General features: G+C 42.0%; 3 protein-coding genes and 3 pseudogenes across 12 annotated transcripts; 3 read left to right on the top strand and 3 right to left on the bottom strand.

Moving 5' to 3' along the window:
• Window positions 1–12,445: 12,445 nt before the first annotated feature.
• Window positions 12,446–44,323, top strand: CCL28 (C-C motif chemokine ligand 28). 6 transcript variants are annotated; one of them, XM_010363129.2, is made up of 4 exons: window positions 12,521–12,584; window positions 34,803–34,929; window positions 39,530–39,627; window positions 41,526–41,718. In XM_010363129.2, exons 1-4 carry the CDS (start codon window positions 12,521–12,523, stop codon window positions 41,588–41,590), a joined length of 354 nt encoding a protein of 117 aa, XP_010361431.1. In that variant the 3' UTR covers window positions 41,591–41,718. The 6 variants fall into 6 exon arrangements, with proteins under 6 accessions (XP_010361430.1, XP_010361431.1, XP_030783861.1 ...); XM_030928000.1 differs by lacking the exons at window positions 12,521–12,584; window positions 39,530–39,627 and adding exons at window positions 28,113–28,221; window positions 32,333–32,383 and having other exon boundaries at window positions 41,526–44,323; XM_010363128.2 differs by lacking the exon at window positions 39,530–39,627 and having other exon boundaries at window positions 12,446–12,584; window positions 41,526–44,323.
• Window positions 44,324–82,580: 38,257 nt separating this feature from the next.
• Window positions 82,581–82,919, bottom strand: LOC104662182 (annotated as a pseudogene).
• A 20,940-nt stretch (window positions 82,920–103,859) lies between these two features.
• On the top strand, window positions 103,860–128,013 carry HMGCS1 (3-hydroxy-3-methylglutaryl-CoA synthase 1). 2 transcript variants are annotated; one of them, XM_030927321.1, is made up of 11 exons: window positions 103,870–104,010; window positions 109,484–109,542; window positions 118,180–118,637; window positions 119,013–119,138; window positions 119,993–120,157; window positions 121,239–121,404; window positions 122,542–122,712; window positions 123,247–123,353; window positions 124,437–124,562; window positions 124,775–124,938; window positions 126,189–128,013. In XM_030927321.1, the coding sequence occupies exons 3-11, from the start codon at window positions 118,190–118,192 to the stop codon at window positions 126,276–126,278; spliced, it is 1,563 nt and encodes a 520-aa protein (XP_030783181.1). In that variant the 5' UTR covers window positions 103,870–104,010; window positions 109,484–109,542; window positions 118,180–118,189; the 3' UTR covers window positions 126,279–128,013. The 2 variants fall into 2 exon arrangements, with proteins under 2 accessions (XP_010361428.1, XP_030783181.1); XM_010363126.2 differs by lacking the exon at window positions 109,484–109,542 and having other exon boundaries at window positions 103,860–104,010.
• An 8,913-nt stretch (window positions 128,014–136,926) lies between these two features.
• Window positions 136,927–223,675, bottom strand: NIM1K (NIM1 serine/threonine protein kinase). 4 transcript variants are annotated; one of them, XM_030927950.1, is made up of 5 exons: window positions 223,333–223,572; window positions 177,655–177,837; window positions 167,883–168,863; window positions 140,734–141,002; window positions 136,927–137,797 (listed from the first exon to the last, which is right to left on the bottom strand). In XM_030927950.1, the coding sequence occupies exons 3-5, from the start codon at window positions 168,172–168,174 to the stop codon at window positions 137,048–137,050; spliced, it is 1,311 nt and encodes a 436-aa protein (XP_030783810.1). In that variant the 5' UTR covers window positions 168,175–168,863; window positions 177,655–177,837; window positions 223,333–223,572; the 3' UTR covers window positions 136,927–137,047. The 4 variants fall into 4 exon arrangements, with proteins under 4 accessions (XP_030783810.1, XP_030783809.1, XP_030783811.1 ...); XM_030927949.1 differs by lacking the exon at window positions 177,655–177,837 and having other exon boundaries at window positions 223,333–223,675; XM_030927951.1 differs by lacking the exons at window positions 177,655–177,837; window positions 223,333–223,572 and adding an exon at window positions 222,119–222,922.
• LOC104662181 lies at window positions 181,261–182,314 on the top strand (annotated as a pseudogene).
• LOC104671017 lies at window positions 207,632–223,844 on the bottom strand (annotated as a pseudogene).
• Window positions 223,845–242,326: the final 18,482 nt, after the last annotated feature.

The following is a 242,326-nucleotide window of genomic DNA, read 5'->3' as shown; positions in this document are numbered from 1 at the left end:
ATGATTGGCAGAGGTTGCTCTTGTGCAATCTGGCCTCCAGAGAAGATGGCTTGGGCCCCAGGCCAATCCTGGAAAGGGCTCTCCCATTCCTAGGGTGTGACATCTAAGACAAACCATTCTGCAAGCCCTCTGCTTCCTTCTCCACATACCAGTCCAGGTGAGATCAGATGCAAATCAACTTCAAGGGATCTTCGAAAACTACAAAAGGGTGGAAAAGAAGTATCAAGTAGGGAACTCTGCCTACTTGGACTGCTTAGGGGCTATAGGGTATGAGTTTGTGTCTGTGTATCCAGTATTACTTTTCTTTTGCTGCTATAATAAATAACCACAAACTTAGTGCTTTAAAACAAGACACATTTATTATCTTATAGTTCTGTATGTCAGAAATCCAACACAGGTCTCACTGGACTAAAATGAAGGCATCAGCAGGAAGGTGTCCATCTGTAGGCATCTGCTCCCTTGCCTTTTTCAGCTTGTAGATACCACCTGTGCTATAGACTCAATGTATCCCCTCAAAATGCATATAATCCCCCCATGATGGCATTTGTTGGTGGGGCCGTTTGTAGGGCAGAGCCCTCAGGAATGGGATTAGTACCCTTATAAAAGAGACTCCAGAGAGCTTTCTTGCCTCTTTTACTCTGGGAGGGTATAGTGAGAATTCAGTGTGTGCAACTCAGAAAAGAACATTCACCAGAAACTCGACCTTGAGAACTCTAAGAATTTGTTGTTTATAAGTCACTTAGTCTATGGTTTTGGTTTTTTTGTTTGTTTGTTTGAGACGGAGTTTCGCTCTTGTTGCCCAGGCTGGAGTGCAATGGTGCAATCTCGGCTCACTGCAACCTCTGCCTCCTGGGTTCAAGTGATTTCTCCTGCCTCAGCTTCCCAAGTAGCTGGAATTACAGGTATACACCGCCATGCCCGACTAATTTTTTGTATTTAGTAGAGACAGGGTTTCACCATGTGGGTCAGGCTGGTCTCGAACTCCTGACTTCAGGTTATCCACCCGCCTCAGCCCCCCAAAGTGTTAGGATTACAGGCGTGAGCCACTGTACCTGGCTAGTCTATGGTATTTTCTTATGGCAGCCCAAACTGACTAAGACAACCTGCAGGACTTGACTTGTGGCCCTTTATTCTGTCTTCAAAGCCAGCAATGGCAGGTCAATCCCTTTTCATATCAAGTCTCCCTGATCCTCCTTCCATAGTCACACCCTCCTCTGACCACAGCCAGGAAAGTTTCTCTGCTTTAAGAACCCATGTGATTAGACTGGGCCCACCTGGATAATCCATGATCATCTCCTCAGCTGAAGGTTCTAATCATGTCTACAAAGCCTCTCTTGCCACTGGGATGAATCTTTGCAGGCCATTACTATATTCTACCTGCTATGATTGCTTCAGTATTTTCAGTTGTTGTAGTTCATTCATGGTTTTGTTTGTTTAATACAAGCTGGTGGGCCACCTCCCATACTACTGAAACCACTTTCTAAAGTCACTATGCCCTGGACATCGCTGTGTTCCTGATGTCTTTGGAGAAGTCACTCATCCATTCTGAGCCAACGAGGGATAGGCCAGATGCTTCCCAAGATTCCTTCGTGCTCTATTTTTTTTTTTTTTTTTTTTATAGTCTCCAGCTGTTTGTCCAAGTAATACTAGGGCTCCTCAAATTCTGGGGAAATGGCCTGCAACTTGCCTTGTCAGTTAAGTTCATTCTTGGGATGTGTTTTTCTGCCTCGATATCAACACTTTTGGTTGTATTTTTCCTTTATTTTCTCCATATAGAACTACAGCATCTTTAGAAAAACGCTTTCTCTATTCTCCATGAAAAAAAATGTTTAAATTCATAAAAGTCTTATCAGGGCCAGACATGGTGGCTCATACCTGTAATCCCAGCACTTTGGGAGACCGAGGTGGGCGGATTACCTTAGGTCAGGAGCTCAAGACCAGACTGGCCAATATGGTGAAACTCAATCTCTACTAAAAATACAAAAATTAGCCTGTGTGGTGGCACATGCCTCTAATCCCAGCTACTCGGGAGGCTGAGGCAGGAGAATCACTTGAACCTGCACTCCAGCTTGGGTGACAGTGAGAATCCGTCACAAAAAAAAAAAAAAAAAAGTCTTATCAGTTAAATGTTCATAGCCCTTTTGATGAAAATGAATACAATATTTGCTCTCACAGAATACTGGTTCGGTTAGCCATTGACCAAATGTTTAATGTGTTCCTATTATGTAGCAGGCCTTGTATTAAAAACTAATATTCTAATGGTGGAAAAAAACAGGCCCCATCTTAAAAGATCTCCTAGGCTAGTTGGGGAATGGACAGGGAGACAGGACATTTCAGTATAGGGTGGTAGGTGCTGCAGTCAGGTCAAGCACAGGGGCTTGGAGGTCCCCCAAGGGCAGACAGGGAAGCTCCCTCAGAACCAGCAGCTGAGCAAGAAGTCTTCAGGTGAAAGTGAATAAGCTGATGGAGAACTGCCCAGAAGCTCCCTGAAGGCAGAGGGAATAGCATTTACAAAAGTCTTGAGTGGCAGCTGGTCAGTGGCATTGTAGGAAACACAGGAGCAGAGTGTTTGAGTTGGGAGAGTAACAATAGATGAAGTCAGTAAGCTAACCAGGACTGGGTCCTGGAAAGCCCTGTATACCTTTTGAGGACTTAGGAACTTATCTTGCGGCAATGCAGAAGCATTGAAAGGTTTAAGCCCAAGGATGGCATGATCAGGTTTGCCTTTCTTTCTAGAGGTGATAATTGGGAGCTGAATCCAAAAGCTCCCAGATTTTAATTGGTGACTTGTAGCTATGTACACTTCCCATCAAGAACTTCAGAGGTTAGAGGCATAGCAGCTAAGAAGCCTCTATACAGACTCAGTATAATGTGGGCTGCCTTTAATATGGACTATTTACGATCTAAAAATAAAGCACTAAAGGCTGGGTGCAGTGGTTCACGCCTGTAATCCCAGCACTTTGGAAGGCCAAGGTGGGCTGATCACTTGAGGTCAGAAGTTCAAGACCAGCCTGGCCAATGTGGTAAAACCCCGTCTCTACTAAGAATACAAAAATTAGAGGGGGAATAAAAATACAAAAATACAGGTGGTGGGCCCCTGTAGTCCCAGCTACTAGGGAAGCTGAGGAAGGAAAATCGCCTGAACCTGGGAGGCAGAGGTTTCAGTGAGCCAAGATCGGGCCACTGCACTCCAGCCTGGGTGACAGAGAGAGATCTGTCTCAAACAAACAAACAAACAAACAAAAAAACCAGCAGCAACAACAACAACAAAAACCCACTAAAAATAATATCTAAACAAAAGTCACCCCTACCTTAAGCAAACCAGGGACACATTCCCTGTCCCCTGGATTATAGCCTTTTGGGATCAAGTCCAGCTTCTGTGTGGAGCGCTGGACTGTTTGCAGTGCCTAGAACTGAACATGGTCTGGCTCCTCTTTGGGCCTATGCGCATGCTGTTCACCGAGAAGCTTTTCCTCCACCACTTAAATATCTAGGTAGCCATTACTTAAGAGAGAGTTCCTCAAGTGTGTCCTGTTCTGTAAAATATCTTAGACCTTCTCAATCTGACTCCAATATGGAGCTACTGCTCCCACTTGAGCACATTCTTCTGCATCCTTCTGTTGTGTGGTTATCACACTAATGTGGTAGCAAGAGCTAAACGCTTTTCCTGTCCCTTTCTTATTCAGCTACTTCATCCCCCGATCCCCGCCCCACACCACCCCCACAAAGGCCAGGAAAGAAGCCTTGTAATTAGAACATGTGTGGACATGCACCACTTATTATCAGTTAGTGTAGTATGCTCAGTCAAGGCAAACGCCATCTTAGTATAGTAGCCCCAGGATATTAGTTAATAAGAAATCAGTTCAAAGATATGTTAGTGAAAGGGATGGGACTTTCTCACCTCACTGGGGGTTCAAAAGAAAATTAATCTGGGGATGCTGAACCAACCATAGCCCAGAAGGGAAGAACTTCACAGTCTTTCCCTCACCCTTACCTTTTGCTGAGTAGCAATAACTGGGCAGAAGAGGAAGGGATCAGGATGCAAATTCTACAGGTCCCCAGATGGCACTGACAAGGATTAACACTTGATTATTTCCACAGAGGGGTGCCAGAGCCTGGGGTGAAGGAACACTGAAGCCAGGTCAGCTATGGGGAGGAGGCTGCAGGGAGGGAGTAGCAGTGGGGAGAGACTGGAACTGATGTCCACATGGACAGGCCCTCTGATGACCCAGGCAGCAGGCCCTGCAGGAGGCCCTGGCAGGTGAAGGCATTCTCTTAAAGAAAGAATGATTCAAACAGTATGTGTTCACTTAGAGAAAAAAAAAACGAAAAACAAGGAAATATCAGGAAAATTGGTGGATGAGGCATACTAGAGGTTCCCACACTTTCTTGACTTACAGTTGATGTCCTTAATGTCTCAGTAATTTTTTTTAACTGGACCACTAGTCCAAAAGAAATACCAGTTTCTGTTTTTGTTTGTTTGTTTGTTTGTTTTTCGAGACAGAGTCTTGCTCGTCACCAGGCTGGAATACAATGGCGCAATCTCGGCTCACCGCAACTTCCGCCTCCCGGATTCAAGGGATTCTCCTGCCTCAGCCTCCCGAGTAGCTGGATTACAGGTGCCTGCCACTATGCTTGGCTAATTTTTGTATTTTTAGTAGAGACGGGGTTTCACCATGTTGGTCAGGCTGGTCTCGAACTCCTGACCTCAGGTGATCTGCCTGCCTCGGCCTCCCACAGTGCTGGGATCACAGGTGTGAGTCACCGCGCCTGGCCAGTTTCTGTTATTTAGTTAGATTTGAACAACCTAATGGTATTAGTTGTGCCATGTCCAACAGATGTCTCGGTTTCTCTGAAATTTTAAAATATCTCGCAGCACCACTGAGTTTGTTTTAGCATCCTGAGTTGCCTCAGCACATAGTTTAAGAACCGCATTATTAATTTTAATAATTAATATTGAATGCTTACATTAGTTCTGAGAACTCCAGCAGTCAACTGGACTGCTGAGATGGACTAGTTAGTCCCTTTCACTAACATATCTTTGAACTGGTTTTGTATTAACTAATATCTAACTAATTAATTTTGTAATTAACTAATATTGTCTAGTCAATCCTAGACAAGACGAAGACCCAGCTGAAGACCTATAAGAGTGGTTGTGTTTGACTTTCCCCATGAAAGAAAATACCTGGAGAGCAGAGACATTGTCTCCATCTCTAGAATACAGACATTGTCTCCATCTCCAGGATGGACACATTCCCTAGGGCTGTGCTGAGCACAAGGCGGGGACTCAATACATTTTTGTTAAATGAATGAATGACTGAATGGCTGTATCTATTTCACCCTTCCTCCCGTTTTTTTTTTTAGAAGATGAGTTGAGGTGTCCTAGACATTTCTAACTCAGAATTCTTCCCTGAAGAACCTTAGAGTGTCAGCCCAAAGAAGGAAACAATCATCAAAGTCAGTGACCAATACCTGAGCTTAAAATTTCATTTGTTCTTCACTCTAAAGCAGGAGTCCCCAACTCCAAGGCCATGGACCCGTACCATTCCATGGCCTGTTAGAAACCTGGTTGCACAGCAGGAGGTGAGTGGCAGACAAGCAAGTATTATAGCCTGAGCTCTGCCTCCTGTCAGATCAGCGGCAGCATTAGATTCTCGCTGGATCTTGAACTCTATTGTGAACTGCACATGCTAGGGATCTGGGCTGCACCCTCCTTATGAGAAGCTAATGCCTGATGATCTGAGGTGGAACAGTTTCATCCCAGAACCATTCCCCCTCCCCTCCCCGTCCATGGAAAAAATTGTCTTCCACGAAACCAGTCCTCAGTGCCAAAAAGGTTGAGGACCACTGCCCTAAAGGAAGCAGAAGGAGAAAAGTGCTTTAGGAATACTAAAACAGGAAAAAGAAAAACGGACAATACTTTCCTGTTTTATTACTTAAGGTTGTGGCATCTTTTTCTTGATGCTTTTAAAGAAAAGGATAGATAAATTACAGGGATGGTTTGGTTAAAGGCTAGCTGTGAGAGAGGGGAATAAATCAATCAACCTTTTTGTGGAAGGTTTATAGCAATATTTCAGGCCCTCATGCTCTTACAAAACCTCGACACTCTACGTCAAGAGGTGAAGTCTATTTTCCCTCTCCTTAAACTTGGATAGGATTCTGTGACTGCTCTGACTAATCAAATGCAACAGAAGTGAACTTAATTTCCAAGACAGGATATAAAAGGCAATGTGGCTTCCATCTGGCTCTCTCTCTCACTCATGGGATACTTACCTTTGGAACCCAGTCACCATACTGTGAGGTAGTCAAACTAGCCACATGGAGGGGCCCATGTGGACAGGAATTAAGATTCCCGGTCGACAGACAGCATCAACTGCCAGACATGGGAATGAGGTGAGTCCTCCAGAGGATTCCAGCTCCCAGCCTTCAAACCCCCAAACTGATGCTGACTGGGGCAGACATGAGTCATCCCTGCCAAGCTGTACCCTGTTTAAATAACAGATTCATGAGCAAAATAAATGCTGTGGTTGTTTAAGCCACAAGTTTGACATATTTGTTACAGAAGTTTAGTAACTGAAAAGCTTAAAAAAAATTTTTTTTGAGACAGAGTGTGGCTCTGTCACCCAGGTTGGAGTGTAGTGGCACAAACAAGGCTCACTGCAGCCTCAACCTCCTGGGATCAAGTGATCTTCCCACCTCAGCCTCCCATGTAGCTGGGCCTACAGGTGTGTGTCACCACCCCCTGCTAATTTTTTTGATTTTTTTGTAGAGACCAGGTCTCACTTTGTTGCCCAGGCTAGAAAGAAATTTTTTTTAAACCATTGTATTTGAAAAATGTATACATAATATAATGAGGAACACAGAACTCTGGACATAGACTGCCTGGGTTCTAGTGCTAGCTTCAGCACTTATAAGCTCTATGACCCTGGGCAAGTTAAACTCATCCCTGGAGTGAAGGTAATAAGAATACCTACTTCATAGGATTGTTCTGATCATTAAGTGACTTAATACATGCAAAATGTTTGAAACAGTGCCCATTACAAAATAAACTCTATGTAAGTATTCCATATGTTGCGGTGGTTTGGGTGATGGTTATTACGGGTAATATTAATGTGGTAGGCAGAATTCTAAGAAGGCCCTTGTGACTCCTGCTCCCTGGTGTCCACGCCATTGTATTATTCCCTCGCTTTGAATCCAGACAAAAACAGCGAGTTGCTTCTAGTTGATAGAATATGGCAAAAGTGAGGGAATTTTGCAGATATAAAGTCCTTAAAGTTGATTTTAAGTGAACTCAAAAGGATGTTATTCTGAGTGGAGCTAACCTAGTGAAGTGAGTTCTTTAAAAGAGGATCTAGAGATCAGAGACTCTGACCTGCTGGTGCTGAAGAAGGAAGCTGCTGTAAGCTCAACACCTGTGAAGAAGTGAGCGAGGCCAACTACCACATGAGCTTGGAAGGGATCCCAAACCTCAGATGAAACTGCAGTCCAGGCCAGCACTTTAATTGTAGCCTCATGAGACCCTGGGCAGAGGACACATTATGCCATACCTGACTCCTGGTCCATGCAAACTATGATATAATAAATGGGTGTTGTTTTAAGCCACTGAGTTTCTGCTAATTGGTTGTGCAACAGTATGCAACTAATGCAAGTAGTAAAAATTCAAACCATAATAAAGTATATACAATGAAAAGGAGATATTTTTCTACCATTCCAGACCTTCACCCTCCTCAGAAACAACCACTAATAAGAACTTGTGCTTTTGGCCAGGCATGGTGGCTCACGCCTGTAATCCCAGCACTTTGGGAGGCCAGGGTAGGCAGATCACCCAAGGTCAGCCTGGCTAACATGGTGAAACCCCGTCTCTACTAAAAATACAAAAATTAACTGGGCATGGTGGTGCACACCTGTAATCCCAGCTACTCGGGAGGCTGAGGCACAAGAATCACTTGAACCTGGGAGGTGGAGGTTGCAGTGAGCCAAGATTGTGCCACTGCACTCCAGCCTGGAAGATACAGTGAGACTCCATCTAAAAAAAAAAGAACGTGTGCTCTATCATTCCACAAATGCATGTGTAAGCATTTATATCCATGTATGTGTTGTCCATATGAATTTCCTATATGTACACACATAGCAGAGAGATAGACAGATGATATTTTCCACTGTTTTGCACCTTGTTTTCTTCACTTAAAGACCAGAGATTTTTTTTTTTTTCAGACAGAGTTTCACTCCTGTTGCCCAAGCTGTAGGGCTATGTCGCCATCTTGGCTCACTGCAACCTCCGCCTCCCGGTTTCAAGTGATTCTCTTGCCTCAGCCTCCCAAGTAGCTGGGATTACAGGTGCCCACCACCACACCCAGCTAATTTTTTGTATTTTTAGTAGAGCTAGGGTTTCACTATGTTGGCCAGGCTGGTCTTGAACTCCTGACCTCAGGTGATCCACCTGCCTTAGCCTCCCAAAGTGCTGGGATTACAGGTGTGAGTCACCATGACCAGGCCAGAGATCTTTCCTTACATTATTTTTTTTGTTGCATTACAGTTCATTGTGTGCATGTGCCATCATTTTTCCTAGTTCACTATTGATAGATATGCAGGTTGTTTAATATTTTGCTATTAAGATAATGTTACAATGAGATTCTTATGCTTACATTTTTGCATGCAATTTTCTGCATTTGTAGCATAAATTTCAGTAGTGAAACTCTTAAGTCAAAGTATATATTTTAAATTAATAGGTATTGACAAATACATCCTAAAAATTTGCACCAATTTATACTTCTATTAACCATGTATGATGGAATACTTGTTAACACCAGGTAATATGAATCACTTTGATCTTTTCTAGTTAGGCAGGTGAAAATGTAGGGTCACTTTTATTTTTTTTTATTTGTATTTAAGTAACTTTGAATAATGTTGAGCATTTAAAAAAAAGTTTATAAGTCCTTTTTATTTTTGTGAACTGCCCATCCTTATCCACAGCCTATTTTTCTTTTATTATTATTATTACATATATATTTTTTGAGATGGAGTCTCCCTCTGTCACCCAGGCTGGAGTGCAGTGGTGCAGTCTTGGCTCACTGCAACCACTGCCTCCTGGGTTCAAGTGATTTCCTGCCTCAGCCTCCCGAGTAGCTGGTACTACAGGCACCCGCCACCACGTACAGCTAACTTTTGTATTTTTAGTAGAGCCGGGGTTTCACCATGCTGACCAGGCTGGTCTTGAACTCCTGACCTCAGGTGATCCACCCGCCTTGGCCTCAAAAAGTGCTGGGATTGCAGGTATGAGCCACCACGCCCAGCCATCTACTGCCTATTTTTCTGTTGAGCTATTGGCTTCTTCCTTATTGATATACAAGGCCTCTTAATACAAGAGTCTTTTGTCTTCTGCCTTACAAATACCATCCCCTGGTATACTTATTTCAACTTTTGTCTTTTTTTGAATTTTATTTATCCATGATGAAATTTCACTTTTTTATAAGGTCAAGTTTTTTTTAATGGGTTCTGAGCCTTGTTTTATGCCTAGAAAGACCTTCTCTGCTGTAAAACTTAAACAAAAAAAAAACTCTTCCGTATTTTCTTTGGGTGCTTTTACATTTTAATTCTTCACTTTAAATATTTAATATACCTGGAATTTAAAGGTTTAACTTTATCTTTTTTCTACACCGTTAACCAGTTGTTTCAAAACCATTCATTGAATAATCCAGTTTTCCCTGAGGTAAAATACTAACTTGGCAATATATTAAATTGGCATGAGCCTTTTGTCTTCTGGATTTCTGCATCAGTGATACACTAACTTAATTACAGTAAATTTATAATATATTTTAACATCCAGAAACATCAATCATCCCTCTCTGCTCTCCTTTTTCCGATTTCCCTGGGGGTGTTTTTATTCCTATTAGCTCAAGGTACCATTCTGCTCTACGGTTCCCAAATTACTGACTGACCTTAGGCAAGTCACTTAACTTCTATGCTTTAGCATATAATACAGTTGATGATGGTGATATGGAATTGAATTTGTATTCATATAGCTGGAAAGCATGAATGCTAAAAAAAAAAAAAAAAAAAAAAAAAAAAAAAAAAGTTATAAATTTAAGCCAGAAAGGAAACTATAGTGTTAACCAGGAATAAGTCAGGGCAAGGGAAATTCCCTCCATTGGCCCTAGGTTCAAACTTTGTTCCTAATGACTAGTCCTGCATTCTTTCCTCTCTGTTTACTTTGGCATACCTCATCACACATTTAATTACAGAGTGTAAACTATGAAACCACACACTGAAAGGAACCAAACTTGGCTCTCCTAAAAGCCATCTCAGCTGGAAAATGTTCCATCTTGTTTCTAAATACAGATTTCTGAAATTCTCTCTTTCTCTCCCTTTCTGTCACTGCCCTTGGCCCTTGTTTCAAAACTATAAATCTTCAGGTGATATGTTTTTACAACTAATTATCCTCCAAGAGTAATTTATTATTTTCAGTGTGGTATATAAAACAATCTCTTCTGAGAAGTGAAAATTTAAAATATTATTACCAATTAGGCTATAGATATTCAGAAAAGGCCAAGAGTACCAATTGTAGACTTCTGTGACCACACTGGCAAGATTTTGCTTATGTAATGAAGGCCTTCTCATTTGAGTTATCCAACTCATTATTCATTCAGTGAATAGTCATCTACTATTTGCCAAGCACTGAGCAACACACTGGAGATCCTGCCTTCACTGAGCCCACACTATTGGAGGAGAGAGGCATGTACAGAGATATTTTCAATACTGTGAGATAATTTGGCACTATATATGAAAAAGTGATTTAAATGGGCATACCCTTTGACAATTTTCACTTCTAAAAATTTATTTTATTTTTTTCAAGGCAGAACCTCACTGTCCACCCAGGCTGGAATGTAATGTTGCAATTTCTGCTCACTGCAGCCTCAACCTCCTGGACTCAAGCAATCCTCCCACCTTAGCCTCCTGAGTAACTAGGACTACAGGCACACGCTACCATGCCAGGCTATTTATTTTTATTTTTTATAGAGACAGTGTTTCCCCATGTTGCCCAGGCTGGTCGTGAACTCCTGGGCTCAAGTGATCTGCCCATCTCACTTTCCAAAGTGCTGGGATTACAGGCAAGTTACTCTCTTACAATTATGGAGGCTGGGAAGTCCAAGATCAAAGCACCAGTGATTTCAGTTTCTAATTCCAAGATGATGCCTCTTTGCTGCATCTTTTGGAGAGAAGGAGCATTGTGTACTCACCTGGCAGAAGAGCAGAAGGTACCAACCCATTCCCACAAGCCCTTTTTATAGTAGCATTCATCCATTCATGAGGGTGGAGCCATCATAACCTAAACACTGCCCATTAGGCCCTATCTCCCAGCACTATTAGGGATTAATTTTCAACATGAGTTTTGGAGAAGAAAAAAATATTCAAACCACAGCAGCAATTTATAATATATAAAGAAATGGGTGAAATTAATTTTAATAAGATATTTTATTTAACCCAAAATATCCAAAATATTATCATGTAATCAATAATCAGTATAAACATTATTAACAAGATATTTTATATATTTTTCTGTACTCAGTCTTTGAAATCCAGTGTGAATTTTATACCTATAGTACATCTGAGTTTGGACCAGTCACATTTCAGGTGCTCAAGAGCCACATGTGGACTAGTGGCTACCACACAGGACAACACAGTTCTAGAGGAAGCATGGCATGATTTTGGAGGTCATCTACTCTGACTTGTTATTTACAGCAAAGTTAAGTACATCGCCTGAGGTTATACAACTTATTAGTAGATGAGGAGCAATTAGAATCTAGTTAGCTTCACGGTGCTCCATGGTTTTATTCACAAAGATGATTAGCAGCAAAGCTGGACTAGCGCTCATGCCTCTTCACATCTGCTCTTGGGCTCTTTTCTACAAGGTATTGCCCCTCTTCCTGTCTTTCTCCTAAATAAGCTATTGTAAAAAACTTCACTGGAAATAATTTAGCTGTGAACCAAGACCAGAACGGGCTTTAAAAATTCCATATCTTTCCACAAAGATAATTTTTTTATGACTTGTCACCCTTGTCCCCAGAAACTCATGGTTTCCATAAGCTACTTAAAAACTGATTATGCAATGGGTCTCAAGTGTCCATTAGAATCACCTGTGGAGCTTTTACAAAATTCAAATGACTAGTCTCCTACCCGAGAGTTCTGGTTTACAAATCAGGGAAAGGGGAGAGTCATGTAGATTGATTTTTTTAAAATGTTTCCCAAATGATTCTGATGCACACCCCAACTCACAGTGCCAGATCTCCACTGACATCCCCTGACTCCCAGGCAGGGTGAACACAAGTTAGGAGCTTGATAAGTTGGGGAGGAGCTGGCTTTAAGGAAAGTGAGAAATAGATACCCTGAACACCTCCCAGGGCGGTGCCACCTGGCTTACTTTTCCTCTACACTTTCTCTGTGCCCAAGGACACCTTTAGCCTCATTTCCTGATTGAACAGCCTTACTTGCGTTGCTGTCAGTGCCAGTAGGGCAGGCAGGAATGCAGCAGACAGGACTTGCCATCATGGCCTTGGCTGTCTGTGCGGCCCTACATGCCTCAGAAGGTGAGTAGGGGCACTGGCCACCTAGGCCTCCACTGGAAGGGGGGTATCTCCCAAATCTGTGCTGGAAGGATTGAGGTGGGGCAAGAATATCTATCTCTTCAAGCAGGAATTTCCAATTAATTTCTGATTACCTACCAGAGAATGACATAGGTTTTAAATTCTAGATCTCCCATTAGTTTCAGGAAGGAACCTCATTCTAACAGGCATACTAGAAATTTTTGCCACCTGCAGGATGAGGTCCTTCCATATAGGTGCAACTTCGGGCTATGTTTCCTTTTCTGATGACAGTATCTTAGAAAATCCCCAGCTAGAGGCTGGAGTAAAGCTCCTACTATTCATCTGTCTTCCTCCATACCCCAACCTGCTAAATTGTCTGAACACAAGTGTACACATTCCTGGAGGGAAAGACAGACTTGGCCAGCTGCGTTCAAATTAGGTAAGTTGTAAATTTCCTGAGCAAAGTCAGCCCTATGGATACAAAAAACGTAAACTTCAGTCTGATCTTTAAAAAGGGAGGGCAGAGCTAAGCACAGTGGTGCATGCCTGTATTCCCAGCTACTCGGGAGGCTACAGCTGGAGGATAGCTTCAGGCCAGGAATTCGAGATTGCAGTGAGCTATGATCACACTGTGAATTGCCACTGCACTCCAGCCTGGGCAACATAGTAAAACCCGATCTCTTAAAAACAAAAAGAGGGGAGGAGAGGGGAGAGGGAAGGAAAGGAAGAAAGGAAAAGAAAGAAAGAAAAAGAAGGATGAGGGAGATTGAACCCTACAAATTATGTCAAAGAGAATTTAAATTGTGAGTTGCTAGCATGTATATGGAGACAGTAACTGCATTTGAACTAGAGGGAATCTCTTCTAAAGTAGCACTCACTACTGTATTCAGGAAACCCTAAGTGTCAGTACTTAACACTTGACCAATGGCTCTTTTCCATTGTCATCTTTTCTTTAAGCTTTATCCTGAACAGATTCTCTAAGTCTAGAGCAAAGGCGGAATATAAGTCTTCTTTGGTCTGCTTTTTAAAAATTTGAGCCAACATTTTAAAACTGAAAGCTTTCTCGTATACATACTCATACATACACACATACAAATTGGATTTTAAAGCTTCTCTTGAAAAATCAGATGTAGCAACAATGATTCCACCATACCGAGGCAAGAACTGGCTAAAGCAGATGAGCCTCTGAAGTTTGCTGTATTAACTGCCTAGTCCCTGCAGACATTTGCTTAGGGACTCCAATATAGTCCATCAATGTACTAGGCTTATACAAATAAGCAACAGAAAAAAACTGGACAGTCTCTTCTCAATTTCTACTAATCTATCTATCTTATTAAGATAAAGACAAAAATTTGTCACTTTATGTTTCTGTAACATTTCTCAGAAAAATTCACCACTGAGATTTTGGGACTCATTTTCACTATTTCTGAAAGGTCTACCTGCTAAGGCTTCACTCCTAGTTCTGGTAATTCCACCAACTCAAATTTTTTACATAAAACTTTGAAATGTGTACCTCTATCCAGCTTCCTGACCTATTCCCACCTGTCCCCACAGCAGCAGCTCTCCTACAGGAAAGGAGGGAGGGAACAGCAGGTCAAGGAGGCAGAGTGTAATGAGGAAGGGTCTGCCATACCCAGGACCCAACTTCACATGGGACTGAGTCCTGGTAGAGACGGTGGAGTGGGACGGCAAAATGAAGAGGCGTGTGAAAAGGTATGGCTGCTGGCGATAATAAAGAAAGGGAGCCGAGAGACCCAGCAATAGCCTTTTGGCTTAGTCTCGATGCTTTACCTAAGGCAGTTTAGGCCACAGGAAAATCACATTGCCTGAGAAGCTCCAACCTTCTGCCATTTAAAAATAAGTGATACTGGGTAAAAACACACAAGTAGTCCTGAGAACAGTTGTGGAACAGAGGGGCAATGCCACAGCTATTCTTAGCAAACTTCCACTCAAGTGTCCATGTAAGCCAGGTGCCCTGTGGGAGGCACTTAAGTGATTCTGGGTCCAGGGAAGGGGTGGAAAACCAAGTGGGGAGGGAGGAAGGTAGAGAACACTCAACAACTCAACAGTGCAGAGAAAAGGACAGGTGGTCTTGGCAAGGGGAATAGGGAAATGGCCTGTGCCAGTTTGGAACTTTGGGAAATATATTTTGTTTTCTTCAGGCAGAAAGCTGTTCCTTATCTTAATGGTGTCTTAAATGGCTAACTTGTTGTGATGGCTCAATAACTGGCATTCCCAAAGTGTTTTGCACAAATCAGGAAGCAGGTGACTTTATCTATAATTAAAAGCCTTGGATTCTGCCCAAAGGTAGGGCACACTCCACCTCTGCTGACGTGGCTGCTGGCTCCCAGAACTCAATACTGAATCCATAAACATGTCTTTCATCCTGTTTCAGTGGCCCTGAGCCCGATTATTTAAACCCACAATCTAGGGCTTTGTGGGCTTGGCTGTTTTATTGTTCATTAAGATCAAGGCTCACTTGTGCCCAGCAGAGTCAAGTTAGGAGATTTTGCTGCAGTGAGGCCCAAATTGTCTTCCCACTGACAACCGTCTTTCTCAGAGTACGATGGCTACTGAATCACACCAATACTTGCTAGAGATTTGCTGCTTGCATCCTAAAATGTTGACTTTTGTTTTAATCATAACACACTGGCTAGGGAAGATTACCAGGAATGTACATTTGTGACTCAGTGTTGTTCTGCACAATTGGGACTCTCCAATTGTGGTCCCTAAGAGGTCTGACATAGGTGGGACTACAGGTGCATGCCACCACACCTGGCTAATTTTTTGTTTGTTTTTGGAGATGGAGTTTGTTGCTTTTGTCGCCCAGGCCAGGCTGGAGAGCAATGACATGATCTCGGCTAACTGCAACCTCCGTCTCCTGGGTTTAAGCAATTCTCCTGCCTCATCCTCCCGAGTAGCTGGGATCAGAGGCTTGCGCCACCACAGCCAGCTAATTTTTGTATTTTTAGTAGAGACAGGGTTTCACCATGTTGCCCAGGCTGGTCTCAAACTCCTGACCTCAGGTGATCCACCCACCTTGGCCTCCCAAACTGCTGGGATTACAGGTGTGAGCCACCTGCCCAGCCACACCTGGCTAATTAAAAAAAAAAATTTTTTTGTAGAGATAGAGTCTCACTATGTTGCCCAGATTGGTCTCGAACTCCTGGCCTCAAGTGATTCTCCTTCCTTGGCCTCCCTGCCTGTAATTCCAGCACTTTGGGAGACTGAGGCAGAAAGATTGCTTGAGCCCAGGAGTTCCAGGCTGCAGTGAGTCATGATCGCACCACTGAACTCCAGCCTGGGTGACAGAGTGAGACTCTCTATCCAAAAAAAAGAAAAAAAAAAGTAAAACTTTACCAAAAAAATAAAATTACCAAAACTCACAAAAATTAAAGAATTTATCCTAATATTATGAAAGTTACAAATACTTAGTGTATTTTTAAATATAAAAATATAAAGAATAAAAAAAAGGAAAGTCCCACTTCATCATTCCTTTAATCCCTCTCCCCTGTCCAGAGGGTTCTGCATATCCTTCCAGAATTTCCTCTAGGCATTTAGCAACACAACCCACACATACATCCATACCAGTATTTTTTTATTATTATTATTCTTTAAGATCTAGGGTACATGTGCACAATGTGCAGGTTTGTTACAAATGCATACATGTGCCATGTTGGTGTGCTGCACCCATTAACTCATCATTTACATTAGGTATATCTCCTAATGCTATCCCTCCCCCTCCCCCCAATCCACGACAGGCCCCGGTGTGTGATGTTCCACACCCTGTGTCCAAGTGTTCTCACTGTTCAATTCCCACCTATGAGTGAGAACATGCAGTGTTTGGTTTTCTGTCCTTGCGATAGTTTGGTCAGAATGATGGTTTCCAGCTGCATCCATGTCCCTAACAAAGGACATGAACTCATCCTTTTTTATGGCTGCATAGTATTCCATGGTGCACATGTGCCACATTTTCTTAATCCAGTTTATCATTGATGGAAATTTGGCTTGGTTCCAAGTCTTTGCTATTTTGAATAGTGCTGTAATGAACATACGTGTGCATGTGCCTTTATAGCAGCATGATTTATAATCCTTTGGGTATATATCCAGTAATGGGATGGCTGGGTCAAATGGTATTTCTGGTTCTAGATCTTTAAGGAATCGCCACACTGTCTTCCACAATGGTTGAACTAGTTTACAGTCCCAACAAAAGTGTAAAAGTGTTCCTATTTTTCCACATCCTCTCCAGCACCAGTTGCTTCCTATGATCACCATTTTAATGATCACCATTCTAACTGGTGTGAGAAGGTATCTCATTGTGGTGTTGATTTGCATTTCTCTGATGGCCAGTGATGATGACCATTATTTCATGTGTCTGTTGGCTGCATAAATGTCTTCTTTTGAGAATTGTCTGTTCATATCCTTTGCCCACTTTTTGATGGGGTTGTTTGATTTTTTTCTTGTAAATTTGTTTAAGTTCTTTGTAGATTCTGGATATTAGCCCTTTGTCAGATGGGTAGATTGTAAAAATTTTTCTCCCATTCTGTAGGTTGCCTGTTCACTCTGATGGTAGTTTCCTTTGCTGTGCAGAAGCTCTTTAGTTTAACTAGATCCCATTTGTCAATTTTGGCTTTTGTTGCCATTGCTTTTGGTGTTTTAGTAATGAAGTCCTTGCCCATGCTTATGGCCTGAATGGTATTGCCTAGGTTTTCTTCTAGGCTTTTTATAGTTTTAGGTCTAACATTTAAGTCTTTAATCCATCTTGAATTAATTTTTGTATAAGGTGTAAGGAAGGGATCCAGTTTCAGCTTTCTACATATGGCTAACTAGTTTTCCCAAGACCATTTATTAAATAGGAAATCCTTTCCCCATTTCTTGTTTTTGTCAGGTTTGGCAAAGATCAGATGGCTGTAGATGTGTGGTATTATTTCTGAGGGCTGTGTTCTGTTCCATTGGTCTATATCTCTGTTTTGGTACTAGTACCATGCTGTTGTGTTTACTGTAGCCTTGTAGTATAGTTTGAAGTCAGGTAGTGTGATGCCTCCAACTTTGTTCTTGTTTGCTTAGGATTGCCTTGGCAACGTGGGGTCTTTTTGGTTCCATATGAAGTTTAAAGTAGATTTTTCCAATTCTGTGACGAAACCCATTGGCAGCTTGATGGGGATAGCACTGAATCTATAAATTACCTTGGGCAGTACAGCCATTTTCACATATAGATTCTTCACATCCATGAGCATGGAATGTTCTTCCTTTTTTGTGTGTGTCCTCTTTTATTTCATTGAACAGTGGTTTGTAGTTCTCCTGGAAGAGGTTCTTCATATCCCTTGTAAGTTGGATTCCTAGGTATTTTATTATCTTTGAAGCAATTGTGAATGGGAGGTCACTCATGATTTGGCTCTCTGTTTATCTTTTATTGGTGTATAGGAATGCTTGTGATTTTTGCATATTGATTTTGTATCCTGAGACTTTGCTGAAGTTGCTTATCAGCTTAAGGAGATTTTGGGCTGAGATGATGGGGTTTTCTAAATATACAATCATGTCATCTGCAAACAGGGACAATTTGACTTCCTCTTTTCCTAATTGAATACCCTTTATTTCTTTCTCCTGCTTGATTGCCTTGGCCAGAACTTCCAACACTATGATGAATAGGAGTGGCAAGAGAGGGCATCCCTGTCTTGTGCCAGTTTTCAAAGGGAATGTTTCCAGTTTTTGCCCATTCAGTATGATATTGACTGTGGGTTTGCCATAAATAGCTCTTATTATTTTGAGATACATCCCCTCAATACCTAGTTTATCGAGAGTTTTTAGCATGAAGGGCTGTTGAATTTTGTCGAAGGCCTTTTCTGCATCTATTGAGATAGTCATGTGGTTTTGCTCTTTGGTTCTGTTTATATGATGGATTCTGTTTACTGATTTGCATATGTTGAACCAGCCCTGCATCCCAGGGATGAAGCCGACTTGATTGTGGTGGCTAAGCTTTTTGATGTGCTGCTGGATTTGGTTTGCCAGTATTTTACTGAGGATTTTTGCATCGATGTTCATCAGGGATATTGGTCTAAAATTCTCTTTTTCTGTTGTGTCTCTATCAGGATGATGTTGGCCTCATAAAATTAGTTAGGGAGGATTCCTTCTTTTTCTATTGATTGGAATAGTTTCAGAAGGAATGGTACCAACTCCTCTTTGTACCTCTGGTGGAATTCGGCTGTGAATCCATCTGGTCCTGGACTTTTTTTGGTTGGTAGGCTATTAATTATTGCCTCAATTTCAGAGCCTGTTATTGGTCTATTCAGGGATTCAGCTTCTTCCTGATTTAGTCTTGGGAGGGTGTATGTGTCCAGGAATTTAGCCATTTCTTCAAGATTTTCTAGCTTACATGCATAGAGTTGTTTATAGTATTCTCTGATGGTAGTTTGTATTTCTGTGGGGTCAGTGGTGATATCCCCTTTATCACTTTTTACTGTGTCTCTTTGATTGTTCTCTCTTTTTTTCTTTATTAGTCTTGCTAGCAGTCTATCAATTTTGTTGATCTTTTCAAAAAAACAGCTCCTGGATTCATTGATGTTTTGAAGGGTTTCTTGTGTCTCTATCCCCTTCAGTTCTCCTCTGATCTTAGTTATTTCTTGCCTTCTGCTAGCTTTTGAATGTGTTTGCTCTTGCTTCTCTAGTTCTTTTAATTGTGATGTTAAGGTGTCAATTTTAGATCTTTCTTGCTTTCTCTTGTGGGCATTTAGTGCTATAAATTTCCCTCTACATACTGCTTTAAATGTGTCCCAGAGATTCTGGTATGTTGTGTCTTTGTTCTCATTGGTTTCAAAGAACATTTTTATTTCTGCCTTCATTTTATTATGTACCCAGTAGTCATTCAGGAGCAGGTTGTTCAGTTTCCATGCAGTTGAGTGGTTTTGAATGAATTTCTTAATCCTGAGTTCTAGTTTGATTGCACTGTGGTCTGAGAGACAGTTTGTTATAATTTCTGTTCTTTTACATTTGCTGAGGAGTGCTTTACTTCCAACTATGTGGTCAGTTTTGTAATAAGTGTGATGTGGTGCTGAGAAAAATGTATATTCTGTTGATTTGGGGTGGAGAGTTCTGTAGATGTCTATTAGGTCTGCTTGGTGCAGAGCTGAGTTCAATCCCTGGATATCCTTTTTAACTTTCTGTCTCGTTGATCTATCTAATGTTGACAGTGGGATGTTAGAGTCTCCCACTATTACTGTGTGGGAGTCTAAGTCTCTTTGTAGGTCTCTAAGGACTTGCTTTATGAATCTGGGTGTTCCTGTATTGGGTGTACATATATTTAGGATAGTTAGCTCTTCTTCTTGAATTGATCCCTTTACCATTATGTAACAGCCTTCTTTGTCTCTTTTGATCTTTGTTGGTTTAAAGTCTGTTTTATCAGAGACTAGGAATGCAACCCCTGCTTTTTTGTTTTGTTTTGTTTTCATTTGCTTGGTAGATCTTCCTCCATCCCTTTATTTTGAGCCTATGTGTGTCTCTCCATGTGAGATGGGTCTCCTGAATACAGGAAACTGATGGGTCTTGACTTTTTATCCAATTTGCCAGTCTGAGTCTTTCAATTGGAGCATTTATCCCATTTATATTTAAGGTTAATACTGTTATGTGTGAATTTGATCCTGTCATTATGACGTTAGCAGGTTATTTTGCTCATTAGTTGATGCAGTTTCCTCCTATCATAGAGGGTCTTTACAATTTGCCATGTTTTTGCAGTGGCTGGTACCGGTTGTTCCTTTCCATGTTTAGTGCTTCCTTCAGGAGCTCTTGTAGGGCAGGCCTGGTGGTGACAGAATCTCTCAGCATTTGTTCGTCTGTAAAGGATTTTATTTCTCCTTCACTTATGAAGCTTAATTTGGCTGGATATGAAATTCTGGGTTGAAAATTCTTTTCTTTAAGAATGTTGAATATTGGCCTCCACTGTCTTCTGGCTTGTAGAGTTTCTGCTGAGAGATCCGCCTAACATGTTAGTCTGATGGGTTTCCCTTTGGCTGCCCTTAATATTTTTTCCTTCATTTCAGCTTTGGTGAATCTGACAATTATTTGTCTTGTAGTTGCTCTTCTCGAGGAGTATCTTTGTGGCATTCTCTATATTTCTTGAATTTGAATGTTGGCCTGCCTTGCTAGTTTGGGGAAGTTCTCCTGGATAATATTCTGAAGAGTGTTTTCTAACTTGGTTCCATTCTCCCCGTCACTTTCAGGTACACCAATCAGATGTAGATTTGGTCTTTTCACATAGTCCCGTATTTCTTGGAGGCTTTGTTCGTTTCTTTTCACTCTTTTTTCTCTAAACTTCTCTTCTCGCTTCATCTTATTCATTTGATCTTCAATCACTGATACCCTTTCTTCCACTTGATTGAATCGGCTACCGAAGCTTGTGCATGCATCACATAGTTCTCGTGCCATGGTTTTCAGCTCCATCCGGTCCCTTAAGGTCTTCTCTATGCTGTTTATTCTAGTTAGGCATTCATCTAATCTTTTTTCAAGGTTTTTAGCTTCTTTGCCATGCGTTCAAACATCCTCCTTTAGCTCAGAGAAGTTTGTTATTACCGATCGTCTGAAGCCTTCTTCTCTCAACTTGTCAAATTTATTCTCTGTCCAGCTTTGTTCCGTTGCTGGCGAGGAGCTGCATTCCTTTGGAGAAGAAGAGGCACTCTGATTTTCAGAATTTTTAGCTTTTCTGCTCTGGTTTCTCCCCATCTTTGTGGTTTTATCTACCTTTGGTCTTTGATGATGATGACATACAGATGGGGTTTTGGTGTCAATGTCGTTTCTGTTGGTTAGTTTTCCTTCTAATAGTCAGGACTCTCAGCTGCAGGTCTGTTGGAGTTTGCTAGAGGTTCATTCCAGACCCTGTTTGCCTGGGTATCACCAGTTGAGGCTGCAGAACAGCACATGTTGCTGCCTGATCCTTCCTCTGGAAGCTTGGTCTCAGAGGGGCACCCGGCTGTATGAGGTGTCAGTTGGCCCCTACTGGGACAAGTCTCACAGTTAGGCTACTCGGGGGGTCAAGGACCCACTTGAGGAGGCAATCTGTCTGTTCTTGGATCTCAAACTCCATGCTGGGAAAACCACTGCTCTCTTCAAAGCTGTCAGACAGGGACGTTTTAAGTCTGCAGAAGTTTCTGCTGTCTTTTGTTCAGTTATGCCCTGCTCCCAGAGGTGAGGACTACAGAGGCAGACAGGCCTCCTTGAGCTGTGGTGCGCTCCACCCAGTTCGAGCTTCCCGGCCTCTTTGTTTACCTACTCAAGCCTCAGCAATGGCGGACGCCTGTCCCCCAGCCTCGCTGCTGCCTTGCAGTTTGATCTCAGACTGCTGTGCTAGCAGTGAGCAAGGCTCCGTGGGCATGGGACCCTCTGAGCCAGGCGCGGGATATAATCTACTGGTGTGCTGTTTGCTAAGACCATTGGAAAAGTGCAGTATTAGGGTGGGAGTGTCCTGATTTTCCAGGTACCATCTGTCATGGCTTCCCTTGGCTAGGAAAGGGAATTCCCCGACCCCTTGCACTTTCCCAGTGAGACAACACCCCACCCTGCTTCGGCTCACACTCCGTGGACTGCACCCACTGTCCGACAAGCCCCAGTGAGATGAACCCGGTACCTCAGTTGGAAATGCAGAAATCACCCATCTTTTGCATCGCTCACACTGAGAGCTGTAGACTGGAGCTGTTCCTATTCGGCCATCTTGGAACCAGCACACACCAATTTTTTAAAACAGAAACAGGATGGCCGGGTGCGGTGGCTCACGCCTGTAATCTCAGCACTTTGGGAGACTGAGGTCAGGAGATCAAGACCATCCTGGCTAACATGGTGAAACCCCGTCTCTACTAAAAAAAAAATTAGCTGGGCGTGGTGGCGGGCGCCTGTAGTCCCAGCCACTCGGGAGGCTGAGGCAGGAGAATGGCGTGAACCTGGGAAGTGGAGTTTGCAGTGAGCCAAGATCACACCACTGCACTCCAGCCTGGGCGACAGAGCAAAACTCCATCTCAGAAGAAAAATAAAAATACAAAATAAAAAATAAATAAATAAAACAGAAACAGGATCACAATCTACATATTGTCTTAACACATATTTTAATCACAGATAACAGTAAATCTATTTAACACAAAAATTCTGAAAATCTGCAGCTTCATCTTATATAAAACATTTAAACTTCTCAGAACAACTGGGAATGTTAATGTTTCATTTATTCATTTATTATTAATATCAATCAGGGTCCTATTAGGAGACAGAAACCAGATAATTTGAAAGTTTAATATGAACAAATTATTAACTATAACAAGAAATAGGCTAGAAAGAAAGATAATTTTAAGGAATGTAGGAAAAGCAGATATTCCAAGGGCAAAAACAGATCACTCAAGGAAGAGTTCCTGCACCCTTACCCTCTCCAGCTGAGATCCAGCCATGGCTCACCAAATGGCAGAAAAGTCACCTGGTCTGTACTGGCAGAACATGCTGGATATCCACCTTCTAGTTTGTAGGGGAAAGTCTGTCACAGGGAAGCATCTCACTGGAGGCACTGGGCTACAAACCTGCCTGTAGGGGTGCTACTAATTGCCATGCACTGAAGAAGCTAAAGCACTGCAGGAGCTGCATCTACAGGAATCTGATGAGAGGACCCTGGAGCCAGGAAGGAAAACCTCCTCTTCCTGCAATGTCCCTTCAATATCTTCTACAGATAAAGTTTAACAACGTGCCAGCTAGCCAAGGAAAAATATTTAAGGGCCAATCTCAATTTCATAGAAAGGAAATTAAGGGTGAGTTTGAAACTGAGGGAAAACAAATAAACAAGTGGCACATTCCACAAACACTTAATGGGCACCTGTATACTTACTGAGCCAGGGACTGTACTGCATATTGGCCCACATATGTCCTTTTTGTTTCCGTTTATTGAGTGCTATCTGTTGTCACTCCTGTTCTAAGCACTTAAATATACAAACTCATGCAATCTTCACAATAACCCTGAGGTAGATGCTAGGACCACCCCCAGATTACAGATAACAGGATTGAGACACAGAGAATTAACTCACCCAAGGTCAGCTAGTAGGTAGCAGAAACAGAATTTAAACCTGGTAGTCTCTACATGTTTAAGTACCATGCTACAAAGCCTCTCAGGATGTTTTCATGGCACAAAATTATCCAAACCCCTTCAAGACTATCCCCTGACCACTCTAGTGTCTGTATCATGTTAAAGCAAAGAAAAATCCCCATCCACTCTCCATGCCCCCAAATATTATCCCAGGGTTCCAAAAAGTATCTTGGAGGACTTTACTTGGGAATAGCAGTTCCACATATCATGGATTATTGAGTCTTTCCTGCCCACTTAGTGACAGCAGTGGCCATCTGTCAGCACCCACCACACGATCTGGCTACACTAAGGCGTGAGGTCCATGAGAATGGAGGGATGTATTCTAACCACATTCTGAACATTATGTGTTGCCTTTTTTTTCTTTTTTTAGATGGAGTCTTGCTCTGTTGCCCAGGCTGGAGTGCAGTGGTGTGGTCTCTGCTTGCTGCAACCTTTGCCTCCCAGGTTCAAGCAATTCTCCTGTCTCAGCCTCCTGAGTAGCTGGGATTACAGGTGCCTGCCACCACATCCAGCTAATTTTTTGTATTTTTAGTAGAGATGGGGGGGGTTTCACCATGTTGGCCAGGCTGGTCTCGAACTCCTGACCTCATGATCCATCCACCTCGGCCTCCCAAAATGCTGGGATTACAGGTGTGAGCCACCGCACTCAGACTGTGCTTCTTAAATTGCAGTCAGTCTTGAGACACTGCTAGTAGCTAAGTGAATCTATCATTTTTATCTTTAGTCTGCAAATCCTTTCTGCAATAATTGCATGTGCCTTTCTTTACTGTTTCTATTTTGCTGTGTTCTGTATACAGTACCAGTGCTTTTCAAACTGCATTTCTAATCAGCTCCCAGGTGATGCCATTGTTGTGGCTCTGGGTACCACACTTTGAGTAGTGAGATCCTATATAACTAAGCGAGGAAGCGGTTCACCTCTCTACAATAGCAGGATCCTTTCCTTAAAACCCAAAATCTGCCAGGCACGGTGGCTCACACCTGTAATCCCAGCACTTAGGGAGACAAAGGTGGGAGGATAGCTTGAGTCTAGGAGTTCGAGGTCTGCCTGGGCAGTAGAATGAGATACCGTTCTCCAACAACAAAACCCAGAATCTAATTTTTGTATCACAAATTTGATGTGCAGTGCCAACAGTTCTTGAGCACTGAGAGATCTTTACAGCCGTCTGGTGACCAAAACTGGATCATAGACAGAACCAAAACAGGGACTCACATTCCTGGAAAATCATCCATATACTTAATACTGGGAATAATAATGACAATCCAAAGCTAATAGAAATAACACCAGAATAAGGCCAGGTGCAGTGGCTCATGCCTATAATCCTTGCACTTTGGGAGGCTGAGGTGGGAGGATCGCTTGAGGTTAGGAGTTTGAGACCAGCCTGGGCAACATACAACACCCTGTTTCTGCAAAAATTTTTAAAAACTAGCCAGGCGTAGTGGGTGCACCTGTATTCCCAGCTACTTGGGCAGCTAAGGCAGGAGGATCACTTGAGCCTAGGCATTCAAGGCCGCAGTGAACCATGATTGCACCATTGCACTCCAGCCAGGGCAACAGAGCAAGACCATCTCCAAAAAAAAAGAAGAAAAGAAAAAAGGAAAGAAAAGAAATAACACCATAATAAGACAAATAGGAATGCTTTTATTCAGATACTAAAAACATCTTTAAAATATTATATATAGCAAACAAATGATTTATTATATTTACTGACCCCTAACTACTTCAATGTGCAGGGATGGTACCTATGAAAAGCACTGTGTAATTGTAGGTAATTTGGGACATAAGACCTTGACCAAAAACTGAAAATACTATTCCTAGAAAAAAAGCAAAAATATTTTTGACATTAAAAGCCTTAAAACAAGATAAAAATGAAACACTAATAAGAACAGAGCTTAGTTCAGTCCAAGAAACTTACTTAGCACTAATACTAGACAATGTGCTATGTGGTGGGGGGTTACAAAGATACCCTGTGGGAGCTTACAGTCAAAAGACAGTCATAGACTTAATTTCATACATGGTAAAGACAAAAATATAGGAAAGCACAAGGTACTGTGGGACCTCAGATTCAAATGGGGAAATGACAAAATTGGAAAAAAGTAGACAACTGAGAGGTTCAGCAGTCCAGAAGCCAATTAATGAGGTCCTGAACTAAGAGTGGTAACAAGGATGAAGAGGAGACAGATGTGAAAAGCGTTAAGGAAAATACAATCTACAGGAATTTGGCTGGCCATGGGAGTGCAGAAGGAAGATGGAATTACACTTGGATAACAGTACAAAGTGATTAAATGAGATGAGAAAAGGAAAACAGAAGTAGATTTAAAGTGGCAGGAGATGATGGCTTCAGTTGGGGCTCTGTTGAGTTTGGGGTGCCTGTGGGATATCCAAGTGCATGTTCAATAGCAGGTGGATATACATCAGAGTATTTGGGTAGAGGTAAAAAACACATTTTGAAGTTACCAACATAGTAAAAATTTTAAACATGAGATGTGGAAAGAAAAGAGCAGTAGGTTAGGGATGGAATTTTGAGAATGCTAACTATTGAGGAAAGGGCAAAGGAGGACGCATTCAAGAAGCAGAGAAAGTAATTTGTTTTTTTTTTTTTTTTTTTTAATGAGATGGAGTCTCGCTCTGTGACCCAGGCTGGAGTGCAGTGGCACAATCTTGACTCACTGCAACCTCCACCTCCCGGGTTCAAGCAATTCGCTGCCTCAGCCTCCTAAGTAGCTGGGATTACAGGCGTCTGCTACCATGCCCGGCTAATTTTTTGTATTTTTAGTACAGATGGGGTTTCACCATCTTGGCCAGGCTGGTCTTGAACTTCTGATCTTGTGATCCACCTGCCTCAGCCTCCCAAAGTGCTGGGATTACAGGCGTGAGCCACCGCGCCTGGCCATAGTTTCTCATTATTCAGAAAATTAGAAGAGACTAGTAACTAAGAATATGGAAATTTTCAAGGAAGGAATGGGCAAGTGTTAAATGCAGCAGAGATGTCCAATGAGACAATGTTAGAAAAATGTCTGCTCAGCCTGGGCATAAAGTGAGACTCCATCTCTACAAAAAAATAAAGAAATTAGCCGGGCATGGTGGTGTGCACCGGCTTGGGTGACAGAGCAAGATCCCATCTGAAGGAAAAAAAGAAAAAAAAAAGTCTGCTAATTGTAGGCGCCCTGAGAGCAGGTACTATGACTCATTAATTCTTATATACTCGCTGTCTGTTACAAAGACTGATACAATGTAGGCAGCACTCTATAAATGCTTCTAGAATTTTACTGACATGACTATCACTTTCATTAGTAAAATAACACACTTATACGATTCAAAAAGAAACATGTCAGTACTAGATACTGCAGACATTTTCCCAAGGGAGATTTTTCTTGACTCAACTCAGCCTAAATTTTTGGTAGAAAAATATTAATAAAGGAAATACAGAAAATACCTTTCCAACAGAAAGAATAAAAAGCAAAGAAAAAGGATTTAAAAACGCAAAAAGGATAGAATAAATGAATACAAACCAAAAGATTAGTGTAGCAATGTCAATAACAGAAAAATACTATTTAAGCAAAAAGCTACAGTAGAAACAGAGGAATCTTACCCAAAGATAAAAAGTTCACTTCAGCGAAAAGCTATCTCAGACTCCTGTGAGGCAAGAGAGGTGATCGAGTTGTGAAAATGCAGTCAGATTTTGTTTTTATTTAAAATTGCAGCATTTTGCTAATCATAACTTTTTTGCATTAATTTTTATTTTGAAAAATATTGCATCCAAATATTGCTCATCTTCATTACGGAGTTCTTTTGGCGGTTCCTTAAATTCTGCACCTGAGACTCCTGCCTCATTCTAATCCTGGCTGTGGACCAGCAAGATACTTAGGCGTCTAAAAACATAACCCCAAGTGTTATATCAGAAAAGTAGACAGAATTGCAAGAAGGAAAAACAAACAAACAAAAACTGGCACAATCCCAGTAACTGTGAGATTTTAACATACCCGCATCAAAAACTGATCAATCAAAAAAACACTAGTAAGGGTTAAGGGAATGCGTGCACAATACAACTAGATTTCTCCTGCAGCTCTGTGAAGGGCAGCCCGCGGTAGGCCAGGCCTGGTCCCGGGCGCCCCAGCCGGCTCCCCTGGGTCCAGGCGTGCGCTTGCGGGAGACGTGGGCGTCTCGGCGTCCGGCCGTCAAGCAATGCCTGGGACTCCACCCTACCCTTCGTGTAGTACTTGTTATACTTGGGCAGCTCCTTCACGCCCGGTCCTCTCCCCGCGCCGGTAGGAACCTTCCACGGCCTTAAAGAAACCTGCTCACCAGGTCAGGGGCGCCAACCAGGTTGCGCACGCGCAGAGGCCGGAAGGGCAACTGGACGTCGCCCAGGTAAACGACGTCCGGCGCCACCAGTTTCTTGTTGCTCTCACTCTGCACTTCCCGCTCTCTTCCTTGGTCTCGGCTTCCGCTACCGCCCGCGGTTTTCCACTTCAGTCTCCTGGTCCGCAGCAGCCACGACTACAGATACCAATAGCGCGACAGCCGCAAAGCGCCGTAAGGTCGTGCTTTTCTTTTGTTTTCTCGTGCTGTTTCTTCTGATTTTCCTTTTCCGGGTTTTTAGTTGAACACACGTTTTTTCCGTATATGTGTTTTAAATAAATGCATTTAGGGCTAAATTTAACTGTATCCCACCCATTATAATAAATAGTACTTTCACTATTTTCCAGAATAAGATTTTGTGGTTTCCTCTTTAACCCATGAGTTGAATGCTTTGTTTCTAAGCAACTTACACTTGTAAGTTTATAAATATATATTATTATTTAGATCCAAACATGTATTTATTATTAGAGACAAGGTCTCTGTCGCCCAGGCTGCAATGCAATTGTCAGAGGCGAGTGAACCAGAGCAACTACATCTTAAAATAGGAGCTAAGTAAAATGAGGCTGAAACCTACTAAGCTGCCTTCCCATCTAAGTCACAGGATGAGATAGGTCAGCAAAAAATACAGGTCATAAAAGACCTTGCTAATAAAACAGGTTGCAGTGAAGAAGTCACCTAATCCTACCAAAACCAAAATGGCCCCAAGAGTAACTTCTGGTCGCTCTCACTACTACACTCCCATCAGCGCCATGACAGTTTACAAATGCCATGGCAACGTCAAGAGGGTACCCTATGGTCTAAAAAGGGGAGACATGGGCCGGGCGGGGTGGCTCACGCCTGTAATCCCAGCACTTTGGGAGGCCGAGGCGGGCGGATCACGAGGTCAGGAGATGAGACCATCCTGGTTAACACAAACCCTATCTCTACTAAAAATACAAAAAAAATTAGCCAGGTGTGCTGGTGGGGGCCTGTAGTCCCAGCTACTGGGGAGGCTGAGCCAGGAGGCAGAGCTTGCAGTGAGCAGAGATCGTGCCTCTGCTCTCCAGCCTGGGCGACAGAGGAGACTCCCTCTCAAAAAAAAAGGAGGGGGGGGACATGAATAGTCCACTCCTTATTTAGCATATAATCAGGAAATAACCATACAAATGAGCAACCAGTCGCCCTCAGGGCTGCTCTGTGAAGTAGCCATTCTTTTATTCCTTTGCTTTCTTAATAAACTTGCCTTCACTTTGGACAGCGGAGTTGCCCTAAATTCTTTCTTGCGCGAGATCCAATAACCCTCTCTTGGGGTGTGGATGGGGACCCCTTTCCTGTAACGCAGTGGCGGATCAAAGCCTCCAACTCCTGGGCTCAAGCGATCCCCCTGCCTTAGCCTCCCAGTAGGTGGGCCACAATGCCTGGCTAATCTTTTAAATTTTTTGTAGAGACAGGGTCTCACTATTTTGCCCAGGCTGGTCCTGAACTCCTGGCCTCAAGCAATCCTCCCACCTCAGTCTCCCAAAGTAGTGGGATTATAGGTATGAGCCACCACACCTGGCTCAAACTTTTAAACTGCTACTTTGCACAGGAAACTTCTCTTCAAACACTAAGAATTTAAAAAAAGAGTCATGACTGCAAATACAGTAAGATAAAGCTATGAAATTTTGTGAGAATAAAGTAGAAATTGTGGATAAAATGAACAATTTCTTGGAAAAATAATAAATATATATGTAAATATATATATATTTATTTACACACACACACACACACACACACAAGTAAGACACTAACAAATCCAACTTAAACTTTATCTTTCCTCAGACACCAGGCCTAGATAGTTTTTGAAGTTTTACCAAAAATTGGAAGAACCGAAAATCTTTGTCTTATACAAACTCTTTCAAAGGATGGAAGAACAGAGAAGACTACCCAATGCATTGTTGAGATTAACATACCCTTAATACCCAAAACATGGAAGGATGGTAGCAGGGTGTAAAAGTATAGATGAATTTATGAACAGAGGTGCAAAAATATTAATAAATAGGAAATCTTATACAAGATATAAAAATTAATATGTTATGAATATGTATGGTTTATCCCAGGAAGGCAAGGAAGAAAATAGATTGATCCACCACAGCAATTTAAAATTATGTGTTGAACTTTCAATGGGCTAGGCACTGTTGTAGGCATTTAGCAAAGTAACAGATTTTAAAAGAGAAAAAACCTTTATTTCCTACACACAGGAATTGAGAAAGAAAGAGATAAAAATGATGATTTACTATAAAACTGGAGTATCTATTCCAAACTATTACAAATAAAAAAATTCAGCAAGGTTGCTGGAGCAACATTAAATAATCAATAGAATTCTTATACATAAAAATTAACTAATTAGAAAAAAGTATTTTTAAAAACTCATTCACAATACAACAAAATTTAAAAGGTACCTAAATAAAGATCTAAGATACACAACATTATCTTATCATTTTTTTCTTTTCTTTTTTTTTTTTTTTACAATTTTCAGTTATAATTTACTGTCTGTTATGGGAAAAATTACATGTTTCAGTAGACAGTTCGTCAAACTTTTCTTTTTTTAACTTATGTCTTCTAAAATGCTATCTCAGTTTGTTTTCTCTCCATTCCCACCAGTTAAGGTTTTCACTGACCTCTGTGTCCTAAGACTTTTTTTTTTTTAATTATACTTTAAGTTCTAGGGTACAATGTGCACAACGTGCAGGTTTGTTACATATGTGTACATGTGCCATGTTGGTGTGCTGCACCCATTAACTCGTCATTTACATTAGGTATATCTCCTAATGCTATCCTTCCCCCCGCCCTCCCCACAATAGGACCCGGTATGTGATGATCCCCTTCCTGTGTCCAAGTGATCTCATTGTTCACTTCCCACCTATGAGTGAGAACATGCGGTATTTGGTTTTCTGTTCTTGCGATAGTTTGCTGAGAATGATGGTTTCCAGCTGTATCCATGTCCCTACAAAGGACACGAACTCATCCTTTTTTATGGCTGCATAGTATTCCATGGTGTATATGTGCCACATTTTCTTAATCCAGTCTATCATGGACATTTGGGTTGATTCCAAGTCTTTGCTATTGTGAATAGTGCCACAATAAACATGTGTGCATGTGTCTTTATAGCAGCATGACTTACGTATCATTTTTTTTGTAAAGATCTTGGAGGACCAGGAAAATCTGAGTAGCTAGAGAGATAATTCCATATTTATGAATGGGAAGACAATATTTTTCAGATCTTAGTTGTAATAAAATAAATAAATAAATAAAGTGTAACCAAAAGGTCTAAAAAGTGCCAGAACGCATATTCAAATTCCAGCCCCACCATTTATTTCTTGGTCCTTTGATCTCGGGGAAGTTATATAGTTTTTCTCTATGTTATTACCCATTTATAAAATGGTGATTAATATACTTCCTTCTATATATAGTTGCTGTGTAGATTATATAAATTAATTCACACATGGCAGTTACACTAGTGCCTGGCACAGAGTAAGAACTCAATAAATGTCTGTTATCATTAGGACGTTTGTTGTAGCCTTGCTTGTTACAGTAAAGTACTGGAAACAGTTACTTAAAAATAAGACTGAAGGCAAATATGGAAAATATTTAACATTAATAACATTTGGGTGATGAGTATATAGGTGTTTTTATTATTCTTGGTAGTTCCTCTGTGTTGAAATGTTTCACAAGGAAAGGAGAATAGTAGTAAAATCATCATTTATTTATTCATATCTACATTTCCACAGAAGTATTAGTTTAGGTGAATTATCATGTCTTGATTTTTAAAGTTTCCATAGAAAAAGGTTACTGAACTTATGTTATTAGTATAAAATATAAAGCTGTCTGGTCTCAAAATGCTTTTCATGTCATCCTCCTACAACTTACATTCATAAATTCTATATTCCAATCAAATTGGCATGAATCTGCCTTTTTCCACATTTGTATCTTTACACCCACTGTCTCCTCTATATTTACTGCCCTATTCATATTCTATCCATTTTCAAGTTTTCAGCTCAAATGCCACCACCTTGATAAAGATGAACCTAAGTCTCTATGTTATAATTTATTGCTTCTGCCTTTTAGTGTTCCAGATATCATTCTGTTTATCACATAGCCCTTGCCACATTTTCTATTTTGTTAGAAATATTTTCCCCCTACTTTCTTTCACACACACTCTACAGAAGCACACCATTATTTTTAATGGAGCAAGAGTTGATACAATCTCAAAAGTGCCAGAGCAAACTGATTCAAGTATGATTTAAATACTGATTTCAATTCACTGCATAGACACATCAGATGCTACCCATGGAACTCCTATACGCTGGGCTTCACTGGCTGGTGAGTAGAAATTGTGATGTTCCGGGTCCCCACTTTCTTGCCTGGCAGTAATTACAAAGTTGCTGCAGGACTTCTTAATCCAAATATTCTTGACAATTCTCAAAGTGGGTCCTGGAGAGGGGTACTTTCCCTCTAAGAGTCTGGGGGAAGTTGGTCTGATACTGTAGGAGGGTTGATCCCTTGCATAATCAGAAACCTTACTCCCAGTTTTGTGGTTCCTCTGTTGGGCAGCTGCTCTGGATCCATTTGAAACCCACTGGTGGTTGCCCACTTCCTCCAGAGAGCTAACCTCAGTGCCTGCTTCTCAGGCCAGCTGGGCAACGCATCTGCTGATCTCACAAATCACTTTTCAGAGAAATTCCCAGGTGGATCTGCTGGACTTTGTCCTTCCCAAAGCAAAGGGAACACCTCTAGGAGGGGTTAGGGAGGCAGCTGGGGGTGGATCAGGCAGTCTTGCAGCATACCTCCGATCCTTGCTCGTTCATACCTCTGGACTCTGTTGCTTTATCAAGCCCACTCTGCAAGACTTCTCTTATTTTCAGTAATAGTCACATATTTCTCTTCAGGGGAACCCCTTCTCCATCATACAGGTTTGTGTTTGTGTGAACTCCAATTCTGGAACATAAACTGATTATTTTTCATTATATTCCTGACCAAGGTGGTCTTTGCAGACAGGTTTTGGCCTCCCTGATCTCTTATCAGCTTGCCTCCCCAACAACCTCTCCAACAACCATTGTTCAGTATCATCTGAACAAAACTATGTAAATGCTGAAGAAATGTCACATAATCATCTTTTTCAGCCTAATTGACACACCACAATCTCTCCTATATGGAAATTCTGGAGTCATAATTGAAATAAATGGAAGTAGCTGATGGCTTTTTAAAAATGGAAATATTCTGACAGGAGGCTGCAGGAGGGAACCTCTAGGGGGCGATGTTACCTAACAGAATTTTAGAGTTGCCCTATTCGGAACTACCCAGTTTACATTCTCCATTGCCTAACTTCCCGTGTTCTCTCCAAAGTTGTTTCCTGGCCTCTTATATTTTCTGCTTCCTCTGGAGGGCACTAGTTGCACCTACTAACATGTAATAAATGCTGGCCTGCTTCTTGCCTTTTTATGTTAATCTGACTTAGATCAAGTGATCTCCCGCTGAGCCCATCCTATGTTTATATTAATATTTGAGAAATGCAATCTATTTTACTAAGTATATATATAGGTCCCCGGTACCCTTCGGGCTTAAGACTGAATTCATATCAGCACTCAGATAACTCAAATTCCTAAATACACAGATTTTCTTGTGATTCTTAATTGCTACCATGCTTCTGAAAGTACGTTTCCTATTAGAGTTGCTTGGGTCACAACTAATCTTTAAGGCTAGTAACTCTTCATCTTTCTACCTTCAGGGTCTAGCATAGTGATTCGCATATAGTGAGATGGGTGAATGAATGAATGGGTGGATACGTGGATAAACCCAATACCTTGTTCAGGATATTAAGAGTTTGACTTAGGCAGCACAGCATAGCTAAAGAAAGAAGCAATTAGTTTTAGGAAATAAATGCATTAATAAATGTAGGAACAACTGGTATTCACACACCATAAAATTCTCCATTTTAAAGTAAAAAATCAGTGGTCTTCAATATATTCACAGAACTGTGCGATTACCAATATCTAATTCCAGCACATTTCCATCACTCCAAAAAGAGATCTTGTACCTGTTCGCAGTCACTCCCTGTCCCCTCCTTTCATTCGTCCCTCTCCATCCCTTAGCCCCCCAGCCCCTGGCAACCACTAATCTACTTTCTGTCTTTATGGATTTGCCCATTCTGGATCTTTCATATAAAGGGAATCATACAGTATGGCCTTTTAAATCTGGCTTTTTTTCATGTGTAATCCCATAACTTTTAACATAACTCTTTAACACTTATTTTACTGTGTTGGGATTATTTGTTTATGGCCTGCCTCCCACTGCACTACTAAGCATCACAAGGACAGATTATGCCTTGTTTATTTCAACTTTGAATGTAGAGCTCAGGGCCTGTCACAGAATGGGCAATCAATAAATGTTTGCTGAACAAATGATACTTTTCCAGTTCCAAAATGCATGAAACACTGTGCAGACCTAACTCCTTTCATCTTTGATCAGTTTGCAGTACCACTAGAATCCTTGTCTGTAATTCTTTTCATCTCTTTCACTTGTTTTGTGTCTTTGCCTAAATTTACATTTTCTCTTTCACAAATATAGCTTAAATTCCAGAAAGTGGGGACATGTCCTGCCCCAAGTCTATATTCACAAAGTCATGTTTGCCCCTTGTTTGTGTGGATTAACATTCTGTTTCTCTGAAATCTTTAAAATGAGAACCATGCCAGTGTTCTATAAACGGTTAAGACTTAACATTTTCTTTCTTTTCTTCTTTTAGCCATACTTCCCATTGCCTCCAGCTGTTGCACGGAGGTTTCACATCACATTTCCAGAAGGCTTCTAGAAAGAGTGAATATGTGTCGCATCCAGAGAGCTGATGGGGATTGTGACTTGGCTGCTGTCATGTGAGTGCTCTTCAGCCAGGATGTCTAAACCTGCACAATGATTATTTCCTTGACCATCGAATAATAGGTTGGAAAGGCTGTGCTTGGTTACAACATACAAACAGTCATCCAAACAAGGGAGGGAAGAGTAAATATTCTGTCCATTAGGCCCCAGGCTCCCTGGAGTAAATTCATAGTCTCTCTGTCCAAAGATGTCCTGAGCCCCATACCAGTGCACCATCTACTTCCACCCTGTAGTGCTGTGGTTAGCACTAAATTCCCCCAGTCACCAAAAAGTGTTCATGACTTTCCTAAGCAAAACAAAACCCCAAACAAAAGATGACTCTGTTATATTTCATGGCTTTTAACCTTTTCCAGTATATGGGTTGCTGTCATTTCTACTTTCTGAATTCATCAGGAGCATATTATAAGGTTCAAAAAGGTAGGCCATGTGTGGTGGCTTATGCCTGTTATCCTAGCACTTTGGGAGGCCAAGGCAGAGGTGTCGCTTGAGACCAGGTGTTCAAGACCAGCCTGGGCAACATGGCAAGACCTCATCTCTACGAAAAACTGTAAAACTAGCCAGGCGTGGTGGCATGCACCTGCAGTCCCAGCTACTTGGGAGGCTAAGATGGGAAGATCATTGAGCCCAGTTTGAGGCTGCAGTGAGCCGTGATCATAGCACTGCACCCCAACCTGGGTGACAGAGTTAAATCCTGTCTCAAAAAACCACCACCACAAGAACAAAAAGGCAAAAACAGAAGAAAAGTTTCAAAAAGAAGCATGTAAATATCTATACCTGTCACAGTGCTATATGCAATCCAATCACAAATGCCAATCCAATCTCTGCTTTTGATTCTGTGGTGTTGGCTCATGATGAAACCTCCCAGCCCTGCCCCTGGCTCAGTTATTAAAAGCTTTGTTTGTATATGTACTTAACATCTCTATGGAGGCTCCAACATCTGAACTGCATTGGTATTTAGTAAATCTAGATTCTGACAACAATGCTGTGAGAAAAGCATAAATGATCTCCTGATCACGCACAGGAGAAAGCTGCGACTTAGGTTACATGGTTCACTTGTGTACAGCTCATGAATTGCAGAAACGGGATGTGAACCCGGGTCTCTTAGTTCGGAACAGCTGTATACCTCCAATGTCATTCTAAAGCAGTGGTGGGACTAACCATAAAATGCCTCTCCAAACTCTACTGCATCTGAGTATCAGGCATCTCCCTGGCATGCCGGTTTTAACACCATTTGTGGCTCCAGATGATGCTAGTGAGTCATTTGGTGCTCCTTTATTTGGGCTATAAATAAACCCATTGCTTATGCCTGAGTTCCCGAGTCACTCAGAAACCTTATTCTTTCAGTGAATTCAACAAATATTAATGAATTAATGATTATGCGCCAAGCACTGTTCTATATGCTGGGGATGCAGTGGTGACAAAATGGGTTCTGTCTGCCTAGAGTCTCCAGGGGACTCTTTATCCAGCTGGGTTCTGCAGATCATCTTAATGATTTAAGATCTCTGGAACTTGAAATATATTTTACCCCCTTTCAGAGGGATTTATCCATTATTCAATTTTGAGGAAAAACTGCTCCAAGATAAGGGTTCTTAAAAGTTCAGAGGAAGAGTTTGTAAGATGTCTGTTGATAGACTTTCAACAGGTTAGGGGCTGTGAACTTCCTGAAATTTTTGTGTATGAACCTGTGAGCATTTGTAGAAGGTCCATAGGTTTTGTAAGATTCTCAACGGTTCTGAGATCGAATAAAGTTTAAAGATCACACTCAGGGTCAGATGTAGGGGAGGAAACAATTCTTGATCCAAACTTGCATTAAGCATGAGTGTCTTTGTGGGAGAACGGAGAAGACTGATAATTTCTTCAGCATCTCAGTTCAAGCCACCACCTGGCTCCATTGGCTCAAGTGGTTTAGTCATTGGGAACCAGCATCACCTGTGGTACTCCAGGGACTACATACCAGTGAGGATTCTGAGGGGTGCTCCAAGTTCCCAACTTCTTCGAAAAACTCCTTGGTATATGTCTGGCCGAGATTCTACCAGTCTTTTATTTAATCTTAAAGAATACTGTTGATAATAGTTGGAGAGTAAAAAGTTCATAGACAATGCATGGATAGACAATCCATGGATAGACAATGCTTTAGGTGGTTAGAAACAGCTGGATATTTGTGTCGAGTGGACACAGCTGCACTAAATCTGTCTGAACCTGCTCCAGTTGCTCTGAGAAATTCCAAATTTTCAGCTCCTCTCAATTCCTTCCACCTCATTGGCATATATCACCTCAGACTTGAAGTTTGAAGCTTGTAAGGGCTCCAATAGGACTCCCAGAAAGGCTTGAAAAAAAAAAAACAGAGCAAGTTTCTGTGGGTGTATATGACAGATTCTGGAGGTTATCCAGGGAAGCTATTGGTAACAGGATTTTCAGGGATGTTTCTTTGGGATAAGCAGGTGTCAGAGATCTGAAAGGCATAGGAACAGAAATCATGTTTTGCTGTGATAAGGCAAAATATAATCAGAAACATAAGTCTTCATTTTAAAAAGGACTCAATTTTAATTAAAGAGGTACTAGGAAGCCAATCACTTGGATCCAAAAATATTTACTTTATTCAAGCATAATTTGTAAATTGACCTCTGTGCTAAGAAAGCTAAAAAATACAGAGTTGCTATGACCTAATCTCAAATAAAATTAAACTCTGTAGTATTTTTTAACCATAAATTACAGATCCTCTCTGTTGTGTTTCCTGATGTTCAACATAAATAGGTAAAGATTCTCTTGTTTTCAGATTAGTTTAGTATGGAGCATGTCTTTACTTACCTAAAATGTAGTCCCTTAACCCTGACTGGGTATAAAGACTTTAAGATTTGAGAAAGTGTTTAAGATGCAGAAAGCGGCCGGGTGCAGTGGCTCAAGCCTGTAATCCCAGCACTTTGGGAGGCCGAGACGGGCGGATCACGAGGTCAGGAGATCGAGACCATCCTGGCGAACACGGTGAAACCCCGTCTCTACTAAAAAATGCAGAAAAACTAGCCGGGCAAGGTGGTGGGCGCCTGTAGTCCCAGCTACTGGGGAGGCTGAGGCAGGAGAATGGTGTAAACCCGGGAGGCGGAGCTTGCAGTGAGCCGAGATCTGGCCACTGCACTCCAGCCTGGGCAACAGAGCGAGACTCCGTCTCAAAAAAAAAAAAAAAAAAGGATGCAGAAAGCATTGCTAACATTGGAAATATAATTCCGAAGTAGCATGTATTACTAATAACAATTAATTAATATAAATCAACGTATAGTAAACTTATTAGGCTTTTTTTCTTTTCTGCCTAGAAATAGGTCCTTTGTTTTATACTTTATAAATGGTCATTGTAGTTTTTGATGCCTGAGACAGCAGTTTTCTTGTTCAAACTCCTCTACAGTGACTTCATTAATGAGCTTCTGGATGTTTCTGAACATAAATACAGTAAAAAGTTGTTTATCATGGCCAGGTGTGGTGGCTTACACCTGTAATCCCAGCACTTTGGGAGGCTAAGGCGGGCGGATCATGAGGTCAGGAGATCGAGACCATCCTGGCTAACACGGTGAAACCCCATCTCTACTAAAAATACAAAAAAATTAGCTGGGTGTGATGGCGGGCACCCATAGTCCCAGCTACTCGGGAGGCTGAGGCAGGAGAATGGCGTGAACCCGGGAGGCAGAGCTTGCAGTGAGCCAAGATCGGGCCACTGCACTCCAGCCTGGGTGACAGAGCAAGACTCCGTCTCAAAAGAAAAAGTTTATGTTGGGCAGAGGTCAGAGGATTCTTAATCAAACAGACATTTTCTGTTGTGAGAAAATGTGAGGTTTTTAAATAGAATTATCTGGAAGGCTTGAGTAGTTTTTCAGATGTGGTTGTGAGGCGTTGTTGTGTTTCGAGGAATGGGTAAAGAAATAAAGTTTAGGGGATATTAAAGGTATAATCTCTCTGGCAGGGCCACCCCTTTACATCCATCAGACTATCTCCAGCTATCCTCCTGTGGGTTAAGAAAAAAAAAAAAATCAGGGATTGGCCTCATGACTTCTTACAGTCAAAACTCTCCACCTACAAACTCACCATTGGGAAGGTGGGGATTGGTGCCCATCAGAATACTATGGAATTGCGAGTAGGGGAAGGAATGTGGAATAGGCCAGCCCCCTTTCCAACATTACTTCATCTCTTTCTATCCTGGTGGAAAATACATGGGATCCAAGTAGAGATTTAAGAAGTTTTTAAACTTTAGGATTCTAAAACATCATAGGATCTCAGATTTGGGAGCTGTGTTCTGGTAGCTGATTTTTTTTCCTGGTTGAATTACATTGGGAGCTTGCGTCACCAGCAAGTCTTTGAAAAAGCCCACATGCTAGTTGCGTGTTTTCCTATGGTCCTCCACCTCTGTGAATCCTCTGTCTGTATCTCTTCCATCTGGTTCTCTCCTTCAGCCCCGATGCCAATGCCCCTCCCTGAGTGCCATCTCTCTTATTTTCATAATGGACTTGAATCCTAGCTCTTTCCTGTGTAACTTATGGGCTTATCTGCATGTCACTGAAATCTTTTCTTTTTTTTTTTTTTTTGAGACAGAGTTTCCCTCTTGTTGCCCAGGCTGGAGTACAGTGGCACAATCTCGGCTCACTGCAACCTCCTTCTCCCAGGTTCAAACAATTCTCCTACCTCAGCCTCCCAAGTAGCTGGAATTACAGGTGCATGCAACCATGCCCAGCTAATTTTTGTATTTTCAGTAGAGACAGGGTTTCACTATGTTGGCCAGGCTGGTCTCGATCACCCGACCTCAGGTGATCTGCCTGCCTCGGCCTCCCAAAGTGTTGGGATTATAGGCGTGAGCTACTGTGCCTGGCCTGCATGTCACTGAAGTCTTTATCTACTCAGTTTCTTTCTGACATCACAGGGAGAAGCAAGAGTTTTAGTCCTTTGGAAAGGGTAGGAGCTTCAATGCCAGTTTTTTGTTTGTTTGTTTGTTTTTGTTTCCTACGCAGCAGTGGTACAGCCACGTTTTCTCCTATGATAGCAAACCAACCGACCATAGTGAGAATTAGGTGGTTTTTTTTTTTTTTTGAAGACTCTCTATCTAATACACATAGCGAATATATTGTTCTCTTATTAAGATGCTCCACTTCTTTCAAATTAATATTCCCCACATGGTGGCTTTATTATGTTAAAGTTCATTGTTACTTTCCCCCCATTCTCCCCACTTTTCTCCCATTTCAGGAGTCCCTACATTAGCTGATAATGATTCAACTTAGGTTATCTAGAAAAATAGCAGCCTACTCTCTACTCCACCTCTGTTTTTTCCCTGAAGAACAGGGTCAGGAGTTTCAATTTATCTGGACACAGAAATACTGTATATGTAGAGGCAGCAGGATTTGTGACATTTGGTAAGAGCTGATGACCCCTCATGGGGAAATTAGAAGTCACCAATATCTTTTTCAACAAAAAATTCTTCTAGTTACCAGAAACTGTGCATGCTGCCCTAGCCTTCTCCCAGCCCACTGTGAGAACTTCGTATAGAAAAATGAAAATGAGCCAGGCACAGTGGTCATGCCTGTAATTCCAGCACTTTGGGGGCTGAGGTGAGTGGATCACCTGAGTTCAGGAGTTCAAGACTAGCCTGGCCAATGTGGTAAAACCACGTCTCTACTAATAATACAAAAATTATCTGGGTGTGGTGGTGCACACCTGTAATCCCAGCTACTCGGGAGGCTGGGGCAGAAGAATCACCTGAACCCGGGAGGCAGAAGTTGCAGTGAGCCGAGATCACACCATTGCACTCCAACCTGGGTGACAAGAGCGAAACTCCATCTAACCAAAAAAAAAAAAAGAAAAATGAAAATGAAAGCACATTCTGAACTGTGTCATAGATCTATATCATATTAAAATGTTAATGAATGCCTAGAATATCTTAGTTTTGTTTTGTTAATTTAAGTTTTAAATTAAAGTTTTGAATAAGGCCTTTTCAAGAAACTTCTAGACGATTCCTCCTTCAAGGAACTTATCTCCAGTAGGAGAGATGAGATGAGTATTCAGATAAAAGACAGCATAAACTAAGTGCCAGAAAAGAGGTAAGTAACTCTCATTGAGAATCAGAGGAGAAAAAGGACAGCATCTAACTGAGAGAATCTACAAATCCTTATGGATCAGAAAAACCTCAAACAAACCTTAAGGATGTGTTTGAGATGGGCTGTGAGGATGAATTGGTTTTGTTGGGTGAAGCTTGAAGTCAAGGAAGATAATTGTTTTCACTTGGTTTTTATTGTCTCTTTTCCTCCTTTCTTCTTCCTCTTTTTTCTCGTTCCTTTTCTCCTCCTGCTCCTCATCCAATTCCTTCTTCTCCTCCTCTTTCTTTTAATACTCTCTGCTGATATCTGAGGACCCACAGGCAGCAGTGCTTGTGAAGTCAAAATTGAACATTGTGGTGCTCAGCTTTAGAATTCACTTCATTTCTACACTGAATTCAGAAATTTAGTCTGAATTTAGTCTCTAGGAATACAGTGTCCCAAAGTGGGAGCTGCAGGTAAGTCACTTAGTGGTTATTTATATATATTTTCTATCAGTGACTTTCTTTTGCTTCCCTTTCTAACAGCCTTCATGTCAAGCGCAGAAGAATCTGTGTTAGCCCGCACAACCATACTGTTAAGCAGTGGATGAAAGTGCAAGCAGCCAAGAAAAATGGTAAAGGAAACGTTTGCCACAGGAAGAGACACCACAGCAAGAGGAACAGTAACAGGGCACATCAGGGGAAACACGAAACATATGGCCATAAAACTCCTTATTAGAGAGTCTACAAATGAATCTACAGAGACAATTCCTCAAGTGGACTTGGCCATGATTGGTTGTAAGTTTATCATCTGAATTCTCCTTATTGTAGACAACAGAACAAAACAAAATATTGTTTTTTAAAAAATGAACAATTGTGTGGTATGCAAATGTAGCCAATAATATACTCAACTGGAAGATGAAATGAAAAGATAATGCTGGTTGGGTACGGTAGTTCACGGCTGTAATCCCAGCACTTCGGGATGCTGAGGCAGGAGGATCACTTGAGTCCCGGAGTTTGAGACCAGCCTGGGCAACATAGCAAGACCTCATTTCTACAAACAAAAAAACAATTAGCCTGGCATGATAGTACTTGCCTATGATCCCAGCCACATGGGAGGCTGAGGTGGGAGGATCACTTGAGTCTGGGAGAGTTTGAGGTTGCAGTGAGCAGCCTGGATGACAGAATGAGACCCTGTCTCTAAAAATAATAATAATAATAATAGTGCTTATCTTCATACAATATTTTAAGAGGAGCTTAAAAAAGAGAAGATATAACTTCTCCCAACTTTTTAATTATAGTTTTCCAAACTTACAGAGAAGTTAAAAGAATGGTACAATGAACATCTATATATCTTTCACCTAGATTAATTGTTGTTAATATTGTGTCACATTTGCTTTCTCTCTCCTCTCTTTGTATGTGTTTCTATATAAAATATTATAACTTTTAAAATATACCTTGTTTGCTAAACCATTTGAAAATAAGTTGCAAACATCATGGCACTTCACCCCTAGTTTCTTTTTGGTGTTATAACTTGATGTACTCTAAAATAAAGACATGTTTCTACCTAATCACATTGTCAGTTTTATACCTAAAAAATTAACAATTTCATCTCATATATTCCGTATTCAAATTTGCCCAACTATTTAGAGAGCATTTTATGTAGTTTTTTTTCAATCCAATAAACAATCAAGGTTGACATACATACTGCAAATAATTGTTATTTTTCTTTAATGTCTTTCAATCTAAGAAAATTCCTCTGACTTTTTAAAAAATTTTTAATATTATTTTGTTGAGGGAGGGTCTTGCTGTGTCTTCCAGGCTGGAGTGCAGTGGCACAATTTTGATTTTAGCTCACTGAATCCTCAACCTCTGGGGCTCAAGCAATCCTCCCACCTCAGCCTCCCGAGTGTCTGGAACTAGGTGCATACCCACCACACCTGGCTAATTTTGTTTATTTTTTGTAGAGACAGGGTCTCACTGTGTTGCCCAGGTTGGTCTCAACCTTCTGGGCTCAAGCGATCCTCCCACCTTAGCCTCCCAAAGTACTGGGATTATAGGTGTGAGCCACAGTGCCTGGCCTAGTTATTTTCTTATAATCAAATTCAGGTTTAATGTTTTTGGTAAGAATTTCCTATGTGAATTTGTATACTTATTTTGTCATTTAGAGTTCATAAATATTAGGGGTTTTTTCTAAATAGAAAAGTTTAAACTAAATATAACTTAAAAACATCTAGTTTGAGTAGCTACCATTGTTTGAATTGAAATTTTCTCATACTGAAAAGAACAAAAAGCCTGCCTTGCTGCCCAGAACATTTTGCCTCCCGCAGTCAGTTCTTGGAGCAGCACTAGTTAGGGGCCCAGAGTTCGGTCCTCTGTGTGGTGATTTTACGCTCTGCCTAAACAAGGAGTCTGCATCTTCTAGCTCCTCTCCCACCCTTCTTACACGTTTTTGTTGTGTTTGTTTGTTTGTTTGTTTGTTTTTGAGACACAATATCACTCTGTTGCCCAGGCTGGAGTGCAGTGGCACAATCTCAGCTCATTGCAACCTCCACCTCCCAGGTTCAAGTGATTCTCTTGCCTCAGCCTCCCAAGTATCTGGTGTTACAGGTGCCCAGCCACCACACCCCGCTGATTTATGTATTTTTAGCAGAGACGGGGTTTCCCCATGTTGGCCGGGCTGATCTCAAACTCCTGACCTCAAGTGATCCACCCAACTCTGCCTGCCAAAGTGCTGGAATTACAGGCATGAGCCACTGCGCCCGGCTCACACGTTTGAGTTGATACCATTGTGCCATTCCTCTTTTGGCCTCTTTTTTGTCCATAGAGGCTTTGAGATAGGTAAGAGCCCAGTGTTCACAAAAAGCCAATAGAAAGCAGGAGCCACTTTTTCAGGTGGCAGGTGTCCTGGGTCTCCCTGCTGGCTAGTCCCAGGCAGTGGTGTTGCCAGGATATCTTGGAGGTGATAATGGGACACACAGAGGCACTGAGTCTCCATAGGTTAAAATGCCACCAAAACTGGCCTTTGCCTAATATCCTTCATTGACTATTTAGCATTTAATTTATTTATATTCCTGACATTTCTGCAAGCTTTGTATTTATATTTCCACTTTATGGATGAGGCAACTTGAGGCGCTTAGAGGTAAAATGACTTGCCCAGATCACACAGTAAGTGGCAGAGACAAGCCTTTTAAATAAGAAAAGAATCATAAAATATGAGAGTAACTTAAAATAATAAACCACAATTTTAAATTAACCATAATAACCAACATTAATAAAAGTTGAGATACCAAAACACTGGTGTCTAATTCTTTCAACTAGTAACTTTAATTATTTTCCATTTTGTTTCTTCTAGTTTGATCTGCAATGCTACACAGTTGTTGGGTAGCTATGAATGACAGTAGGTTTACATGATATATTTTAAAAACTGATTTTTCTGCGATGCAAATAATTGAAACTTTGAAGATAGTGTGCCTGGGAAACCAGATTTTTTTTTTTTTTGGGGGGGGGGGATGGAGTCTCGCTCTGTCACCAGGCTGGAATGCAGTGGTGAATCTCAGCTCACTGCAATCTCTGCCTCCTGGGTTCCAGCAATTCCCTTGCCTCAGCCTCCCAAGTAGCTGGGACTACAGGTGCGCACCACCATGTCCGGCTAATTTTTTGTATTTTAGTAGAGACAGGGTTTCACCATGTTGGCCAGGATGGTCTCAATCTCCTGACCTCGTGATCCACCCACCTCGACCTCCCAAAGTGCTGGGATAACAGGCGTGAGCCACCGCGCCCAGCCAAAACCAGATTCTTAAAGAAATTACATTTTACAGGTTATTGCATGTGCTTAGTAAAACATTATCACTGTTACTGTACTATGCACTATTATTGTACTAAGAGTGAATACTGTTACTATATCATGAGTAAATCACCTGGTTAATCCTTTAAGTTTTCTTTTTGAAAAGTTACATTTTTATTGAAGTCATATAGGTGTGTGATTAAAAAAATCAAAAGTACAGCAGAATTTATAATAAAAATAACATCCTCCCAGCCTATCCTCCCTATTCCTAGGCCTATCCTTGAGGCAACATCTTGTAATCCTTTTTTCTGAGACAGGGTCTTGCTCTTTTGCCCAGGCTGGAGTGCAGTGGAGCAATCTGGGCTCATTACAATCTTGACCTCTTGAGTTCAAGCAATCCTTTTACCTCAGCCCGCCTAGTAGCTTGGGACTACAGGCATGTGCCACCATGTCTGGCTATTTTTTTAAATTATTATTTTCTGTAGAGACAGGGTCTCACTATGTTGCCCAGGCTGGTCTTGAACTCCTGGGCTCAAGCGATCCTCCTATCTCACCATCCCAAAGTGCTAGGATTACAGGCATGAGCCACTTCACCTGGCTTTCTTAATCCTTTTAAAAGTTTAAGTTCTAGTGGTTACTTCTGTGATTTCAAATGAAATGCTTAAAGTATCATTTCTTTGCTTATCTCTTCCCTTTTTTCTCCTCATCCTAGTGCTTGATGTTTCATTACAATTATTTTTCTTTATCTCTGTAACTTTCAACAATATACTTGTCTTCCATTTATTAGTCTTTTTTAAATACTTTTTTCTTTTTTTTTTTTTTTTGATACAGAATCTCACTCTGTCACACAGGCTGGAGGGCAGTGGCACGATCTCAGTACACTCCAACCTTTGCCTCACAGGTTCAAGGGATTCTTGTGCCTCAGCCTCCCGAGTAGCTGGGATTACAGATGTGTGTCAGTACACCTGGCTAGTTTTAGTATTTTTTGTTACAGGCAGGGTTTTACCATGTTGGCTGGGCTGGTCTCAAACTTCTGATCTCAAGTGATCCATCTGCCTTGGTCTCCCAAAGTGCTGGGATCACAGGCACGAGCCACTACGCCTGGCTTATGTATTAGTCTTTATGTAAGACGTACTTAATACTCCGTACTCCTTTCCTTTTCTTCCCATTGAAACTGTTCCTATAAACTTTATAAAATAAATCAGGGAAGAAGAGAGGGTGAGAAACACATAAATAATCCAAGCTTGCAGCACATTCAGCATTAATCATTAGGTCAGTTTGCTCGCTGACCCCTTCCTCATAGTTGTTTGGCTATTGCTTCAGAATTACGTGGAGTCTGTTACAAGATTATAGTTCCCCTTAACTGCTCTATAGATAACAGCTTGAACATTATGAAATGTTAAGTTTTCCCTTTGAGACATTATTTCGGGTCCTGCATGCTGATGAAACTACTGATGTCAGCTGGTCTGAAGGACCCTACCAGAAGCTAAATCATCAAAGAATGCGATTTCCATATCCTAATGATTTAATCTCCCTTACCCTGACCAATCAGTGACCCAAATTTTCCAGCCCCTTGCCTTCCATGATCTTCTTAAAAACCCCAGCCCAGAACTCTTCAGAGATTTAAGAATCTTCTCCTACCTCCTGACTCAGCACCATGTAATCATTAGACTCTCTGCTGCAAACTCTGCTGTCTCAATGTATCAGTCTATTACTGTACAGTGGGTATATGAACCTCTTGGTGTTATGACACTGTCCTCCTATGTTTCATCTTGTGTCACATCAGCTATACTTTTACATTTACATGACTGATGTTGATAATTCTAACTCTGCACTGTAATAATTGTCTTTCCTGTTTTGTTTAGGGCAGGGTTTCACAGTCCTGGCACTACTGACATCTTGAGCTGACAATTCTTTGTTGTAGGGGGTTCTCCCATATACTGTAGGTGGGTTAGTAGTATCTCTGGCCTCTACCCACCAGATGACATCCAAAAATGTCTCAAGATATTGCCAAATGTCCCCTGGGGAGGAGTATAAAAATCTCCTCTAACCCTAGTTGAAAACAACTGGTCTAGAATCTAAGGTAGATTTCAAAATTGAAAACCAATGTAGTTGGAAAAATTCTGAGATGACCCCTAAATTTTCTGCCCTGGTATAGACATACCTCCCAAGCACCAATCTAGGTGCTGCAGTGAAGGTATTTTGCACATGTAATTAAGATCACAAATCAGTTGACCTTAACATAGGGAAATTATCCATGTGATAGTGACTTAATCACAGGGGCCCTTTCAATTTTTTGAAAAAGAGTTTCGCTCTTGTTGCCCAGGCTGGAGTGCAATGGCACAATCTCGGCTCACCACAACTTCCGCTTCCCAGGCTCAAGCGATTCTCCTGCCTCAGCCTCCCAAGTAGTTGGGATTACAGGCACACAGCACCACACCCGGCTAATTTTTTATATTTTTGGTAGAGATGGGGTCTGCCCGCCTCAGCCTCCCAAAGTGCTGGGATTACAGGCATGAGCCACCATCCCCGGCCCCAAGTTCTTCATATAGCCTACTATTCTTGCCTTTATCACTCGAAATCTTGAGATGACCACTTGTGCATTTGAAGCTGTTTATAGTTCTAAGATTTTTAAGTAACACCATTCATGTCAACTGCATTGCTGGGGAGGGCTGTGCCCTTCAAAATGAGTGCAAAATGTCTGTCTCCAGATCCCTAAAAGTAGGCAATGACTTTTTCTATCAGTTAACAATGGCATTTTTTTTTTTTTAAGCTTTCTTTCTGTTTCTGATGGGTGCTTCTGTTTGTGGCTACCTTGGGTTGGTAGATGAGTTTTTGCTCCTTTTAATAAGAAGCCTATTGGCCGTGCACAGTGGCTCATGCCTGTAATCCCAGCACTTTGGGAGACTGAGGTGGGTGGATCATGAGGTCAGAAGTTTGAGACCAGCCTGGACAACATGGTGAAACACCTTCTCTACTAAAAATACAAAAAATTAGCTGGGCGTGGTGGCAGGCACCTGTAATCCCAGCTACTCGGGAGGCTGAGGCAGGAGAATTGCTTGAACCTGGGAGGCGGAGGTTGCAGTGAGCTGAGACTGCACTATTGCACTCCAGCCTGGGCAATAAGCAAGAGTCCATCTCAAAAAAAAAAAAGGCTATTGTAGCTTTCAATTTAATCTGAATTGAAAAAGATCTTCCAGGCCAGGCATGGTGGCTCAAGTCTGTAATCCCAGCACTTTGGGAAGGCAAGGCGAGTGGATCACCTGAGGTTGGGAGTTCGAGACCAACCTGACTAACATGGAGAAACTCCATCTCTTCTAAAAATACAAAATTAGCCGGGCATGGTGGTGCATGCCTGTAGTCCCAGCTACTGGGGAGGCTGAGGCAGGAGAATCACTTGAACCCAGGAGGTGGAGGTTGCAGTGAGCCAAGATCACACCGTTGCACTCCAACCTGGGCAACAAGAGCAAAGCTCCATCTCCAAAAAAAAAAAAAGAAAAGAAAAAGATCTTTCATTTTGTAGAAAATGGATTTTCTGGGTAATGCCATTAAACTTCACTAGTTCAATCCAAATTGGGATGGCTAGCAGACAATCTAAAATGCTTCATTCACTCATTCTATGTAGCATAACTATAGAATGAGAGAAAGAGGACAAAGATGACCTAAATGTGGTATTAGTACGCATCCCTGTGAGATCTGAATTTTTTTTTTTTTTTTTTTTTTTTGGGACAGAGTCTCACTCTTTCACCCAGGCTGGATTGCAGTGGCTCAATCTCAGCTCACTGCAACCTTCACCTCCTAGGTTCAAGCGATTCTCCTGCCTCAGCTTCCTGAGTAGCTGGGATTACAGGCTTGCAGCACCACACCCGGCTAATTTTTGTATTTTTAGTAGAGATGGGGTTTCACCATGTTGGTCAGGCTGGTCTTGAACTTCTGACCTCGTGATCTGCCCACCTGGGCCTCCCAAAGTGCTGGGATTACAGGCGTGAGCCACTGCATGCGGACTTGAATTTTTATACTATCACAGAATAAATAGAACTATGACATATGTTTCACAATTACATAGCTAATTTGATGTTCTTTTGACAATTCTAGCACATTTCTTTTACAATGATAAAATCATTGTTTCCCTCTGGTAAATGTGGGTGACTCCAAGTTCATTCCATCCTAATGCCATGCTTATGCTCTTCCTCACTATTCCTGATAGATAATTGATTAACTGGCATATTGAAGCCTCTATATATTCTTGCCATTCTACCTCTATATAAACTTATCAAAACAGTACAGCATCTCCTTTCTTCATCCAAGGTCTAGCACATAGTAGGACCTCAGTAAATATTTATTGATAAATATATGTAGGCAAGTGACATCTTATTTGCTCAATTACAATGAAAACAAAACACCACAGAGCAGTGATGCACTCTTGAGATGACCAACTTCTACTGAAAAATGAGAAGGCTACTGAGGGTTAAATTCTGCCAAGACCTGGCCTAGGAAACTATGTTAAATTAAGCCAGTGTGACTGGGCTCTAGTGTTTCCAAGCTGTTCCTAATATCAGACTTTTCGTGCCCTCAGTCTGTCTATAAGACAGACTTATCTCTATTTCTGCTCATTTTTCTCCCAGGCTATAATTATATGCATCAGTGAGTTAAAAAACCTTCTTTGCACAATAGGTAGGACAGGAGAAATGGCTTCTGGAAGCCCAACTTTGCTAAACGCAGGCCACAGTGGAGACAAATGGCACAATCTGTGAGAAAAGTCAGTTTTGGAAAGAATGTGGGAACACAGTGGCCTTGGAGATTATAAAAGATGAAGAAAAGAAGTGATGCCCTGTTGATTCTTTATTTGGAGAGTTATCCTGGATCAATCAGAAGGGCTAAAATTTAAAAGATAAAAATATCAAGTGTTAGTCTGGGCATGGTGGCTCATCCCTGTTATCTCAGCACTCTGGGAGGCCGAGGCAGGTGGATCACCTGAGGTTGGGAGTTCAAGACCAGCCTGACTAACATGGAGAAACCCCATCTCTACTAAAAATACAGAATTAGCCGAGCGTGGTGGCACATGCCTGTAATCCCAGCTACTCGGGAGGCTGAAGCAGGAGAATTGCTTGAACCAGGGAAGCGGAGGTTGCAGTGAGCTGAGATTGCACCACTGCACTCCAACCTGGGCAAAAGAACGAGACATCATCTCACCAAAAAAATAATAATAATAAAAATAAAAAAAATCAAGTGTTAGCAAGGATGTGAAGCAACTAGAACTTTTATATGCGTGAGAGGAGGTGCAAATTAATAAAATTATTTTGGAGAACTGTCTATCACTATCTCGTCATATACCTGTGCTATGACCCAGAAATTCCACATGTGGGTATTAATAATATCTAGTTAAGTGAATATGTTTGCCAAAACACATGTATAAGAATGTTCAGGCTGGGCATGGTGGCTCACACCTGTAATCTCAGCACTGTGGGAGGCCAAGGTGGGTGGATCACCTGAGGTCAGGATTTCAAGACCAGCCTGGCCAACATGGTGAAACTCCATCTCTGCTAAAAATATAAAAATTAGCTGGGCATGTTGGTGAGTGCACCTGTAATCCCAGCTTCTCAGGAGGCTGAAGTAGGACAATCACTTGTATCTGGGAGGCTGAGTTTGCAGTGAGGAAAGATCACACCACTGCACTCCAGCGTGGGCAACAGACTGTCTCAAAAAATAAAATAAAGTCAGATAACAGCTCTAAAAAAAAAAAAAAAAAAGAATGTTCATAGCAGCCCCCAAACTGGAAATTACCTAAGTGGCCATTAACAATAGAACGGATAAATTCAAAATATTTTATGCATATAGTGAATATAACATTTGGCTGGGCATGGTGACTCACCCTTGTAATCCTAGCATTTTGGGAGGCCAAGTTGGGTGATTCAGTTAAGGTCAGGAGTTTGAGACCAACCTGACCAACATGGAGAAACCCTGTCTCTACTGAAAATATAAAAATTAGCTGGGCATGGTAGCACACACCTGTAATCCCTACTACTCGGGAGACTGAAGCAGGAGAATCTCTTGAACCTGGGAGGCAGAATTTGCAGTGAGCTGAGATTGCCCCACTGCACTCTAGCCTGGGTGTCAAAGCAAGACTCTGTCTCAAGCAAACAAACAAACAAAACAAAAAGAATATAATATTTGTGTTAATGAGAAAGGACATCTAAAGGATATGAGTCCTCTTCAAGGACTCATGAAACAATACAGATGTATCTCACAAGCATAATGATTATAGAACAAGACCAGATACAAATGAGCCAATATTAGTTATTGCTACAGTTAGCTATGTTTGTCCCCCAAAGCTCATATTGCAATTAGATCCCCAATATTGGAAGAGGGGCCCAATGGGAGGTGTTTGAATCATTAGGGCAGATCCTTCGTGAATGGCTTGTGCCATCCTTGTGGTATTGAATAAGTTCCCACGCTACTACTAATCTGGAAAGCAGGTTGTTAAAAAAAGAGCCTGACACCTCCCCCACTCTCTTGCTTCCTCTCTTACCATGTGATCTGCACACACTGGCTCTCCTTTGCCCTCCACCATGAGTGGAAGCAGCCTGAAATCCTCAACAGAAGCAGATGCTTGTGCTCTTGTACAGCCTGCAGAATGGTGAGCCAACTAAACCTCTTTTCTTTATAAATTACTCAGCTTCAGCTATTCCTTTATAATATAAATAGACTGAGATAGTTATCCATTAACGTATAACAAGTTACCCCAAAACTTAGTGACTTAAAACAACACATATTTATTATCTCATAGTGTCTGTGGATAAGGAATTTGGGAGTGGCTCAGCTGGATGGTTTTGGCTCAGGATCTCTCATGAAGTTGCAGTCAAAATGTCCACAGAGGCAGCAGGCATCTGAAGGCTTGACGGGCTGGAGGATTCCCTTCTCAGATGGCTCACTCACATGTTGTTAGAAGGAGGCCTCATGTGGATCTCTCCATGAGCTGTCTGAGTATTCTCACAACACAACATCTGAATCCCTCAGAGAAAGTGATCCAAGAGACAGAACAAGGAGAAAGCCTCAGTGTTTTTATGACCTAGCATTGGAAGTGATTCATCCTGTCTCTGTAGGTTATACAGACCAAATCTGATACCATGTGGGTGGGGACTACACAATGGCATGAACACCAGAAGTCAAGGATCACTGGGGAGAATTTTGGAGGCTGGAATCATCCATTCCACACGTTTCTATAAAGTACAAAAGCAGGTGAAACTAAGCTATGCTGTTGGTTAAGATAATGGTTACTCTGGGGAGAGGGCAGTGACTAAAAGGAGGGAAGAGATGGGCACTTGGGGGCACTAGTAATGTTCTGTTGCTTGATATAGGTGTAGTTATATGACTAAATTTATCAGGCTGTAACTTATATGTTCCTCTATGTATATTAAACTTTGACAACTTAAGCAGAATAAGAAAAAGGAGAAGGAGAAAAGAAAGAGAGAAAGAAGCTGGGCATGGTGGCTCACTCCTGTAATTCCAGCATTTTGGGAGGCCAAAGGGGGCAGATCAATTGAGGCAAGAGTTTGAGACCAGCCTGGCCAATGTGGTGAAACCCCATCTCTACTAAAAATACAAAAATTAGCTGGTTGTGGTGGCAGGTGCCCGTAATCCCAGCTACTCAGAAGGCTGAGGCAAGAGAATCACTTGAACCCAGGAGTCAGAGTTTGCAGTGAGCCAAGGTCACGCCACTGCACTCCAGCATGAGCAACAAAGCGAGACTCTGTCTCAAAAAAAAAAAAAAAAAAGAGAGAGAGAGAGAAAGACAGACAAAGGAAGAGAGAAAAAGAACTCTGGAATACATCCAGAGGACATGGGATTCATATTCTATGAATGGAAAATCAGACCTTCTCAAGAAGGTGCTTAGCCCAGTGGCCCAGTGACCCAGTGCAACATAACTCAGAAGGAGAAGGGAGGTCCTGATCCATTTGACTGATCTAGGACACAATACATTGGCAGCTGTCTTATTATTAACCCAGGTGCCATAACTTCTTGAGTATATAAACAGGTAAAGATATTAGAAGAAGCAGGAGTAATAAAATTTAGATGTCTGCAATATTGCTCCATTCCTGGGTGTATCATGCCAACCACTAAGAGAAAACAGATTATCTGTGCATTGATATGCATAGTCATGACCTCATAAAACTGTTGAGAGATTAAGCGATATGATGTATGAGAAAGTAGTAGGAGAATAGCATGGAGGAGGCACTGAACACATTTATGTATTCGTTAACTAGTATTTGAATTATATATTGCTGTCTAACTCACCATTTTAAAATTTCGTGGTTTAAAACAACAATAATTTATTATTTCTCACAATTTTCTGGGTTAGCTGGGGCTCAGTTGGACAGTTCTTACACTAGTCTCACTTGAAATCTTTTATATGGGTACAGTCAGATGGTTGGGACTAGAAAGTCCAAGATGGCTGCACTCCCATATCTAGCACTTTGTGGGGATGACAGGGAAGCCGAGCCCCACAGGGTGATGGGATTGCAGGGTCTAATCTTTCTCTATAGTCTCAGAGTCTTTCCCTCTTCATGTGGTCTCTTCCCATACTATCTCTAGCACAGTAGCCAAACTTTTTTCATGGTGACTCAGGGTTCCCAAAAGTACAAACATGGAAGCTGCCAGGTCTTGTGCCACATTCAGTTAATTAAAACAAGTTGGCAGATTCCATTTGGGAAGGGACTGTATACCAGGAGGTATGATTCATTGGAGGTCATCTTTGGAGTCTAGCTGCCACATGTGAACACTTAAAATATATATCAATGCCAGGCGCAGTGGTGCACCTGTAATCCCAGCATTTTGGGAGGCCAAGGCAGGTGGATCACTTGAGATCAGAAGTTCAAGACCAGCCTGGCCAACATGTGAAACCCCATCTCTACTAAAAATAAAAAAATTAGCCAGGTGTGGTGGCACACACCTGTAATCCCAGCTACTTGGGAGGCTGAGGTAGGAGAATCACTTTAACCTGGGAGGTGGAGGTTGCCGTGAGCCAAGATCCCACCACTACACTCCAGCCTGGGCAACAGAGAGAGAATCCATCTCAAAAAAAGAAAAGAAATAAAATTTAAAAAATAAAATAAAATACATATCAGGAAATAACAATTTTGTTTATTTTAAGAATGTACTTTCTCAATTTGTTTCTACTTTTTGTCTCAATTTTTTAAGATCAGCTTTAGGTATACTAGAAATTAACAAACTAATGAGTCTGGTGGGTAATTTTCTAAAATGGTTCCCAATCATCCCTGCCTTCTAGTATTCATGCCCTTAAGCAATCCCCTTCCCTTGAGTGTGGGCTGAACCTAGTGATTTGCTTCTAACAAATAAAATACATCAAAAGTAAGGGGATGTCAGTTTTTTAATGAATTATAAAAGATTGTGACTTTGTCTTACCAGTTCTCTCTCTCTCTTTCTTTCTCTCCCCCCGACCCCCACCCCACCTCTCAAAGACACTCTCCTGTCTCCTTGACTTATTTGCTATATGAATTTGCTAGGGTTGCCATAACAAAGTACCACAAACTAGGTGCCTTAACAACAGAAATTTACTGTCTCACGGTTTCAGAGTCTAGAAGTCTGAAGGTATCAGCAGGGTTGGTTTCTTCTGAGGGCTGTGAGGGAAGATTCTGTCCCATACCTCTCTCCTTGGCTTATAGATGGCTGATGGCCAGCTTCTCCCAGTGTCCCTTCACATCATCTTCTTTCTACGTGTGTCCATTTCTGTGTCCAAAATTCCCCTTTATATGAAGACCTCAGTCATACTGGATTAGGTCCCACCCTAATGACCTTATTTTAGCATAGCTAATTAAATCTATAACAACTCTTTTTCCAAATAAAGTCATACCCTCAGGTAGTAGGGGTTAGGTAGGACTTTAACAATTCATCCCATAACAGGGAGGATGAGTGCTGTGGGAATGGGAAAGGAAATGTTGTTTTCTTTAAAGTACATGACTCAGAGGTTGCATATAGCGCCTCCCCTCATATGCCATTGGCCAGCAGTTAGCCACATGGCCACATGACCATCCAACCTCAAGAGAAAAAGGAAATATAGTTCTTAGCTGGTGGCCACCTGCCAGCCAAAACTGTTGTTGTTTTATTATTAGAGGAAGATGGGGAAAAAGGATACTGGGGGCAACTAGCAGCTTCAGATACATTATAGTTTGCAAAAATTTTGTGAAGGAGAGAACTACCTCCTTCAAACTGCAATAATAATTGCTCTTTTGTTGCAACTACCAACCTACCATACCAGAAATCTTATAATTAGTCCTCACAATAACCCTGAGAGTCATTTTTCCTCCCATGTATTACAAAAGGAAAAATCAAGGTTCAGAGAGATTAAGCAATTTGGTCAGAGCCAAACCTTTTAAGTGGTGGAGGCTGGAATCCAACAGAACATTCTGTCTGGTGTTAAAGCCTGACCATTTCACTGTACCCCATCACATACCCTAGCAAGCAGCACTCCATCAGGTCTACCTTATTTGTACTCCTTAACTTCATGGCAGTTCTGGGCAGTGACTTGAAAATTTGTATGGGAAACATCAGAAATGCCCATTTCTGGACTTTATGGGCTAACAAAGTGAGAGACAATCAAAATTCCTATATAAAACATACACTGGTAGTTGGAGGCAAGATAAACATAGCTGAATAGGAACAGCTCTGGCCTGCAGCTCCCAGCAAGTTCAATGCAGAAAGCAGGTGATTTCTGCATTTCCAACTGAGGTACACAGCTCATCTCACTGGGACTGGTTAGACAGTGGGTGCAGCCTACAGAGGGTGAGCCAAAGCAGGGTGGGGCGTTGCCTCACCTGGGAAGCATAAGGGGTTGGGGAACTCCCTTCCCTAACCAAGGGAAGCCGTGAGGGACTGTGCCATGAGAAATGGTGCACTCTGGCCCAGATACTATGCTTTTCCCTCAGTCTTTGCAACCTGCAGACCAGGAGATTCCTTTTGGTGCTTATGTCACCAGGGCTCTGGGTTTCAAGCACAAAACTAGGCAGCCATTTGGGCAAACACCAAGCTAGCTGCAGGACTTTTTTTTTCTAACCCCATTGACACCTGGAATACCAGTGAGACAGAACTGTTCACTCCCCTGGAAAAAAGGCTGAAGCCAGGGAGCCAAGTGGTCTAGCTCAGCAGATCCCAGTCCCACAGAGCCCAGCAAGCTAAGATCCACTGGCTTGAAATTCTTGCTGCCAGAACAGCAGTCTGAAGTCCACCTGGAGCGCTCAAGCTTGGTGGGGGGAGGGACGTTCACCAATACTGAGTCCTGAGTGGACATGCAAACAAAGTGTAAACACAAATACAGTGTAAAAAAAAGTGTAAACACAAACACAGTGTAAACAAAGCCACTGGGAAGTTCAAACTGGGTAGAACCCACAGCAGCTCAGCAAAACTGCTATAGCCAGACTGCCTCTCTAGATTCCTCCTCTCTGGCAGGACATCTCCGAAAGAAAGGCAGCAGCCCATAGTCAGGGGCTTATAAATAAAACTCCCATCTCCCTGGGACAGAGCACCTGAGGGAAGGGGTGGCTGTGGGTGCAGCTTCAGCAGACTTAAACATTCCTGCCTGCCAGCTCTGAAAAGAGCAGCAGATCTCCCAGCATAGCACTCGAGCTTTGCTAAGGGACAGACTGCCTCCTCAAGTGTGTCCCTGACCCCCATGCCTCATGACTGGGAGACACCTCCCAGCAGAGGATGACAGTCACCTCATACAGGAGAGCTCCGGCTGGCATCTGGCAGGTGCTCTTCTGGGATGAAGCTTCCAGAGGAAGAAACAGGCAGCAATCTTTGCTGCTCTGCAGCCTCCGCTGGTGATACCCAGGCAAACAGGGTCTGGAGTGGACCTCCAGCAAACTCCAGCAGACCTATAGAAGAGGGGTCTGACTGTTAGAAGGAAAACTAACAACTAGAAAGGAATAGCATCAACATTAACAAAAAGGACATCCACACAGAAATCCCATCAAAGGTCACCAACATCAAAGACCAAAGGTAGATAAATCCATGAAGATGAGGAAAAAACAGCACAAAAAGGCTGAAAATTCCAAAAACCAAAATGCCTCTTCTCCTCCAAAGGATCACAATTCCTCGTAAGCAAGGCAACAAAACTGGAGGGAGAATGAGTTTCATGAATTGACAGAAGTAGGCTTCAGAAGGTGGGTAATAACAAACTCCTCCAAGCTAAAGGAACATGTTCTAACCCAATGCAAGGAAGTTAAGAACCTTGAAAAAAGGTTAGAGGAATTGCTAATGAGAATAACCAGTTTAGAGAAGAACATAAATGACCTAAAGGAGCTGAAAAACACAGCACAAGAACTTCGTGAAATATACATAAGTATCAACAGCCAAATCAATCAAGCAGAAGGAAAAAAGGATATCAGAGGTTGAAGATCAACATAATGAAATAAATGTGAAGACAAGATTAGAGAAAAAAGATTGAAAAGGAACGAACAAAGCCTCCAAGAAATATGGGACTATGTGAAAAGACCAAACCTGTGTTTGATTGGTGTACCTGAAAGTGACGGGGAGAATAGAACCAAGTTGGAAAACACTCTTCAGGATATTATCCAGGAGAACTTCCCCAACCTAGCAAGACAGGCCAACATTCAAGTTCAGGGAATATAGAAAACACCAGAAAGATACTCTTTGAGAAGAGCAATCCCAAGATATATAATCGTCAGATTCATCAAAGTTGAAATGAAGGAAAAAATGTTAAGGGCAGCCAGAGAGAAAGGTCAGGTTACCCACAAAGGGAAGCCCATTAGACTAACAGTGGATGTCTCTGCAGAAACCCTACAAGTCAGAAGAGAGTGGGAGCCAATATTCAACATTCTTAAAGAAAAGAATTTTCAACCCCGAATTTCATATCCAGCCAAACTAAGCTTCATAAGCAAAGGAGAAACAAAATCCTCTACAGACAAGCAAATGCTGAGAGATTTTTGTCACCACCAAGCCTACCTTACAAGAGCTCCTGAAGAAAGCACTAAATATGAAAAAAGAAAAAAAAAAAAAATACTAGCCACTGCAAAAACATACCAAATTGTAAAGACCATCAACATTATGAAGAAACTGTATCAACTAACAGGGAAAATAACCAGCTAGCATCATAATGACAGGATCAAATTCACACATAACAATATTAACCTTAAATGTAAACGGGCTAAATGCCCCAATTAAAAGACACAGACTGGCAAATTGGATAAAAAGTCAAGACCACTGGGCACAGTGGCTTATGCCTGTAAGCCCAGCACTTTGAGAAGCTGAGGCGGGTGGATCATGAGGCCAGGAGATCAAGACCATCCTGGCTAACATGGTGAAACCCCATCTCTACTAAAAACACACAAATTAGCTGGATATGGTGGCACAAGTCTGTAATCCCAGTTACTCGGGAGGCTGAGGCAGGAGAATCGCTTGAACCAGGGCATTGGAGTTTGCAGTGAGCCAAGATCACACTGCTGTACTCCAGCCTGGCGACAGAGCAAGACGCCATCTCAAAAAAAAAAAAAAAAAAAAAGAGTTAAGACCCATCAGTGTGCTGTATGCAGGAGACCCATCTCACATGCAAAGACACACATAGGTTCAAAATAAAGGGATGGGGGAATATTTACCAAGCAAATTGAAAACAAAAAAAAGCAGGGATTGCAATCCTAGTCTCTGTTAAAACAGGCTTTAAACCAACAAAGATAAAAAAAATACAAAGAAAGGCATTACATAATGATAAAGAGATCAATGCAACTATCCTAAATATATATGCACTCAATACAGGAGCACTATCCTAAATATATATGCACTCAATACAGGAGCACCCAGATTCATAAAGCAAGTTCTCAGAGACCTACAAAGAGACTTAGATTCCCACACAATAATGGTGGGAGACTTTAACACCTCACTGTCAATATTAGATCAATGAGACAATAAATTAACATTTTTTTTTAGAACTGAAATAGTCGCATTCTATGATAAAATTATTTTGAGGTTAATATACCATAAGGCTGCCAGAAATCTGTATCTTTACACAAATTGATATACTTTTTTAAAAATTTCTTATTTTTATCAACACATTGTAATTATATATATTTATGGGATACAATTTGATGTTTTGATATATATGTTGTATAATGATCAAATCAGGGTACTTAGCATACTCAAAAAAATACAGTGGTATAAACATATAAAACACTCTACACAATACACATACACGTGTACATGTACATACACACACACACACACACATATAGTTTTGCCTTTGTGGAAAATTACTGTCCTTTCTTTTTTCCTTCAAGAACATCACTTTGCTCTGTGTTGCTCTAGTTTAAAAAAAAAAAACAATGTTTATCAGAAAATAAGGTTTGTAGTCTGCCTATGGAGTAGCCATTCTTATATTCCTTTACTTTGCTAGTAAACTTGCTTTCACTTTTTAAAAAGTAGAAAAAGAAAAGAAGATCTATAAATAAGATTTTGCTGAAGTTGAGCAGAGAGTTTTATCCCTGTCCCTCTCCCAAATCTGATGGCAGGTTATTGTTTCAATTATCTTAGACACTTTTGCTTTTTCTCGAGGCAGAGGCAGGGAGTCAATTGGGGATGATGATTCACTAGTCTCAATTGCTCTGTGAAGGCTTTCTTGAGTGGCTTCTATTTCCTTGTGTAAACCCAAAGGTTGTAATAAGATGATCCTCTCCCCCTTTATGGGTTAGCAGCAGTTTCTTCCACTAATCTATGAAAATTCTGGAAAAGAGGTATGTAGGTTACATCAGAGAGCCAGAACTTTTTGGGAAACAGGTACCAGCACTCTAATCTGAGCTACTGAAATTGGAGATAGGATAACCTGTCAGGGCAAACCCCTGAAGTCAACTGGCAGGCAAGGCACCAACTGCCACAAAGGGAAACTCACCTGAAGAGCAAGTGCATTCTCAGTTGGTCACTCGGGCTTGACACCAGGGTCTTAGTGCTTGGGCATGGAGGTGGATTCTTTCTACTTCAGTGAGTAGTTAGGAGCCAAAATGCTCAAGACCTTACCACTCAGGGTATGGAATCTGAGCCTATGTGTTTCCCAGGATAGCTGCAGCTATGGAGCCCAATTCTGGAGCACAGGAAGCTGGTGCGTGTCTGGTCCAGTAAGGACATCATCATCTACTGAACTGCGGTATTAGAAAAGCCCCATGAGGGCAGAGCCATGTCTAATGTGTTCCCTGTTCTATTCCTGGTGCCTAGCCCACTATCCTGTATGTGAAAGGTGCTCCGTGAATACTTCATCATAAAAGACGCTAAATAAAGAATTCAGGATCTAGAATTCAGTAACATAACACTGTGGTAGCAACCACAGCAACCATAGCAACCATGCTGGTAGACTCAAATCTCTCTCTCTCTGCCTCATATCTGGAAAACAAAAGTGCCCTGCTTTGGACTGAATTCTTGGACTATTCAGGTGGAGGACATAAAGAGACCTTGAAAAGGAAATACTCTAGTTCTTGTAAATAAAGGTAAATTGATTGGCAATGAATTGACTGGAAAAATAAATGTTAGTGTATGTGCACCCCAAGCAAGTAGAACAAATCGTACTGGTTGCATAAGATATTATTTCAGGTATCTGAATCATGTAGATCACGGGTGACAACTGCAAGGTTCTGATTCCCTGAAAGGACATGCCTGAACAAATCTTATTTTAGTTGGATGAACCACTTAGTACGTATATATATATCAATCTTTTATGTCAGAAATAGCTCCTCACTCCAAAATGGGCTCAGGTTACTTTTCAGGTGTAAAATGAGAAACTCAGCATTTCTAATTCTCCAAATCAAATGTTAAAATCAGGTCAATTTCTCTATATTGCTGTATAAGAAATCAGAAGTAGTGAAGACACAGCAGATATTATTTATTTCTGAAGCAAACATATTCACAATGACTGCTATGTAAATAATTCAAGTAAAATATTAGTTTTAATAATCTTGCAAGCATTTTCATGGAGTTAGCAATTATTATTTAAAACATACACACAAGTTAGTAACTAAAAGTGAGTCTGTTTTTTTATAAACTATATATACCTGAAAACTATGGGGTAAATAATATTTTTATAACTATAATGAAATTGTAAATGAAGTAGAAAAGTTTTGCAGATGACATGATTCTTAATCTAGAAAACCCCATAGTCTTGGCCCAAAAGCTTCTTATGCTGATAAACAACTTCAGCAGTTTCAGGACACAAAATCAACATACAGAAATCACTAGCATTCCTATACACCAAAAACAGCCAAGCTGTGAGCCAAATCAGGAATGTAATACCATTCATTGTAGCCACAAAAATAATAAAATACCTGGGAGTAACAAGGGAGGTGAAAGATCTCTACAATGAGAATTACAAAACACAGCTCAAAGAAATCAGAGATGACACAAACAAGTGGAAAACATTCCATGTTCATGGTTAGAAAGAACGAATATCATTAAAATGGTCATACTGCTCAAACCAATTTACAGATTCAATGCTATTTCTATCAAACTACCAATGACATTCTTCACAGAACTAGAAAAAACTATTTAAAAATTCATATGGAACCAAAAAAGAGCCTGAATAGCCAAGGCAATCCTAAGCAAAAAGAACAAAGCTGCAGACATCACTTTACTGGACTTTGAACTATACTATAGGACTACAATAACCGACACAGCTTAGTACTGGTACCAAAAAATAGACACATAGATCGATGTAACAGAATGGAGAGACCAGAAATAAGGCCACATATCTACAACTATCTGATCTTCAACAAAGCTGACAAAAATAAGCAATGAGGAAGGGATCCCTGTTGAAATCCTATTTATTGAATCCCTATTCAATAAATAGTGCTGGATAACTGGCTAGCCATATATCTGGCTGTATATCTGTATTGATATCTAGTATCAATACAGAAGATTGAAACCAGACCCCTTCTTTACACCATGTATAAAAATCAACTCAAGATGGATTAAGACTTAAATGTAAAACCCAAAACTGTAAAAACCCTGGAAGACAACCTAGGCAATGCCATTCTGGACATAAAAACTGGCAAAGATTTCATGATGAAGATGCCAAAAGCAATTGCAATAAAAGCAAAATTGATAAATAGGGTCTAATTAAACTAAAGAGCTTCTGCACAGGAAAAGAAACTATCAACAGAGTAAATAGACAACCTACAGAATGGGAGAAAATATTTACAAACTATGCATCCAACAAAGGTCTCATATTGAAATGCAAATCAAAACCACAATGAAATAACCATCTCACTCCAGACAGAATGGCTCTCAAAGGAATGTAAGTCATTCTGTTATAAAGATACATACATGTGCATGTTCATTGTAGCCCTATTCACAATAGCCAAGACATGGAATCAGCCTAAATGCCCATCAATGATAGACGGGATAAAGAAAATGTAGTACATATACACCATGAAATACTATGCAGCCATAAAAAGGAGCAAGATCATGTCCTTTGCAGGAACATGGATGGAGTTGGAGGCTATTATTCTCAGCAAACTAACACAGGTCTAGAAAACCAAACACTGCATGTTCTTACTTATAAGTGGGAGCTGAATGATGAGAACACATGGGGAGGAAGAACACACAATGGATCCTGTCAGGAGATACCAGGGGAGGGAGAGCAGGAGGAAAAATAGTTAATGGATGCTGGGCTTAATACCTAGGTGATGGGATGATCTGTGCGTCAAACCACATGCCAAACATGGCATGTGTTTACTTATGTAACAAACCTGCACATCCTGCACATGTACCCCTGAACTTAAAAGTTGAAGATAAAAAGCTGTCATATCCAGAATCTATAAGAAACTTAAACAAATTTATAATAAAAAGAACCATTAGAAAGTGGGCAAAGGACATGAACAGACACTTTTCAAAAGAAGACATACATGTGGCCAACAGGCATATGAAAAAAGAGCTTAATATCACTAATCATTAGAAAAATGCAAACCATTTTGCATTTAGTTCATATACACCATGAAATACTATGTCATAAAAAAAGGAGAGCACGTCCTTTGCATGGACATGGATGAAGCTGGAGGCCATTATCCTTAGCAAACTAATGCAGGAAGAGAAAACCAAATACCACATGTTCTCATTTTTAAGTGAGAGCTAAATGATGTAAACACATAGACACAAAGAGGGAAACAACAGCCATGGGAGCCTACCTGAGGGTAGAGGGTGGGTAGAAGGAAAGGAGCAGATAAAATAACTATTGGGTATGAGGCTTAGTACCTGGCTGACAAAATAATCTGTACAACAAACACCCATGACACGAGTTTATGTATATAACAAACCTGTGCTTGAACCTAAAATTTTAAAAAATTCCCAAAAAATCACATAATAAAAATGAATATTACTATTATTTCATTTTTCTACATGGGTCTGGGACCAAGGGAGAATATTATTTCATAAAGCCGATGTTGACATTTGAGTTTCATTTGTGCAGCATTACCTGGTAGTGTAATTGCCCACAAGGGTCTTCTTGTCTGCTGCATGGATAAACCAATTCACTGAGACAGCATTATGCAGTAAAGAGTTTAGTTTACACAAGGCCAGCCAGGTGGGAGGACAGGAGTTCTTTATTACTCAAATCAGCCTCCCCGAGAACCCTGAATCCTGAGTTTTTATGGATAATTTGGTGGGCAGGGGACTAGGGAATGGGTGCTGCTGATTAGTTGGGGATGAAATCATAGGGATGTGGAAAATGGTCCTCATGCATTGAATCTGCCTCTAGGTAGGGGCCATGGGACTGATTTTGAGTCATAAGTCACAGAACTGGGGGGGTGTCATTCAGTTGCCAAAATGCAAAAGTCAGAAATAAATCTCAAAAGACCAGTCTTAGGTCTTACAATAGTGATGTTATGTATAGGAGCAATTGAGGAAGTTACAAATCTTGTGATCTCTGGCCACATGACTCCTGAGCAGTAAGGTATTATAGAAAAACAATCTAGGTGAACAATGGCTGCTTATTGTTGGGAACAAGCTCCCAAATCTGGCCATAAACTGGCCCCAAAACTGGCCATAAACAAAATCTCTGCAGCACTGTGACATGTTCCTGATGGCCATGACACCCACGCTGAAGGCTGTGGGTTTACTAGAATGAGGGCAAGGAACACCTGGCCAACCCAGGGTGAAAACCACTTAAAGGTGTTCCTAAGCCACAAACGATAGCATGAGCGATCTGTGCCTTAAGGACATGTTCCTGCTGCAGATAACTAGCCAGAGCCCATCCCTTTGTTTCAGCCCATCCCTTTGTTTCCCATAAGGAATATTTTTAGTTGATCTATAATCTATAGAAACAATGCTCATCACTGGCTAGCTGTTAATAAATATATGGGTAAATCTCTGTTTGGGGATCTGAGCTCTGAAGGCTATGAGTCACCTAATTCCCACTCCGTACTATATTTCTGTGTCTTTGTTTTAATTCCTCTAGCACCACTGGGTTAGGGTCTTCATGACCGAGCTGGTCTCAGCAACTTATCATTTAGCTATACCTACATTTTAGCAGAATTCAGGCCCCTTTCATAATCCTAATCTTGTGGCCTTTCATTAGTCTTACAAACATGGTTTCAGTCCCTGAACAATGAGGGGATCAGTTTTAGGAAGGGATTATTATTATTCTGACTTTATAACTAAACTATAAATTAAATTATTCTCATAGTTAGCTTGGCTTTTGCCCAGGAGTGAGTGAGGACAGTCAGCCTGTGAAGCTAGAAGCAAGACAGAGTCAGGCATACTAGACCTCTCTTGCTGTCATAATCTTTGCAAAAATGATTTTAGTAGAAAAAGTATGGGACTATTTTGGTCAGACAGCCCTTGATTAAAATCCTTGTAATTAACATTGGTCTGTTTATCTATAAATAGATATGTTTAAAAACTTGCTTAAAGGGTTGTGAGGATTTAATATAAAGCACAGTGCTTGATATAAGGGTTGCTCAGTAACTATTACCTCTGTTTTGGTGAAGACCTAATTCCCAGCAGTTGCTGCATAAAATTTATTGAAGACCAATGGTTTGGACTGATCTCCTGCACAAGGTCCAACAGATCAAACCAAAATGAAGTTACTTTTGCTGAAGTTCCACACTACCAAATAGAAACTAAGTTGTTTATCTGACCTTCCAACAAATGAAAAGAGAGAAAGATAGCCAAATCTTCAAACAGGCCAGTTTTGGCTGACATAAGTAAGCCCCCTCTGCTTTAACCTTAATATGGAAAGTAAGTTTGAAATGACCAATCTGCTTTTTGTTCTCTGTTTTTGCTTTTTTATGACCTTTTCTGTCTATAAAGCCAATTTCCTCTGTTCAGCTCATGGCAACACTCATTCTACTTTATACAATGAAGTGTTGCCTGATTCTAGAACTCCAAACAAAAGCCAATTAAGATATTTCAACTAAATTTTTTGTAATTTGTCATTTGACACACTTGAGCACCTATTAAATATTACAGCTTTGCCTCAGCCATGCTGTGGAAGTTGGGGAAGGGCCTGTATTATGCTTCAGAACGAATTGCTAAGAGGAGCTGTATCTTCACAAGGCCTGAGTGGTGACATTAGGGGCTGTCACTAATAGAACAGAAGACATCTGTGCCTCTAAAAGCAGCAAGTTCATGTGGGTCATTAATAGCTGAGGTAGTGACAGGGCAGCAGAAACAAGGCCTGTCCCTGAGCACAGTTGGGGCAATACCGTTGGGCCCTAGGTAGAGGTGGGAGTGTCACACTGAAGAAAGGAAATTTTTGAGTTAGTTTGGTGGAATTACAAGATACCTTAACTGAGCATCAAAATGACGTGCCTGTGTCTTGCAGTCACATCAGTTATTTTTTTCACTGCATGAAATTAGCTTCTGTTTCATTGATTTAGACTGGATTTTGGAGAAGTGTGAGAAAATGTTGTAGCCTACACTCCCCACCCCCACCCCCTTTTTTTTTCCTTTCTTTCAGGAACATCAGAGAACTGGGTAGGTGAGAGTAAGAGAAAGAACACAAGAGTAAAAAATAAAGTATAGCCACAGCTTTTGGAAATAAGAAGAATTTGGGAGCTTGATCATGTTTTTGCTTTTGTTGCTTTCCCCTTCTGCTTCACCTGAGCTTTGGGGTGTTTTATAATAGTAGCTGACTGTTTTATAATAGTAGCTGACTAATGCCATATTTCCATAGAAGGGAGGTAGAGAGAAATGTATGCTTTTTTCATAGGAATTCATCTGTCACAGGGGAAATCCTGCTACATCGGGGAATGGAAGAGAGGAGGAGAAGTGATAGGGCCAGAGTGATAATGAGGTTGTGAGAAAAACAAGATAAATCTGGGGGATATTACAAATTAAAGTCAGTTTGGCATGGTGGCTCACACCTGTAATCCCAGCCTGGGCAACATAGTACGATCCATCTCTAAAAAGAAAAAATAGGCCAGGCACAGTGACCCATGCCTGTAATCTCAGCACTTGGCAGGGGCCAAGGTGGGTGAATCACCTGAGGTCGGGAGTTCAAGACCATCCTGACTAACATGGTGAAATCCCATCTCTACTAAAAATACAAAAAATGAGCCAGGCGTAGTGGCAGATGCCTATAATCCCAACTACTTGGGAGGCTGAGGCAGGAAAATCACTTGAACCCAGGAGGCAGAATTTGCAGTCAGCCGAGATCGTGCCACTGCACTCCAGCCTTGGCAACAAAGACTCTGTCTCAAAAAAAAAAGCTGGGTTTGGTGGCACGTACCTGTAGTCCCAGCTATGTGGGGTGGGGGCAGGGAGGTTAGGGCTGAGGCAGGAGGATCACTTGAGCCTAGGAGTTCAAGGCTGCAGTGAGCCTTGATCATACTGCTGTACTGCAGCCTGGGTGACAGAGCAAGACCCCTGTCTATAAATAAGTAAGTCAGAGGTGTACCGCCCTTAAAGTGTGGGCTGAGCACAGTGATTCCCTTTTAAGGAGCACAGTATAGAAAGTGGGAAAAGAGTAACTTTATAGTGGAAAAACCTGGTAAACATTGCCTCAGTCAGATGATCAAGGTTAACATCAACCGCAATAAGTCATGTTGATAGTATGTACCCTTGGTATGATTTAATGAGAATGGCACTTTAAACTCAGTGGTCTGCCTCCAGAAAACCTATAACCCCAGTCTTGCCATGAGAAAAACATTAGACAAACCCCAATTAAGGAACATTCTACAAAATAGTTGACTAGTATTTCTCAAAACTGCCAAGATCATCAAATACAAGGAAAGCCTGAGAAATCGCCACAGCCTAAGGTGATATAATAATGTGGTGTTATGTGGTATCCTGGAGGGGATCCTGAACAGAAAGAAAACACTGGGTAAAAACATAGGAAATCTGAATAAAAGCATAGAATTTAGTTAATTCTAAATGTGTCAGTATTGGTTCATTAGTCATGACAAATGCACTGTATGTAAGACATTAACAACTGGAGAAATGGGGTGTGGAATATATGGGAACCCCATATAACATTTATAATTTTCCTGTAAACCTAGAACTACTCTAAAATTAAAAGTGTATTTTAAAAAATCAGAAGAAATACTTTATTTAATCCAATTCTCACATCCCCAAGAAGTCTTTTTTTGTTTTGATTTCATTCATTGATACATTCTCCATCTCTTTCTTCGAGACCTGGAAATTCCAGTTCACCTGTTCTTTTCAAGACAGTACCTTCAATTCTCTCTCTCTCTCCCTCTCTGGTTGTTTTTGTTTGTTTGTTTGTTTGTTTGTTTTTGAGACAGGATCTGGCTCTGTCAGCCAGGCTGGAGTGCAGTGGCATGATCATAGCTCACTGCAACCTCCAGCTCCTGGGCTCAGGTGATCCTTCCACTTCAGCCCCCCGAGTAGTGAGGACCATAAAACATGCCAGCATGCCTGGCTAATTTTTGTATTTTTATTTTCAATTTTTATATCTTTTTAAATTTTTGTATAATAGTAGAGACAGGGTTTCACCATGTTGCCCAGGCTGGTCTCCGACTGATGAGCTTAGGCAATCAACTTGCCTAGGCCTCTCAAAGTCCTGGGATTACAAGCATGAGCCACCATGCTCAGTCCCTTTAATTCTTTCCTTTCCCTTCGTTTGTTCACATGTCACCTGTAATCATTCTTGTAGGCAAGCTGCCCCAGGCAAAGCAAAACAGGGCAGGACAGGGTAGGGCAGTCCTACCAGTCCCACCTACTTACTATCACCTCAGCAATTCAAACAGTTGGATAAAATACCATGTCTATGTCTCTGCTCTGTTGTGGGAAGTCAGGGAACCCGAATGGAGGGACTGGCTGAAGCCATGGCAGAAGAACCTAAATTGTGAAGATTTGATGGACATTTATTAGTTCCCCAAATTAATACTTCCATAATTTCTTATGCCTGTCTTTACTGCAATCTCTGAACATAAATTGTGAAGAGTTCATGGACATTTATCACTTTCCCAATCAATACTCTTGTGATTTCCTACACCTGCCTTTACTTTAATCTCTTAATCCCCTCATCTTCGTAAACTGAGGATGTATGTCACCTTAGGACTCTGTGATGATTGCATTAACTGCACAAATTGTTTAAACATTATGAAATCTGGGCATCTTGAAAAAAGAACAGGATAACAGCGATGTTCAGGGAACAAGGGAGATAACCATTAGGTCTGGCTGCCTGACAGCTGTGCGGAACAGAGCCATATTTCTCTTCTTTCAAAAGTAAATAGGAGAAATACCGCTGAATTATTTTTCTCAGCAAGGAACAGCTCTGAGAAAGAGAATGTGTTCCTAGGGGGAGGTCTCTGAAACGGCCGCTCTGGGAATGTCTGTCTTTTACGTAGATAAGGAATGAAATAAACTCCGGTCTCCCGTACCAGGCTTATTAGGACAAGGAAATTCCTGCCTAATAAATTTTGGTCAGACAGTTGTCTGCTCTCAAACCCTGTCTCCTGATAAGATATTATCAATGACAACGCATGCCCAAAACTTCATTAGCAATTTTAATTTCACCGCACTCCTGTGATCTCGCCCTGCCTCCATTTGCCTTGTAATATTTTATTACCTTGTGAAACATGTGATCTCTGTGACCCACACCCTATTCATACACTCCCTCCCCTTTGAAAATCACTGATAAAAACTTGCTGGTTTTGCGGCTTGGGGGGCATCACGAACTTGCCAACATGTGATGTCTCCCCTGGATACCCAGCTTTAAAATTTCTCTCTTTTGTACTCTTTCCCTTTATTTCTCAGACCGGCTGACACTTAGGGAAATAGAAAAGAACCTATGTGAAATAACGTTGAATTATGAGGGGCTGGTTTTCCTCAGAGTAAAATTACTCTGGAACTGTGAAAACAAGGGGCATTCTTATTTTAGATATTAAAAAATCATAGAACTTAAGAATGTGGCAAGTACTTGGAAAATCTCTCATTTTAAAGATGAAGAGGGTAAGAACCAGAAAAGGTAAGGTTGAAAAGGGTAGGCTCAAATCCATGGTTCCTGCTTTAGAGATCATATGTGCAGTTTATCACACATAATTTTTAGGGAAATAATTACCCAGATCAAGTATATTTATTTAAGAAAATATTTAAGCATCTACTTTGGGCAAGGCGTTGTGCTAGATGCTGAAGACAATAGAAACATGGGCAAGAATAGCACCTGTCTCCAAGGAGCTTCCAATGTAGGGATGGGAGGGAAGTAACACCAATATGTGGAATAACTATAATGTGAGCAAGAGTAGCATATGTGCCATAAGAGGTGGTGAGAAAGGTGACATGACATCCAGGCAAAGATATCAAGAAAGGATTCATGGGCGGGATATCATTTGCAGTGGGTTTTGAAGGATGGGTGAGACTTTGGTGGGTAGAGATGGGGTGGCAAGGCATTCTAGACAGAAGAAGAGCAAAAGTCAAGTCAGAAATGTGGGAATATATAGATTGAAGTTGAGGAAGAGCAAATAATTTGGTTCGGTAAGAAAATTCTGCAAGAATAGGCCAGGACACTATGAACAAAGGACTTTGGATGGCTGTAGCTTTGGTATTTAATTCCCTAAGAAATGGGGAATGCCTGTTTGTGCCACTAGCAGAGAAGATATGGGACCTTTACCTGGCTTGGTGTTCTCCAGTTCAGAATGGTAAGAAGGTAGAGCCACCCTTTACCCACAGTGTAGAGGCAGCACATAAGCTAGATTGGATGAAGGCATGTTCCTTGAATGAGGTGGGAACACACTGGGAAATCCAAAGTGGTCTTTGAGAATGTGGGGCTGAAGCAGTACAACATAAGCATAGCCAAAAGAATACTTCAATATGAGCCAAGAGGTATGAGACATGCATAGGGGTTAGGCCATAACTGCAGAACTTGCAGCCAGTTTAAGAACAAAGAAGGCCAGGAGATGTCCTGAGCAGTGAGTTATGGAGCAAGAGGAGGGTGAGCTAGGAACTTCAGGAAACTCTACAAACAGGAGGCCCATTAGGTTGGAATACTCTCTTATCCTGATCATCAAGATAGTACATATGGAAATTAACTTAGTATGATAAGTATAAAGTTCCAAAGTGAGTGTCAGAATGAGATGCAGATGTTTTTTTTTTTAGGAGGTAAATAAAAGTAATCTTTAAATCATTTGAAAAACATGATGTTTATTTGTCCAATACAGACTCAAACTTAAATGCTATGGTTATAATTTCCAAACTTCTGCAAAATTAACATTTATATATAGATATGGGTTTTGTTTATAGAACTGTACTTTGCAATCAACAAGTTTTAGAGAACAATATATCTGGTTGCAGTTCCACATATTTGTAGTAAAGACAAAGCCACATAATGTTCATGATGTTAAATCTGGCTCTAAATAACCTAAGGTACAAAATTTTGACCAAATATCAAAATTATAATAATCCAACCTTAAAAATTCAACACATATGAAATTACTTTTCAGAGAGTAAATGTGCTGCTCAATAATTATTTCAATAACCCTTTCTTTTTATGAGTATCTGCAAACTGATCCTTTTCTTTAATCTTCGTGACTCACCAATATTTCAAAGTGACCTTTTTGCTTCCATGTTACCATTTCAGTACCCAGGGGTTTCTGAGGCAGCATAAATTTGACTTCATAAAAACAGTAGATACTTTAACAGTGACAGTTTTGAAATCTGTAAATTCAATAATCACATTAGTTAGTTCAGCAACTATAAAAACATTGAGATTGTGGCACTGCAAGCCAGAATCTCTTTGTGCTTTTAAAATTAAGCTGCATTTACATCTTTTTGGTATTTATCAGCCATCTGTATTTCCCTTATAATAATAAAAGAATATATTTAAAATAAATTTTAAGGTTAAAGGTACTGGGGGGCTTATCTATACTTTTTTTTTAAACACGGTATAAATCAATTATCTTTTTTCCTTCAGTATTTGGAAGAGCAAAAATTATTTCTGGTCCCTCCTTAGATCAATCAACACCACTTTTCATGACATATAACACCAAAATTTACAGACATCCCTGAAATATTTTTAAGTAAACGAGTGAATCACAGTGGAGTCTCCATCAGTTAACAGTGTAGATCCATTGTTTTTTTAAAAAACTGAATATTAAAAGAAAATCTTCAAGCTAAAAACAAAAACAAAACCCTCCTAAGAACTAAAGTCGAGTGTGTGTTGTCAATGATTCGATACTTTTATCCCATGACTGATTTAGACTCCTCCTCATATTCTAAGATATGTTTGCTGAAATCTTCACGCCAAGCTTTTGGGACGCCTGGGTGAAGAGGCTATGCTACTATGGCATCTAAGGGAATAGTGGCAAGGTTTCTTCCCCAATAGATTTCATATCCAAAGATGAGCAATGAGTCTCACTCCCCTGCATTCACCAGCATCTTATCAGGAGATAATACTTGCTGTGCAAATTGGTAACAGCTGATCCTCCAACCCCACGCCACCCCCTCACCCCCTACTGTCAATGTGAGGTTATCATCAATGTGAGGTTAACATCATCAATGTGAGGTTTGTCATTATATGCACTGGCCTTTCACTCTTTCAATCAGAAAAGCTGTGGCTTACTTTAAAAGGTGGGGGAGGGACGGGGAGAAATGAAAAACCAAGAGTCTGAAGGCACAAGGTCGCATAGCTGCTCTAGTTGGAGTTTGTAAACAGAGAATAGGTTGAATTTAGGTAATCCCAATCTATGAGAGTAAAAAGGCCCCCACAGCAGGCTTTTATCCAGCCAGCTTCTTTGAGACCCTTCATGGGTTTTGAGGTCTACAATGTATGCACTAAAATACCCATACTTCAAAAAGCAATAAGGCAAACAGTATAATCATTATTCCAAAAGTTACAATGGTAGTGTAGGCATACATAGTATAATTTAGTTACAATGTGTGGTACTGTTTCTATTATATAACCACATTAACTGTTTATTTCCTACATAATTATAAATTCAGCTGGGTTTCAGTTGAACACAAAACCATCCTTGTATCACCATTGGTAGTTGGCAATAGCTCTTTGATAGCAGTTTTTATTCTGCTGTAGAAATTATCCTTGAACTGAAAAAAGCCCACAATTCAATGTCCAGTCATTAAACACTATCATATTTGTGAAGAGCTTCTTCCAACTTCTGGATCATTTTTTGGAAAAATATTATTTGTTGTAAGAAATGCTGGAGATGCAAATTTTCAAAGGAAATGCTCAAGCATTGGTTTGGATTCACAATTCTAAAAACACCCAACTCATAATAAGGGTATGATGGTTAGTTTTATGCGTCTACTTGGCTAGGCTACTCTACAGTTCTCAGTTATTCAATCAAACACTAATCTAGGTGTTGCTGAGAAGGAATTTGGTAGACATAAAGTTCATAGCAGTTGACATTAGGGTCATCATCTAGATAATCTGGATGGGCTGGATTCAATCAGTTGAAAAGCTTGAAAAGCAAAGCTGAGACTTCCCTGAAGAAAAAGCAATCCCACATGTGGAGTGCAGCTGCAGCTGTTGCTTGAAGTTCCAGCCTGCCATTCCTGATGGCTTGCTTTCCAGATCTGACTAGCCAGTCCCCACAATTGCATAAGCCAATTGCTTGGAGTAAATCTTTGACTATGTATCTCGTGTTGGTTCAGTTTCTCTGGTTGAACCCTGAATGAGTTGAAAGAGGAGTGCTCAAGAGACAAGTTAGTGAGGAAGGTTTCTTTGGAGAGAGGTATGCTTTGATTTTTTTTCCCCTCAAATGAGATGGGGCTTCCATGGGACTCTTAAGAATGTGACATGTGCTCTATGAAGTTGGGGGCAGCATGGACTGATAACAGTTTCTGAGGATGAGAGCAGGTGGGCTACCTCCTTTAGCAGATGAGCCACCTAAAACCAGGACAGAGAATTCCAAGTAAAAATATGAATTGAATATACATTGACATTTGCTCTTGCGAAAACTGACTGAAATGATAGTACGTGGACTTTGTAAAAAATCATAAGAATAGGAAGCCAAAGAGAGGAAACAACAGGAGCAAGATTTTCTTGGGAAGGAAATAAAAGAGGGATTGAAAAATCTAGCAGAACCTATCAGCATCGTCTGAGCACGTAACCAGCTATTGGAAGAAAAAAATTCTCAATATTCCTTATGGGAACAGCAGAAAATACAAAAATTCAACTCCAGATTCCCAAAAGAGGCCGTTGGGTAAGCACAGACATTCACTACTTTAGTGCTGGATTATTCTAAATTTTCAAAAGTGGATATTAGTGTGAGAAGATACAATTAACTTAATAGCACCATAAGAAAAAGCCAAATCAATATCTAGGGGTATTGGTTATGGGTTTGTTTCCTCTCAGCTCCAAATTCACTCTCTGAATTTCCCTGCCCTGTGAAAACAGTTCTGAAACCTTAAAAGGTTTTTCCTTTGCCAGCTGGCACGATGCTAAGCTTTGTCAGTGGAAGAGTTCTAGAAAGACATTATAAGAGGCAAAAAGGGGTTTTGCTTTCTGATTCCCTGTGCTCCTCTCAGCAGGCTCCTGCAAGAGTTTAGTGTATGGGGTGTGGGATGTAGCCCCCAGAGGCCAGCAGAACTCCCCGTCCCAACACCGCCCTGGTCTTGAGCAGCTTTGTAGCCTTTGTAGCCCAATGCCTCTGGTGAGCTCCAACAGTTTTCCCCAGCACCCTGGAGGATAAATTTCCACAAATTCCAGAGGACATGCCACCATAGTGACTTCTGTGCCTTTCCGTGAGCCACAGCCAAGTTCTCTCCAACAAAGTGTGGCTCTCAGCCCAGTGCAGGGGCTTTTCCTTGGATGCTCCATCTCACCTAACAGACCTAGGGATAGTGGCTGCTCCTTATATCTTCTATTCCTGTATTCTTTAGAATTCTCTCTTGACTAGTCAATCCAGGTACACCAATCTCATCATTTAATGCATGATTCTTTATATTAAACCTTTCCTGTTTAAATTACTATGTGTTTCCTCTATCCTGGAAAGAGGTATTCAGATTGAGACAAGAAGAAAAAGGTAGCAAACTAGATATACATTACATTTTTAGAATTTTACTTTTTTGTTTTGTTTTTTGATTTTGAGATGGAGTCTCCCTCTGTCACCTAGGCTGGAGTGCAATGGCGCAATCTTAGCTCACTGCAACCTCTGCCTCCCGAGTTCAAGTGATTCTCCTGCCTCAGCCTCCCGAGTAGCTGAGACTACAGGTGCGTGCCACCATGGCCAGCTAACTTTTTGTATTTTCAGTAGAGACGGGGTTTCACCATGTTGGCCAGGCTGGTCTTAAACTCCTGGCCTCAAGCGATACACCCCACTCGGCCTCCCAAAGTGCTAGAGTTACATGGTGAACCACCGCCCTAGCCTAGAATTTTACTCTGAAAGTACAAATGGAATAATTTGTATAAATCTGTTTGAGTCTGCCAGTGCTACGTTTAAAAACTGTCCTCTTCTCCTGTCAAGTTCTTAAAAGGTTGCCGAGTGAGACTAAAGTATTGCCTATATTCCTGCTAAGAGTCAAAGTAAAGGACATGGTCCAGGTGTGTACAGTATCAGTGGGCTTCCTAACGCTAAACCTCTGAATTGCAGACTCACCCTCCCAGGCACAGGCAAGGGTGCACCAGGACAAGCCTCTTTCAGAAGGGCAGGGCTGGTACTCCAAGCTTACTACATGGGAAGGGAAACACAGCCTGGCGGTAGCTCCCAAGACAGAGAAGAATGGGAAGAAGAAACCAACTTCCTGGTTTCTTTTTCCAACCCTTAAATTAGGTAAATCAGTCTTTCCTCTTGGAAAAGGAGGGAGTAAGTGGGTATGGAAAGGCCAGGAGTATTTTACAATGATGCTCTCCATGTGCCACTCTCTTCAACAAGGTCCAAGCCATATTCATATTACTTTTCTGGATTTCACAAGGATGGATAAAAAACACAGGTATAGTTGGATTATAACACATATCAGTTAAAATCCCATCTTCATAATCTCCTAGGCCTATATCTGTCAAGAAATAACATTAGAGTTTTTTGTTTTTTTTTTTTAAGAGTTTGGTTTTCTTCAAACACCGCATGTTCTCACTCATAGGTGGGAACTGAACAATGAGATCACTTGGACTCGGGAAGGGGAACATCACACACTGGGGCCTATCATGGGGAGGGGGGAGGAGGGAGGGATTGCACTGGGGAGTTATACATGATATAAATGATGAATTGATGGGTGCTGACGAGTTGATGGGTGCAGCACACCAACATGGCATAAGTATACATATGTAACAAACCTGCACGTTATGCACATGTACCCTAGAACTTAAAGTATAATAAAAAATAAAAAATAAAAAATAAAAAATAAAAAATAAAAAAAAAAAAAAGAAACTTAAAAAAAAAAAGAGTTTGGTTTTCTTTTTTTTTTTTTTTTTTTTTTTGCATTTCTATGGAGTTTTATTTCTCATTCATGAGGCATTATTGATTATTGTATCAATACAGAATATAGAAACTAGTAACATCAACATCAGTTGAAGGGCATTTACTGATGCCAGGGGAATATCAGAATGGCCAATAAACTGCAATCTCAAGTCAGACAAAGAGAAATGAAATATCTGGAATTCAATTGTATATAAATGTAAGTATCCTTAAGATATGTATGGCCCTAAGAATATGAATCAACAGGAAAGGTATTAACATATCTCAAGAACCCATCAACTTCTACGTTCTTTAGAGTGAGGAGAATTACATTACAATATCATAAGATTTTATCAACTCGGATGGGAACTACAGACTTATTATGCAATGTAATAACATTATCCCAGGGAAATGGGCGAAGTCACTGATCACTTACCTCTTGAGGTTATGGAATCACTCTTTTTTTTTTTTTTTTTATACTTTAAGTTCTAGGGTACATGTGCATAATGTGCAGGTTTGTTACATATGTATACTTATGCCATGTTGGTGTGCTGCACCCATCAACTCGTCAGCACCCATCAATTCATCATTTATATCATGTATAACTCCCCAATGCAATCCCTCCCTCCTCCCCCCTCCCCATGATAGGCCCCAGTGTGTGATGTTCCCCTTCCCGAGTCCAAGTGATCTCATTGTTCAGTTCCCACCTATGAGTGAGAACATGCAGTGTTTGGTTTTCTCTTCTTGTGATAGTTTGCTAAGAATGATGGTTTCCAGCTGCATCCATGTCCCTACAAAGGACGCAAACTCATCCTTTTTTATGGCTGCATAGTATTCCATGGTGTATATGTGCCACATTTTCTTAATCCAGTCTGTCACAGATGGACATTTGGGTTGATTCCAAGTCTTTGCTATTGTGAATAGTGCCGCAATAAACATACGTGTGCATGTGTCTTTGTAGTAGAATAATTTATAATCCTTTGGGTATATACCCAGTAGTGGGATGGCTGGGTCATATGGTACATCTAGTTCTAGATCCTTGAGGAATTGCCATACTGTTTTCCATAATGGTTGAACTAGTTTACAATCCCACCAACAGTGTAAAAGTGTTCCTATTTCTCCACATCCTCTCCAACACCTGTTGTTTCCTGACTTCTTAATGATTGCCATTCTAACTGGTGTGAGATGGTATCTCATTGTGGTTTTGATTTGCATTTCTCTGATGGCCAGTGATGATGAGCATTTTTTCATGTGTCTGTTGGCTGTATGAATGTCTTCTTTTGAGAAATGTCTGTTCATATCCTTTCCCCACTTTTTGATGGGGTTGTTTGTTTTTTTCTTGTATATTTGTTTGAGTTCTTTGTAGATTCTGGATATTAGCCCTTTGTCAGATGAGTAGGTTGCAAAAATTTTCTCCCATTCTGTAGGTCGCCTGTTCACTCTGATGGTAGTTTCTTTTGCTGTGCAAAAGCTCTTTAGTTTAATGAGATCCCATTTGTCAATTTTGGCTTTTGCTGCCGTTGCTTTTGGTGTTTTAGACCTGAAGTCCTTGCCCATGCCTATGTCCTGAATGGTACTACCTATATTTTCTTCCAGGGTTTTTATGGTATTAGGTCTAACATTTAAGTCTCTAATCCATCTTGAATTAATCTTCGTATAAGGGGTAAGGAAAGGATCCAGTTTCAGCTTTCTACTTATGGCTAGCCAATTTTCCCAGCACCATTTATTAAATAGGGAATCCTTTCCCCATTTCTTGTTTCTCTCAGGTTTGTCAAAGATCAGATGGCTGTAGATGTGTGATATTATTTCTGAGGACTCTGTTCTGTTCCATTGGTCTATAGCTCTGTTTTGGTACCAGTACCATGCTGTTTTGGTTACTGTAGCCTTGTAGTATAGTTTGAAGTCAGGTAGCGTGATGCCTCCAGCTTTGTCCTTTTTCCTTAGGATTGTCTTGGCAATGCGGGCTCTTTTTTGGTTCCATATGAACTTTAAAGCTGTTTTTTCCAATTCTGTGAAGAAACTCATTGGTAGCTTGATGGGGATGGCATTGAATCTATAAATAACCTTGGGCAGTATGGCCATTTTCACAATATTGATTCTTCCTATCCATGAGCATGGTATGTTCTTCCATTTGTTTGTGTCCTCTTTGATTTCACTGAGCAGTGGTTTGTAGTTCTCCTTGAAGAGGTCCTTTACATCCCTTGTAAGCTGGATTCCTAGGTATTTTATTCTCTTTGAAGCAATTGTGAATGGAAGTTCATTCCTGATTTGGCTCTCTGCTTGTCTGTTACTGGTGTATAAGAATGCTTGTGATTTTTGCACATGAATTTTGTATCCTGAGACTTTGCTGAAGTTGCTTATCAGCTTAAGGAGATTTTGGGCTGAGACGATTGGGTTTTCTAAATATACAATCATGTCATCTGCAAACAGGGACAATTTGACTTCTTCTTTTCCTAACTGGATACCCTTGATTTCTTTCTCTTGCCTGATTGCCCTAGCCAGAACTTCCAACACTATGTTGAATAGGAGTGGTGAGAGAGGGCATCCCTGTCTTGTGCCAGTTTTCAAAGGGAATTTTTCCAGTTTTTGCCCATTCAGTATGATATTAGCTGTGGGTTTGTCATAAATAGCTCTTATTATTTTGAGGTACGTTCCATCAACACCGAATTTATTGAGCGTTTTTAGCATGAAGGGCTGTTGAATTTTGTCAAAAGCCTTTTCTGCATCTATTGAGATAATCATGTGGTTCTTGTCTTTGGTTCTGTTTATATGCTGGATTACATTTATTGATTTGCGAATGTTGAACCAGCCTTGCATCCCAGGGATGAAGCCCACTTGATCATGGTGGATAAGCTTTTTGATGTGCTGCTGAATCCGGTTTGCCAGTATTTTATTGAGAATTTTTGCATCGATGTTCATCAGGGATATTGGTCTAAAATTCTCTTTTTTTGTTGTGTCTCTGCCAGGCTTTGGTATGAGGATGATGTTGGCCTCATAAAATGAGTTAGGGAGGATTCCCTCTTTTTCTATTGATTGGAATAGTTTCAGAAGGAATGGTACCAGCTCCTCCTTGTACCTCTGGTAGAATTCAGCTGTGAATCCATCTGGTCCTGGACTTTTTTTGGTGGTTAGGCTATTAATTGTTGCCTCAATTTCAGAGCCTGCTATTGGTCTATTCAGGGATTCAAGTTCTTCCTGGTTTAGTCTTGGGAGAGTGTAAGTGTCCAGGAAATTATCCATTTCTTCTAGATTTTCTAGTTGATTTGCGTAGAGACGTTTATAGTATTCTCTGATGGTTGTTTGTATTTCTGTGGGGTCAGTGGTGATATCCCCTTTATCATTTTTTATTGCGTCTATTTGATTCCTCTCTCTTTTCTTCTTTAGTAGCCTTGCTAGCGGTCTGTCAATTTTGTTGATCTTTTCAAAAAACCAACTCCTGGATTCATTGATTTTTTGGAGGGTTTTTTGTGTCTCTATCTCCTTCAGTTCTGCTCTGATCTTAGTTATTTCTTGCCTTCTGCTAGCTTTTGAATGTGTTTGCTCTTGCCTCTCTAGTTCTTTTAATTGTGATGTTAGAGTGTCAATTTTAGATCTTTCCTGCTTTCTCTTGTGGGCATTTAGTGCTATAAATTTCCCTCTACACACTGCTTTAAATGTGTCCCAGAGATTCTGATATGTTGTATCTTTGTTCTCATTGGTTTCAAAGAACATCTTTATTTCCTCTTTCATTTCGTTATGTACCCAGTAGTCATTCAGGAGCAGGTTGTTCAGTTTCCATGTAGTTGAGCAGTTTTGATTGAGTTTCTTAGTCCTGAGTTCTAGTTTGATTGCACTGTGGTCTGAGAGACAGTTTGTTATAATTTCTGTTCTTTTACATTTGCTGAGGAGTGCTTTACTTCCAATTATGTGGTCAATTTTGGAATAAGTGCAATGTGGTGCTGAGAAGAATGTATATTCTGTTGATTTGGGGTGGAGAGTTCTATAGATGTCTATTAGGTCCGCTTGGTGCAGAGATGAGTTCAATTCCTGGATATCCTTGTTAACTTTCTGTCTCGTTGATCTGTCTAATGTTGACAGTGGAGTGTTGAAGTCTCCCATTATTATTGTATGGGAGTCTAAGTCTCTTTGTAAGTCTCTAAGGACTTGCTTTATGAATCTGGGTGCTCCTGTATTGGGTGCATATATATTTAGGAGAGTTAGCTCTTCCTGTTGAATTGATCCGTTTACCATTATGTAATGGCCTTCTTTGTCTCTTTTGATCTTTGATGGTTTAAAGTCTGTTTTATCAGAGACTAGGATTGCAACCCCTGCTTTTTTTTGTTCTCCATTTGCTTGGTAGATCTTCCTCCATCCCTTTATTTTGAGCCTATGTATGTCTCTGCATGTGAGATGGGTCTCCTGAATACAACAGACTGATGGGTCTTGACTCTTTATCCAGTTTGCCAGTCTGTGTCTTTTAATTGGAGCATTTAGTCCATTTACATTTAAGGTTAGTATTGTTATGTGTGAACTTGATCCTGCCATTATGATATTAACTGGTTATTTTGCTCATTAGTTGCTGCAGTTTCTTCCTAGCCTCGATGGTCTTTACATTTTGGCATGTTTTTGCAATGGCTGGTACCGGTAGTTCCTTTCCATGTTTAGGGCTTCCTTCAGGGTCTCTTGTAAGGCAGGCCTGGTGGTGACAAAATCTCTAAGCATTTGCTTATCTGTAAAGGATTTTATTTCTCCTTCACTTATGAAACTTAGTTTGGCTGGATATGAAATTCTGGGTTGAAAATTCTTTTCTTTAAGAACGTTGAATATTGGCCCCCACTCTCTTCTGGCTTGTAGAGTTTCTGCCGAGAGATCTGCTGTTCGTCTGATGGGCTTCCCTTTGTGGGTTACCCGACCTTTCTCTCTGGCTGCCCTTAAGATTTTTTCCTTCATTTCAACTTTGGTGAATCTGGCAATTATGTGTCTTGGAGTTGCTCTTCTCGAGGAGTATCTTTGTGGTGTTCTCTGTATTTCCTGAATTTGAATATTGGCCTGCCCTACTAGGTTGGGGAAGTTCTCCTGGATGATATCCTGAAGAGTGTTTTCCAACTTGGTTCCATTTTCCCCCTCACTTTCAGGCACCCCAATCAGACGTAGATTTGGTCTTTTTACGTAATCCCATACTTCTTGCAGGCGTTGTTCATTTCTTTTTCTTCTTTTTTCTTTTGGTTTCTCTTCTCGCTTCATTTCATTCATTTGATCTTCAATCGCTGATACTCTTTCTTCCAGTTGATCGAGTCGGTTACTGAAACTTGTGCATTTGTCACGTATTTCTCGTGTCATGGTTTTCATCTCTGTCATTTCGTTTATGACCTTCTCTGCATTAATTAATCTAGCTGTCAATTCTTCCACTCTTTTTTCAAGATTTTTAGTTTCTTTGCACTGGGTACGTAATTCCTCCTTTAGCTCTGAGAAGTTTGATGGACTGAAGCCTTCTTCTCTCATCTCGTCAAAGTCATTCTCTGACCAGCTTTGATCCGTTGCTGGCGATGGGCTGTGCTCCTTTGCAGGGGGAGATGCGCTCTTATTTTTTGAATTTCCAGCTTTTCTGCCCTGCTTCTTCCCCATCTTTGTGGTTTTATCTGTCTCTGGTCTTTGATGATGGTGACTTACTGATGGGGTTTTGGTATAGGTGTCCTTCCTGTTTGATAGTTTTCCTTCTGACAGTCAGAAGGACTGTCTGTTGGTCTGTTGGAGATTGCTTGAGGTCCACTCCAGACCCTGTTTGCCTGGGTATCAGCAGCAGAGGTTGCCAAAGATAGAATATTGCTGAACAGCGAGTGTACCTGTCTGATTCTTCCTTTGGAAGTTTCCTCTCAGGGGTGTACTCCACCCTGTGAGGTGTGGGGTGTCAGACTGCCCCTAGTGGGTGATGTCTCCCAGCTAGGCTACTCAGGGGTCAGGGACACACCTGAGCAGGCATTCTGTCCGTTCTCAGATCTCAACCTCCGCGTTGGGAGATCCATGGCTCTCCCCAAAGCTGTCAGACAGAGTCGTTCGCGTCTGCACCGGCCCCCACTGCTTCCCCTGTTGGTCTTCAGCTGTGCGCTGTCCCCAGAGGTGGAGTCTACAGAGACAGGCAGGCTTCCTTGAGCTGCTGTGAGCTCCACCCAGTTCGAGCTTCCCAGCGGCTTTGTTTACCTACTTAAGCCTCAGCAATGGCGGGCGCCCCTCCCCCAGCCTCGCTGCTGCCTTGCGGATAGATCGCCGCAGACTGCTGTGTTAGCAGTGAGGGAGGCTCCGTGGGCGTGGGACCCTCCCGGCCAGGTGTGGAATATATTCTCCTGGTGTGCCTGTTTGCTTAAAGTGCAGTATTGGGGTGGGAGTTACCCGATTTTCCAGGTGTTGTGTGTCTCAGTTCCCCTGGCTAGGAAAACGGATCCCCTTCCCCCTTGCGCTTCCAGGTGAGGCGATGCCTCGCCCTGCTTCAGCTCTCGCTGGTCAGGCTGCAGCAGCTGACCAGCACCGATTGTCCGGCACTCCCTAGTGAGATGACCCCAGTACCTCAGTTGAAAATGCAGAAATCACCAGTCTTCTGTGTTGCTCGCGCTGGGAGTTGGAGACTGGAGCTGTTCCTATTCGGCCATCTTGCTCCGCCCCCAAGAGTTTGGTTTTCTTTTTTTTTTTTTTTTTTTTTTTTGAGGCGGAGTCTTGCTCTGTCGCCTAGGCTGGAGTGCAGTGGCCGGATCTCAGCTCACTGCAAGCTCCGCCTCCCAGGTTCCCGCCATTCTCCTGCCTCAGCCTCCCAAGTAGCTGGGACTACAGGCGCCCGACTCGTCACCCGGCTAGTTTTTTGTATTTTTAGTAGAGACGGGGTTTCACTGTGTTCGCCAGGATGGTCTCGATCTCCTGACCTTGTGATCCGCCCGTCTCGGCCTCCCAAAGTGCTGGGATTACAGGCTTGAGCCACCGCGCCCGGCAAGAGTTTGGTTTTCTATTGAACATGTTACAAAAGAGATTTCATCAACAAAAGACCGAAGCCCATACATCATCAGACTCCTTGGATTCTTCTTTCCTTGATTCCACTTCCTTCTCTTCAGCTTGGGCTGCAGTGGTGGAGAAAGCAGGACCTCCCACTGGTGCAGCACGAGGTGCTGGAAAAGGTCCACCAGCCTCTCCATCACATCTGAGGCTCCTGATGTTGACATTGTCCAGGGCCTCTGCAAACAAGCCAGGCCAGAAACATTCAACATTTCCACCAGCTACTTTAATGGTGGTATTTATCTTATCTTCCATGATGGTCACCTCATCATGCAGAATGGGGCCTGGGTAGATGCAGGTGAGCTCAGAGACAGAGTCCATGATGCAGGCGAGTATGGGGCTGATGCTGCTGGGAGTGGTGCTCATTGTCAGATCAAGTGAGGGCCTCACTCCAAGTCAGCTTTAGCTTCCTTGGAAGAACTCAGCACCTTGGCAGCAGATGACAAAAGGATTTTTGTTCATTCATTTGCATGTTTTTTTTAACATAAAATTATGTACAGAAATTTCAAAAGATGCAACCATAGACATAGTTAGACATGGTTAGACAGTCATTGTATCAGACACCAATTCCAACTTGTTTGAACAGAAAAAGGATTTATGAAAATGATACTGGGCATCTCAGAATTTCTAAGAAGGCTGAAGAACCAGGTCTAGAAAATGGGCAGAAAGGAAGGGTTGCTGGTCATTCAGCACAGCAGCTGTCCTGATAATCATGCCAGTCAGGAGAGACCTATCCCCTCTGCAGGATACTGGTGCTGTGGCTTGCATCACTGGTCCTGAATACTCTCCTGGCCTTTGCCCCTAGATAACAGACAGGGCAGACAGGGCAGCCATGGCAGCCATTGTCAGAAAAAACTGTCCACTTGGCTTGCTTCTTTCCAACACTAGCTTCAGATTCAAAGTTCCACTTAGGCACATCTGACTGGCTGAACCCAGGTCGTGTGCTTTCTTTCCAACTGTTAGGTGATCTGGGAAAGTGATTATCTGTTGCTCCCATCTTCTTATTGTGGAAGGAAGACAGCAAGAAATGTTCATAGGGAATTCTCTAAATATAGAAAAGAGATCCACATACTAAGAAGTCAAGAGAAAACAGGGCAAATGTGCACTACACCTATTTGTGGCTTTAGTGCAAGTAGCCACATGTTTGCACGGATTAAAACAGGTCATGCCAGCCCGGTGTGGTGGCTCAGCCTGTAATCCCAGTACTTTGGGAGGCCAAGGGGGGCAGATCACTTGAGATCAGGAGTTTGAGACCAGTCTGGCCAACATGGGGAAACCCCATCTCTACTAAAAATACAAAAATTAGCCGGGTGTGATGACAGGCACCTTGTGGCAGCCCCAGGGGTGAGAAATCAGAACCCACCCAGTGCGAGGAATAACCCAAGCTCTCAGTAACGTGAAAAAAAATAAACTGGCCAGCAACCTAGCTTAAAGGATTCTCACATACTGCAGCGATGATTCTGTGCACAAACCAAGGAAAGAGAAGCTGTGGGAGCTGGTAAAGTATTTCCTTGGTGGTTGGGACCAAGAAAACCACAGTGGGGCAGTGAAGTATTCCTTGGTCGGGGTAGTTTAGAGGTTACAAAGAGGTGAGACATCCCTATTGCAGGGGATTGAACCTCACACAAACCTCCAGTATTAGAAAAGGCAAGAGATTTCCAGTGGGGGAAATTGAGCCTCACCCCAAAAGGCAAGAAATTTCCAGTGGGGGAATTTGAGCCTCACCCCAAAAGGCAAGAAATTTTCAATGGGGGAAATTGAGCCTCACCTCAAAAGGTGGTATAATTCGTAGGGCTGCTATGGTAGTTTGGGAATGTGAGCACCCTCCCAGTGAAAACATTCCTACCACGAACCAGAAATTCCCCACCTGAGACCCCCAGTGGGACAATAACAATGCAGATCACCAGGAAAATATGCAGGACCTAAGGGAGATGATAATAAAAGGAATTTGGGAATCAGTACCCCAAACCGAAAATCTTTCCAAAGCACTTGATATACAACAGGAAAAGGATGAAGGGCCTATGAGATTCCTAGACAGACTGAGGGAGCAAATGAGGCAATATGCAGGCCTCAATTTGGATGATCCCATTGGACAAGGAATGTCAAAACTCCAATTTGTCACTAAATTGGAGTGAGTCTGTTGGCCAGACCTTTCAAAAAAGTTTCAAAAGATAGACAATTGGGAAGATTGCCCCCTAAATGAGCTTCTCGGGGGAGCTCAGAAAGTATACATGAAAAGGGATGAAGAAAAACAGAAACAAAAGACAAAACTTATGTTTTCACCTTCCAGCAAATGACTCCAAACCCAAGTACTTCTAGACAGAGCTTCCAGGGAGCCAGAAACTATAAAGGGTCCAAACCCTCTTTTAAAGGAAGCCCAGCTTCCATCTAGAGGATCAAGGTCCTTGTCTACCAGGCCCCCTAAAGAGTATGGGGGAACAGGGTTAAAGAATCCTAGAATTAAGAGGGAGGAAGGACAAGATAGGTGCTATAGATGTGGAAGAACAGGCCACTTCAAGAGAAGATGTTCTGAATTAAGAAAGGAGAAAGAAGCCCTTCCACTCATGACTTTCAAGGAAGAATAGGGGGGTCAGGGGCTCTGTCTCTTTTATCTTGAGTCCCACCAGGAGCCCTTGATAAATTTGGAGGTGGGACCTAAACATGAACTTATCACCTTTTTAGTTGATTCAGGGGCTGCTCGCTCTTCTGTTTGTTTCCTCGCATCTAATGTTGTCCCCTCCTCAGAGGAACTTTTAGTCTCCAGGGTTAAAGAGGAAGGATTTAGAGCAAAAATTTTATAAAACACAGAAGTTAGATACCAGGATCACTCAGCTTGTATTTGGTTCTTATTAATCCCTGAAGCAGGAATTAATTTACTGGGGAAGGATTTAATGTTAAAGTTGGGCATAGGTCTACAAGTCAGCCCAAGAGGATTCCTCACCTCATTAAACCTACTCACTGTCAGGTCTCTGAGCCAAAGTTCAGCCATTGTAACCCCAGTAACCTGCACATATACGTCCAGATGGCCTGCAGGAGCCAAGAAGTCTGGGGCAACCCAAAACTATTAAAGAAGTGAAACAGCAAGCTCCTGTCTCAACTGATTGACCAACCTTATGACATTCCATTATGACTTGTTCCTGCCCTGTCCCAACTGATTGATCGACCTCATGACATTCTTCTGGACAATGAGTCTTATGATCTCCCCACCATACACGTTGTGACTCCCTCCTCTGCTGACAATAGATAACCACCTTTAACTGTAACTTTCCACTGCTTACCCCAAGGCTCTCTGACTGACTCCTTCCCAGATCTTCTCGGCTTAGCGGCTGAAGACTACCATTGCCTGATCACCTAGGAAGGCTCCTGGACTGGCCCAAGGCCCTCTGACTGACTCCTTCCCAGATCTTCTCGGCTTAGCGGCTGAAGACTACCATTGCCTGATCACCTCGGAAGGCTCCTGGACCATCCCAGACACTTTGAGTAACTCTTACAGTGGAAGGTAAATCCATTGTCCCCTTCTTAATCAATACGGAGGCTACCCACTCCACATTGCCTTCTTTTCAAGGGCCTGTTTCCATGCCTCCATAACTGTTCTGGATATTGACAGCTAGGCTTCTAAACCTCTTAAAACTCCCCAACTTTGGTGCCAACTTGGACAACATTCTTTTATGCACTTCTTTTTAGTTATCCCCATGTGCCCAGTTCCCTTATTAGGTCAAAATGTTTTAACAAAATTATCCACTACCCTGATTATTCCTGGACTACAGTCACATCTCATTGCTGCCCTTCTTCCCAACCCAAATCCTCCTTCGCATCTTCCTCTTGTGTATAAAACTGCCCCACCCCTATCTCCCTTTGCTGACTCTCTTTTTGGACTCAGCCCACTTGCACTGAAGTGAAATAGACAGCCTTGTTGCTCACACAAAGCCTGGTGGTGGACTCTCTTCACACAGACGTACAGACGTGCTTGACATTTGGTGCCATGACTCGGATCAGGGGACCTCCCTTGGGAGATCAATCCTGTCTTCCTGCTCTTTGCTCCATGAGAAAATCCACCTATGGCCTCAGGTCCTCAGACTGGCCCAAGAAACACCTCACCAACTTTAAATTGGGTAAGAGGCCTTTTTACTCTCTTCTCCAACCTCTCTCACTATCCCTCAACCTCTTTCTCCTTCAATTTCAGTGCCACCCTCAATCTCTCCCTTCCCTTAATTTCAGTTCCTTTCCTTTTCTGGTAGAGACAGAGGAGATGCACTTTATTTGTGAATCCAAAACTCCAGTTCCAGTCAAGGAGTCATGAAGACAGTCTTCCCTTGGTGTCTAATCACCATGGGGATGCCTGCCTGATTGTTCACCCTCATTCCAGAGGTGTTAGATCACCGCAGGCATACCTGCCTTGATCCTCCACCTTGATGGCAAGTGCCACCTCCTCTGGGTTTCAAGGACCACCCCCCTCTCTCCGTGTCTCTATCCCTCTTTTATCTAAACTTACCTTTTTACTATAGGCAACCTTCTGCCCTCCATTCCTCCTTCTTCCCCTAGCCTGTGTTCTTAAAAACTTGAAACCTCTTCAACTCTCACCTGATCTAAAACCTAAGCGACCTATTTTCTGAAACACAGTTTGGCCCCAATATAAACTTGATAATGGCTCTAAATGGCCAGAAAACAGCACTTTTGATTTCTCCATCCTACAAGATCTAGATAATTTTGTCAAAAAATGGGCAAATGGTCTAAGAGGACTGACGTTCAGGCACTTCTTTTACACATTGGTCCCTCCCTAGTCTCTGCTCCCAATGCGACTCATCCTAAATCTTTCTTCTTTCTCTCCTGTCTGTTCTTTCAGTCTCCACCCCAAGCTCTGAGTTCTTTAAATCTTCCTTTTCTATGGACCCACCTGACCTCTCCCCTCCTCCCCAGGCTGCTCCTTGCCAGGCCAAGCCAGGTCCCAATTCTTTGTCAACCTCTGCTCCCCTACCCTATAATCCTTCTATCACCTCCCCTCCTCACACCCGGTCTGGCTTACAGTTTCATTCTGTGACTAGCCATCCCCCACCTGCCCAGCAATTTCCTCTTAGAGAGGTGGCTGGAACTGAAGGCATAGTCAAGGTTAATGCTCCTTTTTCTTCATGTGACCTCTCCCAAATCAGTTAGCATTTAGGCTCTTTTTCATCAAATATAAAAACCCAGCCCAGTTCATTGCCCATTTGGCAACAACCCTTAGAGGCTTTACCACCCTAGACCCAGAGAGGCCAGAAGGCTGTCTTATTCTCAATATGCATTTTATTATCCAATCTGCTCCTGACATTAGAAAAAGCTCCAAAAATTGGATTCTGGCCCTCAAACTCCACAACAGGACTTAATTAACCTCGCCTTCAAGATGTACAATAATAAAAAAGACACAGCCAAATGGTAACATATTTCTGAGTTGCAGTTACTTGTCTCTGCTATGAGAGAAACCCCAGCTACATCTCCAGCATGCAAGAACTTCAAAACGCCTAAACCACAGTGGTGAGGCATTCCTCCAGGATCTCCTCCCCAAGGATCTTGCTTCAAGTGCCGAAAATCTGGCCACTGGCCAAGGAATGCCGGCAGCTCGAGATTCCTCCTAACCCAAGTCCCATCTGTGTGGGACCCCACTGGAAATCGGACTGTCCAACTCACCCAGCAGCCACTCCCAGAACCCCTAGAACTCTGGCCCAAGGCTCTCTGACTGACTCCTTCCCAGATCTTCTTGGCTTAGCGGCTGAAGACTACCATTGCCTGATCACCTCGGAAGGCTCCTGGACCATCCCAGACACTTTGAGTAACTCTTACAGTGGAAGGTAAATCCATTGTCCCCTTCTTAATCAATACGGAGGCTACCCACTCCACATTGCCTTCTTTTCAAGGGCCTGTTTCCATGCCTCCATAACTGTTCTGGATATTGACAGCTAGGCTTCTAAACCTCTTAAAACTCCCCAACTTTGGTGCCAACTTGGACAACATTCTTTTATGCACTTCTTTTTAGTTATCCCCATGTGCCCAGTTCCCTTATTAGGTCAAAATGTTTTAACAAAATTATCCACTACCCTGATTATTCCTGGACTACAGTCACATCTCATTGCTGCCCTTCTTCCCAACCCAAATCCTCCTTCGCATCTTCCTCTTGTATACCCCCACCTTAACCCACAGGTATGGGACACCTCTACTCCCTCCCTGGCAACCAATCACACACCCATTACTATCCCATTAAAACCTAATCACCTTTAACCTGCTCAATGCCAGTATCCCATCTCACAACAGGCTTTAAGGGTTACTTAAACCCTTAAACTCGCCCTTATAACTCGCCGGCTACAGCATGGGCTTCTAAAGTGTACAAAATCTCCTTACAATTCCCCCATTTTACCTGTCCAAAAACCAGACAAGTCTTACAGGTTGGTTCAGGATCTGCGCCTTATCAACCAAATTGTTTTGCCTATCCAACCTGTGTTGCCCAACCTGTACACTCTTTTGTCCTCGATACCTCCCTCCACAACTCACTATTCCATTCTTGATCTTAAAGATGCTTTTTCACTATTCCCCTGCACCCCTCATCCCAGCCTCTCTTTACTTTTACCTGGACTGACCCTGACACCCATCAGTCCCAGCAGCTTACCTGGGCTGTACTGCTGCAAGGCTTCCTACTTACTCTCCCACTGAAGTTTCCACCTATCAATCCCTCCCCACTCAAGGCAAATGGTTCTTAGACCAAGGAAAATACCTCCTTCCAGCTTCACAGGCTCATTTCATTCTATCGTCCTTTCATAACCTCTTCCATGTAAGTTACATGCCATTAGCCCACCTCTTAAAACTTCCCATTTCTGGCCAGGCGTGGTGGCTCACACCTGTAATCCCAGCACTTTGGGAGGCCGAGGTGGGTGGATCATGAGGTCAGGAGATCGAGATCATCCTGGCTAACACAGTGAAACCCCATCTCTACTAAAAAAAACAAAAGTACAAAAAATTAGTCAGGCATGATGGCGGGTGCCTGTAGTCCCAGCTACTCAGGAGGCTGAGGCAGTAGAATGGCATGAACCCGGGAGGCAGAGCTTATAGAGAGCCAAGACCACATCACTGCACTCCATCCTGGGTGACAGAGTGAGACTCCATCTCAAAATAAAAAAAAACAACAACCACCAAAAAAAAAAAAACTTCTCATTTCCTTTAAGACATTACCCTGCACTGAGGTCCATTCCAAGATGGCCAAATAGGAACAGCTCCAGTCTGCAGTTCCCAGCATGATTGACATAGAAGACAGGTGATTTCTGCATTTCCAACTGAGGTATCTTGTTCATCTCACTGGGACTGGTTGGACAGTGGGTACAGCCCATGGAGGGTGAGCCAAAGCAGGGCAGGGCACTGCCTCACCCAGGAAGTGTGAGGGGTCAGGGGATTTCCATTTCCTAGCCAAGGGAAGCCATGACAGACTGTACCTGGAAAATCAGGACATTGCCTCTCAAACACTGTGCTTTTCCAACAGTCTTAGAAAAGGAAACACCAGGAGATTATATCCTGTGCCCAGCCCAGCAGGTCCCACAGAGGCTTGCTCACTGCTAGCACAGCAGTCCAAGATTGAACTGTGAGGTGGCAGCCTGGCGGGGGGAGGGGCATCCACCATTGCTGAGGCTTGAGTAGATAAACAAAGCAGTCAAGAAACTCGAACTGGGTGGAGCCCACTGCAGCTCAACTAGGCCTGCCTGCCTCTGTAGACTTCACCTCTGGGGGCAGGGCATAGCTGAACAAAAGGCAGCAGAAACTTCTGAGACTTAAATGTCCCGGTTTGACAGCTCTGAAGAGAGTAGTGGTTCTCCCAGCACGGTGTTTGAGCTCTGAGAACAGACAGACTGCCTCCTCAAGTGGGTCCCTGACCCCCGAGTAGCTTAACTGGGAGACACCTCCCACTAGGGGCCAACTGACACCTCATATAGCCAGGTGCCCCTCTGAGACAAAGCTTCCAGAGGAAGGATCAGGCAGTGATATTTGCTGTTCTACAATATTTGCTGTTCTGCAGCCTACGCTGGTGATACCCAGGCAAACAGATCTGGAGTGGACCTCCAGCAAACTCCAACAGACCTGCAGCTGAGGAACCTGACTGTTAGAAGGAAAACTAACAAACAGAAAGGAATAGCATCAACATCAACAAAAAGGACACCCACACCAAAACCCCATCTGTAGGTCACCATCGTCATACAACAAAGGAAGATAAAACCACAGAGATCAGGAGAAACTAGAGCAGAAAAGCTGAAAATTCTAAAAACCAGAGTGCCCCTTCTCCAAAGGATCGCAGCTCCTCATCAGCAATGGAACAAAGATGGACAGAGAATGACTCTGATGAGTTGGCAGAAGTAGGCTTCAGAAGGTCGGTAATAACAAACTTCTCTGAGCTAAAGGAGGATGTTTGAACCCATCACAAGGAAGCTAAAAAACTTGAAAAAGATTAGACTTTTCAAAAGAAGACCTTAAATGACCTGATGGAGCTAAAAACCATGGCATGAGAATTACGTGATGCATGCACAAGCTTCAGTAGCTGATTTGATCAAGTGGAAGAAAAGGTATCAGTGATTGAAGATCAAATTAATGAAATGAAGTGAGAAGAGAAGTTTAAAGAAAAGAGAGTAAAAAGAAACAAACAAAGCCTCCAAGATATGTGGGACTATGTGAAAAGACCAAATCTATGTCTGATTGGTGTACCTGAAAGTGATGGTGAGAATGGAACCAAGCTGGAAAACACTCTGTAGGATATTATCCAGGAGAACTTCCCCAACCTAGCAAGGCAGGACAACATTCAAATTCAGGAAATACAGAGAACACCACAAATATACTCCTCGAGAAGAGCAACCACAAGACACAAAATTGTCAGATTCACCAAAGTTGAAATGAAGCAAAAAATGTTAAGGGCAGCCAGAGAGAAAGGTCGTGTTACCCACAAAGGGAAGCCCATCAGACTAACAGCGGATCTCTCAGCAGAAACTCTACAAGCCAGAAGAGAGTGGGGGCCAATATTCAACATTTTCAAAGAAAAGAATTTTCAACCCAGAATTTCATATCCAGCCAAACTAAGCTTCAAAAGTGAAGGAGAAATAAAATCCTTTACAGACAAGCAAATGCTGAGAGATTTTGTCACCACCAGGCCCATCTTACAAGAGCACCTGAAGGAAGCACTAAACATGGAAAAGAACAACCGGTAACAGCCACTGCAAAAACATACCAAATTGTAAAGACCATCAATGATAGGAAGAAACTGCATCAACTAATGGGCAAAACAGCCAGCTAACATTATAATGACAGTATCAAATTCACACATAACAACATCAACTTTAAATGTAAATGGGCTAAATGCCCCAATTAAAAGAAATAGACTGGCAAATTGAATAAAGAGTCAAGACCCATCAGTGTGCTGTATTCAGGAGACTCATCTTACATGCAGAGACACATATAGGCTCAAAATAAAGGGATGGAGGAAGATCTACCAAGCACATGGAAAGCAAAAAAAAGCAGAAATTGCAATACCAGTCTCTGATAAAACAGACTTTAAACCATCAAAGATCAAAAGAGACAAAGAAGGCCATTACATAATGGTAAAGGGATTAATTCAACAAGAAGAGCTAACTATCCTAAATATATATGCACCCAATAGAGGAGCACCCATATTCATAAAGCAAGTCCTTAGAGACCTACAAAGAGACTTAGACTCCCACACAAAAATAATGGGAGACTTTAACACTCCACTGTCGACATTAGACAGATCAATGAGACAGAAAGTTAACAAGGATATCCAAGACTTGAACTCAGCTCTGCACCAAGCAGACCTAATAGACATCTACAGAACTCTCCACCCCAAATAAACAGAATATACATTCTTCTCAGCACCATTTTGCACTTGTTCCAAAATTGACCACATAGTTGGAAGTAAAGTACTCCTCAGCAAATGTAAAAGAACAGAAATCAAAACAAACTGTCTCTCAGACCACAGTGCAATCAAACTAGAACTCAGGATTAAGAACGTCACTCAAAACCGCTCAACTACATGGCAACTGAACAACCTGCTCCTGAGTGACCACTGGGTACATAACAAAATGAAGGCAGAAATAAAGATGTTCTTTGAAACCAATGAGAACAAAGACACAACATACCAGAATCTCTGGGACACATTTAAAGCAATGTGTAGAGGGAAATTTATAGCACTAAATGCCCACAAGAGAAAGCTAGAAAGATCTAAAATTGACACCCTAACATCACAATTAAAAGATCTAGAGAAGCAAGAGCAAATACATTCAAAAGCTAGCAGAAGGCAAGAAATAACTAAGATCAGAGCAGAACCGAAGGAGATAGAGACACAACAAACCCTTCAAAAAATCAATGAATCCAGGAGCTGTTTTTTTTTTTTTTTTTGAAAAGATCAACAAAATTGATAGATTGCTAGCAAGAATAATAAAGAAGAAAAGAGAGAAAAATCAAATAGACACATTAAAAATGATAAAGGGAATATCATCACCAATCCCTCAAGAATACAAACTGCCATCAGAGAATACTATAAACACCTCTATGCAAACAAACTAGAAAATCTAGAAGAAATGGCTAAATTCCTGGACATATACACCCACCCAAGACTAAACCAGGAAGAACTTGAATCCCTGAATAGACCAATAATAGGCTCTGAAATTGAGGCAATAATTAATAGCCTACCAACCAAAAAAAAAAAGCCCAGGACCAGATGAATTCACAGCCGAATTCTACCAGAGGTACAAAGAGGGGCTGGCACCATTCCTTCTGAAACTATTCCAATCAATAGAAAAAGAAGGAATCCTCCCTAACTCATTTTATGAGGCCAGCATTATCTTGATATCAAAGCCTGTCAGAGACACACACAAAAAAGAGAATTTTAGACCAGTATCCCTGATGAACATCAATGTGAAAATCCTCAGTAAAATACTGGCAAACCAAATTCAATAGCACATCAAAAACTTTATCCACCACGATCAAGTTGGCTTCATCTCTGGGATGCAAGGTTGGTTCAACATTGTCTAATGTTGACAAATCAATAAACGTATTCCATCACATAAACAGAACCAAGGACAAAAACCACATGATTATCTCAATAGACGCAGAAAAGGCTTTCAACAAAAATCAACAGCCTTCATGCTAAAAACTCTCAATAAACTAGGTATTGATGGAACTTGTCTCAAAATGATAAGAGCTATTTATGACAAACCCACAGCCAATATCATACTGAATGGGCAAAAACTGGAAGCATTCCCTCTGAAAACTGGCATAAGCCAGGGATGCCCTCTCTCACCACTGCTATTCAACATAGTGTTGGAAATTCTGGCGAGGGCAATCAGGCAAGGGAAGGAAATAGAGTATTCAATTAGGAAAAGAGGAAGTTAAATTGTCTCTGTTTGCAGATGACATGATTGTATATTTAGAAAACCCCATCATCTCAGCCCAGTATCTCCTTAAGCTGATAAGCAACCTCAGCAAAGTCTCAGGATACAAAATCAATGCGCAAAAATCACAAGCATTCCTATACACCAATAATAGACAAACAGAGAGCCAAATCATGAGTGAACTCCCATTCGCAATTGCTACAAGGAGAGTAAAATACCTAGGAATACAACTTACAAGGGATATGAAGGACCTCTTCAAGGAGAGCTACAAACCACTCACTGATCAAGGAAATAAGAGAGGACACAAACAAATGGAAAAACATTCCATGCTCATGGATAGGAAAAATCATTCGTGAAAATGGCCATACTGCCCAAAGTAATTTACAGATTCAATGCTATCCTTATCAAGCTACCAATGACTTTCTTCATAGAATTGGAAAAAACTACTTTAAAGTTCATATGGAACCAAAAAAGATCCTGCATTGCCAAGACAATCCTAAGGAAAAAGAATAAAGCTAGAGGCATCACGCTACTTGACTTCAAACTACACTAAAAGGCTACAGTAACCAAAACAGCATGGTACTGGTACAAAAACAGGGAGATAGACCAATGGAAGAGAGCAGAGGCCTCAGAAATAACACTACACATCTACAGCCATCTGATCTTTGAGGAACCTGACAAAAACAAGAAATGGGATAAGTATTCCCTATTTAATAAATGGTGCTGGAAAAACTGGCTAGTCATATGTAGAAAGCTGAAATTGGATCCCTTCCTTACACCTTATAAAAAATTAATTCAAGATGGATTAAAGACTTAAATGTCATACCTAAAACCATAAAAACCCTAGAAGAAAACCTAGGCAATACCATTCAGGACATAGGCATAGGCAAGGACTTCATGTCTAAAACAGCAAAAGCAATGGCAACAAAAGCCAAAATTGACAAATGGGATCTAATTAAACCAAGGAGCTTCTGCACGGGAAAAGAAACTACCATCAGAGTGAACAGGCAATCTACAGAATGGGAGAAAATTTTTGCAATCTACCCATCTGACAAAGGGCTAACATCCAGAATCTACAAAGAATTTAAACAAATTTACAAGAAAAAATCAAACAACCCCATCAAAAAGTGGGCAAAGGATATGAACAGACAATTCTCAAAAGAAGACATTTATACAGCCAACAGACACATGAAAAAATGTTCATCATCACTGGCCATCAGAGGTACATGGACAGGTACATGTGCAGTAGTTTTTCTTATTCCCAAAATTCAATTTGCAAATGAGACCAAACAACTTACTGTCTCCCTCATGACACCAACCAGACAAAAAAGAGTTATTCCTCTAATCCCTCTACTTGTATGGTTAGGACTTTCTGCTTCCACTATTGCCCTTGGAGCTGGAATAGCAAGCATTTCAACTTCTGTCACAACCTTCCGTAGCCTTTCTAATGACTTTTCGACTAGCATTACAGATATATCACAAACTTTATCAGTCCTTCAAGCCCAGGTCAACTCCTTAGCCGCAGTTATCTTCCAAAATCGCTGAGGCCTTGACCTACTCACTGCTGTAAAAGGAGGACTGTATATTTTTAAATGAAGAATGTTGTTTTTATCTAAACCAATCCAGCCTGGTATACGACAACATAAAAAAGCTTAAAGATAAGGCCCAAAAACTCACCAGTCAGGCAAATAATTACGCTGGACCCACCTGGAGACTTTCTAACTGGGTGTCTTGGCTCCTCCCTATTCTTAGTCCCCCGGTACCTGTTTTCCTCCTTCTCTTACTTGGGCCTTGGGTCTTCCGTTTGGTTTCTCAATTCATACAAAACCACATCCAGACGATCACCAATAATTCTATATGACAAATGCTACTTTTAATAACCTCATGGTACCATCCTCTGCCCCAAGATCTCCCCACAGCCTAAATTTCTATTCCTTGTAACTCATTGTAAAATTTTTTTTAAGGTGTCCACACAGTCCCTGTTCACACTTGAAGCAGTCCCGAGAAACATCGCCCCTACCCAATAATCCCCAGTAAAACTTATGTTTTCTTTATCTTTTCTTATAACTTTATATTTTATAAATAAAAAGACAGGAATCTCAGGCCTCTGAGCCAAAGCTCAGACATTGTAACCCCTGTGATCTGCACATATACATCCAGACGGCCTGCAGGAGCCAAGAAGTCTGGGGCAAACCAAAACTACAAAAGAAGTGAAACAGCAAGCTTCTGTCTTAACTGATTGAATGGAATTTACAACATTCCATTATGACTTGTTCCAGTCCTGCCCCAACTGATCAATCGATCTTGTGACATTCTTCTTCTGGACAATGAGTCTTATGGTCTCCCCACTATGCACCTTGTGACCCCCTCCTTTGCTGACAATAGATAACCACCTTTAACTGTAACTTTCCACTATTTACCCCACTCATATAAAAATGCCCCACACCTATCTCCCTTTGCTGACTCTGTTTTCGGACTCAGCCCACTTGCACCCAAGTGAAATAGACAGCCTTGTTGCTCACCCAAAGCCTGTTGGTGAACTCTCTTCACACAGATGCGCTTGACACTCATCACTGCAGATGAAAAATATATTAATCCTAATATCTGGTCCAAAGAAGAAAACCAAGGGAAACTCCAAGTCCCTCTGATCCACATCAAGCTAAAAACCCCAGGATAAGTAGTAAGAAGGAAGCAATACCCTATTCCCCTAGAAGGTAGGATAGGGTTGAAATCTATAATCAAAGGCCTTATTAAGGACAGGCTTCTCGAGCCCTGTATGTCCCCTTGTAACACCCCAATACTGTCAGTCAAGAAATCAGATGGGTCATACTGGCTAGTACAGGACCTTGGAGCTATCAACCAAATAGTCCAGACTACCCCACCCTGTTGTCCCCAATCCTTACGCTATTCTTAGCAAGATTCCATATAATCATCAATGGTTTACTGTAATAGATTTGAAGGATGTCTTTTTGGGCATGTCCCCTGGCTGAAGATAGCTGAGATATATTTGCTTATGAGTGAGAGGATCCCCACTCAGAGCAGAAACAACAATATCGATGGACAGTCTTGCCCCAAGGGTTCACAGACTCCCCTAATCTTTTTGTCCAAATTTTAAAACAAGTACTAGAAAAAGTTGTCATCCCAGAGCAAATATGCCTTCTCCAGTAACTGGACGACATTCTTATATCTGGTGAAGATATAGAGAAAGTAACTGACTTCTCTACACATATGCTTAACCATCTGCAGTTTGAGGGGCTACAAGTCTCAAAAAGAAAGCTTCAGTATGTAGAGCCCAAAGTTAAATATTTAGGCCACTTAATAAGTGCAGGCAAGCGAAGAACAGGGCCTGAACGAATCAAGGGAATCGTGTCCCTACCTTTGCCTCAAACAAACAAGAACTCAGGAAATTTTTAGGGTTAGTTGGATATTGCCACTTATGGATTGACTCATACACACTGCACAGAAAACTGTTATAGCAAAAACTTGCCCAGGAGAAGCCTAACCGTATCCTGTGAACTTCTGAGGAAGTTGGTCAAGTCGAGAAGCTGAAGGAAAGGCTCATAACTGCCCCTGTTTTAGGGTTACTCTCCCTGGAAAAGCCATTCCACCTTTTTGTTAATGTGTACAGTGGGGTAGCTTTACGAGTGCTGACTCAAGAACACAGAAGCTGCCGGCAGTCTGTAGACTTCCTATTGAAGGTCTTAGACCCAGTCATTTGTGGATGGCCTCAGTGCAGCCAGTCCATCGTGGCTATGGCAATACTAGTCGAGGAAAGCAGAAAGTTAACCTTTGGAGCAAAATTGACAGTAAGCATGCCTCACCAAGTTAGAACTATCTTAAACCAGAGAGCGGGGAGATGGCTTACTGAATTGAGAAACTTAAAGCATGAGGCCATTCTGTTAGAAAAGGATGATTTAACATTGACTACTGATAATTCACTCAACCCAGCAGGTTTCCTAACAGGGAATCCAAATCTAAGGAGGGAACACACATGTTTAGATTTAACTGATTACCACACAAAGGTTCAACCAGACCCAGGAGAAACCCCCTTCCGGGCTGGATGGCACGTATTCATAGATGGTTCCTCCCAGGTGATTGAGGGAAAAAGACACAGTAGGTATTCAGTGTTTGATGGAGAAACTCTCATAGAAATAGAGTCAGGAAAATTGCCCAGCAGTTGGTCTGCTCAAACGTGTGAGCTGTTTGCACTCAGCAAAGCCTTAAAGTACTTACAGAACCAGGAAGGAACTATCTATACAGATTCCAGGTATGCCTTTGGAGTCGCCCATATGTTTCAGAAAATTTGAACTGAACGAGGTCTCATTAATAGTAAAGGTCAAGACCTTGCTCACAAGGAGCTGATCACCCAAGTATTGAATAATCTTCCGTTGCTGGAAGAAATAGCTATTGTCCATGTTCCCAGACAGCAGAAAAGAATTTATTTTGAAAGTCAAGGAAGCAATCTAGCAGATCAGGTAGCCAAGCAGGCTGCTGTGTCTTCTGAATGCATATTTTTCACTTAACTTCCTACCTCCCTCCTCCTACCATAATCCCCATTTTCTCTTCCACGAGAAAAGAGAAACTAATAAAAATAGGCACTAAAGAGAATTCAGAAGGGAAGTGGATATGGCCAGACCAGAGAGAAATGTTGTCTAAACCCCTTATGAGGGAAGTCTTATCCCAACTACACCAGGGGACCCACTGGGGGCCCCAGACCACATGTGATGCCGTTCTCAGAGTTTATGGTTGTATAGGAATTTATACCCTGGCCAAACAGGTTACAGACAGTTGCTTAGTATGTAAGAAAACTAATAGACATACTATAAAAATATTACCTCTCGGGGGAAGGAATCCAAGCTTAAGGCCATTCCAAAGTATCCAAGGTGATTACACAGAAATGCCTCCAACAGGTCATCTAAAATATTTACTAGTGATAGTAGACCACCTCACTCACTGGGTCAAAGCTATCCCCTTTTCAAATGCAACAGTCAATAATGTAGTTAAGGCCCTAATTGAAAATATAGTACCCAGGTTTGGACTAAGAGAAAACATTGACTCAGACAATGGAACTCATTTCACCACACACATTATTAAAAAGCTATCCCAAACATTAGATGTTAGTTGGGAACACCATACTCCCTGACACACACCCTCATTAGGGAGAGTAGAAAGAATGAATCAGACTCTAAAGAACCACTTGAACAAATTAGTCTTAGAGACTCGATTGCCATGGACCAAGTGTCTTCCTATTGCCCTGCTGAGAATTCGAACTGCACCACAGAAAGACGTTGGTCTTTCTCTTTATGAGATGCTCTACGGATTACCTTATTTGCACTCCACAGCTGATATTCCTACCTTTGAAACAAAAGATCAATTCCTTAAAAATTATATGCTTGGTCTATCTTCTACTTTCTCTTCTCTTAAAACTAAAGGTCTATTAGCACAGGTGCCACCCTTGGAGTTCCTGGTGCATCAACATCAGCCTGGGATCACGTCTTCATCAAGAGCTGGAAAGAGGAGATGCTTGAGCCAGTCTGGGAAGGTCCTTACTTAGTGCTCCTAACTACTGAAAGTGCAGTCCGCACAGCAGAGAGAGGATGGACTCCCCACACCTGAGTCAAGAAAGAGCTGCCCCCTCCAGAGTAGTGGCTGTTCTGGAGTCCCAGGGGGAAACTAAAGCTAAGAAGAATTTAACTCTCTTTCATCTATTCTATTACACTTTGTTCTTTCCTTGCTCTATCGCTGATCATCTAGTTATTAACATAAACAAGTCAATTTCACCTCAAACTATTGCATTTGATGCTTGCCTTGTTATACCATGTGGGAATTTGTCAAGTCAAAGACAGCTCTCTACTTCAGAAAAGTACCTCTGTCCCTCCTGGCTCTCCTCAGACTGGGCATTATTGAATTGGGACCATTTAATTTGGGGGGATTTTGATAAAGACCCCAATGGCAACCAGGAGTCTTGCCCCCACTGACATAGAGCTTTTATGCTGTAGTTGGTCCAACATTCTGTGGACCCCTAAAGAGCAAGGATGGACTGCCCCTACCAGTTTTTGCAATTCCCTAAAATCATACATTCATTTTACTAAACGGACAGCCCCCGCTAACTGTCAGCTAAACCAGTGCAATCCTATAGATGTTATTATCTCAAGCTCCCAAGGTTCTTCCCCTTTTCTAAGATGGTTGCCTTCTTTAAGCTGTTTTTATAGTATGGGGGCTAGGTTTCAGGGACAGACCCTATTGGATCTTTGAAATGCATTTCTTTGATCACCTGCCACCTGCACCTGCCTCTAAGTCTTTTTCCGAAACCTCTCACAACGGAACCATTGTTCCTCCTCCATCTAACGACAAGGCCAAGATAGCGATGGTAGAAGTTAAAGACTTAAAACAAACTTTGCCAATTGAGACGGGATACCAAGATGTAAATGCCTGGTTGGAATGGATCAAATATTCCATCCACACGTTAAACAAAAGCAATTGTTATGCTTGTGCACACAGCAGGCCAGAGGCCCGAATTGTCCCCTTTCCACTAAGGTGGTCCTCCAGTCGACTGGGCATGGGCTGTATGGTAGCTCTTTTCCAGGATTCTACAGCCTGGGGTAACAAGTCGTGCCAAGCTCTCTCTCTGCTATATCCCGAAGTCCGACACCCTGTAGGTCAGCCCCCTGAGGGCCATTCAGCTTCCATCTCCCAACACCAAGTTCACTTGGTGTGTCTCACAACAGGGAGGAAACTTAGCATTCCTCGGAGACCTGAAGGGATGCAGTGAGCTTAAGAATTTTCAAGAGCTTACCAATCAGTTAGCTCTTGTTCATCCCTGGGCAGATGTGTGGTGGTATTGTGGTGGACCTTTACTGGACACTCTGCTGAATAACTGGAGTGGCACTTGTGCTTTAGTCCAATTGGCTATCCCTTTCACACTGGCATTTCATCAAACAGAGGAAGGAAAAATAAGACTTCATAAAGAGAGAGAAGCCCCTTATGGGTCTTTTGACTCTCACGTCTATTTAGAGGCAATTGGAGTACCACGAGGAATACCAGATCAATTTAAAGCCTGAAATCAAATAGCTGCAGGATTTGAGTCAATATTTTGGTGGGTGACAAATAATAAAAATGTAGATTGGATAAACTACACCTATTACAGCCAATAGTGATTTATTAACTACACTAGAGATGCTGTTAAAGGAATAGCTGAGCAATTAGGGGCTACTAGCCAAGATGGCTTGGGAAAATAGGATAGCCTTAGACATATTAGCAGAAATGGGAAGAGTTTGCGTCATGATTAAAACTCAATGTCGCACCTTCATCCCAAAAAACGCCACCCCTAATGGAAGTATAATAAAGGCATTGCAAGGTCTGACTGCTCTATCCAATGAGTTAGCCAGCAACTCAGGGGTAAATGACCTTTACAGGATGGCTAGAAAAGTGATTCAGTAAATGGAAAGGAATAATAGCCCCAATTCTCACCTCCCTCATAGTCATAATAGGTGTACTTATTCTTGTCAGGTGCTGTGAAATACCATGCATCCGTGAGTTGGTGCAGAGGCTCATAGAAATGGTACTTACTAAAGCCTTCCTTAACTATCTCCACCTCATTCAGAAAAGCTTCTTCTTTTGGAAAATGAAGCAGAACAACTAAGTCAAGACATGTTAAACAAGTTTGAAGAGAAACCTGTAAGAAAAATGCAAGAGGAGGAAGTTGTTAAATATGAATTCTAAATTTCTCTTCAAAGAATATGTCGGTATATTCCATTCTTTGCCTTCTACTTTTAAACGTAACTTCCTCGTAAAGCAACCTTTTCTGATTACCTACTCCAACCTGACTCATTCTGATTCATTCTCCACCCTGACTCATTTCATAACCATTTTTCTCACCCCATAACTCTCTTTAAATTAGTCAATTGATAATAATTTAGCCTGTGCAGTCTAACCCTAGCCAATAGGGGAACGAGACAGCAGTAGGGACCACGTGCATCAGTAATAAGAACCACTTTCTCTCCCTTGTTCAAGTGTGCACTCACCATTGCTCCATCTGTAAGGGTGCACCCTTCTATAGAAGTACCTTGCCTTGCTGAGAAGTAAAAAGAAAATTTTGTATTCGAGTGCTATTTCTTTTGCGGCACTAAAACTTTATTTATAACAAGATCTTCTGTATCTAATTACTAACCCTTTTTGTTCTCCATTGCTTGGCTTCCCAGTAATCAATAATCATGCTCACTTTGCTTAATTGAAGATTAATGTGATGAAAAAGATGGTCTGTTACTTGTAGAAATTTCCAGTTGTATATAAGATGGTCATTTTCATGACTCTCTGGCTAATCATTTCCCATTGTGTACTCCTGGAGTTGGAATTATTTGCGATTCCTTTCTAAGGACAAAACTGTATCTTCTTTCTTGTGTTTGTCCTTACTGCCTTTCAGCATATTCCAATATGCCAAGAATTTTAATCTCCTACCCCACCCCAAATAGATGTTGATCACAATCAGGCAATGTCTCTCTCTCTCTGTGTTTATTATCTAGTTACTTTATGTAGGTATGAAATGAGTCATGGGTAATACTGTGGAATGGAAATCATCTTTGAATGGTCCTCTTCCCCCAAGTCATTTGTGCCACCACTTCACAGTGGTTCCAATTCTAATATATTTTGCCACTTTGCTGCTGAGAATGTGTCTTACTAGGTTAGCATCTACAGTAGTTAAAAAAATCTCCCATAACAATAATTGTGTGAATCACAGAATTACCAATGACCTCTTATCAATAGCATTCCTGTTAATGAAACTGAGATGGGGAGAGACACTAACAACTCCGAACCTCACTCATGGTTCCCCACCAAAGCTAAGTATTATGGCTTCTCTCTCTGACCAGAGGCAGAGTTTATTGCAAAACCACAAGTGTCCTCCTTTGGATCCCCCAAATAGTGTTTCAGTGATTTCCTCTAGCTTGAATTGCTCCTCTCTATTTGCTGGGGGAGCTAGTCAGTCCGTACCCGATGGATTTACTATGTGGACAATTACGTGGCCTTTCCACAGCCTTTTATTTGGCAGTACCACATATGAAGCTCAGAAGATACAGTGGTGAACAGGCCAAATGGAGTCCCTTTCCTCAGAGTGCATGGCCTGGCAAAAATCCTTGAATTCAGTATCAACTTCCCTTCACAGGCACAGCTCTGCACCCTCCTCACGGATGCCTAGTCCTGAAACTATCTTGTTTTAGGTTCAGTTAGAAAGCTTTGTCTCAATAGCACTTTTGTTTGTTTGTTTTATTTTTTTAAGTCAAGGTAGTTTTGAATAAATGAGACAATATTTGAGTATTTACAAATCGGGTATTTAGAATATTTACACATACACAAGTTCTGGGTGAAGTATTCTGCTCCAATTTGTAATCTAGGCACACTTTGCTAGAAAACGTTAAGATTGAATTCAAATCACGTACAGTATTTCAGAAATCTTTCAGGTGAAGCCCAGCTCTGGTTGCTAGGCAACCTGACAGCCTCCCAAGCTGGGACCAACTCACCTCCCACACTTGACCATCTCTCCAGTGGTGGGACGCGGAGTACCCATTGGTTCGCATCTCCTCTCACTTAGCCCCAATTGGTCGGAGAATCTCTCACTCCGCTCCCGTTGGCTCTCGCCGTCTCTTGCCGCTCCGTCATTGGCAAGTTGGCTCTCGTGCCACCCCACGTCAGTCTCTCACACCACTTCCTCGGCCCTGAGACTTTGATCCCGCCCCTTCTCCCCGCCCTTCCAGCCACGAGGGAAAATCCTAGTGAGTCACAGCCTCTAGTTTCCTTTTGATTGGTAGAAGCCGGACTGGGGGGCGGGCGCTGCAGGGCAACTCTACCGGCCGCGATTGGCTGCTGGAGCCACCGTCCCGCCTCCCAGCGACTCTCGGCGGTGCCGGAGTCGGGTGGGTTGGCGGCTATAAAGCTGGTGGCGGAGGGGAGGCGCCGCGCACTATTCTTTGGTGGCTCACTGCCTTTCATCTGCTGCCTCTCGGTCACGCTTGGTGAGTGTCCCGCGCGGGGGAGTAGAGCTAGGCTGCGGAGGTGCCGCGGGCGGGTGTGGGCTAGACGGAGGCGGTGTCCTTGACTAGGCCCGAAGGAGCTGGGAGTCTGGGTCAGGACGGAGGCGGGGACCTTGCCCGGGAGGATGGGGCACCGTGAGTGGGGCCGGGCGGGGTCTCCCTCGCCAGGGACCTGAGGCCAACCGTAGCGGATCTGAGAAGAGCCGAGGACACAGGCGAGTCGCGGAGGGGAGAACGCGAGAGGGCGTTGAGGTCTAGGTGTTTTAACGACATAGGAGTTGGAGGTGCCAGACAGGCAGCTGTGACCGCCTAGAGGGAAGTCGGGGGTGTCAGGAGGGTAGAGAAGAGAGTTGGGCTGCCGAGGCGTTTCCAGAGCCTTGGTTAAGGGTGGACGCCAAAGGATGGGTAAGATCCTCTTTAGACAGGCTGATAGGTTCGTAGGGGGTGTGTCCTGCTGCCACATACAGAGTTGATGGAAAGAAGGGAAGTGGGTAGAATTACTTTTCTTCCTCAGCTCAGGTGCAAGAAAGCGTTCACAACCGTGATTTAGACCTGGCTAAGTACTGGGGCTCAGTCTGTACTTGCTTCAAATCGCATAGATCACTGCCTCCCGCCTTCGTGCCTCCATTTTTTTTTTATGTCTGCGTTTTAAAAAATAGGCTTCCTTGGTGTTCTGAAATCCCACATCTCCTTCCTGCTAATACCTTCAGGACTAGCTTTAGGTGATACAGTGTAATGGGCAAGCACTTAGAGTCCTCACACAAATAGGTTTTGGATTAAGCTAAGTATATTTCAAAGCAAGTATATGGAGTCTTTGAAAACGCACGTCCGGCCTTGACCAGTGGTAGAGAAATGATTATTCTGATCCACTCTGGAGGAGGGATTTGGGGAACAGATAATGTGAGGTTGTGCCTGTTTGTCATGCTTGTCCCTGTGGCCTTAGCCTTAAGGCATCACTGGCTGCTTTCACCACTCACCTCTGCTGCAGGTCCCCACCTTCCCGAGGATGCTCTTGCCACCTGCTGCAGTAGGATGATGTGTTCTGGCTGCTGCTAACTAACATTTGCTCTGTTTCAGGCATGAATCATGAAAAACAATTGACAAGATAAACAACAAAATTAAGACAAATGGAAGTGCTCCTAGAGTTAACAAATTTTTCCTTCTGAGGCGGGTTTTGGACTTTATTGCACAGATACTATTAGATGAGAGGCAGTTGAAAGTCCTTAACATTTTCCGTGTCAGTGGTTCTTTGCACTTGAGACACCTAAGCAGCTTGTGTTCTTTAAACTTTATTTTTAAATTTCAGTTATTTTTGTGTGGAGAAGGGAGCAGGGATAGCATACCTTATGGGAAGAGAGAAAGGCTTTCTTTGTGTCTACCTTTGTAGATATTTCTCACCTAAGTTTGTAAGTTTGCCCTTTATTCAACTGTAGTCTAGTTCAGCTCAATTCTAGTATAATCATCAGTAACCCCAGCACTCAGAAGGTATGACCTATGCTGCGGGGAGGGAGTGTAAAAGGATATTCTATGTTTGGAGCCGTAAGCCACATCATTTGGGCCTTGTTTTAATTTTGTTTCTCATCTTAAATATCCCTCCAGATTGCTTTTACATCTTGTTTCGTTTAACTGTGGATTGATTTTGAGATTTTGACTTAGATTTTAGATAGCTTTTCTCAGAAGAAATATATGCAAAAAACCCAGATATTGTTGTAATATGGTTTCCTGGGTCCTCTAGAATCATTTAAAACCTGGTTGTATCTTCCAGAATCTGGAATTGGATATGAGATGTGGCTTGAGAAGTTTGTTTTGCTACGTATCAGAATCTCCAATTAGTTTCATTTAGAAAGGAATATAGCCTTATAATTTTATGCTGGGTTACTGTGGAACCAAATATCATAGAAGGATGTGTGATATTTTTATGTTTTTCAAGAAGGTAGTATAGATTTAAAAGGCTGCGATACATATTACCTGTCCTAATGATAGTACTATATATATATTTTTTGTTTTTGTTTTTGTTTTTTTTGAAGCAGAATCTCACTGTGTCGCCCAAGCTGGAGTGCAGCGGGGTGATCTCAGCTCACTGCAACTTCCGCCTCCCGGGTTCAAGCAATTCTGCCTTAGCCTCCCGAGTAGCTAGGACTACAGACCACCACACCCAGCTAATTTTTTTGTATTTTTAGGAGAGATGGGGCGTCACCGTGTTGGTCAGACTGGTCTCCAACTCCTTACCTCAAATGATCCATCCGCCTCAGCCTCCCAAAGTGCTGGTATTACAGGCATGAGCCACTGCGCCTGCCTAGAGCTAGATTCTTAATCTCTTCATCCTAATGCATGGTGTGTGTTGATGTTCACTTAATGTCTGTCAACTTTTTACTGAGTGTAGTTACATCAGTATAGGAGAGGCTAATCTTTGAAAGCTTGAAGTCTTGTCTTCATCTTTGCAGGGTTTGTGGTTGTGTGTGGGTGCATATGGGAATGATTGTAAGACCAACAAATGTTTTCTGATTCCATATGGGCTTCTTACATTGTTCACCTTGGAATCTGTGAACAATTTGCCTTGAACTATAGCAGTAGAGAACCAGTTTCTTTAAACTAGACACTATGGTGCTGCAGCTCATCTCAAAAGTGATAGCAGGCTACTCTGGACACACCGCCTATAGGGTAGCCCTGCTCTGCAAGGAGCAGTAACAAATTAAAAAAAAAAAAAAAAAAAAGTGATAGCAGAAAGCACTTACTACTGAGGGCTGCTACAAGTATTAAATCGAAAAGATTTGTCCTCTAGTAGTTATAACTCCAAATTCAGCCACTGAAAAATACAGCAATTGAGTACCCTTTACTTCAAGATCTCAAAGGGATTTCAGAAAATCAAAATATATAGCCCCTCTCCCAATAGAAGTGTAGGAATCCTGTATGGATAAGAAGACTGCCCATAACTAGTTTTCCATAGAGAGTAGGCTATGTAGACTTGGGTATGAATGACCTACCTCTGTAGAAATGCAGGTCCCTGATTAGAAAACTTATTTTCTGTGTGATTTATCAAGGAAACCTTGCAGGAAGAGGTGACTTAGAACAGGGCCTTGAAAATGAGTAGAATCTCTGATAGGCAGACCTCCTCCTGGGAGGAGGCAGGAATGTCCATGCTTTTTACTTGGAGAACTATACCAGAGTATACAGGTTTGAGCAAGTCTTTCTCAACATTAGTTTTTACTTGCTTGCTCCTAAGGAGGAAAGGTTGCCAACTTGTTCTTAATTTCCTAGATTTATCTCCTGTAACAATGAGAAAGATCAACAGGTAACTGTTTATATTTTATAGTTTATATACCAAAATGTGTAGGTGATGAACTTCTCCAACCACTTGTTTGAATCAAGGCTAAGGAGGGAGCCAGAAGGAAGTATTCAGAACCCTGAGTAAACTCTAGAAGAAACCACCATTGCATAAATCTGATTGGCCCTAGACAATTCTTATCATTCTTGTGTTTTAGTCTTTGCCCGACTCAAAGTGCCTATATTTTATCCCAGGAGTCTGCAAACCTGCTTTGTGGTAACGTGCCCAGCTACTTGCCGTTCATTAACTGCTTCTTGACCCATGTTGATTCCCTCTGTCACTTACTCTGAAAAGACCTGTTAGAAATAAGTTTGTGATCTGCTTGAGACTTTGGCAATACTGGTTTAGCCAGAATGGAGAAATCCTTAAGTAGCACAGAAGTTCTTTCTGAATCTTCTATTTGTTTCTTCTTTGTTCTCTGTGTCTCTCCCACCTAACCTCCCTTTCCAATTTAAGTAATCAAAATAGAAAGAGGAGCCCAGGCAAGGTGGCTCACGCCTATAATCCCAGCACTTTGGGAGGCCAAAGTGGGTGAATTGGTTTAGCCCAGGAGTTGGAAAACAGGCTGGGCAACATGGCAAAATCCCATCTCTACAAAAAATACAAAAATCAGCTGTGTATCGTGGTATGCACCTGTAGTCCCAGCTACTTGGGGGGCTGAGACAGGAGGATCACTTGAGCCTGGGAGGTCAAGGTTATAGTGAGCAGTGACCATGTCACTGCCTTCCAGTCTGGGTGACAGAGAGACACCCTGTCTCAAAAAAAAAAAAAAAAAAAAAAAAAAAAAAAAAAAAAAATTGAGGGAATATAGGCAGTTCAAGGAAAATTTCCTTGTCACAAGCAGTGTCAAATGCATATACATGCATGAACATCAAGAAGAAATATTATTTAAGTAGTCTTAACATGGAGAAGGAATCATGCTTTTCAAGAACTGGTCTCTGTGGTCTGCTTAATTTGCAGAAGACAAAGGCATAATTTGAGATAATAAAGAACAAAAGATAGGTTATTTTCTCAAAGTATATATAATGCTGTAGAGACATTTTTGGAATATTGTAGTAGTCTTTGCTTACAAAACTTAAGATCTATTTCTTTTCACAGGGCAGTGGGGGTAGGTGGGTAGTAAACTTAGTCAATGAAGTATGGCTGTGAAGAGCTCTTAAATTATGTAATTATGTAAATAAAGTAAAGCTTTACTAAATATTAATAACATCCAAATGTAGTCACCAGTGAATTCATTAAGGGCAGATGCTAAATTTGCCAGTAATTAGAGAGCAGAGGAAATGGTGTATGCTGTGTTAAACACAGAAGCTGTTGTCTCAAGTAACAGTCTTTCAAAACAGATGGACTGAAGACTATGTTCCAGTCACCTTCGAAAATTATTTCTACTTAATTTACATAATAATGTTTAATGCTCCTGTGTCTAAATGCTTAATTTTTTAACATAAGCACTAAGGGGGAAAATCACTTTCTAGAAGGTTTGCAGGCTGAAGGTGGCAGTGTTGAAAATGATTAGGTCTTGCTAGAAAAATACCTTTGTATAAGAACTAAGGTAATAGTCAATGTATTAGTGCTTTATGTTACAAAGTGTCTTCATGTATGTTACCATCTCAGCAGTCCTTCACAATGATCTGGGGAGGGCAACTGTATTAGCTTCATTTTATCGATGAGGAAACTGAGGTCCAAAATTGGTGCCAAAGCCACAATCTCTTATATGCAGTGCAGGCTCTTAAATGCATAGATCTCTTTACTCTAGGAATTTGCTAACTCATTACAACTTGTTTATATTCCTTTCCTCCAGTTCTTGAAAACCTTGGTTTAAAGCCTCAATTGGTGACATGGGCTTCTTATTTCCTTGAGGTTTTTTGTTTTTTCCTTTCCACAATAGTGATCTTCTTATATCCATTTATTACCAGGACTGAACCTATCACTAAAAGGGCTAAGAAAATCAGGGGGAAAATGTGCTATAAGCTTTAAGTATGATTTTTTCTAAGCAAATGTCAAATTCTATTCTGCATAATGTAGTTGGATAAGGAATTGCTTATTTTAACTCACTTTGAATTGGATTCATTAGTATTTGAATTTGGGTAGTGATTTGTAACTTTAAAAGCAGTTCTTATTTGAAATTCCTAGTGCCCGAAGGAGGAAACAGTGACAGACCTGGAGACTACAGTTCTCTATCCTTCACACAGGTATGGCATCCTGTCATGCTGCTTAAGGAAAGTATTCCTCTCTAATGGAGGAAAGAAATTTTGATATCCTAGAGCAAATAACAATTTGTTTGTGCCATATGTTCTTAAAACCCCTTTTAGGATTCTGCCTCATCTTTAAAATTTTGTTAATGCCATAATGCTTCAGGAAACTAATTTTGTGTTTATTAGACTAATGTTTAAAATCTAGAAACAAATTTTAAAAATTAGTGTTCACTCATAAGAGAAAAAGTGCATATAATAAAATGTAACTACATGAACTACTTAATCAGAAACGATCAGAGGTAAGCATGTCTGCCAGTAATACTTTTTAAATTACAGCCTCAAAAGATATGTATCTGGGCTGTGGATGAATGTTTAAAATGATGTGAGAATGGGCCAGGCACAGTGGCTCACATCTGTAATCCCAGCACTTTGGGAGGCTAAGGTGTGCGGATCACCTGAGGTCAGGAATTCGAGACCAGCCTGGCCAACATGGTAAAACTCCGTCTCTACTAAAAATGCAAAAAAATTAGCCGGGCATGGTGGCAGGTGCCTATAATTCAAGCAGCTTGGGAGGCTGAGGCAAGAAAATCGCTTGAACCCGGGAGTCGGAGGTTGCAGGGAGCCAAGATTGCACCACGGCACTCCAGCCTGGGCAACAGAGTGGGACTCTGTCTCAAAAGAGAAAAAATTATGTGAGAATGGACAGTAATTGCAAATGTATTTCAACTGGTAATCTAATTATTTGCAGCCATTGCTTTCTCATATTGCCAGGGAGTGCTTCTCTTACGATTCTGCGTTTTTTGTATTTCAAGATTATGATTTCCTATGGATGTTAATGATGTTAGATTAGAAGTCTAGTGCAATTTCATTTATTCAACATTAGCATCTACCATATGCCAAACAGTGGGCTGGGTACCAGGGACACAAAAATGAAAAAAGCACGGTTCCTGCTCTCCAAAAGCTCCTTGTTTAATGCAGAGAGGCTAAGCCTAAATAATAGAAGAGAAACTTGGCAGAGTTATTGAATTTTCCTTATCTGAAATGCTTGGGACCAGCACTGTTAAAGATTTTGGATTTTTCTGGATCATGGAATATTTGAGAAAACATACCAGTTGAGCACCCCTAATCTGAAAATCCAAAATCCAAAATATTCCAATGAGCATTTCCTTTGAGCATCATGTTGGTGCTCAGAGAGTTTCAGATTTTGGAGCATTTCAGATTTTGCATTTTTGTATTAGGAATGCTCAACCTGCAGCATCTTGACAATGGTTAGACATGCAATTTGGAAAGAACTGTTGGCCTATGATAGAGAAGAGAGCAGAGGCAAAGCTCAATTAGGAGGGACTGATGCTGAAGTCCTTCCCCAACACAGCCATTGAGGAGCTAGATTAGGACTTCCCTTACACCAGTATCATCAGCTAGTTTCCCTCCCCTTTTTCTCCCCTTTCCAGTTCTCTTTCATTTCCAGATTTATTCTCAGAATAACTATATAGGTCTTTTATGTATTCTAGGCAGGAAGCATTCAGAAAACATTAACAAGGCTTCCTTATCTTGCTTTACTGACTCTGGAAATAGGATATGGAGTTTCTTTTGTCCACCAGAGGGAGTGAGCCCTTACTTAAATGAGACTTATTTAAGACTTTAGTCCTCTCTTGGTACTGCTTTGTTGAAAAACTTGAAAGGTTTACAAAGTTCTCTGAAAGTTGCCTTTTCTCTCCTTTTTTAAGGATGGAATTTAAAAAGAAAATGTATATATTTTATTATAAATACAATATATACTCTGAAAAATAATAAAATGCATTATCTGCAAAAAATTAAAAACATGTAATTTTTTTAACCATCAGATTTTAAAAATTATATTCTACTTAGAAAATTTTTGTGATTTGTCTCTTTTTTTAAATTAAAAAAAAAATTTTTTTTTGAGATGGAGTCACACTTTGTGATCCAGGCTGGAGTGCAGTGGTGCTATCTTAGCTCACTGCAACCTCCGTCTCCCGGGTTCAAGCCTTCCTGCCTCAGCCTTCCACGTAGCTGGGATTACAGATGCCCGCCACCATACCCAGTGAATTTTTGTATTTTTAGTAGAGACGAAGTTTCACCATTTTGGCCAGGCTGGTCTTGAACTTCTGACCTCAAGTGATCTGCCCACCTAGGCCTTCCAAAGTGCTGGGATTACAGGCATAAGCCATCACACCCGGCCTCTTTATTCTTAAATAGTGAATTAACCAAAATATTCTATTCTCTGATAGGGTAAAGAGTGAATACCATAATGTGAGCACCTCAGACCTATAGCTAGTCTTTTTTTCACCTAATTTATACCTAGCTATATCTAGCCTATTTCAGAGAGCATTTGAAAGGACAATGTAAGAGCACATCCTCAATAGGATAGTTAAAAGTAACATTTGCTGGGCACGGTGGCTCACGCCTGCAATCCCAGCACTTTGGGAGGCCGAGGCAGGTGGATCACTTGAGGTCAGGAGTTTGAGACCAGCCTGAACAATATGGTGAAACCCCATCTCTATTAAAAATACAAAATCAGCTGGGTGTGGTGGCACCCGCCTGTAATCCCAGCTACTTGGGAGGCTGAGGCAGTAGAATCGCTTGAACCTGGGAGGCGGAGGTTGCAGTGAGCTGGGATCATGCCATTTCACTCCAGCCTGGGCAACAAGAGCAAAATTCCATCTCAAAAAAAAAAAGTAACATTTGAAACCAGAAACAATTTTTTGTTCTTCTAAATGTCATGAAAGCAGTTATTTCTCTGTATTAATTTTCCTGTCAACTTAATCACTCTTCTCAATTTGAACCAAAGGCTAAATATTTCAGATTAGATGGCTTTTTACCAAGAACATAATGGAAAAAAACATTGGCTGTAAGAAACCCTCAGAGGATGAATAATATTGACTGAGTTGGACAATGTAAAAATGATTTTTTCCATCAAGGTCAGAATTGTGATTCACTTTCCATTTGATGTATGTGGGTTATTTTAGTTAACCTACATTTTTTGTTTGTTTGTTTGTTTTCAAATGAAACAAGTCATGTATTTAATGTAGGACATTTAGGAGTCATAGAGTTGTACCTTATTTTAGGAGTACTATAATACAAAGAATTGATCAGCACTCATCAGACTGTGACAAATACAGATTAATTCTGAAATTGAAGTCTTGCATTATAGCTTTATTTTATAGAGAACTGTACAAGCATTATAAGGATAATTAAATATATTGCCAGTGTTGCTGCGTGATGCTCTTAAAAGACTAAACTGAATTTATTAGTGAGTACAAGTATATTGCAAACTGGTTTATACCTTCAAAACGGTATATTACCTGTTCACTTTATTTCCAATAGTGTTAAAAACCACTGAGCCAGGCAAGGAAGACCATACTGTCTTCAGCATGTTTAAAGCAGTTTGAAGAGTTGAAAATAATCTAAAGGGTAGCCTTGCGGGAAAGGCTGGGAAGGTGGTTACTCCTACTTTAGTGACTTAAGAGATCATATGTAGCAGCTTATATGCCTATGGACTAGTCTTTTTCTGGTAACAGTAGTTGTAGGGCTCTTTCTTGTGTACTATCCAGTATCTTATTTTACTATAAACTTAGAATTCATGCCTAGTGGCATATTAGACAGCTCTTTTATATTTTCGTTTCAACTTCAGCAAAGTGGTAACCAACTTTATCAAAAAATTGATGGGAAGAGTTTGTTGAGGCTCAGAGTGAGGATGGATGTAGAGCATTTCAAGCACCTCATATCGAGAAAATCAGTAGTCTTCTATCTGAGTTGTAGACACAGGAAAGGAGTTGAAGATGAATAGAGTAGGAATGTAAAAGCCTTATCTTTATCCTCCCCAGCTTTAGGTTTTAACAAGAATGAACTTCCCTTAGTCTTTCTTTATGCTCCTGTCCCTGAATGTTGGTGATGACATTGTTTTTCCTGTATTGAATACAGAAATATGGCCAGTACTTTAGGAATTAAGAGGATATAATTGGGAAGTAGATTGTTGTGTTTAGGGGTTTTCCTTCCCATTGTGGAATTGAGTAGCAGCAGTATATATACTATGTCTGGTAAAATGGGCCATACAGTAGTCTAAGACAAGAGAAGACCTTAAGGAACTTGGACGTAGTTGAGGTGACCAGACTGTTTAATCTGCTTAGGTGCCACAGCAAAATACCATAGAGTAGGTGGTTTAAACAGCAGATATTTATGATCTCATAGGTCTTTAGGCTGGAAGTCAGAGTGCCAGCGTGGTTGGTTCCCGATGATGGCTCTTCTGGATTGCAAGTGGCTGCGTCCTCACATGGCACAGAGAAAGTATGAGAACATGAGCAAACTCTTGTGGTATCTTCTTATAAGGGCGCTGATCCCATCATGAGGGCCCCATCCTCATGACCTCATCTAAACCTGATTATTTTCCAAAGGCCCCATCTCCAAATGCCATCACATTGAGAGTTAAGGCTTCAACATATGAATTTGGTGGGGAAATACAGACATTCAATCCATAATACAGGCAGATATTTGGGAAGTAACACAGTTGAAGCACTGAATGCTGTATTTTGTACTATCTGAAGAATCTGGGATATAATAAATTTAAGATGCTTCATTGCCAATTAAGATACAATGCTTTTTTGATTACTTAGAATGTTTTAAAGAGCTCTTTAGAGTTAGACATAGATTTTTGTCATGTGTCACTTGCATATTCAATAAGATGGAAAACACATAAGGAATTGCTAAATTTCACATATTTAGAGTTTGCCTTCTGAATTGTTTTTGGAGTCAGAGTTATTAATACCTGTAATTTTCCATCCTCTGTGCCGCCAAGAGAATTGGTGATGTAGCATTCCTTTCAAGAGCCCAAAAAGGAATGGGAAGGTTATGGTGCTGACCTTCGGCTTTGCGATTATGCAAAGCCAGCCTACTTTGACTCCTGCTTAGGGATTCACCACCTTCTACTTCCTTCCCAGTCCATTTGGTTCCTAGAGGGTGAAATGAGTGCTCCAGTATCATATCTGAGAATTTCTTTCAGGCTGTTGACTGTCAGCTGCAAATGTCATGCTGGCAGTTTTGTTATTTTCCCACGTGTAAGCAATGACAGCATCATAATTGGCTTCTGTCTGATAGCAATTGTAAGAGGAATCCCAATTTCTGAAATGTTACCCAAGAAAGTGACTTTTAATTGACGAAGTATGATGGTGTAGAAGGACAGGCAAGAAATGCAAAAGGTAATTTAGAAAGGTTTCATGGGTAAAATGTGACCTATGTGATCTAGGGCTATAAAGGATTTCAATAAGCAGAAGCACGAGGTGGGTTGTTGAAGAAAGCACTAAATGTTTTTGGATAAAGAATATAATAATTTGAGAGTAAAGAGTAGAGGGAGGGTTATGTAGGTAAATAGTTGTAAGATGGGGAAAGATGGGGTAATATTTAGCATTTATCCTTGATTGTTGACTTTAGTATAGTTCTCTTTGTGTGTTTTCGAGTATAAATTGCATACATGAAAGTTAAGAATCTTGTGTTAAGTCTCATATAAGAAGGAAGTAGATAGAAAGACCAAACTGGAAAAATGTATGGAGTTGTTTGTGAAATGGCAGGAATGAGAAAGCAGCTTGTCTGAGCCTGATCTCTTCACTTCCTCAGTGGTGGTTCTGAGAGCTGGTGTGGCTGAACTCCACTTAACCAGGGAAAAGGGCATAAAGGAAACAGGGTTTGTGTGGAAGAAGTGGGGTAGAACAAAGTGGAGAGGGTCTCTGTTCATTTAGTGTATCTGGCAGTGTGCTTGTCAAGTCATAAAACACTTGAGAATAGAAGTTTGGAAGTCATTCTATACATTTTCTTCTTTCCCTAACATTTAGTCAGTTACAATTTCTGCTAGTTCTTTTGCTTTTTCCATGTTTTTGGAAGCTGTTCCTTTTCACTCCACACGTAGTAATTGCTCTAGTTCATGACCCGTGTCTTCTCTGGACTGCCATGTCAGCTTCCTAACTCATCCATTCACAGCACCAGTGACTGTAAAACAGCGTTAGTGATGATAGAACAGTGGCTGTCAAACTTTTTTGACTGTGCTCCCCAGTAAAAAAAAATACGCTTTGTATTGCAACTTATGTATACTTTATGTATGTATGAATAATTAAAACAAAAGGTTGATTCAAGAAAAATGTTTACGTTTGCCCTGTGCCATGCAATTGTATATCTTGTATTCTTTTCTGTTTCATTTTTTTAAATGTGTCCTTGCCATCCACTAAATCGATTCCAGAGTTGGAAAAACACTGACCTGACAACTAATATCACCGTATTATTCCTTTTTTAAAACTCTCCGATGGCTTCTTACTATCTTCATGATAATTTTGAAGCCTTCAACATCAGCATACCAGAACCTTCGTGACCTAACCCTTACCTAGTTATCCTAATGTATTATTTACCTGATCTACTCACTGGGGCTCATGTTTCATTCCAATAGACAAATAAAGCTTTTTGTAATTCCTTATAGTCTGCCTTTCTTCATGCTGTCCACTCTGTTGAAAATCTACTACCCTCCATTTCTTCAGTGCATTACTGCTTACTCCTACCCATTCCTGGGGCTCAAGTCAGGCCCCTATAACCAGGATGATTTTCCTAACACTCCTTGCCCTACCACCAGGCTGGGTTAGGTAGTTCTCCATTATATAATGTGGCTCTCAATGTTGTTACCTGTTTATTATTATGTGTTTTTCTCTTATTATCCCATAAAATAATGAATACTTGAGAGGATAAGGAAGTCTCCCATTAAACATCCATAATGTTTAGCATGTAACATGTTGGCATTGTTTGGATGAATGAAAAAAAAGAAACAAAAACAATTCTTCTGTTTGGAAGGGAGACACAACTGGTATCTCTTAAATCTTTTTTTTTTTTCTTTTTCCCTCTACAGACAAGGTCTCACTGTCACCCAGTAGTGCAATCACAGCTCACTACACCCTTGTACTCCTGGGCTCAAGTGATCCTCCTGCCTCAGCCTCCCTAGTAGCTGGGACTACAGACATGCACCACCATGCTCAGCTCATTTTAAAAAAAAATTTTGTAGAGAGAAGGTCTTGCTGTGTTGCCTAGGCTGGTCTTGAACTCCTGGGCTCAAGTGATCCTCCTGCCTCAGCCTCCCAGTTGCACCTGGCCCCTTAAGACCTTTAATTGCAGAGTGGCAGAGGACAAATGACATAAATATAGGATTTGGCTTTCATTTTTAAGTATCAAATTAGTGGTGGGTTGACAAGTGATATAGAATGTTCATGAATCAGTTCAGCCCAGGTAACTCATAAACCAAGACCTTTGGGTCAATGAAATTCTGCCACGTAAGTGGCACCATCCAGTGATGTCATACCTAAAAAGGAAATTGAGTTGTAGAATTTTAGGTTTTAGGATTATTTCTCTAAAACTGAGGAGGTGTGCCACTCTTCAGAGCCTCACAACTACATTTCATTGGTTCTTATGCCATCTGGGTTCTGGTTAGAGGGCTGATGGAAGTACTCAAGAAAGATTAGAAGGTGGGAAGAAGGTACCTGTCTTGTTCTTGTCAGTGGCAGCAGCAACAGTGGGACTTTGGGTCTCTGGGTTCCAGCTCAGCAGCAGAGGTGCTAGTACTGTAGCTCTAGCAGCTTCAGCAGGAGTGCAGGCTCATGGGATCTGAAAACCACCTTTCCCACTTTGTTCTTCCAGCCCAGCCAACAAGTTTGTAGCTATTTCCCTGCATTAAAACTCCCCTCTGTTTGAAATATCTGGAGTAATTTTTCTTTTCCTGACTGATACAACCTGTTGAAGAAGCTGAAGCTCTGATAGGTTAAGTGCCCAACAATGGTCTTGTGTAGCTAGCAATTTTTGTTACTATTGGTAAGTAAATCTAGACACCACTTTTTAGTCCCTTTTTTAAAAAAGAGGACTGGTTTATCTATGATGAATAAATGATGTATGTATGTATGTATTTATTTATTTTTGAGACGGAATCTCACTCTGTCACCAAGGCTGGAGTGCAGTGGTGAGATCTCGGCTAACTACAAGCCCCTCCTCCCAGGTTCACGCCATTCTTCTGCCTCAGCCTCCCAAGTAGCTGGGACTACAGGCGCCTGCCACCACCCCCGGCTAATTTTTTTGTATTTTTAGTGGAGACAGGGTTTCACTGTGTTAGCCAGGATGGTCTTGATCTCCTGACCTCATGATCCGCCCGCCAAGGCCTCCCAAAGTGCTGGGATTACAGGCATGAGGCACCATGCTGGCCTGATTTATTTAAACTTTCAGGTGGTCAGGTAATTCTGATTTGTCAGCCGTATTTCTGAATTGTCATTGTATTTTATCTTACAGTTCTTTACAATGTAGAAAATCTTATTTGAGTGTTGTTTACCTCTAATAATCATGTTTTAAATCTAGAGATGCCCAATTTTGAATAAAATGAAAGCCTTTCTAAAAGACTATAATTTTAAATGATAATATTCCATTCGTATAATAATTGCTACTTCACATGTACACAATTGACTGCCCTAAACACTAAACTTAAAGAAACTAAACTGATACTTCAGGTGATTGCTAAACTCTTAATATCTATTTCTCAATTTCAAACTTGAAAACCAGCAACCTATAACCTAATACAATGTTTTTTTCTGTTTCTCCTTTCTAAAGCTCTTTCACCATGCCTGGATCGCTTCCTTTGAATGCGGAAGCTTGCTGGCCAAAAGATGTGGGAATTGTTGCCCTAGAGATCTATTTTCCTTCTCAATATGTTGATCAAGCAGAGTTGGAAAAATATGATGGTGTAGATGCTGGAAAGTATACCATTGGCTTGGGCCAGGCCAAGATGGGCTTCTGCACAGACAGAGAAGATATTAACTCTCTTTGCATGACTGTGGTTCAGAATCTTATGGAGAGAAATAACCTTTCCTATGATTGCATTGGGCGGCTGGAAGTTGGAACAGAGACAATCATTGACAAATCAAAGTCTGTGAAGACTAATTTGATGCAGCTGTTTGAAGAGTCTGGGAATACTGATATAGAAGGAATTGACACAACTAATGCATGCTATGGAGGCACAGCTGCTGTCTTCAATGCTGTTAACTGGATTGAATCCAGCTCTTGGGATGGTATGTTACAATTCCCCTCGTCCCCCAAAATTTTTTTCTGAGATTCAGTACACCCAAATGACACTTTAGTTAATGCAATATGCAAACTTCTGTGATTTATACTTGTTTGGATATATTAAGAAAGATATTATACCTGTCTGTTGTTACCTGAATTGTGAATTGGTTATCTTATCTTGTAGGACAAATGGTATATTCAAAATTTAGTCAGATAGATGACAGAGCCTTGGCAGATGAATTAAAAAAAAAATTAGAGCATTTCTTTCTTTATCAAAGATGGGAAAAGCATATTCTGGGGGAAATATAACAGACTTCAGTTTCCATGTATGGTTATAGTGTTGAATTTCTTCTTGTGAAATAACAAAAAATATTTTTCAGGACGGTATGCCCTGGTAATTGCGGGAGATATTGCTGTATATGCCACAGGAAATGCTAGACCTACAGGTGGAGTTGGAGCAGTAGCTCTGCTAATTGGGCCAAATGCTCCTTTAATTTTTGAACGAGGTAAGTGCTTGGGAAAGCATTTTTGTTTTTTTTAGCACAGTATGCTGAGAAAGTTGAAAATAGAAATAGGAGCTGTCGCTTACTTAATGGTCATTAAATGCAGGTACTACTTGCTAAGAGCTTTATGTGTGTTACTGTATTTATGTTTTTCTTTTCTTTCTTTCTTTTTTTTTTTGAGATGGAGTTTCGCTCTTGCTGCCCAAGCTGGAGTGTAATGGCATGATCTCAGCTCACTGCAACCTGTGTCCCCAGGTTCAAGTGATTATCCTGCCTCAGCCTCCTGAGTAGCTGGGATTACAGGCACGCGCCACCATGCCTGGCTAATTGTTTGTATTTTTAGTAACAGGGTTTCACCGTGTTAGCCAGGCTAGTATGGAACTCTTGACCTCAGGTGATCTGCTCCCCTCAACCTCCCAAAGTGCTGGGATTACAGGCATGAGCCACCGTCCCCGGCCCGTATTTAATTTTTATAGAAGTTTTATGAGGTAGGTGGTGTCATCCCCACTTTACAGAGAAGTGGGTTAATGTAGGGTTTAAGTGATAACTTAAATAGTAACTTGCTCATAGTCAGTGGCAAGTTTAATCTGTCTTCAGTGTAGTAGAGTAACTGTGATCTCTGTTAGAGTTATGAAACTGGCTTGGAAAGTTGTATACCAAAGGAGTCTTAGGACTGTCCATGGATACTGTTATGTATCATTTCACTTATATTGGCTTCACCTTGTGATTTCTCTACTGTAAGTGGTGAGAATTGATCAGATAGTTAAGGAAAGTCCTTAGATAATTCAATATACTGACTAGCATACAGACATCAAGAAGCAGAAATATATAGACATCTTCCTTTTTGGTTCCAATAGGGCTTCGTGGGACACATATGCAACATGCCTATGATTTTTACAAGCCTGATATGCTATCTGAATATCCTATAGTAGATGGAAAACTCTCCATACAGTGCTACCTCAGTGCATTAGACCGCTGCTATTCTGTCTACTGCAAAAAGATCCGCGCCCAGTGGCAGAAAGGTAAGTTTTACCCATTTTCCTTGGTTTTGGGATCAGTTGAGAGCAGTGTAATGTACCACTTGAGAGCAGTGTAAGGTATCTTTAGTAAGCAACTACTTTGTGGGCTTTCTTCATTTAATGTCCTTTTACCATTAATTCCTCATTCACCAAACAGCATTTTCCCATAGTTTCTGGGAAAGTGTAATTTACTAGAAGAGGTGAACTTTGAAACTGAGGTATATCTCTGCAAAAATATTCAGGTCGGTTTACCCCTTGTAAGAAAATCAAAGTGGAGTAAAAGAAGGTAACTTGAATTTTGTTTTTTTGAGAGAGGTATTTTAAGAAGGTTTTGGACTACAGTTGTGATTCAGGGAAAACTAATGAAAATGGATTACTAAAGTGATCTTCCCCCAAAAATAATCTCTTTGCACTTGACCTGTGAAGTTATCATTAATCTAGACATTTGTTGAGGCACTGAAAGGACAGTGTTTGAGTTAATGCTATCGTAACACATTATTACATAAAGTATACTTTTTCTATAGTCCAACTTTGCTTTTTAGAGGTTATGAGAAAGGGTCAAAAATCATATTCAACGAAAATATCAGTGAATTTAGTGGCTCTGGATAAGAATCATTCTTGCAGTATACATTAACAGAAAGGTGGTTTTCTAACTTTTTATTAGGACCCACAGTAAGAAGTACACGTTACATTGTATGTGTATGCCAGACTGAAACAAAAATGTCATGACATTACTTACCCTTGCTGCAAGTTATGCAGTTTGCTATTTTTCTACTGTATTTTGTTTTTTAAAATATTCTTTTACTAAAAAAAAAAAAATTCCTAATCCTGACCCACTAAATTGATTATGTAAGCTGCTAATATGTATGACTCTTAAATTTGAAAATTAGTGACATGGTATATATTGTTTCATCTCTGAGTGTCTTTTTAAATGTACATTTTAAGGTATAGAGAGGTTTCATTATACAGTGTATTTGTGGTTGCTGTTTAAATATATAAAAATATCCTAGCCTTATTCTAAAGTCAAACTTTAAGATTTCATGGCTTATATGAATTTCATAGTTTCCTTGGACTTCTCTTTCAGAGGGAAATGATAAAGATTTTACCTTGAATGATTTTGGCTTCATGATCTTTCACTCACCATATTGTAAACTGGTTCAGAAATCTCTAGCTCGGATGTTGTTGAATGACTTCCTTAATGACCAGAATAGAGATAAAAATAGTATCTATAGTGGCCTGGAAGCCTTTGGGTAAGAGGAGCTATTATGAGTTTTTTCATTCTATATTAGAGCATTTTTAATACCTGTTAAGCTGTTACTTGTACAGACTGAGAAATTGAGAGTCAGAAGGATCTTAGAAGTCATCTGGTCTAATCTATGTGTCTCAATCAGTGAAGAATCTAAGTCCAGAGAGGTGGTAGCTTTCATGCACAAATTCTTTAGACATTTCTATTCAGATTTTCTGATTTCTTTCTTTCAGCTCCATTCATGTTGTCACGATAAAATAACTGTACAAGGGCCTATATTCACTATAGCAGCCTCTTAACTCCTTGCCTCTCTCAGCGCCCCTGCCCCCATATCCTTTTCCATCCTGCACACTGCCACAGATGAAGTCAGCTTTTGTACTCCACCTCCCTTTTTCTCATTTCAGGCTCCCTAGCATGCTATGCGTGTTCAACTCATTCTGTTTCTCCCCGTGTCTCTTGTGTGTCCTTTCTCTATCTGATAAAATTATCTGTGACTTTTAAAACTTGGCTCCTGTAATACCATTACTTTTCTAACTAAATAAATATTATTGTGGACTTGAAATAGTATTCTATTCACTGCCAATAAAGCTACAGCGGGTCTATAAACGTATTCAAATCAGTCTTAACTTGATTATGAAAACTTTTGGCCGGGCGCGGTGGCTCAAGCCTGTAATCCCAGCGCTTTGGGAGGCCGAGACGGGCGGATCACGAGGTCAGAAGATCGAGACCATCCTGGCTAACATGGTGAAACCCCGTCTCTACTAAAAAATACAAAAAACTAGCCGGGTGAGGTGGCGGGCGCCTGTAGTCCCAGCTACTCGGGAGGCTGAGGCAGGAGAATGGCGTAAAGCCGGGAGGCGGAGCTTGCAGTGAGCTGAGATCCGGCCACTGCACTCCAGCCCGGGCGACAGAGCGAGACTCCGTCTCAAAAAAAAAAAAAAAAAAGAAAACTTTTGAGAAAAAGAACCATATATGTACAACTGTTATGATTTCTATAGCAATTAGATTGCTGCTACTTGTCTTTTAATAAATGGGAAAACAATTATATACACTCAAAGATTTGAATCCTAATTAGGCTGCTGTTTAGTGTAATAAAAATATAGGCTTTGAACACTGTAAAACTGTAAAATAAATCTTTCAGGGATGTTAAATTAGAAGACACCTACTTTGATAGAGATGTGGAGAAGGCATTTATGAAGGCTAGCTCTGAACTCTTCAGTCAGAAAACAAAGGCATCTTTACTTGTATCAAATCAAAATGGAAATATGTACACATCTTCAGTGTATGGTTCCCTTGCATCTGTTCTAGCACAGTAAGTATAAATTTCACCTACTACTAATACTAAATTTCAACTCCCCTTATTTGGTAGATGTTAGATTTCTAAAACCAAATCTGGTGTCAAGCATGTTGGTGGTAGATCACAGAAAATTTTATCTTGAGGCTTTCTAATCTGCTATTGTCCATTGACTTGAAGGATGTATGGGTTGAGGCTACAGTTCTTCCAGAAGTATTTGTTAATTTCATACTGGCTTTCCCGGCTCCATGGTTTTTTTTGTTCTTGACCTACAGTTGAACCATAAATACCTGGTTAATGAAGTAACTTGTTTTGTGGCATGACTTTCACAAGCTCTGTCATTCCCCACAAGATGAAAACTCACATGCTGCAATATTGAAACTAAGTTAGATTCCCTACTGTAATATTAACACTTTGAGTTATATCTTTAAAACTTTAAGTTAGATTCTACTTTAACTTATAGCCTGAATTTTTATTGCTACTTGTATAGCTTCCCACGCGTTGTAGCTTTGGATCAGTTAAACTTCTTAACTGTTGTTACACCCTACATAGGTACTCACCTCAGCAATTAGCAGGGAAGAGAATTGGAGTGTTTTCTTATGGTTCTGGTTTGGCTGCCACTCTGTACTCTCTTAAAGTCACACAAGATGCTACACCAGGTAAGGGCTGAATCTTTCAAAAATAATGTATTATGGACTGAGGCCGGGCACAGTGGCTCAAACTCGTAATCCCAGCACTTTGGGAGGCCGAGGCGGGCAGATCACCTGAGGTCAGGAGTTCAAGACCAGTCTGGCCAACATGGTGAAACCCCATCTCTACTAAAAATACAAAAAATTAGCCAGATGAGGTGGTGTATACCCAGCTACTCAGGAGGCTGAAGTAGCAGAATCGCTTCAATCCAGGAGAGCGAGGTTGTGGTGAGCCGAGATTGCACCACTGTGCTCCAGCCTGGGTGACAGAGCGAACTCTGTCTCAAAAAAAAAAAAAAAAGAATGTATTGAAAACTACTCTAGGGAAGTTGATTTTGCAGGCTTCTCAAGTGAGCACCTGAATCTGTCCCACAGATCATTACAATATTTTAGTCTTCATTACTTCTTCAATAGGTTTTTACTCTCTTTCCTAAAAATCTACCTTATCCAAAAAAAAAAAAAAAAAAATTCTACTTTATCTGGATAAAGGATAGGACTAAGTTATCTAATTTTTATAGGCTTATGGTCTTGGCTATATTTAAGGTCACGTTTGTGCTTTCCCTGAGCAGCAATGAGCAAACATGTAGAGATAAACTGATGAAAACTTGACATTACTTTTTAAAATTATACCATGGGCCAGGTGCAATGGCTCACACCTATAATCCTAACACTTCAGGAGGCTGAGGTGTGAGGATTGCTTGAGGCCAGATGTTCAAGGCCAGCCTCAGCAACATAGTGAGACCCCATCTCTATAAAAAATAATAATAATAAAATAATTATACCACGAATTAATTGTAGACAAGTTATTTATAGTTTCAAATTCTACCTGTTTCCTAACTTGTCTAGTGGTGGATACTCAATAATAGATTTCTAGTCTGAGATTATAGGAGATTTGTCAAATAGGTATCATCTTATCTTTTAACTAATCAATAGCCAGTAGTTTTAACAAAAATGAAAAGTTGTTTTATCTCATTTGGCAACATTTTACTTAGGCTTCTTTTGGACATGATTTTTTTTAAAGTCTTTTAATGTTGGAATTATTTGCTATTTTAGGGTCTGCTCTTGATAAAATAACAGCAAGTTTATGTGATCTTAAATCAAGACTTGATTCAAGAACTTGTGTGGCACCAGATGTCTTCACTGAAAACATGAAGCTCAGAGAGGACACCCATCATTTGGGTAAAAATATTAAATGTTCTTTAACCCAAAGCTTATTTGGAGGGCTGATATCATTAAGGATGCTACATATAAGATAAGGATGTCAAGACTTTACTCAGTACTAATCTGATGTCAGTGAAAATTATTGGGATATATGAAACTTATCTTTAGTTTTATTACCAGATGAGTTGTATATCATAACTAATTGTAGATATTCTCTCCCTTTCCTTTAGTCAACTATATTCCCCAGGGTTCAATAGATTCACTCTTTGAAGGAACGTGGTACTTAGTTAGGGTGGATGAAAAGCACAGAAGAACTTACGCTCGGCGTCCCATTCCAAATGATGACACTTTGGATGAAGGAGTAGGACTTGTGCATTCAAACACAGCAACTGAGGTAAGTAAAAGAGTTCCCATCTCTGTATCTTAGGGTTTAGGAGACCTAACTGGGATTTAGCAACTTGAATAAATGTTAATAAAGAAGAGTAATTCATAGTAAGGGCTCTGGGAGTAGATTCTAGCTGTACTATTTCCAATTGTATAAAGTGCTTTGCATTTGAATTATTAATATTTTAAGAATATACAGTAAAGGCCGGGTGCGGTGGCTTACGCCTGTAATCCCAGCACTTTGGGAGCCTGAGGCAGGTGGATCATGAGGTCGGGAGATCGAGACCATCCTGGCCAACATGGTGAAACCCTGTCTCTACTAAAAATACAAAAATTAGCTGGGCTTACTGGCACATGCCTGTAATCCCAGCTACTCAGGAGGCTGAGTCAGGAGAATCGTTTGAACCAGGGAGTCAGAGGTTGCAGTGAGCTGAGATCATACCACTGCACTCCAGCCTGGCGACAGAGCAAGATTCCATCTCAAAAAAAAAAGAATATGCAGTAAATAACTAGGTTTTATTAAGGATACCAGGATTTAAAGGAAGACGGATGTAGAGAGAAGGTTCATTTGTGGTGTGTGTCTTGGTGAGAGATGGAGTAGAGGGACAAGGATCCTTTCATATCTCATCCCAGATCATGGTCAAAATCTGTCCTCACACTTTCAAGAAGTAACAATCATAGCTATAATTTGAATTCCTGTTACATGCTAGGCACTTTACTTACGTTTTCTTATTTAATCCTTACAACAACCTCCTTGAAGTTTATAAATGATACTGTCCTCCCTTTAGAGATGAGCCTCCAAGAAGTTACATTACTTGCCCAGGATTATAGCTAGTAAGTGTTGAAGCTAGGTTATAAACTAAGGACTTTATAACCTTGAAACTACTTATTTATCTGCTTATTACAAGTTTGGTAAATGGATAGTCTTGCTTCTTGCTATTATACAAATTAGGTAGCAAGTCAAACCACCAGTGTTTGAGTTGCGAATACAAGATGTAACAAGTAAAATACTGTATGTAGTGGGTCTCTGTGGCAGGCTTCCTCTCTCCCCCTGTATGGATAATTGTATACTAAATTCACCACAAGGTGAAAAATTGATATTTAGTTCCCTTCATGAAAAGTTATATAGAATATATATTTAGCATAAACTTCTCCAGAGTTGTCCTTTATTAAGTTTCTTTACAGAAACTTTAATTGGTGCCATGATTCTTGGGGGGGAAAGAATCATAAGAGCCATCAACTTTTTTCCTGTCATTTTAGCATATTCCAAGCCCTGCCAAGAAAGTGCCAAGACTCCCTGCCACAGCAGCAGAACCTGAAGCAGCTGTCATTAGTAATGGGGAACATTAAGATACTCTGTGAGGTGCAAGTCTTCAGGGTGGGGGTGGGCATGGGGTGGGAGGATGGGAACGGTTGGAGGAATGGGATATCTGGGGATAATTTTAAAGGATTACGTGTTACGTAAATTTTTATGTGACTGACATGGAGCCTGGATCACTATTGTGTACTTGGGAAAGTCTTTTTGCTCAATTTGCTGACATACTTCCTGTTGTGGTCTGGCCAATGCCAAATGTACTCGAATGATGTTAAGGGCTCTGTAAAACTTCATACCTCTTTGGCCATTCGTATGCATGATGTTTGGTTTTTAAACATGGTATAATGAATTGTGTACTTCTGTCAGAAGAAAGCAGAGGTACTAATCTTCAGTTAAAAATTTTTTTAACATGTAAGAATTTTGTACTTTGAACAACAAGATTACAGAAAGTACCTGTGGTTTTTGAAAAACATTTCTAGCTTGGGGAATGTGACCACATTCCCCAATGTGGTAAAATTGGGGTAAAATGTGATATGCATAAACCCTTTGAAAATAGCAAGACAAACATGCCCTTTTTCTAAAATTGATAAATCCTAAAGAGGAAGAAAAGAGTTGGGACAATAAAACACTGGCTCTGGAATCTGGAATGTTAAGTCCAGGCCAGCAGTGACAAAAGTTATTGTAATGACCTCTGAACAGAGAAACACTGCCATTGAACAGGCTTCTGGTATAGAAAACATGGTACCTTCAGGAGCTGTGAATATAACTAGTTGTGCCCCTGAATCAGTTCATGGTATATTATGCTGAACAACAGTGAGATGTTATTGGAGGTGTAGATGAGAAAGTTTGTTGTTGCAATCCTTCTTTGCACCTTATTTTAAAGAATAAATGAAACATTTTTCTGGTTACCTTTTTAAAAATTTAAAATGGAAGGGAAGAATGGGGCAAGGCATTATTAGCTTACTTCTGATGCTTCAGTGTTATAAATTCAACATACAGGCTGACAACCTAAATTCATGGTGTAACACAGCTGTTTTCCTTTTTTTTTTTTTTTTTTCTGTATCTGTTCAATGAAAACAAGGTACAACCCAAGTTTTTACCTAGTCTGACTAGAAATATTCCACTTCAAGGTCTGAAGTAGTACTTTTACCTTAAAAAAAAAAAAAAAAGACGACGACAAACAAAAACTGTCACACAGGATGGATAAGAAGATTGGTTAAACAGTTTTGTGTAGATCTTTTTGGTGCTGAACTATGACATGAGCCTTATAGATTGTAAAATAGAGATAGTTGGAACTAATGTACAGAACTAAATTTTTTAAACTTTATTTGCTGTTAAATTCTGTGAAGTTTCAGTTATCTAAAATAAACATACACATATATGAAATGTAATGTTTCAGATTGCAAGGTAATATGTAATGTAGTGTTTGTAAGATACTCTTGTCTAATATTAACTAGTAGTATTTTGATTTGTACAGTTATAATTTGTTAAAATGACTTCATTTAACATTCGCTGATATAGATTAATAATGTAAGTTCTAATTTAAAGAATGGTGGGAAAATGGTGCATGTAATACTTTTGCAACTGGTGGGGAGATCGGTATGTTTTGAAAAGAGTAATTTAACTTTTGGGTGCCAGGAAATGGGTTTTCTCAAAGTTCATTGCCGGCAATGGGCAGGCCTGCAAATACTGGCACAGAGCATTAATCATACACCTTATTAACGGTGAGGTGAATAACTTTGAAATAAAGTTTTAGAGAAATATTTCAAATACTTGAGTATTCTTTTTCAGTCTTGAACTAACAGCTTAGGCAAGAAATCAGCTAATATTCTATTTTTAAATATGGGCATTAATTTCATTTCAGTTCATTCACTCATTCCATTCATTTATCATTTCACAAACATTTGAAATCCTAATATAAGCAAGGTGCTCTGTTTAAGGTAGAAATTTAAAAATGTACAAGATGTATGGTCTTCTCTTTAAGGAGCTTTTCATCTAGAGTGGAGGAATTTACACTGATAATTATTCTTACATTTGAAACAAATAAATTAACTCTCAAATTGGGTGGCAAGCATGTATAGACTTTGCTATAAATATTTATGAAATGAGTTACTGTTTTCCTTAAAAAAAGCTAGGACTCAGGGCTGACAATCAAAGAAGAGAAAATTTAGTGGTGAACATAGAACTGCCCACTACCAGCTAGAGCCTCCAACCTAAAAGTCCCATGTTGCTAGAGATCTCCAGGGGTTTTGTAGAGGGAATCCCTGCATTGGTAGTAACTTTGGATTAGATGATTCCTAAGAGCACTATCAACTCTTAGGGTTCTATGAATTAGGAAATAAACCAAATTATATATTTTCTCATACTGATCAGCTCATATTTTATCATCATGTCATGTCTGGCTTTCATACTTAGTAATAATTTACTTTTTAGGTCGTTTAGAGGCTAGTGTTCTCTAAGGTCACTTCTGCTTGCAAATTCTAGGATATTATTTAGTATGGCTTTAAGAGTTCAATCTTTTACCCTCTCCTTTATGGAATGTGTGTTTCCTCTATTTGTGCACTTAACTTTTTGTCCTAAGTTTTTATTTTTATGGATACTAATGAATAAGTTTGAGATTGACACTAGACCCAAACAGATGCAGCCACTTTCTGTCCTCTTGTGACACAGTTGAAACACTGTATCTCTTGTCTGCTGTTTAGAGTGTCCTGAAAGAAACACTGAAGTGGAAGTCAATAGAGCAAGGGTAACAGGATCTTTAAATAATTTAAAGCTGTCTAATCTTGACATAAAAGTGAACCCTTTCTTTTAAGATTTCTAGCAACTGCTCTTAAGTCATAGGTTCCTCATTTTTTCTTTACTGGTGGTGGTAGAAAATAGTTGATCTGTGATTTTTGTTTTCATCTCCCCAAATTATGTTATAAAGGCAGTAATTTGATGCTGAAGATTATGATTAGAAATCTTCAGATGGTTTATATATTGGGGCTTTATCTCTTAATAATAAAAAGAATGTCTTTACTGGACTACTTATTCAGTAGTAAGCACTAATCATTCTGTGTATCATATTCCTTATTCAGCCTTGCAGACTCCTGTGGGATCTGATCTCTGCCTACTTCAACTCAGTACCATACTCACCAAGACTTAGTATGTCTTCACCCACTCTCCCTTCTCTTGCATTCCTCAAACATACTAAGTTTATTCCAGCCTTAAGCCTTTGATCTATGCATCAGAAACATTGGGCCCCACCTCAGATCTTCTCTGCCCTGCCTTCTACTCCAGTCACTGCTGTGGCAACTAATTCCATGAAATCTTTGACCAGGTTCTCAGAGAATATGATAGTACATCTCTTTGAATTCTAGCTGTATACCTTTCATGACAGCCTCCCTGCAATGCATTTCGTAAGTTTCCTCAAAAGAGGAGGAGACTTCTGTGGCGGGTTTGGCAATAACCGTCCTTATATTGGCTTTCCTCTTTTGTTTCACCCCCGTGCATCTCTTTTGCATCCTGGGATCGTTTCTCAAATAAATGACTTTCATTCAAGCTTTTCTCTTGGGCTCTGTTTTTTGGGGAATCCGAACTAAGACAGTCGGTACCCAGAATGGCCCTAGAAAGCAGGCATTCAGGATGGGAGATTGGAGCTGGTTTACTCACCAAATGACAAAACCTCATTACAGAATGATGCCCTCCCAACTCCTACCAAAGTTGTCCATTCCCAGAATCTGAATATGCTACCTTAAATGTCATAAGCAGGTGTAAGTAAGGTTAAGAACCTTGAGGTGGGGAGATTATCCTGGATTGTCTGTGTAGGCCCAACCTTACCATGTGGGTCTTTGAAAGCAGAGAACCTTTCTTGGCTGGTGGTCAAGGGAGAGTGACTACAGAACGTTGGCCAAAAAAATGCAATGTTGCTGGTTTTGAAGATGAAGGAAGATGACCATGAGCTAAGGAATGCAGGCAGCCTCTAGAAAGTTAACAAGACAAGGAAATAAATTCTTCCCCTGGAGCCTCCAGAAAGGAGCACAGCCCTGGAAACACCTTGATTTTAGTCCACTGAGACTCATGTCAAACTTCTATCTCCCAGAGCTGTAAGATGATACATTTGTGTTGTTTTAAGCCACTAAGTTTGTGAATTTGTGATGACATCAGGAGAACACTGATGCAGTATTGGTAAGCAGAGTGGTGATAGCCTGTGGCATGCAGGAGCAGCACAGTCACCACTGACACTGTCATCTGTAGGTGTAGGTAGAAGATGAAGCTTTGGATCCTGTAGTACCTATGGCACTTGAACAGTAGAGGGGCAGTGATAAAGATTGTGGACTTGGCCAGCTTTTATTAACTGCTTTAGAAGCCTGGAAAACAAAATAACAGGCTCAAGTCAGCCAACTGTCAGTTTAAGGCAAGGTTGAAGGAGAGCCTTATCTCCTGCAGTGGAGAGAAAACGACCTGAAATAGGCCCAGTATCTAGTTGTAAGGTTGGAAAATACTAAGTCTTGATAATTTTCCTTTATGAAAGTTTAGGTTTGACAAGAAGAGAATGGGACACTGAGACCTAAGTTAGTAATACAGTGGATAACCCTGAAAATATTACAAACCTGGATTTTCCTAATGTGGGGCTGGCGGGAGGAGCTCATGCTCCCTTGCCTGAAGACCCTGCCAAGGCTTCTAGTGAGGCAGCTCTTGACCTCCACATTCTCTTCCAAAACCTTACTATTCTCCAAACCAAGAACCAGGGTGACTTCTCAGTAGAGCCTGAGTGGAGAAATACAACCCCCTGTCTGGGGGAAAATAGTGTAGATACTGAAGGAACTGCAGAACCTGATATATATACTATCTCTTCCAAAACCTTATTATTCTCCAAACCAAGAACGAGGGTGACTTCTCAGTAGAGCCTGAGTGGAGAAATACAACCCCCTGTCTGGGGGAAAATAGTGTAGGTCCTGAAGGAGCTGCAGAACCTGATATATACTATCAGTAACCAAGGGGAAATGTGTGTGAATGATTTTGAGGGTGTTAGGCCAGAGGTGGAAGTTGAGGGAAGAATATAAGGCGGGATAAGAAAGATTACTATAGGAGCCAGGCGCGGTGGCTCATGCCTGTAATTCCAGTACTTTGGGAGGCTGAGGCAGGTGGATCACCTAAGGTCAGGAGTTTGAGCCCAGCCTGACCAACATGGAAAAAACCCGTCTCTACTAAAAATACAAAATTAGCTGGGCATGGTGCTGCATGCCTGTAATTCCAGCTACTCGGGAAGCTGAGGCAGGAGAATCACTTGAACCCGGGAGGTTGTGATGGGCCAAGATCGCTCCATTGCACTCCACCCTGGGCGACAAGAGTGAAACTCAGTCTCAAAAAAAAAAAAAAAAAAAAAATTTACTATAGGAATGTTTACCCATGACTTAGAAGTGAACATCACCTGAATTTGATCATAATATTCTGTTGGGATGGCTGCTGAGGCTTGGATATTATTATGGCACACAGTAAATGAGGTGAAGATGGCGGAACTGCCTTGGTATAGTATTGAAGAAAGGGTTGGAAAGTTCCAGGAGGTGTGAATGTTAGAATGGATTCATTATGTGAGACTGAACAACCGTCTAACTACGTTCCTCAGGAAGACATTGCCATCACTAAGGCAATATAAAATGCACCGGTTTGCAAACTGTTCATCCAACAAGGGACTGATACCCAGAATATACAGGGAACTCAACAGCAAAAAAACAAATAATCCCACTAAAAAGTAGGAAAAGGACCTAAAAAGACATTTCTCAAAAGAAGACATACAAATGGCTGAGTGGAAAAATGTTCAACATCACTAATTATCAGGGAAAGGCAAATCAAAACTACAATGAGACAGCATCTCATCCCCAGTTAGAATAACTATTATCAAAAGGACAATAACAAATGCTGGTGAGGATACAGAGAAAAGGGAATTTTTTATTTTCTTTTTGTATTTTTCTAGAGAAAAGGGAATTCTTATACACAGTTGGGAATGTAAATTAGTACAGCCATTATGGAAGACAATATAGAGGTTTCTGAAAAAACTAAAAATACAACCACCGTGGGATTCAGCAGTCCACCTACTGGATATTTATCCAAAGGAAAGGAAATGAGTATATCAAAGCAATACCTGTGCTCTCCCATGTGTGTTGCAGCACTATTCACAATAGCAGAGATGGGACCAACATAAGTTTCCATCAACTGATGGATGGATAAAGAAAATGTGTATAAACACAATGGAATATTCAGCCATAAAAAAGAATGAAATCAGCTGGGGGTGATGGCTCATGCCTGTAATCCCAGCACTTTGGGAGGCCAAGGTGGGTGGATCACCTGAGGTTAGGAGTTCAAGACCAGCCTGGCCAAACATGGTGAAACCCCATCTCTACTAAAAATACAAAAATTAGCTGGGTATGGTGGCAGGCGACTGTAATCCCAGCTACTGGGAGGCTGAGGCAGGATAATCACTTGAACCCGGGAGGCAGAGGTTGCAGTGAGCTGAGATGGCACCACTGCACTCCACCCTGGGCAACAGAGCGAGGCTCTGTCTCAAAAAAATAAATATATAAATACATAAATAAGAATGAAATCATGTAATTTGCAGCATTATGGATGGAACTGGAGGTCATTAGGTTAAGTGAAATCAGCCAGGCACAGAAAGACAAATATCACATGTTCTGGTATATAAAAGCTAAAAAGTTGATCTCATGGAGGTAGAGAGTAGAATGGTGCTAATAAGCTGAGAAGGATGGTAGGGGTGGAGGATGAAGACAGGTTGGTTAATGGGTGCAAACATACAGTTAGAAGGAATAAGTTATACTATTTGATAGCACAGCAGGGTGACTGTAGTTAACAATAATTTATTGTATATTTCAAAATAGCTGGAAAAGTTGAAGTATTCCTAACACCAAAAAATGATAAATGTTTGAGGTGATGGGGTATCCTAAATACCCTGGTTTGATCATTATGCCTTGTATACATGTATCAGAATATCACATGTACCCCATAAATACATACAATTGTGTATGAATAAAAAATAATTTTTTTAAAAAAGGAATGCACTGGTGAGGGTTGTGGCAGCACCGAAGAAAAGTTCAGTGGTGGCTGCCCATTGCAGGCAGGTGATGATGGTAGGAAATGCTGCCATGGAATTGAGCATGATGTCATCAGTGGAGATGATGATGAGACTAGAATGGTAGAGGTCATGTATTATCACTTAAATGTCAGAGGCAAGGTGGACACAATAAAATAAACAGTAAGGCTGGAGTGGAAATCAATCAGGCTGCCTTGATCTGCAGGGCTTTGTGACAATGGCTAATAAATCATGGAATTTTGGGAGACAGCTGACTGGTATGTTACTTGACTAGTATAACCAAAAAAAGAAAAAACAAGGAAAACTGGTTAGCGTAAAGGTAGCCTGTCACAATGGGAAAAATCACAGTCTCTTCATCAGCTTCTAGATCTAAGTCAATTTACAGATCCAGTGCACAATGAAAAGGAGGACTGGTCTTGAGGAAAGGCCTTGCTTTCACAAGTATATATGATGTACATACCCAGAATTTTTCAGAACTGGATACTATTATGGCTTTGTATGTAGATGAGGGTTTATGGAAACCATATGATAAAGGGAGTCCTGGCCAGTCTATCACATAATGGTTCCCACCCTTGCAATTATTTTCCCAATCTCTAAGTATATATTTGGGATCAATATACTTAGATCCCCATGGAGGTCTTAGACCTGTGAAGTAACAACCATTATGGGAGGAAGAGGAAACCTCTCCCTGGCCATGTTAATAAATCATGAGCAATCCACATGAGGAATGGCAGACATCAGTGTCACCATCAAAAAATGCTAGGGATGCAAGCGTAATGGGCTCCATCATAATCTCATTTAAGTTACCATCAGACTCCTGAAAAAGAGCAGATAGATAATGGAGAATGATGGCGGACTACTGCTAGTCTCAGTTGTAGCTGCTGTATCAGATGTGGTATCTTTACTGGCAGCCTCTGGCATTTGATATGCAGCTATTGATTTGGCAAATTAATTCTTCTAAATTTCCATCAGAAAGGAGGATCGGCCGGGCGCGGTGGCTCAAGCCTGTAATCCCAGCACTTTGGGAGGTCGAGACGGGCGGATCACGAGGTCAGGAGATCGAGACCATCCTGGCTAACACGGTAAAACCCCATCTCTACTAAAAAATACAAAAAAGTAGCCGGGCGAGGTGGCGGGCGCCTGTAGTCCCAGCTACTCGGGAGGCTGAGGCAGGAGAATGGCGTGAACCCGGGAGGCGGAGCTTGCAGTGAGCTGAGATCCGGCCACTGCACTCCAGCCTGGGCGACAGAGCGAGACTCCGTCTCAAAAAAAAAAAAAAAAAAAAAAAAAAAAAAAAAAAAAAAAAAAAAAAAAAAGAAAGGAGGATCAAAAGCAGTTCACATTTCTCTGGGATGGACGGCGATTCTCATTTACTCTATTGCCCCCAAAATCTTAAATATCCTTCTCTATATCACAATATAATCCAAAAGGACCTTGATCATCTTTACATTCTACAGGACATCATGCCAGCCCACTATATTGTGACAGCATGCTAGGGGAATTGGCTATCAGGAAGCGGCAAGTATTACAAATGCCCTAGTAAGGCTTACATGTGCCGGAGTGTGGATTATAGACTCTATGAAGAATCTGGGGCATGCCACATTGATAAGAGTTTAGAAGACCAATGAGTTGAGGCATGCCTAGATATTTCTTCTATAGTAAAGAACAATTTCTTGTACCTTCCAACCTCTTAACACTAAGATAGAGGCATAGGATTTAGTAGGTCCCTCTGGACTTTGGAAGCACATATATTGTATTTGGTGTATTCCTCTCACCCATTTAATGCCAGTTTCAAGTGGATCCCATAAAAAAAAAAAAAAAAAAAAAAAAAAAAAAAAAAAAAAAAAAAAAAGCTTACAGCAGTTTTGGCTTCTGAACAAACTGCTACTCAGGCCGTGTATGTGGCAGTTAAAAATACTGTGCGGGGCCTCTGGAAAGCCCCAATAGGAGATAACAGCACAACTCTGTAGGATCCTGGAGTAACGCCATGCTTCCTGCAACAGAGAACTACTCAGACTCCTGATGTGCTACTGGGCCCCAGTGGAGGCTGAGAACCAAATTATGAGATACCGAGGACTAGGTAAGCAGAGCTGTTAACATATGAGCTGGGCGTTATCAGATCCATGGAGTCACGAATTCAGATGGGCCCAGGAGTGAGTCATCCTTATTGGAATTGACATCTCAGGGTACGGGTTTGCCTTTTCTGCCTGCAATGTGTCTTTCCATACAAGCACACTAAGACTTACAGAATACCTGATTCACTGTCATGATATCTCAAACATTGCCTCAAGGACCACTTTTTTGATAAAGGAGGTGGTGCGACGGGCACATAACAACGGGATCCCCTCATCTTACCATATACCTCAACACCAGAAGCAGCCAACATAAGCAGAACAATGGAATGGTTCAGCTAAGACACCGGAGATGAGACAGCAGCCTGCACGGTTGGGGTGCTGTCCTCCAGGATTCGGTAATGTGCTTTAATAATGACTGATACATGTCCCTATCATTAAAACACGCAGGTCTGGAAACCACTAGGTGGAAGTAGATTGACCCCTGTCACCATCACGCAATTGGTGATGCACTTTATTAATTTCTATTCTTTTTTTCTACAATCTAGGCTAAATTGAAAGGTTTGGTTCCCAGGGGATCAGGGATGCTTTCATCAGGGGACTTGATAAGGGTTCCAGTGAATTGAAATCTACAAGTGTCACATGGTCACTTTGGGCTCCCCATGCCAGTGGACAAGCAGGCACAGAAACGAGGTATCATACTGGTGGTGTACCTCTTCCCTCCTGCTCCAAGACTTCTCTGACATGAAGGCAAGGGAAGCATAGGGAACCCACTTGGCACTCACACATCCCAATCTGGAAGTGCAGGGCAGATGACACCAAGGGCCACCCTTGATCAGCGGTGAGCAAAAGCTTGTGGTTAAATGCTTTCCCCTTCCATACCCAGGGGAGACACCTGAGATGTGTTTCATCAGGCTCCTCTGAGGATCCTGCAAAACCAAGCATCAGAAACTGTAGCACTAGCCAACTTGCTAATGTGTCTGTGTATTAGCTTTCACTGTTTCCCCCGTACTTCACTCCTGTGCTCTGGGATCACTTCCCAAATAAACTGCTCTACATGGAATCATTTGTCTTAGGCTCTGTTTTGAGGGGAACTGAGTCTGAAACCCCTAGCTGCCTGGAATGCTCTGGCATTTTGTAAGAGTCACTCCTGCTTCTCATTCAGATCTTAAACTGATATGTACTCAAAGTGACCTTCCTTAACGACTAATCCAAAGTAGCAAGCCTCTGATATCAGATCACCCTTTTTGAATTCTCTGCATAGCATCTATCACTGATCTTTTTCTTTTTTAAAAAATGTAGTTGTTAGTACCTTTGTCCTAGGCTTGAATGTCCCGCACACGAGAGGAGGGACCTTGCCTATTTATTTCTTGCTATTTCTGTAGCACCTTAAATAGTGTCTGGCACAAAGGAGGCACTGGATAAATATTTCTTGATTAAATGAATGAATGCTGAAATTTGATAATAAAACAAGATCCCAAATCAAGCCAGAATCTGAGCTAATAGACCTTTTAGAGAAAAAAATGCATATCTCAAATTTAAGTTTATTTAAAAATTACAAAAATGTCTCCACTCAAGTTGTCCTTGAAAAAAATTTAGAAGCAGCAATAATGATATCGGTTAATTACAAGCAGTCTAGTGCAATTTATAAAATTGAGCAAAATTTGGATGTGTGTCTTATCCCTCTGTAGACACGGGACCCTTTTTTGAGGTCTCTTTCTTTAGGGTCTGGTAGCATCACGACTGGGACACTTTCCAAAGCCTTCTTCCTTTGGACTCTATGTAAAATAATTCTATAGACCCCTGTGATTGAGCTGCGAGCGTCTCTCCCTTGATTATTTCGAATATGCTCTTCTGTAATGCCCAAATGTTCTAAAGTGCTTTTGACCTCATTTTCTTCTTCCTTGAGAGTGCCGGTTTCCGATAAATGTTTGGGATCCAGTTGGAAAGGTTCCAAAGGTGTAGGGTATGGCACCCCTTGCATCCATTCATCATTCATGATGCAGTCGATCCCGTACCTCTCCATGGGGATCTGCTGAAGGACTCCTCGGATGAGTCGGTGGCAGGGCTCTGACACGTGGGGCGGTACACTGTATGTGCCCTCAAGGATGCTCTTTTTTAGTTTCGTCACGGTTTCTGCCCGAAATGGCATGATGCCAGTCACCATGAAGTACAAAAGCACCCCCAAGGCCCAGATATCCACGTAAATGCCGATGTAGTGCTCGTCCCGGAAGAGTTCAGGTGCAGCATAGGGAGGAGACCCACAGAAAGTGTTCAGCATTTCACCTTTTTTACTTACTGTGCTGAATCCAAAATCGCCCACCTTCACACAAGTATTACTGGTATAGAATACATTTTCTGCTTTCAGATCTCTGTGAATAATTTGGTTTTCATGCTGTGGAAGAAGACATAGAGAACAGTCATTTTTACAGTAAAATGCCAAAATAAAAAATGTATAAGTTGCTCTGAAACAGTGAGATAATGATGGTGGAATAACAAATTCAGTGAGGATCAACTTAAGTCGTGATAGCAAACCCTGTCATAACTTTTAGCCCAATGTAATGCCCACACCTCCCCAAATAGACCAAAGTTCCTATTCCGTGTGGTAAGGGTTGGAGTCTGTTCCACACATGTGGACTGAGAAACTAACACCAGAAATAAGATCCAGATCTTATGAAACTACACATTCTGAAATACAATGAAACAGTAATCCTTAATTGTTGAGGTCCTACATGAGTTTTTCTGGCTGATGGATCGTTTGACCAGGGCCAAGACCAGGAAAGCTTGGAGCCCTCCCATAACTTTCCAGCCATGCTTTTTGGTGTAGACTCTTTTATCTTTACAGAATTCAGCAGAAGGGAGGTGGTTGCATTTGGCAAGGATCTAGCCACAGAACACACTGTGGATTGTGGGCACGTGCTGCACTCCCACCCTTGCATCCTGAATCCAGACAGTCTTCAGAGGACCCTTGACCTGTTCAGTCCCAAGGGCTCTGGGAAAATGGCTTTGTGTTTGTCACCTTTCTTGATGGCCCTCCTGGAATAAGAATCCAGGCTTTGGAGGGGACAGTCTGGTCAATTCCAGGTTCAACTATACCAGTTGGGTACTGTGAATGTCAGTTTCCTTCTTCGTAAAGTGGGATACTGATAACTATAGGCTGTGGTGAGAACTATATGTGATGCTAACTATATATGATGAGAACAGTGCTCAGCATGGTCTTGGCATATTAAAAAACTCAGTAAGATGTGGATCTATGGCTATGAAACACACTTCCTGTTTGCAAAGAGTTGGAGAAATGGCAGGGAGTAGAGCTGCTGAAGACTAACATCTGTACCCTCTATTGCTGGATTCTCTTCTATTCTCCTACCAGGTTACTCTTCCAAGTAGAACGTGGAAGACTCTGCCCATCTGTTCTATTTCTTGCTATGGGTCTGGCTTATTCTCTGGCCCTGGGAAAGCTCACCACAGCCCAAAGCCACTTAAATGATGACTGGTCATATATCACAGGCCTGAAACACCCACCACCACTACAGTCAAGTTCTTCTCCCTGGCTCACTTCTTTTTCTTCCTCCTCTCCTTCCCTACTGCTATTTTGGGCCCTCTACATCATGAATTCCCTTGCAAATTCTTCCTCTTTTGCCCCATTGCCAGCATGGACTGTTTTATTTGACTTTTTCAGTGCCTGGCATATAATGGGGTTCACTGTGACTCACTGATCCCGTTCTTGCTCCCACAACCATGCAGGCCGAGAAGCGAATTACAAATAGCCTCTCAACTAATATAGACCCTAGACAAGTATCTCTTTTCTGACAGATCCATTCAACTGGGATCTGAGTAAAGAGGGTGACTGACCAAAACTTTTGGTAGTAAAAGTGATAGTCAGGTCTGCAAGTCAGGTTCCTCCTGTATGGCCAGCAATATGGCCAAAAATAAGGAGGCAGCAAAAGAGCCAGTTCTTGGGGGAACTATAGAGTGTGCATTAGGAGTCCAGATTTCTCTAAAGCGGTAACCAAAGAACTAAAATAAGAATGACACAACCAACCAGGCACGGTGGCTCACGCCTGTAATCCCACCACCTTGGGAAGCCGAGGCAGGTGGATCACTTGAGGTCAGGAGTTTGAGACCAGCCTGACCAACATGGTGAAACTTCATTTCTATCAAAAATACAAAATCAGCCAGGCATCATGGCACATGCCCATAATCCCAGCTACTTGGGAGGCTGAGGCAGGAGAATTGCTTGAACCCAGGAGGCGGATGTTGCAGTGAGCCAGGATCATGCCACTGCACTCCATCCTGGGTAACAGAGCAATACTGTCTAAAAAAAAAAGAAAGAAAGAGAAAGAAAAAGAAAGAAAGAAAGAAAGAAAGAAAGAAAGAAAGAAAGAAAGAAAGAAAGAAAGAAAGAAAGAAAGAAAGAGAGAGAGAGAGAGAGAGAGAAAGAAAGAAACAAGAAAGAAAGGCAAGAAAAGAAAAGAAAGAAAGAGAGAGAGAAAGAAAGAAAAAGGAAGGAAGGAAAAAGAAAGAGAAAGAAAAAGAAACAAGAGAGAAAGAAAGAAAAAGAAAGAGAAAGAAAGAAAGGAAAGAAAGAAAGAAAGAAAGAAAGAAAGAAAGAAAGAAAGAAAGAAAGAAAGAAAGAAAGAAAGAGAAAGAAAGAAAGAAAGAGAAAGAGAAAGGAAGGAAGGAAGGAAGGAAGGAAGGAAGGAAGGAAGGAAGGAAGGAGGGAAGGAGGGAAGGAAAGTAGGAAGGAAGGAAGACAGAACCAAGTGTTAATCTACTGGGCACAGAGGCAATAAGAGCTAGGGGATCTTACTGAAGGCAAAAGATCAGTATTACTGATGTGAGATTGAAGAACATCTCTCTCTCACATACACACACATGGAGGGGGGAGGCGGGAGAGAGAGAGAGAGAATGAACTGAGCTGGGCATGAAGTATGAATAGGATTTAGAATGTGAGATGTCATATGAGGGCATCCTAGACAGAAATAGGAAAGCAAAACCAAGAAGCAGTGAGGAGCCAGCTATCCAGATAGTGGAAGATGAGGTTGGAGAAATGGGTATGGCCAGGGAGTAGGCGATGTTCATCAGTGGCTCCCAGTGAGTCCTGCCAACGTCTGCAGAAGCTAGGAGGTTGAGGTGTAACTGGACATCCCTGGATATTGCTTCACAGGCAAGGAGCATGATCCCAGCCAGACTTCTGACTCCCAGAAGGGACTACTGTCTGCTTTGTAGGACAAAAGCCCTCTGGGACACTTGAGGCTTGGTAACCTAAAGCCCTGTTCTCCCAATATCAGTGGAATGGGAACAAGGTTCTCACTCGTCACCCCTGCTCACCATGTGCTTCACGGCAGACACAATCTGGGAGAAGATGAGCTTGCTTTCTGGTTCAGAGAGCTTCCCCTCAGTGCTAATTTTTCCAAACAGCTCCCCACCCCCTGCATATTCCATCACCAAGTGCAGCTTGGATAGGGTCTCCACGACTTCGTAAAGGCGGATGATGTTGGGATGGTGCAGCTTTTCCATGCTGGAGATTTCTCGGGATAGTAGCCTCTGGGTTTTCTGGTCTAACTTGGTCTTGTCCAGGATCTTAATGGCCACCTTTTCTGCAAGGAAAAAAAGTTAAAAACTGTGCCAGAATTCAAGAGGACCTGGATCAGCTCCTTTCCTTTACTAGACACATTCTCAAGCTCACAGAGCTCATCAGGGAATGACAAAGCAATGCTTGAGCCCAGCATCAGTGCTCTTCCCTTGGATCAGTGTAAGTCTTCCACACACAGGTTTTGATGCCAAATCCTGCCTCCCAAGGAAAGTTTCCAGATAAAATTAGAGCTCCTTTGCTAAGCCCGGAGGACACTTCTTGATGAGACCCAGTGCATCTCATCAGCCTCACTGTCCATCATTCCTGTCCGCTATCCCCAACATCCCATGCACCCTTTATTGCAACCATTACAGAACTTTTTGTTGCTCCCTGAAAAGGTGCTGGACATTCATGCCTGGAAACTTTTCTCTACCTGGATCATTCTCTCCATCACTGCTTCCCTGTTCCTTACTCTTGTTCTTTACTCATCGATATAGTTTGGACATTTGTCCCCAACCAAATCTCATTGAAATGTAATCCCCACTGTTGGAGGTGGGGTCTGGTCGGAGGTGTTTGGGTCATGGGCACCGATGTCTCACGAATGGCATGGGCCATCTCCTTAGTGATAAGTGAGCTCTCGCTCTGAGTTCACATGAGATCTGGTTCTTTAAAAGTGATGGGATCTTGTGGCATATTCCCCTGACTCTCGCTCCTGCTTTCACAGTGTGATATGCCTTCCACCTTCCACCATGATTGGAGCTTCCTGAGGCCTCTATAGAAGCAGATGCCACCATGCTTCCTGTACAGCCTGCAGAATCATGAGCTAATAAAACAGTTTTTTCTCATAAATTACTCAATTTTGGCTGGGCGCGGCAGCTCACACCTGTAATCTCAGCACTTTGGGAGGCCAAGGCGGGAGGATCATGAGGACAGGAGTTTGAGACCAGCCTGGCCAACATGGTGAAACCCCATCTCTACTAAAAATACAAAAATTAGACAGGCCTGGTGGCAGATGCCTGTAATCCCAGCTGATTTCTCGGGAGGCTGAGGTAGGAGAATCGCTTGAACCTGGGGAGGCAGAGGCTGCAGTGAGCCGAGTTCGCGCCACTGCTCTCCAGTCTAGGTGACAAAGAAAGACTCCGTCTCAGAAAAAAAAAAAAAAAATTACTCAATTTCAGGCATCTCTTTATAAAAATGCGAGAATGGCTTCATACACTCATCATTAACTCCTGATGATCCTTCAAGGTGAGCCTCAGAATGAACCTCTTCAGGAAGCCTCTGTAACACTTGTCCTAGGATGAACATGATGTTCAGATTCTGTGCATTTGGAGCTCTAATGTACTGTCATCTCAGCTAACTGGTCTGTAGATGTCAACTCCCTTGTTTATCTCCCTCTCTTGCCCCATTCCCAACATGAACTGTTTTAATTCACTCTCAGTGCCTGGAATATAATGTCATGTACATGACGCACCAGTACCCAGTGTTGACAGAGTGCTGGTGAGACCAGGAGGAAATCAACACTGCAATGTGCTGCTGGTGAGAGCATTAGTTGGTACAATGGTTCTGGACTGTACTTTGGTATTATGTATTGAAATGCTAAAAAACAGTTGCACCCTGGGACCCAACCACTTCACCTTTGGCAATCTTAAAGAATCTGATGCATGTACAAGGATGCATGTATAAAAAGATTTCTGTGATATTGGAAATAAGTTAAGTATCCAGCAAGAGAGATACTTAAAGTGTGGTACATCTAATTTTATAATGGCACACCATGAAGCTATCAAAAATAATGATGCTAACTAATTTATTAACATGAAAAGGTGTTCAATATACAAGTGAGGAAAAATACAAATACACATTTGCATAGATAAAAATCTGGTAGCATATTTACCAAAATGTTTAGAATAGAGATTTTCTAATTGGCAAATCACAGATGGTTTTCCTTTCAATTTAGTTTTGCTTATTTGTATTTTCTATTTTTTTGTCATGAATATAGACTTATTGTGTAATGAAAATGATTAATTTTAGAAAATGAATGAATCTTGACTACAAGTGAAACATCATTCATTTTTTGTTTTGGTTCAAACTGTACCGGACTTTGAATTAGATAACAAAGAGGTTACCCGGCCAGTAAACAGACAGAACAGGATCCCAAAGTACCTGTTTGACCTACTTACAAAATAACTGCTTTAAAGAACTTTGGCACTGTGATTATTAGCACGAAAATAGATACAGCTAGATTAAAATAGGAGTGTTATTGGTACATTAAAGTAGGTCCACTGGGGCTTCTGGAATGGAAATAGGGTTCACTGGTGTCTGCTGAGCCAGCCCTTTATCGCAGGAGGCAATACTGAACAGCAGGAGGGTGGCTCTACGGGAGCAGGAGCAGAATGTTTGCTCTGGGGTTTGAATAATCTCAGCTGGCAATCAGCCCCAGCAAAAGAACCTGCAATGGCAATCCTGGGGCACTCTTCTTCCCTTTCTTTTCTACTTTTCAGTCTTTAGGATTAAGAGTTCCTTTACCTGTTTATCTGAAACAGAAACCTGGTTTTGTGTAACCTGTTGGGTAAGCTGTTGTTTTAAGGGCTAGAATAATGAATTCCACCCTTCGATTTCCTGTAGAAGAACCCCCTGCTTCTCCTCAGTTCTCCCATCACATACTCAGGTGTCAGTTAAGGTATCATCATTCTGCTGCCCTCTCCTCCCTGTGGCCACCATACACCATTCTATCCATAGTGAGTGTTCAAGAATCAGGTGGTGGGTGTCAGGCTGCCATCACAAATCTCCCTTTAGCACCATCTTAATTTTCTTTTTCTCTTTTCCTTTCATGGTTCTTAGCAAAGCCTTCCCTCCCAGAGCCAGGTCTAGAGTGTGGCAGGAGAGGCATTGTAAGGGTGAAAGCTTCCTTAAATCCTCTGCCGTAGGTGCCTCGATGGCCTCACCTCATGTGCAATCACCCTACAGGCAGGCGTCATAGCATAAATGTATGATCACACTAAACACTTTAGAAGCCCTGGTATTCCACATTGTCACTAAGTGGTAGAAACTGCTATTCCATGAAGAGCTAGATCTCTAAATCTGCTCTTTCAATAAATGTTCAATGAGCACCTACTATAAATCACGCAGTGAAAAAGATGAACACTGTTCTCACAGTCCAATGACAGAAAGACTGAAAAAAAAAATCCCTTCTTACAAGTATAGCACCTATTAGGAAGAGATACAGACAGAGAATGGAAAGGCACTATCTGGGTAAGGGCACTTAGGTTGTGACCAGGAAGTGAGGAGAGAGGCCTCATACTTGGCCCAGGAGCTTGGCAAGTATGCTGCCCAGGTGAGACATAAGGTGTGTGCTTGAGGAACCCACTGTTCTGGAAAAGCAGAATGAGGAGGAGTGGCCCCAGATCAGCCTGGTAGTAGGTAAAGGTTAGATAAGCCAGGAGATTGCTTTAGAAATGCAGGCTTTAACAATAGGGCAATGAGAAAACCTAGCAAGGTTTTAAGAGAGAGGGTTGTAATCTGAGTCCCATTTAAGAAGGACACTCTGGGCCAGGTGTGATGGCTCACACCTGTAATCCCAGCACTTTGGGAGGCCGAGGCATGTGGATCATGAAGTCAAGAGTTCAAGACCAGTCTAGTCAAGACGGTGAAATTGAAACCCTGCCTCTACTAAAAATACAAAAAATTAGCCAGGCACAGTGGCAGCTGCCCGTATTCCTGGCTACTTGCGAGGCTGAGGCAGGAGAATTGCTTGAACCCAGGGGGCAGAGGTTGCAGTGAGCTGAGATTGCGCCACTGCACTCTAGCCTGGGTGACAGAGTGAGACTCTGTCTCAAAAAAAAAAAAAAAAAGCACTCTGGCAGGGTGTGAGAAGTGCGGAGAGGAGCAGCAAGCCTGGGAGCAAGTGGGGTCTAGGAAGGGATGATAGAATGATAGAAATCCCAGAGAGAGGATGCTGTAGGTGGTGCAAGGGGAGAGAGAGTAAAGTAGACAGATGGGAGAGGCCAGCCATGCCCTTTCTCCAAATCTGATGAGAAGTCTGACACAGGTCCTACCTAGCAGGCAACACATTCTTTAAACCATGACTCCCAGTGCCAGGGTGGTAATAGCAAAGCAAGATTATTGTATGCAACAGGGAGTCACTGGTGATGGTGAATCCTTAAGAGTAGCTGCCCCAGTGGAAGGGGTGGCTCTACTCAAGGCCACACTATTTGGTTACTATTTGGAATGCAGGCTCAGTGTTGTCAAACCTTCTTCTGATTTCTTTTCAGGAGAAGCCAGACATCTGAAATTTTATGCAACATCTTCCCATTATTAAGTGTCGACAACTATTTCAAATTTTAAAACCTAGATTAGACCAAGCAAAATACATCTACAGGACCAAGGGGACAAAGGGAAGAGAGCAGATATTAAAACCTAGGAAGATAGTGTTGTGTAGAGGGAAGCTGAGGCTTTCCTTATAGACACACAAGTTTCCTGAGTCAGCCTTACAGTGAGGGGCTGGGGGAATAAGATTAGGCCCTCCCTCTCCTTCCTTCCCCTGCAAAGGCTCCCTAGAGATCAAAGTCAACTGGAACCTAGAGGACTAAGGAGATTTGTTGTAGTCTTGGGCTGAGAGCAGAATGAAGAAGGGTGAAGAGTAGATCTGGAGGGGCAGATAGAAAATATCAGGTACAGTGGGCTTAGGGGGGAAAGTGCCAGGGGCATTGGGGGCATAAAACAGGTGGAGGTACCCCTGGTCTGGGGGTTAGGGAAGACTTTTAACACTTTCTCTGGAGTTCAAGAGTTAGCTAGAGAAAAGTAGGGAGAGGTTCTAAAAGGAGAGATGGGTAAGACAGAAGATCTTTTTTTTCTTTTTTTTTTTTTTTTTTGAGACGGAGTCTTGCTCTGTCACCCAGGCTGGAGTGCAGTGGCCGGATCTCAGCTCACTGCAAGCTCCGCCTCCCGGGTTTACGCCATTCTCCTGCCTCAGCCTCCCAAGTAGCTGGGACTACAAGCGCCCATCACCTCGCCCAGCTAGTTTTTGTATTTTTTAGTAGAGACGGGGTTTCACCGTGTTAGCCAGGATGGTCTCGATCTCCTGACCTCATGATCCATCCATCTCGGCCTCCGAAAGTGCTGGAATTACAGGCTTGAGCCACCACGCCCGGCCAAGACAGAAGATCTTGAGGTAGGAAAGACCTGAAACATTAGGGTTATGGTCTACAAGCTTTTTTGATTGTCTTCCTTTGTCAATAAAACATTTTTTTAATATTCAACATCATTAGTTGTTTTATGGATAATAGCTCCAAACTGGAAATAATCTACAAATGGTTAAGCAAATTGTGGTACCTTCATCCATGGAATACCACTCAGCAATAAAAATGAACCAACTATTGATACAACAGCTTAGATGAATTGCCCAAGAAGTATGGTGAGTGAAAAATGCCAATCCTAAAAGGTTACTACTGCATGATTTCTTGTATATAATTTTCTTGAAATGACAACATTATAGAAATGGAGAACAGATTAGTGGTGGGCAGGAGTCAGGGACAGGGTATGGGGGTTAGGAGGTGGCTATAGAAGAGCCACTTGAAGCACCCTTGTAATAATGGACTTGTCCTGTATCTTTACTGTGGTGGTGAATATAACAACTTATTTATGTGATAACATTCCATAGAGTTAAAATACGTACTCACGCATGAATACAAGAACTGGGAAAATCTTAATAAGATCTGTGAATTAAATCAATATTAATATCAAGGTTATGACCATAGTTTTGCAAGATGCAAGTTTGTGTGAAACTGGGTAAATGGTCCATGTGGTCTCTGTACATATTCTTACAACTGCATGTGCATAATAAAACATTTTTGAGCACTACTCTAATATATGTATATGTATTTATAAAGTGTATCCATGTACTACTGGTTTACACATTTTCAATATATATAATCACAGAAATTAAAAGTATATAATCACAAATAAATATAGAAGGAAGTTCTAATATTTTTTCCCTCATCCCAGTGAATCATCTTGGGCATCTTCTGGGGGTATATGCACCCTCAGAGATGATTGACTTTGAAGAATTGAAAGAAGAGAGTAGGGCTGGCATATGGGGAAGAAGGAAAAATATAAGCCAAAAAAGAGGCAGGAGAGTTGGCCATAGCCAAGGTATTGTGAGTCATTTCACATTAAAGGCAGTAAGAAGCTGTTGGAAACTTGTAAGCAAGGAGTTACATGATCAGGCTTGCAATTTCTGAAACATCACCTCTGGCTGCTATGGGGGAAATGATATAAACATGAAGACAAATTACAGTAGCTTAATCCAATGAGGAAAGGAGGAGATATTTAGGAAGTGAAATCAATAGGACTTGGTGTTTGGGTGTTAGGGGTTGAGGAAAAGGTCAAGGTTTCTCAGTTGAGCAACTGAGAGGCTGGTGACATTCACTGGAAGAGGATCTCTATTAATGTTATAATGCCTTTGGGCAGTCCCTAAGTTTCCCTGTCTCTCTCCCAGGTTGTTGTGTTCACTTTGCTAAGCCATGACTCTGGTTAAATCCAGCTTCCCACTGCTCTCTGCCTGCACCCATGCTGTTGAATAATGGCTTGTCTCACTTTGAATTTCTGATCACTAACCTCAGGTGGCCCTCTAAAGCTCCTGACAGACATTCTTTCCCTAGTCCAATAAACCTCACACACTTTTGGATAACTCTTTCATGGCTTCTTTTCTCTCATCAAGTCTCTAATGCCTTCTTCCACTCCTCACTCATAGCTAGTAACCTTGCTTCCTACTTTATTGAGTAAAGTAAGCAATAGAGGAGAATTTCCTCAAGTCCTTCCCACCATGTCTTCCAACCTACCTGAATCTGTCGTCCTTCCTTTTACTTTGGATAAACAATTCCTACTCTTATCTAAGGCCTAGTTAAGACTCCTTTATATGTTGAATAGATTCCATCTACTCTCATATACTAAAGAGCAGCCCTCCAAAAATTTTTTTTTTCTTCTCTCCTGCATCATTGATTTTCTCTTCCCACGGATTGTTTCCATCATCACACATTTATGCCATTGATAAAAAATCTTCCCCTCAGCAGAAATCTTACAAGCCAGAAGGGATTGTGGTCCAATCTTTAGCCTCCTTAAACAGAATAAGTGTCAGTCAAGAATTTTGTATCCAGCAAAACTAAGTTTCATAAATGAAGGAGAAATAAAGTCTTTTGCAGACAAGCAAATGATGAAGGAATTTGTCACTACTAGACCAGTCACACACAAAATTCTAAAAGGAGTTCTAAATCTTGGAAGTTGACATGCATCAGAATAGAACCTCTTGAAAGCATAAAACTCACAGGACCTATAAAACAATAACACACACACACACACACACACACACACACACACACACGGATCCAGGTAATAATCAACATGATGACTAGAATTGTACCTTACATCTCAATGTTAATATTAAACATAAATGGCATAAATATTCCACTTAAAACATACAGATTGACAGAATGGATAAAATATCACAAACCAAATATCTGCTGTCTTCAAGAGACTCATCTAATGCATAAGGATTCACATAGACTCAAGGTAAAGGGGTGGAAAAAGATGTTCTGTGTATATGGAAACCAAAGACTAGTAGAAGTAGCTGTTCTTTTCTTTTTTTTTTTATTTTCTTTCTTTTTTTTTTTTTTTTTTTGAGATGAAGTCTCACTTTGTTGCCCAGGCTGGAATGCAAGGTGCAATCTTGGCTCACTGTAACTTCTGCCTCCCAGGTTCAAGCAATTCTCCTGCCTCAGCCTCCCCAGTAGCTGGGATTACAAGTGCCCACCACCATGCCTGGCTAATTTTTTTGTAAATTTAGTAGAGATGGGGTTTCACCATCTTTGTCAGGCTGGTCTTGAACTCCTGACTTCAGGTGATCTACCTGCCTCAGCCTCCCAAAGTGCTGGGATTTACAGGCATGAGCCTCTGTGCCTGGCTAGGAGTAGCTATTCTTATATCAAATAAAACAGACTTTAAACCAACAATAGTTAAAAAAGAAAAAGACAAAGAAGGTCATTATAAAACCACCTTTGCAAAAATTATGTCACTGAGAGAATTATGGCAGTGGGGGAGATCTGATCTACCAACCTCCCTCTTGCCTTTAGCCTTCAAACTGCCTTAATTATTCCTGGGCTTAGGCTTGGCTAGCTTTGGGAGACATTTAATTTGTAGTTTAAATAATAATAATCTTTCCCAAAACTCAACCACCTTTGTAAAGCTAATGAGAGACCACCAGACTTAGGAGGAGGAGAAGAGCCTGAAATCTGCTAAGGTGTGGATGTAAATGATAGCCAGCCATTATTCCAGAGGTCACAAGATATGCAACTCCCCCAATTACTCATGCAGATAACATCACTATTATAGAACCTAAGTTAGCCTTTCGAGATATCTTTTCAGGTTTTTTGCATGTCTGACACAGATGGCTTCACTTGGACCCATATGGACCCACCAACCACTCCTGTGGTCCCACAGAAATGACTCAGCATAAGAGGACAGCTTCAACTCCCTGTGATTTCATCTCCAACCCAAACAATTAGCAGTAAGCCCCTGGTCTGGTCAGCCCAATCCCTTCCCCCAAACTGTCTTTGAAAGACCCCTAATGTACAAGCCTTTGATGAGATTGATTTGAGTAATAACTCCATCCTGGTTTGACCACGTGGCATGACTGGCCTTGCATCAAACTCTTTCTTCACCACAATGCCATGAACTGATTTTGCTTGTGCAGTGGGCAGAAAGAACCTGTTAGGTGGTTACAAGTATATAATGATAAAAGGATTAATCTGACAAGAGAATATTGTAATCCAAAATATATGTGTACCTAACTATGGAGCTCCAAAATTCATAAAACAATTACTACTAGACCTAAAGAAAGAGATAATGAGCAACACAATAATAGTGGGATACTTCAAGACCCCACTGACAACACTAGACAGACCATCGAGGCAGAAAGTCAACAAAGAAACAATGGACTTAAACAATAGTCTAAAACAAATAGACCTAACAGATATTTACAGAACATCTGACCCAAGAACTATAGAATATACTTTCTTCTCATCAGCACATGGAATATACTACAAGATAGACCATATGATTGGCTACAAAACAAGTATCAATAATTTTTAAAAATCAAAATCATATCAAGAATCTTCTCAGACCAGAGTAGGATAAACTAGAAACCAACTCCAAAATGAATTCTCAAAACTATACAAATACATGGAAGTTAAACAATCTGCTCCTGTTTAATTTTGGGGTTAACAATGAAATCAAGATGAAAATTTAAAAATTACTTGAAATGAATGATAATATGACACAGTTATCAAAACTTCTGAGATACAGCAAAAGTGGTGCTAAGAGGAAAGTTTATAGTACTAAATGCCTACATCAAAAAGTCTGAAAGGTCACAACTTGACACCCCAACTCTGCACCTCAAGGAACTAAATAAGCAGGAACAAAAGAAACCCAAAGCTAGAGAAGAAAAGAAATAACAAAGACCAGAGCAGAAATAAATGAAATTAAAACAAAAATATTACACAAGATTAGTAAAACAAAAAGCTGGTTCTTTGAAAAGATAAACAAAATTGATAGACAATTAACTACATTAACTAAGGAGACAGAAGTTTTGAATAAGTTCAATTAGAAATGAAAATAGAGACATTACAACCAATGCCACAGAAATACAAAAGATCATTTGAGATTACTATAAACACCTCTATTCACACAAACTAAAAAACAGAAGAAACGGATAAATTCCTGGAAATTTACAACCCTCCCAGATTAAATCAGGAAGAAATAGAAATCCTGAACAGACCAAATAACAAGCAGTGAGACTGAATAAGTAAAATTTACTGATTAAAATTGCCAAGAACAAAAAAGCCTAGGGCCAGATGGATTCATAGCTGAATTCTACCAGGCAGTCAAAGAAGAATTGGAACCAATCCTACTGAAACTATTCAAAAAGATTGAGAAAGAGAGAATCCTCCCAAACTCATTCTATGAAGCCAGTATCACCCTGTGCCAAACCCAGGAAATGACATAAGAAAAAAGAAAACTACAGATCAATATTCCTGATGAACATAGATGCAAAAGTCCTCAAGAAAATACCAGCAAACAGAATCCAACAGCAAATCAAAAAGATAATACATCATGATCCAATGGGCTTTGTCCCAGAGACAGAGGGAAGGTTTAACATATGCAAGTCATGGGGAAGGTTCAAAGATAGCCAAATAGGAACAGCTCCAGTCTACAGCTCCCAGCGTAAGAGATGCAGAAGATGGGTGATTTCTGCATTTCCAACTGAGGTACCAGGTTAATCCCATGGGGCTTGTGGGACAGTGGGTGCAGCCCACAGAATGTGAGCCGAAGCAGGGCAGGGCATCGCCTCACCCAGGAAGTGCAAGGGGTCAGAGAATTCCCTTTCCTAGCCAAGGGAAGCCATGACAGATGGCACCTGGAAAATCAGGACACTCCCACTCTAATACTGCACTTTTCCAAAGGTCTTAGCAAATGGCACACCAGGAGATTATATCCTGTGCCTGGCTCAGAGGGTCCCATGCCCATGGAGCCTCACTCACTTCTAGCACAGCAGTCTGAGATGGAACTGCAAGACATCAGTGAGGCTGGGAGAGGGGAGTCCACCATTGCTGAGGCTTGACTAGGTAAACGAAGCAGCTGGGAAGCTTGAACTAGGTGGAGCCCACCGAAGCTCAAGGAGGCCTGCCTGCCTCTGTAGACTCCACCTCTGGGGGCAGGGCATAGGTGAACAAAAGGTAGAGAAACTTCTGCAGACTTAAACATCCCTGTCTGACAGCTTTGAAGAGAGTAGCAGGTCTCCCAGCACAGAGTTTGAGATCTGAGAACGGACAGACTGCCTCCTCAAGTGGGTCCCTGAACCCGAATGGCCTAACTGGGAGACACCTCCAAGTAGGGGCCAACTGATGTCCCATACAGCCAGGTGCTGCTCTGAGAAGAAGCTTCCAGAGGAAGAATCAGGCAGCAACATTTGCTATTCTGCAATATTTGCTATTCTGCAGCCTCTGCTGGTGATACCCAGGCAAACAGGTCAGAAGTAGACCTCCAGCAAACTCTAAAAGACCTGCAGCTGAGGGTCCTGACTGTTAGAAGGAAAACTAACAAACAGAAAGGACATCCACAACAAAACCCCATCTGTACATCACCATCATCAAAGACCAAAGGTAGATAAAACCACAAAGATGGGGAGAAACCAGAGCAGAAAAGCTGAAAATTCTAAGAATCAGAGTGCCTCTTCTCCTTCAAAGGAATGCAGCTCCTTGCCAGCAATGGAACAAAGCTGGATGGAGAATGACCTTGATGAGTTGAGAGAAGAAGGCTTCAGACAATCAGTAATAAGAAACTTCTGATTGGATGTTCGAATCCATCACAAAGAAGCTAAAAACCTCAAAAAAAGATTAGACAAATGGCTAACTAGAATAAACAGCATAGAGAAGACCTTAAATGACCTGATGGAGCTAAAACCACAGCACGAGAACTATGTGATGCATGCACAAGCTTCAGTAGCTGATCCAATCAAGTGGAAGAAAAGGTATCAGTGATTGAAGATCAAATAAATGAAATGAAGCAAGAAGAGAAGTTTAGAGAAAAAAGAGTAAAAAGAAATGAACAAAGCCTCCAAGAAATATGGGACTATGTGAAAAGACCAAATCTACATCTGATTGGTGTACCTGAAAGTGACAGGGAGAACAGAACCAAGTTGGCAAACACTCTTCAGGATATTATCCAGGAGAACTTCCCCAACATAGCAAGGCAGGCCAACATTCAAATTCAGGAAATACAGAGAATGCCACAAAGATACTCCTCGAGAAGAGCAACTCCAAGACTCACAATTGTCAGATTCATCAAAGTTGAAATGAAGGAAAAAATGATAAGGGCAGCCAGAGAGAAAGGTTGGGTTACCCACAAAGGGAAGCCCATCAGACTAACAGCAGATTTCTTGGCAGAAATTCTACAAGCCAGAAGAGAGTGGGGGCCAATATTCAACATTCTTAAAGAAAAGAATTTCCAACCCAGTGTTGGGAGCAAACCCCCCAAAATCTAGCCAGGAAGTTTAACTGGCCCCAAAACTGGCCATAAACAAAATCTCTGCAGCACTGTAACACATTCGTAATGGCCCTAACACCCAAGCTGGAAGGTTGTGGGTTTATGGGAATGAGGGTAAGGAACACCTGGTCTGCCCAGGGCAGAAAACCGCTTAAAGGCACTCTTAAGCCACAAGCAATAGCATGAGCAATCTGTGTCTTAAGATTGTGTTCCTGCTGCAGTTAACTAGCCCAACCTATTCCATTCATTTGGTCCATCCCTTCATTTCCCATAAAGGATACTTTTAGTTAATTTAGTATCTATATAAACAATGCTAATGACTGGTTTGCTGTTAATAAATATGTGGGTAAATCTCTGTTTGGGGCTCTCAGCTCTGAAGGCTGTGAGACCCCTGATTTCCCACTTCACACCTCTATATTTCTGTTTGTGTTCTTTAATTCCTCTAGCACCACTGGGTTAGGGTCTCCCTGACCAAGCTGGTCTCGGCAAGTGGCGTCCATTCATGGGAGCTCGAATCCAGGTCGAAGGGTCGCCAGAGTGACAGCTGGAATGGAAAACTAGCTGGAGGACACCTGAGTATTCTTAAAGCAATCCCCGTGGTGAGTAAGAAGGGGAGCTCAGAAGTGTCAGGGTAACAATGGGACAGGCTTGGGGTCTGGTTCTTTTCACCTTGGAACTTTTTCACACTGATGAGGAGGATGGAGAGTATAGAGAAGTAACAGAAGAGGTTACAGAGCATGTTTATTTGCCAGCTAAAGCTAAAGTGGCAAAGGAAGGACAGGTTCATCCCTACCCTTCTGCATCCCCTCATTAATATTTTAAAGAAAATGACCCCCCAGATCTTTCTTTTCTGGAGGACACTGGACGAAAAGTCATTGCCCTAGTGACTGTTCAAGCAGCGTCTCAAGCGATGGTTCTATTCAGGCAGGAATTCAGCAAGCTAGACAAGAGGGTGATTTAGAGGCTTGGCAGTTCCGTGTTAGAATACATCCCCCAGATCAACTGAGAAATATTACATCTACATTTGAGCCTTTTCCTTTTAAATTACCAAAGAATTAAAATAAGCAATAAGTCAGTATGGACCAGGTTCTCCTTTTGTAATGGGACTGTTAAAGAATGTTACTGTTTCCAGTGAGATGATTCCTACTGACTGGGATGCTCTTACTCGAGCTTGTCTAACTCCTGCTCAGTTCTTACAATTTAAAACATGGTGGGCAGATGAAGCTTCCATTCAGGCTGGTCTCAATGCCCAGGCCCAACCTCAAATTAATATAACTGCACACCAACTTTTGGGGGTTGGTGGCTGGGCTGGTTTAGATGCAAAACTGGTCATGCAGGATGATGCCATAGAACAGCTTAGAGGGGTGTGCATTAGAGCTTGGGGAAAAAAATCACTTCAGGTGGGGAACAATACCCTTCCTTTAGTGCTATAACACAGAGACCAAGAGAACCATATGTTGATTTTATAGTTCGGTTACAGGAGCCTCTTAAAAAGATGATTGCAGATTCGGCTGCTCAGGATATAGTGCTGCAGTTATTAGCTTTCAACAATGCTAATCCTGATTGCCAGGCTGCTCTGCAAGCTAGTAGATGGAAAGCACATTTAGTTGATAATATCAAGGCCTGTGATGGTATCGCAGGTAATCTGCATATAGCTACTTTGTTGGCACAGGCAATGGCAGGACTGAGAGTGGATAAAGGAAATACTCCATTTCCTGGAGCTTGTTTTAACTGTGGGAAGCATGGTCATACTAAAAAAGAATGTAGAAAAAATCAGCAAGTCAGGCTGCCAGATAGGGGAAAAAAGAATACTGTTGAACCTGAAATATGTCCAAAATGTAAAAAAGGAAAATATTGGGCTAATCAGTGTCACTCTAAGTTTGATAAAGAAGGGAACCCGATTTCAGGAAATGCCATGAGGGGCCCATCCCAGGCCCCGTTCTAAAGCAGGGCATTTCCAGCTCAGGCCATTCCCTCACCCCTGTACAATGTCTGTCCCCTGCCACAGCCAGTAGTGCCACAGTAGATTTATGCTGCACAAAAGCTGTGAGCCTTCTGCTTGGGGAACCCCTGCAAAAGGTCCCAACAGGAGTCTGTGGACCCTTGCCAGTGGGGACAATAGGATTAATTTTAGGAAGGTCTAGTTTAAGTTTAAAAGGCATACAAATACATACAGGAATCATTGATTGAGATTATAATGGGGAAATTCAAATTGTTATATCTACTTCTGTTCTCTGGAAAGCAGAGCCAGGAGAGTGCATAGCACAGCTCCTGGTTGTGTCATATGTGGGAATGGGAAAAAGTGAAATCAAACGAACAGGTGGATTTGGAAACACAAACAAGGCAAAGCAGCTTATTGGGTAAATCAAATTACTGATAAACATCCTACCTGTGAAATAACTAGTCAAGGAAAGAAATTTAAAGGTTTGGTAGATACAGGAGTGGACATTTCAATCATTTCTCTACAGCACTGGCCATCCACGTGGCCAATTCAATCCACTCAATTTAACATAGTTGGAGTTGGTATAGCTGCTGAAGTATATCAAAGTAGTTATATTTTGCACTGTGAGGGACCCAACAGACAACCTGGGACTATTCAACCAATTATAACTTCTGTACCTATAAATGTATGGGGAAGAGATTTATTACAACAATGGGGAGCACAAGTTCTAATTCCAGAACAATTATACAGCCCTCAGTCAACATACAATGCATGAAATGGGGTATGTCCCTGGTAGGGGACTAGAAAAAAATTTGCAAGGTTTGGAAGAACTGCTTCAAGTGGAAAAACAAAGTTCCCACCCAAGATAGGAAATAATTTTTGATGGTGGTCATTGTTAAGCCTCCAGAATCTATACCTTTAAAAAGTTAACAGATAAGCCAATTCGGATAAAACAATGGCTGCTAAGTAAAGAAAAACTGGAGGCTTTAGAGAAATTAGTTGCTAAACAATTAGAATACAATTAGGTACATAGCTCCTACATTTTCCCCTTGGAATTCTTCAGTTTTCGTAATTAAGAAAAAATCAGGTAAATGGAGAATGTTAACTGACTTAGGAGCCATCAATTCATTAAACAACCTATGGGAGCATTACAGCCAGGATTGCCTTCTCCTGCTATAATTCACAAAATTGGCTTTTAATAGTCATAGATTTAAAAGACTGTTTCTTTACTATCCCTTTAACTGAGCAAGACTGTGAACAGTTTGCATTTACAATTCCTGCATAAACAACATGCAGTCTGCTAAGCATTATCATTGGAAAGTGTTGCCACAGGGCATGTTAAAGAGTCCAACTATTTGCCAGACGTGGGGCAAGCAATTGAACCTACTCACAAAAAATTTTCACAGTGCTACATTATTCACTATACGGATGATACATTTTGTGCTGCCCCCACTCAAGAAATATTACTCCAATGTTATGATCACTTGCAATATTCAATTTCTTGCACTGGTTTAATTATAGCTCCTGACAAAATTCAGACTACTACTCCTTACTCCTACTTGGGGACCTTAGTAAATGACACTACCATTGTGCCACAGAAAATAACCATATGTAGGGATAAATTAAAAACATTAAATGATTTTCAAAAATTACTAGGGGATATTAATTGGATATGACCTGCTCTAGGCATCACTACCTATGCCATTTTATAAGTAAAAATTCCCCAATAAAAATGCATACAAGCCAGGCTCAGTGGCTCACACCTGTAATACCAGCACTCTGGGAGGCTGAGGCAAGAGGATCACTCAAGCCCAGGAGTTTGAGACCAGTCTGGGCAACAGAGCAGGACCCCACATCTACAAAACATTTAAAAAATTAGCCAGGCATAATGGCATGCCCCTGTGGTTCCAGCTACTCCAGAGGCTGAGGTGGGAGGATCACTCGAATACAGAAAGTCAAGGTTGCAGTGAGCTGTGATTGTGCCACACATTCCAGCCTGGGTGACAAAGCAACATCCTGCCTCAAAAAAAAAAAAAAAAAAAAAAAAAAAAGTTTACCAAAAGACTTGTACTAGAATGTTCACATCAACATTATTCATAATAGCCCCAAACTGGAAATTAGTCACATCATCAACAGTTGAATGGATAAATAAATTGTGGTACATTCATACAATGAATGCCAATGTATATATGGCAACGGGCATGAAACATCTAAACTACATAAAATAGTATGGATGGTAGTCACAAACTTAAAATTGGACAATTGAAGTAAGAAAAAGAATACATATTGGATGATTCCATTATGTAAAGTTTAAAACAGTCAAAAGCAATCTGTGGTATTAGAAGTCAGAATAGTGGTTACACATGAGGATGTAGAGAATAGAATGGAGAATGACAAGCAGGTGGGGGCAGCGCTCTGAGTACCAGAAGTGTTCTCTGTCTTGATGTTGGTGGTGCTTCCATGGGTAATGAATATTACCCATGGATACTTATGAAATGAATACTTATGATTTTTATACTTTTTTGGTATTGATATATGCTAAACATAAAAAGGTTATATGTGTGTGGTTTTTTTGGTTTGTGTTTTGGTTTTAAAGACAGGGTCTGGCTATGTTGCCCAAGCTAGATTTGAACTCCTAGGCTCAAGCAATCCTCCCAGCACAGCTGCGGACTATAGGCACGTGCCACCATGCCAGGCTCAAAAAAAAAAAAAAGTTATAAAAAAATCACAAAAAAGCCTCTCTTGACTCCACTTCCCCCTCTAGCATTAGACCTCTTTCTCTCATTCTCTTTATAGTAAAACCCCTTTAAAGAGTTGGTCAAGGCCAGGCGCGGTGTCTCACGCCTGTAATTCCAGCACTTGGGGAGGCCAAGGCGGGTCAGGAGATCAAGACCACCCTTGCTAACATGGTGAAACCCTGTCTCTGCTAAAAATACAAAAAATTAGCCGGGCGTGGTGGCACACACCTGTAGTCCCAGCTACTCAGGAGGCTGAGGCAGGAGAATCACTTGAACCCAGGAGGCGGAGCTTGCAGTGAGCCGAGATCACACCACAGCAGTCCATCCAACTCTGGACAACAGAGCGAGACTCCGTCTCAAAAAAAAAAAAAAAGAGTTGGTCACTTTACTGTCTCCAATTATCCCCTCATTATCTTCTCTTGAACCCAAGAGATAACGCTACTAAAAATGCCCTCCTCAGGGTCACCAATGACCTCCAAATTGATAAAATCAGTGAGCAGTTCTCAGGCTTCAATCTTCCTCTTAAAATTACCTTTTTCACTTGGTTTCTAGGACAACCCACACTTCTGGTTTTTCTCCTACTTCTCGCCACTTCATTTAAGACTCCTTAGCTGTGTCCTTTTCATCTCCCTAGCCTCATTTTCAACTCCCTATCCTCCTTTTCATCTCCCTAGCCTCCTTTTCAGTGTTGGATACCTGAAGGCTTAGTCCTCAGACTTCTTCTCTACAATCACCTCCTTGGTGATTCCATACGCATAAATATCCTGCCCACTTGGGTGTTGTCTTAGTTTGGGTTCGGCGACAGCCAGACTCTGAGGCAGAGGTTCAAGTGCAAGCAGTTTATGAGGGAGGTGATCCTAGAAAACCCTAGTAGAAGAATGGGGAAGTGAGACAAGAAAGGCAGCCCACAGAGGGTGTTATTAAACAAGTGTCCAGTGAATTCTGCTAAGAGTTATGCCTTAATTTCATTGTTAGGCGAGTGAGAGAACTGGAGTATTTTTACATTAACTCCTACCAGTCAGTGGTTGCTGGCCACTCCACCAGGAAGTGCATTCTGTATTTCTGGGCTACCATACATGCAGAGTAGGCTCCAGTGGCTAGAGAAAGCCCAGAGGCAGAGAGACAGAGAGACTAGCAGTTGAAGGTCAGTCTTGCAAGCACTGAAATAGTAAGGCCCAAGGGGATACGGAGGCACTCACAATGTCTGCTCTGTAGTGTCATAAATGTGTAATAGGCATGTCAAACATAACATGCTCAAGACTGAGCTCTTGATTTCTCCTGACCCAAACCTGTTTCTCCTACAATCTTCCCCATTGCAGTCAATGTAAACTGTTCTTGTGTTTACCTAACCTTTTGAGTATTTGACTATTCTCTTTTATATTCCACTTTCAATCTGCTAGCAAGTCTTGCTATCCTTAACCTTTTAAATACCACCAAGCTCCAGCCACTTCTCAGCATTCCACTGCTACCTTCCTAGTTCAAACCACCTTTATCTCTTGCCTGGATTAATACAATAGGCTTCTAACTGATCTCTCCTTTTCTGCCTTCTGTGTCTATTTTCAACAAAGCTGCCAGAGTGATCCTGTTAAAGCATAAGCCAGATCATGTCACTCGCTGGTTCCCTCTGATGGCTCCTGCGAAATTCCAGGAAAAGCCAAACTCCTTACTTTGACAAACTTGGTCTTCCACAATCTGTTCCCTGTTACTCTCTGCCCTTTCCCCTCAGCTATTTCAAGAGTACTGCAGGCATCTCCCATCTGGGCACTCTTACGCCTGCTATGCCTTCTGCTTGATGGAGTTCCCCTATGCATAGCCATTTCCCTCATTTCTTTCAGTTTAAATATCACCTCTCAGCAAGGCTATCCTGGCCAACTTATCTAAAAACTGTCGTCCTCAATGCTTTCTATCTCCCCTCCTGCTCTTTCCTTTTCTTTTCTTTTTTTTTTTTTTTTTTTTTTTTGAGATGGAATCTGGCTCTGTCACCAGGCTGGAGTGCAGTTGCATGATCTTGGCTCACTGCAACCTCCCCCTACTGGGTTCAAGCGATTCTCCTGCCTCAGTCTCCCAAGTAGCTGAGACTAAAGGTGCACACCACCATGCCCAGCTAATTTTTGTATTTTTAGTACAATCGTGGTTTCACCATGTTGGCCAGGATGGTCTCCATCTCTTGATCTCGTTATCTGCCCGCCTTGGCCTCCCAAAGTGCTGGGATTACAGGCGTGAGCGACCACGCCTGGCCCTCTTTTCTTTCTTATCACTTATCACTACATAATACAATAAATATTTTACACATTTATTTTTGTCTGCCTTCTCTCTCACTAGAGTTAAGTTCCATAAGGACAGAAATTGCTGTCTATTTTGTTCACTGCTGTATCACCAGTCCCTAGAATAGTGGCTGTTGCATAGTAGGTGCTCAACAAGTATTTGCTGAATGAATAATCTCACTGAAGAACCCAGAGTATTATCATCATAGTGTGCACTCGATTTGCACCTGGCTTTTCACTTACTCTCATGTCCTGCCCATCTTCCATGTTACCACAGAGTCTTCATAATCATGATTTCTCATGGCTATGGAATCTTCTGTCCAGTGTATATGCTTTACTTGACCATTCCTATATCATTGGATCCCATAAGATATTACTAGCTCTCAACACTATAAATAACACAGCAATGAACATTTTTTTTGATTATAGTATTTCCAATATATGATTTATTTTTAGGGTGAATTCCCAAAATCACTAACCATTTTTAAAGTAAGAAAATACAATTTCAAATTGCTGTTTTAATGAATGTATTCAAGAGGGGAGAATCACTTTTTTAAAACCAGTGAGCAGCCAGGTGCAGTGGTGCATAGCTGTCCCCCATGCTACTTAGGAAACTGAGGCAGGAGGATTGCTTGAGCCCAGAAGTTCTTGAGCAGCCTGGACAACCATAGTTGAGACTTCATCTCTAGAAAAAGCAAAACAAGACAAAACCATTGGGCTATCTTTATGCAGCTCTGCTACAGACTGAGTTCGTGCTCCAGCCCTGTCCTCCAGGGAAATCATAGCGTACAGCACCTACCAGAAGGTGCTGCTATGCATTGCTCCCTTGAATATTTCTTCCTCCACCACTCCTGGCTTTTCATGAGAAGTTATACTAACTTAATCACCAAATATTTGTCGAGGGTTTATTATTTATAACACACATGGAGGAATTTTAAGGATCAATGTGATAAAACATCTGACACCAAGGAGCTTATAACTAGGACTCCCAAGATTTTCACTACATCCCAGAGTTTGTTAAGCCGCAAATCTTTATGTATCATACTTTCTCTTGGGCTCCAATAAAGCTGCTAGACCCATTCATTTCATGAACTCCATACACCTCCAAGTCAGTGCTTCCAAATATTTACTCTCAAATCCACTTCTCCTGTAATTATTTACTGTTAAGGCATTAAAACTGGAAACTGGGAGTCATCATCAATTCTTCCTCTCCCATGTCCCGTCCTGCTCTCACCCATGCCATTGATCACAAGGTTTTCCAATATCCTAAGACATTTTTCAAATGCATCCCCTCCTCTCCATTCTCACTGCCACTTCTCCTTAGTAGAGATGAACATCATCATCCATCTGGACCATTTGACTAACATTTTTTTCTGACTTCCTTGACTCTCCTTACTCTCCAATTCACATTCTGCACTGAAATAAAATCATATGAATCACTTGCATTAATGGCTTGCTTAAAGCTCCCCAACGACTGGGTGCAGTGGCTCACGCCTGTAATCCCAGCACTTTGGGAGACTGGTGGGCAGATCACGAGGTCAGGAGTTCGAGGCCAGCCTCATCAACATGGTGAAACCCCATCTCTACTAAAGATACAAAAAAAAATTTGCCAACTGTGGTGGCGTGTGCCTGTAATCTCAGCTACTCAGGAGACTGAGGCAGGAGAATCACTTGAACCTGGGAGGCGGAGGTTGCAGTGAACCGAGATCATGCCATTGCACTCCAGCCTGGGTGACAGGACAAGACTCCATCTCAAAAAAAAAAAAAAGAAAAAAAGAAAAAAGAAAAAAAAAAAGCTCTTCAATAGCTTTCCAATACCTAAATGACAAAATCCAGATATCCAAAAAGATTTTCCATGATCAAGCCCCAACCACCTTATCTCTTTCCCATGACTCTGTGGGTGCACCTCATGCTCTAGCTTTGCTGAATTCTTTTAAATCTCCAAATACTCCCCACACTGCTTCATGCTTCTATGTACTTTACACCCTATCTCTCTTTCTGGAGTTCTCATTCCCCCTTCTCCTGTGAAATTGCTCCTCAGACCTCAAGACCCATCGCAAGCCTTTCCTGCTCAATAGACCCTTCCTGGATTCACTGGGCACAGGTAAAGCACATTCTTGCTGCCTTACTGTGGACAGCACTTATCAATTGTTTCCTGTCTGCCTCCATTAAACTATATATACACATAAACATATATATACATAAACATATATATACACACATAAACATATATATATATAAATAAAGGAATGAAGGCCAGTCACGGTGTCTCACACCTGTAATCCCAGTGCTTTGGGAGGCTGAGGTGGGTGAGTCACTTGAGCCCAGGAGTCCAAGACAGCAGTAAGCTTTGATCGCATCACTGCACTCCAGCCTGGGCAATGAAGCAAAACTCTTCCTCAAAAGAAAAGAAAAAAAAAAGGAAGGAAGGAATGAATTAATAGATAAATAGATAAGTAAAGTGGGAGGAAGAAAGGGTCCTAGAAACATGAGACTAGAGTAACAGAAGGAAGAAGTCGGAAGGGCAGCAACAGAAAAAAAACACCCACATCCACTGCCACTTCTTTTGTTTGTAACAACAGATGGGACATAAAATATTCAGAAGCCAAGTGCATCATCTCTTATGAGAAATTTCTAATCAACCTAAAAGGGGGCTCATGATGACTTTCAACCTTCCCTATCAGCTTGGAGAGCCCAAGGGAATTCCAAACTGTGAGCTATAAAAATAAATCCCGGCCAGCAGGGACCCATATTGGAGCCTCCTTTGTAGAGATCCAGAGTACTTGGTGATTTGTATTTCTTTTTTTTTTTTTTTTTTTTTTTAACTTTTTAGACTACTGTCCTGGGAGCTGCTCCTGGCATTGAAACTCTCTGCTTTCCTGGAAGTCTCCTCTATTATCTGATTCAAACTGTCCTTATATTCCTAGAAAAGCTGATGACAATTCTGGGCAAGTTGGTTTAGTGAGGGGGCCATATATGTACAAACCGCTATCTATTTTCCTGCCCTTTTTGCACACACTGTCCCAGAACCAGCGGGTGAGACTGTCTCTTTGAAAACAGAGCTACTCTGTAGCAGGTTAGGTATAAGGAAGGCATGTCAGTGAGGCCACACAAGGCACCCACCCACACCTACACAGCAGGAAAATGCCATGCTCTCTGAAACTCATGGGGACAAGTATGAAGTTAATTTTGTAATACAACAGACAAGAAGTCTTTGGAACCCGAGAAGTCAGTATATAAACACCAATTATTATTCCACCTTTTTTTTCTGTCCTTTCACATACTATCCTCTCTACAGAATTGGACACTGTCTTGCTCCCGGCTTGTAGAAACTTCTCGGCTTAGCTAGCTAATGTCTCTATGGTAGATATGTCTGTCAATTTTCTCCCTTCTCAGAGACACTTCTTTGGACCTTTGGCTCTGCTGAGACAGTAGTGGTCCACGTGACTCAAAGGGCCATAGCTCACCGACATGGGCATGCCCTTGACTCAAAGGTAGCTCCTTGTCAACTGGCTAGTAAGCAAGTATATTCTTTCTCTTTAACATTTGAACTGAAACAGAATGAAACACATGGGACGGAGATGGTCAATAACGCTGAGAGTTTATGTAGCTGTGGGACTGGCAACAACCATTTTTGGCCATGTATACCTTCTGATAATTAAGTGTGGAAAACCATTTTGCAGAAAGAGGTACAAGGATGGAACAAATTCATCAAGAAAAGTAGAAATGAGAAAGCACACAGCCCCAGAGAAAGTGAAGATCGAAAGAATATCATCTTAAGACCCAGCCCTACTTCCCTGCTGTGGGTACATAGAATTCCCCTGTACTCAATACACCTCCTTCCATGTGAGTTCCTGTGAACAGGTTCTAAACCTTGGGACAGCCTCTTCTGAGTCTCCATTTCCTCATTTGTAAAACATGGGAGAACTAGATGATGTCAGTGCTTCCCAAAGTGGAACCTTTAAGACTCATGAGACTGAAATGATTTTAGGGCATGGAAACATCCTCAAATAGCGCTGAATCACAGCATTAAAACAGGATTCCCATTTCAGCTCTCCTCTAATTCTCCTAATTAAGGCAAAGAGAAAGTCTGAGATTGATTGTTAGCATGTTTTAAAAATTACTTTGTTACTTGGTAATTTTCCTTTAATATTTTTTAATTTGTTTGCATTATATTTATTTTTACCATCACCTTCTATTAATAGTAAGTGATACTGGTTTTTTGTTATTGTAATAACATTAAATACCCTTTGAAATAAGTTTAATTAAAAAGTAAAGTTATAGCAATGACAGCTACCATTTTGAGTGGTATATATGTCATGTACTTCACATATATTATTTCCAATTTCCCCAACAATTCTAAAAACCATTATCTCTATTTTATAGCTGAGGCAACTGAGGACCAAAGAGATTAATATGCCTAAAGTCAGAAGCCTATAAGTTACTGAATGAGTATTCCAGATAAATTTGTCTGGTCCCCAAGTCCACGCTTTTCCTACTGTCCCATCCTGCTTCCTTTCTATTGGAATCTAACATCTGAACCCACACTTGAACGAAACTTCTCAAAGTTGGCCTTATGCAGTAGCCTTTGCTCAGACTGTAGCTCTGTGACCCTTCTGCAGCACTGGACACTTTTTTATAAATTACTCTCCTTGTTTGGCTTTATCCAACTTCTCTTGTAACCTTCCAAATCACATCTTCTGTCTCGACTTTTGGCCTTTCATCACCCTATGTGTTTTATCTTTTGTCTTTCATGCTGGCTCTAGACTACTGAAAAGCAACATTAGTCCGTATGAGACAGCTTGCAGTGAGCTGAGATCTCGCCACTGCACTCCAGCCTGGGCAACAGAGCGAGACTCTGTCTCAAATTAATAAATAAATAAATAAATAATAAAAAATTAGCCGGGCAAGATGGCGCATGTCTGTAATCCCAGCTACTCAGTATGAGGCAGGAGAATCACTTGAACCTGGGAAGTGGAGGTTATGGTAAGCTCAGGCACTCCAGCCTGAGCGAGACTCAGTCTCAAAAATAATTAATTAAATAATTAATTTTAAAAAAAAGACTGAGTAAGTGGGAACTGCTTCTGCCTGACTGCCTTTACCTGGGACATTGGTCTTTTTCGGCCTTCAGACTCAAGCTGAACGTGACTCTTCCTGGGTCTTGAGTCTGTTGGTTTTCAGACTGGAACTTACACCTCTGGCTCTCCTGCACCTCCAGCTTGCTGACTGTGGATCTTGGGGGCAGTCTCCAAAATTGTGTGAGCCAGTTCCTTGTAAATGTCTCTCTCTCTCAATCTCTCTGTCTCTCTTAATCTCTCTCTCTCTCTCTCTCTCCCTCACCCCTCTTTTCTGTTGGTACTGTTTCTCTGGAAAACACTGACTAACACACCAATCCTCCAGATTCTTCTCTTTGGCATGGCCAGCTCCTTCCTCTTTTCTATTTTGACTGACATTCACCTAGCTCAGGATATTCTTCCCTGTGGCTGGACCATCACCATAGATTCCTGATAGCTCCCTGTCTCCTGCATCTCTTGTTTTTCAGCTTTCATTCTCATCACTATATGGTTAACCTTCCAAAAGCCCAATTCTAATCACAAAAATTTTAAAGTCTTCATTGTAAGAAAAACAATCCAAAATCCTTGGATAATGTTCAAAGTCCCCTATGATTCAGCCACAGCTAAGTTTTCCAGCCCTTTACCCCACTTCCCCTACTGTTACGGTAACTGTGCTATATATGTCATTTCCCTACATTAATGCATTTGTTCACATTCTTCTCTAGCTAACCCCTAACCTCCTGTCCTATAGCCACTGCCTATCCAAATCTTATCCTTCATTGAGGTGTATCTCAAATTTGATCTTCACTTAAAGCCTTTCACCGTATTCCTAAGGTGGAAGAGTCTCTTTCCTTCCTTTAAGTTCATAGCTTTTCTCTTCTGTTTTTCAAATTCTGGTTTGTATTATACTTATTTGTACACCTCTTCTTTTCCCTTATCCTGGAGGATGAAGGCTATATCTATTTCATCTTGATATCCCCCAAGGCCTAATATAGTGCTTCTATTGTTCACCTAAATGAATAATAAATGAATATTCTCTCAAGTGAAATGAAATTTGAAAGTTAAACATGGCATGGAAACCTGACACAATACCTCATAATGATTTTAAAATACAAATAATACTTGGATTATCCATTTGTGGCAACTACCAAAAAAGTACTATTTTAAAAGCTGTCTGCAGTATGTGCAAGTTGCTGTAGGCAAGTATTTCTTAGTGCTACATGTTAGTTAGAATCACCTGGAGAGTTTTCAAATACTACCCATGCCCAGTCCCACTCCAGACCAATCACATCAGAAGCTCTGAGGGTGGGTTCTGGGCACTAATTCTCTTTTAAACCTTCCCAGGTAATTCTAACATGCAGTCAGTTGAAAACTATGGCTGTAGGGCATGGCAGCTGCATCGATCTCAGTTTGTGTATTGGGCTGGGCAGGAATGAACTTCTGATAAAGATATTTTAGTTGATCTTCAGTTGCACAAAGGCAAGGCAAAGCTTATTAAGCAACTGCAAAATGATGCCACTAACTAACATTTGTTGAGCACTTATTAATCTTTATGATACCCTATGAAGTAAGCACTGTTATTGGCTGCATTTTATAAGTGAAGTATCTAAGGCTCAGACAAGTACTGTAATTTACCCAGATGAGTAAGTAGAATAGCCAAGATGTGAAGATATGAACCCAGATACACAGGCTTCAGAACAAGGGTATAGAAGATATGAAACTCCAGTGACTTGGGAGTGTGTGGGTCAGTTGCCGGGGGGAGGTACATGTATGCACACATGTGTGTGGAGCTTTTTCTATAAAGGCCAATCAAAGGGATTGGAGGGGCATGGGATTGGGGGTTGGAGAAGAAAAGGAAGCAAAAGACAACTTTAATATAAGAAAAGAGAGGCTTTGGAGACATGGTGGCTGACTGAGTCCAAGCAGAGAAAATGTCAATCTGGGACTCTCGGGAGACAGTAGAGTCCACGGGTTTTAGGACTCAGTAAATTATGCCAAGTCATAAAGTGTTCTTTTTCTGTCTTGTAAGTCCCTTATGATAATCCCCAGACTTCTGCTAAGTTGGGGAAGTGCCCACAGTGGGGTTGGAGCAGCAGAGGGGTGCTGGGCTCTCCATATGGTTTCTCCCTGAGGCTAAAGTGCTGGGCACTGCTAGTCCAGAATCTCAGAGTGTCCGGTAGCCAAGCAAATGTGGAGTGAGGAGCCAAACAATGAGAGCTAGGACAGGGTGGACTGAACAGAAAAGGTCCTGAGATCAAATCCTTTTTTCTCAAATATGACAGAAGTAGCAGCCTCTGAATGGAAGGGAAACTGGACCCCGCTCTCCAGAGACAGTGCCCATACAGAGAGTCTCCTGTGCTGCACTGTGCCATTGTCACTGAGATACAAATATAAATGGAAACTATAAATATGGGCTTGGGAGATGAGGTGGCTTGTTTCCAAGTCATACTCCACTCCACTTCTCGAAGGCCTCACCAGAGAGGAGAGATTCTTCTCATGTTTGAGTGGGTTTATCTGCATGGTATGGTGGAAGGGTGTTTGGAGTCAAAACCTCTACAATTGAACTGAAGATACATTTACCTTCTTTGGATCTCAGTTTCTCTATCTGCAAAATGGAAAAAAAAATATTGACCTCACATGTTTACTGTGAAAATTAACTGAGAAGACCACAGAAGGCGGCTGGCACAGGATGTGAGCCTTGCAGGGGATCTGCTGAGGTCACTTTACTTGCTTCCTTAGCCCTGGCCACCTAACCCTGTGCCTACACTAGGTCCCAATACTGCCAGGGATGACCCTTGGGAAGTCGGATCCTACCTTTGGTTAGGGAGTGAATCCCGAGCTTCACTTGGGAGAAGTTGCCACTTCCGATTTCCCCTCGAATTCGGTAGAAGCCTATCCGTTTCCCCAGAGTGATCTCCCTCACCACCTTCTCGTCTTGGGACATGTCCTGTGTCAGTTTCTCGAAGGGCGTCAGCTGGCGGGGCTGTCCTTCCTCGCCCTCCTTGCTGCTCTCGGTCTGACAGCCACTTTCTACACTGTCGCGCCGATCCCACCGGGCATAGTGGGGGTTCACCAGGCCGCCTCCATTTGTATACACTGCAGTCATCGTCCACGGGGACTCACGTCTCCATCTCAGCAAAGAGCCACCGATCAAGGGCAGGTTGTGCAGGAGCAGAAGAGGCTCAGAGGGTGGGAGATGTCAACTGAGGACAGCAGGTGTCCAGGGTTCAAGAGAGTTTTCCTGAGAGCTGAGCAGCCTCCCTCTCGGGTTTAGTGAGAGGAGGGCAGTGAACGTGGTAGGTGAGTCTGTCCAGCCCTCACTCAAGACATTTCCCACCTTCCCTCACATTGAACTTGCAAGCTCTAGCTGTACAATTAGGCACACGTTACATACCCACTGCCCTGATGGGACTCCAGGAACTTTCTGGCCAGACGTGGAGTCTGATGGTTTGTGGTAGGTGGCTGTGCCCCAGGACAAAGGCTTCTGTTTGCTATTCCCCTTGATGGCCAGAGAATCTTGCAATCTGGTGTGTAAATGCCCCTGGGAGGACCTCAAGACCCTGCTGCGGGAGCTCATCTCTGACCTCCATTTCGTGCTTCTCTTGCTGTCAAGCCGCAGGGCCCTGGAGACCTAATAATCTGGACCCCAGGAAAGAAGAAACTTGCAAATAAGCCTTCTGGTCACACAGGCAGCCAGAGAAGGATTTAATCCCTGCAATGTCACTTTAGCTGGCCTTTATTTAGATGAGCCTTCCTCTAAGCCGTGAGCTGTCTCAAAAATTTGGCTGGTTCAACCTAAGAATAAAGAGTAAGAAAATTATCAGCCTATGCCAATGTACTGTACAGGATTTATAATGAATGTGAAACTGCTTTGTAAGCATTGATCTAAAAGTACTCCACAAATTTAAGTTATGACTCATATCAATAGTAGATGCTTGATTACACGTGATCTAGTAAGAAGAAAAGAGTATATACACACACCTCTCAACCTACATTTTAGAAAAGCCCCTAGGGTCTGTACATATTTCCAGCAAAACAATTTTTCTATTTCTTAAAGTTTAAGAAAATATGCATATTGCCTTGTGTTGCTTTAAAACCAAATTTTAAAAGTAATATGATAGCAATGATGACAAAGATTCTAGATTACTATTGGTTTTCAAAATTTCTCATATGTATTCAAATAGTAATATTTTATCTCCTTTACTACTTTCTGTTCTTGTACAACCCGTCCTATACTAGTTGCTTCCATTCTTTCTTCCTACGTCATTCTATGATAAAGGCTGATTTTTCCTCCTACATTTACTTTTTGAATTTTTCTGAGCAGGTGTCAGTGCCTAGGCCCAGCACCTTATTTTGAAGATGTGGAAAAGAAGGGTTTACAGCATTGCTGGTGATAAGAAATGCTGCCCAGCTACGATGTCTGCCGGATTTTTTTTCTGCACTCTCCAGCAGGAAATACTCTCTTCCTCTCTGAATTCCCACAGCACTTCATGCATTTTCCAAATGTCCCATCTCAATGAAGGTGGGAACTGGTTTTGACTCACATGTATGTCTTGCTCTCCTCCTCTCTCCTTCAAAATGGAGTATAAGTTCTTACATATAAAAGTGTTTACTAAGAAAATGCATGTTAAACTTGATTTTTGGAGTTGAGCATTCCAAACCAAAAATTTGACTGAAAATGTGAGAGACTGCCTTGGATGTATGGATTTCCAACTCTGCTCAATAATGTCACATTATTACAATTAAGCATAAATAAGGCTTCCTAACTTTATACTTAAGGTTAAGTATGGGGTTGCCAAATAAACATAAATAACGGAAGTAAAGGGGAGGTTGATGCCCAGTACTGCTCCTATTTCTGGATAGGGAGAAAGGAATCTGGAAGAAGGATGAAGAACATAGGCTTAAAAGGGACCAGGTGTCAGTAACTAAGCACATCTCTAGGTGAGAGACTGATTAGGATGTTTTTTAAAAACATTTTTAAGATAAAGGTCCCCTTAGCAGGGTGTGGTGGTATACCCCTTAGCAGGGTGTGTGCCTGTAGTCTCAGCTACACCTACAGACTGAGGTGGGAGGATGGCTTGAGCCCAGGAAGTAGAGGTTGCAGTGAGCTGACGTCAAGCCACTGTACTCCAGCCTGGACAACAAAGCCGGACCCTGTCTCAAAAAAACAAAACAAAAAAGGTAAAGGTTCTTAATTAGAGTGAAGAAAATCTAAGTCACTGATTCTTCTTTCTTTTCTTTACCGACGTCTACCTCCCAAAGTGTAGGGATTATAGGTGTGAACCACTGTACTCAGCCAAAATCACTGATTCTTAATCATCCTGAAGTCACAGACTCCTTTGAGATGCTAACAAAACCTATGACTCTATCCCCAGGGGAAAAAAATAATCCTCACCCATACAATTTGCATCCGATTTTAAGATGACATTCTGAAACCCATCAGGTTAAGAATCTCTGTGAAGGCCAAGTGGCACTAGATCTTCCTAGATTCCTGGCAGAAGAACACCATGCAGCTTATGACAGACTAGAATGAAGTAGTAATTCTGCAAGAAACTTTAGCTTAACGTAAGGCAAAAGAAAATATGGATTTTCCATAGAATGCAGTACTTGATCACTTTGTGTTCTAATAGACTCTGTGAAGAACTTACTGGCTTTGTGTCCTCATTACCGTGCTTTGCTTGTCACCAATGTACTTGGACCACAACTACAAAAGCACCAGGAGGGCGCCGGGTACAGTGGCTCACACCTGTAATCCCAACACTTTGGGAGGCCGATGTGGGTGGATCATCTGAGGTCAGGAGTTTGAGACCAGCCTGGCCAACACGGAGAAACCCTATCTGTACTAAAAATACAAAAATTATCCGGGCATGGTGGCACACACCTGTAATCCCAGCTACTCGGGAGGCTGAGGCAGGAGAATTGCTGGAACCCGGGAGGCAGAAGTTGCAGTGAGCTGACATCGTGCCATTGCACTCCAGTCTGAGCAACAAGAGTGAAACTCTGTCTCAAAAAAAAAAAAAGGCACCAGGTGAGCAGGAACCTGTGCTTTACTCTTCCCTCTGTCTCTGGGAGTTCTGCACAGTAGCTGATAAAAGTTTGTTGAAGAAGGAATGAACTAATTTACCAACTAACCCACCATTACACTTAGGTATGAGTTCGTAGAGGCAAATATTTTTATTTTTTAACTACTAACACTATCCCAGAATTTAATCATCTCAGACAGCTTATTTCAGTCCCCATTTCTAAGATTTGGGCTACCCTTTACTAGTTATTAGAATTCCTAGCCCCATCTTCTTGTAGAGGTAAAAGCTTAGTCCAAAGTCCATCATCCCCCTGAGAATTGTGAGACAACTGCTTAGAAATGCAAGTCTCCCCCATCCCTGCCACTTTGGAAGAATTAGCTCCCCACAGGCGCCCGGGCCTCCTGCCTCCCCCTGCACCTGCTCCCCTCCATCTCCTGCCCAGCTGCTGGTTCAGGGCTTTTTCTCTGCTTTCCTGTTCCCCAACTTTCCTGATTTGGGCTCTATATCCTGAGCTCTATTCAGGCCCTGGGATTTACAGTAGAGTTTGAGACTTCAGGTGCCTCCCAGGAATTCCTCTCCCTCCCTTCCCAATTCAACAGAGAGGGAGGGCTCAGATACAATTGCCAAATATTATCAGTCTCTGTCTTGAATTATGTACCCTACACCTACAAATGAAACTTCTTGCAAAAGGGTCTTGAACCAATTGTCTTGCCTTAGTGGTCGAGGAGACAGTTAATCTTCCATTTAGATCAGATAAAGTGTTTTTGTTACACTTTTACAGATGTTGCTGTGGTTTGCATTGAGGATGAATTGCAACTTGGGACAGCTAGCAAACCAATTGGGGGAAAAGCCAAACGCCTATCTCACTCCTACTTCAAAATAAGTTCCAAATAAATCATCTAAGTAAATGTAAAACAAACAAAAAAATGAAATACTAGAAAAAAATCAGAATTTTTTTTATGATCTCAGCGAAGGCCGTAAAAGAAAACATTGAATTTGACTACATAAAGCTGTAATTTTCTGTTTGCCCAAAAGTATCATAAACAAACAGGCAAAAATCAAATGATAACCGTATAGGGAAAACTTTTCAACAAATATAATAAACAAATAAAAAATAAACAATTTTCTAAATAAAGAATTTTACAAATTGATTTTTAAAATACCAATATCCAGCCAGGCGCAGTGGCTCGCACCTGTAATCCCAGCAATTTGGGAGGCTGAGGTGGGGGATCACGAGGTCAAGAGATCGAGACCACCCTGGCCAACATGGTGAAACCTCATATCTACTAAAAATAAAAAATATTATATTTTGGGCGCAGTGGTGCACACCTGTAGTCCCAGCTACTCAGGAGGCTGAGGCAGGAGAATCACTTGAACCCAGGAGGCGGAGGCGAGACAGTGCCGAATGCCAAGATAGTGCAACTGCACTCCAGCCTAAAGGCAGAGTGAGACTCCGTCTCCAAAAAAAAAGAAAAGAAAAATACCAATATCCTCCCAAAAAAGAAAAATGATAAAGAACATGAGCAGACATTTCACAGAAAATACAAATGATTCCATAATATATATACTCAACCCTATAATTAAAGAAATACCCATAAACTACACTGAAACTAGATTTTTCACATATTAAATTTGAAAGCTGCAAAAAAAATTTTGGTAGTGCACTGGTGAGAGATAGTATGGGGAAACAGGAATTCTCATTCATTGTTACTGGAAGTATAAATTGGTACAATTGCTTGGAAGGAAATTTGGCTATAAATATTAATTACAAGTGTATGTGTTCTTTGCTTCAACAATTCTACTTCTAGAATTTTTCTTTGCACACATGTGCAAAGATGTGTATTTCTGACATAAAGATGGATGTGAAAAAGAATGAGTTACAGTATCCAAGATATATGGAAGAGTGTGTATAAAATGATAATCAGGAGTGTAAGAAAGGGCCAGTCGTGGTGGCTCATGGCTGTAATACCAGCACTTCGGGAGGCTGAGGGGGGTGGATCATTTGAGCTCAGGAGTTTGAGACCAAGCTGACCAACATGGTGAAACCCCGTTTCCACTAAAAATACAAAGAAATTAGCTGGGCATGGTGGCACACACCTGTAATCCCAGCTACTGAGGCAGGAGAATCGCTTGAGCCCAGGAGGCGGAGGTTGCAGTGAGCCAAGATCACACCACTGCACTCCAGCCTGGGTGACAGAGACTCCATCTCAAAAAAAAAAGTGTAAGAAAGCGGAGGGAATCCCTAAAAACAGGTAGAGTTATTGCATTTGGTGAAGGGACTTGTTGGACAGGGGAATGGAGTGGAAAAAAACATATACTTTTTACTGCTTACTTTTTCATATGATTTACATTTTTTTCATGTGCGTATATTTACCTTTAAAAAGAAAACAGGCTGGGTGTGGTGGCTATAATCCCAGCACTTTGGGAGGCCGAGACGGGAGAATGGCTTGAGTCGAGGAGCTCAAGACCAGTCTGGGCAACACAGTGAGACACCATTTCTACCAAAAAAAAAAAAAAAAAGAACAAACCAAAGAAAATTAGCTGAGTGGCACACACCTATAGTCCCAGGTACTCAAGAGGTCAAAGTGGGAGAATCACTTGAACCTGGGAAGTCAAGACTGCAGTGAGCCAAGATCACACCACTGCACTTCAGCCTAGGCAACAGAGCAAGACTCTGTCTCAAAGAAGAAAGAAAAAAAGAAAAGAAAAAGGAAGCAATTAAAAACATTTAATGTGGCCGGGCGCGGTGGCTCAAGCCTGTAATCCCAGCACTTTGGGAGGCCGAGACGGGCGGATCACGAGGTCTGGAGATGGAGACCATCCTGGCTAACACAGTGAAACCTCGTCTCTACTAAAAAAAAAATACAAAAAACTAGCCGGACGTGGTGGCGGGTGCCTGTAGTCCCAGCTACTCGGGAGGCTGAGGCAGGAGAATGGCGTAAACCCGGGAGGCAGAGCTTGCAGTGAGCTGAGATCCGGCCACTGCACTCCAGCCTGGGCGACAGAGCGAGACTCCGTCTCAAAAAAAAAAAAAAAAAAAAAAAAAAAAAAACATTTAATGTGTTGCCACCTTACATAGTTGGTGTACAATAAGTTTGTTTTACTTTTGGTTACACAGGGAAATTATCATACCTGATTGTCTAATATCTAATGGATTGCTTTTAAAATAAAAAGATACTTCAGGACTTCTGGTGAAATACGAATTTAATGATCTCATTTATTTCTACTTTATTCCAAAAACCAAAAAACCTAAAAATGACAAAATAAGAGGAGGAAAGGTACAAACCCATGAGGATAAAAAGAATAAGAGAGGAGGCCAGGCACGGTGGATCACCTGAGGTCAGGAGTTCAAGACCAGCCTGACCAACATGGTGAAACCCCATCTCTACTAAAAATACAAAAAATTAGCCGAGCATGTGGCGCATGCTTGTAATTCCAGCTACTTAGAAGGCTGAGGCAGGAGAATCACTTGAACCCAGGAGGCGGAGTTTGTAGTGAGCCAAGATTGCGCCATTGTACTCTAGCCTGGGCAACAAGAGTGAAATTCCATCTCAAAAAAAAAAAAAAAAAAAAAAAAAAAAAAAGCCAGGCGCAGTGGCTCACGCCTGTAATCCCAACACTTTGGGAGACCGAGGCAGACGGATCATGAGGTCAGGAGTTCGAGACCAGCTTGGCCAACACAGCGAAACTCCGACTCTACTAAAAATACAAAAAAATTAGCCCGGCATGGTGGCGGGCGCCTGTAATTCCATATACTCAGAAGGCTGAGGCAGGAGAATCGCTTGAACCCGGGAAGTGGAGGTTGTAGTGAGCCAAGATTGTGCCATTGCACTCCAGCCTGGGCAACAAGAGTGAAACTCCAACTTAAAAAAATAAATAAATAAAAATAAGAGATGAGATAGCAGCAGAGAAATGTCAGTACGTTTTGGGGGAGATGGAGAGATGGAAAGAAAATTAATGATAAGCAATTTGGCAAAGACAAGGAAGAAAACTGCAACCTAAATTCATACATAAGGGCATACCAATGAGATTCACCTTTCTGAGTGCTTAAAAAGCCTTCAAACTATAAGAGACCAAGTACCTCAAAGGTTAGAGGAATAAAGCAGGATCGAAATCATGGAAATTGTTTGAAGGTAGAGCAGTGAGACCCTCCCCCCCACCCCCACCAGCCTTTCCCTCCTCAAAGATAGGTTGTTACTTTCTCTACCCCACCCCAGCTCAGGAACACAAGGCACAGGTCAGATGATTAGGCAAAAGTCTGTGTTGTAGAATCCCTCATTCTCTTCTCTTTGCACTCTCGGTTTCCAGAATGGAGGAAAACAAGCATAAAAACCTCGAGACTCGGCCGGGCGCGGTGGCTCAAGCCTGTAATCCCAGCACTTTGGGAGGCCGAGACGGGCGGATCACGAGGTCAGGAGATCAAGACCATCCTGGCTAACATGGTGAAACCCCGTCTCTACTAAAAATACAAAAAACTAGCCGGGCGACCTGGCGGGCGCCTGTAGTCCCAGCTACCCGGGAGGCTGAGGCAGGAGAATGGCGTGAACCCGGGAGGCGGAGCTTGCAGTGAGCTGAGATCTGGCCACTGCACTCCAGCCTGGGCGACAGAGCAAGACTCCGTCTCAAAAAAAAAAAAAAAAAAAACCTCGAGACTGGCTACTCCTCTTTTTGATAGACTAACTCAAGAGAAAAGACTTTCTGAAACCTACGTTTGAAAGTTCTCCATCAAAAAAGCCACACAGCCATCTACGGCACAATCCTCCAGGTGCCAGTTTCACGCACACGCAGGGAGCTTCCAACCAAGTTTCAGTGCCTTCTGCTTAGAATGAATGACTGAATAAATGTTCAGTCAAGAGGCATGAGACATCTGAGGAAAGGCTTCAAAATGAGAGAAAGAAACCCTGCTCAACCTAAACAACAACCTCTACAACAAAAAGGAACTTGAAGGAAATGGAGAGCCATGAGGAAGCAGAAGATAAAAGATAAGGTATTGGATCCATAAAACCAGAACAAAAGCTAAAAAAAAAAAAAAAAATTTAAAGACAATTCAGACAACAAGAAAGAGCTGTACAGCTGTCTTGGAAATTAAAGAATTAAATTGAAGAATTGTGAAAGAAAAATCTAGAAAAGATAAGCAATATAGAAGACATGAAAACTGGGTAATCAATTCAGAAAGTCCAACATCTAATTATTAGAATTTCTCATTACACTATTATGCTCCCAATAAAGTAAAACATATGGTTTCTATTGTACCTGAATTGCCAGCGAATCTCAGAAATTTAAAAAATAGTACAGTGAGAAAAAACTGAATTCTCACACATTCTAATGGAATAAAAAAGTAGAAGGAAGGCCGGGCGCGGTGGCTCAAGCCTGTAATCCCAGCACTTTGGGAGGCCGAGACGGATGGATCACGAGGTCAGGAGATCAAGACCATCCTGGCTAACACGTTGAAACCCCGTCTCTACCAAAAAAACTACAAAAAACTAGCCGGGCGAGGTAGCGGCGCCTGTAGTCCCAGCTACCCGGGAGGCTGAGGCAGGAGAATGGCGTGAACCCGGGAGGCGGAGCTTGCAGTGAGCTGAGATCCGGCCACAGCACTCCAGCCCGGGTGACAGAGCAAGACTCCGTCTCAAAAAAAAAAAAAAAAAAAAAAAAGGGTAGAAGGAAAAAAGCTAAAAGAAAAGATAAATCCTGTTTGGGTGTGTGCATCTATGGGTATTTAAAAATTCATTTTTGGCCAGGCACGGTGGCTCAAGCCTGTAATCCCAGCACTTTGGGAGGCCGAGACGGGCGGATCACGAGGTCAGGAGATCTAGACCATCCTGGCTAACCCAGTGAAACCCCGTCTCTACTTAAAAAATACAAAAAACTAGCTGAGTGAGGTGGCGGGCACCTGTAGTCCCAGCTACTTGGGAGACTGAGGCAGGAGAATGGCCTAAACTCAGGAGGCAGAGCTTGCAGTGAGCTGAGATCCGGCCACTGCACTCCAGCCTGCACGACAGAGCGAGACTCTGTCTCAAAAAAAAAAAAAAAAAAAAAAAAAAAAAATATATATATATATATATATATATATATATATATATTTTGCATAATTTTTTTCCTAGAGATTTTCCTTAGAAATCTAGAAATAGGAGTTCTGAGCACAGGTTGTGGGGTTGCTCTAAATAGTATATATTTTTGACTACTTTCTAGTAGAGTCCAAAACATCAAGCTTCATCATGCTAAAAGCTAAGCAAATAATGGAAGTGATCACACGTACCTAATTGAAAACCAAATTTCAGATGTGAGTTTTTTGTTGTTGTTCTTTTGCCTTTTGCCCTTTAGATTTTGCCCAATATTTATGGACATTAATGAGAGCTTAGAAACTCAACCAGACCAAATTATGGAGTCACATCACTGTAGATCAAAGCCTCTGGAGGAGGTAGAATGGTCCTTAATTATTAGCTTGCTGTTGCTATATAGCAATCCTTTAAATAAGATGAAAGAAAACAGAGCTTACTTGGTAATTCATTTTCTTGACTTATAACCCACTGTGAAAATAGTATCAATGAAAACCATCTCACCTTTGTTCTCTCTGTCTGAGTTTAACTGATAAAACTTCTGGGCAAGGCTATTAGGCAACCTTTTCATCGGTTGGCAAGGCCAGGCATTGGTTTCCTTAAAAGAAAAGCTGGGCTTTCTCTGTGTGTGGCAACAAGGTTCAAGACAGCCAGTCCTCAGTTATAATCCTTCTTGGGCAGGTGCACCTTCAGGGAGAATAATTAGCGAATTCATCTCATTTGAAAGTTTATTTTACCATTTTGAAATCATTTGCATCATCTTTGCTTTTACCTCAGCTCTTTATTTCTCAACACACATGTCAAGATTACCATGCGGTGCAGTGGGGGAAATTCCAAAGCAAATGGAAAAGCAGTCCGTGTGGGCTGCTTTCTAGGACAGCAGTTCTGCTCTGTGACACCATCTCTCCCCTACTTGGTCTCAGAGGGAGGCCCTCAGCCCAGATCTACCCCCATCCAGTTCACACCCAGCATCCAGGGACAGTCCATCTAGTCTGATGGGTTTACGTCAGCTCTTCCCATATATACTTCTACCGCACTTGAGGTTCCCTTTGCCATCAACGCCACAGACTCAAACGCCTAGGAGAACAGTGCAGGAGTTCTATGTCAGTGACCAAGTGCAGTGCCTATGCCTGGTGTGGTAAGGCAGCCCTTGCTCAGCTTCAGCCAGGGCAGCCATGCCAAAATGCAGGTTTACTTTTGCCAGATCTTATAATTCTTGAAAAGAAACTGGCAATTAAGAATTTTTTGGTAAACTCTCTCAAATTTTTATTTCCCGGTTGTTTTTTTATTTAGAGGCAGGGTCTCACTATGTTGCCCAGGCTGGTCTTGAACTCTTGGTCTCAAGAAATCCTTCTGCCTCAGCCTCCCTGTAGCTAGGATTAGAGGTGCAATCCACCCACCATGCCTGGTGACTCAATTTTTTGTATGTTTATGTTTTTTTGGTGGTTTTTAAATTTTGTTTTGTTTTTTGTTTGACACAGGATTTCACTCTGTCACCCAAGTTGGAGTGCAGTGCTGCAATCACAGCTCACTGCAGCCTTGACATTCCATTGCTCAGGTGTTTCTCCCACCTCAGCCTCCTGAGTAGCTGGGACTACTGATATACACTACCATGACTGTTATTTTTTGTAAAGACAGGGTTTTGCCATGTTGCCCAGGCTGGTCTGCAACTCCTGGTCTCAAGTAATCCACCCGCCTTGGCCTCCCAAAGTGGCTGGGATTACAGGCATGAGCAACCATGCCCATCAACTGTCAATTTTTAAAGTATAGATTAAATACTTTTAAAACACTGGCCAAGTGAAACTGAAGTGTCAGGCTGGATTTGGCCTCCAGGTTGGTCATTTCCAGGCTCTGTTCTAGGTTTCATGGGAGAATCATCCAAAAAAAAAAAAAAGATGGGGAGGGAATAGTTCATAGGTCCATAGTCAAATATATCTGGAACTGCTGCACATTATACCCCTCTTAGATATTTGTATTAGTACCTTACAGTCTTGTAGTTTTAAAACCACACGCACAAACAAATGTCTGTTTAATTCAGCGTTCCCCAAGTTTATTTAACCATCTAATTCATCCTTGTTGAATACATTTTTGTCATTTACATTTTCCTTATGACTCTAACCTCAGAGGTGGACAAAGTTGTCAAACATCTGTAAGAATTTCGGTCCCAACAGGAAGATTATGAAAATGATTCAGTATAGAATGAAACAGAAAATAGATAGTTGAGTTTAATCCACCAATGCAGCAGATGAGGTAGGAGCTACCCATCTGTGGGGTCTGGGATGACACAGTAATAGCTTAACAATTATCTCTTAACCTTGGGAAGATTTAGTGTTAAAAACAGAAATGCTTAAGAGACTCAAACCCTCCGGTATTAATATTTTTGTCTTGATGAACTTATATGAAATTTGTATTTCAATGTACTTGTTATGTGAAGAGAATTTGGCATATTAAAGTAACAAAATAGTTTTGTGACTCTAATTTAAAATGAAAAATTGGATAATTTAGATTTGTGATTTTAAGTTGAAGTTTTATTGTTTTAAAATAGCACTGAATTAAATGTATTTAAAAGAGCTTAAGGTTCACCCTTGTCTATATGTTTAAATCATTATATTTGTAAGAATTACTAGTATTCTGGAAGCATTTTTGTTATCAAATAAAGTTTTTAAAAAGGAAATGAAACAAATTATAAATGCAGTTTAAAATGGTTAAAAAGGTTTCATTAAACTTTGAATGGGATCAAACATTAATCCTTAAAAATTATTGTCAGACAAAATAATATGTCTGGAATTTGCTTTAAAATAGAAGGCCGGGCATGGTGGCCCATGCCTGTAATCCCAGCAGTTTGGGAGACCAAGGAGGGCAGATCATGTGAGGTCAGGAGTTTGAGACCAGCCTGGCCAACATGGCGAAACCCTGTCTCTACTAAAAATACAAAAAATTAGCTGGGTGTGATGGCAGACGCCTGTAATCCCCACTACTCAGAAGGCTGAGGCAGGAGAATCGCTTGAACCCAGGAAGCGGAGGTTGCAGTGAGCCAAGATCGCGCCACTGCACTCCAGCCTGGGCGACAGAGCAAGACTATGTCAAAATAATATACAATAAATAAAATAAAATAAAATAAAATAAATTCCCATCCCCATGTTGGCCAGGCTGGTCTTCAATTCCTGACCTCAGTTGATCTGCCCACTTCAGCTTCCCAAAGTGCTGGGAATACAGGCATGAACCACCATGCCCGGCCAATAGGAGTTTAAATTAAACAAGATTAGCCATGAGCTGGGAATTTTTTATGCTAGGTGATGAGTACATGAGGATTGTAATGTTCTATAAACAATTTTTGTGTATATCTAAAATTGCTTATAATATAATTTTTAAAATAATTGTTAAAATTAACCACATCAAAAAATGTAATATTTGTAATAAAATGTTACTCATTTTACAACAAGCAACAGTGCTCATTAAATGCGTGCATGACTGACTGAATGAATGAATGACACAACATGACAACTCTGTAAAGTGAGGTATTGTCATTCCCTTTTCACAGATACCAAAACCAAAACCAAAACTAAAACCATCTGAAGTTAAGGCAGTTGCCCTTGATTTCTTGACTGTTAGCTCCATGAAGGTGAAAACTGTGTATTTAAGTAAACATTACAACATGTGAAACCATGAATTTCAAAGATCTGAAGAAGAGAATGAAGTCATGTCCCAATAGAAACATTGCAGAAACTTGGGTTTCTGCAATGAAAATTTTAATCTCATTTATAATTCATTCCCAAAACACAAATCTTCCCATCTTCTCTGAGGACCTATGCTTGCCTCCAAACAAAAGGGATAGCATTAAGATACTGAATGGAATCATGCATTGAATCACAAGAAGGTGGACCTGAGCAGCAAAACAAAATGTATTCTTCATCTGCTCAGAAATAACTAATTTAAGAAACAGTGCGGGAACACTCATACCCGTTTGCAGCTCATGGTTTATTTTTAGGGCATTAAAAATATTTGTAAGTCAAAGCAGAAACTGCTCTTTTGCTGCCTTGTAACTTTATTCAGCTCTAATGTAGTGTGCACACTAAGAAGCAGAGAACACTTGAGTGATGCCCTTAGGGGATGTTAGAAAAACCTCGTTTTCTATTTGAGCAAAACTCAAGAAAGTCTATCAAGGTAACAGGCCGCAAGGCTATGGCCATGGATAAGGAAAAGAGTGTTGTGTAACAAAAGCTCTTAGTTTTATCATCACAAAACGTTCCAGTGGATTTGAAACCTTTATTAGGAGCCTCTCATACCTGATAAGTGATCCCTTCACACAGAATAAGCAATCCATCTGATAATTTTTAAATATTTACCCAGCACTGGAGGTAAGTGAGAGGTGGCAGTTGTTAGGGACAAGAGGAAGGTTAAGTTTTTTTTTTTGTTTTTTTTTTTAAATATCACTCTTGCCTTAGAAGAAGGAAAGAAAATAACAGGCAGGTTCTCTTACATCGACCACCTAAAAGTCGCACTGTAAGAAGCAACAACCTCTCCTCCTTGTCTCCGCCATCTGCTCAGCAGCCGCGAAGCAGCAATCGTGCGTGAGTGTGTCTCCATCACATTGGCCAGGCTGGTGTCCAGGCTGGCAATGCCTGCTAGGAGCCCTACTGCCTGGAACATGGCATCCAGCCCAACGGCCAGATGCCAAGTGACAAGACCACTCGGGGAGGAGATGACTCCTTCAACAGCTTCTTCAGTGAGACGGGCTCCAGCAAGCACATGCCCAGGGCAGTGTTTCTAGATCTGGAACCCATGGTAATTGATGATGAAGTTTGCACTGGCACCTACCACCAGCTCTCCCACCCTGAGCAGCTCATCACAGGCAAGGAAGACGCTGCCAGTAACTATGCCTGAAGGCACTACACCATTGGCCAGGAGATCACTGACCTCGTTTTGGACCAAATTTGCATGGTTCTCCAGGGCTTCTTGGTTTTCCACAGCTCTGGTGAAGGAATTGTTTCTGGGTTCACCTCCCTGCTCATGGAACAACTCCCAGTTGGTGATGGCAAGAAGTCCAAGCTGGAGTTCTCCATTAACTCAGCACCCCAGGTTTCCACAGCTGTAGTTGAGTCCTACAACTCCATCCTCACCACCCAGTGAGGACATGACTGCCCTTGAGAAGGATTATAAGGAGGTTGGTGTGGATCCTGTTGAAGGAGAAGGTGCGGAAGAAAGAGAGGAATACTAAAGTAAAAATGTCACAAAGGTGCTGCTTTTACAGGGAAGCTTATTCTGTTTTAACATTGAAAAGTTGTGGTCTGATCAGTTAATTTGTATGTAGCAGTGTATGCTCTAATATACAATTACTGACCTATGCTTTAAAACATGACTGCTTTTGCAGACCCAAACTGTCCATTTCTGTGATGGGTTTTGAATAAAATATTCCCTGTCTTTAAAAATAATAATAATAGGCCGGGCGCGGTGGCTCAAGCCTGTAATCCCAGCACTTTGGGAGGCCGAGACGGATGGATCACGAGGTCAGGAGATCGAGACCATCCTGGCTAACATGGTGAAACCCCGTCTCTACTAAAAAATACAAAAATCTAGCCGGGCGAGGTGGCAGGCGCCTGTAGTCCCAGCTACTCCGGAGGCTGAGGCAGGAGAATGGCGTAAACCCGGGAGGCGGAGCTTGCAGTGAGCTGAGATCCGGCCACTGTACTCCAGCCCCGGACGACAGAGCAAGACTCCGTCTCAAAAAATAAAAATAAATAAATAATAATAATAATAATAATAAATATTTTTTAAAAGTGAACAAATATGCAGTAACAGTCTGAACTAACAATAAATAATACTTTTTTTTAAATCGTCATATATATGGAAATTTAATATGTAATAAAGATGGCATTTCAGACCACTGGGAAAAGGTAAATGATTCAATATTATGACGCTTGCAGGGGCTAAACCAAGAGACGGCTTTAGCTCTTGCACCACGGCAAATTCTTCATTAGCCCTCATTCTTTGACATAGATAAGAAAATTATATATCTATAACTATAGATATATAGATATAGATAGATAAAGAGAGAAATAGAGTTTCACTCTGTCACTCAGGCTGGACTGCAGTAATAAGAGGATGGCTCACTGCAGCCTTGAAATCCTGGACCCAAGCAATCCACCCAACTCAGTCTCCTGAGTAGCTGAAACAACAAACTTGTGCCAACATGCCCAGCTAATTTTTTATTTTTGTAGAGATGGGGTCTCACTATGTCACCCAGGCTGGTGTTGAACTCCTGAGCTCAAGTGATCCCCCTGCCTCAGCCTCTCAAAGTCCTGGGATTATAGGTGTGAGCCACAGCAACCAGCCAAGAAAACAATATATTTTTTGATTAGTGTAAAGTGCCATGCAAATACAGAGGCTCATGCCTCTTCTTGTAATATTACTATTCCAAGACACACCCATATAGAAATGCTGGAGTCACTACTGGGTGTCAGGACAGACCATGTGCAGATGTATGTAGTGTGTACTTGTACATGCACAAAAAAAACCTCTGGTAAAATGTAGGTTGAATTAATGGGTGACAAATGGGGAGGGAGTGTGAGGTACAGAATTTTGGAGGAGTGAAAATGAGTGTGATAGGGGTTGTTAGTTGTACCCCGTTCATCTGTTCTTTCTTCTATAGCAGTGGTTCTCAGCCTAAACCTACATGAAAATCACCAGACAGCCTTCAAAAAATGCAGAAGTCTAGGCCCTGCTCCCCAAATATTGTGATTGAATTGGCCTGTGGAGTGGGAGGTGTCTATTTGTTTAAGTTTTCCAGGTGATTCTGTTGTGCAGCCAAATTTGAAAACCACTATTCTATAACAGAGAAGTTTTAGCTGGGCACATTGCTATCCAACTGAGGACTGTATTTCCCAGTTTTGGCTATAGCTTAGTTTGGCCATGTATCTGAGTTCCAGTCATGGGCTGTGAGCAGAAGTGACATATGTGACTTCCATGTTGTGACCTTAAAAAAAGAAGCATGACCTCCCGCCCCTTCCTTCTTCCCATCTTCTTGCTAGCTAGAATGTGGACACAGTGGGGTAAACGGAAACAGCCACCTTGGACCAAGATGGAAGCCATGTGCTGAGAATTGCAGAGCCACAGAGAAAGAGCCTAAACCCATCACTACACAGTCATCATATCAACCCAGGATTGCTACCTTGTATATTATGACCTGAGAGATATGATTCTATCTTCTTTAAGCCTTTCTTGTTTCAGCCTTTGTTATGGCAACCTAATGTCTGTGCAAGAGGGCTTTCATTTCTTACTCCATTTGTTTCTGGGTTGTTTGAATGTTTTATAACATGTATAATTAGTTTTATAACTTGAAATTTTTTTTTTTTTTTTTTGAGACGGAGTCTGGCTCTGTCGCCCAGGCTGGAGTGCGGTGGCTGGATCTCAGCTCACTGCAAGCTCCGCCTCCCAGGTTTAGGCCATTCTCCTGCCTCCGCCTCCCAAGTAGCTGGGACTACAGGCGCCCGCCTCGTCGCCCGGCTAGTTTTTTGTATTCTTTAGTAGAGACGGGGTTTCACCGTATTAGCCAGGGTGGTCTCGATCTCCTGACCTTGTGATCCGCCCGTCTCGGCCTCCCAAAGTGCTAGGATTACAGGCTTGAGCCACCGCGCCCGGCCTAACTTGAAATTTATATGTAATCGGTATATGTTTATCTATAGGTAAAGATAGAGATATTTCAAAGGAAGTACTGACTCTTTAAAAAAAAAAAGGCTAAAATTAGGCTGGGCACAGTGGCTCACGCCTATAATCCCAGCACTTTGGGAGACCAAGGCGGGTGAATCATGAGGTCAGGAGTTCGAGACCCTGACCAACATAGGGAAACTCTGTCTCTACTAAAAATACAAAAATAAGTTGGGCATGGTGGCATGAGCGTGTAGTCCCAGCTACTTGGGAGGCTGAGGCAGAAGAATCACTTGAACCCAGGAGGCAGAGGTTGCGGTGAGCTGAGATTGTGCCACTGCACTCCAGCCTGGGCAACAGAGCAAGACTCCATCTCAAAAAAAAAAAAAAAAAAAAAAGGCTAAAGTTTAAAAAGAAAAAAAAGATACAGATATAGGTTGATATTGATAAATATATATAAATAGAGACAAATTTTATCTCTCTTGTCTACATCTATCTGTATAGCCTATAGAGATTTAGATAGGTAGATATAAAGTACAGTGGACCAATGACAGATTCCTGATTTTAGTTTTCTGATACATCAAAATATTTCCAATTATTTATACCTTCAGGCAAATTAAATTAAAGAATCTTTTTTTTTTTTTTTTTTTTTTTTGAGATGGAGTTTTGCTCTTGTAACCCAGGTTGGAGTGCAATGGCACAATCTCAGCTCACTGCAACCTCCACCTCCCAGTTCAAGTGATTCTCCTGCCTCAGCCTCCCACATAGCTGGGATTACAGGCTCCTGCCACCACGCCCAGCTAATTTTTGTATTTTTAGTAGAGACAGGGTTTCTCCATGTTGGCCAAGCTAGCCTTGAACTCCTGACCTCAGGTGATCCACCTGCCTCGGCCTCCCAAAGTGCTGGAATTACAGGCATGAGCCACCACAACCGGCCCAAAAATCTTTGTTGAGGACTGGTCATGTTAAAGAAACTAAGGTGAAGCAAGTAAGTGTGTCATTGTTTTAAAAAGTACTACATTCACATGTGAGTAGCAAATTAATTTCAACAAAACAATATCATCTACACTTTTGTGTAATACTGTTAATCTAAATTTCATTGGTTTGAAGTTTTTTTTTTGTACTTAACTCAGTAAAATTTGTTTTGCTTTATATGTATACAAGCTTTAAGGAAAATAAAGTTAATTAATTAATTAATTATTTTTGAGACAGGGTCTCATTCTGTCACCCAGGCTGGAATACAGTGGAATGATCTCGGTTCACTGCACCCTCCACCTCCTGGTCTCAAGAGAGCCTCCCACCTCAGCCTTCCAAGTATCTGGGACCAAAGATGCTCTCTGACACATCTAGCTGATTTGGGGGTTTTTTTTAGTAGAGACAGGATTTTTGCCATTTTGGCCAGGCTGGTCTTGAATTCTTGGGCTCAAGTAATCTGCTTGCTGCGGCCTCCCAAAGCACTGGGATTACCGGAGTTAGCCACAGCACCTGGTTGGGAAAATACATTTAAATTGGAGTTTTATATTTGTACATTTTGAGTATCTTTAACGTAAAATTTTTGTTTATATTTATTTATAATAAAATAGGTCTCGGCCTGGCACGGTGGCTCATGCCTGTAATCCCAGGACTTTGGGAGGCCGAAGCGGGAGGATCACAAGGTCAGAAGATCGAGGCCATCCTGGCTAATATAGTAAAACTCTGTCTCTACTAAAACTACAAAAAATTAGTAGTCTCAGCTACTCAGGAGGCTGAGGCAGGAGAATGGCATGAACCCAGGAGGTGGAGGTTGCAGTGAGCCAAGATTGTGCCACTGCACTCCAGCCTGGGTAACAGAGTGAGACTCCGAGTCAAAAAAAAAAAAAAAAAAAAGGTCTCAACCAAGGAGTTATGAGAATTTTAGTCCTTTAAAAGTTACCAGTAGATGACACAGTTTTAAGAATCTCTGCTTTTGAGGGAGATTTCCCCAAATTAAACAACCAAGTGAGGTCATGGAATAATACAGACTCAGGGTCAGAACAAGATTACAGTCTCAGCTTTCCCACAAAATGTCTTTGTGACCTTAAGCCAGTCTTTTCCACTCTCTGGGTTCAGTATCTTTACTGGCAAGTGAGAGTGTTGGACTGTATGATGTTTACAGATCATTCCAGCCCTGCCCTTCTGAAATCCTGGATTAGACAATATGGGGTGAATTCCAAAACATTTGTGAAAAAAAAAACTCTTAAATCCAAGTGTCACATTGCCCCCTTCTGGACCTTTGTAGTATCCACATGGATGAGATTGACAAAATCCATAAAAATAATAAAAACTCATAATAAATCACAAATGTAAAAAACCCATAATAAACCCTAGATGGACTTGTGAAATAGCATAGCCCAATTCCCTTTCTCCCCTGAGATAACCTAGAAAGTCACATTTGAAGGTGCTCTACTAGAAGTGTTAGAGGACAACCCAGGAAAGGAAAAAGGGCAAAGGGTAGTAAAGTTGTAGGGAATACAGGGATGTGGAAGGCGGGCTGAATTCAAGAGAGTTTTACACAGTTCTATCTCCAGCTATTCCCCCAGTATAAGAAATATTGTTAGCTATCTATTATCAAGTGCCTATTATGTGCCAAGAACCAATTCTTTTATTTTTTTTTTTATTTTTATTTATTTATTTATTTATTGAGACAGAGTGTCGCTCTGTCTCCAGGCTGGAGTGCAATGGTGCGATCTCAGCTCACCGCAACCACCACCTTCCAGGTTCAAGCAGTTCTCCTGCCGCTGCCTCCCAAGTAGCTGGGATTATAGGCATGTGCCACTACACCCAGCTAATTTTGCATTTTTAGTAGAAACAGGATTTCTCCATGTTGGTCAGGCTCGTCTTGAACTCCTGACCTCAGGGGATCCACTTTCCTCAGCCTCTCAAAGTGCTGGGATTACAGGTGCAAGCCACCACGCCCAATGAACAAATTATTTTAAAATCCTCCCAACAACTCTTCCAGTCAGGCACAGATTATCTGTGCCCCAAATGGAACCTGCTTATTCTCACAATCTTGACTCTTTTCCACTCTGTCCAAGTCGTCCCCATACTGTGAGGACAGCTCCTGCCCCCACTGCCTTCTAGAGGCCTTCTTTGACTACTTCAGACTACTTTGACTACCACACTCACATTTCCCTCTGCTACTATCCTGTGCCCCTTGAGATCTGTATCCCATAATCTGGTCCTTGACTTCATATCTTTCTAACTCATTTGTGTGAGTTAAGCCTCCTTACAAGCTGTTCTTGAGAGCAGGTTCCATGCACTGAGGGCTTCATCCACCCACTCTACCTGCCATCACAGGCATCATGCTGAGTGCATTATACTTGACACTTAGAAGATGACTTTATCTTCACCATGTCCTCCATCTAGTTCCTCTTTAGGAAAAACTACCATCCTTTGAGGAGTAATCTCTCATATTTACTTTAAAGTAGGAGAACTAAACTTCTGATTTTCTTCTCCAGACTTATTCCTCTCACTGTTTCCCCCATATTGGTAAATGGCAACACATCCTTCTAGCTGAAGTCAAACATCCTCACTCCTGTTTCTCTCTCATACCCCAATCTGTCAGCAAATCCCATGGGCTCTACCTTCAAAATATTTCCAGAATACAGTCATTCGCTGTCAAGTGTAAGCCACCACTGGCTTTTGATCCTGTTACAGCCTCTGTCCTTCCCTGCCTCCTGCCCACCTTTAACAGGGCTTGTTTCAAACAAAGCATCCAGAAAGATCCTTCAAAAATGTCAAATTATATCACTTCTTTACTCAAAACCCTTTGATGGCTTCCTCACTTAGAGTAAAAGCTAATATCCTTAAAAGGGCATTCAAGGCCCTGCCCAATATGGTCCCCATCCTTCCTAACGTCATTCTCAATCACACCCTTGAAACTACACTACAGCCATGCTGGTCTCCTCCACTCTTACTTGAAGGCACCAGGCATGCTCCCACCTTCTGCAAATTCCTACTGCTCCTTTAAGACTCATTTCAGTGATACCCCTTTCAGGAAGCTTCCCTCACCGACCCACTCACCATAAACCAGGTAGAGTTCTCTTTTGTACTTCCAACACCTGCCGCTAACACTGTGATTTTCTCCACAACTTTGTACAGTTATGACTTTTATATCAGGCTGTCTCTCTTGTCAGGTTGTCAGCTTCTTAAGGGTGGTGACCCTTTTTGACTTTGAAGACAAATAAGGAAACAAATACTATCAAGACAACAAGCGGTTTTCTGGCCATCACAGAGAGGTTATATATGCTACTGAAATGAATGGCAGAAGCACATCCTGGGATGTGGATGGAAGCCTGGTGCCTCTTGAGTGGCTTCATTGGCTTCACTGTATGACTGAAGATCCTCCTATAAAATCACCTATTGCTAGTAAATTTATTTGGACAAGCCATAAATTCACTGTGAGTAGCACCCCAGAATATGTACTTTATTCAACCACTAGAAAGATTCAGGAGAAGTTCCTACTTTCAAAACCTTCAAGTAAAGACAATGAAAAATAATTTAGGCATGCAAAACATGGGCCTTTTCATGAAACTGCATAAAATTTTACTGCTTACGAGTAACTTAATTAAAATTGTTCAACTTAAAAAATAAAGAAAATAACTTTTATCTGAGGAATGCAAGTCCTTTTAATTGTTAGGTCCAAAGAGATATTAAAATAAGACAGTAATCATGCCCTTTTGAGCTATGTAGTTATCTCTTTTTTTAAATTATTATTATTTTTGGAAAGAGGGTCTCGTTCTGTTGCCCAGGCTGGAGTGTAGTGGTGCAATATGCAATTATCTCTTGACACTGCTTGCTATTGCCACAAGAAGCTAAAAATTGAACTAATAATTCCACACTGGCCACTATAAATCTGACACTGTAGCTGAAGAATATATAGTCAATTGCAAATCAATGTTATTTCTGTAAATGAATGAGAATTCCTGGAAAACAACTTTGTATCAGCCCACTCTATTTGTATCTGTCCCCCTTTTAAAAATCCACTTGTGGTCAGGCACGGTGGCTCAAGCCTGTAATCCTGGCACTTTGGGAGGCCAAGGCAAGTGGATCACAAGGTCAGGAGGTCAAGACCAGCCTGGCCAAGATGGTGAAACACCGTCTCTACTAAAAATACAAAAAAATTAGCTGGGTTTGGTGGCAGGCACCTGTAATCCCAGCTACTCAGGAGGCTGAGGGAGAGAATTGCTTGAACACGGGAGGTGGAGGTTGCAGTGAGCCGAGATCACACCACTGCCCCCCAGCCTGGGTGACAGAGCAAGAAGCTGTCTCAAAAAAAAAATAAAAAAAAAATAAAAAAAAAAAATACACTTGTTATTGCTGTTAATCGGAATGTATTTTCAGGGCAACTTGAATCTGTGCTCTCGAGTTGCAATCATTAAGCTTGACCCAAATGAACCCTCTACTTATATTAATTTTGTCTCAGCTTCTTCCTTTTAGGTCAACAAACCAATCCCTCAGTTACTGAGGGACAACGGTACATTCTGTGTTTCTACTAAGGAAATTGACTGGAACAGACAATTTATTTCTACAGTAAAACAAATCTGGTGGTTTTTTTTTGGCTTTTTTTTTTTTTTTTTTTTTGAGATGAGTTTTTTGCTCTTGTTTCCCAGGCTGGAGTGCAATGGCACAATTTCAGCTCACTGCCACCTCCGCCTCCCGGGTTCAAGCGATTCTCCTGCCTCAGCCTACCAAATCTTAATTGTACAAATGGATTGTACTTCAGGGGTCCAAGCAGTGCAGGTGGATTATGGGACACTTTGATTGGGGGTGTTAGGGGCGAGGGGACAGTACATAGGTTCTTGTATTCAGTGATGAAAATAAAGTAATATATTCAACCTTTCTACTGCATGTTTCTAATCAATGGATTTTTTTTTTAAGCCTCAAAAAGAATCTTTCATGATGCTACTATTTTTGCACAATAAAGCCAACTAGGGACAGTCTTTAATTAGTGTTTTAAAAGGCTCATACATTTACATTAGAACATCACCTATGGCCGGGCGCGGTGGCTCAAGCCTGTAATCCCAGCACTTTGGGAGGCCGAGACGGGCGGATCACGAGGTCAGAAGATCGAGACTATCCTGGCTAACACGGTGAAACCCCGTCTCTACTAAAAAAATACAAAAAACTAGCTGGGCGAGGTGGCGGGCGCCTGTAGTCCCAGCTACTCTGGGAGGCTGAGACAGGAGAGTGGCGTAAACCCGGGAGGCGGAGCGTGCAGTGAGCTGAGATCCGACCACTGCACTCCAGCCTGGGTGACAGAGCAAGACTCCGTCTCAAAAAAAAAAAAAAAAAAAAAGAACATCACTTATGATGCCTTTGATTCCTAAGTCCATTGATCCATTGATCTGCCAAAGCATTGAAATCTTAGGCAGGAATTCATTTATATCAACCTAATTTGAAACAAAAGCAGCTGCTTTCCTGACCTCTGAATTATCCACCTCGTGGCTCAAAGGTTTCCCACCAATCAGATTTTCTTCTATGTTTTGGTAACCTCTGGAGTGAAGCTGATTTTTCAAAGGCAGAAAACAGCTCTTTGCCATGGTAATCATTTAACAAAAGGAAATTAACATTAATAAGAAGAGAGTTGTTGGTTCTTAATAGCTCAAGCTGTATGATAGATACATACATACATGGCTGTTACTATGAAAATGTCTAGGTAGCAAGGCAATATGGAAAATGAGGTATCCAAAATGTTTTGAAATTTAGAGAATAATCTCAATGAATTACTCTGGCCCTTAATAATAATTATTATGTCAAAATACCTAGCTCTTATATATACATTTTATGTGGTAGGCATTATTCTAGATACTGTATGTGTATTAACTATTTAATCCTTACAAGAATTTTAGAAGGTAGGTGCTAATATATCAGGTTTCAGAACAGGGAGCTTTAGTCAGCACAGGGAGATGCTATCAGGTAACTCTACCCAGCTGGGATTTAAGCCCAGGCAGGGAGGCCCCAGCCTCAGGATTCTTAAGCACCACTGTGTGCTATATAGTTATCTCCTGAATGCCTTTATAACAACCTAACTTTTTTTTTTTTTTTTTTTTTTTTTTGAGATGGAGTCTCGCTCTGTTGCCAAGGCTGGAATGCAGCAGCATGATCTTGGTTCACTGCAACCTCCACCTCCCAAGCTCAAGCAATTCTCCTGCCTCAGCCTCCCGAGTAGCTAGAATTACAGGCATGCACCACCACGTCAGGCTAATTTTTGTATTTTTAGTAGAGATGGGGTTTCACCATGTTGGTCAGGCTGGTCTCGAATTCCTGACCTCGTGATCTGCCCACCTTGGCCTCCCAAAGTTCTGGGATTACAGGCGTGAGCCACTGTGCCCAGCACAACCTAACATTTTTTTAAAGTCCAGGATTTAAAGGTAAGCTGAACACTTTGTTATATGCTGTCTCTAGCCTGGTACAAAGCAGGCTTTCTTTTTTCTTTTTTTTTTAAGTGACAGGGTCACTCTGTCGCCCACATTGGAGTGCAGTAACAAGATCACAGTTCACTGCAGCCTCAAACTCCTGGGCTAAAATGATCCTTTGGTCTCAGCCTCCCAAGTAGCTGGGACTAAAGGCATTCACTACCATGCTTGGCTAATTTTTTTTCTTCATTTTTTGTAGAGATGGGGGTCCGCCTATGTTGCCCAGTATTGACTTTGACTCTTGGGCTCAAGCAGTCTTCCCACTGTGGCCTCCCAAAGTGCTAAGATTACAGGTGTGAGCCACCACACCCAGCCCAAAGTAGGCTTTTGATAGATGTTTCAGGAGTGAATGAATGAGTAAATAAATGTGGAATACCACAGGTTTTCTCTCAGTTGCCTTAGTCTATCACTAATAGTTTTCTTCTTTCTCTTCTCACTGCCCACCCAGCAACCCACCAATTTGATTATTATGAATTCATCCTGTCTTCCCTCTGCTCTGTGCTAAACCATAAGATTGTATTTCTCAACCTTCAGTGATTGGACATCCTGCTCAGAATTCACAAAGGGAGCTGACAGTCCCCTGGGGAATGTAGGACATAAGGCAAGGCCAGAAGAACTTTTTCACAAACCAAATAGATGGCCTCAGGACCCCAGAAACAGCACCAGTGTAGAGCCATAATAGACACTGAGATGAGCCAGAGGTAGTGTCTGTCCATATGGGAAGCAAAGGGACTGAAACTCTCTTGCCTCATCCTCCAAGATCTACACTAGCCACAGAATGCTTCATCCGTTTATTCAACATTTACTGAGCATCTACTATATGCCAAGCACTGTGCTGGTCATAAAATGCATAAGACATAGTTCCTGTCCTCAAGGAGCTACTTGAGTCTGTTAAGATTAGCCTAAAGCTGCCAGGTTAAATATTTCAAGTTCAGCCTAATGGTTTCTCTGTAATAGTGAACTGTAACCTAACTAAATGCATAAACAGATTAACCTACCCTTGTGCCAATCATCAAGTTTCAACCAATCAAAGGCAGCCAACTGTTCAAACTGTGTTCAAATAGGGCAAACACTGAGCTATAACCAATCCAGCTATTTCTGTGCCTCACTTACATTTTCTGTGCATTACTTTCCTTTTTCTGTTCATAAATCTTCTTTGACCACACAGCTGCCCTGGAGCCTCTCTGAACCTGTTCTGATTCGGGGGCAGCCCAACTGGAGAACTGGTCTTTGTTCAATGAAACTCTTTAATTTGTCTATGGTTTTTCTTTTCTTTTCTTTCTTTTTCCTTTTCTTTTCTTTTCTTTCTTTTTTTTTTTTTTTTTTTTTTTTTTTTGAGACAGTGTCACTTGTCACCCAGGCTAGAGTGCACGATCTTGACTTACCGCAACCTCTGCCTCCCAGGTTCAAGCAATTCTCATGCCTCAGCCTCAGGAATAGTTGGAATTACAGGTATGCACTACCACACCCAGCTCAGGTTTCACCATGTTGGCCAAGACGGTCTCAAACTCCTGACGTCAAGTGATCGGCCCACCTTGGCCTCCAAAAGTGCTGGGAGTACAGGCATGAGCCACAGCACCAGGCCTAAGGCTTTTCTTTTGACAAATCAGAAAGACACTCTTTTCTCTCTGCCCCAACAGCACCACAATTCACTTAACAGTATTCTCTTAATCTCTTCCTTATTTATCTCCACACCTCAGTGGGACTCGCTGGGAGTTCATTTACTAATGTCTATATGGAAATCATCATTCATTCATTTGTGTATCAAGTGAGCACCAATATGTGGCAGACACTGCTCCAGGAGAGGGGATATCATGAGGGCAAAGCAGAGGGCATCTCTGCACTCTCGGGGCTTATCATGATCGCCCTATGCTTACTACCTTCTTCTCTCATGATCCCCCCTATGCTTACTACCTTCTTCTCTCAGCTTCTTCAAAGCACTTAACGTTATATAAAGTAATCATTATAACTATGTGTCATATTTTTAACATATACAGATGTAATACATATAACAATAACAGCGTAACAAAGGAAAGGAGGAAATGGAGCTATAAAGGAATAAAGTTTCTGGATCCCATTGAAATGAAGTTGGTATAAATCTAAACTAGGTTTTGATTAAGTTAAAATGTATATTGTATGCCTTAGAGCAAATGTTAAGAAAATAAAAATATATAACTACAAAATAATTAAAGAGAGCCACCATGGGCCAGGCACGGTAGCTCACGCCTGTAATCCCAGCACTTTGGGAGGCTGAGGCAGGCGGATCACCTGAGGTCAGGAGTTCGAGATCAGCCTGGTCAATGAAACTCTCTCTCTACTAAATATACAAAAATTAGCCAGGCATGGTGGTGAGCGCCTGTAATCTCAGCTACTCGGGATGCTAAGGCAGGAGAATTGTTTGACCCTGGGAGGTGAAGGTTGCAGTGAGCCAAGATGGTGCCACCACACTACAGCCTGGGCGAGACTCCATCTCAAAAAAAAAAAAAAAAAAAAAAAAAGAGATATCCACATGCAAAGAGTAAATTTAGACCTTTACCTTAGACCATAAACAAAATTTAATTCAAGATGCATCAAAGACCTAAATGTAAGAGCTAAAAATATAAAACGCTTAGATGAAAACATAGGCATAAATCTTCACAGCCTTGGATTAGGCAATTATTTCTTAGATATGAAACCAAAAATATAAGCAATAAAAGAAAAAATACATAAACTGGGCATTATCAAAATTTAAAAATTGTATGTGTCAAAGGACACAATTGGCTGGGCACGTTGGCTCACGCCTGTAATCCCAACACTTTGGGAGGCCGAAGCAAGCAGATCACGAGGTCAGGAGTTCAAGATCAGCCTGGCCAACATAGTGAAACCCCATCTCTATTAAAAATACAAAAACTACCCAGGTGTGGTGGCATGAACCTGTAGTCCCAGCTACTCGGGCGGCTGAGGCAGGAGAATCACTTGAACCCAGGCGGCGGAGGTTGCAGTGAGCCAAGACCGTGCCATTGCACTCCAGCCTGGGCAACGGAGACAGACTCCATTTCAAAAAAAAAAAAAAAAAAAAAAAAAAAGACACAATCAAGAAAGTGTAAAGATAATTCACAGAACAGGAAACGTTTTTGCAAATTGTGTGTCTAATAAGGGACTCGTATCTGTATATGGAATCTGTAAGTAACACAACTCAATAATTGTTTTAATATCACCTGATATCATTTGGATATTTGTCCCCTCCAAATCTCATGTTGAAATTTGATCCCCGGGCCAGGTGTGGTGGCTCACACCTGCAATCCCAGCACTTTGGGAGGCTAAGGTGGGAGGATCACTTGAGCCCAGGAGTTTGAGACCAGCCTGTGCATCATAGTGAGACACTGTCTGTACAAATAAAATTGTTAGAATTAGACAGTCTGGTGGCTCATGCCTTGTATTAGTCCGTTCTCATGCTGCTAATAAAGACATACCTGAGACTGGGTAATTTATAAAGGAAAGAGGTTTAATAACTCATGGTTCCGCAGGGCTGGGGAGGCCTCAGGAAACTTACAATCATGACAGAAGGGGAAGCGAACATGTCCTCCTTCACATGATAGCAGCAAGGAAGAAGTGCTGAGCAAAAGCAGGAAAAGTCCCTTATAAAACCATCAGATCTCATGAGAACTCACTCACTATCGTAAGAACGGATGGGGGAAACTGCCCCCATGATTCAATTATCTCCACCTGGCCTCTCCCATGACACATGGGGATTATAGGAACTACAATTTAAGATGAGATTTGGGTGAGGACACAGCCAAATCATATCATTCCTATAGTCTCAGCTCATAGGGGGTGGAGTGGAGGCACTGAGGTGGCAGGATCTCTTGAGTTGAGAAATTGAGACTGCAGTGAATGTGACTGCACCACTGCACTGGGGCCTGGGAGACAGAATGAGACTCTGTCATGAAAAAAAAGAAGAAGAAGAAGAAAAATTTGATCCTCAATTTTGAAGGAGCTGGGGCCTAATGGGAAATATTTGGGTCCTGGGGAAGGATCCCTCATGAATTGCTTCATGTTGTCCCGTGTTAGTGAGTGAGTTTGCTCTATTAGTTCACGGATTGCTGGTTGTTTTAAAGAGCATGGCACCTCCTCCTCTCTCTTTCGCTCCCTCTCTCGCCATGTGCCACACTGGCTCCTCTTGCCTTCCACCATGAATGCAGACTTCCTGAGGCCTCACCAAAAGCTAAGCAGATGATGGTACTATGCTTCTTGTACAGCTGGCAGAATTGTGAGCCAAATAGGTGTCTTTATAAATTATTCAGTCTCAGGTATTCCTTTATAGCAATGCAAAACATACTAATATATAACCCAATTAAAAATAGACAGAGGAGGCTGGGCACGGTGGCTCGCGCCTGTAATCCCGGCACTTTGGGAGGCCAAGGCAGGCAGATCACTTGAGGTCAGAAGTTCAGGACCAGTTTGGCCAACATGGTGAAACCCTATCTCTACTAAAAATACAAAAATTAGCCAGGCATGGCAGTGGGTGCCTATAATCCCAGCTACTCAGGAGGCTGAGGCAGGAGAATCACTTGAACCCAGGAGCCAGAGGTTGCAGTGAGCTCAGATCGAGCCACTGCACTCCAGCCTGGGCGATAGAGCAAGACTCAGTCTCAAAAAAGAAATAGAGGCCTGGGCACGGTGGCTCATGCCTGTAATCCCAGCACTTTGGGAGGCTGAGGTGGGTGGATCACCTGAGGTCAGGAGTTTGAGACCAGCCTGGCCAAAATGGTGAAATGCTGTATCCACTAAAAATACAAAAATTAGCCAGGTGTGGTGGCGCACAACTGTAATCCCAGGTACTCGGGAGACTGAGGCAGGAGAATTTCTTGAACTCGGGTGGGGCTTGCAGTGAGCCAAGATAGTGCCACTGCACTCCAGCCTGGGTGACAGAGCAAAACTCCATCTCAAAAAAAAAAAAAAAAAAAAAAAAGACAGAAGATCTGAATAGATATTTCTCCAAAGAAAATATACAAATGACCAATAAGTACATTAAAGGATGTTCAGCATCATTATCCATCAGGTAATGCAAAACCACAGTCAGATACTACTTCATACCTGCTAGAATGGCTAGAATAAAAAAGATAATTAATAACAAGTGTTGGCAAGGGTGTAGAGAAACTGAAGCCCTAATATGCTGCTGGTTGGAATGTAATACGGTGCAGGACTTTTTTTTTTTTTTGCATGTCCACACAAAAACTTGTACATGAGTGCTCATAGCAGCTTTACTTATAGTAGCCAAAAAGTAGAAACAATCCAATATTCATCAACTGATGAATGGATAAATACATGTAATATATCCATACAATGGAATACTATTCAGTAATAAACAGAAATGAAGTACTGATACATGCTACAACATAAATGACTCTTGAAAACATTACATTAAGTGAAAGAAACCAGTCACAAAGGACCACATTGTATGATTCCATTTACATAAAATGTTCTGAAGAGGCAAATCTATATAGACAAAGTAGATTCATGGTTGACTGGAGTATGAGGGGAGAGATTGGTAAAGGTGGCTAAGCAAAGCAGGGTTTCTTTTTAGGGTAATGAAAATGTTCCAAAATTGATTGTGGTGGTGTATGCACAACTCTCTGAATATGCAAAACCATTGAGTTGTATACTTTAAATGAGTGAATTGCATGATATCTGAATTATATCTCAATAAAGCTGTTAAAATAACCAAAGGAATTAAAATGTCACACTAGAAAATATTCACTTCATGCAAACCATCCAGCCAGCTGCGCCCAAAATCCTTTTCCTACCTTGACCACATTTTCAGATTAAATATAACTTTCTGATTCCAGACCATTTATGTTCTCTTTCTGTCATTCCCATCTCTGCCCACATTTTCCAGCCAGCTTACATTCTCAACAGCTATCTCCATTTTCATACTTTTATTTAGATCCTGCCTACTGGTCTTGCTTAAACTGTCCAAAATATAAAGACTTATACAATCGGGGAAGGCAAGAAATTGAAGACACTTCAGTGCTTCTCTCCTCCTACCTCTTTGCTTTATGAATTAGGAGACAAAGGACAAAAAGGTTCCATGACTTGTCCGCAGTAACTAAAATACTTCTTGCTCACCTCTTCCAAAAAGCCTTCATACACTAAGTGCCAATATTTCTTTATCTTTTTACCCAATCTCTGATACCTTTCTTTATTGTACTGTCAAAAGATATGAAATGCACTCATCTCAAGAGATTAACATTTAAGCCCACATCCTGCATCTCAGAGAAAAAAGGCAGCCCTTTTGTGTTCATGCTCATTGCATCTGATTTCTCTCCTGATACAGCTTTTCTTTCCTCAATTATCATGAATGACTGTTCAAAATTCATGGGGGGCTCACTGAGTACCAGCCCTGAGCAAACACAGAGTCAGACTCACCAGTTTCTATTTCCTCACTCACTTCACAGAAAACCATGCCTGGGGTCTTCAGAAAAAGCCTTATTTAGTCCATACAAAACAATACTACATTTTAAAATGCTACTCAGGAAACAAAATGACAATAAAGGGTATTTACATTTCTTATTGGTATATACCTATATGTACACCAAGATCAAAAGAATGAGTAGGTTTTTTCAAATCAAATAAATATTCATCATGATGGGAAACAGAAAAGCCTCTGGGGAGTGCCTGCCTCTCCAGTGATATAATTCCTGGGGAGCCAGGAAAACCATAAATTATGTAGGTATCTGCAGTCATTCTGAACTTTACATGAAGAGAAAATATGTCACATCCGAACTGGCCCTACATCTGAAGGGAGCGTAGAAAGTAATAACGTAAATCCATTGAAGAACAAGAATTGTGAAGTCAAAGCTCATGCAGGTCTACTTGGCTTGGGAAAGCAAAGTAAACTGCTTGTTAAAAGGAAAAGATGGGGCCAGGCATGGTGGCTTATGCCTGTAATCCCAGCACTTTGGGAGGACCAAGTGGGCAGATCACTTGAGGTCAGGGATTACGGACTAGCCAGGCCAACATGGCAAAACACCGTCTCTACTAAACATACAAAAATTAGCTGGACATGGTGGCTCACGCCTGTAATCCCTGCTACTCAGGAGGATGAGGTAGGAGAATCACTGGAGCCCCGGAGGCAGGGGTTGCAGTGAGCTGAGATTGCGCCACTACATTCCAGCCTGGGCAACAGAGCCAGATTCCATCTTGAAAAAAGAAAAATGGATGGGCCTTTTGCTGGCTGAGCCTTTACTACTCCAAGAACTGATGGGCTCAGGAGGCATCTGCACAGAAGACCTTCATCCTTCATGAGTGATGAAGAGAAAGGCAAATGAAATTAGGCACACTTCCCTCCCCAGAGCGGGAACTGATGTGCGGCTGATTGAAGAAGTGATTACACAATGTTGGAGAGGCATTTAAGTGTTGCTCACCAGGGAGCCAGAGGGCTTTGGGAGCCAGTTCTGAGAATTACACACTGTTCCATAGTATTTGCTAATTGACCCAGTATTTCTGGCTGAAAACATTTCCCCAAGGAGGTAAGTGAAAGCAGATAATGAAGACCTGTCAAATCACAGGGCAGCTCATGAGCAAAGCTTGAGCTCTAGAGACTGGACATTATTTAAATGCAGAAAACCACAAAAAGATCACAGCCTAAACATAAAAATATTCAGAAGTATGCATGGAGGTTTCTGATTCTCAGTTCACACCTACCCCCACCTCTGTACAACTTTAGCTTGAAATTTAAGAATTAGTTAGGCCGGGCGTGGTGGCTCAAGCCTGTAATCCCAGCACTTTGGGAGGCCGAGACGGGCGGATCACAAGGTCAGGAGATCGAGACCATCCTGGCAAACACGGTGAAACCCCGTCTCTACTAAAAAAAAAAAAAAAAAAAAAAAAAAATACAAAAAACTAGCCGGGCGAGGTGGCGGGCGCCTAGAGTCCCAGCTACTCGGGAGGCTGAGGCAGGAGAATGGCGTGAACCCGAAAGGCAGAGCTTGCAGTGAGCTGTGATCCGGCCACTGCACTCCAGTTTGGGTGACAGAGCGAGACTACGTCTCAAAAAAAAAAAAAAAAAAAGAATTATTTATAAGTGTGAAGATAAGGAGGGTGTAAGTTAAATAACCATGAAGTCCACAAAATAGGCACATTTCTGAGAGTTTCGTGACAGTCACTATTCATGTAATTGGACGTCTATTCATAGATAAGGAAAGATATTCACAAAGTTCAAGAAAAGTTCTGCACAAATGAAGGCCCAGTTGTTGCCAGGAAGGAGGGAAATGAAATTGGGGTAGAAGTGGAGAATTCAAGTTTTTTTCAAAGTTTACAATGTATACTTCCGGGTGTGTTTTTATTGTTGATGATGATAGTGTTTTGCCTACTTATAATTACAACAGAGATTTTCTTGGTTTTTTTTTTTTTGAGACGGAGTCTCGCTCTGTCGCCCAGGCTGGAGTACAGTGGCCGGATCTCAGCTCACTGCAAGCTCTGCCTCCCGGGTTTTACGCCATTCTCCCGCCTCAGCCTCCCGAGTAGCTGGGACTACAGGCGCCCGCCACCTCGCCCGGCTAGTTTTTTGTATTTTTTAGTAGAGACGGGGTTTTACCGTGTTAGCCAGGATGGTCTCGATCTCCTGACCTCGTGATCCGCCCGTCTCGACCTCCCAAAGTGCTGGGATTACAGGCTTGAGCCACTGCGCCCGGCCAAGATTTTCTTGGTTTAAGGGCTAAAAATATATCTCTACTGTGATCTGGGAATGTGGCCTGTCTCTGATAACCATGTATGTAAAAGTGAGTGAATCCTCCCTGATACAGTAAACTGGCTCAGCTGCCTGGGATGGTCGAGTCCAGCATTCCAAAACTGAGATATTTTTGGCTGGGTGTGGTGGCTCATGCCTGTAATGCCAGCACTTTGAGAGGCCAAGGTGGGAGGATTGCTTACGGCCAGGTGTTCAAGACCAGCCTGGGTAAAAAGGTAAGACAAAAAAAAAAAAAGAAAGAAAAGAAAAGGAAGGAGAGAGAGAGAAAGAGAGAGAGAAAGTAAGAAAGAGTGAGCGAGCTAGGCATGGTGGCTCCCGCCTGTAATCTCAGCACTTTAGGAGGCTGAGGCAGGCAGATCACTTGAGATCAGGAGTTTGAGACCAGCTTGGCCAACATGGTGAAACCCATCTCTTCTAAAAATAAAAAACTGGCCGGGGCAGTGGCTCACACCTGTAATCCCAGCACTTTGGGAGGCTGAAGTGGGCGACTCACCTGAGGTCAGGGGTTCAAGACCCGCCTGGCCAACCCAGTCTCTACTTAAAAAATACAAAAATAAGCCAGGCATGGTAGCAGGCACCTGTAATCTCAGCTACTCAGGAGGCTGAGGCAGGAGAATCACTTGAACCTGGGAAGCGGAGATTACAGTGAACAAAGAATGTGCCACTGTACCCCAGCCTGGGTGACACAGTGAGACTCCATCTCAAAAAAAAAAAAAAAAAATTAGCCAGATGTGGTGATGCATGCCGGTAATCCCAGCTACTTGGGAGGCTGAGGCACGAGAATCACTTGAACCTGGGAGGTAGGTGGAGGCTGCAGTAAGCCAACTGCGCTCCAGCCTGGGTGACAATGAATGAGACTCCATCTCAAAAAGAAAAGAAAGGAAAAGAAAAGAAAGAGAAAGAAGAAAGAAAGGAAGGGGGGGGAGAGAGAGAGAAAAAAAAAAAGAAAGAAAGGAAAGAGGAAGAAGGAAAGAAAGAAAAAAAATGGAGATTTTTTTCAAAGTTTTGAATTCAGAAATAGGATGACTTAGAAAAAATGATATCAGGCACCAAATAAGTGGTTGAAATGGTGGCATAGTTACCCGTTGCCTGAGGACACCCTCTGGCAAAGGTGGATGCTTAAATATTGATGAAAAACAGTAAATGGCACATATGGGAGCCCATACTCTGCGCCTGGGCGAACACAGAGGGGAAGCTGAAGCTATAATTGAGAATATATCTGGCACACATTCTAAATTTGCTTTTGTTTGCTCTTGAAGTTAGGGCTTTGAGGCTCTTGAAAGGAAACAGTGCAATGAACACTGGACCCAAGTGCATGGTGAGAATATGCTTCCCAACAGAGTATTTGGTGCTCTAGAACATTCACGAGCAATCCCAGTGATATATGTAGTTGCTGCCTGGGGCCTTGTTCCCAGACATGTAGACTTGGTGTCTATCAGGCTGCATCCTCTCCTTTTGTCACTGAGTCACAGTCCCAGAGTGACTAAGGGGACTGGGTTATCTTTGTACACAGGAGCCACTAAAAGGAGGAGGACTAGCAATGGGAGGAAGGAATGAGGAAGTCCTGCTGAGCCCTCCTCTCCTGAGCCCCAGGGTTGCTTCTGGAGCCTCATGACAATGGTGCTGAAACCACCTGGTCCTGAGCATTTTGAAGACTGTGGAGGGATTTATTTTTGGTCCTCACGGAGGGTATTTAAAAATCCCTATTGGAGCCTGGACTAAGCTCAAAGGATAGAGGGCCTCTGCAACAGGAACAGGTTGGGACCATTCCTGTCTGGGAGGAGGCCTCTGCCATGTGTTGGGAAGGATAAGGAACAAACCCAGAAATGATGTGCTATCTGTTGGCCAAGCAGGAAACCTAGGTGCCATCCCTGGCCTCTACGCTCCCCTCACCCAATCCTTTTGATCCTCCCACTTCCACACCACCCCAATCCTTTTACATTTCCATCCTGGGATCCCACAGTAGGTAGAGATGCACATGCTTTAAGGCACCAGCAGATGAGACGCATCCAAGAGAGGGGGAAATAAGTCTTAAAATACTTTTATATTCAATATATATACTTCTCAATGCATCTAGGTAATCATCCTAAGAAAAATCCGAATTTTGTTTTTGTTAGTCTTATATTGTTAGCTTTGCTTGAATTTTGAGTTGCATGTGTGGTTTGATGAAGGGTGATGGACTCTAACGGTCTTAATCCCATCCTGTGCCTAGGTGGCTGAAAGAATCTTCTAGCAGGCTTCCCTACTTGCCATCTTGTCCAGCTCAATTTTATTCTCCAGGAAACCACTTGTGTGATTATTCCAGAATGTAGATCTTACTATAGTACTGCCCTGCTTAAAATCCTTCATTAAAATGCCTATAGGATAAAATTAGATTTCCATTGCATGGTCTAGAAAGCTCTTCAAGATCTAGTTCTTGGCTTTATTTCTAGCTTCATTTCTCATCTCCCCTGTTCCCACCTGCCCCCCCATAGGCCCTATATTTCAGATGTCTCCAAGTACTTGAGGTCTCACAAACATCCTGTTGGGGCTTAACAGACAATATTCCAAAATATTGGAATATTGACACCCTGAACTGAAGAAACTGCAAGGTCTCACTGACATTCCCCCCAGTCCCCACAGTCGTTCCCAAAGACCTTGGTGGGTGTGGATCTTAGACAGACAACTTCTTTGAGAAAGCTGAAGTTCCTATCTGCCTAAGATCCAGACCCACCAAGGAGAACAACTGTTTTTTCTTCCCCCACTACAGGAGTAAGAATGTAACCACAACTGAGCAGACTAGAACCTTCCACTGTCAAAGAGACCTATTTACAAGTTAATCTCTGTTCCCTATCGGTTCATTGCCCCTTAACATAATTCCTTTTTCCCCCCCTCCCGTAATCTCTTTTGCCATGATCCAAGTCTTTCTTTCCTCTTTCTTTTCTTTTCCTTTTTTTTTTTTTTTTTTTTTGAGAAAGGTTCTCACTCTATCACCCAGTCCAGAGTACAGCAGCGCAATCTTGGCTCACTGTAACCTTTGCCTCCTGGGTTCAAGTGATTCTCCTGCCTCAGCCTCCTGAGTAGCTAGGATTACAGGCACCTGCCATCATGCCCTGCTAATTTTTGTATTTTTTGTAGAGATGGGGATTTCACCATGTTAGCCAGGCTGGTCTTGAACTCCTGACCTCAAGCGATCCACCAGCCTTGCCTCCCAAAGTACTGGGATTACAGGTGTGAGCTACCACACCCAGATCCAAGTCCCCACTCTTTCTGTAACATCAAGATGTGATGGCAGATAAGCTTCTATACCTCACTGGGAGTTTGGGTCTTAATTCTGAAGCCTCCGTGTATACATGTTAAACAAATTTGCATGCCTTTTCTCCTATTAATCTGCTTCATGTCAGTGACTTTTCAGTGAACCTGCAGAGGGTGAAGGGAACTTTCCTCTTGGCTCCCCTACAATCCCATGCAGTTTCATGCTTCTGTGTCTTTGTACATGACAATATATGACATTCCCCCTGCATATAATGTTTTCCTCATCCCATTCCCCACTGAACCTCCAAGTCTCTGTTCCTCTGTGAAGTCTCTGACTCCCTCCAGTCCGTGGTGCCCCCAGAGTATTTTGTGCACCCCTCTGTCGATAATTGACTCTCTGTAGCATAAGTTTTTATGTTCACATCTCTCTTCACCTGAGGGCAGGGAAGATGTTTTACGCATCTTTATCTCTAAACAGTGCCTGGCACCTCATAGATACTCAATACATGTTTATGGAATGGATAAATAAATAAATAAAAACTGGTTTTATTTGTTACTGCGCACAAAATTTGTTTTAAATTCTTGCTTTACAAGAGATTAATTTTATTCCTTTTCTTATCACAACCATCTAATGGTTGAAATTCTACCTATTATTCAAATTCAGCTTAAATTTTTCCCCTCTCCTCTCCTCCCCTCTCCTCTCTTCTCTTCTCCTCCCCTCCTGGTCTCTTCTCTTTCTAATACCCTAAGCAGAATTCAGCTCTTCCTCTAGTATTTCCAACGTCTTCAAATCCTGTCTGGTGTTTCAGTTACTGTGTACATACTTGTCCTCCCCACCGTATGTAATGTGTGTTTCTGTGGGACAGGTCCTTGATCTTACTCATTTCAAATTCTGGGCACCAGGGAAGAGTCTGTAACCACTGGCTGAGTTGACTTGAATTGTTCAGATGTTTTTAAAGGTAGCATGAGGCCGGGTGTGGTGACTCATGCCTATAATCCCAGCACTTTGGGAGGCCCAGGCGGATAGATCACTTGATGTCAAGAGTTCGAGACCAGCCTGGCTAACATGGTGAAACCCCATCTCTACTAAAAATACAAAAATTCGATGGGCGTGGTGGCGCCTATAATTACAGCTACTCTGGCGGCTGTGGTGGGAGACAGAGGTTGCAGTGAGCTGACATCATGCCACTGCACTCCAGCCTGGGCAACAGAGCAAGACTCTGTCTCAAAAAACAAGAGAAATAAAATAAAATTAAAACAAATAAATAAAGGTAGCGTGGATACCAGAAGATACAGAAATAGATAATTCTCTCATAAACATCCTTTTTTGGTTGGAAAAAAAATCACCACAAACAAAAAAATCACCACAAACAAAAAAATCACCACAAACAAAAAAATCACCACAAACAAAAAAATCACCACAAACAACTGTTCTATGAAGAAAAAGAAAGGACAAAAAATTAAAAGCAAGCAAACAAAAAAAGCAAAACCCTTTCCAGTGTTTTCTCCTGAAACAAAGGCAGGTTTGTTCAATGTGCCCCTAAACCAGAGCACCTCTCTAGCTGGAAAATTTCTGAAACATTGTGGGTTTGATGAGTTGCCCCATTGCTTTTGCACAACACTCTTCCCAGTGAAGCATACCTCAAATGCAGGTAGACATTCCTAAGGCTATTGAGTTGGACTCATTACAATGTTTACAAACCAGCATTTGCTCCAGCCCGCAAACAATAAAAACAACCTGATTATGGTTTTCCCTTGGAAGGCTGCCAAGGTTAAAATGATCACATCAACAGTAAAAGAGGCTTCATTTTCCCTCTGTTTTTATTTTTAGGGTATGATGTGTTAGTCGCTTCCAGCAGAATTTACTTTATTTTAAAGCATGAGACATAATTCCTGTTCTATTTTCAAGACCTTTGCACTTCTCAATTTCTCCAAGTAGTTCTGGAAATGTACACACCCACACACTTGCCTTTGCCTGAGTCCTGCTCCTTGCCTTCTTTATGTTTACTCTTCCCTAGGGGAGCCAAAACCAACACTAATTAGCAGTGAATTCAATCTCACATCTAGGATACTAAAAGGTCAGTATTTACCCAGGATTCCAACCATCTCTAGTCCCTTTCCCCCAAAGATCAAAGACTTGCTGTTAAATATCCAGCCTTGAAGGAAAGTTCTGAGAGCTGCTTCAACTATAACATTTATTCCTTAAGTTTTATCTCCCCTATCATAACGTATCCTTTCATGCCTATGTGGCTTTACATACCCAGTTTTCCCTAACTGGAACACACTTGCTCTTTTCTTTTTTCTTTTTCTTTTCTTTTTTTTTTTGGAGGGGGGGACAGAGTCTCACTCTGTCACCCAGGCTGGAATGCAGTGGCGTGATCTCAGTCCACTGCAACCTCCACTTCCCAGTTCAAGCGATTCTCCTGCCTCAGCCACCCGAGTAGCTGGGACTACAGGTGCCTGCCACCACGCTCGCCTAATTTTTGTATTTTTAATAGAGACGGGGTTTCACTATATTGCTCAGGCTGGTCTCGAACTCCTGACCTTGTGATCTGCCTGCCTCGGCCTCCCAAAGTGCTGCGATTACAGGCGTGAGCCACTGCACCCAACCACACTTGCTTTTTTCTTTTTTTTCTTTTTTGTAATTTTAATTGAAGCAATTCTTATTCATTTTTTTAACTTTCTCTTGAAAGCACCAAATTTTAATATCTAAGTCAACTTTTGGGGAAAGAAACACCATCAAGATCTTTCCTTCAGCACAAAACAATGATGTTCATTCCTCCAAACATCTAAACTGAAGATCTACCAAAACAAAAACAAAAACAAAAGCCCACAGAGAAATAAAAAGGAACAAAAATCACATTCCAGGAGGGGTCAGTGCATTTAGCAGTCTTCGCTGTGCTGTCTAACCATCCTTCAGCTGACTTTCAAAAAAATAACACCCTAAGCTCATCAAAATACAGATTTCCCATTTGCTTTTTTAAATTAAAAATAATGGCCGGGCGCGGTGGCTCAAGCCTGTAATCCCAGCACTTTGGGAGGCCGAGACGGGCGGATCACGAGGTCAGGAGATCAAGACGATCCTGGCTAACATGGTGAAACCCCGTCTCTACTAAAAATACAAAAAACTAGCCGGGCGACGTGGCGGGCGCCTGTAGTCCCAGCTACTCGGAAGGCTGAGGCAGGAGAATGGCGTGAACCCGGGAGGCGGAGCTTGCAGTGAGCTGAGATCTGGCCACTGCACTCCAGCCTGGGCGGCAGAGCGAGACTCCGTCTCAAAATAAATAAATAAATTAATTAATTAAAAATAATAATTAAAAAAAGGAAAACTTTGAGGAATTCACAATCAATTACCTGACTCATTTTGATGTCATGTACAACATATGGAGGTCAGGAAGGCCATTTGCAGCACATGTGATTTAGGGGCTATTCATCTTCAAGGTTTAGCTTTCTTCCAACGAGTGTAAAATACCCACAATTCCAAGTACGAAGGGACACGGACGATCTCCTTTGAGAATTCCACAGGACAATACAGGCGCCCCAGCTGTTCTTCATAGAGTGACAGCGCTTCTGTCAGACTGACACACTTCTCCTGTGTAAAGTACTTCCCATCCTGTTTCAATACTTTCATTGAGAGGTCAAGAATCAGTCTGAGAAACTCCCATGTGGAATCTTCTTCTGGAGACATAGAGATTGGAACAGCTGTCAAATCATTAATCACATAATAAGATTATCTCCCTTCTTTGGAGTACTTCTTCAGTACCGGAATACAGTCTTCTATTAGAACCTCATAGCAGCCTCCTTTAAGATTGTCTAAGACATCGCCACACGTTTTTCACATATACTTCTTACATCCATTGATCACCATTTGGTCAAGCTCTACCATAGTGACCATCTTTGGTTTTAGTTTGACTATTTCGCACAATATGCCCCCATGTTTGTCTCCCAGAATGAGTACATCTTTGCCAGTGTAATCTTCTTTGCCACTGCCATGATGGCCCAGGTATACAACAAATCACTCTCTGGTAAATTAACATCCCCACTCAGGATGAGAATATTTGCAAACTGCTTCGAGTGTAGAATTTTTATATTTTGATAAGATGAATCTTCGTCATACACCACCTCAATCTACGTCGTATTCAACCAGGCGCCCATCGGCAATGGGCCAGTATTTGTTGATGGCTCCTCCTCCAACTATGGGTGGTAATCGTTTTATCCGCCCAGTACTGTCCTGACTCAATTCTTTCATTCTTTCTTCTACTTTGTTCAAAATACTGTCGATCTCTTCTTTGCCTTGTGCATCACCATCGTAACTCTGAAGGTCCAGCAACACAATCCATGTAAGGAAATTCTCAAATTGGCAAAGCTGCCGTTCTTGTTTGTGCAGGTTGCTAAACAGCCATGGTCCCTCCAGGTGTGCACCGACTCCGCCATCCCCCGACTCTGGAAAATGGACTGGAGGCTTTTTAGAATGGTCTCACCATCAGCTTTGGCGCCAAGCATGAAGTCAAGCATGCTGTGCTGCTGCCTTAGTGAGGTCTGGGGGAGTGGCCTCGGGAGACTGGGGGGCCGAGTCAGGCTCCAGCAGGCAGGGAGTGCGCTGCACCCAGGGAGGCCAGGACTAGCACTTGCTCTTTTCTTATTCAGCCTTCAAGACCCTCCTAATTTACTTTCTTGGATTTTCTTTCTTCTCCCCCAACCAATTTTTTTTTTTTTTTTTTTTTTTTGAGACAGGGTCTCACTCTGTCACCCGTGCTGGAGTGCAGCGGCACAATCATGGCTCACTACAGCCTTGACCCCTGGGCTCAAGCAATCCTTCTCCCTTAGTTTCCCAAGTAGCTGGGACTACAGGAACACGCCACCCTTCCCGGTTAATTTTTTTTTTAATTTTAGTAGAGACAAGGTCTCAATATGTTGCACAGGCTGGTCTTGAACTCCTGAGCCTCCCAAAATACTGGGACTACAGGCATAGAGCCACCCCGCCTGGTGGTATTTTCTTTTCTCTACTTACCCAGAGTTAATTGCTCCATCTCAGTATTTCCACTGAACTCTGCTCACACTTTGAACTGACAGAGTATAAATTTATATTCTCATTACGTTTAGCCTTTCTAAGACTGACCTTCTGCTGCTTATTTATCTTCTTATCTTCAATATTCCCTAGTATGTAGTGCTAGGATATGGTAGGCACCAAATAAATATTAGTAGTAAACAACAAGCAGGCCGGGTGTGAAGGCTTATGCCTGTAACCTCAGCACTTTGGGAAGCCAAGGCGGGCGGATCACGAGGTCAGGAGATCGCGACCCATCCTGGCTAACACAGTGAAACCCCGTCTCTACTAAAAATACAAAAACTTAGCCAGGCGTGGTGGTGGGCACCTGTAGTCCCAGCTACTCAGGAGGCTGAGGCAGGAGAATGGCGTGAACCCAGGAGGTGGACCTTGCAGTGAGCCAAGATCGCACGACTGCACTCCAGCCTGGGCGACACAGCAAGACTCTGTCTCAAAAAAAAAAACAAAACAATACAAAACAAAACAAAAACAAGCAAACAAGAAGTAAAACGTAATTTATGAAAGGTGATATACTGTAAACCACAAAGCAATAGCACCTTTTGAAGGACATTTGAAAGTAGCCATTTTTTTAAACTTTTATTTTTTGTAGAAATAGAGTCTCGCTATGTTGCCCAGGCTGGTTTGACTCCTGGGCTCCAGTGGTCCCCCCTACCTTGGCCTCACAAAGTACTGAGATTATAAGCATGAGCCACCATACCCAGCTGGAAGTAGCCATTCTTTTAGTTGGTGTTAGAGTAGTGTTACTAGCATTTTATTCAATGTAACAGGGAAAGTATACTAAAAGCTACTTTTATTAAGCACGTACTATACACCAGACGTTGTGCTGCATATGCTTATGTGACTAATTTAACCATTACAACAAACTCTATAAGATAGATACTAAAATTCTCACTACCTTGATGAGATTACTAAAAAGGATGAGACATTTGTCAAAACTCCGAAAGCAGTGAGTGACAAGGCCAGTCTGGGGTCCAGTTTCACCCAATTCCACTTGCTGCCTCCCTGTGGTGTGTAGTGGAACCTAACACTATGAAACAGGCCACTGCCATGAAGTTCAGCATCAGCCTGGGATGGCAAAAGTCAGTGATAGTAGCAAGAGCAGGCAGGAGATTTAGAAAGGAAGATTCTTTGACGTGCCTTGTTTTTGTTTTTTTGTTTGTGTTTGTTTGAGACAGGGTCTCCCTCTGTCACCTAGGCTGGAGTTCAGTGGTGCAATCACAGCTCACTGAAGCCTCGACCTCCCAGGCTCCAGAGATCCTCCTACCTCAGTCTCCCAAGTAGCTGGAACTACAGGCGAGCAGCACGTCACCCGGCTAAATTCTGTATATTTGATTTTGCCATGTTGCTTACGTTGATCTTAAACTCCTGGGCTTAAGCAATCCACCCGCCTTGACCTCCCAAAGTGCTGGGATTACAGGTGTGAGCCACCACACCCAGCTGTGACCTTTTTTTTTTTTTTTGAGATAGAGTCTCTTTCTGTTGCCCAGGTTGGACTGCAGTGGCACCATCTCTGCTCACTGCAACCTCCGCCTCCTGGGTTCAATCGATTCTTGTTCCTCAGCCTCCCAAGTCGCTGGGATTACAGGGACCCACCACCACGCCCACCTAATTTTTTGTATTTTTTAGTAGAGATGGGATTTCACCAAGTTGGCCAGGCTGGTCTTGGACTCCTGACCTCAGGTGATCCACCCGCCTCAGCCTCCCAAAGCACTGGGATTACAGGTGTGAGTCACTGCACCTGGCCTGTGCCTTGTTTTCGAATTAACCATTGGAACTATCAGGCTGGGCGCGGTGGTTCACGCCTGTAATCCCAGCACTTTGGGGGACGAAGGCAGGTGAATCACTTGAGGTCAGGAGTTCGAGACCAGCCTGGCCAATATGGTGAAACCCTGTCTCTACTAAAAATACAAAAATTAGCCAGGCATGGTGGCATGTGCCTGTAATCCTACTCAGGAGGCTGAGGCAGGAGAATCTCTTGAACCCCCCGGGAGGTGGAGGTTGCAGTGAGCTGAGATCGAGCCACCACACTCTAGCCTGGGCCACAGAGTAAGACTCCGTCTCAAAAAAAAAAAAAAAAAAAAAAAAAAAAAGCCATTGGAGCTATCAGTGATAGCAAATACACAAATTACACCACTTTCTTTTTTTTTTTTTTGAGATGGAGTTTCGCTCTTCTTGCCCAGGCTGGAATGCAGCGTCAAGATCTTAGCTCACGGCCGGGCGCGGTGGCTCACGCCTGTAATCCCAGCACTTTGGGAGGCCAAGGCGGGCGGATCACAAGGTCAGGAGATCGAGACCACGGTGAAACCCCGTCTCTACTAAAAATACAAAAAAAAAATTAGCTGGGCGCGGTGGCGGGCGCCTGTAGTCCCAGCTGCTCAGGAGGCTGAGGCAGGAGAATGGCGTGAACCCGGGAGGTGGAGCTTGCAGTGAGCCGAGATCGCGCCACTGCACTCCAGCCTGGGCGATAGAGCGAGACTCTGTCTCAAAAAAAAAAAAAAAAAAAAAAAAAGATCTCAGCTCACTGCAACCTCTGCTTTCTGGGTGCCACTGCACTCCAGCCTGGTGACAGAGCGAGACTCCATCTCCAAAAAAAAAAAAAAAGGAAAAGAAGTATAAACATGTCAGGGATTACACTTTTTTTTTTTCTTGAGAGTTTTGCTCTTGTTGCCCAGGCTGGAGTACAATGGCTTGACCTTGTCTCACTGCAACCTCTGCCTCCCCGGCCCAAGCAATTCTCCTGCCTCAGCCTCCTGAATAGCTGGGATTACAGGCGCCTGCCACCATGCCCAGCTAATTTTTGTATTTCTAGTAGAAACAGGGTTTCACCATGTTGGCCAGGCTGGTCTTGAACTCCTGACCTCAAGTGATCTGCCCACCTTGGACTCCCAAAGTGCTGGGATTACAGGCATGAGCCACTGTGCCCAGCCAAAGGAGGGATTTTTTTATGGAAAGTTGAGACTAGCTCTGGTAATGTCACCATAGTTCAATAAAGAAACACCACAGATTAGTATACTATATGATATTGTTAAAAGAAAAACCTTAGCCAAATTAAGTTTAACAGAGTTTAGTTGAGCAAATAATTATTCATGAATCGGGCAGCCTCCCAAGCCAGAGTAGGCTCAAAGACTCCAGCATAGCCAAGTGGTGGAAGATTTATGGACAGAAAAACAAAAGTGATGCACAGAAAATGGAAGTGAGGTACAAAAACAGCCAGATTGGTCACAGTTCAACATTTGCCTTATTTGAACATGGTTTGACTAAGTTGGCCACCTTTCATTGGCCAAAACTCAGTGACTGGCACAAGAGTGGCTTCAGTCCATTAACAAGTGCATTTAGGTTATAGTTCACAATGTTCAGAGAAACTTTTGGGCCAAACTTAAAATATGTAGGGAGGCAGCTTTAGGCTGAACTTGATTTAACGCTACAGATATCCTAAAATGTTAACAGCGGTAGCATAAATTTAATCCTAGAGCAATAAGAATTGCTCTTCTGGGAACTGAGTGGAGCCTAGGAGGGAGGTCTTCTTGTGCAGCTGCTAAGTAGTGAAGGAGTTATGGCGGGGCGGTGGGGTTGCGGGGATAGTGGGAGGTGGTTAGGAACAAAACTAAAGGCTGCCAACAAACATTCCAGCAGAAGCAAAATAGTCATCGAAAGGCTGGAGCTGAAGAGCAACCAGCAATAGACTGTGTCCAGATGATGAGTACTGTGAGGCGCCATTGAAAATCTCAGGACATGGAGCCAGCAGCAGGTAAGCTGAGCATGGCAGTGAGGCTTTCTAGGGACTACTACTCTGCCATTTGAACCAGGTATGTTGTGAGGTTATTGAACATTGTAAAATAGCTCAAAACTCAGAATAAAACAAGTATTTTTATCCCTTGTCAGTCTTTCCTCCTTCCAACCTATCCAGCACACCCGTTTTCACACTGACTTTTCTTCAGTGCTGCTTAGTAAATGGCAAAAACAAATGGCAATTTACTTAGCTGGATGTGAGGCACTTCAGGGTCTTATCTGTTTTCCTCTGCAATCTTACTTCTTAATACTTCACTAAACCAAATTAACCTGAGGCTCCAAGCTGACTGGCTAATTCAGTTTCCCTTGATTACCCAAGCACACTAAGGGACTTTTAGGAGTCCACTGGGGAGGGGCTTGTAGGATTTTTCAATCTCGCATTTTGTATTGGAATAAACACACCCAGAGGGGTTAAGAGACTTATTAGTTAGTGGCAGGGATGAGACTAGAATCAAATTTCTTTACTTTGTCTCTTTCAGCTATATCAGCTCACCAAGCAGCCTAACAGAAGGAATAAATATCTAAAACAAATATAATCCTAGTACTTTGGGAGGCCAAGGAGAAAGGATCACTTGAGCCCAGGGGTTTGAGGCTACAGTGAATTATGCCCATGCCACTGCACTCCAGTCTGCATGACAGAGGGAGATCCTGTTTCTGAAAAATAAAAATAAAAAACATTGGGGGGATTTAAAAGTCAAACTAAGAAAAAAAATTAATGACCATAAATGTTTTCCTTTAATCTCAACTCAAAAGAAAATTTGGAAGTTGCAAATATTTTCTCTTGATGGAGGAGGATTTATTACCAAATATCTCAAGGTCACAATCTACTATAGGCTCAAAAGAATAATTTAGAAAAATATCTTTCTTTTTTTTTTTTTGAGAGGGAGTCTCGCTCTGTCACCAGGCTGGAGTGCAGTGGCGTGATCTCGGCTCACTGCAACCTCCGCCTCTCGGGTTCAAGTGATTCTTCTGCCTCAGCCTCCTGAATAGCTGGGACTACAGGTGCGCGCCACCATGCCCAGCTAATTTTTGTATTTTCAGTAGAGATGGGGTTTCACCATGTTGGCCAGGATGGTCTCAATCTCTTGACCTCATCATCCACCCACCTCAGCCTCACCATGCCCGGCCAGAAAAATATCTTTCTTCTCACATGTTAAACTTTTGTGGTAGGTTTTGTAATAGCCAAAAAAACAAAAAAAATTGGCTTCACAAATATGAACGGCTGTTTTATTTTGTGTCATCAGTTCCAAGAATGCTCTCAGACCCAATCATATCTTATCTTAGCATTGTACCTCATATTACAAAGTGTTCATCATTCAAACAAAGGCAGCATGAAAACTTTGTTGTTAGTCTTCAAAGAAAAGCCCCTGGCATGTCAAGTGTGTACTTTTCCTTTTTTTTTTTGAGACAGAGTCTCGCTCTGTTGCCCAGTCTGGAGTGCAGTGGCGCCATCTCGGCTCACTGCAACCTCTGCCGCCCAGGGTCAAGCAATTCTTCTGCCTCAGCCTCCGAAGTAGCTGGAATTACAGGAGCCTGCCACTGTGCCCGGCTAATTTTTGTAGTTTTTAGTAGAGACAGGGTTTCACCATCTTGGCCAGGCTGGTCTTGAACTCCTGATCTCGTGATCCACCTGCCTTGGCCTCCCAAAGTGCTGGGATTACAGGCTTGAGCCACCGTGCCCAGCCACTTTTGCATATTTTAAACTGTGTCCAACCCAGTTACTTCTCTTGCCGTGGTGTTACACCTTCCCCATATATTTCCTCTCCATCCAGACCAGCTGACCTCAACTCTTTGTCAGCTCATACTCATTTCTCTCCCTTGTAAACTCAGTGTACCTCCTGCCTGTACCATACAGGCAATCACCGCATGTAAACTTGACTTGTGTATCTTACGATTGTGTTCTAGCTGTCTTATTAATAACTACTACTTAATGAGAGCCTACAATAAACAGCAAGTGCTCAATAAGAAGGGTGAACATAGAATCTGTCATTCAAACCAAGACACCTCTGAGAATGGGTGCTATTAATAATTGCACTAGGACGGCCAGGTGCAGTGGCTCAGGCCTGTATCCTAGCACTTTGGGAGGCCGAGGTGGGCAGATTACCTGATGTCGGGAGTTCAAGACCAGCCTGACCAAGAAACCCCATCTCTACTAAAAATACAAAATTAGCTGTGCATGCATGATGGCACATGCCTGTAATCCCAGCTACTCAGGAGGCTGAGGCAGGAGAACCGCTTGAACCCAGGAGGCAGAGGTTGCAGTGAGCCAAGATTGCGCCATTGCACTCCAGCCTGGGCAATAAGAGCAAAACTCCATCTCAAAAAATAATAATAATAATAATCACACTAGGACAACAGGAGTAATCCGAGGTTGCACTGACAAACTGGGACATATGGCCACCCTATCAATAAATGATAGTGTGACAGACATCACTGCAGGCTGGTTCACTTAACATCACTACTAACTCTCTTCTCCTTTCTTTACCTTCTGTTATAGCACTGGCGATCCCAGTTTCCCCTTCTCCCTCAATGATAGGGATAGGTCTGAGACACAGTTTTGGCCAGTAAGACGTTAGTTTGGTGTTTCTGATAATTAGTGCTTTCGTGTTGAAAGGGGATAGTTGCAGCTGGAGCAGCTTCTTTCATTTTCTTCCTATGTGGAACTTACAGAGAAGTAGTAGCCACCTAGAGACCATGAAGTGATAAATATGAGGGCAAAAGGATGGACAGCAGAACAGAAAGATAGGAATAAACTAGGTCTCTGATGGCAGCTAAAACAAAGCTATTAATTGCTTATCTAGACCTCTTCTTTTGCAAGAAAAATAAACTTCTAGCTAAGCAGGAAGATTTTTTAGTTAATTGCAGCCCAAAGCATTCCTAACTTAGAAGAATAATCATTATTTCATTTCAACTACTTTATACATATATATATATAAGTAGAGATGGCATTTCATTTACAGATATATACATTTTTCATATATATATACACACACACACATATACATTTTTTTGAGACAGAGTTTCACTCTTGTTGCCCAGGCTGGAGTGCAATGGCACAATCTCAGCTCATTGCAACCTCTGCCTCCCAGGTTCAAGTGATTCTCCTGCCTTAGCTTCCCAAATACCTGGGATTACAGGCATGTGCCACCACGCCCAGCTAATTGTGTATCTTTAGTAGAACAGGGTTCTACTCCATGTTGGTCAGGCTGGTCTCGAACTCCTGACCTCAGGTGATCCTCCCACCTTGTCCTCCCAAAGTGCTGGGATTACAGGTGTGAGCCACCATCCCTGGCCCTTTATACATATTTTTAAAAATCTTTACAACAGCCCTAAAAGGTGCCTGCTATTATCCTCATTTTTCAGATGAAGAAACTAAACTTCAAAAGGGCTTGGCAATTTGTCCAAAGCCATATAGGCAATTAACATCCAAGTTTAATTTCAAGCCCAAGCCTGTCTGATCTCAGAGTCTGTGCCTCACTCACAACAGATGAGGGTGCTTCACCTTGTCTCATGAGCAGGAGCTGTGTGTGCCACAAGCAATCTCCCCTGAACAGATGCTGCTAGAAAGTAGGAGGATAAGAAACAGATCATGGTCTGAAATGGTTAAAAGAAAATATGAAGTGGGCTGGAAAGGTTTGACTTTTCAGTAACCATTAGTTAATAAAGTCTGCTCTTTTTTTTTAAGTTCAAGTAATCATTGTTGAAAATAAAAGGCAATAAAAATACAGTTTTCACTATAGAAAGAGAGAGAGAGAAAGAAAGAAAGAGAGAGAGAGAAAGAAAGAAAGAAAGAGAGAGAGAGAGGGAGGGAGGGAGGGAGGGAGGAAAGGAAGAAAGAAGGGAGGGAGGGAGGGAGGGAGGGAAGGAAGTAAGGAATGGAAAAGGAAGGAAGGAAGGAAAGGGGGAAGGAAGAAGGAGAAGAAGGAGGAAGGAAGGAAGGAAGAAATCTTATTGGCTGGGTGCGGGTGTAGAGCAAGACTCCTCCGTCAGAAAAGAAAAAAAAAAAGGAAAGAAAAGAAATAGATCATGTTTTACCCCTACTTCCTTGCCCTCACCCCTACTCTAAGCAATGTGAGGTTGCTACCCCTCTTACTCTACTATGAAATACTCCTTCAATATCAAGATGAAGTGTTCAGTTCAACAAACACTATTTTTAAGCTCCGTCCTCCATGTTTAAGTGTACAAGATACTCCCAGGAACGATGTAGATATAACTAAATCTACAGCCAGTGGGGCAAGGTAGATGCATAAACAAATCATCTAAATATAATGGCCAAAGGCTAAACTAGAGATAGGTGCAGAGAGGGTGGGGCCCAAAAGAGATCATCTGGAAGGAGACGAGGCCTGAAGGAATTTGCAGATGTGATTAAGCAAGTACTGAAAGAGAAATGTAGGTCAGGGAAATGGTAAAATGGGAGAGGGGGTATGGAGTATGGATCATGGAAACTGTGGCAGTATAAAGGGTGCAAAAATCAGTACCTCTGTGTTCCATAGGAGCTCAAGGGCTGGTGCTGTTGATTACATCTGAGAGAGTATTTGGCTACATTTCAAATTTCCAAAAAGTTTAAAGGGCTCTTTAAAAATCTTCATGATTAAAAATGACTAAGGTGGGCCAGGCGCGGTGGCTCAAGCCTGTAATCCCAGCACTTTGGGAGGCCGAGACGGGCGGATCACGAGGTCAGGAGATCGAGACCATCCTGGCTAACAAAGTGAAACCCCGTCTCTACTAAAAATACAAAAAACTAGCCGGGCGAGGTGGCGGCGCCTGTAGTCCCAGCTACTCGGGAGGCTGAGGCAGGAGAATGGCGTGAGCCCGGGAGGCGGAGCTTGCAGTGAGCTGAGATCTGGCCACTGCACTCCAGCCTGGGTGACAGAGCGAGACTCCGTCTCAAAAAAAAAAAAAAAAAAAAAGAAAAAAAAAATGACTAAGGTATATTTTATTAGCCAAGAATAGAACTAATTTGGCCAGGCATGGTGGCTCACGCCTGTAATCCCAGCACTTTGGGAGGCCAAGGCAGAAGCCTTTGGGAGGCTTGAGGCCAGGAGTTCAAGACCAGCCTGGGCAACATAGAAAGCCCCCCACCCCACAACTCTACAAAAATAATAAACTTAGCTAGACATGATGGTTCATGCCTGTAGTCCCAGGTACTCTGGAGTCTGAAATGAGAGGATCACTTGTGCCCAGAAGTTCTAGGCTGCAGTGAGCTATGATTGTACCACTGCACTGTAGTCTGGGTGAGTGAGATCCTGTCTCTAAAAAAAATAAATAAATAAAAATAAATAAATAAGTCAATAGATTCTGTCCAAAATTGATAAATCAAGAACCAGTGGCCAGGCATGGTGGGTCACGCTTGTAATCCCAGCACTTTGGAGGCCAAAGTGAGAGGATTGCTTGAGCCCAGGAGTTTGACACCAGCCTAGGCAACATAGTGAGACCTTGTCTCTACCAAAAAAAAAAAAAAAAAAAAAAAAAAGCTGGGCATGGGCATGGTAGCGTGCACTTACAGTGCCACCTTCTCAAGAGGTTGAGGGGGAAGGATTGCTTGAACTCAGGAATTTAAGGCTGCAGTGAGCCATGATCACACCACTGTACTCTACCCTGGGCAACGGTGTGAGACCCTGTCTCAAGAAAAACAAAAACAAAAATAAAACAAAACAAAAAACAAACAAAAAAACAAACAGCAATGTAAGCTAATTATTCGGACATAGGGAGGTAAGTGATCAAACAGCCAAGAGTTCAAAATGATTGCCTCTGGAGACTGGGACTGTTGTTTTAGTTATAAGCTTTTAATATACTCTCATGAAATTAGGTGAATGCATTATGACGCTAACAATTTAAATAATTTTTTAAAGTAAAAAGAAAAATTTCTGATGCAATTATGTAACCAAGTGTATCCATATATTATCCCAACTAGATAATCCCAACAAATAGAGATGCAGAAAGCTTCTTGGTGGCCTTAGAATTAGGGAGAAAAGGTCTAATGAGCAGCTAGTTCAGGAGACCCGAAAAGAAAGCTGCCTCAGCCCACACCACTTGGACGGGTGGCAGGGAGTCAGAACGAACTAAGATCTGCCGCTAAGGCCTCCCAAGTCACACGATTTTGCTAAATAGGGTACTTACTGCTTTCTGGAAAACTATCAATGCTCTCTGTGGAAGATGAAGAGTGGAGTTCTTTTTAGTTTCCTATTCTGCAACTTGGTTTTTCTTCTGTGCAACCCTCTTTACACTTGATGTTTTCGCTTTTACTTTCTTTCTATTAATCTGCTTTCTCCTTAGTTTTTTCCACTTAACAGTTTTTTTTTTTTTTTTTTTTTTTTTTTTTGAGACGGAGTCTCGCTCTGTTACCCGGGCTGGAGTGCAGTGACCGGTTCTCAGCTCACTGCAAGCTCCGCCTCCCGGGTTTACGCCATTATCCTGCCTCAGCCTCTGAGTAGCTGGGACTACAGGCGCCCGCCACCTCGCCCGGCTAGTTTTTTGTATTTTTTAGTAGAGACGGGGTTTCACTGTGTTAGCCAGGATGGTCTCGATCTCCTGACCTCGTGATCCGCCCGTCTCGGCCTCCCAAAGTGCTGGGATTACAGGCTTGAGCCACCGCGCCCGGCCTCCCTTAACAGTTTTATTTTACTCTCTAATCTTAAATTCTTCCCGCTATCCACACCGTGTATTTCTCTAAGTCTTGGCTAATGCTCATATTCATAATGTTCATGTCAGGCAATTTAGATTTTTATCTCGATTTTCCAGGTGGTTAGCCGAAATCACTTTTTTTTTTTTTTTGATTCAGAGTCTTTGTCTGTCTCCCAGGATAGAATGCAGTGGCATAATCACAGCTCACGGCAGGCTTTAACCTCCCAGGCTCAAGCAATCCTGCTATCTCAGTCTACCCAGTAGCTGGGACTACAGGCATGCGCCACCACACCCAGCTAATTTTTAAAAATTTTTTATAGAGACAGGGTCTCACCATGTTGCCCAGGTTGGTCTCGAACTCCTGGGCTCAAGCAGTCCTTCTGCCTCAGCCTCCTGAAGTATTGGGATTACAGGCCTGAGCCACGGTGCTGAGCTATCACTTGGCTTTTTTTTTTTCTTTTCCTTGAAATGGAGTTTCACTCTTGTTGCCCAGGCTGGAGTGCAATGGCATGATCTCGGCTCACCACAACCCCCGCCTCCCGGGTTCAAGTGAGTCTCCTGCCTCAGCCTCCCAAGTAGCTGGGATTACAGGCATGTGCCACTATGCAAGGCTAATTCTGTATTTTTTTAAGTAGAGACAGGGTTTCTCCCTGTTGGTCAGGCTGGTCTCGAACTCCCAACCTCAGGTGATCCACCCGCCTTGGCCTCCCAAAGTGCTGGGATTACAGGCATGATAACTTGGCTTTTGAACATAACTTGTCCATCTGTAAAACTGGTTAATATTCCTCAGGATGCTGCATAATAATGGCTAAGCTAACCTTGAAGTTCTTGAGAAAAAGTAATTTAAGAACTATGATGTGGTTAATTCAAGTTGTAGACTATTATCTTCATATGCAATTTGAATATTTTATTCTTCTCCTGAAAATTAAAACTTCAATTCTAGAGACCTTTTTCTAGAATGACAATAGGAAATGACAAAATACAGAATGAAACAAATTTTATCAACAGTTTGTCCTTTCAACAAGTGAAAGAAAATCAACCAATGAATTAAAGCTCTTTAATCCCTAGAGAAACACAGTGATCAAATTCAAAGAATGAAGTTGGATTTAACGTTATATTTTAATTTTTAAGTTTCTCAAAATGAAACTATATATGTGACTAAAAACATTAACCTACTAAGACAAAAATCTTTGCTTTTCTTTTTTTAAAAATGTGTAATAAGTCTGGCATGCATGTGTAGTCCCAGTTCCTCAGGAGTCTGAGGCAGGAAGATCTCAGGAGTTTGAGACATGCCTGGGCAACATGGCAAGACTCAGTCTCTAAAAGAAAAAGAAAATAAAACAAAACTGTAAGTCTGAGGGCTTCAAACTGTCCAGTCACATGCTATCAATGTTAGAATTTGAAGCTCAGAAATTGTGGATGTGTAATGAGTCATGGTTCTTTAAAGAAACCAACATTTGCTGATAAAAGTATTTGAAATGGCACCACTGTTTGCCCCAAATAAAGCCTTCTCAACTAAAAACCTAGGGTTAAACCAAGAATATAAAGGACTCTATAACCTATCTGTAGTTATTACTGGGGAATTTAGATTTCATATAAACCTGTCTTTATTTTAAATGTAGTTAGAAAAAAGCACACACCTCAAACCAAATATCCCATCCACATTTTTTCCTAACACAGAAGGAGGCTTCTCTGAAGGTTTTTCCAGGCTTACCATTTAACAGTGGTCCAGCTAAAAATAAACCCATGAGGGTTTCCTAGGCAAATTTAATGGCAAACCAAACACTAGTTCATGGGGAGTTGGATTCAGCTTTTTCCCCACTAGCCTCTCCCAGGACCCCCACCTACATTCTCCCATCTCATAATTAGAAAGCTAATTAGGCTTCCAAATGTAAATGCTAAATGGAGAGGGCGATCTGGGCTCAGGCCAGGATTCCTGGAACATCTAACATCCTGCTCTGTCCTCTGTTCCTGCAGTGAGCTGTGGGAAGAGAGCTGGGCCGCATGACTATTTGGGGCCATTTAACTTGCTGGAGGGCACTGTTTACTCTCATTTGTCTGAGCGGAAAGCTGTATTGCACAGACTGCAAACTCTGAAAAAATAAAATTAAAAAAAAAAAACAACATGCGTTGGGATTTTAGTACTTTAAGGGAAAAAGTAAGTACATTTTCATAAACTCGGTTATTACCATGGTTACACGAGGGTACAAGAGAAGGTCCTCTGGAGAACAGTTCCTGGTTCTAGCTAGACAGCCTCTCAATAGTGCAGGGCGACTTCTTCAGTAACCATGACAACCAGAATTAGAAGTGCCGTTGCAACACTAGCAGAAACCATCTTTTGAAGCGGTTCTGTGAATCACATTGAATACTGATGATGCAAGCTAGTGTGATACATACTTTTCAAACATTAAAAAAATCTTATTACCATAAACAAATAATCACCTTAGGTTCCAATTTGAAATCACTTTTTTGGAATCACTTTTTTTCGTCTGGTTTTGTTTGTTTCCCTTTTGGATTCCCGCGGCCTCAATCGCAAACGCGATTTGTGTACTTTCCAAACTTGTCAGACTGCACGGGTAAGAGCTTAGAATGTGATTCATTCGCTCTTATTTTGAAACGGGTTGAGGAATGGGGTGGGGGAGGGTGGGTAGACAGAGAGCCCTCTTGTCTACTCAGGAGGACGAAAACAGGGGAGGGAAGGGGAAAAGAGAGGAGAAAGGGAGAAAGGGAGAGAGGAGGAGAAGAGAAGGGGAGAGGAGAAGGAGGAGGAAAGGAGGGAGGGAGAAGAAGGAAAAGGAGGGAAGGAAAAAACGGAAAGGAAAAAAGTGCGGATAGCAGAATCTTCGCTGCCCATGTCCTTTATCTATTGCCTTGACTTCTCTATCTGCCCAGATGTGTCAGGCACGCAGAAGCTAGTTGGATTCGATATTTTAAAGACCCGGTTGCCCGGTTGCGATCTTTCCCTGGACGTATCAAGAAGTCCTGGAGCTTCTAACATTCCTGGAGGGATATCCAGGAAGAGGAAAAGAGGCTCTTCCTTACTTCATGTGGTCTTCCAAAAGAAGCACCTTTCGGTGGGGAGCGTTGCGGCGTGGAGTGCAATGGGAGGTTTTGTTCTCCTGGGCCACAGGCGTTAGCTGTCAGTTCCCTCCACCACCAGCACCGGCCGGGGCGGGTGGGGAGGTCACGCAGGTCCTCTGCCCTTGTAACAAACTCTGCAGATTTGGGCTGGTGCCTTAGGGCTCTGGTCCAGCGCACCCGCTGTGTGCACTGCTAGGCGCTAAGATGCCTTCCTTGGCTCACGTGTGGACGGGCACGCAGACACCATACAGGGACATGGGTGCCCACACGCGCGCACATAGACATGGGCGCCGCACATGACATGGGCACACACGAGCGAGCACGCCCTTGCCCTGGCTCTAATGGCCCCTCCTCTCGCGCGTGGATCGGCCTGGGCCGGTGTGGGGGGACGCCCCAGAAAGCGCCTAACCTTCTTCTGACCCCACTTCGCAGACACCCCGCGGCAGGGCTCCCTTTTTCCCTCGGGTCGCGGGGAGGAGAGGCGCCTCCTCCTCAGCCACCTAGGTCTACAGCCTAGCAGAGGAAGGTTGGCGGGGTGGGGGTGCTGGCGGCGAGCCCCCCAGCCCCTCGCTTACCTTCGTGGCGAAGCCAGCTCTTGGGCTTGGCTGCACGGCGCCAGGCCAGGCGCGCGGGGTGGTTGCCGCTGGAGCAAGAGCACTCTGTGTGGATGTCCCGAGGTGAGTGCGCCGCTGTCGCGCCTGAGGCTCCCGGAGCTGTCAGGGGCGGCCGACTTGACCGGCAGAGGCCCAGGGCAAACCCCGCCCTCCGGCCTAGGCCGGCTCCGCAGCCGGGACCCAGACGCCCCGCAGCGTTTCCTGAAGGACCAATCCGGATCAGGGGGCTGGCCTGGGGAAGGGGGGACAGGGGGACCGGTAGGGCACCCGGACGCTGGCCTGGACCTCGTAGGCTGGCTTCTATGGCAGCCAGGAGGGAGGGGCAAGAGGGAGGGGACGCGCGGCGCAGGGACACCCAGTGCAGTCGCTAGGGGATGGGGGTGGTTGGGCCTGACACAAACAGGACCCCTTCTAGAGCCTGGATGGGAGCAGCTACATGGCCGAAAGCGGGCTGACACAGCTCCCACCAACATACGCCTGGTGCCGAGCCGTTCCAGCACTTCAGCAAGGGTTTCCTTGTCCTTGGGAGACGGTGACCCAGTAATCCTCCCAACAGAAAGGGGGTTTCCAGCAAACCACTGTGACAGCTCCTCCTGGTGAGTCGGACAGGGTTTAGGTTCTGCAGAAAGAAGTGCTAATGCCACCCTCTGCCTGGATTCCTGGCATACATCAGGTTCTCCTGGTGCCACTTTGTCAGTGGCTCCTTAATCTCCTGCTATGGAGATACTCTTGGTTGTGACCTTCAAATGCCAAAGATTGTTTTTCTAGTTTACAAACTAGAAATACCGTCACTGGATTGAATGTAGAGCTGGAAATGGGATTCGCAAAATACTAAAACATACAGGTTATAGTTACTGAAGTTTAAACCCTTCCTTTTACAGAGAGAGAAAAAAAAAAGAGTTCAGAGGGGTCAGTTAACTTAGCAAGGGTCACACAGCTGATTAATGGCAGAGCCAGGACTGGACACCCTAAGCCATAGTTCTGTGAGCATTCTTTCTACTTCCTCCTGCTCCCCATCCTGTGCTGATTGCCAGAGCAACATTTACAAGAGCAAAAGTGTTAAGTAGCAAAATAACCCATGTCTACAATTCTTTTATGGTAGAAATTAGGGACCCCAAATTTCCTGTTTTGCTATTTGCCAGGCATTGTAATAAACACTTTTACAAAGAGTAACTGACTAAATCCTCATGATAATCTATGGGTTAGGTACTGTTACTGTCATCCTTCATCCTTGTTTGAACTGAAGCCCAGAGAGATTATAGGATTTGATCAAGATCACACAACTGTTGAATGCTGGCTCTGGGACTCTAACCCAGTTTGTTTGACTCCAGAGTTGGTGTTCTTTTGTATTACTCTCTCTGCTGCCTGTCTGTGTGATGATTAAAGGGGTCAGGGGAAGAAATAAAAACCTTGGACAGCTCCATGCACGGACAGTTGAGATTGGAAAGAAAATTGGAAGAACCTAAAACAATTGCTTCCTTGGCTTCTGAGAGTGGTCATTTACTTATGTAGAACAAGGGTTCTCTTGAGAAAATTTGTTTTTAAAGAGACATGCCCTCCTTAAAAGACAAGAGGTTTGTTTTTGTTTTTGTTTTTGTTTTAGAGTAGTTTTTAAAACAGTACATGCCATCAGTCTATTTTCTTTCTAAAGCAATAAAATGCAGGGTGAAACTCTACATATTTTTAAAGATATAAAAGACCCCTTGAATTCATTAACATGACAATACACCGAATAAAATTTCATAGAGAAATTGCTTAGAAACCAAGAGTCTCAAACACCCAATCTGACAGAGGCTGTGACATAGATCCTCACCATCACACCTGAAAGAGCATGCACAAGGCAGAGTTGATGCTAGGTTCTAGTAGCCCAAGGTTACTGAAGACTTTAGGCTAATACCATCACATTGGGAGTAAGGATTTCAACATATAAATTGGGAGATACAAAAATTTAGTCCATAACAGAACCCTTCCCAACAACAGAACCCTTCCCAACTTTTATCTTTCTTTCAGGAATCTCTATTTGATACTATGCGTGTCAGACCTTCTCATTCTATTTCATGTCTTTTCTCATATTCTCTAGATTTTTACATTTTGTGCTACATTCTAGGTAATTTCCTCAGATCTATCTTCTGTTCATGAATTTTCTCTTGCACTATATCTAATCAACTGTTTAACCTGCACACTGACTTTATGATAATGCAAATATAATTAAATCAAGAGGTAGAAGTTTGAGAGTGCCGATTTCAGCATCTTTCACAGCAGGGGGTGAATTTATATTTTAAAATTGAATCACTTATTTACAACAACTAGTATTATCAAAATCCCTTTTTCCTTAACTTTATAGGAAACTTGTAAGAACTAATATTTCTTGTGGTGAAAAACTTTCTTTTGAGGTTTAGCAATTTATTCAGCTTTTCTTCTTATTTCTGTTAAATCCAATAAAAATTAAACTGAAATAATTAAAACTAGCATAGTGACCCTATTTTTATTTTTATTTATTTATACATATATTTTTTGAGATGGACTCTCACTCTGTCACCCTGGCTGGAGTGTAGTGGCTTGATCTCAGCTCACTGCAACCTCCACCTCCCAGGTTCAAGCTACTCTCCTATCTCAGCCTCCCGAGTAGCTGGGACTACAGATGCATGCCACCATGCCCAACTAATTTCTTTTTGTTTGTTTTTTGTTTTTTGAGATGGAGTCTTGCTCAGTCTCCCAGGCTGGAGTGCAGTGGCGCGATCTCGGCTCACTGTAAGCTCCGTCTTCCAGTTTCACGTCATTCTCCTGCCTCAGCCTCCAGAGTAGCTGGGACTCCAGGCGCCCGCCACCACGCCCAGCTAATTTTTTTGTATTTTTAGTAGAGACGGGGTTTCACCGTGTTAGCCAGGATGGTCTCGATATCCTGACCTCGTGATTCACCCGCCTTGGCCTCCCAAAGTGCTGGGATTACAGGCATGAGCCACTGCGCCCTGCCTAATTTTTGTATTTTTAGTAGAGACGGGGTTTCGCCATATTGGTCAGGCTGGTCTCAAACTCCTGACCTCAGGAGATCCACCTGTCTCAGCCTCCCAAAGTGCTGGGCTTACAGGCATGACAACAGGCCTGATAGCTCATGTCTAAGATTCCAAGCTATTGGATCTTCATTTGTGTGTACATATACATGTTTAGATGTGTTTATTTGTATGTACACTTATTGTTATATGATGTATCTACCAAAATTGGCTTATAAGTAAAAGAGCACTCATAAATTAAGTAAATAAGCCTAAGCAATTTTAAAGTTCACATGACTTAAGTATAACTTAACTAAACCAGCTAGCTTTTATATATATATATACTTAAAGTTCTAGGGTACATGTGCACAATGTGCAGGTTTGTTACATATGTATACATGTGCCATGTTGGTGTGCTGCACCCATTAACTCATCATTTACATTAGATATATCTCCTAATGCTATCCCTCCCCCTTTCCTCCACCCCATGACAGGCCCCAGTGTGTAATATTTCCCACCCTGTGTCCAGTTGTTCTCATTGTTCAATTCCCACCCATGAGAGAGAACATGCAGTGTTCGGTTTTCTGTCCTTGCGATAGTTTCCTGAGAATGATGGTTTCCAGCTTCATCCATGTCCCTGCAAAGCACATGAACTCATCCTTTTATATGGCTGCATAGTATTCCATGGTGTATATAAGCCAACTTTAAAATTATTGGTGGAATAAAAACAAAATGCCTTCAGAATTACCAGCATACATTTTGTCTGAAGGTAATGTTTGTCTTTGCTAGATATTTTGAGATGTCAGTGTTTGGTATGGAAGGTTATAAAACTATAAACCCAGCCAAAACAAAATAATCTTGGTTTGTGTGCTTTCTTTTGATGAATGAGAGTAATTTATAAAAGGAAAATATCTTGGGACCCCCAAAAATTACTAGGCTGAAGTGAAGATTTGGGTTGGGAGCTGCTTGGGGAAAGCCTGCCTCATATTCTGTTCAATTTCACTGAGATAAATGCATATCTAATTGCCTCCTTTGGAAAGGCTAATCAGAAACTCAGAAGAATGCAACCGTTCCTTTCACACCTACTTGTGACCTGGAAGCCCCAAGCCCCATCCCCTGCCTTTCTGACCTAACCAATGTTCATTTTACATGTTAATTGATATCTCCTGACTTCCTTGTTAAAAGTGAAAGAATTGGCTGGGCACAGTGGTTTATGCCTGTAATCCCAGTACTTTGGGAGGCCGAAGGGGGCAGATCACGAGGCCAAAAGATTGGGACCATCCTGGTCAACATGGTGAAATCCCATCTCTACTAAAAATACAAAAAAATTAGCTGGGTGTGGTGGCGTGCATCTGTAGTCCCAGCTACTTGGGAGGCTGAGATAGGAGAATAGCTTGAACCTGAGAGGCGGAGGTTGCAGTGAGCCGAGATGGCACCACTGCCCTCCAGCCTGGCAACAGAGTGAGACTCCATCTCAAAAAAAAAAGATGAAAGAATTGAGTACAGTGAATGGAATAAATGTTATAGGTAAACTTTTTGCGTAAATTAAAATCTTAGAGTTATTTCTGATGCTCATTTAATATCTAGGTCATTTCCAATTATGAAAGGGTTGTGGACGGGCGTGGTGGCTCAGGCCTGTAATCCCAACAATTTGGGAGGCCTAGGTGGGTGGATCACGAGGTCAGGAGATCAAAACTGTCCTCATTAACATGGTGAAACCCCGTCTCTACTAAAAACACAAAAAAATTAGCCGGGTGTGGTGGTGGGCGCCTGTAGTCCCAGCTACTCCGGAGGCTGAGACAGGAGAATGGTGTGAACCTGGGAGGCGGAGCTTGCAGTGAGCTGAGATTGCCCACTGCACTCCAGGCTGGGCAACAGAGCGAGACTCCATCTCAAAAAAAGAAAAGGTTGTGGTATGGGGAAATACGTTTCTAAAATTGTGGAATTGTTCTTATATATAAATGCCTGTATCTGATAGTTCAGGATTTCTTGCTTTTTAGGGTCTCACAAAAGTTTTAACTTACCAAGGATGAGAATTCTCCTTAACACATAATTCTATTTACAAAATGTGCCAGAAAGGGTTATTAGTGAGAAAAAGAATAATTTTGTCTAATTCAGAAGTTATTCAAAAGTTAGTTCAAATTACAGATGTGAAAAGGTTATTTATGAAACAATGTAGTAAGGAATCATTAAGTAGGGAAGAAAACTATGGGAAACGTTTATATAATAAAATGTTCTTTAAAACCTAATAGAGAATTGGAGACATTTGGCTAATTAACATTTTCACAGTTAAAGCTCTTAGTCTTGATTAAAGTAAAGTAAGAAGTATAGAGAAATGCATCAGCAGTTCGACAACTTTTTAAAAAATATAGTTAAGGCTCTAATTTGGTTCTGTGGATAGGTATTTTGTTTCCTATGAATTTCTAGCAAGCCATCATTTGTTCCATTTATCTGAAATTCCTAAGATACCTTTGTCGGGCCCACAGCAATTAATGGAGCACACTAGACTTTTAACATTTAAGAGGGAGTTAAGAGTAGCGGTTTGGGGATAGCACTAGGAGATATCAGCTGTGATGGCTTGGAGAAACAGTGTAAACCAGCAGTATAAACAAGAGCAGAGCATTTATGAGTAGTTGAGAATGGTGAATAGGAGTATGATTAGACAGAAGATAGTAGGGATGACAAGGTTTTTGGGTCACAGTCCAAGTTGGTCTGGTGTCCGGAATGAGACTGGGGCTTAATAAAAAGGACCATCTATACAGGAGCTTAAATGGGCTGTACCTTGTAGCATTCTGAGTACAGGCCTGAATTCTGAGAGGGCAAGTGGTAAAAGTATAATCCAGTCCTTTTTAAGTTGGTGGCTGAGCTTGGTGAGGTGTGTTTTTAAAAGACCATTAGTCCGTTCTACCTTTCTTGAACATTGAGGACCGTAAGCGGTATGAAGCTTTGACTGAATACCAAGAGCCTGAAAAACTGCTTGAGTGATTTGACTAGTAAAGGCTGGTCCATTATCAGACTGTATAGAGGTGGGAAGGCCAAACCGAGGAATTATGTCTGACAGAAGGGAAGAAATGACCATGGTGGCCTTCTCAGATCCTGTAGGAAAGGCCTTTACCTATCCAGTGAAAGTGTCTACCTAGACCAAGAGGTATTTTATTTTCCTGACTTGAGGCATGTGAGTAAAGCCAATTTGCCCGTCCTGGGCGGGGGCAAATCCCTGAGCCTGATGTGTAGGGAAGGGAGAGGGCCTGAGACATTTCTGAGGAGTAGTAGAATAGCAGATGGAACACTGAGAAGTGATTTCCTTAAGGATAGATTTCTAGGATGGAAAGGAAATGAGAGGTTCTAAGAGACAGACTAACGGCTTGTAAACTAGATGGAAGAGGTTATGAAATGACGACAGAATAGAATGGGCCTGTGAGGCTGGAAGGAGATACTTTCCTTGGTCTAATAACCATTTGCCTTGTGTGGGAAGAGATTGATAGGTGGAAGTTTCAGTGGGGGAATAGGTGGGAGTGGCCGATGTGAAGGAGGAAAACTGCTGTGAGGGTTAGAAGTTGGAACGCTAGCTGCCTTTTTTAGCTAACTTATCAGCATAAGCATTGTCCTGAGCGATGGGATCTGATGCCTTTTGATGGCTGCTTTTTTAGCTACCTTATCAGCGTAAGAGTTGTTTTGAGCGATGGTGGGGCGAGGAAAATAGATTTTGAAAGTTATGAGAACTGCAGAGAGTGAGTTGAGCATAGTTTGTGATTTTTAGGGCCTCTGAAAGTATTAAGACAGCGGCAGCCGCTGCACGCAGACATGAAGGCTAGGCTAAAACAGTAAGGTCAAGTTGTTTGGACAGAAAGGCTACAGGATGCAGTTCTGGCTCTTTTGTAAGAATTCTGACTGCACTAACCATGCCTAGGAAGGAAAGGAGTTGTTGTTTTGTAGAAGGGATTGGGGTTTGGGAGATTAGCCGGACACAATCAGCAGGGAGAGCATGTGTGTTTTTATGAGAATTATGCCGAGATAGGTAACAGATGAGGAAGAAATTTGGGCTTGACTGAAGTAATGGGGGCTGTCTGTGAAGCCTTGCGGCAGTACAGCCTAGGTAATTTGCTGAGCCTGATGGGTGTCAGGGTCAGTCCAAGTGAAAGCGAAGAGAGGCTGGGATGAAGGGTGGAAAGGAACAGTAAAGAAAGCATGTTTGCGATCCGGAACAGAATAATGGGTTGTGGAGGGAGGTATTGAGGATGGGTTTGGCACCATAGGGTGGATAGGCAAAACAATTTGGTTAATAAGGCGCAGATCCTGAACTAACTTGTAAGGCTTGACTGGTTTTAGCACAGGTAAATTGGGGGAATTGTAAGGAGAGTTTATAGGCTTTAAAAGGCTATGCTGTAACAGGTGAGGGATAACAGGCTTTAATCCTTTTAAAGTGTGCTGTGGGATGGGATATTGGTGTTGAGCAGGGTAAGGGTGATTAAGTTTTAATGAGATGGTAAGGGGTGCATGATCGGTCGCCAGCGAGGGAGTAGAGATATCCTGTACTTGTGGGTTAAGGTGGGGAGATACAAGGAGAGGATGCAAAGGAGACTTTGAACTGGGGGAAAAGGCGGCAATGAGGTGTGTCTGTAGCCCAGGAATAGTCAGGGAAGCAGATAATTTAGTTAAAATATCTTGGCCTAATAAGGGAACTGGGCAGGTGGGGATAACTAAAAAGGAGTACATTAAAGAATGTTGTCAAAGTTGGCACCAGAATTGGGGAGTTTTAAGAGGTTTAGAAACCCGGCCATCAATACCCACAATAGTTATGGAGGCAAGGGAAACGGGCCTTTGAAAAGAAGGTAATGTGGAGTGGGTAGCCTCCCTATTGATTAAGAAGGGGACGGACTTGCCTTCCACTGTGAGAGTTACCTAGAGTGTCTGTGATGGTCCTGTAGGCTTCTGAGGCGCTCGGCAGTGTCAGTCTTCAGCTGCTAAGCCGAGAAGATCTGGGAAGGAGTCAATCAGAGAGCCTTGGGCCAGAGTTCCAGGGGCGCTGGAAGTGACTGCCAGGTGAGTTGAATAGTCTGATTTTCAGTGGGGTCCTGCACAGATGGGACATGGCTTAGGAGGAATCCTGGGCTGCGGACATCCTTTGGCCTAGTGGCCAGATTTCCGGCACTTGTAGCAAGCTCCTGGGGGAGGCGGTACTGGAGGAAAGCCTGGCTGCTGTGGTTCAGGCGTTTGGAGTTCTTGTGTGCTGGAGATGTGGCTGGGGTTTCTCTCACAGTGGAGGCAAGGAATTGCAACTCAGAAATACATTGCTACTTGGCTGCCTCTATTTTATTATTGTACACTTTGGAGGCAAGGTTAATTAAGTCCTGTTGTGCAGTTTGAGGGCTGGAATTTAATTTTGGGGGTTTTATTTAATTTCGGGAGCAGATTGGGTAATAAAATGTATATTGAGAATAAGATGGCCTTTTGACCTTTTAGGTAAAGCATCTCAGCGTTGCTGCCAAACAAGCCATGAACTGGGCTGGTTTTTTCATACTTGAAAAAGAGCCTAAACACTAACTGATTTGGGAGAGGTCAGATAAAGAAAAAGGAGCATGTACCCTGACTATGCCTTCAGCTCCAGCCACTTCTCTAAGAGGAAATTGTTGGGCAGGTGGGGAAGAGCTAGTTGCTGAACTAAACTGTAAGCTAGACCTGGTGTGAGGAGGGGAGGGGATAAAAGGATTATAGGGTGGGGGAGCGGAGGCTGAGGAAAAATTGGGACCTAGCTCGGCCTGGTGAGGAGGGGAGAGGTCAGATGGGTCTGTGGAAAAGGAAGATTAGAAAGACTCAGCGACGCCTGTGGTTGGGACTGAGGCGACAGGCGGGAGGGAAAGAAGGAAGATTTGGGACGAGTTGCATTGGGAACAGAGACTAGGGAGGGACTGATGTATAAAAGAATTCCTGGACATCAGGTACCTCAGACCGTTTGCCCATTTTACGACAATAATTATTTAGATCTTGCAGGATGGAAAATCGAGAAAGTGCCGTTTTCTGGCTATTTGGAAGTACTGTCGAGTTTGTTTTGGGGTCAAGCGGCATTGTAGAAGAAAATAAGGCTTTTAGATTTTAGGTCAGGTGTGAGAACACAGGCTAAGGGAGAAGAGGGAGGAATGGAGGGTGGAAAGTTGCCTATAGTGAAGGAGGCAAGTCCAGAGAAAAGAGAGAGTAGAGACACGGAGAGAAGGGGTTGGGGGGTTCTTGCCCTCCAGAAAAGCGGGAAAGGGGTTGAGACGTGGAGATAAGGGGTCGAGGCATGGAGATAAGGGTTCGGGGGGTTCTTGCCCCCCAGAAAAGCAGAGAAGGGGTTGGGGGTTCTTGCCCCGCACCAGAAAAGCAGAGGAGGGGTAGAGACAGGGAGAGAAGGGGTTGGGGGTGCTTGTCCCCACCCAGAAAAGCAGTACTTGCCACTAAGGGTGAAGGACCAAGGCAGGCTTCCCTGCGTGGGAAGACACCTCTGAAACGTGAGTGAATAATCAGGTGGGCATCCTCGCATGATTAAACACCAAGGGAAGACTGTCTTCCTGAGTCTAGTCCACGGATAAAATATATCTCCTTTATCTCTACCAGAAAAGGAAAGGAACTGAAATTAAGAGAAGGGAAAGATTGAAGTGTGGCGTCAAGACTGAAAGGAGAAAGAGGTTGAGGGATAGTGAGAGAGGTTGGAGAAGACAGTAAAAAGAGGCCGCTTACCGGATTTAAGATTGGTGAGATGTTCCTTGGGCTGGTTGGTCTGAGGACCAGACGTCCTAGGTGGATCTTTCTCACGGAGCAAAGAGCAGGACAGAGGATTGATTTCCCAAGTGAGGTCCCCCGATCCAAGTCAAGGCACCAAAATGTCATGCGTATCCGTGTGAAAAGACCACCAAACAGGCTTTGTGTGAGCAATAAAGCTTTTTAATCACCTCAGTGCAGGCAGACTAAGTCCAAAAAGAGTCAGCGAAGGGAGATAGGGGTGGGGCCGTTTTATAGGATTTGGGTAGGTAAAGGAAAATTACAGTCAAAGGGGGGTTGTTCTCTGGCAGGCAGGAGTTGGGGTCACAAGGTGCTCAGTGGGGGAGCTTTTTGAGCCAGGATGAACCAGGAAAAGGAATTTCACAAGGTAATGTCATCACTTAAGGCAAGGACCGGCCATTTTCACTTCTTTTGTGGTGGAATGTCATCAGTTAAGGCAGGGGCAGGGCATTTTCACTTATTTTGTGATTCTTCAGTTACTTCAGGCCATCTGGGCAATATATGTGCAAGTCACAGGGGATGCAATGGCATGGCTTGGGCTCAGAGGACTGATATTAAGTATATTCAATATGTGTGGGATTTCTAAAATTCTAATGTCTAAGTATATGCTATCCATTATAATTATGGTTATTATGTTAAGTTATTGTAAACCACAGAAATAACCAAATTTCCTTGCATAAATCTACTAACCCAAGTAGAACAAAAAAATTAATTAAATACTAAGGAAATACTTTGTCAGATTTTCATGTTAAACCAGCTGATACTAAAATTGTTTAAATATACAATTTAGGCTGGGTGCAGTGGCTCATACCTGTAATCCCAGCACTTTGCGAGGCTGAGGCAGGTGGATCACAAGGTCAGCAGTTCGAGACCAGCCTGACCAATGTGGTGAAAGCCCGTCTCTACTAAAATACAAAAATTAGCTGGGCATGGTGGTGCGGGCTTGTAATCCCAGCTATTCGGGAGCCTGAGGCAGGAGAATTGCTTGAACTCAGGAGGCGGAGGTTGCAGTGAGCTGAGATCACACCACTGCACTCCAGCCTGGGCAACAGAGCAAGACTCTGTCTTGAAAACAAACAAACAAACAAACAGTTTAAATAAACTCCATGGTCTAAGTCAAATCACCCATGATCAGTTATCAGTGCTATGCACCTAATTTGGAAAAACTACTAGTATTCAAGAAGATATAAGTCTAATGTTAATTAAGCATGGATTCATGGAGAACCAGGATGGACACCTTGTCATTCCTGAGTCCTTAATGCTTTTATTATTAATAGTTCTGCATTGTATAACTCATGGAAAAGATAAAATGATCCAAATTGAATACATTGGTGTTGTGACTTATAAGTTACTAAAATAGTTTATAAGTTACTAAAAAATGTGTGATCCCACATTCAGGGAAAAAACAAAGTTTCAGGTATATTTGGTCACCTGATGGGCCTTTTAAAATTTTTTTTTTTTTTTTTTTGAGACGGAGTCTTGCTCTGTCACCCAGGCTGGAGTGCAGTGGCACAATCTCTGCTCACTGCAAGCTCGGCCTCCCAGGTTCACGCCATTCTCCTGCCTAAGCCTCCCAAGTAGCTGGGACTACAGGTGCCCACCACCATGCCCAGCTAATTTTTGTATTTTTAGTAGAGACAGGGTTTCACCTTGTTAGCCAGGATGGTCTCGATCTCCTAACCTCATGATCCACCCACCTCGGCCTCCCAAAGTGCTGGGATTACAGGCGTGAGCCACCGCGCCCGGCCTTACACATTTTATAAAGGGATTTCATTCAATTATTATTTTCAATGTATGTTTTCTGGTGGTATACAAGCTCTCCCATGCAAGAAGGCTGATGTTACAATGGTAAATTATTATGCTACAGTGTATTTTCACCAGGAAAGAAAGCTTTTTATGGTTTGAACCTTCTGAGAACATTAAAGAAAAACTATTCTTGCCATCCACACTACAACAAAACCTTGGAACCTTGAACTGTGGATTCATAATCTCACAACTAAGAAGGGTCCCTCCACACTCTTGGAGCTGTACATCCTTAGAACCCTTGGGATAAGACTAACTAGGGAAGTTTCTCCTCAGAAGAAGAAGCCATCCTTGATGTGAACAACTTTTCCCAAGTTCACAGATTAAGACTTCTATCACGAAACTCTGAATATTTTTTTCTTGCTTATGCCTCTATGAACAATAAAAGTGGAAAGGGGTCTGTTATGTGCACTTATGGGGTATACTTTTATTTGTGAAGAAGTCTACAGCCATCCTTATAAATGAATAACTTTATACTTTGATAGATAAAAAATAGCAGGCCCAAGGCTAAGCATGATGGCTCCTGCCTGTAATCCCAGCGCTTTGGGAGGCTGAGGCAGGCGTATCACTTGAGGTCAGGAGTTTGAGACCAGCCTAGCCTGGCCAACGTAGTGAAACCCTGTCTGTACTAAAAATATGGAAATCAGCCAGGCATGGTGGTGGGCGCCTGTAATCCCAGCTCCTTGGGAGCCTGAAGCAGGAGAATGACTTGAATCTGGGAGGTGGAGGTTGCAGTGAATGAAGATGTCGCCACTGCACTCCAGCCTAGGTGACAGAGCAAGACTCTGTTTCAACAAGGCAATGATTAGAAATGTATCCCCCATAATAGGCTCTATAGCAGATTTTTTTTTTTTTTTTTTTTTTTTTTTTTTTTTTTTCCTGAGTGGAATTTCGCTCTTTTTGCCCAGGCTGGAGTGCAATGGGCACAATCTCGGCTCACTGCAACCTCTGCCTCCCACATTCAAGTGATTCTCCTGCCTCAGCCTCCTGACCAGCTGGGATTACAGGCACGCACCATCACACCCGGCTAATTTTGTATTTTTTTAGTACAGACAGGGTTTCACCATGTTGACCAGACAGGTATTGAACTCCTGACCTCAGGTAATCTGCCCGTCTCCACCTCCCAAAGTGCTGGGATTACAAGCCTGAGCCACCGCGCCCAGCCTACACAGATTCTACTGTAAAGGTTACAGTTATACAACAGACTTTGTATTCTCTTGTGAAAGTTAGATAGAATTAGCTGAACAGAGAAGTATCTGTGCAGCTGCTCCACTCATGGCCTTTGGAGAAAACATTAAGTATTATAGAAATTCAGTTGTAGGCTGGGCGCGGTGGCTTATGCCTGTAATCCCAGTGCTTTGGGAGGTGGAAGTGGGCGGATCACGAGGTCAGGAGATTGAGACCATCCTGGCTAACACAGTGAAACCCCATCTCTACTAAAAAAAATACAAAAAAAATTAGTCGGGCAGCCGGACTTGGTGGTGGGTGCCTGTAGTCCCAGCCACTCGGGAGGCTGAGGCAGGAGAATGCCATCAACCCGGGAGGTGGAGCTTGCAGTGAGTGGAGGTCGCACCACTGCACTCCAGCCTGGGCGACAGAGCAAGACTCCATCTCAAAAAAAAAAAAAAAAAAAAATTCAGTTGTAGCAGATTAACGAAGAAACTGCTTAGTTAAGTCATTGTTTGATCAATTTGATTTTAGGTTTGGTTTATGGGAACCTCAGGTAAGGGGCATACTTCAAACTCTTGCTATTATCCTCCCAATGGTCATAATAATAGTCTCCCTGGGGTGCTGTATTCTCTCAAAGGTTTTAAATGCTTGTCTGCAGCCATCTGCAGCCATCTCTAGAGTGTCATATGATTGCTCTTCAACTGGAATGACAGGAACTAAAAGAAATATGCAAGGCCGGGCGCGGTGGCTCAAGCCTGTAATCCCAGCACTTTGGGAGGCCGAGGCGAGTGGATCACGAGGTCAGGAGATCGAGACCATCCTGGCTAACACGGTGAAACCCCGTCTCTACTAAAAGATACAAAAAAAAAAAAAAAAAAACTAGCCGGGCGAGGTGGCCGGCGCCTGTAGTCCCAGCTACTCGGGAGGCTGAGGCAGGAGAATGGCGTAAATCCGGGAGGCGGAGCTTGCAGTGAGCCGAGATCTGGCCACCGCACTCCAGCCTGGGCAACAGAGCGAGACTCCGTCTCAAAAAAAAAAAAAAAGAAAGAAATATGCAACCGGATGGGTGTGGTGGCTCATGCCTGTAATCCCAGCACTTTGTGAGGCCGAGGTGGGCGGATTACCTGAGGTCAGGAGTTTGTGACCAGCCTGGCCAACATGGCAAAACCCCATCCTCTACTAAAAATACAAAAATTACCCGGGCGTGGTGGTGAGCGCCTGTAATCCCAGCTACTTGGGAGACTGAGGCAGGAGAATCACGGGAACCCAAGAGACAGAGGTTGCAGTGAGCCAAGATCGCACCACTGCACTCCAGCCTGGGGAGATAGAGCAAGACTCCGTCTCAAAAAAGAAAAAAACAAAAAGAAAAAATATGTACCACCAGGAAGACATAACCTATAAATGATGCTCTAAGACTGGAAACCCAAGATGATGGTAACTGAGAGTGGCACTAGGCCCTAAGTTTTGATCACACTCTCACCAAAGTGAGAACCTGCCCCAAAAGGGGTTTTTTAAACAAAATTCTGGGAGGCCATTGTTTTGGACTAAGCTCATACATTAGGCCCCAGTAGATCAAACCAAATCAAAATGGAGTTGCTTGTGCTAAGACTTTAAAGAAACACATAGATTCTAGAATAAGCCAGGTTTTGTTTTTTTTTCCTGCAAATCTCTCCTTTTTTATTTTATTTTATTTTTTCGTGACAGAGTCTCACTCTGTCACTCAGGCCGGAGTGCAGTGGCACGATCTTGACTTACTACGACCTCTGTCTCCCGAGTTCAAGTGATTCTCCTGCCTCAGCCTCTGGAGTAGCTGGGATTACAGGTGTGTGCGCCACCATGCCCAGCTAATTTTTGTATTTTTAGTAGAGACGGGGTTTCACCATGTTGGTCAGGCTGGTCTCGAACTCCGGACCTCAGGCGATCCACCGGCCTTGGCCTCCCAAAGTGCTGGGATTACAGGTGTGAGCCACTGCGCCCCATCTAAATCTTTTAATTAAATTCATTTCCTCTTGCCTAGCGACTATGAAGCTTTAGTTGATCACACAACAAAGGTTCCAGCCAGTTCCAGGTGAAGAAACCACCCCTGGCCATCAAGAAGCTATCCTGCCTCCACTAGACAGAGCAAAGCGAGAGTTCCGTTATCCCCAGTAGGTAGGGACTACACCCCAAGCCAGCATGTAGCAGTTACAGGAGAAAGACCATAGGTCCCTCCTCCTCCCATAAAGATTTATGAGGATCACATCTGTCAGTGGGGAGATGAGACAGGAAAATAGGGTCTAGAGGCAGGGAACCTAAGGCCAATTCACACATCAGCTATGACAGGAAATATCCTCTTCACAGGGCATATGCTGAGTAAATGACTTTGTAACTTTACTGCGTCCTCTTCATTCACATAAGGCATACATCAAGTAAACAATGGAATCCTCTAGAGGGTATTTAAATTCTCCGAAATTCTGTAATGGGGCTCTTGAGCCCCTATACTTGGGCCTGCTCGCACCCTGTGGGGTGTATTTTTATTTTCAATAAATCTCTGCTTTTGTTGCTTATTTCCTTGCTTTGTTTGTGCATTTTGTCCAATTCTTTGTTCAAGATGCCAAAAACCTGGACACCCTCTACCGGAAACAGGTGTGTGGTCCAACAATGCATGTTTCAACAAGATTCTGATGTTTGCTAAAGTTAGAGAACCATTCCCTAAATGATGTAGTCTCAGGGCAAGAAGATACTAAAAGGCAATTGGCTGCATGTATCTTGTCGGCTTTTCTGATCTCTTGTCCCCTCCACTTCCAACTCCATCAAGAACTGGTATGGATTCCAAAAAAGAAGGTAGCTAATTATCCTATGCTTTGTGCAATCCAATGTAGTCAACCACAAAGGAATCTCATAGAGAGTTATTTTAGTGACCAAGAGTGTAGTCTGTGAAGTCAGGCTTGCTCAGTTCAAATACTGGCTCCACTTCCAACAAGCTGTTTCTCAGCTTCTCCTTCTCTTCCTTTCCTCTGTTTGTAAAATGATAGCTAATAATACAGTAACTTCAATGAGGATATTGAGATAACTAAATGTATTCAAAACCATAAAGGATAGCTATTATGTTACAATAATTTTTTTCTTTCCCAGACTGCATTTTGGTACAAATATAAAGGTGAGGATATTGCTTCAGTTGAATAGTTAAGAGTCATATTTGGCTGGCCACAGGGCTCCTGCCTGTAATCTCAGCACTTTGGGAGGCCGAGGCGGGTAGAGTGCTTGAGCCCAGGAGATTTATTTATTTATTTATTTTTTTTGGAGACGGAGTCTCGCTCTGTCGCCCAGGCTGGAGTGCAGTGGCCGGATCTCAGCTCACTGCAAGCTCCGCCTCCTGGGTTTGCACCATTCTCCTGCCTCAGCCTCCCAAGTAGCTGGGACTACAGGCGCCCGCCACCTCGCCCAGCTAGTTTTTTTTTTTGTATTTTTTAGTAGAGACGGGGTTTCACCGTGTTAGCCAGGATGGTCTCGATCTCCTGACCTCGTGATCCGCCCGTCTCGACCTCCCAAAGTGCTGGGATTACAGGCTTGAGCCACCCCGCCCGGCCTGAGCCCAGGAGATTTAAATCAGCATGGACAACACAGAAAGACTATTTCTACAAAAAATGCAAAAAGGAGCTGGGTGTGGTACATGCACCTGTAGTCAGAGCTACTCGAGAGGCTGAAGTGGGAGGACTGCTTGAGCCCAGGTGAAGGCTGCAGGAAGCCGAGATTGCGCCACTGCACTCTAGCCTGGGTGACACAACGAGACCCTGTCTAAAAAAAAAAAGTATTTATAGGGACATGTTGGGTTGCAGGAAGGGCAAAGAGAAAAAGATTGAATTGTAGGAAGGGCGAAGAGAAAAAGATTGAATTCACATGCTGCCTTTTTTACCATGTCAATGGAATTAATGAAGTTACATTTGTAGGTCAGGGAGTAGAGTTTTAAGTTCAGACTATTATGGCAGCCTCTGTATTTATGGGTTTTAAGGTAAGAAATGTCTAGGCTTCTAACTATGAAGGATTTTATTAACTGGTGGGGTGATAAGGGTTTGTTTTAATTCCTACTTCTCATTTGAATCCTTTATGACAAATCCTGTAAGAGGTATAGCACAGCTCAGCAGATTACACAAGAGAAACAGTCTAGACGTCCCTCTCCTGATGTAATTAACACAAAGGTCAGTGTTAACCTAATGAATTCAAAGCTATTAAGTTTTCTCCAACAAAATCAGGCTAAACTTTCTAGGTCAGGCAGTTGTTTGTAATTTTGCATGTAAGAGTTATAAAATACTTTTTGTGTGACTAGTTTAATGATCATAGGGTTCACTTGTTTAAAACAATCAACCCATGTTAAATTGAAAATGTGAATTAAAATCCACTTGATTGATAAAGGTTATCTACATTTAGGCCTCAGTCTATGGCTTAATAAGCCTGTTGGCTTATTCAAACTATGAAATGGGTAGTTAGAGAACTTTCATGGACCCTTCCAATAATGAAATCTTTAATTCCAAGTTCAAACTAGTGGGAGCAGAAGCATTCAAATTCTCATGAAAAGGTTCCTACATTCAGTATTATCTGAGTATGGTAGCCTTTTTATTTTTATTTATTTATTTTGAGATGGAGTCTTGCTGTGTTGCCTAGGCTGGAGTGCAGTGGCACCATCTCGGCTCACTGCAACCTCCATCTCTTGGTTCAAGTGATTCTCCTGCCTCAGCCTCCTGAGTAGCTGGGATTACAGGTGTCCACCACCATGCCTGGTTCATTTCGTAGTTTTAGTAGAGATGGGGTTTCACCATGTTGGCCCAGGCTGGCCTCGAACTCCTGACCTGGTGATCTGCCCGCCTTGGCCTCCCAAAGTGTTGGGATTACAGGCGTGAGCAACTGCACCCAGCCAGGTAGCCTTTTTAAACTGGTAAAACTACAAGAGCCTTCGGGTTTTGTACATATCCAAAAGATGTCTAGTTTTTAAACGTATTGCTAATATGTTCAGTTTTTCAATCTCCGATGATAGGTGTGGTATAATAAAAAAAAAATAGGCCGAGCGCAGTGGCTCACGCCTGTAATATCAACACTTTGGGAGGCTGAGGTGGGTGGATCACCTTAAGTCGAGAGTTCGAGACCTGCCTGACCAATGTGGTAAAACCCCGTCTCTACTGAAAATACAAAAATTAGCCGGGCATGGTGGCCCATGACTGTAATCCCAGGTACTCGAGGGGCTAAGGCATGAGAATCGCTTGAACCTGGGAGGCGGAGGTTGCGGTGAGCAGAGATTGCACCATTGCACTCCAGCCTGGGCAACAAGAGTGAAACTGTCTAAAAACAAAACAAAAAAATTGATTTGGGTTTTTCTACCTGGTTCCTTGCACACAGCTCCAAAAATTCTTGGAATTTCCAGAATGTCTGTTATTCATTACAAGCCCCTTTTGACCTTACCAGTTTATGCTAATGAGATGACTATTGGCAGAGGGGCCCCTAGAGTTTCAAGATGGGCGTGGGTCACTAGAGGAACCCTAGGAAAGGTGATGTACCTTTGTCCTTGATCTTTAACCTTGTGGTCAGAACTCCTTTTAAAATCCTTGTTTCATACCTTGGCTTAAGGGCACAGTATGCGCTATTTTCAGCACTCAAAATTCACTAGACAGTAACTAGCAATTTACATATTTGAGACCACTATCTGTTAGGGTTTTTCTTTCTTTTTTTGAGACGGAGTCTTGCTCCGTCGCCCGGGCTGGAGTGCAGTGGCCAGATCTCAGCTCACTGCAAGCTCCGTCTCCTGGGTTTATGCCATTCTCCTGCCTCAGCCTCCCGAGTAGCTGGGACTACAGGCACCCGCCACCTCGCCCAGCTAGTTTTTTGTATTTTTTTAGTAGAGACGGGGTTTCACCGTATTAGCCAGGATGGTCTCGATCTCCTGACCTCGTGATCCGCCCGTCTCAGCCTCCCAAAGTGCTGGGATTACAGGCTTGAGCCACTGCGCCTGGCCCGTTTTTGTTTTCCTTAAACAACTCAGGAACATTGGCATCCTAAGGCAAACTGAAAATTCACTGGGATATAATTTAATTGTAGTATCGGTATTTTCCAATTTCAATTAAAAAATATACTGTTAAATAAGCTTTGCAGTAGGTACCCAACTACCAAACAGTACACACTTGGAAGTGTTCATATCCTTATTTTGATCTTAAAAATGTGGCCCCCTTAATACAGTGGTTGGCTTTATCTCCAGATTTATATCT

Source organism: Rhinopithecus roxellana, chromosome 3 (assembly GCF_007565055.1).
Source record: "Rhinopithecus roxellana isolate Shanxi Qingling chromosome 3, ASM756505v1, whole genome shotgun sequence".
NCBI lineage: Eukaryota > Metazoa > Chordata > Mammalia > Primates > Cercopithecidae > Rhinopithecus > Rhinopithecus roxellana.
The sequence above is the reverse complement of the archived record's forward strand: the minus strand, read 5'-3'. Positions and strand labels throughout refer to the sequence as shown.

Bases quoted from the DNA above. Each gene is read 5' to 3' on its own strand.
- CCL28 (XM_010363128.2), top strand. From the start codon at position 12,521: ATGCAGCAGACAGGACTTGCCATCATGGCCTTGGCTGTCTGTGCGGCC. The intron at 12,585-34,802 runs GTGAGTAGGGGC...TTCTTCTTTTAG, and splicing joins GGCCCTACATGCCTCAGAAG to CCATACTTCCCATTGCCTCC. The intron at 34,930-41,525 runs GTGAGTGCTCTT...CCTTTCTAACAG, and splicing joins TGTGACTTGGCTGCTGTCAT to CCTTCATGTCAAGCGCAGAA.
- NIM1K (XM_030927949.1), bottom strand. From the start codon at position 168,174: ATGACTGCAGTGTATACAAATGGAGGCGGCCTGGTGAACCCCCACTAT. The intron at 141,003-167,882 runs GTAGGATCCGAC...TTTTCCTTGCAG, and splicing joins GATTCACTCCCTAACCAAAG to AAAAGGTGGCCATTAAGATC. The intron at 137,798-140,733 runs GTGAGCAGGGGT...CTTCTTCCACAG, and splicing joins TGTCTGCCGTGAAGCACATG to CATGAAAACCAAATTATTCA.
- HMGCS1 (XM_010363126.2), top strand. From the start codon at position 118,190: ATGCCTGGATCGCTTCCTTTGAATGCGGAAGCTTGCTGGCCAAAAGAT. The intron at 119,139-119,992 runs GTAAGTGCTTGG...TGGTTCCAATAG, and splicing joins TCCTTTAATTTTTGAACGAG to GGCTTCGTGGGACACATATG. The intron at 124,939-126,188 runs GTAAGTAAAAGA...CTGTCATTTTAG, and splicing joins ATTCAAACACAGCAACTGAG to CATATTCCAAGCCCTGCCAA.